The sequence below is a fragment of the Eretmochelys imbricata genome, chromosome 10 (assembly GCF_965152235.1).
Source record: "Eretmochelys imbricata isolate rEreImb1 chromosome 10, rEreImb1.hap1, whole genome shotgun sequence".
Classification (NCBI taxonomy): domain Eukaryota; kingdom Metazoa; phylum Chordata; order Testudines; family Cheloniidae; genus Eretmochelys; species Eretmochelys imbricata.
The window spans coordinates 31487315-31704088 of record NC_135581.1 but is presented as its reverse complement, the minus strand read 5'-3'; the positions used below and the strand labels follow the sequence as shown (position 1 = coordinate 31704088).

The 216774-nt window shown below is 44.7% G+C and overlaps 4 protein-coding genes across 18 annotated transcripts; 1 reads left to right on the top strand and 3 right to left on the bottom strand.

Annotated features, from left to right (window-relative positions):
• Nucleotides 1–9299: 9299 nt before the first annotated feature.
• LOC144271092 (hemoglobin subunit alpha-D-like) lies at nucleotides 9300–11583 on the bottom strand. The gene is made up of 3 exons (XM_077828176.1): nucleotides 11443–11583; nucleotides 11044–11248; nucleotides 9300–9443 (listed from the first exon to the last, which is right to left on the bottom strand). Exons 1-3 carry the CDS (start codon nucleotides 11532–11534, stop codon nucleotides 9315–9317), a joined length of 426 nt encoding a protein of 141 aa, XP_077684302.1. The 5' UTR covers nucleotides 11535–11583; the 3' UTR covers nucleotides 9300–9314.
• Nucleotides 11584–15635: 4052 nt separating this feature from the next.
• LOC144271080 (hemoglobin subunit pi) lies at nucleotides 15636–20157 on the bottom strand. Its single transcript, XM_077828157.1, has 3 exons — nucleotides 20063–20157; nucleotides 18058–18262; nucleotides 15636–17318 (listed from the first exon to the last, which is right to left on the bottom strand). Exons 1-3 carry the CDS (start codon nucleotides 20155–20157, stop codon nucleotides 17190–17192), a joined length of 429 nt encoding a protein of 142 aa, XP_077684283.1. The 3' UTR covers nucleotides 15636–17189.
• Nucleotides 20158–29775: 9618 nt separating this feature from the next.
• Nucleotides 29776–122404, top strand: NPRL3 (NPR3 like, GATOR1 complex subunit). 9 transcript variants are annotated; one of them, XM_077828489.1, is made up of 14 exons: nucleotides 29797–29974; nucleotides 38958–39027; nucleotides 40610–40745; nucleotides 49934–50063; nucleotides 52814–52888; nucleotides 57470–57623; nucleotides 62030–62111; nucleotides 71821–71958; nucleotides 72921–73077; nucleotides 81066–81172; nucleotides 89018–89147; nucleotides 106767–106956; nucleotides 111118–111310; nucleotides 121824–122404. In XM_077828489.1, the coding sequence occupies exons 3-14, from the start codon at nucleotides 40717–40719 to the stop codon at nucleotides 121987–121989; spliced, it is 1551 nt and encodes a 516-aa protein (XP_077684615.1). In that variant the 5' UTR covers nucleotides 29797–29974; nucleotides 38958–39027; nucleotides 40610–40716; the 3' UTR covers nucleotides 121990–122404. The 9 variants fall into 9 exon arrangements, with proteins under 9 accessions (XP_077684619.1, XP_077684614.1, XP_077684618.1 ...); XM_077828488.1 differs by lacking the exon at nucleotides 40610–40745 and having other exon boundaries at nucleotides 29778–30056; nucleotides 62033–62111; XM_077828487.1 differs by lacking the exon at nucleotides 40610–40745 and having other exon boundaries at nucleotides 29781–30056.
• A 134-nt stretch (nucleotides 122405–122538) lies between these two features.
• MPG (N-methylpurine DNA glycosylase) lies at nucleotides 122539–169856 on the bottom strand. Of its 7 annotated transcripts, XM_077828499.1 has the most exons (7): nucleotides 169758–169810; nucleotides 158648–158685; nucleotides 156569–156715; nucleotides 155506–155739; nucleotides 152076–152280; nucleotides 141821–141922; nucleotides 122539–123777 (listed from the first exon to the last, which is right to left on the bottom strand). In XM_077828499.1, exons 4-7 carry the CDS (start codon nucleotides 155728–155730, stop codon nucleotides 123398–123400), a joined length of 912 nt encoding a protein of 303 aa, XP_077684625.1. In that variant the 5' UTR covers nucleotides 155731–155739; nucleotides 156569–156715; nucleotides 158648–158685; nucleotides 169758–169810; the 3' UTR covers nucleotides 122539–123397. The 7 variants fall into 7 exon arrangements, with proteins under 7 accessions (XP_077684625.1, XP_077684624.1, XP_077684627.1 ...); XM_077828498.1 differs by lacking the exon at nucleotides 158648–158685 and having other exon boundaries at nucleotides 169758–169856; XM_077828501.1 differs by lacking the exons at nucleotides 156569–156715; nucleotides 158648–158685 and adding an exon at nucleotides 156397–156537 and having other exon boundaries at nucleotides 169758–169812.
• Between the last annotated feature and the right edge of the window lie 46918 nt (nucleotides 169857–216774).

Genomic DNA, 216774 nt, shown 5'->3' with positions numbered 1-216774 from the left:
GAGGCAATATGATCTTTTCTGTCTTATTATCTATCCCTTTGGTTCCTAACAGTATTCACTTTTTTGACTGCTGCTTCACATTGAACAGTAGTTTTCAGAGAACTATCCACAATGACTCCAAGATCTCTTTCTGCAATGGTAACAGCTAATGGAGCCCATCATTTTGTATGGATAGTTGGGATTATGTTTTCCAACGTACATTCCTTTGCATTTATTAACATCTGCCATTTTGTTCATCTACTCAGTCACTCAATTTTGTGACATCTCTTCAGGGGTGCTGAAACAAGGTGTATCATGGGGGTGCTGAGAGCCACTGAACCAAACTGTAAACCCTGTGTATGATGAAAACCACTTCAAGCCAGGGGGTGCAGCAGTGCCTCCAGCATCTATGGATCCTTTCGTAACTCTTCACAGCTAGCCTTGCACTTAACTATCTTGAGTCGTTTTGTGTCATCTGCAAACTTTGCAACCTCACTGTTTACTCCTTTTTCCAGATAGTGTATGATTCTGTTGAACAGCACTGGTCCCAGTACAGATCCCTGCCCCCCACCCCATTTACCTCTCTCCATTGTGAAAAATGACCATTTATTCCTACCCTTTGTTTCCTACCTTTTAACCAGTTGCTGATCCATGAGAGGACCTTCCCTTTTATTCCACTGTGCCCCCTACCCCCTCCTCACACGCTGTGCCCTCATACAGACTTTCCCCATACACGCATCCCCACACTGCCCCGTCATACACACTACCCCTCCACACACTGTTCCCTCACACATACTCCCCCTCAACACACTGCCCCCAGGCACTGCTGCTTCATACACACTGCCCCCACAGCCCCCGATCCAGCCCCTCCACACACACTGCTAACCTGACACTGCACCATCATATATATTTTACACACACACACTGTCCCTTCATATTCACTGCCCCCTACACTCTCCCCCACACTACCTCCTCACACACACTGCCCTGTAACACACACCGTCCACCTTCTCATACTCTGCTGGCTCATACATACTATACCCTGCATGTGCCCCCTACCATCGCCCCTTCATACAAACTGCCCCACGCGCTGCACCCTCATATACACTCCTGCTCCATTTGCTTCCAGTCCACACACTGCCCCCCCCATGCTGCTCTTTCATACACACTGCCCCCACACACACTTCCCATTCATACACACACTGTACCCTCACACTGCCCTTTTGTACACACCGCCCCCCACTCCCTACCCCTCCACACACACACACTGCCCTCTCACATGCTCTGCCCTGTTGTACACACTGCTCCCCAACACCCTTACCCCTCCACACACACACTGCCCCCTCACATGCTTTGCCCTTTTGTACACACTGCACCCCCACACCCTACCCTTCCACACACACACTGCCCCCTCACATGGTTTGCCCTTTTTTACACACTGCCTCCCCACTCTCTACCCCTCCACACACACACTGCCCCACACACTCTCTGCCCTTTCGTACACACTGCTCCCCCCACTGCCTACCCCTCCACACACACACTTTTCTTTCACACACTCTGCCCTTTTGTACACACTGCCCCCCCCACTCCCTACCCCTCCACACACACACTGCCTCCTCACATGCTTTGCCCTTTTTTACACGCTGCCTCCCCACTCCCTCCCCCTCCCCACACACTGCCCTTTCGTACACACTGCCCCCCACCCTGTCCCTCCACACACACACACTGCCCCCTTACACACTCTACTCTTTCATACACACTGCTCCCCACTCCCTCAGCCTCCCCCACACACTGCCCCCTCACACACTGTGCCCTTTTGTACACACTGCCCCCCACACCCTACCCCTACACACACACACTGCCCCCACACACGCTCTGCCCTTCCATACACTGCCCCCTCAAACACAGATTCTCCCCACACACTGCTCCCTCATATGCACTGCTCCATACACTGCTTCCTCATACACACAGCCCCACAAAGAGCACCACACATACAGTGCCACTCCTACACACTGTCCCCTCATATACATGGTCCCTTCACATACACTGCCCCCCACACAGATCCCCTCCTCACACACTATTCCCTCCTACACACTGCCCCCAACACTCTGCTTCTTTATACACTCTGCCCCCCACTGCTGCTCCATACAATGTCCCCCCTACACACTGCCCCCCACAGTGCCTCTGTACATACTACCGCCTAATACATATTTCCCCCAGACACTGCTGCTTTATATGCACTGGCCCTTCAGATACATGTCCTGTGCACACACACTGTGCCTTCTTACACACTTTACACACAGCCCTTTCATATACACTGCCCCAACACATGCCCCTTCATACACACTCCTCCCACACGCTGCCCCCTCACATACACTCCCCCACACAGCCCATCCTCACATACTGCTCCCTCATACATACTGCCCCCATGCACACAGCCCCCACACAGCCCCTTCAGACACACTGCCCCCCAACATTTTGCTCCTTCATACATTCTGCGCCCCACTGCCGCGCCACACACTGCCCCACATATGGTCCCCTCCTACACAGCGCCCCTCCCTATACTGTCCCCTCAGTCACATTGCCCCCCTACAGTGCAGGGTCACACACCACTCCCCCACGCTCACCCCATATACAAAATCCACAATCACACTTCATCTACACACAAACACACACTCACAAACACTGCCACCCCAAAAACCCTGTCCCCCATTCACACACACATCCCCTCCCTGTCTCACAGGCTCACATACATGTTTGGTGATGACAGATAAAGAACACAAAGCATTTCCCTAGGGTTTTGGCTGAGACAGAGCACCAAAGACTCCCAAACAAAGGGAGAGGCTGGTGTGCACACAGCTCGTGCAACCAATGTGGCACGGATTATTTTAAATGGAGATTTAATGCAGGGCATGGGTGCTAGGTGGAGAGCCCTGGGGCTTTTCTTCCAAAAAATGGAAGCCATCCTCCCTCAGTCCAGCTGTCCTGGTTGGAGCAAAAGCGGAGGCTTCAGAGCAGTCATGGTTTGACGCAGGGTCACCAGTCTTCGTTTGTCTCAGACAGTCACCAGTCTGAGAACAGTTTGGCCTGCACAGTGGGTAAGATGTCTGAGTCTCTGAATTATGGGACTCAAACTTCCCACGTGGTGCAGCTCCAGTATGGGAAGTTTGGGTCCCACAATTCAGCCCATTCTACAGATCTAAAGCCAAATGCTAAATGATAGTGACAATTGAAGATATGCCCTAATTCTGTCCCTAGAAGATTGTACGGCTCAAGGATCTCAAAGTAAAAAATTCAGCCTCACCACTGCACACCCTCCTCCCCAGCTAAGTAGGTGAGGCATGTTAGTTCTATTTTGAAGATGAAGAAGCAGGAGGCAGAGAGAGATTAGAGAGTCAATCGTGCAGCTCCTGATGTCTATGGGAGTGTGGATATAGACTCCAAAGTGTCCAGGACTAGGCCCTTAGTGACTTGCCCCTGGTAGCACAGAAAGTCAGAGTTAGAAGCTCTGTCTCCTGGCCCTCCCTAGCCCCTGCCTTCACCACAAAGCCTGCTCCTGCTCTCACCTCAGCATGCCCACCAGCTGTGTGCATGTTCTGGCTGATAAAGGCATACCCTGCAGTGCGGGGTGCTCCCACACTCTGACATGGCTCTAGTGTTCCACAGTCACCATCTCTGTATTTTTTTTGTCGATTCTGCCAATCCCTTTTGGAGTAGAGAAGCCCAAACCCATGTGTACTTAATCTAATCTCTGCTACTATTGTCCTCCCATTCCTAGGAGTGGCCCTATCATCTCCCAGGAGAGCTTAGTTCATCTTCTTGACCCTCTTTAGTATTGCAATAAGGACATTGTGCAGCCTCACCTTCTCCTTATATCCACCTCTAGATCATTACCATGAGTCTAACCCTGGTCCACTGTGGCCCAAAGTTGTGATGGGTGACAGGAGCTGGCAGTCCGGGCCAGGTCCCCACATCAGACCCGGCAGTCAGTAGAAAAAGCTGTTTCCAAGCACCCTTGGAAGTGATGGATTACAAAACCATTGTAACTTTGTGACAAAAACAGGCCAATTCACCTTGAAAATGTTAACTACATGTGCTAAACAATCGGTTCCACTTGTATTTAGCTGTGACGCTCTTGAGTCCGTTTCCCAGCTCAGAAGAAGAGCTCTGAGTAAGCTCAAAAGTGTCTCTCTCTCACCAGCAGAAGTTGGGCCAATAAAAGGTATCATCATATTTCCCCCACTGTGGCGGTTCAATGACAAGACAGCACAGAGCTTTAAGCAAGCAAGCGAGCTGGTCTGCTAACAGGCTTCTGCCTGTCAGCATTCCACCTTCCCCTTTATTCTTTCTCTCCCCCCGCGCATTACATTCTCCAACAGATAAAAGGAATACATTGGCTTTGTTTAACATTCTTATTTACCAGTTTCTATCTACCGCATTCCTTTCTTTCAGGCCTTGAGCCCAGTCCTGGGAGGCTTCCCACGGTTCATGTCATCTGGGCGAGATTCCAAGGTTGATGCCCTTGAAAGGAGCTGTGTGTGCACAGGTCCTATACAACACTCCGGGTGTGCCCTGAATGTTGCCAAGCGCATGAACCTTGTATGAATCCTACATCCCCTCCTTTTTTGTTTATTTCTGCTCGGCCATCTCATGGTAGCCATCAATTTGCTTTTGCAAGCCAATTAACTCCCGGACAGACGAGGTCATAACTTGTGGAGCCTGCCAGGGCGGTTCTCGACAAAGCCTTAACAAAAAGGAAATACATTGCACACAGCAACAGCAAAAAATAAGCTTAAAAAGGTAAAGTGTAATTGGCCAGGCCCCAATTAGCCATGCTAGAGTACTGGGAAGAGAGGTTCGCGTAAGCAGCGAGCATCATCTCATTTCCAGTTTCCTCAGGGTGATGACATACTGGAATAAGGCATGTACCTAACAATTCTTCAGCTGCTACAAAATCAAATAAACAAAAGTGGGTAACATTTGCTATTGAAGCCAATCTTTCTCATAGGTTATATGTCATTCGGGCTCGTAACGGAGAAAGTGCTCCCGAGCCAACCCCTACAGGAAATAGCAGGCACAAAAGGCATACAGTCAATACAGAATTAGCAGTAATTTGGGCAAGAATTGCCACAAACAAAGTCTCAGAAGTCTCTGGCTGTTGGTTTGCTGCCAGTCTTCGTTGAGCTGCGGCGACCAATGCTTTTACTGCTCCCCATGTCACGGGCTGGCTTGGGACGCTACGCCTCCTCCGTTTCCATCCCGCCGTTGTCGACCCGGGAGGCACCGCGTTCTCCTCCAAGGTCAGCTGAAACTCCGGTATGGGGTTCGACAGTCCCTGGTGCCACGCCATGCTGTTTCAGTGCCGGTCGCACACACCGGGCCGGAACCCACAACGGTCCTGCAGGGAGAGACACAGCAGCATATCCCTGACCCCAAGTGATTAGAGGTACTGGGCCCAGCCATTGCGGATCCGGCAGCTGACGGTAATAGACACGCGGTCTTTCCAGTACCTCGGATTTGTGAAAATGCTGATCCACGGGGGTCTGCTGATCTGCGTTCAGCGTTAAATTATTTAAAATAAACAAAAGGATATGCAATTGCTGCTGAATGTCTCCTAAGGTTCGGAGACGCAGCTCCCCTTGTTTTAGTTGTTTGTTGAGCAAGGTTTTTAGTGTGCAATTTGCACGTTCAACAATAGCTTGGCCTGTGGAATTATAAGGGATCCCGTGTTTGAGACAGACGTCCCATTGGACACAAAAGATGGAGAGGGCTGTGGAGCAATAGGCTGGGGCATTATCTGTTTTTATCTGGCTCGGGCGGCCCATAACAGCAAAACAGGCTAGCAAATGGTGAATAACTTTAGGAGTGGCTTCCCCACGCTGTGGGGTCTCCCAGAGGAATCCTGAATAGGTATCAATGGAAACATGTAAAAACAAATAGGAGCGGAATTGTGGCATGTGAGTGACATCCATTTGCCACAGCTGATTCGCTGCGGTACCTCTGGGGTTAACGGCATAAAAAAAGGTAGGGGCAGCAGCGGCATGGTGGGGGCAGGAACGAACAATAGAACGTGCGTGATCAGCAGGAATGTGAAACTGTCGGGCCAAAACAGAGGCAGACTGATGAAAAAAGGAATGACTTTCAATGGGGTCAGAAAAAAGGGAATTTACCTGACCACGTAACGCGCGATCAGCACGCGCATTGCCTTCAGTAAGTAGCCCAGGCAGAGGGGTATGACTGCGAATATGAGCAACAAAATAAGGGAAATTACGAGTGGTGATGAGATACTGTAAGGACAAAAACAGGCGAAGAAGGTCCGCATCGACCTGAGGGCTAATAAGGGCAAGGGGTAAATGATCAATTACCTGATAAATATAATGCGTGTCCACGGTCAAATTAAAGGGACAATCAACAAAAAGTTGAAAGGCCAAAATAACATCAGCTAATTCCAAGGCCTAGTAAAGCTCTCCAAGCGCTGTGCATGCAAATATTGTTGTACAAGTGAATGAAGCGCTTTCAGCTTTTCTAGGGGGAGGGGCCACTGGTCAATCCATACGGGCTCTAAGGATTGCCATACTAATGGTAATGCGGATGGCAAGGTGGGTGAGGGAGGATTTTGGGCCATTAGATATTAATATCGAGGGTGGTGTCCAGCTTTGTAAGTAAGTCACGGCCCCAAATATTGAGGTGGACAGGGAATACAAAAGGGCGGATTGTAGCAAGGGCACGGCCTCCTGGTTTAGAGACCGTGACCCAAGACAAACTTTGGCGCCTGGGTTTGTTACCCCCAATCCCCCACAACTCTTTAGAAGGAACTGTTGGCCAACTGACCGGCCACTCCGGATCACAAATCACCATAACGTCAGCTCCAGTGTCCACCAGCCCTGTAAAAGGAATATTATTTAAGAGAAGTGTTAACTGAGGTTTCGAGGGGCGGACCGACATTGTTAGAGCAACAAGTGGAGAGGACGTGTTGTGAGATGGCGACTGAGCCAGCGTCGATCCAAAGCTGCCTCCGCCCCGGGCTCGATCCTCTGCAGCTGGCACCTGATAGGGGACTAAAATCAATTGTGCAATTGACCGTCCACGTGGGAGCGACTGTGGAAGATGGATCCATACCTGAACCTTAATAACGCCGGTGTAATCGGCGTCAATGACTCCTGGAATGACAAAAAAACCCTGTTTCCCAGCATGTGAGCGAGGAAGAACCAGACCCACAAATCCGGCAGGGAGAGGTCCCGTCACCTGGGTAGGTATGGCACAAACCTCCCCCGGCAACTGAAAATCAGCGTCCTCCTGCATAATCAAATCAAGCCCTGCACTTCCGGCAGTCACCGACCTCATGGAGTCTATGGATTTTAAAGCAGAGGAACAGTTGTCTGAGTGGGAAACACCCCCGTTTGGCCCTGGGTTCAGGGGGAACCCGTCGTGCAGTTTCCCGACCCACTACGACACTGATTAGCCCAGTGATAGCCCTTCTGACACTTGAGGCACTTCTTTGAGGGGCGGGCGGGCGCTGTCGATGAGCAGCACTCCCGCTGAAAGTGACCCTCCTTACCACAGCGGTAACAACGCTTCCCCTCCTTCCCGCTTTTCCGCAGGGCGGCGCCCATAACCCCAGCTTTATGTGCTTGAGTTCCGATGTTTTGGCACGCCCGCAGCATGTCTGACAGCTCTAGAATCCCAGAGGCTTGTGCCGCCTGGAGAGCACGGCGACAATCCTCGTTTGCATTTTCAACCGCCATTTTTAACAGGATCTCCTGAGCTGCCGCAGGGTTATCCACCTGTCGGCGGATAGCCTCCTGCAATCTGTTGGTAAAATCCATAAAGGACTCTGATGCACCCTGACGAATACTGGCAAAGCTTTTGGTAGGCTTGCCCGAATCCAGGACCTTCCGGAAAGCATGCTGGGCGCAGGTGGAAATAATGGGGAAAACGGCCTGAGGGAGTTGAGACTGCATCTGAACAGTAGCAAACTGGCCCTCCCCTGCCAACTGCTCATAAATGACACCTTGCTCTCTATATACCTGGGCTTGGCGTTCTGCCATCTGCCGATACTCACTAAGCCAAATAACATACTGACTGGGCGCCAGCATCATGCGCAACAGCGCCTTCCAGTCTTCAGGGACCAGGGTGTACCCAGTACCTAGCCCTTCAATGAGACCACTTACATACATGCTAGTGAGGCCGAACTCGCGAATCACTTTCTTTACGTCTCTGATCACCGAGTAGGGCAAACTGACCCAGTTTGCAACCTGGTTGCCCTGGCCATCATCCTGCCAGGTCACCGGACAAACTGAGACCATATATACACACAGACCACAAAAGGATGGATCATACACATTGTAAGGAGAGTGATCACTTAAGATGAGCTATTACCAGCAGGAGAGTGGGGTGGGGGGAGAGAAAACCTTTTGAAGTGATAATCAAGGTGGGCCATTATTTATTTATTTGTTTATTCCTCCCTCCCCTCCCCCCCACTGTTCCTCAGACGTTCTTGTTAACTCCTGGAAATGTGCTGGTAATGGCCTTACAATGTGTATGATCCATTTTTTTGTGGTCTGTGTGTATATAAATCTCCTCACTGTATTTTCCACTTTATGCACCCCATGAAGTGAGCTGTAGCTCACGAAAGCTTATGCTCAAATAAATTGGTTAGTCTCTAAGGTGCCACAAGTACTCCTTTTCTTTTTGCGAATACAGACTAACACGGCTGCTACTCTGAAACCTGTCACATTTATTGCTCTTTGGAAAAGTGACACCACCCTCTGGAAGCAGAAAACAATAAAATGAAATAATCCCCGCAGTCCCACAGTATTGGGCATTGTTTGCTGGGCCAAGTGGTCATGCTTTCTCCTGGGCTGTAACCCCAGCTTGACTTATTTTTCCTGTGTTATTGTATTATTTCTCATAAACCTCTGAGGTTAGGGAGGTGATTTTCTTATGACCGTGGCAAGAGTTATTAACTCCCAGTGCTCGCAGCCAGGGCATTTAGGACAGGTGTCAGTTAGACCCTTGGCCAGCGGTGCTGGGAGCCATTGAATCAAACTGTAAACCCTGTATAGGATGGAAACCACTTCAAGCCAGGGGCGCAGCAGCACACCTACTTCCAGCACCTGTGTGCTTGGCAGGTCTCATGGCGGAGTTTGCCAGACCCTGTTGTTTCACAGAATGCAGGCCCCAGGGACTGACAGGCAGCCGCAGAGCTGAGTATCCCCCTTCCGACCTGCCCCGCCAATGAGACGCGGAGACAGAGCTGCGGGGATGGCATCTTTATTGGGTCAGAGCACCGCAGGCCGCGTGGCTAACCCGCCAGAGCCGCAAGGGACAGCGGCTCACCGGTACTTCCCGGCCAGCACCACAGAGATGGCAGCCAGGACCTTGTCATAGGCGAGGTGCACCTGCGGGGTGTACTCGTCTGCCAGGTGCACGGCCAGCACCACCTGGAAGCAGTGGCACAGCAGCTGCAAAGCAAAGCGCACCGGGTAAGCGGCAGCCAGCCCTCGACCCCAGGGAGCCCCGAGCCAGCAGCGCCTGGGGCAGCCCGCACCCCCTGGAGAGAGGGGAAAGTGTGTGTGTGTGGGGGGGGGAGGGCTGATCCCGCACCCCCTGGAGAGAGGGGAAAGTGTGTGTGTGTGGGGGGAGGGCTGATCCCGCACCCCCCGGAGAGAGGGGAAAGTGTGTGTGTGTGGGGGGGAGGGCTGATCCCGCACCCCCCGGAGAGAGGGGAAAGTGTGTGTGTGGGGAGGGGGAGGGCTAATCCCGCACCCCCCAGAGAGGGGGGAAAGTGTGTGTGTGTGGCTGATCCCGCACCCCCCGGAGAGAGGGGAAAGTGTGTGTGTGTGGGGGGGAGGGCTGATCCCGCACCCCCCGGAGAGAGGGGAAAGTGTGTGTGTGTGTGGGGGGGAGGGCTGATCCCGCACCCCCCAGAGAGGGGGGAAAGTGTGTGTGTGTGGTTGATCCCGCACCCCCCGGAGAGAGGGGAAAGTGTGTGTGTGGGGGGGGGAGGGCTGATCCCGCACCCCCCGGAGAGAGGGGAAAGTGTGTGTGTGTGGGGGGGGGGAGGGCTGATCCCGCACCCCCCAGAGAGGGGGGAAAGTGTGTGTTTGTGTGGCTGATCCCGCACCCCCCGGAGAGAGGGGAAAGTGTATGTGTGGGGGGGGAGGGCTGATCCCGCACCCCCCGGAGAGAGGGGAAAGTGTGTGTGTGTGGAGGGGAGGGCTGATCCCGCACCCCCCGGAGAGAGGGGAAAGTGTGTGTGTGGGAGGGGGAGGGCTGATCCCACACCCCCTGGAGAGAGGGGAAAGTGTGTGTGTGGGGGGGGGCTGATCCCACACCCCCCCGGAGAGAGGGTAAAGTGTGGGGGGGGAGGGCTGATCCCGCACCCCCGGAGAGAGGGGAAAGTGTGTGTGTGGGGGGGGGAGGGCTGATCCCGCACCCCCCGGAGAGAGGGGAAAGTGTGTGTGGGGGGGGGAGGGCTGATCCCGCAGCCCCTGGAGAGAGGGGAAAGTGTGTGTTTGTGTGGCTGATCCCGCACCCCCCGGAGAGAGGGGAAAGTGTGTGTGTGTGGGGGGGAGGGCTGATCCCGCACCCCCCAGAGAGAGGGGAAAGTGTGTGTGTGTGTGGCTGATCCCGCACCCCCCGGAGAGAGGGGAAAGTGTGTGTGTGGGGGGGAGGGCTGATCCCACACCCCCCGGAGAGAGGGGAAAGTGTGTGTGTGGGGGGAGGGCTGATCCCGCACCCCCCGGAGAGAGGGGAAAGTGTGTGTGGGGGGGAGGGCTGATCCCGCACCCCCCGGAGAGAGGGGAAAGTGTGTGTGTGTGGAGGGGAGGGCTGATCCCACACCCCCTGGAGAGAGGGGAAAGTGTGTGTGTTGGGGGGGGAGGGCTGATCCCGCACCCCCCAGAGAGAGGGTAAAGTGTGTGTGTGGGGGGGAGGGCTGATCCCGCACCCCCCGGAGAGAGGGGAAAGTGTGTGTGTGTGGGGGGGGAGGGCTGATCCCGCAGCCCCCAGAGAGAGGGGAAAGTGTGTGTGTGTGTGGCTGATCCCGCACCCCGCTCTTGCCTTGAAGTTGACCAGGTCCACCCGCAGCGAGTAGGCATGCAGGTTGCTGAGTGCGGAGAGCGCCTCGCTGATGTTGTCGATGTGCCTCACGGCGTCCCCCAGGGCGGCCACCACCTTCTTCCCATGGCAGCGGATGTGCTTCGAGTCAGGGCGCAGGTCGAAGTGGGGGAAGTAGGTCTTGGTCTGTGGGTAGACGGTGAACATCCTGCGAGGGGGGAAGGGGGTCAGAGACAGTGAATCCCAAAGGCCCCCACCCCGGGTGCCAGGGGAGCCCCGCGCCCACCCGCCCGGGTGCCCCCATTAGCCCGGTCCAGCGGAGCAGCTGGGTCATTCCAAAGTCGTGTCTGTGCTGGTTTCCTCCCTACACCCTGCGCCTGGGCCGCCTGCCCCCGGCCCTACCTCTCCAGGGCCTCGGCCCCAAAGTCCTCCTGGTGGCCCAGCACCTTGTTCCAGGTGAGTAGGATCAGCCGTTTCTCGTCTGCAGCCAGCATGGCAGCGGCTGGGTGGCTGGGCTGGGGCTGTGCGGGTCCGCTCGCCTCTGCCGCCCCCTTTATCTCTGTGGCAGCCGCCAGCCCCCTGGCCCCGGCTGCGCCGGCCCTGAACTTATTCGGGGTGAGGGGCCTGGGGCTGGACCGGCCGGAGACACAGAAGACAGCCCGGCCTCCTGTCCTGGGACCCCAGAGCAAGCGAGCACATCCCGTGCCACTCTGCCTGGCACGACAGCAAGGCAGCAGGTCTGGGAGCAGCCCCACCCGCACCAAGCCCTCAGGGCAGATCCCACACAAAAAAGCCGAAGCACCCACCGTCCCCTCCCCAACCTCAGGCCCCCTTCTGCAGCCCGCTACCAAGGAAACAACAGGAGGGCTGTAAAATCACTAAACTGTGACAGCAAAGGAAATGTTCCCAGGGGCACCGTCCTGAGCCTTTCATATGGTGGTGAGCTAAAACCCCCAGCTTTGACTGGTCTGCATCCGGGGCAGAACCCTCCCTTTGCTGCTCTGGAGCATAATAGACGCTAGCCTCTTTGCCCCAGAGGGTAGCACACAAGGGTCTCTTAGCACAGTCCACAGAGCCCCCTTATCTGCCCCTCAATGACAGCAGCGTAAACCAGGAAGGATTCCAAGGCACTAGGGTGAGCTGGGTGTAAACGAGGAGAATTTGGCCCATCTCACGCACCTTTGTTTTTCTTCAGTTCACTAGGATAGTTCCATCCTGCTGGGAGATTTACTGCACTTGAACTTCTCAAGCTGCCCTGTATGTGCTTGTTTAGAAATTTCAATCTCTCCTAGATTCATAGACTGTAAGGCCACTAGGGATCATTTGATCATCTAGCCTGACCTCTTGAATTTATCAGGCTTTAACTATCTTACTGTTGGTTCTTGTTATGCCTTTCTCTGCTAGATAAAAGAGCTCTAGTGAAGGAAGGCCCTGTGCAGTTTTGTTACATAAGCATCTTTGGAAAAGGAAAAAACCCATAGTCTTCTAAAGGAAAGACTCAATGCAAAAAATGAATGTAACATGTCTACTGCTTCTCTCTATTCCTTTCACCCTTTGGGAGTCAACAGGATGTATGTCAAATTCAGTCTGTGCAGGAAGCAAAAATTCATTTTGAATTGTATTTGCTGGGTGGGGGCTACAAAGTTAGGTCTCTCAGTCTACAGGGGTTCTGCCAGGGATGACCAAGAGAGGTGTACACAAAGATCAAGGGAAAATGGCCTTTTCATAGAAACTAAACGGTTAGCAAATTTACAGCAGATTTTGGAATCACTTTATGAGGAATACAAGTTGCAGGACGCTATCAAGAACATTACCATTTCTGCCCTTTCTTTCTTTGGCTATTTGCCTATGCAATTACAGTAATTAAACATGCAAATTAGGAATATACAATTTGTGTGTACAACAGCCTATCTAAGTTATCAGGAAGTCTGGTCTCTAAAGTGTAATTGTTATGCTTCAGAGTCAACAGACCACTGAGATGGCTCAAAACTCTCAAAGCTGTTGTTTCCAACATTGGTTCACATTTGTAACTTTATTTTCACAACTATAAGGGATATTAATTGTCTTTCAATGCAAACTTTCATTCTGCAGAATCTGAAGCTGAAGATGTTGCGATGGCCAAAAGTATAACTGTTCAAAAAAAGAACGAGATAATTTCACAGAGAAGAGGTCTATCAATGGCTATTAGCCAAGATACTCAGGGATGCAACCCCATGCTTTCTGAGTGGAGAGAGGTAAATAGTGGTGTCCATCATGGGTCTGTACTGGGACCAGTGCTGTTCAACGTATTCATAAATGATCTGGAAAAAGGGATAAACAGTGAGGTGGCAAAATTTGCGGATGATACAAAACTACTCAAGATAGTTAAGTCCAAAGCAGACTGTGAAGAGTTGCAAAGGGACCTCACAAAAGTGGGTGTCTGGGCAACAAAATGGCAGATGAAATTCAATGTTCATAAATGCAAAATAATGTACATTGGACAACATAATCCCAACTATAAATATAAAATGATGGGGTCTAAACTAGCTATTACCACTCAAGAAAGAGATCTTGGAGCCATTGTGGATAGTTCTCTGAAAACCTCCACTGCAGCAGTAGTCAAAAAAGCTACGAGAATGTTGGGAATCATTAGGAAAGGGATAGATAATAAGAAAATATCAATGCCTCTATATAAATCCAGGGTATGCCACATCGTGAATATTGGATGCAGATGTGGTCACCCCATCTCAAAAAAGATATATTGTAATTGGAAAAGGTACAGAAAAGGGCAAGAAAAATGGTTAGGGGTACGGAACAGCTTCCGTATGAGGAGACATTAATAAGACTGGTTTCAGAGTAGCAGTCGTGTTAGTCTGTATTCGCAAAAAGAAAAGGAGTACTTGTGGCACCTTAGAGACTAGCCAATTTATTTGAGCATAAGCTTTCGTGAGCTTCAGCTCACTTCATCGGATGCAAAGCTTATGCTCAAATAAATTTGATAGTCTCTAAGGTGCCACAAGTACTCCTTTTCTTTTATTAATAAGACTGGGACTTTTCAGCTTAGAAAAGAGACCACTAACAGAGGATATGATAGAGGTCTATAAAATCATGACTGGCATGGAGAAAGTAAATAAGGAAGTGTTATTTACTCCTCATAACACAAGAACTAGGGGTCACCAAATGAAATTAATAGGCAGCAGGTTTAAAACAAACAAAAGGAAGTATTTCTTCACACAAGGCACAGTCAACCTGTGGAACTCTTTGCCAGAGGATGTTTATGAAGGCCGAGACTATAACAAGGTTCAAAAAAGAACTAGATAATTTAATCAAGGATAGGTCTGACAGTGGCTATTAACCAGGATGGGCAGGGATGGTGTCCCTAGCCTTTGTTTGCCAGAATTTGGGAATGGGCGACAGGGGATAGATCACTTGATGATTAGCTGTTCTGTTTATTCCCTCTGAAGCACCTGGCATTGGCCCCTGTTTGAAGACAGGATACTGGGCTAGATGGACCTTTGGTCTGATCCAGTAGAGCCGTTCTTATGTTCTGATGCTCTGGGCATCCCACAACCTCTGATTACCAGATGGGGGGGATCCCTTCATAATTGCCCTGTTCTGTATACTCCCCCTGAAGCTCTGGTACAGGTTATTGTTGGAGACAGGATAATGGGCAAGAGTGACTATGGTCTGACCTGGTCTGGCAGCTCTTATGTTCCTATATCATGGGATCCGCTAGGCCAGGCCAGGCGTTTGTCAAGCCTGGTCCAGAGGAACCACAAGCCACAAAATCAGCTTTCTTGCTTGTAGGGCTTTGTGACGGGTCTTCTGTGTATAAACCCCACACTTGTAGTGACAGGGTTAAGGGGAGATCAAGAGTCTAATTAGCCAATTCTGACACCTCCAAGCAATAGAAGGAATTAAGGATTAGACCTAGCTGGGAAGAAACAGACTGAATGATTGCTATAAAGGAAGGGCCAATAGGGGAGGACTGAGAGAGAAGAACTGCAGTAGGGATTAGGTCTGGCCCTGAAGGGAGAAGGTAGTAGGGGTGAAGGAGTTCCAGGAGGCTGTCAGAGAGGCTGAGAAACCACTGAAAGTGACACCCTTCAGCAGCAGAGTGATGAGAAGCAAAGCTGGACCTCTAGGAGGAGAGGATCACAGGACCGGAGTCTGAGGAATCACCTGCAGAGGCCCATGATAGGAAGCAGGTCAAGGAAGCAGCAAGGGGTCAGAAGAGATTTCAACCACTTCCTACAGGGACCCTGGAGCCCAGAGGAGTGAGTGGCCCTTGTTCCCCTGCCAAACCCAGCAAACGCTGAAGCAGTGAGCCATATCTGAGGGATTGTTGACCCTTACTCCAAGTCTGAGGATCATAAAAGGGAAACTGAGTCAGAGTGCTTCAATGCTGCATCCTAATGTGAGGTGTTGCTGAGGTGCTGAGCATGCACTGTTTCAGGCCTGTTGCAAATGGGACTCTTTCTATTGATTTTAATGAGAACTGGACTGGGTCCCAATGGCTTTTTATTTACATCTACCTCGGTGTGATTGTTCTTTGCACATCATGGTAAAATATGGCTCTTCATCTCTGGCCTCTTTTATTTCCAGATTACTCTGAAACCGGCACTAGTACAACTGTGAGTGTTGTCTCTGGACACTCCGCTCCTCAGGGGAGTCCACACAACTCAGCATTTCCTCAGGGTGTCACCATTAAAATCACAACAGTGCCCATATCTTGCTGAAATCCAGCCTTGTGCCCTGCAGCCTTGAAACGTCATATTGCATGTCTGTACTGGGGAAGTCAGCATGTTGCCCGTGGAGCTGGAAACGAACATGGGGAAAGGGGCTGGATACGGATATGACGCCTTTCACCTCTATGTCTCGGGTTCCACCCGAGCCTCAGTCAGGAGTCTGGCTAGGCATCCTGGGAACGGGAATGTAATACAAAACCTTTCACCTTTGAGTCACCACTGGCAAAGTCACTAACCTCTGGCAGCTGTTTGGTGACCTGTGTACAATGAATTAGGACTGGACGTAACGGGAACTGTTGCTGGCAATCTGAGACTGAATCATGGAGACCAAACGAGAGTGGCCCATCTTGACCAGGGCAGGGTGGGATGCTGCTGCCCATCTAAAGATAGAGGACTTAATGCTCAGGACTGTCAATCTGGCAGCTCCCACCAGCACTGACTTAACTTGAAATATAAATGCATAAAACAGAACCAGGCTCTGAAGTCCTGCTAGAGACCTTTCCTCTGCTTTCACACAGCATCCCAGCTACGCTTGCACTACATGGCTTTGTCTAGCCAGGCAAATCAGTTGGGGAGGGGGTGTCTCAGAGATACTGCCAGTCTGGCTCAGCCCAGGGTCCTTTTTGCCAGAGGAAAGATCCTGGGCTATGGTCAGCATCAGCACCAGAAGATACAAAGATCCCTGCAGTGGCAGTTTCGGTATAGCCTGCCCACACAGGAGTTTCTTCCTAGACCCTTTCATTAGAGACGGTCTTATTCCCTGAAGTAGGAGGGTTCTGTGCCTTAAAATGTTGGGTTTGGGGGAATCTTATCTAAGGCAACTTCCCTTTATCAAGGATGTATCTAATTATTTGTGAATCTGGGTAAGTTCTTGGCCTCAATGAGATCTTGTGGTAATGAGTTCCACAGGCAAATTGTGCAACAAACATTTCCTTGTATTGGTTTTAAATTTGCTGCCCTTCAGTTCAATGTATGATGAGAAAAGGGTAAATAGAAGTGTTGTATGTGGATCCCTGATAATTAACCCCTTAGCATAGAATCCCAGGGTTAGAAGGGACCTCAGGAGATCATCTAGTCCAACCCCCCGCTCAAAGCAGGGCCAATCCCCAATTTTTGCCGCAGATCCCAAATGGCCTCCTCAAGGATTGAGCTCACAACCCTGGGTTTAGCAGGCTACTGCTCAAACCACTGAGCTATCCCTCACCTCTCTTACAGGGAATGTCAGAACACCTCTCATTATGAACAATAATGTGTGGCTGGAGCCAGTAAAGATTAAAGCACAGAGATCATGATGGCTAATTGGCATATTTATTGACTTTTTGTTAAGGATAAAACCCATGTGTGGGGATTCATGAAGCGTGCATGATGAGAGATGGGCATTCCACTCCTAGCTGCCATGGCCTCATACTCCAAGGAGACAGTTTATCTATACTTCTCAGTCAGCACCGAAGAAATCTTGGACAGGAACTTGTCCCATGCAGCATGGACTTCTGGGGTGAAGTCGTTGGGAAAGTGGGCAGCCACAGAGCACAGAATGCAATGGGAAAGCAGCTGCAAGAGAAAAGAGCAGGAGGAAATCAAATGGAACTGCCTGAAATAACATTCCTCTGGCTAGTGAGAGTCTGGTCTTTGAAGAATCAAGCAGGAATCTCCTTGCTAGTTACACAGAGTCACCTCATGTGGATATGAGCTATTGGCTAAGAAATCCACCTTCTGGACTAGAGAAAAGTCATTGCTTAACATTGCTCCCTCTTTCCCCTCCACAAAAGGAGAATACAAAGTAACTGTGAATAACCCTTGCATTTATAGAAGGCTTTTCATGCAGGAACCTCAGAGCCCTTGGCCAAGAACTGTCAGTATCATAATCCCCATTTTAGATGGGGAAGGTGAGGCACAGAGATGTGATGTGACCTGCCCAAGATCACACAGTGAGTATATGGCAGAACCAGAGCTACTTATTCCCAGACCAGTGCACAGCCTCCCGGACCACAGCTGCACTCTCAGGATTGACTGTTCCCAACAAAGGCAGGAGTCTTAGCCAGCCCAAGAGGGAACAGCCAAGGACTTCCACAGCCACTCTGATTAAAGTGAAGCTGCAGCCACATTTCCAAGGTTCAGCATGATAACAGCTTCACCGCTGAGCTGCAAGGCTTCGTCCCTGCCACACTCTGCACTATATGGGAAAGTATTCAGTGCTTAAGCTCCCATCAGCTGAAGTGGCCTGGGCCCCCTGACTCCGTGACCAATGGACTCTCTTCACCCTCTGCACTGCATGTAGGAGTTCACTCACCTTGAAGTTCACCGGATCGACTCGGAGGATGTAGGCATGCAGCTCGCTAAGTGTGGCCAAGGCACCTGTAATGTTATCGATGTTCTTGACAGCATCACCAATAGCACCCAGGACCTTGGAGCCATGGTCATGAAGCTGAGCAGAACCTTGGCTGAGATCGAAATGAGGAAAATAGGTCTTGGTCTGGGGGAAGCTTGAAAAAAGCCTGGAAGAGAACATTAGAAGTGGCTTCAGCAATGGAAATTGCACTGAGCAGCTGACACTGAGAAAGGGGGAGCCATGACCCTGGATAAACACTCCATTCTGCTCTTCTAGTCCAAAGCATTAGAATGGATTAGAGAAAATCTGTGATCCTTAGACTGTTAATGTCCTACTGTAACCTGTTCTAAACCATGAGCTGAACTGGTGCGGGAATATTCAAACGTTACAGGCCAGCAGTTCCACAGAAGCAGTTTGTAACCTTATTTCTTTATTTTAGAGAAAGAATGATATCAGACCAAATTCATCCCTGGTATAACTGCATAAATCAATGGAGTTACACCAGGGAGGATTCTAACCCACAGTGAATAATCAGATGTAGTGGGATCCTAGAGGCAAATGTAGATTTACATGCTGAAATGTATTTTGAAAGCATTTTAAACTTACTTTCTTTTCTTCTTTGAACTAAATAACCTAATACCTCCACACAGCCACCTGCACCTTCTGTAGTATATTTTCTTCAGTAGAACTAAGTTTTATTTCCTAATGATAGTTAGCAAAATCCATAACCTTACAGTGAATACTCTAGATACAGAGATATTTCATTGTCCAGAATCTTTGCTTTACCCACTATAAGTGAGGCTATACATCCTGAAAGGACCATCAAAAGATTTAAAATTAACAGGCTGAATAACACAAACCTGGGATTATTCTTTGCCTGAATAAACCAAGCCTGTTCAATCAACTTCCAGGTTCTTTCCCTCCCTTTGTGTCATCTTATTTAGTTGATTAGCTTTGGGTGGATTTCTGCTGGAAGGAGTATAGGGTGGGTCATCCCCAAACTTCAGCTGGGTTTATTTGAAATGGGATGTTTGGGGGAAAACACCTTCTTCACTTAACATAACCTTCACTTCACATAAAATACAATTTCCCAGTTCTGCCAATAAAGGCTATATAGTTGTATTTACAGCAAACCCTCCGTGGACCTACAAGTCCATGTGGTTTAGAGTGATATACACTTCTAGGAGATAGTTACTTCTCCTACTAATCTGTTGCTCATCAAATGGAATGTTGAGACATGTTTCAAGCAATCCGCTTGAATGCCCTGTATATTATCCATTCTCAAGCATTGCTCAGTACTTGCCAATATAAATTGCATCACTTACATAATAAACCCCACATCCATGCCTTCTTTTTTCATGTTCAGCTCATAAAAATGATAACCTTTGCATTTGGCAAGGTATTATCTGGGTATTAATGACAGTGTGGAGTCACTCTCCTGAACTCCTCTCAGCTGGTATTCATGGGAAGTGCTATACAAGTGAATAGAAAATTACCTTCTTTCTTTAGAAACCATCCAGTAGGATTTGATAGCAGGAATATTATTCTCCGATAAAGTCTAGAGTTTTAGAGTAATTTCTATAGAGCTCTACCACATTCTACTAGACTTTCCATGAAGGTTATTCTCCAAGAAAAGCTGAGGTCCTCAATCATCAATGTTTGAATGATACACTTCAAAATCTGCTCACTCAAGAGTGCCCAGTAGCCAACCATTATTGTCTCTGATTTCCCCAGGCCTCTGAATTACAGGCCCAGATTCACCCCTGGCAAAAGCAAGCCCAGCTCAATTATTGTCAATGTTGCTAGGCCCACTTACACTAGTGGTGAATTTGGCCCACAGAATCTAATGAGCGTCTCAGGGCCTGATTCTGATCTCATTCACACAAGTTTTACACTAGACTAATTCTACCAGACTGAGATCAGAGACAGGCCCACAGTATCTAAGCAAAGATGCTGCATTGCTTACCTCTCCAGCGACTCGGTCCCAAGGGCATCAGCTTGGGCAGCTATCTTTCCCCAAATGGCAATTACTGCAGCCTTCTCAGCTTGAGTCAGAGTCATCGCTGCTGGAGTTTGTGAGATCAGCCTTCTTACAATGGAAACTCGGACAGGTCTGTCATGATTGCCTTCACAGCCTCAGTTATAAAGGGGAAGGGGAGAGCAGAACTTGGCAGCTGTCCATTGTCATTGGTCACTTCTGGGACCCACCCAATGACGTGGGGCTATCTTATCTCCCTATGAAACAATGCCTTGCCCTGCTCTGGATTGTACACTGGGAGGTTTTATCAATTTCTCACATCTTAAGCAGCAATGGGATGGCCAGGGGAAATGAACTGGCCGCAGGGGCACAGATGAGCAACCAAACAGTACTGGGGAATCATAATGACAAAGTGGAAAATGTCAGGCCAAAGAGCATGGAGGGAATCATCAACATGTTTTACAAACATGCTAAAAGGCTTGGAGAGAGGTGACAGCCGTGACAGATCACTGCATTCCATATAATACATGGGGAGAGATCAGGATGTGCTAAATGCGGACTGTGGGTAAAATTCTGGCCTCGCTGAAGTCAGTGGGAGTTGCTCCTGCAAAGAATGATTTACTAATTACACAGGGACATTACTACATAGCACTAGTTAAAAAAATTACATCACTTCAGATCTAAAAACTTCTCATGAAAGTAGCAGTAGTAACGATACTTTGTACAAACACACATACACACACCTTGCTGAATTAAGTAGGGTTCCACAGAAACGTGTGTGTGTATGTGAAAATTATTATTATATACTACCTCTATATCTACAGAATGCTTCTGATCCCTAGATTTCAAAGTGTCTGAACCATGTTGCCTTCTTGCAGTAAAATAGCAGGCACCCAGAAATCAGTTTCTGAAATCTATAATTCATTGGCATATAGGGATTTCTCTGGAGCTCATTGCTGGAGTATTTGATTCTTCAGGTCTTTCATTCCTTGACATATAATTATTACTATTATTTATCCCTTATATTGTGGGATAGCACAGAAGGCCCCAGTCAGGACTGGGAGCCCATTGTGTTCCATGCTGTACCAACACACAGGAGGACACGGTTCCTCCCTGGAAGAGCTCACAGCCTAAATACACAGACACAAGCAAGGTGCGGGGGAGTGAATGAGCAAGGGGATGGGTGGCATATGTCTAGAGTCACTAGGCAGCCAAGAGTAGCTGGAGGGATTGCCAGGTCCTGCAGTTAGATACAGCTTCAAAGAAATGCTCCTCCGGAGAAGAGTGCTGATGTGATTGCAAGAAGAAACCCCTTGTCCCTGTGCCTGTGACACGGGCTACAGCAGACCCATCTGCCACCAAGATCAACTTATAAAAGCAATGCACACAGCTCCCCTCACCCCACCATACTGACAGCAGGCCACAGACAAGAAACTGCCACAATCAGAGAAGAAACTTGGACCAATGACTTCGGACAAAATGAACACCCTTGCACCTTGCCAAAACTGCAGCGTGATGATTCTTATCCACAAGCCAGCTCCTGACAACTGCCCTTTCCCCTAGAAGGGGTTGGTCATCTGTGAATATCTATAATTTGTGGAGGGTCAGGAGAGATGATGTACAATCCCCTCCACCTTGTCAGGACATCATGTTTCACTGGGAAACTGTCTGAACCACAAGGTCTTCGGGGAATAGATTTAAACCCAATGGCTGTTGCTTTCTGGAGAAGGTAATTCTGCCTTACAGGGTACACCTTTCAGGGAACCAGTGGTGCTTGGGCCATTTGCGTGCCTCAGAGCTTGTCCAGATTAGGCAAATCTCCACTAATCATAGAACAATAGGGTTAGAAGGGTGTGATTACACCTGTGCAAGCCTCTAATGGAGACACACTGCACCAGTGCAAAGTGGGATTTGCCCCAGTGCGACCTACCCTGCAAGGGCTTGCCTGCACTATGGGCTTTTGCAGTGTGAGGCTGCACCAATGCAACCCCAGTGTGGATGTTCTGCACTGCTGTGAAACCAAAGTTAAGCACCCCAGTGTAATGGGTCTACACTGGGAGGTTGTACCATTGCAGATTTCCCCAATCTAGACAAGCCCTCAACGGGCTTCATTTGCTCCTCCAGCCAGAGCATTCAGTCCTCCTTCAGCTGTGGTAGATGCAGAGTTGGAAGTGCTTCCCACTAACTGCTCCTGGCTGCTAGCCTCGAAGACAGCTAACTACACTGTGATGCCATGCATCACTATGCAGGGCCCCCTGCCACTGGTGAGGCAGCAGGCTCTGTGCCTATGCTGTGGCAAGCATTGCTACTCAGGCCTGTGTAAGAGCATGAGAGGCACTGCTGCTCCCAGACAGGCGCATAAGATTAGCAGGTGTCTTCAGTTAATGGGGAGAGAGGCTGCCCAGCGCAGGAGGCTTCCCTTTGTGAGTGCTGGAGCTTTAGCAACAGTGAGGAGTGTAGTGAAGGCTGGTGGCTCGAGTGTTTCCATTCTGATCAGACTGCAGTTGACTCTTGACTCTCCAAAGCCTTCACTGTTGGAATGGACATTTCCTGGGCCTGGTCTCTGCCTGTGGGTTTTTATTGTAAGTTTGAGCCCATTGTGGTCACCATATTTGGCGTTGGGAAAGAATTTTTCCCTGGGTCAGATTGGCGGAGACACTAGGGGGTTTTCACGTTCCTCAGCAGTGCGGGGCATGGGTCACTTGAAGCTTTAAACTAGTGTAAATGGTGAATTCTCTGCAACTTGACATCTTTAAGCCATGATTTGAGGAGTTCAGTAACTCAGCTGCAGGTTAGGGGTCTATTATGGCCTACAATGGGCAGGAGGTCAGGCTAGATGATCATGATGGTCCCTTCTGACCTCAAAATCTATGACTCTGTAATAATAAAACCTTGCAATATTTTTTTGAACCTTCCTGGTAGGGTAGTGGCTGGAGTGGAAATTTGGTCGGGAAACAGCCCTCATTGAGGAGAAATGTCTTTGAGTTTTCTGAGAATTGGTTTTGACTGGACAAAGGTACAAAACTCTGAAAATTGCCCTTTGTGCTTGTGCAGTAGGCTTTGAATGAGGCTTGGCATTTTCCAGATGGCTAAGTGAGCAACATCGTCAAAAATGCCCTGGACCCTCCCACTTACAATGTGCCCCAACGGGGCTCCCTGTGGACCCTTGGTACATTCAGTGCACACTATGTGAAGGAGATGAATGATTCCTAGTGGCTCATGCCAAATAAAACCTTATGTGTTAGGGGGCACATCCAGCCCCTATCACCATGGAGGAGGCCTTATGTAGCAGCATGCTGGGGAGGGGAGGGGAGTGATGCATGGATGAGTGGTGGAGGTGGTAGAGTTAGAGCCAGATGATTGCTGATGCATCCTTCCATCTTCCCCAGTGCCCTGTGGGCTGAAGTAGAGAGGATCTGGCCCAGCTACTCAGGCTGAGCACTGGGCTCAGGACTCTGGAAGTGCTGAGCCGCACTGCATAAGTGACTAGTGCTTCCCTTGGAATTTCATTTATTACAGGCCTCCTCTCTATGCTTTATCTTTATTCCTTTCAAAATATTCTATACATGTGTTAAAATTATAGCGCACTCCAAAGCTAGGTCCCCTTAACTCTGCCCACTTGTGCGTATGGCATATGACACAGCCCTTAATTACATAATCACATACTCCAATATCCAGGAGACCTCTGCCTCATAAAGTTGGTGAGGAAAGCTGCACACAGTGCCGTTAATAAGAAAACTGGCATTAAAAAACATTTATTTTCTCCCTGGAAATTAAATCCTAATTTTAAAATGTTTTTAATAATGGCATTATTTGTAAATGGACACAATGTTCATGTATTTGTATCCACGAGTCCCCACTCCACTTTCTGCATGCTACAATCTGCACAGAGGGCCAGATTCTTTTCTCAGTCACAGGACTACCTCCATTTACTTCACTGCAGATGTCCCTGGGAACAGAATTGGCAGAGAATAATGCAGGGCTTTTCAGGGTCCCTCCCTCATTCATTGTTCACTACCCAACCTGAGCATCAAAGAGGCAGGAGCCCTGCAGAAATCATTGTCTGTGATCACATAACTAAGGATAGTACCATAATATGCAACCACTGAGGTCAGAGTTACAGTTGCATTGGAGACCTGAGTATTTTCTCCAGGTTTTTTCCGACATTTGGGTGCTGACCCATGAAACTTTATTTAATGTCATTGTCATTTTTACAGAATTACCATCATGTCACCCAAAAAGGCAGAGCAGAAGCAAAGAGCATGTGGCTTTGTTGTGAGGTTTTCACCCATGTGCCATGGAACGCTGCTACACTGGAGAGGGTTGCTCGGATTGTGTGTGAACATCACAGCACCAGAGCCAATTATCATTGCACTATGGTTTGCTGTCTTTTAAATAATTAAAAACATCACCCTGAGCAGTTGGGCTCTGTCCCCAGGGTAGTAGGAAGACAGCTAAGAGGGGAAGGGTGACTAAGTGGTTAGTTTGCTACACTGTGATACAGATGAGCTGAGTTCAAGTCCTGCTCCCGAACAGGCTCTTTGGGTGAGTCACTTAGTCTCTCTGTGCCTCAGTTCCTCATCTGTAAAAGGGGAATAATGATACTTGAGGTTTTCTGGCCTGTGATATAGAGGAGGTCAGACTAGATAAATATTATGGACCCTTCTGGCTTTAAGACCTATTAACCTGTGGGGCCCCAGCAGTCTCTCCTCTTGAAGCTGTAGCTAAATAATGAAAGAGTGGTTAGACCCAGGGTATCTCTCTTCCCAGCTCGATGTCCTAGCCACTGGACTACAGACCCATTCCAATTTGCATGCTCTCTTTCTCCCTGGCCCAACAACTGTTCCCCTGTAAATTAATACTTAAATAGTCATTGGTGAGGGAGAGGGAGAATTGGAATGACTCTGAGTGGTCATGGCACCCACTTGGGAGGTGGGAGACTCTGAGTCCAGACCCCCTGTTTCAATGGCTATTTAATTATTTATCCACAATGAAACAACTTCAACAGGAGACACTGAGGAACACCCCTCCCCAACTTATCAGACTCTCCCAAAGCCCAGAGGTTAAACCATGGTCTTGAAAAGGGGGAGATCCCCCTTCAAATCCTTTCTCCTCCACTGCCAGAGAGGGGGGAATTGAACCTTGTGAGTTCAAGGTTCTAACCACAGGGCTAAAAGTTATAAGTTGGGCAGCATCTCCTCCTCTAGCCATTTTCTATGGAGTAAGACAACTGCCCAACTCATTCCCCCTAGAAACACGTTAGGTACCTAGGCCACCTGATTCCAGGCAGCAGGTTCCTGTTACCAGCTCACTAAGCAGAGACAGGCACCTAGCTCTAAGAGGGGCAGGATTTAGCACACACTCCTCTGGTGAGCATCTGCCATTGGCTAGCTTAGATGGCTCTGCACCTAGCGTCCTGACTTTGTGGCTTGCATTCTAAGATGCCTATCTATCTGCTCATTTTGTACAGGGGATGGAGGTGCCTAAATTGGCTTCATAGACGGTGTTTTTCCTGGATTTTATAGGTGCCTAAAAGTTAGGCATTGTGATGCTCAATGTCGCAACACTTAAGTCCTTTGGGGATCCCACTTAAGTGACTTGCCCAAAAAGACTCAAGCAGTCTGATGTGGAGCAAGGAACTGAACCCAGCTCACCAAAGTCCAAATTGCGAGCTACTATCCTCACACCTGAACGAGTTTTCCTCTCTTCCCAGGAGCCTTGCTTGCTGGCTGGGGACACAGCTCACTACTGTGTAGCTCCACTGTATTTTTTGTGCTTTTTTTCCCCATACTTTGCACGGTGGGAATTTTTACCAGGGAATTTGTATGAAGCAGAGTTTCATTAAAACAAAACGCACCAAACCGTGACTGTTCCAATTAACTCCTGACCACTAGAACTGCAATGAGTCAAGACCTCCAGTCAGCAGAAAAGCAAGGACAATGCTTCATTTGTTCACCTCTCAGATTACATGTGTGCGTATATATTATGGGATTTCCCTTTGTGGGGACCAAGAACTCAATTTTGCCAAAGATCCTGTGGAAGTAAAAAGTGAAGCTGAGCTGCAGAGATAATGCATAACAATTAGCGTGCTAGATCTTCAAAGCACAGTATATATATATATTTTCTCCCCACGAGATTCCAACTTAATGACTTATATCTTTAAACACTAGGAGTAGTTTGTGTGTGTGTGTGCACATGCGAGTATCGACAGAAAGAATACCTTGTTATGTGTTCTATATATTTTACATATATTGTGACAGGGTCAGGCCAGATGGCTACAGTAGAGTAACAGAAGGCAGATATATTAGCCCCAGGTTAAGTAGGTCCCTTCCCCTGGGTAAGGTAACAGGGAAGGTTCCAGAATAATCAGGAACCTTCTGGAGACAATTAAGACAGACAGGCTGATTAAAACACCTGCAGCCAATCAAGAAGCTGTTAGAATCAATTAAGGCAGGCTAATCAGGGCACCTGCGTTTAAAAAGGGGCTCACTTCAGTTTGTGGTGCATGTGTGAGGAGCTGAGAGTGAGAACGTGGACTGTTGGAGGACTGAGGAGTAAAAGCGTTATCAGACACCATGCGGAAGGTCCTATGGTGAGAATAAAGAAGGTGTTGGGAGGAGGCCATGGGGAACTAGCCCAGGGAGTTGTAGCTGTCGCACAGCTGTTCCAGGAGGCACTCTAGACAGCTGCATTCCACAGGGCACTGGGCTGGAACCCGGAGCAGAGGGCGGGCCCGGGTTCCCCCCAAACCTCCCAACTCCTGGTCAGACACAGGAGGAGTCGACCTGGACTGTGCATTCAGAAAAACGGCCAAGCTGAGGGCTGCCATGAAGCTCCAAGGTGAGCAAATCTGCCAATAAGAGCAAGACCCACCAAGGTAGAGGAGGAACTTTGTCACAACTGGTGTCAGAAGAGGGATTTGGTGTACACAGCGCGGTGGAAGAAGGAAGGTGTTTGGGAAAAAAAAAGGGGGAGAGGGTCTCTCTTAATTTTTTTCACCACAATGGAGGAGGTAGTGCGGGCACTGATACAAGCCACAGCTGCCCAGCAGGAGGCTACCCGTGTCCAGGCAGCTGCCCAACAGGAGGCAGAGTGGCTACAGCAAGAGACTAATTTCCTGCTGATGGACCAGGCTGCTCAAGACCGGGCTATGTTGCGGGAACTGGTAAACCAGGTAAAGGCCCTTACAGAGCTGAACCGCGGCCATGATGGGATGTAGATCATGCGGGCTAGCAATTGGCTGCAGAAAATGATGCGGAAGGATGACGTAGAGGTGTACCTCCTGGCCCGTGAGAGGACAGCCCTGCGGGAGGCTTGGCCCCGAGAACAGTGGTCTGGCATCCTCGCTCCATTCCTGTGTGGGGAGGCCCAGAAGGCCTACTATGATTTGCCTGAAGAGGCTGCGGCAGATTACCCCCAGCTGAAAGCAGAGATCCTGGCCAGATCTGGGGTAACGACTGCAGTGCGGGTCCAGCGATATCATGAGTGGAGGTACCAGGAAAACAAAACCCCACGGTCCCAATTATATGACCTCATCCATCTCGCATGAAAGTGGTTACAAACTGCTCTCCCCAGCAGCAACTCTTCTACGTCCTCTTTCCTGGTAAGCTCTCTCTAACCAACTCCCCTGCAAATTTCCTCTCCTTAGGAGCTTCTTCTCTGATCTGAGCCCCTGACTGAACTTTCATAAACCTTTATTAGGTCTAGATGTTCCTTAACTAATTAACTGCCACCCAGCCACTAGGTAGTTAACTACTCTTGTGGCGCTGAGTTGGTCCATTCTCCTTAGAGGAGCCTGCCTCAGGTAGATTGGGTGCCTGAGCCTCTGATGGATCAGCTACCCTGTAACAGGCTTATTAGACTTTTTGCTTGAATTTAACTACAGCCTCTCCCAGATGTAAATGACAAGCATACCTGTAATTTCTTATCTTTTTTAAAATTAATATTTTGCTTCACAGAAGACAAACTGTGAAATTGTAGCACAGTTAACATAGTTCTGGGACACAAATAATGCTCTTTGGAGATAATACGCCTGCTCTTTAATCACTCTCCAACAAATATCTCACTTGGGCAACATCTGCTCCTGCTACAATCTTTATCATCCGCCTCACAGAGAACGGCAAGGCAGATAAAGCACTCAGCAGTGTGTCCATCCACCCCCTGGCCACCCATTTCTCTTTGTATGCAACCTCTGAAAGGGGATCCTGCAGAGTTAAATCCATATTTAGTATTTATTACTTTGTTGCTCAAAGCCTTCTTAGTCTTTTTTAAAGTAGCTGTATATAGCAAATTGATACCGAGGAGTTTTTATGCAAGGTATCCAGATGAAAATACAGACCCTTTTCCATTGTAATCCCTGATAATGGACATTGTCCTGACCCCAATTAAAATTCCTGAATATGAACTGGAAATTGTTTGGCAAACAGACAACTGAAAATAAACATTAAGGGTAAGAGGAGTAGTATCAAGTGACCTACAACAGGCAATAATGTTTTCATTAATGATCTAGAGAAAGGTATAAATACAACAGGGATTGCATTTGGTAAGAAAAGCTAAATCAGAGGGTCAGACCCACAGTGCACAGAAAGCCAGAGATCGTAACAGTGGACTTCGGGCAATAAGATCAGTTCTAATGAATGCTATATCCAAGGAAAGGAAGTATCAGCAGACACTTGTCACATTTTCAGAGTAACAGCCGTGTTAGTCTGTATTCGCAAAAAGAAAAGGAGTACTTGTGGCACCTTAGAGACTAACCAATTTATTTGAGCATGAGCTTTCGTGAGCTACAGCTCACTTCATCAGATACATCACATTGTCACATTTTGATACAGGAAATTCTCCCCCATGGATTTCAGTCTGGAGCGTATGAAATGAGTCCCATTGTGAGGGTCACAGGCCTTGCGCTAGGGCAGGATATCTGGGGGCATTCTCTCCCTTGGGTGGCTGATCTTTTAGCAAGAGGCAATGACACAGGACTGGGGGAAGGGAGCTGAGGCATGCAGAAAGAACAGGTGATGCTTCTGCTAGACATTATTCAGGGATGTACTGAAATGCTGGCCACATGGGTTTGTGTACTCTGGATGGAAAAATCACAGTTATAACATATTAATTAGCACAATGTGAAACACTTAGTATACACCAGGGCTGGTGTGTTTAAGTTTGTATTTGCTGGTTGTGGTTAATCCCCCAGCTCAGTGTAGAGTCTACAAGGTCTTTTCCTCCAGCTTGGCGCTGCGGCACTGCTGGGCGATGGTGGGAGACGCTGCAGTGCCTGGGCCGGTGAACGGAATCGTGGCGGAGAATCAAACGGGTGTTCGAGCAACGCGGGGGCGAGAGGGTGAACCGGAGCCCGTGGCCCGGCTGCGGGGTCCCGCGGACTGGGCTGGGAGCGGCAGAGGCTGGCAGGCCCCAAGCTCGGGCAGGGTCTGAGCGGCAGGATACGCACAGGCCGCAGAGACAGCGCTACGGGGGGTACCCCGGAGCCCCAGGCTGCTGTGCACGGGTCTGTGCTGGGCCCGCGTCCTGGTCTCGTGCGGGCCCGAGCAGCCTGGGGCGCGGCACAGCCGCGGGGGGGGGGGGGCAATCTCATGCCTCGCACGAGCGGGCCCAGCCCTAGGGAAAGCGTCGCTCGCGTCTCGCTACACCCCGGGCCGGCGGCAGAGCGCGGCCTCCAGACGGCCGCAGCTCTATATGGCGGCGCATGCGCGGAACCGGAAGTGCGCCAGCCGTTGCTTCTTTAAGGCCCTTCTAGGCTACTGAACTGAGGCGTCTCTATGGCCCGCGGCTGCCGCTAGCTCGGGGAGCTGTGAGGGACGTGGGGGTGGCGCTGCCGCCGGCTGCCTCGCGGGGAGCCGGCGCCGGGGGATGGGCGAGAGTACCAGCCCCATCAGCGTGATCCTGGTGAGCTCGGGCAGCCGCGGCAACAAGCTGCTCTTCCGCTTCCCCTTCACGCGGGGCCCGGAGCACCCGGCCGCCCAGGCCGGTAAGTGACCGCGCGGGGCCACGTGCCGGGCGCACGAGGCTGGAGCGGGCCGCTAGGCCTCGGGGCTTCGTCCTCTGGGCCTTGTCGCACGCAGGGCGGCCTGAGCCCCCCCCACCGCTGTGTGGGCTGGGCCCGCGGGTGCCCGCAGCGTGGCTGGGAGCTGGACCCCTCCCAGACACACAAGGGCTTGCCTCGAATCCCCTTTGAAGAGCGAGGCGGGGGTTGGGCTCGGCCCACTGGCCCTGGGGAGTAGCCGGGCAGCGCTGAGGCTGAGGGGCAGGGAGCCACTTGGGCGCTGAGCTGGAGTGGTGAGGGGGCCAGTGGCCAGGCGTTGGTGGAGTTCCTGAGGCTAAGGGAAGAAGGAGGGAGAGCAGCGGAATAAGGACAATGGCCTTCATAATAGCAGACAAACTCAGAGAGCCAGGGGGTGAGGTCCTGAAGGAAGACTATCTTAGAGGAAGATCTCAGTTCAGGAGAGCTGGGGGCAGTGTTTTCCCCCAGGAATTGAAATTGGGGGGTGGGGGGGCGGTGTTGGAATATTGGGGTGAGGGCCGACGAGCATTGAGACTGGGAAGGCAAAGGTGGGCTGTATGGCACCATAATAAAAACTGAAAAATGTTCCACAACTATTCTATTAGGTTTAACTCCTGTTTTAAAATCATCACAGAAATTGAAGTTGGCTACTCAAGCCTACTCTGAAGCACTGCATCTACATCCATCTTGGTTTCTTGTTGTAATTTTGCACTCTTTGGTGTCTTCTCGTGTGTGTGTGTGTGTGTCTGTTACTTCCAGTCCTTCATGATATGCTCATGATCAGGCAGAAGGCGACTTCTTTCAGAACACAAAATTCTATTCAGTGTGGGAAAAGAACGCTCAACTGTAGCTGTTGTGACTGGGAATAGCAAGAGATGAATTCCTACTTCTTTCATCCCAGGAAACATAGCACAAATATTGGGTTGAACCACTAGCGATGATAAAGAAGTTGAAGTTAAATCTTCTTTCGTTGGTCGTATGATATTCCACTCAGGGTTCAAAATTCTCTATTCTGTCTTGATCACATAGTAGCCTTATTGCTGGTAGTGCCTTACTCCACTCAACTGTAGGTCTTTTATAAGACAGGCATCTGTAAAAGCTACGTGGAGGCTGAGAATCCAGAAATTGCTATTGTATATTTGTAAGAATCAAGTCCATGTACTTTTTCAGTTGGCTTAACAAGCACTTCTTGTCCTCTTCACTTAAAGGAGTCAATATAAGTACTTTCATTAGTTAACTTCTGGACTGAAGTTTTTGCTTCTTCTAGTACATTTTCAATGGACATCTCTCTGATTAATCCAAGGGTAGTTTCTATTGCTGGACAAAGATCTACTACTGTTGTAGCAGATGCCTGGATGACCTTGTTTAATGACCCAAGTGGTTTCAACAGTAGACTTACAAGAGAAAGAATGGCAATAGTCTTCTCTGAACTTAGTAACAAAAGTAGTTCACCAGCCTCACTACGTAGATCTGTCCTATCTTTGTGGATACTTTCTAAAGCCAGTAATAACGGTTGCAGTAATTTTAAGACAACAGCCAAGAATCGCTCATGAGAAAGCCAGCAAGTTTTCCCAGGTTGGACTCATTTGAACTTCAATCCCAATGTATCCGATGAAGTGAGCTGTAGCTCCTGAAAGCTTATGCTCAAATAAATTGGTTAGTCTCTAAGGTGCCACAAGTACTCCTTTCCTTTTAGTGTATCTTCTGTTTGTTTCCAAGATGTTCAGTCCTTTTGAACTCTTGCTGGAAAAAAACTATATAAAAAAGCCATTAAATGTGTGGCTTTTTAATGTCTTTTGAAGATTCTGCATCTTATACTAGCGCTAGCTGGAGTAGATGGCCTCTGCAGTATGTATAGGAGAGATTTGGGTTATACTTTTCTCTCTAGAGGACTCCACTATGTCTTCCAGAGAAGTTTGTAGCTCCCATCAAATGCACAAGCAGCCATCTATTTGGAGTTCAATTTACAAGCATTTAACATCAAGATAACATACATAATGATGTAATACTTGATGCCTATTTGCATTGGTGTATTCATCAGCCATGTATGCACATATTTTGAATATGGTGAGAGAGTTCTTCACTTTTTCAACTGCGTAGTCTTTCACTGTTCACTGCATGCTTCTAGAGAGTCAGCTGAGTTTTTTGCAGACAGATAGTGAGCATTTGCCAATTTTATTTGAAACCAGTGTCCAGCTTCAGGATTAACAAGTGACAATGCACTTAGCATTGGCCTCCGGTTTGTAGTGTGTGGTATTTCTTGCTTAAATAGAAAGTATGATGCAACAACTATGTTGGTTCACATAAACTGAATTAAAACAATGAGGAGTCCTTGTGACACCTTAGAGACTAACAAATTTGGGCATAAGCTTTCATGGGCTAAAACCCACTTCATCAGGTGCATGGAGTGGAAAATACAGTAGGCAGGTATAAATACACAGCAAATGAAACCAAGTTGTGTCTCCAGCATTCTTAACAGCCTCATTAAGTTCTTTTAAAATTGGCTTTGACAGTGACTGGCTTATAAGGCTTTGTGCATGTTGATGTAGTCCAGAGGCATGGTATTTTGGAACCTTTTCATATAGGTTGTCAGTATTGGCTTAGCTGATCAGTCTGGCAAACCAAGCTCCTCCACTTTTACTATATAAAACCATGATATGCCCACATCTTGAATACTGTGTGCAGTTCTGGTCACCCCATCTCAAAAAAGATATATTGGAAAAGGTGCAGAGAAGGGCAACAAAAATGATTAGGAGTATGGAACATATTCCATATGAGGAGAGATTAAAAAGACTGGGACTATTCAGCTTGGAAAAGAGATGACTAAGAGGGGATATGATAGAGGCTTATAAAATCTCGACTGGTGTGGAGAAAATGAATAAGGAAGTGTTATACCCCTGCACTTAACAGAAGAACCAGGGGTCACCCAATGAAATTTAATAGGCAGCAAGTTTAAAACAAACAAAAGGAGCTATTTCTTCACACAATGCACAGTCACCTGTGGAACTTTTTGCCAGGGATGTTGTGAAGGCCAAAATTATAACAGGGTTCAAAAAAGAACTAGATAAGTTCATGGAGGTTAGGTCCATCAATGGCTATTAGCCAGGATGGGGAGGGATGCAACACCATGCTCTGAGTGTCCCTAGCTTCTGTTCAGCAGAACCTGGGAATGGAGGACGGGATGGATCATTCGATGATTCCCTGTTCTGTTTATTCCCTCTGAAGCCCTGGGAATAGTCACTGTCAGAAGATAGGAAGATAGGATGCTAGGATAGATGGACCATTGATCTGACCCACTACAGTCGTTCTTACATAACAAATAAGTATAATAATAAAAAAGTTTAGTTCAGAAACTCCCCAAGATAATGACTTCTTGAGATAATGACCTTGGCAAAAAATGCATTTTAAAAATCTTGGCCGTCTAGGAAACATATTTATATACGTTTCCCAGTCACACATCTAGCATTCTGGAGAAAAGTCACTAAAACATAGTCCAATGCTCTGGCTGCTGTTGTTTTTCGTGCCACTGTTCACTCTACCACTCCATCCCCAGTGGCCCTGCACTGTCACCTTCTGCTGCCACTGTGACTTCTGCGAGTCGGCCTCTATAGGTTCCACCCAGCTCTCAGTGATTACAGCTCTCAGTGGGGGAACCTCGCTGCTAGTGCAGGCTGGGCTGTCTCTTCCACAGAAACACTGTCCCACAGCAGGTCTAAGCACTTAGATCTGATTATCAGTGATTTCAGCTCTAGTGATCACTTAACAAACCAAAAGACTCTCTATGAAGCCTAATCAGCTCTATCTGTAAACAGGAGAGAGGGGCAGGTCAAATAGTACCTGTGACTCTTAGGCAGAGCCCACACCACCAAGCAGAACACTTGTGCCCCACATTCTCTCTCTCTCGAGCTCTCTCTCTATTAGGATATGGCATCCAAACCTCCTGCTTAGGGAGTGCAGTTCAGTTGAGGGTGACCAGTGCTTAATTTGTAATGAAAGAGGTGCCGGGGCTCAAGCAAGTATGTTACTTGCATCCGATGAAGTGAGCTGTAGCTCACGAAAGCTTATGCTCAAATTGGTTAGTCTCTGAGGTGCCACAAGTACTCCTTTTCTTTTTGTGAATACAGACTAACACGGCTGTTACTCTGAAACCTATGTTACTTTCATAACTGATGTGAGAAGCCCAGAGGTCCCAGGGCTATGAACTGCCAATCCTAGAGGTGCTGGGGCTCAGCGCTGGCAAGCCCTAGCACAAATTAAGCACTGGGGGAGACCTCATTCAGTCGGGCTAAGTACAGTTCTGCTGCCCTTTACTCATATAGTAAGGATAACAACATTTCATGACCCCCACATATAATACTTAAGTGATTTGTAACCCAACACCAGCCAAAATGGATCACTTGGGCAGCACAGCTCTGTCTGCTGAATACCTAGGCAGAATAGTGTGTTCATGTAAATACAGTCTGATCCTGAAGCCTTTACGTCCACCCCAGCTCATCACTAGCTGTCAGGGGAGAGCTCATTCAGACCTTGCTTATAAATAACAATTTGAAATTGTTAGGTAGGCCAATGTAGCCGAAACAAATGTCCTGATATTGTCATAAATAACAGCTATATGAGGAAGCCAGTCTTTGTTCATACTTTTCAAACCCATTATGCTTTCTCAGGTACAAGTATATACTCAAATTCTGTATATGCTTTTAAAGTGTGTATTAATGTTTCAGTTTCAATTCCAATTTCCAACCAATGATTAAATTGGCAACACTACATGTAACTGGGCGGGGAGGGGGGGAGTGTTGGGAAAATTGTACACCCCCCCCCCCCGGGTGGGTCTAGGGAAATCCCTGGGTGGGGATTTCTTAAGGAGATCATTAAATTGAGCACAGCAAAGTATTTCGATGTGAGGGAAAGATAGGAGTAAGACTCGAGTGACCTGAAAATCAAAAAGGATTCTTACAAAAAGTGGCAATAGAGACAAATTGCTAAGGAAGAGTACGGAAGTATACTAAGCAGTGGTGGTGTTGCCGTGTGGGTTCCAGTATATTAAATGGTCTCTTGAAATCTCTGTTAACTACTTATGCTAATCCATCTGTTCCATCTTGCATTTAGCTGTGGTACTCTGAGTACGTTTCCCAGACCTGTAGAACTCTGTGTAAGCTTGAAATTTTGTCTCTCTCCGAAGTTGGGCCAGTAAAAGATATTACGTGGCTCACCACCTCTCTCTCTACAAAAGAATAGCACAGAGGTAAAAGCAAAATCAGGATAAGGCACAAAAGGAATTACACCAAGCAAGGGACATAAAAGACAATAAGAAGAGATTATTTAAATACGTTCGGAGCAAAAGAAAGACAAAGGAAACTGTAGGTTTGCTGCTTAGCGAAAAAGGAGCGCTAACATGATGTCAAGACGGCTGAGGTGTTTAATGCCTATACTGCTTCAGTCTTCACTAAAAAGGCTAATGGAGATCAGATACCAAACACAGAAAAGGCTAATATCATTCTGGGTTGTATTAACAAGAATGTTGTATGTATGTAGGGAATTGTCCCGCTCTGCTCAACATGGGAGAGGCCACAGCTGGAGTAGTGTCCAGTTCTGGGTGCCTCACTTTAGGAAAGATGTGGACAAATTGGATAGAGTCCAGAAAGGAGCAACAAAAATGATAAAAGGTTTAGAAAACTTTTCCTCACAGGTCAGGTTAGCAAACAGGGCATGTTTAGTCTTGAGAAAAGAAGACTGAGAGAAGACCTGATAAGTCTTTAAATATGTTAAGGACTCTTTTATAAAGAGGATGGTAGGACAAAAAATAATGGGCTTAGTCTGCAGCAAGGAAGATTTAGGTTAGATATTAGGAAACACTTTGAACTAGTTAAGCTCTGGAATAGGCTTCCAAAGGACGTTGTGGAATCACAATCATTGGAGGTTTTTAAAGGCAGGTTGAACAGGTGCCTGTCAGGGATTGTCTAGGTTTCCTTGGTCCTGCCACAGTGCAGAGTGCTGAACTTGGTGACTTCTCGAGGTTCTTCCGGCCCTACATTTTTATGATTCTATACATTGTATGTTTTAAAGCTGCAGCTAGGAGGGCTAGAAACCAACGTTGTTGTTGTTTATATTGCAGTAGTGCCTAGGAATCCCAGTTGTGGAGCAGCCCCTATTGTGCTGGGCACCAAACAGACAGAACAAAAAGACAGTAGTTCCCCCTATAAGAATGGGGATAATGATACTGACCTCCTTTGAAAAGTCCTTTGGGATTTATCTACTGATGAAAAGAATTATATAAGAGCTAGGTGGTATTTAGTATTTGAATGAAAGATGAGGTTCTTGCCTAATCACATGCCTCCGGGAACTGGGACTTTAAGAAAAATACCAGATATTGTGAGACTCATGATAAAATTGTAAGAGTTGGCAACACCAGGATTCCAGAAGGTTGATGGGAGAAAGACCCAGCAAAATGTCCATTCGCAAAGGTTAAACACACTTTTTTTGTTTGTTTGTTTGTTTTCTCACTTGAATAAATTATCTTCATCCAAAGGGTTCCCAGAAGCCAGTGCAATGAGCACCTGATCTATTCACACAGTTAAATGTAGCTTGGAGAAGCACGTATGATGAGTTATATGTTCTAGTAGATTTAGTTCAATTTCCATTCCCTCCTTTCCCAGTTACTCATAATTCTAAAGCAAATTCCTTTTTGGGCTGACATTTTGAGTGGCTGGTCTTAATTCATTTTTCTTGGAAGTTTTAGCTTAGTCCATCTATTGTTCATTATTCAGTTATGGAAAATATCCCTTATGTTCTGGCTAAAAATCTGTGCACGTATAACTAAATAAAAATTATTGTTGGTAGAAACTTTAAACTTGGTTTATCATTGATTCATACCGAGATCTAAGGTTGAAGCCAATTTTGAAAAAAATCAGTTGTGCATTTTTCAAAGTATGTGTATTAGAATTTATACATTTTTGGTGGGATGAGGGAGGGCAAAGGATATGACTTTAAGGCCCTTTCAACCTCTCAACTCAGACAGGTTTCAGAGTGACAGCCGTGTTAGTCTGTATTCGCAAAAAGAAAAGGAGTACTTGTGGCACCTTAGAGACTAACCAATTTATTTGAGCATGAGCTTTCGTGAGCTACAGCTCACTTCATCGGATGCATACCGTGGAAACTGCAGCAGACTTTATATATACACAGAGAATATGAAACAATACCTCCTCCCACTCCACTGTCCTGCTGGTAATAGCTTATCTAAAGTGATCATCAGGTTGGGCCATTTCCAGCACAAATCCAGGTTTTCTCACCCTCCACCCCCCCCACACTCTCCTGCTGGTGATAGCCCATCCAAAGTGACAACTCTTTACACAATGTGCATGATAATCAAGTTGGGCCATTTCCTGCACAAATCCAGGTTCTCTCACCCCCTCACCCCCCCTCCCAAAAACCACACACACAAACTCACTATCCTGCTGGTAATAGCTCATCCAAAGTGACCATTCTCCCTACAATGTGCATGATAATCAAGGTGGGCCATTTCCAGCACAAACAGAAACTCAGACAGAATTTGCTGACTCTAAATGTTTGTAATTTCCAGAGAGGCTTAGACCAGGTAATTTGAGTCATTTGAGATGAGGGGACAGTTCGGCTTGAGCCCTTAGTCTTAAGTTTTGGATTATTATTATTATTTATTATTTATTATTTTTAACATTTTGAGTACTTTATTTCTTAACACTAACATTGCATTAACTTCTTTAAAATTTTTTTGCATAGCAAATACAGCACTGTAAAATCTTATGTTAATACAGTGGTAAATTTGAGAATTTACACGTGTTAAGGTCCCACAGCAACATTAATTTATCCAGATGGTGTATATGTAATATTTTAGATTACTGTTGTTCAGTATTATATGTTTATCTTTCTTCATATAATGTGTGTTGTGTTCAAGTAAATGCTGCTGTAGGAAATGCAGGCTTTTGAATTTGATGACTCGACCTGAGATTTGGTTTGGCTTTATTCCACTTTTGCATGACTTGTTTACCAGCTGGTTATGCCCTAAACTGAATATTTGGCCTAAATGTAAAATATTTAAAGGCATAGTAATTTCACCTCTACCCTGATCTGATGCACAGTGTCATTGTGGGCCAAGACAGAAGTTCCCAATGACCTACCCTCCGTCTGCTACTGTAGAATGTTGCTAGTTCATGTTCAAGATCTGTCTGGTGGAAGAAGCTTTCTGATTGCTTTATCCTTTCCATCAAAGGGTAATGATGGACAGTTGCTTCCTTTTATAGATTCACGGATTCTAATGTCAGAAGGATTTGTGATCATTTAGTCTGATCTCCTGTATAACACAGGCCAGAGATCTTCCCCAAAATAATTCCTAGAGCAGATCTTTTGGAAAATCATCCTACCTTGCTTTAAAAATTATCAGGGACGGAGAGTCCACTATGGCCCTGGGTAAGTTGCTCCAATGGTAATTACCCCACCGTCAAAAATGTACCTTATTCCAGTCTGAATCTGTCTAGCTTCAAGTTCTATCATTGGATCATATTATACTTTTGTCTGCTAGATTGAAGAGCTTATTATTAAATATTTGGTCCTCAAGTTTCAGCACCCCTTCATCTTAAGTTGAAGGCTGAGGATGCTTCTGGTCCTTTCTCTCAAACTGTCTTGAAGCAAAAACAGATAAGTCAAGGCTGGATGTTTCTAATATAAAAAAGGAGGGAGAAAGGGCTTTTGTTGTTGTTGTTTTTTTTTTTTTTTTTTTAAAAGAGAACACTTTTGGGCCTTCCTAGTACATCCTTTAGAAAAAGGCACAAACACACACTTCTTTTTGCAGGTCACTGTTAAGTGATTTGAATTGATCTTCTTTTCCATTTGCTTCAGGTAAGCCAAGGAGCCGATATGCTGTGAATAGCACTAGTGATAACACAGAAGACCAAGATGGAGACTCCAGGTAAGGAAATTTCCCCTCAACCAAAAGTTTTAAAATAGAGGAGGAGAATAGCCCATTCTCCTTTCTTGAACACTAGTTGAGTAGGTGAATCCTCTTGTACTGTATGAAAGGAGATCTGCAAAGAAAAGCTCAGAACTGAGTTAACCTCAGACAGATGTGCTGGATGCACCTACTAACCAGGCACTTCTCATGAGAGTCAGAGTGCTGCTGAAGATGCTATTTTTTGGGCAAGATGTAAATCAGACATTCTAACCCCTTCTGGTCATTAAAGAGCCCATGCCACTCTTTTAAAATAGGAGTGTTAATCCAGTGGCCTTGGTCAAATTTCAGTTCTACCTACCTGCATCTCCAGATGGGAGTTACAGTTGGATGCAGTGTTCTTCACTTGCTGCCTTAACTCTCATGTAGAGTTGTGCACAAATAAACTGGTGTGTTTCCCCAGAGGTAGCTGCAATTCTTTGTTGGATGAAGTGATGTCTCATAAGGATACTGAAATTTAAATAATGTTTTTGAGATCCTTGGATGAAAAGTGCTCTGCAAGTGTTGAGTGTCCCTACGTATTATTCAGTTTAAATTGATCTTTTAAACATTCTTCTTACTTTGTGCAAAGTCTCCTGCTTTGTTCTGGTTTGTGCACACCACAAAATTTATCACTCTTGGGCTTTCACAGATGTTTGCAAAGTCAGCAGGTGTCCTGAGCTCACCATTAGCTAAGTTGGTGTTCTCTGTGGCATGTTTTTTAAATCTTATGAAATAGTAAAAGGACGGGTTCTGTCACCCTTACTTCTGCTGAGGAAAGTGTTATTTGAAATCAGTTAGACTAATTACAGTGAAAGATACTACTTAATGTGAGAGAAGTTGGCAGAATTGGACCTCCGAAGGGGAAATTTATGTCCCGATCCTGCAAAGATTTAAGCACATGATTACTTTTACTACCATGAGTAGTCCCATTGAAATCAGTGTAACAGCTCATGGTAGTAAAGTTAAGCAAGTACATAAGTCTTGGTGGCATCAGTGCTTTTGTTTTTCTCATCTGTAGAAAACTCCATTTGCTTGGGACTTACAATAAATCTGCGTGCTGTCTTTTTTGGTATCTTTGGTGTCTTGGAATGCTGCAATCTGGAATGTCCTCAGTGAATCCAGTACAAGGCAGCAGACTCCATGGGAACTAAAAACAACTTTTAAAACCTAGTATTTTAAAGTTAGTTTTGTGCTAAACCCTCTGCACAGCCAAATTAGTGGAGCCATTCAGCATGTGTTTCTTTGGTTAACTCAGGTTGCTTTTGCAAGTCACTGTTAAAAAGTTTGGCCCTAGAATTTTGTAGACTATACTTGTAAAGCAAGGGAAAGCTGTGCTGCTTTTGGCATTTCAAAGAATTCTCAGAATGCCAGGAAAAGAAGGAAGCTATTGGCTCCTACAGATAATGACCAGCGTGAGACCCAAAAACAGAGCTCAGAGAACTTGTAATGCACTTGAAGAGCTGAGTTACCAAAATCTCCTAAATCCCAGTTTTCATTGTATTGTGACCTTGTACATTATTGAATCTTTTAAATGTGTTTTTTCTCTTACAAACAATTGGAGTTACTGGAATATTGCGTTCAATTCTGGAGTCCACTTCAAATGGATGTTGAAAAATTGGAGAATGTCCAGAAAAGAGCCACCAGAATGATGTGAAGTTTGGAAAAAACATGCCTTTCAAATACTTAAGAAGCTCAATGTATGTAGCTTATTGGTCATGGTGTAGATATGGAGAAGATTTTGAATAGCAGAGGGTTCTTTAATCCAGCAGACCTTATGAAAGTGCTATTTGTGTGCTTATGTATCTGCCTTCAAAAGTGCAGAGGTGGCTCCATTTTAAACCTGCTAGCTGTGACAAAGTCCTTTTCTGAAATTACACTTGAGTCTAATTCTTCCTTTGCATAAATCCTTCTCTAGCTCCAAGAATAATCAGTATTTTTCACAACTTTCCTCTCACATGCTAATGGAAGGAAAGAGATAAGCTCTTGTCTACAGCGGAAGTACTGATACAACAGCTAGACTGATCCCCATCTTCAAAAATAATAGCTGATAGCAACAAGTGACTTCTTCCATCAAATTACTGCAGGTGCTGTTAATGTACATGTTTTCAAATTGTTTCCTGAAATGCACTAACTTTGACTTTCTTCAAATATAAAGTTGTACAAATGCCTTCTGTTTTCCCTTTTTCTCTTGAAATATGGTGGCCGGACAGCTTCTGTTTTCAGATCTGTATCTTTCAATAGATTGTGACTCTGATTCTTCTTCATCTGGGGTCAAGTCATCGAGCAAGCATGCACCATCTTCGGCTGTCCATGGCAGCACTAAGATCCACCTGCTTAGGTCCCTCATCTTCTTCAATGTGATCCATCCATCACTTCCTCAGCTTTCCACGGGATCTGTTTACTACCATGCTCTCATCCCATTCGATCTTTGCCTGGTCCTCTTCATTCATCCTCTGCATGTGTCTGAACCAGCGAAGTCTCACTTCCTGGATTTTGTCAGCCACATCAGACTTTGACTGCCATCCTAACGCTTTCATTTTGAAATCTGTTACTTTGCATAACTCCTTTATAGGGCAAAGACATCTTACCTTGAACAGCTGTTTGCATTGAATCTGCTGTCCTTTCACCACCCATGTTCCTGCACCATACAGCATTGCTGAGTGCACTGTTGTTCTATAAAGTTGGGCTTTCAGTCTCAGAGGCATATGTTTGTTGTGCGCAACACTTGAGATGTTGTTGTTCCAGCACTCCCACTCTGGACTGTCTCTCATTCAAGCTCACTGTCGAGATACCTGAATTGCTCAATTTGGTTTAGTCGTACTTCATTAATCTCCTATATCCAGTTTCCCTGTGGCATCTCTACTGACCCACATGACCCCAATCTTACTCATGTTCATTTTTGTTCCATGCCTGCTTAGTTGGTCATACCACTGGTTTACTATTTTCCCTAAGTCATCTTTTGAGAATGCCCTTACTGCTACATCATCTGCATATAGCAGCTTTTCATCTTTTCCCGTTGTCACCAGTTTTTGAACAGATAGTGTGAACAGCTCAGATTGAACAGACACAATGGAATAGCCTACTGCTTTTCCTGAGTTAATTATGTTCTTTTCAAAGTATATGCATTACATTTTCCTTTAAATGAAAGACCATGTGATACCTTTAATTGCACTCCAGTGAACATAACTCAGTTATAATTAAGCCCTTGAGCTGGGGAAAAAAATCAAATCTGCATTTAGCAGTAAAACTTTTAATTGGAGTATGAGACAAGTTGCCAATAGTTTTATAGATCAGTACATAATGCAATTGCTCCTAAAGTGGAAAGAGGATAGTATTTACTTCATTCGGTTTTAGGAATCCCCACTGTTAGCATTAGCTTTAGCAAGAGATTTGGTGAGGCTGTGAAATAATTATGTATTTGTGGTCACAAATTAGAATAACTTGATTTTTCAAGATTAGATTTGCTTTGTAATTTTATTTACTGATGGGATTACTGCAGAGAGTGTTAAGGTTGTTTAGGTGTCTGAATTCTGCATTTCCATACCTTAACATAATTGGATTTTTTTTTTTAAATTTAGATTTCTCTTGAATTTCCTGGGTTTGTTCATGCTTGTTTTTGAGATAATTACAGCATTCTTGTGATGCTTTCACCCACAGTTACTGGTACGTACTCTCAGCCTGAACTCTATTTTAATATAACTTTGTCTGGGATTTCATCCCCTTTTCAGAAGCAAATGGAGTAGCAAAAATACTTGCATTGTATTGTTCGTTGCCTTCTAACAGGAAGCTGTCTAGTGGGATCAGTCACTTGGCAGAACAAACTTTGCCTGACAAACATATCTCCACTTGCTTCCTCCTAGCCTTCCACTATCCCCCTCTGCCTAAATAACCCAGTTAAAACACATCTCCTCTCCAGAGCGACTTACAAACATTAAATAATCATCACAACTGGTGGAGATTTGTATTAGCTCTTTTGCACAAATGGGAAAACTGAGGTACACAGGCCTCAAGTAACTTTCCCAATGCTATAAGGTAAGGCGTAGTCTACACTTAAAAAGTTTTACCAATGTAGTTATGTCAGTTAGGGAAATGAAATTTTTTTTGGCCAACATAACTGTGCTGGTAAAAGTGCTAATGTAGATGCACTCATATTGGTATAACCTGTACTTAGGGCATGTGATTTTAGGTTTTAATTGATAAAACACTCCCAGTTTATCTTATATCTATATATACAAATCAGTGTTTAATCAATAAATATTGCGAAAAGCCAGAAATGGTTACTCAATTCGTGTTGACTTCACCACTTTCCCATGGCAGTTTGTTTATATAGGTGATGTCCCTGCTTCCTGGCTTGCATCTAAGGGCTTGTGTAGATTGCAGTTTCTAAAACGGACTAATGTTTTGTGCATTAATTGGTCTGTGTAGACCCTTCTGATGCATACTAAAATTTCCCTAATGTGCTTTAACATAGTGTTGTTTGAAGCAATACAGTGTTAAAGTGGACTAGGGTACAAATGCACTACATGCTAAACCAGGGATTCAACTACAAAGATCAAACTAACATAAGTCATTTTTATACATATAATAAAAATTAAAGTAGATCCTATTTATACAAGAATTTTGGGAAGTACCCCAAAAAAATCTTTAGAGTATCAGAGAGAGCGAGCTCTGGAAAAAAAATAAAAAAAATAAAATTTGGGGCATCTACATAAGACGCAAATTGTTAAGACTAAACCCCCACAAATGAAATGAATGAAAATCTGAAAAACAGGAACTCTGTTTATCCTATCTGACATAATCTATACCGGTGTAAGCACTTTTATACCAAATAACTGTATCTACGCTAGGAAAGTTTTTGCCAGTTTACATTGGTATGGTTAAACTGGCAAAATTTTAAGTGTAGAAAAGGCATAAATTTTTGGCGTAGTAGAAATCTGGGAATCAGGAATTCCTTCCCTGCCGTTACCAAGCCGATTCAGCTGGGACAATCGGCATATTCAAGGATTGCTGTGTCAAAAACAGGCTTTTGCACAAGTTGGCTCTCAAACCCTTGTAGCATTAAGCAACTACAGTAGCATGTTCCCTCCAGAGGGAAATCCGCAGCTGTCTGCTGAGCTGAAGAGTCTGATACAGATAAGGCAACACCCTCTCTCTCAGCTTCCCATACTCCTTTACCCTCCACCACAAGGAGCACAGTCCTCTTGTCCCATACCTGCTGCTTCAGTCTTTGGTTCAATAGTGGGAGCTATAAAAACCCATGAGACTGTCCCCAGCTGTTAGGAGCATTCTCCCTATCAAGGGTTTTCCAGTTGTTGGTCTCATGTATGTACCTTTTGTTAATACACCTATTTTAACAGCTCGGAAACTCATTAAAGTAAGACACTGCTGAAGAGTGTACTACCAAGCTCTGCTATAGCAGAGCTTTCTGGTGATGAGGCTACTGTGGCAGGCCCTCCCCTCCTGATTGTAGGAATCAACTCCTATATGCACTCCCTTGTTAGCGTTTCTAGTGAGACTCTCTCACCTTCAGAAATGCATATCCTTCCCTCCCCCACTTCCTGACCAACACCTGCTCCCCTCTGATAACTCCTCCCTTCTCTCTCTCTCTCTCTCTCTCTCGCTTTCCTTTTGTTAAGCACCTACCTACCTGGTACCCCTTCCGTGTATTCTTAGGGGCCCTTCGAGAAGCACTTGGCTTTCCATCCATCCTTTTAGACATCCATCCCATGATTCCACTTCTCCCATTTGTAGGTGTCCCTGGTTTTCTTTGCTGTAACAACTGTAAAGTGGTTGGCAGGAGGCTGAGTTACCTTTCCAGTAGAATCAGAGTTGACATTTTGATTTCAGGTTCGGCTTTTAACATGCATGGTATAAGGCAGCCATGGGATTATCTGGCCAAATTTTCAATTGCACCATCCACCTTTGGAAAAGTACCCTTTATTTTTATTCTTGAGGAAAAACATTTCTATTTGCTCTGTCCACTGGTATCTGGGAGCCAGTGCAGGAGTGTCTGCTCCCATAGTGTATTAATAGCTGCAGTTGAGAGCAGAGTCAGTAAGTGCCTCCTCTGTTCTCTGCATCAAATGGAAGGCTTCACGTTCTTTGTCACACAACCTTTTTCAGCTTACTCATCTTAAGGCTTTGCTTGCTGACTGGTCCTGGGTATGAAATGAGCCAGGGATGGAACTGGCTCTGCCAGTGCTGTGAATCTGGACCGTCTCATGGGGATGTGTGCTTATTTGGGAATAGCAGCAGTTCCATGTGCAAGACCATCCAAAGGGCCTCAAATGTGTATAAAATCCTCAGTGTCCTATGTCTCGTCTTTAACCTCTGAGCTATGTTGCCAGTGCCTCGCAAGTTGACAACGAGGAGGGTTTGTGCCATATGGCGCTGTGTGCAACTTTAAACAACACAGATGGTTTCTTGTAAACACCAGTAATAATCTGCCCTAAGAACCGAAGTTAAGGAATCTCTTCCTCTAAAATCAGTGTTAGTTTTTCTGCAATTTCTAGACCAGAATATGCTAGGTAAGCATTAATTATAAAATATGCACCAGCAATGCCCTTACCATAGGCTTGCTGTTACTCTTGCATGTAGCTATCTCTGCTGTACAGAAGTTTAACCCTTAATAGTCCATCTTCATTTTTAATGTTGTCACTTTTGTGTATCATGTGTTACTTTGCCTGGTTTATTCTTTTGCTGTATTTTTTGTTTTTGTTTTGTGTTTATGCCCATGTTCCCATTTCAGAGAGCAATGTCCTCTAACTGATGAGCAATTGGTTTCAGGGTAAGATCAAACATTCTAAACAATCACATCTGTCTAGAATGGCTTTCTTTTCTCACCATCCTTTAATTGTGCTTTATTTCTGATTTCCATCGTACACTGAACACTGAGTTAATTTGAACTCTCTATTAAATCACAGTGTCCATAGGAAATGTATTGCCAAGGTTTCTTGCTAGATGATTTGAAAAGGTCCTACTAAAGTTTTTGTGCTTCCTGTAGTGTATCGAGTGGGTGGACCCATACTATCCTTTCTCTGGGTATAGGAAAGTACGCAATCCCGCAAGAATCCACGCCTGTGTCAGTGAAGGTGCTGCAATGCCCCCAGAAAGCTCCATGGGAATTGTCTTGGGTCATGTATCACCAAACAAACATTTCATCTTAGTATTAATTACCAAGCCCTAAATCAGTTTCTTTCTGACTAGCAGTTGATCACTTAGAAGTATAGTCCAATGAGTAAAGTTATTTAATACCATGGTAGCCTTACTGTGTGAGCCACTGCATTGTAAGGAAAGATAGCTAGCCATTGGGCTTGTGTCACAAAGTATTTCAAAGAGGGCCCTTTTACATGTGCCCCACTTTGAATTAATGTGTCCTTCCTAATAATCATTTTCAGCTTCCACAATTTTGGTACAAAGAAATGAAAGGAATCAGATTAGCAAAGAGAGAGATGGCTTTGAGGGCAGCTTGAGTGTGTCACAGTGACAAGAAAGTTGTACACACTGGGGAGAGGCGCCTTCTTCCAACCTGGAAGAGAATAATGTCTGGAGGCTGGAAAAGAGTCTGAAGAAGCTGGCTTGGAGTGAGAGGGAATAAATTCCAAGGTCTCCTCACAGACAGCTGCACGTAGAGCAGGAGTGATGCAAAATAGCGTGGCACTCTCTTAGCTCAGATTGCTCCCTCAAGAGCTGCAGCTGTATTGTATGCCGTTGTCTTCTGCCTAGGCCAAACAATAGCAGGGGAAAGCTTTCTCCCTACTCATTTGATCACCTGGCATAAATGCCTCCTGTCAGTAATGGTATAGAATCTCTTCTTGGGCACAGATGGCTGTGTCTGTTTGAGGGTGTCTTCCACTCCACCAAAAGAAAATAAAACTAAAGCAACTGTTGCTATCACTGGTTCAGTTCCACAGGTAGTAGCGGCAGTGGCAGCCAGCAAATGCTAGTGCTCCCAGCCTTAACCGCTCTGTTGTGTACTGCTGATACCACGATGGAGTTGAACTGGTGGTAGCAGTCGTGAGAGATTTCTGGTTTAAAAATTCTAAACCCTAGTCTAGCCAAGGCCTTTGGTTTCCGGGGTTAGATCCTGCTTGTTCTGTGCCCTGGTACAAGAAGGGTTTGCTCCCCTTTAGAAATCACAGGGCGCTACATGGTCGCACAAGTGCTGGATCTGTCATTGCCTAATAGTGGAATCTCATCAGCTTCAGACAAAACTTTTAGGGCTCTGTCAGTTGAAGTACCAATTCCCATTGACTTTAGGCATTTTTACAAACATCAATACAATTCCAAAAATGTTAATATAAATAGTAATTATCATAGTGCCTTGGAGCCCTAGTCCTGGAGCTGTGGTGTTCATACAAACCAGTCCAGGCTGGAATAATAAAAACTGATAAACCCCTCAGTCCACCTTCTCTGTAAAAGGCCAAGGAAATAGATGAGCTATGCAGTGTATCATCACGGTTAACAGTTTGTGTGACTAAGGGGGAGTGGGATCCAGAGTCAAAGACCCCACATTCGCTTGAAGAGGCCCTGCTACAGTACCAGACGCTTCTCCCTGGAACCAGAGGGCTGTGCATCTCAGGTGCTTCAGCTGGTCACATCTGTGGTAGTCTCTCAGAGGGAGAAAGAGGTAGGTAGGCAGACAGTTACAAACCATTGAGGGCTTTATAGATGAGACCAGCTCCTTGACTTCTACCTGGAAGCCAAGCAGAAGCCAGTGCAGATTACAGTGTATTCTGCACCAATTTTACCTTCTGAATGGCCTGGCTGTGTAGCCCCATGTTGAGCATGTTGTTGTAGCCTAATCTTGAAGTGACAAAAGCAAGTATAATGGGTCGGGGCCCCACAGTCAAGACTTTTCTCATCAAGGACAGATAAGAAAAAATGCCCACTCATCAGCACCTAGCCGTTTCTGCTCCCAAATTTGCCATCACTTGTGGCCCAGCCCATTTTAAGATTCTCCCCAGTCCAGTGTGAACCACCTGATTAAAACAGGCTAGTGATGCAGGGGATTTTTCACAAATGGGCACGTGGAGCTGTAACCTTGTTTGTTTTTAACAGAAACTGTTTTCAGGGGAGCTCTTTCTAGTCAGTTTGAGGAAACTTCAGTTTTTTCCTTATTGAATTCATATGTGTAGTTGAACAAATATACACTATTCATGAAATGATGGCTCAGTTGGCTTTGAGGCACCTGGATTAATCCATCTCCTTATGCCCATATCCAGTAGGAAACTGTCTCCTATAAGCTGCAATACTGTCTGTGATGAGCAGTTATGGGGTTTGAAAATGCAGTGCACACTTGCCCCCTCCAGAAGTGCAAGGGCCATCATGCCCCTAGCATACCTAATGTCCAGTAGGGCAAGGGTACTCCCAAATCTCATAGCCTCTATGGCAGCTGCCAAAGCCATTGGGTCAGTGTAGATGTTCAGTATAACCAGGAATATTCTCCATACTAATAAAAGGAAATGCCTAGTGTGCTAATTGAAAGGAAATACAGCTGCCTGTGCATGGGTGAATGTGTATATATTATATGGCTGTAAACTTTTCTCTTAACTCCTTTAATAACTCACCCAGCTAGACCAGAAATCTTTCTTAAATGAGTAGCTTCTTTGCTGACAAGAGATAAAGGGAGTGCAGCACACACCCGTAGTCCGCCTTTTTCTTTAGGTGATACAGTGTTATCTGGAATACTTGCATGGGGAAGGGGGATGGGGGGGACGTGTGTGTGTGTGTGTGTGTGTGCGCGCGCACACACACACACAAGCAGATGTAAGTACAGGAGCTTAAATATCTCAGTTAATGTTGTTAAACTCTCACCAGAAGGTTAGTTTAAATTTCTTCACTTTGGTTGTAGCTGGGCGACTTCGAAGAGGACAGTTGAGGAAAGACTATACAGTGATAAAACAATTAAAGTTTGTACAGTCCATAAATGGGGGGGGAAAAGTTTCCGACATGAAAAATGAAATCTGTTTTACTTTGGTCTGATCTCCTCTGTCTCAGACAACATGGTAATGGATGTGCTATAAGAACCTAAATAGACTGCAATGGTGTAAGATCACCCACAGCACTATCAATGGAGTTGCAGAGGGGTTCCTTCTAATGGCTTTTTATGACAGGGGTTTTCAGACTTTTTCATAATGAGCGTCATGCCTTTACAGTGAGATTCTGTTGTGGACGCTTTCCCACACATTCATGGACCACGTCCTCCACACTAACAGTGCCATTACATTCCTGTGACAACAACAGCAATTGTTTACATAAAGAAGTTTATTAGGAATGAGTGTACTGTATTGTTACTACTTTTAATGCAATTGAGTAGCTGGGATGAGAGCCAGCACCATGTGACCAGCCAGCTCTCTGCAGGCCACCAGACATTTAAGTCTGACTATTGGATTTAGAAGAGATGGGACAGGCAGTGGGAAGATATTTATTAACATCTAACCCCCCCGCCCCCCACTCCCTGCCTCCCCCCCCCCCCACACACACTTGGGTAGTTAAAGATCTTTGTCTGCTTGAGTGAAGGTTATTTTGATACCAAGCTGCTTAATCAGTTCATTAACCTGCAGCTAAATCCAGGCAATGACTAACTTGAGCGGGTTTTATCTTTTTGAAAGCAGATAGCATCTAATCTTTCCCAGAGCATGAAATTTAAATAAGCATGAATCTTCATTCTTTGCCTTTGATGCTTCTCATTTTATTATTCTGGTGATCTGAGCGACATAATCTTACGGAATTATTAATTTTCATAATTGGATGCATTCAAGGTGTTCCAATTTAAAACCCTCTTAAAGCTCACACAAATGAAATAAATCTGTATTTCAGTTTGGGGAATATTTTTAGGGTGTGTTCTTTTGGTAATCGTAGTAACTTGTTTCTACTTTTGAAGGTTTTCAGATGTCATCCTGGCAACAATTTTGGCTACCAAATCAGATATGTGTGGAAAAAAATTTGAGCTGAAGATTGATAATGTCCGTTTTGTTGGCCATCCTACTTTGCTGCAGCATGCGCTCGGGCAGGTACAGTAAGAGAGCTGCTGGGGCACTGGGAAACATTGTTCTCCTGAGAACTGATATGGACAGAACAGCAAAAGATTTATGAAATTTGGAATTCAAAATGTACAGCATTGCTTTGAAACTCTGTTTTATGCCTGTGGTTTTTGGAAACTTTTGTCTTCGCTTATCTTCTGATGTTAATGCCAAATAGGTTGTGTCTACACTGGAAATTTAAAAAAAAACCTTCCAAGTGGCTCAAACACAAGTGCAGCTGAACCAGTGTTAATATTAAATAGAAACCCTTATGAAGATATGACTCCAGTGGACCATATCTGTGCTTACCATTGTGCTAGTTAAATTGGCTTTTTGGCAGGTTTAACTAAACATAATGGTAAAAATTCTGAAAGCCGCCTGAGCCTTGTGAACCCTATAACTCCCGCCAGTGCTAAGGCTGTTTCGTCAGGATATGGTTTAGAACAGGGGTTCTCAATCTTTTTCTTTTTGAGCCCCCTGCCCCCAGCATGGTATAAAAACTCCGTGGCCTACTTGTACTACAATAACTGTTTTCCTGCATATAAAAGCCAGGGCCAGTGTTAGGGGGTAGCAAGCAGGGGAATTGCCTGGGGCCCCATACTACAGGGACCCCTGCAAAGCTCTATTGCGCAGACTTTGGCTTTAGCCCTGTATGGCAGGGCTTCGGCTTTCTGCCGTGGGCCCCAGATAGTCTAAAGCTGGCCCTGCTTGGCAGACCTCCTGAAACTAGCTTGCGGACCCCTAGGGGGCTGCAGACCCCTGGTTGAGAACCACTGGTTTAGAACATTTGTTTTGTTTTTGGCATAGAGGGTGATAAAATTTCCCAGGGTCAGCAAGGCCTTATAGGCACTTCTGAGTTGAGAAGTTAATTCATAAGTGCTGCATGCTGAAATGGAGTAGATGTTCAGCCACATGAGCCATGGAAAGGGCTTTTGCACGAGTTTGGGAAAGGATTTGCACTTTCCCTGTCCCATTCTATGATCTCACTAATAGTGCGTAAAAGTGAATTGGACTCTGGGAATTTCCGTGATCAGCAACGGTCTGTCCATTTCTCAGTGTCATGTTTAAAGCTTGAATTCTCTTTTTGCAAAATCTGAAAGAGGCAAAGGTATTTCCTTGCAATCCCTTTCAATAAAAAGTAAATAAATAAAATTCTAAGTAATAAAGTAGCCACAACATTTCTGGCTTGGATCTCATCAGATTTCATAAGCTGCAGGGGGTTAATATCCAGGACACTACAAGAAGTGGTGTTTGTGACTCACTAGCTGTGGCCCAGAATGCTTTTGTGTCAGAGCAATGTGCTGTTGCAAGATTCTTGTTCAGGTTAGATCCTGGCCTTTTGTGGTTGTTAAAAATCATATGGCAGTCTTTTCACAAGAGTTGAAGTATTTAATCCTGTGTCCCTGGTATGACTCCTGTTTGTTTTATGACATTCTGCCTCTTTAAATGCTCCCTATAGTTTAAATTGGTAAATATACTCTCTTCTGGTTAGAGAACATTGTGAGATCTGATCCAGCTGCTGTTTGAAGTCAGTGGCAGCACTCCCTTTGAGTTTAGTGGGAACAGGTTTCGGCCCTAAGTTTCTAAATGCTTTGAGGCCTCTGAAAGGTGCTTAGAGAAATGTTCCTATGGGAATCTTTCAGTTCCAAGAAAAGGAGGACTTGCGGCACACTTCATGAGCTGTAGCTCACGAAAGCTTATGCTCAAATAAATTTGTTAGTCTCTAAGGTGCCGCAAGTCCTCCTTTTTCTTTTTGCGGATACAGACTAACATGGCTGCTACTCTGAAACCTTTCAGTTCCAAGAAACCAAATAACAAGGCTTGTTATCAAAACTGCAGTGCAAAGTGCCCCCTTTTTCCTCCTGTTAATTAGAATCTCATTTGGTCCTTTAGAAAACAGATGATTTCCTCTTTCCTTGTAGTTTATCTAGTTTTTTAAGAATACTGATAAATGGTCTCATTTGTTTCCCTGAACTGTGTGTTACTTGGGGCCCAAAGTCCATGGGAAGTGAGAGGTTTTCCACCCTTGTGAGGGTTAGGCATAAGCATTATGGAGCTCTCTGGGAGTACAAGCATGTTGCTTGGATCTCCTACTCCATCTTGTGGAGACACTTGGTCAGTGGAATAATCAAGATATAACAGCTCCTAATGTAGGAATTCCACCTGTGTTGTCTGTCTTGATTTTATTTTTTCAAACATCTATATATTTGTTCGTTAAATTGAAAAAGTCTTTTGTTGTGATGAGAATGGTTTTGGGGAAGAGGTTTCCAAAATACCTTATGTAGGAGACAAATCTACTTTTGTTTTAGAACTGTATAGTGTGTGTGTGTGTGTATTTGAATATATGCATTTCTAAAACATATTCTCTTCAGTCCTGACAAGTGGAAATATTAAAAACGCGATATAGTAGAGTACGTTTTGGGACAGGAAGGTCTGGGATTCAGTTCGGTTTATGCCACCTAAAGGCTTTTACTTGTTATAAAAAATTAAATTTATGAAAAATTGATTCAACTATAGGTAGAAATACAGTGAGGAATAAATGTACAAGCAGCCAATGGTAAAATGCAACAGGAAACTAACTTAATAAAACTAGATCTGTTAAATCAAGACCATTTCCATGTACAGCTGAACTCTCAAGAACTTCTCAGGAATCCAGATTTTTAGTAGTTGCATCTATGCTATTTTAAAACTATGTCTGAAGTACTGCCTTCACTCATTAGATTTTTATATATATTTTGCAGGTATCCAAAACTGATCCATCACCAAAGAGAGAGATGCCCACCATGATTCTCTTTAATGTTGTATTTGCTTTAAGGGTAAGGGCTGTTTTTACCAAAGAATGGATTCTGTATTGTTTTATAAGGACTGTTGGTTCAGATGCCAGTAACTTTTCAGTAACACATGTTCACTGTCTTCTTTCACTATAAACCAAACTTTTAAAATTTGAAATATGTAAAAACAGTACTGCATATGACACTAAAGATGCACAGTTTAAAATAAAGGAAGATCATGCAATCCTAGAAGTCAAAAGATGGAAGAGCCCTGTCAGCTTTTGCAGCCAATCTCTCGGGCCAGGGAATGATTGTTTCCGACAGGACATTTTCTGTCATTCTTTTGCAGATAAATGCAAAGGTTGAGGTCCTACTTCATAGTTGAGATAAGCCTTATTGCACATCCTGTATATTTTATGGTATACATTTAATAACATAGACAGGAATCTTAAAGTATCCCTTTAACAAGAAACACAAGAATACAAAAGACTATGTAGGTGCAGCAAGGCCAACGCAATATTGCTGTAGAAACTGCAACTGTTACATATCCTGACTTTTAAGATGTTGTACAATTGTAATCTTGCATTATTGTTTACCTATTGATGATGTATAGACAAGAGAAAAGTTTCCTGCCTCAAAGAATTGAGCACTGTTATATTATTTAAAAGAGTAGCCCTAGATCCTACTGCTGGAGACACAGGTATGTTTCTTCTGAGCACAGTATTGCTGCCTCTGAAATGTGGCGTCATTAATGCATTTACTGTTTATTGATAGGCGTTTCTGTAGTCCTCATTACCATGGTATCTGAGTGCTTCACAGTATTGAAAATACATCAAATACATGTGCACTTAAAGAGCCACACTGGTTTCTTTATGCAGGCAGCAAGGGAGTGGACTGGGGATCCACTTGTTAGCAGGTCAAGAGAGGGTGGGATGCTCCTTTCAATCCAGGGGGCAGGGGTCTTAACGGATGCACAGGGGCCTACTCTGTGCTTGTGTGCTGTGAAGTTCTCAGTGTACTTGGTGTGCTTGGAAATTTTGTGTGTATGTGTGTGTGTGTATATATATATAGAGAGAGAGAGAGAGAGAAAAAACTAGTGATTTCTCAGTAAAAAGCATACTTTGTCAGGGAGTTGAGGGAATGAAGGGGCTAGAGGTGTGGCCAGGCCACAGGTGTGCTCAGCTTCAGTTCAGGACCTAGGTACCTATAGAATACACAATAAACAACTTGCACTTGTATGTAGACCAGCTCTCCAGAAATGTGTGCTCTCAGATTTAATAACACTCCCTCCTCGGCATACTCAGGATGCGGTTTTTAAACATCCATAATGAATTTCCAGATGACCTTTTCTAAACACCACCGTGAACACACTCCTCACTAAACTACGGATAGGTGAGCTTCCAAAGCTCAGTATTTTTGAATAATCAGTCTCTCTTATGTTAAGCAGGCAGTCTGTTTGTAATAAATAATGATTAGCAGGAAGTGTAGCTATTATATTTTGCAGTGAAAATTTTCCCCCATACACACAGAACTCAAAAATAGCTGAAGAGACTGTCCTCAGAGTAGAACCAATAATAAAAAACAACCCATCAGGCATAGTCCAAGCATGGAAATTTCCAGCCCATGAGGATAATTTTTCAAAATTTAGGAGTGAGTGGAAACTGAGATATGAAAACTGTTTTGCAATCTTAAGTATAGTATATACTGAGTAATTCAAATTCTGAAGCAAAAACAAAGCAAAATTTCCTTGCCTCTGTCATTTACAGTGACTACTATGTGACAATTAGCAAATACACTTAGAAATTGAGGGATAATTAATGCACCTATTCCAAGAATCAAAGCTTATGAAGAATCAAGTTTAGGCTTATATTTTTAGATGGAAATGGGACTTGAGTCCCCTTTCTGTCCCAAACATAGCTTTCTGAAATTAGGTTGTGTGTCCTTTGCTGCATCAGAGGTTTGTGGTTTCATCTGAACCTGGCCTTTTGCTGAAAGTGTTGTTTGGTTTGGTGACCAAAATGCGTTCTTGCCCTTCTTGTCATATTCAGGAGAAATTCTAGGTATGGGGGAGAAGGGCCTTGAATTTCTGTAGGGAAATTACTAGCCCTCTTATAAGTTCTTCTGTAGTGACATTTCTGAACAGCATTCTTTGGAGTCCCAAGTCATGCTGCAGGATTTTCGAGAGAAGGACTCCGGTCCACATATTTAAGGCTATTTCCTTGAACCTGATAACATCTTAGAAGTGGCATCTTTCTATTCGTGTGAGCCAGGGGAAGGAAGGCACCAGGCAGCTGTTGGGTCTCGAGTTCAAAGTGACAGGTAGTGTGTAGAGTTATTAGGCTATAGACTTGTACTGAGTCTCTCATAAGTCACACAACGTTTTTTGTCTTTCTCTTCTGGTCAAGCCTGCTGTATTGTACTTATTTACATAGTGGGGCCCATATTTAGCCCAACGATTCTGGGAGTAGGTTTGCTCAGAACCACTCATTCTGATTTTAACATTGCTGTAGAATCGCTTTCGTGTTTAGAGAAGCCTGATTTCAGCCACTTTGATGGCATAAAAGCTGCCATATGTGAGATCAGCATTTGATTTCCCAGCTCTGGCTTTCCCTTTCCACTCCATAAGCCTGAGTGTTGTAGAGGTAGCACTGTGCGTGCGTGTGTGTATAGAATCCATGAATATGAGCTAAGAAGCTTTCTGGGAAGGATTAAGGGAGTTATACCTGAGGGAAATAAGCCTTTGTAAAGCAATTAGTTGTGATATGGCTTCTGTTTGGGACTATGGAGTTCATGTCCTGACCCTGGTGGCCAAAAGCAGAAATGGAGAAGAGCCTCCTACTCCTCCTCCTTCCCCCCCAGTTGTTAAGAGTGCTGTCAGTGAAACAAAGGTTTTTCTGTTATACTAATGTGTCCTTTGCTGTTGGCTTTTTTGTGATGACTAAGTTCTCCCTCACGAGGGGGACAGAGTTTTCTGCTTGAGTTTCACAGAGTTAATAGAGAGATGGAATTACCCAGAATTCAATTCAGAAAATCTAAAACATATAAACATCATTCTGAATCTGGCTTACGTTGAAAACATTGCGTATTCATTCACATGCTCTATGCGACAACTTGGTGATTTGCCATGAAACCATCAACTTTGGTGTAGCTTGTATTTCTCTAGAACCTAGAGAATGGCCCTCGTACAGGGAACAAAAGCAGAAATTCTGGCTTTGTAATTCAGTTGGAATTTACTTTGCCATCTTTTTAAGCAGCACTGCATTGTATTTACCAAAATGACCTTCTCTTCGTAGAGAACTGTCTGTGGAACATACTACATGTAAGGCAAATGGAATTTTGCTAACAGAGTTACTGCTGCAGATGACTTCTCAAAGTTGTGGGTGGAGGTACTCTAAGATAAAGGGGAGAGTCCATCTGCAGCAGACAGACAGAACAGGCTAAGACCCAAATGTTATAATCAGGGATTCTGCTGTGCTAAGTTTCAGCCCTACCAACGTGTTGTGACTCAGCAAAAATGTTGGCCTGCAAAAATGTTGACTCATGCTTTTCTAGTTTAGATGTGAGGTTATCTGCTGCCTGAAGCTTAAATTCCTTTAAATGTCTTAACAGACATAGAGCAGCTGCTTACTGCACCCTTCCTGGCTTAGAACCAGTGAGCCCCACCTTATCAGCTGTCTGTGGCCGATAGGCTTTGCAGCACTTTCATTCTAGAGGGACACCTACAAATGGAATGTTTTAAATAAGTAATATTTGTTAGAAGTGTGTAAACCTAAATCAAATTCCATTTTCTTTGGGATTAAAAGTGCCATAGCACCTTTTTAGTTCTCTAGTGATTAGCATAAAATGTTGTTGAAAATTTTAATGCCAAAAGCCTAGTCATAATGTCTGAATATTGGGGCATGTGTTTTCACTATGTAGCTCTACCTAAAGTCAGAGTATTTGCATGATTATTTGTCCCTATTCCTGTGTATGACCAGGCTTTGATTCAGGTGAAGAAAATTTAAAATAATGGTGACTGTGTGATTTGCAGTCAGTGTAAATAAGCTTCCTAAGGTTTGACTAAAATGGGTAAAACAAACACCAGTGCTCCAGTATAGAGAGATTGGCTTGTGGTAAAAGCTGTGTCATCCTTGTATTTCCAGAGCTTTTGTATTAGAATTTATTGATATTTTTAATTTTTTCAGTAGTGTGAAGTTTCCCTCTAATGCTCTGAAGGTCTGTTCTGTAATCTTTCTTTTAGTAAATGGTCCAATAACAAATGGGAAGATGCACAAGTAAAATGAGTAATCATGCCATAGGTTATGTTTGTTTTGTACACGCCAACTTGGAGATCCCTCCTCATCATTTTCATGACTACTTCTTGGCCTAGTTATGTATGTTTGACTTGCTGTAGTTACGGATCTCTGCCCTCCTGCTTTACTACTGTGTGAGTCAGAGAAATCTCCTTTGTCTTGACAATTGCCCCGGAGGCTGACCTCCAACCTAACTATTAAAGATAATTCATGATCTTTAATGAAAATTATTAAAAATAACTTGTCCAGCAGTGCAACACTCATGTTGCATCTAGTTTCATGTGTTTGGCAGCTACTGAATTATTGACCAGGTCTGTTCTTCTATTGCCTGTAGGCGAACGCAGATCCATCAGTGATCAACTGTTTACACAATCTCTCTCGTCGAATTGCCATAGTTCTACAGCATGAGGAGCGTCGTTGCCAGTACCTGACCAGAGAGGCCAAGTTGATCCTAGCCATTCAGGATGAAGTGTCTGCCATGTCAGAAAGTGAGTTCTGAACTCAGGGTAATGGGGAGCTTATTTACCAAAGGGTACTTTCGACATGGGATAGTCAGTCAGTTACTGGCCAATTTAATGAATAATCCACTTAAATGCAGATTACCATGGTTTGAGAATGTTAGTGTTGTACATACGTGTAGTAACAGTGAGGCAGTAGCAGGAATCCTGGGAGCTGGGTAACAAAGTGACTTAGTGAGCAAACCTTTCACATCTTGTTAACCGTAACAAGTCACCAGGACCAGATGGCATTCACCCAAGAGTTCTGAAAGAACTTGGATGTGAAATTGCAGAACTATTAACTATGGTTTGTAACCTGTCCTTTAAATCAGCTACTGTACTCAGTGACTGGAAGATAGCTAATGTAACATCAATATTTAAGAAGGGCTCTAGAGGTGATCCTGGCAATTACAGACTGGTAAGTCTAATGTCAGTACCTGGCAAATTAGTTGAAACAATAGTAAAGAATAAAATTGTCAGACACATAGAAGAAGACAAATTGTTGCGCAAAAGTCAGCATGGTTTCTGTAAAGGGAGATCATGTCTTACTAATCCTATTGGAATTCTTTGACGGGGGTCAACAAACACGTGGACAAGGGAGAATTAGTGGACATAGTGTACTTAGATTTCCAGAAAGCCTTTGACAAGGTCCCTCACCAAAGGCTCTAACGTAAATTGAGTTGTTATGGGATAAGAGGGAAGATTCTTTCATGGATTGAGAACTGGTTAAAAGACAGGGAACAAAGGGTAGGAATAAATGGTAAATGTTCAAAATGTAGAGGGGTAACTAGTGGTGATCCCCAAGGGTCAGTCCTAGGAACAATCCTATTCAACTTATTCATAAATGATCTGGAGAAAGGGGTAAACAGCGAGGTGGCAAAGTTTGCAGATGATACTAAACTGCTCAAGATAGTTAAGACCAAAGCAGACTGTGAAGAACTTCAGAAAGATCTCACAAAACTAAGGAATTGGACAACAAAATGGCAAATGAAATTTAATGTGGATAAATGTAAAGTAATGCATATTGGAAAAAATAACCCCAACTATACATATAATATGATGGGGGCCTAATTTAGCTACAGCTAATCAGGAGAAAGATCTTGGAGTCATCGTGAATAGTTCTCTGAAGACGTCCACGCAGTGTGCAGCAGCAGTCAAAAAAGCAAACGGGAATTTAGGAATCATTAAAAAAGGGATAGAGAATAAGACAGAGAATATATTATTGCCCTTATATAAATCCATGGTACGCCCACATCTTGAATACTGTGTACAGATGTGGTCCCCTCCTCTCAAAAAAGATATACTGGTATTAGAAAAGATTCAGAAAAGGGCAACTAAAATGATTAGGGATTTGGAACGGGTCTCATATGAGGAGAGATTAAAGAGGCTAGGACTTCTCAGCTTGGAAAAGAGGAGACTAAAGGGGGATATGATAGAGGTCTATAAAATCATGAGTGGTGTGGAGAAAGTGAATAAGGAAAAGTTTATTTACTAGTTCCCATAATATAAGAACTAGGGGCCACCAAATGAAGTTAATGGGTAGCAGGTTTAAAACAAATAAAAGGAAGTTCTTCTTCACTCAGCGCACAGTCAACCTGTGGAACTCCTTGCCTGAGGAGGTTGTGGCGGCTAGGACTATAACAGGGTTTAAAAGAGAACTGGATAAATTCATGGAGGTTAAATCCATTCATGGCTATTAGCCAGGATGGGTAAGGAATGGTGTCCCCAGCCTCTGTTTGTCAGAGGGTGGAGATGGATGGCAAGAGAGCGATCACTTGATCATTGCCTGTTAGGTGCACTCCCTCTGGGACACCTGGCAATGGTCACTGTCAGTAGACAGAATACTGGGCTGGATGGATCTTTGGTCTGACCCAGTATGGCAATTCTTATGTTCTTAACTGGAGCCTTGAGTTTCCAACGTGACTGGGGGTCATGGGCAAAATCAGGCTCTTGTCTTAATCCGTTTTTGTACATGTATAAAAGCTGTCTCTTTACTGCTTGGCATAACTTCCAGGTTCTGCTTGAGAGAAGTTACTTGGAATGTAATTGCCAGATTATAGTGCATTTAAACAAAGGAGCAAGAAAGAATGAGACTAGTTCCAGTTTTGGAATGGAGTTGTTTAAAAAAGGAATACTGCAACAGTGTAAAATGTTATCCTTTAGAGTTTACATAATTTATTACAATAATTGGGTCCCATTGTTAAAGCCAAACAATGAATGGGGCAAATCTTTGAGAGAGGCGCTTTCATTTTTGGAGGGTGGTGCTATGCTTGAAGTCACTACAATACTATATGCCAGTTACTAACCCAGCAGCCAATGAAACCCTGCTCCTGAGCTGTGGTGGTATGTGCCCAAGTGTGTATTTCCACAAAGTAGGGGTTATACTGGAGAACCCACACAGACCATTTGCTATAACAGTCTTTCTGATTCTCACTATGATTCAATCAGAGAGACAAGGTGGATGAGGGAATATCTTTTATTGGACAAACTTCTGTTGGTCAGAGGCAAGCTTTCAAGCTTACACAGAGCTCTTTTTTTTTTTTTTAAAGCTATTCCCTCACCCATCTTGTCTCTCTAATATCCTGGGACTGACATGGCTAGAACAATGGTGCTTACAGTGTATGATTCAGTTGGACAAATGGACCTTCTCAGGCCTTATCTCTACTTTTCCCTTCCCCTTATAGTCCCTGAGGTGACCTACTCTAATCTCAAGCCCTTGAGGTGCTATCATGGTTCTTTTTTCTCTGTAATTCCTGTTAAAGACTCCCATGTGTATCCGAGCTTTGAAAGAGCTCTCTTACTGCAGAATTTCTTGTGCTTGTCATTTTGTTTTGTTCATTTGTTTTTTAAGAAAACAAAACCCAAACCCTTTTGTGTGTTAAAGGAAGATGTTTATCACTCTTTTCTGAATTATTGCCATGTTGTGGCATGTAGTTATAAACTCACTATAAAATGTCACTGAAAATGTTAATGCTGAAAGCCCAATCATAATGCAGCAAGGTCTCAGTATTGGAGCATGTGTCTGCACTATGTGGCTTTGCCTACAGTCAGAGCTTGTGCATGATTCTTTGTCATGATTCCTGTGCAAGGTGACGTTCGGAGTCAGGTGAAGAGAATTAAAATCTGGTGGTGGCTGCATGAACTTCAGCCAAAGTAAGCAATCATGGTTGACATAGTTGGTAAAGCCTCTAATGCACACTGACCCGCCTGTCAGAGCCCACAGCTGGTGTTTGCAAAGGAGCTTTAGGTTTAATCTGATATTTTTGAAACTCAAAACAGTGAAAACTGCAGTTTGCAGGAGACTAAAGTATTCACCTGAGACAGCTCTTCTGGTATCCCCAAATATCTCGATGTAGCTGTTCTTTTGCCTTTCTCATGCTTTTGAGTATAAACAAAGGGCACTCCATGAATAGGGCCAGTTTGAATGGGGTTCTGTGGCTTTTCTCATTCAGACTGCCTTTGACTCCACTTTGCCTTATCTCTGAGATCACCTGTGTTACATAGAGATCCCCACTCTACAAGTGAAGTAGCTCAGTTGCTTTTGTGACTAGCTCTGCTCCTGTCATTCACTAGGGAAGGAGTATGAGTGATACAGATGTGCCTTCTGGTGCATTTGCTATCCAGATGTGGGAAAGCCCTCGGGTAATCAAATCCAGGTTTCCCATTCTGTGACCCTGTATGCCAAGCCCTCTGGCCATCCTCAAGAGGGATCTTTCTATTTCGCATGTAGAGTTTCCATGACTAGTGTAGATAGTAACATGGCATTGTTTCAACCTGTTATGAAGATGTCCCCCTTTTTAAGGTCACTCAGTAAAATTTTCAAAAGAACCTATGTCTCACTTTCAAAAGTGACTTAGACACTTAGGAGCCTGTGGTCTCATTGAAAGTCAGTGGGACCTATGCACTTTTGAAAGCGTTACTTGCTGTGTTGTAACCTAAGAATCCCAATTCTGTTGAGAGTGAGCCAGTTGCATGAGCTGTTACAGTTAGAGTATGGAGTGAATTTCTGGAGCTTTACTAATAAATCAGCATTAACCTCTTAAGTGTGTATGTGCCTTGCTTTACTTTCACAGGGGTACAACATGTATTGTCTTGCTACAAGCATTAAAAACTAAAACTTAGAAGTAAAAACAAAGAAGTAGTTGCTCCTCAGATTAGTGAAGATGCCCATATTGCATAAAGTTGGGATTCAAAAAGACGTTCTTATTACTTTTGTTTAATTGAAAAACAACAACTGTGAAAGGTGAATGTGGATTAAACGGACTTGAATCTGTCACTGTCTAATCTGTCCACAGAATCTGCTATTACAATTGTGCAAAATTCAGTTGACCGTCTGAAAGCAAGGTTTCTCTGCTTTGAAAACAGTTGAATGGTTTTTTGTTTTAATCTTCCCATAGCAGCAGAAGGTCCGCAATCACCTTTCCATCACATTCTGCCCAAGTGCAAGCTGGCCAGAGACCTCAAGGAGGCTTATGACAGGTAAGAGTCCTTCTGATAGCCCATGCTATTCTGCTTCTTGGTGAAAAGTCTTTGACCTGTATATTATCACTAACTCATCTGATTTTATGTGTCTCTTCCCATTAGTGATTTTCGGATCACTGGAGACACCAGTTCAGAGAGGAGGTTTGCCTTTATTTTTGTATTGTGTTTGAGTCCGTCTCATCCCAGGCAGTGAACATGAACAAGTATAGAGCCCAAAAAGTGAGTGATCCTTTGGGCTTTGAAGTTAAACCAGGTGGAGATTTGTAGCAATATGGAGTTTAGCTGTCGGAGTAAATCAGAAACATTATGGAGACCAAGTTGCTGTCTTGGTCTCTCCAGTGGGATATCCCAGGGATTTATCTTCTATGAGGCTTGATAGGAGTCTTTGTCATGGCTACAAGAACTGTGCTACTCTTCCCTGGCTGGCAAGAGGCCTAATGACAACTTATTTGCAAAGCAGCATTTTGGGCAGCAGCTCTCCCAGCAAGCACCCAAAACATACAATTTTATGCAGTGCCCCATGTAACATAGTTGGCAGTTCCACAGGTTGCCCCCACCTCACTTGGTTACACTGTGCGCGCATGAAAGCCTGAATGAGCGAGGCCTTTGTCTTTCTGCTCTGACAGTTATGGCATTGCTAACCCCTTAATGCGGAGCAAAGGGCTGGATTTGGTGCACTAGCATGTGTTGGTGACAATAGCTACCACAGCAGGGGGAGAAGAGAACCCTGAACCAGGGGCCTTGGCAGATAAGTAGAGCAAGAAGGTTGACTCAGTGTTTCGGGGCCAGGCTTCAATTCCTTGCTCTGCCACAGGCTCCCTGGGTGACTTTGGTTAAGTCACTTAATCTCTATGGACCTAAAGTTCTCCATCTTCAGAAAGGGGTAGTAGCACTTTCCTACCTCACAGGATTGTTGTGAGGATAAATATGTTGAAGACCCATGATTAAATACTACTGTAATGGGGGCCAGAGAAGCATTTTAGATAGGAATGGATTGTCAAAAATCTTCTATATTAATGGCTTTTGAACTTAAACTTCTGGAAGAAATTCAGGCCCCTTTGAAAGAAGCTGCAGAATCTGGATTTGGTGTGAATCCTGTAAAACATACTCTGAGTTTTATTTGAAAACATTTTTCCTGGCCTGGATTTTGAATATCCAATTCTCACTCACTTCTTGTTTTTCTGCCTTCCTTCTGAATTATTTATTTGTGACTCACTAAGGTTGCCACTGAATGATAGACTATGGGGACTGCCCAGTAATACAGTGACATCTAGTGGCTGAGAACAATGACTGAGAGAATTTTGAATCTAGGACCAAAACTCATGGTAAGGACGGATAATACATAGCAGCGGTGCCAACACAATTTTCCCAGTGTACTAGCAGCTGCCATCCATTGAGATAGACGTGTTCTGGGACAGGGACTATCTGGGGGAAGTAGGTCCCCTCCTCCCCCCAGCCCTAATCCATGCTGTAGTGGAAACTTCTGCGACATTATCTCACCTTGACATGGAGCATTGCTCAATGGAATCTTGTCTTTAATTATTTTACCTAGCTTATTTCTGATTTGAAGGCATTACTAGAGTCTATCCCAGTTAAAGCTGGAATGAACTTGTTTGATAGTTTCCTCACCAAGTGCTGTTTGCTTTATATCTTTAGAGTCTGCTTTTATGGCATTGTATCAGCATCACTGTACAATTACAGTTGTTTACAACATTATATGCTTTGTATCTCTTTGATTAGTCTGAGGTGGGCAAAGCAATTAAATAGTTATAAATCTTGATAGTAGCCAATTATTGTCTTAATTGTGTATGAATTTCTGGCAGTTTACCTCCTGGGAAGCAGCATGGTGCAGTAGATAGGGCACATGGAGTTGTGAACCAGGTTCTATTTCTGGTTCTGCCAGTGGCTCACTTGGGCAAGTCAGAAACATCCACTGATTTTTTGGATGCCCAATTTGAAACATCTTGGACCTGATTTTCAGCAGTGCCAAACCTGAGTTGACTTTAATTGGAGCTGTGGTGCTGTAACTGAGGGGGATGCAATTGTTTCAAAGTATTTTCCTACAAGGTGCTCCCCACTAGATGGCACTGGAGTATTTCAAGTCAGATCTGACATATCCGTAGTGCTTCATTCTGTGTCATGAGATGTATAAAAATCTGAACCTTTTGTCACAGCTCAAAATGCATTGAATGCTCCTATCTTTTTTAATTGCGGTATAAATTAGGTGGGCTGTCATGATTACAGGTAGTTATAGCATTAGTTCCCATGATCTCCTAATGACTGTAGAAGAGAACCTCAAAGCAGGGGTTTTTAATGATTAGTTCAAAAGATTTTAATGCGTTTGGGATCCTCAGACATTTTTCACACAACTCTGCCTACAACGTGAACAAAAAGCTATGGCTTGAAGGCCAAAATATCTCCGCTACAGCTCACTTCTAAGCTGCAAACATGCACTCATCATAAAACCTAAACTCTCCCACTAGTCCAAATTTAGGTAACCGAACAGACTGTTTGCCATAGTTTAAACTACAGCTGCAGAGAAGCTTTGTTAGGTTTACACCAGCCCACCACTTAATATTTTCTTCTTCAAGACCTCTGTCTGTTTTAGTGGGGCTCTACTGTTTCCATCCCTTTCCAGATAGGTTTTTCATACAAGAGCAACCACACACTTTCAGGCTGACTGATTTCTTTTAGGGGAAGGCTGACAACCAAAGAAAGAATGAACAAAAATAGAGAAAATCTTCATGAGGGTGTTGTCTCTCTGTTAACATTTTGTTTCAACTTTGTCTCTCAAAATGTCAGATGTCCCCACAATATAGGCAGGCTTTGTAGAAATTTCTAAGGTGAAATACAGAGCAAAAGTGATACGTACACCACAAAAGGTTTTGAGACAGTGGGCTTGTCTAGATGGCTAGTTTAAGTGTGTGGCAGGTTGGAGTGTTTCAAAGCAGAGTAGATCAGCACACTCTAGGGAATTTTTAGTGCACAGTAGCAAGGTCCACGTGGCCAGTTAGTGCGTGACTTGCTAGTATGTTGTAGATTTACAGCCCACCTTGCAGTGCACTGACTAGTCATCTGGACAAGCCCAGAGACTACTTATACACAAACTGGTCTCCATGGCTCAATAGAAGAGGCTACTAAGAGGTCAAAATAATTACAACATCACCACGTGAATAAGGCTGATGTACTGACACAATAACAGCCATAGTGCATGGCAATGCTTGGTCCAAAAGCCATAAATAACAGATAACAAGTAGTGTACATGCAAAAAGGGGTTCATCTTATTCAATGCTCCAAATGGCTACTGCTTTGTATTTCAAAGAGCAGGCTACCAACACAAGACTATAATCCGCTTCCTAGGATACATTTTGAATAGCATCTAATAAACATGTCTATAGGACACTCTACTTGTAGATGAAGTGGTGTAAAAAGGTGAGTAGATATAATTATCTGTATCTTGCATATGGAGAAACAGGCGCAGAAGTTAAGGCCAAAATTTTCATAAGTATCTACAAATTTTGGATACCCAGTTTGGGACATCTCAGATCTGATATTCCACAAGTGCTGAGTGTCTGTGTTGAATTTAATTGGAACTGTGGTGCTCATCACCTCTGAAAATCATGTTCAGGGCATCATAGTGGACAACCAAAATTAGTGGACACCTTACTCTTGCACTTACAACTATTACTCATTCACTTTAATGTAGATAATTGAATACATTGAATTTTGGATTCAGATGTTATTACTTAGCCCTGGTCTAAACTGCAAAGTTAGGTCGACCTAATTATGTCCATGTACACACTATAGCCTTGCTCCTGCTGATGATGTAAGTGCCTTGCTATACCAACATCATAATTCCACCTCCACAAGAGTTGTAGGGCTTATGTCGGTATAGTTAGGGTGACAGTGTCTGTGTAGACACTGCAGGTTACTTACATCGGCTGTTCGCTGTCATTCAGAAAGCAGCTCACAGCTTGGGCTGTCACCTCCAGATTGGAGGGGGGCTCCAGTTAGAGCCTGGTGAGCTCCTCACTCCCAGTTGGGCTGCTGCCTGGGCTCTCTGCTTGGAGCCGGGGTACCCTCAGGGTCCTGGCTCCCCTCTCCCCTCCAGGTTGCTGCCTGGGCTCCCCACTACCACTCGGTTCAGTTCACTCCTGTCTGCCAAAGAGGAAGAAAGGATTTGAATAGGGTGTTTCCCACCTCTCAGGAGAATACTCTTAACTACTGAGCTATGCGATATACTGATGTGGGCTTTGTGTGTATAAAAAGATCTTCTACACTTTCCACAGTATGCATCCGATGAAGTGAGCTGTAGCTCACGAAAGCTTATGCTCAAATAAATTGGTTAGTCTCTAAGGTGCCACAAGTACTCCTTTTCTTTTTGCGAATACAGACTAACACGGCTGTTACTCTGAAACCTGTCAATCTAGGCTGCTGAAGTTGTTCCATTGTGGATAAATACATAGCCATTGAAGCAGGGAGACTGAAGCCTAGGTCTCCCACCTCCCAGTGGGTGCCCTGACCACTGGACTACAGAGTGTCTCTCTCATTCTCATTGGCTCATTCTCATTCTGCTCCCTTCCCCCCCTCCCCCCCAGCACAGACTTAAGTGCTTGTTTGACAGAGGGGTGGGCCTTAGCACACACCCCTCTTGCCGGCATCTACCTTTGGCTAGCTTAGGCAGCTTTGGAATAGCTTGTTGGCTTTTGTGGATTGCATTCTTAGGTGTCTGTCCCTCCCTGTTCATTGTTCAGGGACCCATGGTACCTAACTCATCTTTATGGATCACAGTTTTTTTTCTAGTTTAATTTTTCTAAAAATTAGGCACTGTGACTCTTGAGTTCCAGTGCCTAAGTCCCTTCATGGATCCCACCCCTAATAATTTGTTCTGTGGAGTTCATTTTTATTTTCATGTTTCCTTTGAGCATTGTAAACAGTGTGAGTGAATATTATATCCAGAATACTGTACGACTGAGCTGTATTTTAAGAGTTCACTCTTGATGGCTTGTTACCAAATGTACGTCAATTGTGGGTGAATCTGCTGGGTCTTCCTTAGCCAGGATAAACAAGTGTGTTTTAAATTTCATCCTTTAAGCCCAAGAAAAACCAGGGAGTTTGTAGTACTGTGGTGTAATTTTGGATGCCCTTTAAAGGCTTCTGGCTGCTGACTGGATGTGGGATTCAGGAATGTGTGAGAGTGGCTTCCAACTCTTAGTGGCTTCCATATCAAATTTGCTTAATTTACAAGTAATGGATTTTTCTATCTACCAGGTCTTCAAGTTCAGCCTGGGATCTGAGAGTAAAGCTGTGGTCTTTCTGCAGCTCAGATCATTACCAGTAATGATTCTGGGGTGAGATCTTAGCTAACGAGTTTGATGGTGCACAACACAGAACAGAATCCTGTTCTGCTCCATTACTTCTCTGTTATGGGGTGGCAAGAAGCTGCACTCTAGCTAAATCTGTAACATAGCTTCAGTTTAAAGCTGACTTTTCAGACTTGTGTAAACACTACATACAGTCAGATAAATTTGAAAATTGTTATGCGAATTCATGACTTGGGGTGGAATATTTGGTAATTTAGGCTATTGTTTACATAGCAATGTAAACTTAGGGATAGTGGGACTTGAGTTAGGTGATCTGTTGGGAACCCTGGGCTTGAGTGTCTACATTTCATTTCAACAATAGGTTAAGAATTTTCTGACTCATGCTCAAACCTTGGGTTCTGGCATCCACACTGAAGTGCACAGACCCGAATCAAAGTAAAGGTATCCTGAAGTGTCTAGCGCCCCCCACCCCATGTCGACACTGTAGCGCGAGGTGGGCAAACTGTGGCTCACGGGCTGGATCCGGCCCATGAGGGCTTTGGATCCAGCCAGCGGGATTGCCACCCCCATGGCGCCACGGGGCTACGGCAGGCTCCCTGCCTGCCCTGGCCCTACGCCACTCCCAGAAGTGGCCGGCACCATGTCCCTGCGGCCCCTAGGGAGGGGGGCAGAGAGCTCCCCATGCTGCCTTTGCCTGCAGGCACCGCCCCCTGCAGCTCCCATTGGCTGGGAATGGGGAACTGCGGCCAATGGGAGCTTTGGGGAGGTACCTGCAGGCGAGAGCAGCGCGTGGAGCCCTCTGCCCCTCCCTCCCCCAGGGGCCGCAGGGACGTGGTGCCGGCCGCTTCTGGGAGCGGCGCAGAGCCAGGGCAGGCAAGGAGTCTGCCTTAGCTCTGCTGCACGCCACTGCCACCCCAGAGCCGCTCAAGGTAAGCGGTCCCGGGCCGGAGCCTGCATCCCAAATCCCTCCTGCAGCCCCTGCCCTGAGCCCTGTCCCGCACTCTGCACCCCCCTCCTGCACCCCAACCCCCTGCCCTGAGCCTCCTTGTACACCCCGCATCCCTCCTGCGCCCCAGCCCTTTGCCCTGAGCCCCTTCCTGCACACGACACCTGCTCCCATACCCTGCACTCGCTTCTGTATCACTGCCCCAGCCCTACATTCATGGCCCTGCATGCAATTTCCCCACCCAGGTGTGGCCCTTGGGCCAAAAAGTTTGCCCACCCCTGCTGTAGCCTTAGAAACATGGTGCACTGTGGGGAAACTCTTCTGTCCACCCTGTTTCCTAATGGTGGTGATGCTATTGATGGGACTCATGTGCCCATAAGGAGCATGTGAGCACATAACGGCACATAATTAGCTCCTTTGGTGGCTGTCTCAGTAGAATGACTGCAATATGAAAAGGCTTTATACTGAACTGAGAATTGGGCTTGCCATCTCTAGGCTGAGTCATACTGGCAGGAAAATGTCTATGTGCACCTGTTCAGAGAATAATTAGGAAATTTATTTAAATGAAACTTTGCAATGCTTAATTTTTAAAATGGGATTTTCAATTAAGGTGGTTTTGTTTTATTTTATTTTATGATATTTTTGACTGTTTTGAAGATTGACATAAAATGAGGGTATCAGAGGAAAAACACACACCCTCACAGCCCGGCCACTGCCAAGCAGCAAAGTGCCCCCCAGGGCTTTGGGTGCAGTGCGGTGTTTTAATGCTTTTTGCACAGAGATAAGGGGAAATTCTTGGGCTGTTTCTGTGTGAAACTTTTATTACTGGACTTGCTTCTGCTGAGATCTAGTGTCTGGCACAAAGAAAAAGCACAGCTGCAAAAACTACTAACAAAATTATTGGACTTTAATTCTCAATTCTCAGAGCCAGAAACCAATATTCTCGTGTTCCTGTTTGTACACTTATCACTCAAATCTCTCTGCTGTACTGGTGTACAGTACCTTTGATTTTAAATTTTCAAACTTTAAAAAAAAATTGGCCAAAAATTTCAAAAATGTAATCTTTGGTGTAAAATTTAAAACCACGGATGCTCAGCCATAGGCTAGCGGGAGCCGTAGGTTTTCAGAACGGCTGAAAGTCAGGCCACTTGGCTCTGAATGTAGTTAGGTAGCTAATTTTAAGGCACCCACTTTTGATTAATAGTGCTTCTGGCAATAAACTTCCCTCTCTGCTCTGCACTGGCATCATCAGCAGAGCAGCCTGCAAACCACTGGTTCCCGTTGGTCAAAAACCTGGCAACTAGCCAGCAGTCAGGAGATTAGTGTGACCCCTCTTTCACACTGGTTGGGTAAATGTAAGTTCTTTTTCTAATTTGGTTCTTTTCCACTCTGAAATGTTTTAGAGCAAATGATCAATTCCCAAAGGAGAGCCCTGGATTGGCAGAGGTGGTGCTCCATAGATGACATTTCCTTTTGGGTTGTCTGGAAGTGAGACTTTGGCAAAAACTCTACAACTTTATTCCTAGTGTTTGGTGGTTTCGAAAATCCAGGGGAAGTGGGACACTGCCTGCCCTTAAGCCAAGCCTCCTGAGGTTGATTAACTGCCTCTTTCTTGGCATGTGCATTACTTGGCTTTGTCAGTTTTTAACAACTGTGTTGGGGAGTGTGCTTGAATACAGCTTGTCAGAGAAATCATTTAAATATAGAACCTTTTTGAAAATATTGTGTAATGTATTAAAAAACCAAAACCCTAAAAAATGCAATCCAGAGAGATCCGAGGTTTTTTGGTGACCTCTGTGGTTCTGAATCCAGATAGTCCTGCAGCTAGAGACAGTGTTTTAGGGCTCCATGTACTGAACTGATTTTCAGGCTCTGTTTTAGGAACTGTTTAATGTAAATGCTGATGTCAGCTGGCGTGGATGGGACATCAGCTTTTTTTATGGCCTCAGCCAGCACACCCAAGTCACGAGAAATGACTTTTTGAGCAGATATGTTTATAATACAGAGAGGGTGGGGTGTTTTACCCAAGTGTGCTTGTACTTGGGTGGTGGAGGAGGTAGTGAATGCCATAAAGATAAGGAGTAAATATGTCACTGTCTAAAAACAAGAACAAAGATCTGCTTGAGTGAAGCCGGCTGCCCCAAACTCCCTGCTTGCTATGTGTCCTACTTTCTAGGGGTAGTAAATAAAAGATACTTAAAGCTGCTTTCCAGCCAAACACTGGGATCAGACTTCATTATCTTTCCTGAAGTGCATATTCTCTCCACTTCAATCCTGTTCTTTTGGGCAAGTTTAAAAGTTTAGTTTTAGCTGCTGTGCTTTCCTAGAATGAAGGAACTATTTAACAGCAACTTTCATGATTTCCTGTGACAAGCAGGAGCAGGTCAATGGGAAACACACCACCTAGGTAGAATCTATGGAATCAGTGTTGTGGTGACATGTTGCTCTGTAATGCCTAAAGCGCAGTAAGGGAACTTCCCTCCCTCTTTATCATACGGTAAAATTACGATGGAAACATTGGGCCCAATTCATCATTGCCCCGTGTGCCATCCTCCAGTCCCACCATACCTCCCTTGGGAACACCCCACCACAGGGCCTCTGCATCACATTTACAGGAGATCCTCCTCCCTCCCTGGTGCATTGGTGTGGGGTGAGGGCCAGCTGGAGGAGGGAGAGAGGGAGAGTGATTGGGGCATTCGTATGATTCTGTGACCATGCAACAGCCTATAAGAGACAAATTAAAGCAAGCCTTATGGACCAGAGCAGGGGTGGGCAGCTGGGGAGTAGGGTCTGGGGCTTTCCCTACTCTGGCGCTGCAGCCGGGGGTGCTGGGTTGGGGGCCGGGGCATAGCCCTGCTCTGGGGCACAGGCTCTGGGGGCTGCACCACGCAGCTCCTGGAAGCAGCTGCATGGCCCCGCTCCGGCGCTCTAGCAGGGTTGGGGGCTGCTTCACGCGTAGGAGCCAGAGAAGGGACATGCCACTGCTTCCGGGATTCACTTGAGGTAAGCATTGCTCGGAGCCTGCACCCCTGAGCCTCTCTCCAAGCCCCAACCCCCTGCCCCAGCCCTGATCCCTCTCCCACTTGCCAAACCCCTCGATCCCAGCACCCTCCTGCACCCCAAACCTCTCATCCCTAGCCCCACCACAGAGCCCTCCTGCACCCCAAACCTCTCATCCTGTACCCCAATTTTGTGAGTGTTCATGTCCCGCCATACAATTTCTATTCCCTGATGTGGCCCTCAGGCCAAAAAGTTTGTCCACCCCTGGACTAGAGTCAAATTGGTCCCTGGCAGCTGCTGAAAGGAGGGAGGTGCAGTCTCTCTCCTCTCTTGTTGTTCTGGCATCAGCACGGGTGAATCTGGCCCATCGCTTTTACTCAGGAGAAAGGCAGCAAATGCTGTATTTATTTTATTTTTTATTTATTTTTTGTTTAAGTCTTTGCACTACAGGGGTGGTGAGATTGCACATCAACAACTGGCTTGAAGTGAGTTTCTGTCTGCCTCATAAAATCCATTATGTTGCAACAAGCTTTATACCTCCTGAAGCGATTGAAAGAAGCCTGAAAGCTATTAGGTAAATATACCCCGTTCTTCAGTGCCTGCATGTTCTTGTGCCTTTCTAACACTAACATTTGACTTCTCTCCCTTTGTTCTGATTGACCCAAACACTTTACAGCCTTCCTGAGAAATGTTACAGAAAATAATGAAGATTGACTATTTTCTTTGTGCTCCCAAATCTTGGAAATGGACTGTGTCTTTGTGGTGTGGTGTGAAAATTAGAGCCCATTTTGGTTCTCTAAGTGGTGATAATGAGCTGAAACCAAGCTCTGCGCCCCAGCCTGTTCTCTTGTGCCAAGATTTTTTTTCCAGGTATTTGTAGCACTTGTTATTGACTGAACACACTCGGTGGCAATGCTGAGGTTTCAATGTAATGCAGCAGCCAGCTTCTGCATTGTTTACAGTTGAAAGATCTTGTCTTAGAGGTTATTGCAAGATATTCCCCATTCAAAGTGCCATCCTTAAAAGCAAACAGTTCATTTTAACCATATTCACGTTGAGGTGACTTCTTGTCCATATCACAGTTCCATGAAGTATCTAAATTCAGAAGGATTGGTATTTCCTGTAGGTTTTTTGGTCCCATTTTTGTTTCCCACTGTTCTATGGAGGTTTAGCTGTAAAAGTCACCTGCTTCATTACTTTCATTTTTAGTGCCCAGTTCTGATCAGCAGTGCACAGTGAGGTGTGTGCATTTCATCCCTGCTCCCTTGGGACCACAATCTGTCCACCTGTCTGGCTAGCTTTTAGGCTTTCCAAATGGTGATAGAGGCTTAAGACTCTTTTTGACAGAAGGCAGCTTGTCTCGTGACATAAACAAGAATGAACTAACTGTGAACATAGTCCTTCGCTATAGCTATCACAGTATCAGATGGTCTATTTTGCCAGTAGCTTGACCACATGTTCCAGGTCTCTGCCATAGTGAGGTATCCTCATCCTTCAAGAAAGAAGCAATTACAGATGGCAATGTTCTTTCTACAGGCCTTACCATGCCTTATTACTACTGAATGATGAGAAATCGTTGCTTAATGAGCTCCCATTGGACTGTTCCCCGGCCCTGGTGAGAGTGATTAAAACTACCTCTGCTGTGAAGAATCTGCAGCAGTTGGCTCAGGATGCTGACCTGGCATTACTACAGGTACAGCTGACCGTTTTAATTGAAGCTGTTTCAATTCATTCGGCATTTTCCTTCTTAGTGTCTGTGGTGTTTCTATAGTATCCTTTATATGTGCATGGAATGCTCAAAGGGCTAAAGTCTTAGCGCTTGGGACAGGGTTGGAGAAGGCATCAGCCCCTCCTGGTGGAGGGAGAAGTTGGTCAGCCCTCGTGGTGTTAGCCAATTCAGAACGAACTTTAACTTGGCCTCTAGTAATTTAATCCCCTACTCTCTCTTTCACATTGCTCTTTACTTTGTAAGTGTACATTTAAAATGTACGTGCAATCTAACCTTGCCCAGTCTCAGAATATCTGTTACTGTTGCACCTGGGTCTGCTAATTCACAGTGCTGGATTTGGGTTTCCTCCTTTCTGAGAGAGCAGAAATGCTACTTGCTGCTTCATCATTGTGTAGGTATTCTACCCGCTATCTTATACAGGTTGTGCTAACTCCCAAACACCACAGTCAGATTGGGCTCCATTGTACAAGGTGCTGTACAAACACACAATAAATCAGTCCTTGCCCCAAAGAGCTGACTGTCTAAAAGGTAAAATGGTAAGATAGGACAAATAAGTGGGTTGGGGGTGAGGAGCAGGGGAGACAGTATAACAGGGTCAGTTCAGCAACACTCAATTCAGTTCAGTGTCTGGACCGTGGTTCGGTGGTGGCCTGGGTTTCCCACCCTGTGGGAAATGTCAGTTTATTCTTAAGTTGTGCTGCTGGGACGAGAAAATATCTTAGCCCTTAAACAGGGGCTGCAACAGTACAAAAATGACAGGGTTTATATGCTAGAAACTGAAAAATGTCTAGCTGTCTGAGAGGCTGAATTTCTAATGTGTGTCATGTTTTCCTGCTTCTCCAACCTTCAGGGAATCTGGCTTCACAAGAATTGCCAGTCCTGTGGTGCATATAGTCCAGAATCCTGTCTCTGACAGCAGCCAGACCAGATAGAATCATAGAAATGTCCAACTGGAAGGGACCTCAAGTCCCGCCCTCCTACTGAGGCAGAATACATAGACCATCCCTGTCTAACCTGCTCCCCTTATATTACCCAAAGCCCAGTTTCTAGACCTCAAGAGCCAGGAAACGCTTCCCCCACCCCACCCCCCTCCGGTCCCCCTACTGAGCTCACTAAGCTCCTTCCCCCATAGCTTGTTAACTTGATAGCTTTGTCTGCTGTGCATGTAAATGTATTTTCATTGTTCTTTGCCAGTTATCAAGCTAGTTAGGCAGGTAAATACACATTCCTTTGCGGAGGGCAGGCTGATTTTTTGCACCACCTCCCAAACACATTTTAAGAACACATTTCCAGGACACGTATACGACTCTTCGTACATAATCTGTACGTACATCACACAGTGATTTTTGGGACCAGCATGTCACCAATTTACATGTGATACATGACCCCATAATAAATACATATTATGACAAAAGTATGTCGAGGGGTAATGAGTGTGTCAGGTCTAATATGAATTACAATATGGAGGGGCCTCTGCCAGTTAGCACTGAGGGGCTGCAAGGGTCATACCTCCCCTCTTACAGTGCTGTAGGAGGGTCAGCCGTAGGCTGAACAGTAGCAGTGGATCAGAATCCTCTTTCCTGGACAGAGATATACCACTATATTTTCTTTCCCTTTTAATATGCACAATTTCCATATATTCTTGGAACATCCTACACCTCCGCAGCAGTTTGGAATTGGTGCCCTTGGTTCTGTGTAACCAAACTGATGGAGAGGGGTCAGTTAGAACCCTGAATTTTCTGTTAGAGAAAAGGCCTTAAGTGCATGATAACGCCATACAATGGCATACCACTCTTTCCTATGACAGAGTAATTCTGTTTGGTGGGTGCCAACTTCTTTACTTCAGAAAGCAGTGGACTGCTTTTTGTTACTTTCCCCGACTGCATTAGAACTGAATCTAAACCAATGTCTGATGCATTCATGTGCATTTTGTCAAAATCTGGACTGGCCACAACAGGCTTTTCTGACGAGATTTTTCTTTATCAAAACTCTCTTGACAAACTTTTGTCCACACCACTCTGTTTGGCTTTGTCTTCTTGCAGAAGTCTGTGATAGCAGACATAATGTCAATGAACTCCTGCATAAATCAGCAGTAATAGTTAACCATGCCTATGAAAGATTGGGCCTGCTTTTTGGTCTGGGGCACAGGTCAGTTGTTAATAGCTTCTGCTTTCAAGGGATCAGGAGAGATTTGGCCACCCTCTTACACAGTATCCCAAATAAGGAACCTTTATTGCTCATATTGTACATTTAAAGACCTTCACAGTAAGACTTCCATCTCTGAGTTTTGAAAGTACAGCCCTCCAGTGTCTCTTGTGAAGTAACCAAGAGTAGCTGAACATCGCTATATTATCGTGTGAAGTCTCATAATCTGTTTAGCACTTGGTTGACAAGCCTCTAAAAAGTGGCTCCTGCATTAATTAATCCAAAAGATAACATTTTGAACTCATGAAGTTTATACCCATATTAGTAATAAAAGTAGATTTCTTCTATGCATCGTTGTCCAAAGGAATCTGCCAATATCCTTTTAACAGATCAATTGTGCTAAGAGATACTTTGGGCAAAGCAAAATATAACATTTTATCAATTCTGGGCATAGGATAGGCATCAGAAACTGTGACAATATGGCATTTTCTATAATCAACACAAACCTTACAGTCTTATCTGTCTTAGGAACCAACACAGGAGATACCCAGGAACTGTCAGACTCTTTAATTATTCCCATACCCCAAAAAACAACAAGGAGTCTGGTGGTACCTTAAAGACTAACAGATTTATTTGGGCATAAGCTTTCGTGATAAAAAAAACCCACAAAAGCTTATGCCCAAATCTGTTAGTCTTTAAGGCGCCAACGGACTCCTTGTTTTTTTTGTGGATACAGAATAAGACGGCTACCCCCTGATACTTGATCCAATATTCTGAATACTCTGTGTTGCTTTATGAATTTGCTAGTGCACTTTCCCAGTGGTTCAGTATGCCCTGCGAGGTGCAGGTTGGGGATCCACAGCGTCTTGTGGACCATTTTATGAGTCATCACTGGCATGTTAGAAAATATCTGCTTGTGTCTTTCAGCCAAGATTTCTTCCCTCTCTGTCTGTTAGCTCTTTGCATATCTCCGTGCTTTCAAATGATGAGTCATTGGGGCATTCAGTCACCAGATCAATGAAGTGTCAAGTCTCAGACTCCCTATCATCACAACAAAGCATATTCACAATCACTTCTGTATTGTGATAGGCTTTGTCTATTCACATGCACTGTCTGTGGGCAACCTTGCTGTGGGTTTCAGAGTAACAGCTGTGTTAGTCTGTATTCGCAAGAAGAAAAGGAGTACTTGTGGCACCTTAGAGACTAACCAATTTATTTGAGCATAAGCTTTCATGAGCTACAGCTCACTTCATCGGATGCATCTCACGAAAGCTTATGCTCAAATAAATTGGTTAGTCTCTAAGGTGCCACAAGTACTCCTTTTCTTCTTGCTGTGGGGTCTTTTTACACTGTACATGACTTGATTTTCTCTCTCCACAACCTTCCCATGAATTTTGCATTTTGCTCCCTTTTTACAGAGAGCAGTTTCAGTAGTATTACCAACTCCCCTCCTCAAAACAGCACAACTTCAAGCATTCTTATCATACTATGCTGTTTGTGTGGTCTGGCTATCCATGAGGTTAGTTTGAACCACGTCCAGCATGTCTTAACTCCTTTCTGAACTTTTGTACATATCCAATCGCTGGTTCTCCTTCTGATTCCGTACCCATCTCCCAGAAGGGCCTGATAAGATCTAGGTGTCCTGTCACTTTTTTCTCTTATACAGGAGATAAAATAGGGAAAACTCTGTGGACTCTTGGGGCACCTCCCTAAAGACAAATAACAGTGTAATTTTTCATCCCAAGCCCCTTGCCCTTTTGTTTGCATACATTCCCAGCATAGATTTCAGTGTCCCTATGAACCTTTCAACCAAACTGTTCGTCTCTGGGTGATATGGGGCAGCCTTCAGCTGTTTTAAATCACACATCCTCCACAATGCACTGAATATTTGGGATGTGAAATTTTACACACAATCTGACAAAATCTCTTTAGGAAAACCTACTTGGCTGAAAATAGTGAAATGGGCTTTTGCCACTATATCAATCTCTATGTTAAAGCAACTGCTTCTGGATACCTAGTGGCATAATCCATTTTCATCAAAATGTTTTCCCCTTTGGTTTTGCTGGGGCAAAGAGCTACAATATTTGTTGGAACCCTAAGAATTGCCTCCTTGGTTGCAGGTAAGTAAGGGTTGCAGGGGAGCTTTGTAAGACCATACTGGCCTCTTCTGGTCCTGGCACAAGTCACAAGACCTGCAATAGTCTCTCACCTCATTCCGAATATTTGGTCAATAAAAATTCCTTCTTATCTTTTCATAAGTCCTTTTAAGTCTGCAAGTGACCAGCAAAAGGACAATTGTGGGCTAACATCATTAGCTTCCTATTATGTTTAACTGGCACAAGTTTCTTATAAGGCATCTCAGAGCCTCTACAGGGCTTCCCTGTACAATCTTTCCTCTTCTTCAGAAAACCCTTCCCCGTTTCCCCTAGCTGGACTCCCCCCAGAGATTATTCTGATGGTGCTTTCTAAGGATGGGGTCTTCTGTCTGCTCTGCTGCAAATTCCTGCCTGCAGCAGCTCTGAGAGCTGCTTCCTCCACTGGGAGTGGGTCCTCCTTCCTTGTCCCTGGAGACTGCTTCCCTCTTCTAAGCTGGGGTGGGATGTCCCCTCATCCTTTAGCTGTTCCTCTGTCTTCACTGTTCCCTCCTGGGATCACAGAGCAATATTTCTGTCTGCAATGGGTACCATATTTAACAGCCTTGAACATAGTAATACAGCATTACCTGAATGAACTCCTGCTGGAATGCAATCCAGCATGCCAACTTTTAAAATGCCTTCTATACCTTCCCATTCTAAGTGCACTTCTGCCAAAGGCACAGTTGTTTTAAATTTTCCCAAGGCCAAGAGTTCTATGCTTTCCCCATGCAGCGTGCCAGTCTCCCTGACCAAAGGGATCTGGACACCCAGTGTCTCTCCACTACAGGCATCCTCGATGATGCGCTGGAGAGGTTTGAGTTGGGGGCTGAAGGTGACGCTAGTGGCATTCTGTTACTTCCTTCGTTGGGCCTGTCCTGGAGTAGGTGACTTCTGGGTATTCTTCTCGCTCTGTCAATCTGTTTCTTCACTTCAGCAGGTGGTATTGTAGTTTTAAGAATGCTTGATAGAGATCTTGTAGGTGTTTCTCTGTCTGAGGGATTGGAGCAAATGCGGTTGTATCATAGAGCTTGGCTGTAGACAGTGGATCGTATGATGTGGTCTGGATGAAAGCTGGAGGCATGTAGGTAAGTATAGTGGTCTGTAGGGTATAGGGTGGTGTTCGTGGCCATCACTTATTAGCACTCTAGTGTCCAGGAAGCGGATCTCTTGTGTGGACAGGTCCAGGCTGAGGTTGGTGGGGGGGGGGGGGGGGGATAGGAATTGTTGAAATCATGGTGGAATCCTCCAACTCAAACCTCTCCAGCATATCATCAAGGATCTACAGCCTATCCTGAAGGACGATCCCTCACTCTCACAGATCTTGGGAGACAGGCCAGTCCTCGCTTACAGACAGTCCCCCAACCTGAAGCAAATACTCACCAGCAACCACACAGCACACAACAGAAACACTAACCCATTAACCTATCCTTGCAACAAACCCCATTGCCAACTGTGTCCGCATATCTATTCAAGGGACACCATCATAGGACCTAATCACATCAGCCACACCATAAGAGGCTCGTTCACCTGCACATCTACCAATGTGATATATGCTTTCATGTGCCAACAGTGCCCCTCTGCCACGTGCATTGGCCAAATCAGACCGTCTCTATGCAAAAAAATAAATGGACCCAAATCAGACATCAAGAATTATAACATTCAAAAACCAGTTGGAGAACACTTCAACCTCCCTGGTCACTCAATTTCAGACCTAAAAGTCGCAATTCTCCAACAAAAAAACTTCAAAAACAGACTCCAACAAGAAACTGCAGAATTGGAATTAATTTGCAAACTGGACACCATTAAATTAGGCTTGAATAAAGACTGGCAGTGAATGGGTCATTACACAAAGTAAAAACTATTTCCCCATGCTAACTTTTGTCCCCTACTGTTACTCACACCTTCTTGTCAACTGTTTGAAATGGGCCATCCTGATTATCACTACAGAAGTTTTTTTTTTTTCCTGTTGATAATAGCCCACCTTAATTGATTGGTCTCATTACAGTTGGTATGGCAACACCCATTTTTTCATATTCTCTGTGTGTGTGTGTGTGTATATGTGTATCTATCTATCTATTATCTTCCTACTGTATTTTCCACTGCATGCATCTGATTAAGTGGGTTTTAGCCCACGAAAGCTTATGCCCAAATAAATTTGTTAGTCTCTAAGGTGCCACAAGTACTCGTCGTTTTTTGTGGGTTTTTTTGCTGATACAGATTAACACGGCTACCACTCTGAATACTGCTTCAGTAAACTATAGAATTATAGTGAAAGAAATCAATGCTAAGTACTCTTCTGCAAATGCAGGGAAAATGGCGTGTGGAGTTAGACATGACTGTCAGGGAAGAAAAGAGAGAAACCAGTTATATTTAGTGACTGTTTTCTCAAACGTGCTCAACACCTCTCAGCTGCCAGTGGAAATAGTGGGAGCTCCTGGGTTCTGAGTGCCTGTGAAAACCTGGCCCTAACTCTGCAGCTTTTTCTTAATGCTTGCTCTCTTTCAACCATGCGGTTTATTGGATGTATATTAATATATTGAAGGCTAACATTCAGAAATCTAATGGATGTTGCTTTCCTAAGTTTGGTTCTGGGTAAGTGATTCAGCTGGTATTTTGTATTTGCTAAAATGAGCAAAGAAAGAAAAGTGTATATCTGCTGTCTGAAGCTTTAGGATCTTCCTTATTCTTCAGGTCATTATTGCATTAGGCCAGGAGTTCTCAAACTTCACTGCACTGCGATCCCCTTCTGACAACAAAGGGACCGAAGCATGAGCCTGCCCAAGCTCTGCTGCCTGAGGGGTGATGGGGGGGTTCCAAAGCCCAAGCCCCAGTGACCTGGGCGGGGTGGGGGGCCAAAGCCGAAGCCCAAGGGCTTCAGCCCCAGGCAGGGAGCCTGTAACTTGGCCCTGGCCCAGGGTGGAGGGGCTCAGGCTTTGGCCCTGGGCCTCAGCAAGTCTAAGCCAGCCCTGGTGACCCCATTAAAATGAAAATCTTTGAAATCTTGATTCTGTTGCTTTAAAGCCCCTCATTAATGCTTAGAAAGATTTTTCAGCGGTATCTTATGGTGAGTGGTTACACACAGGGATGTATGGCTTAAAGAAAGAATGGATTACTGATGGTCACTTTCACAACAACTGCAAAGTTGCTGAGCTGATCAGTATTTCTGTGCCACTTTGACTGCTTTTTAATTAATGCATTAATATGATGTGAGCCAATTATTCAGTTATATTTTATTTTTAATGTATATGAATGAAATATTAATCTAACCAAATGAATTTTGAGTAGTGTGTGTGTGTGTGGAATGCATGCATAAACCACTGATGGGTGAAGCATAAAGGAAACTACTTGGTTGTAAAACCCTTTACTAGCACAGTCTGAAGAAATTCCTTTGAAGCAGGAAACATAAAATTTGCTTAGATATGTGAAGCCAAGCCCTGGAAATGCATCACTTCTGTGGAAGCTTTGTCAGACTCTTTTTTTGATGTGCCACATGTTACATAATTTTCTTCTAAGAAATTTTTGCCATTGAAGTGATGTGATGGCACAGTGCTAGCTTTCTTCAGATCAGACAGAGCTTTCCTCTCAGCATAAAGGGCTCTTTGCTGGGAGTTTGAATGTAGCTGTTTTGCTTTCCTAATTATGATCTTTGGTCTTGTTTCTTTTTATATGCAGGTTTTCCAGCTTGCTGCACATCTGGTTTACTGGGGAAAAGCAATTATTGTCTATCCACTGTGTGAAAACAACGTCTATATGCTGTCCCCCAATGCCAGTGTTTGTCTGTAAGTAGACAGACCATGAGTGCCTGTAGTGGGACTGCTTTGAAAAATGCAGATTTGTTTTTCCTGGGCATTTATTTGGGCAGGGCGGTGATACTTTCTGTGCTATTGAAGTTGTGTTGATGTACAAACAGTATAATTTGCTTGAATTTCATGAGCCCTTAAGGGCTGTTCAGTGCAGGGATGAACACAGGAATTGGGCAGCTCTTCTGTGGCAGTGACAGGTGTGCTTGCCTTCACTTGCACACTTATAGAGTGGGTAGCAAATTTCAGGAGCTCAGTACAGTGTTGTCATCATGAAATTGCTCTGTGAACATAGACCATTTTAAACCTTTCAATACTCTTGGCTGCTGAGTATGTCCAAGAAGAGGGACTCTTGCATGGAGCCTGAGGGAGTATCTGTCTTAATCAGTTCCCTTCCATTGCAGGGGCTTCAGGCATAGGTGTACCTTGTGTGATGGGCTCGGTCACAGAGACCCCCTTCAGGCTGTCACCTGACGTGCTGGAATTACCTCTGAGCCCGTTTTCCACTGTCAGCTTGGGAGTCCAGAACCCTGCCTTGTTGAACCAGACCTGCTAGTCTGCTGCAACGCAGACCCAGGTCTGGTCCACGCCCCCAAAGCTTCAGACTTTAACCAAAAATTGCTCAGCAAGTCACTTATCTCCAACACCCAGACACCCAGTTCCCAGTGGGATCCAAACCCCAAATCTGTTTTACTCTGTATAAAGCTTACACAGGGCAAACTCATAAATTGTCTGCACTCCTGTAACATTGATAAAGAGATATGCACAGCTGTTTGCCCCTCTCTCCTCCCCTCCGGTATTAATCACTTACTTTGGGTTAATTAATAAACCAAAGTGATTTTTATTAAGTATAAAAAGTAGAATTTAAGTGGTTTCAAGTAATAACAGACAGAATAAAGTAAATTACCAAGCAAAATAAAACAAAACATGCAAGTCTAAGCCTAATACATTAAGAAACTGATACAGGTAATAGCTCACCCTCAGAGATGTTCCAATAACCTTCTTTCACAGAGTAGACACCTTCTTAGTCTGGGCCCAATCCTTTCCCCTGGTACAGTTCTTGTTAGTTTCAGCTCAGGTGGTAACTAGGGGATTTCTCATGACTGGCAGCCCCTTTGTTATGTTCCACCCCCTTTTTATAGGTTTGGTACAAGGCAGGAATCTTTTGTGTCTCTGGGTCCCCACCCCTCCTTCTAAATGGAAAAGCACCAGGTTTAAGATGGATTCCAGTATCATGTGACATGGTTACATGTCCTGTGAGACCTCATTCTTCATTATCCATGTCAGGTACACAGGAAGGCTTGCAGGTAAACAGAGCCATTCACAACCAATTATCCTAGTTAGTGGGAGCCATCAAGATTCCAAGCCACCAATAGTGGCCCACACTTTGCATAATTACAATAGGTCTTCAGAAGGAGACAAATACTTCATATTTCGAGTTTCAGAAACAAGAATGATACATTTATACAAAAGGGATGAACACACTCAGTAGATTATAAACTTTGTAATGATACCTTACAAGAGACCTTTTGCATAAAGCATATTCCAGTTACATTATATTTACACTCATAAGCATATTTCCATAAACATATGGAGTGCAATGTCATACCTTGGTCTTTCCTATTCTCTGCATGTAGCACATAATTGTTTAGTCTCCTGTGGGCTGTAATACTTTCGTCTAATTTCACTTGATGGGTTTAGCGTGCGCCGTGCAGGTGCTGGGTGGTGTTGATGGCCTGTGATATACAAGAAGTCAGACTAGATAATCTGGTGGTCCCTTCTGGCCTTAAACTCTATGATTCTAAGCAATATGGAAGTACTCAAAGCAAGACAAACATCTCAGTAAGTTATGTGATAGGCTGCGTGCCTGGCATGTGATGTTTCAGTAACAGGTAACTCAAAAGTATAAACAGCAGCAACATGGTGGGGTCCATTACAGTCACTGTTTTCATTGTCATTAATCCTAGTGCTAACTGTGGCTTCTAATCAAGACTGGGGCTTGGATAAATATGAGCTGCATATAAAGCTCCGCCTGTGCCAGACAGAGATGGTAGTGAGGTGGGGGAAGGATGTTGAGGGTGTGTTGGGTAACTCCTGCTCCACTGTTGAAAAGTTGTCCACCTTTTCCCCACTGAACTTGCAGCTGGGATGTTTTCAAATTCTAGATTAGTTCTGGAACTTCAGGTGGTATTGAGCCCATGAGCACCTTTATGCACTGGTGGCTGTCACATCTGCTTTGGATTACTATAATGTGTAATAAGAACAGGAGGACTTGTGGCATCTTAGAGACTAACAAATTTATTTGAGTATAAGCTTTTGTGAGCTACAGCCCACTTCATCGGATGCTCACGAAAGCTTATGCTCAAATAAATTTGTTAGTCTCTTAAGATGCCACAAGTACTCCTTTTCTTTTTGCGAATACAGACTAACACGGCTGCCACTCTGAAACCTGTAATGTGTAATGTACATGTATAATCTACACACAAACTACTTTGAAGTGACAGGTACCATTGGTATTGGCTTTTGCACTAGTAAATTTAGTCCATGGAAACCTATTACGTCTGTTCTTCAATAGTTGTTCTGGTTTCCTATTCTTTTCTGAGTACAATTCAAGGTTCTGACATTGATTCACAACCTGGCCTATTTGCTGGTTCTCTGAAAGATTCTCTTCTGCCGCAGCAGTTGAGTTGTAGCTGTGTTGGTCCCAGGATATTAGAAAGACAAGGTGGGTGAGGTAATATCTTTTATTGGACCAACTTCTGTTGGTGAGAGAGACAGGATTTTGAGCTGTACAGAACTCTTCCTCAAGCCTGGGAAAGGGACTCAGTGTCATAGCTAATTACAAGTTCAGCAGATAATTTAGCATAATTAGTTAGCACATATTCTAAGGGACCATTCAAGGTGAAGTGGCCTGTTAACATCCCTGTAGTCCATAGGATAAAAAGTGGGGTTAGTGGGTTACACATTGTAATAATCCATAAATCCAGTGTCTTTATTAAGACAATGATTTTTAGTGTATAGCAAAGTTGTGATTTTAAGCTCCCAGGCTCATCTTTTGAAAATGATGAACAGGTTTTCTTTGAGGATGAGGACTGATAGGTCAGACATAGAGTGATCACTTTGTGAAAATTGTTCACCCACAGGCGATGTGGTGTTTTTCTCTTTTACAGTTTTCCTGCATTAGTTGATTCAAGAGCATAGTGATTGTATGGTTTCACCCACATAGTTGTTGTTGGGGTATTTAGTGCCCTGGATGAGGCACACCACATGTTGTGATTGGCATCCCATGGATCTTGAAAGCGGTGTGTGTATGTGGAGGGGGGTGGGAGGTGTATTGATCATCGTAGTGGAGGACATATGTCTGCAGATTTTGCATCTGTTCTGGCAGGATCTGGTGCCACTTTGAGGTAGTGTGCCCTGGTCTGTGGGAAGCTTGCTTTTGATGGTGCTCTTGAAGAGTTTGGGGGGTTGTCTGAAGCCAGAAGAAGGGATTAAGGAAAGATTTCTTCAGGATAGGGTCCCCATCAAGTATGTGTTTTACCTGTTTGATGATCTCTCGTATGGGTTCCAGTGTGGGGTGGTAGGTGACAATTAGGGGTATAAGGTCAGACGGAGTTTTATTTCTGTGTTGAAGCTGGTTCTCTCTGGGTGTTTGGGCGGCCTGTTCCATGCATACATTTACTTCTTTGGTGGAGTGTCCTTGTTTGGTGAAGGTAGCTTTGCATGTTTTAAAATATATATCCCGGATTTTCTCTTCAGAGTATATTCTGTGGTATCTGAATGCCTGGCTGTAGATAACAGATTTCTTGGTGTGTTTGGGGTGGTTACTGGATCTGTGAATGTAAGTGTGGTGATCTGTGGGTTTCTTATATATAGTTGTCTGTGGTGTTCCATTGCTGAAGTTGATTATGGTATCCAGGAAGTTGATGCTAGTGAAGGAGTGTTCCAGAGAGAGTTTAATGGATGGGTGGTAATTTATTGAAGTTGTGGTGAAAATCTATGAGGGAGTTTAAGTTGTCTGTCCAGAGGCTGAAAATGTCATAGATATATCTCGGGTATATCACTGGTTTTGTGGTACAAAGTTTGTCCAGAAATTCTTCAAGGTGGCCCAGGAAGAGGCTGGCACAGTGGGGAGCCATCCTAGTACCCAGGACTGTTCCCGTGGTTTGCACGAAGTGTTTATTGTTGAACGTAAAATTGTTCTGGGTGAGAATGAAATGGATGAGTTTGGAGATTTGTGTCTGGGGTGGATATCGGAGGGTTGCCCATTGTCTTGTAAATATTTGAGGCAGGCAGCTATGCTTTCATTGTGAGGAATGTTGTTGTATGGGGAAGTGACATCCATGGTGGCAAAGATGGTATTCTGAGGGAAGTTCTTAATGTTGTGGAGTTTGTGGAGGAAGTTGGTTGTGTCCTGAGGAAGCTGGCCCTTTGTGTGGTGAGTGGCTTCAGGATGATTTTTGAGAGTCCCCATATTCTTTCATTGAGAGTGCTGTGGCCAGATATGTTGGATCTGCCTGGGTTCCCTTTAATAAAGACACTGAATTAATGTCTTATTACAACAATCTGTAACCAACTAACCCTCCTTTTTGTCTTATGACTACAGAGGTGTTAATGGGTCACTTCACTTTGAATGGTCCCTTAGGTTAGCATAAATAGCACATAATCTCTATCTGTTCAACCTTGTATTTAGCTGTGACACTCAGAATACCTTTCCCAGACCTGTAGAACAGCTCTGTGTAGCTTGAAAGCTTGTCTCTCCCACCAACAAAAGTTGGTCCAATAAGTTATTCCCTCACCCACCTTGTCACAGCACTTGAGTTCATTTGGGGCTATGGAGCTAGCAATCCCTAAACTTATTTGTAATAGTCCTGGTCTCTGGGAGTTCTCAGCTGGGGGCTCTTGACTCTGGAATTACCACCTCCATCTGCTTTGCAGAGTCAGACTTTATCAGGCACGACGCAAGGCCCATCTTTTCTGTCAAGCATAGAAGTAAATGGGGGGCTGTTTGTGGGGACAATTCTTTGTTGGACCTCTGGAAAACTGTATGTTTCTAATTGTGTAAGTTGTGAGCCTGTGTCCTGAGCAATGTGGAAGAACAGATTTAAGTCAAGCCTAGGGAGGAGCCTAAAATTTACGTCAGCCAGCTAAGTCAAGGTAAAGGGTGTTATCCTGTGTTTAGGCAATAGATGTAGTCTGTTAACTGACCCCAACCTGATCTTGACCTCTTAGCACATGTAAGGGTTTGTCTAGATTAGGCAAACAGTAGAAGTTTGTGCTGAAGCAGAGTGTGATTTGTCTATACTATGTGGTAATGTGCTCTTATGGGGAGGCAGGGTCTAAAGTGCACTAATGTGTTACACATGAATTGGTCTGTGTAGGGTATCTTTAGTGCACACCAACAGGGTCTAGTGTTCTTTAACATAGTGCTGTTTGAAACAGAATTACATTAGAGCGCAGTGGGGAATCTTTAGAGTATGCCTACACTCGGAGTATGGGTTGTGATTCCTACCTCGAGGAGATGTACTCGTGCTAGATGTTATCAAGCTAGCATGCTAAAAATAGTAGTGTAGCCAGGGTACAGCAGCTAGCAGTAGGAGGGGCTAGCTCCCCTCCAGGACAAACCCACACAGATTCCATGGGTATGTACTTGGGCAGCTAGCTCAAGCCACTGCCCTTGCTACTGTGACTGCACTACTAACTCACATCCCCAGCTCTAAGTGTAGACCAACCTTAAGTGTGCACCAGCAGGGTCTCAATGGACTAATTCATGTGCAGCACGCCACTGTGCTTTAGAAGACCCACCCCCGGAAGTGCACATTACACTGTGTAGACAAACCCTTAGAAGATGATTTGTCCTTCTAAAGGAGCTAGGGATAGTGAGATGAAAATATTGCATCTGTTTGATATCTTTAAAAAAAAAAAAATCTGTAATAATGGACCATGGGAAAATAGATCCAATTAATAAGAGTCTGTGATAAAAATAAAAAAATTGCTGTAGCAAAAGCTAATACCATGATGAATATGTTCATTCACAGCCTGGGGAGGAGGTGACCAGCCCTTTGTGGAGAAAGAAGTGGTTCAGGACTATTTAGAAAAGCTGGATGAGCACAAGTCCATGGGGCCGGATGCACTGCATCCGAGGGTTCTAAAGGAGTTGGCAGATGTGATTGTAGAGTCATTGGCCATTATTGCTGAAAACTCATGGCAACCGGGGGAGGTCCCAGATGACTGGAAAAAGGCTAATGTAGTGCCCATCTTGGAAAAAGGGAAGGAGGAGGATCTGGGGAACTACAGGCCAGTCAGCCTTGCCTCAGTCCCTGGAAAAATCATGGAGCGGGTCCTCAAGGAATCAATTCTGAAGCACTTAGAGGAAAGTGATAAGGAACAGTCAGCGTGGATTCATCAAGGGCAAGTCATGCCTGACTAACCTAATTGCCTTCTATGACAAGATAACTGGCTCTGTGGATGAGGGAAAGCAGTGGACGTATTATTCCTTGACTTTAGCAAAGCTTTTGATATGGTCTCCCACAGACTTCTTTAGCTTGCTGGCAAGAATAATGGGCTGGATAAATGGACTATAAGGTGGATAGAAAGCTGGCTAGATCGTCTGGCTCAACGGGTAGTGATCAATGGCTCCATGTCTAGTTGGCAACCGGTATCAAGCGGAGTGCCCCATGGGTCGGTCCTCGGGCCGGTTTTGTTCAATATCTTTATTAATGACCTGGAGGATGGCGTGGATTGAACCCTCAGCAAATTTGCAGATGACACTAAACTGGGAGGAGTGGTAGATATGCTGGAGGGTATGGATAGGATACAGAGGGACCTAGACAAATTAGAGAATTGGGCCAAAAGAAATCTGATGAGGTTCAACAAGGACAAGTGCAGAGTCCTGCACTTAGGACGGGAGAATCCCATGCACTGCTACAGACTAGGGACAGAGTGGCTAGGCAGCAGTTCTGCAGAAAAGGACCTATGGGTTACAGTGGACGAGAAGCTGGATATGAGTCAACAATGTGCCCTTGTTGCCAAGAAAACTAACAGCATTTTGGGCTGTATAAGTAGGAGCATTGCCAGCAGATTGAGGGATGTGATCATTCCCCTCCATTCAGCATTGGGGAAGCCTCATCTGGAGTACTGTGTCCAGTTTTGGGCCCCACGCTACAAGAAGGACATGGAAAAATTGGAAAGAGTCCAGTGGAGGGCAACAAAGATGATTAGGGGGCTGGAGCATATGATTTACAAGGAGAGGCTGAAGGAACTGGGATTATTTAGTCTGCAGAAGAGAAGAATGAGGGGGGATTTGATAGCTGCTTTCAAGTACCTGAAAGGGGGTTCCAAAGAGGATGGATCTAAGACTGTTCTCAGTGGTACCAGGTGACAGAACGAGGAGTAATGGTCTCAAGTTGCAGTGGGGGCGGTTTAGGTTGGATACTAAGAAAAACTTTTTCATGAGGAGGGTGGTGAAGCACTGGAATGGGTTATCTAGGGAGGTGGTGGAATCTCCTTCCTTAAAGGTTTTTAAGGTCAGGCTTGACAAAGCCCTGGCTGGGATGATTTAGTTGGGGATTGGTCCTGCTTTGAGCAGGGGGTTGGACTAGATGACCTCCTGAGGTCCCTTCCAACCCTGATGTTCTATGATGATTATTTTCTCAATCAGGATATTAGATATCATAAACTATAATGGGATTCTTTATTATTTACCTAGAACATAAAGAACATTTTTGTTGTGAATTGGCACGTCTTGTGCAATGAATGAGTATTAGTAAGTTTATTTAAATTCTGTTTGCAAGACTAATTTCTTCTTGTACCTCTTTTCCATAGTTACTCCCCTTTGGCAGATGAATTTTCCTGTCAGTTTCCTGGCCATGATTTGCCATCTGTGCTTTCCAAGTTCTCTTTGCCAGTTTCCTTATCAGAGTTCAAGAATCCGCTAGCTCCACCAGTACAGGAGGTAAGTTACGGAGGACTATGTGAAAGCTCATGATTGACAGACATGAGACCCCTCATGACTGACTTGTTTAATGTGAGCATGGGGATGAGAATGTCCAACGAGGAGCTTTCAGAGCTCTTGTGGATTCAAAAATCTTTCAATTACTGGGCTTCCTAGCCACCCATTCAAATTACTTTACATCCACATGATAAAAATTCTTAGGCAGGTCTAGCTGGAACCATTTGAGGGTCTGTGCTGAAAAGTATGTTGCTTAATGAAATTGCTGAGTGTACTTCTTTGCATCTTATAAAATACCCTGAATAAGATAAAAGGGGAAAAATTGAAAATCAAAATTGGATTAAAAAAAAAAGTCCTAGTTCAAACAGGTATTATTTAGGGGAAGGTCTATGGGCCTGTGTTATACAGGAGGTTAGACTAATCAGAGGTTCTCAAACTTCATTGCACCACAACCCCCTTCTGACAACAAAAATTGCTACATGACCTCAGGAGGGGGGACCGAAGCCTGAGCCTGCCCAAGCTCCACTGCTGCAGGAGGGGAGGGGGGGTCAAAGCCTAACCCTGAGGGCTTCGGCCTGGGGTGGTGGGGCTCGGGCTTTGGCCCCTGGTCCCAGCAAGTTTAACACCGGCCCTGGAGACCCCATTAAAACAGGGAACCGCTGGGTCGCTAGCTGATCATAGTGATTCCTTCTGGCTTTGGAATCTGTGAAAAATTCTATTTGCTCTATAGAAAATTGTCCCAATCCCCATGAATCTTTCATCTATAATATATACATAGACTGTACCTTCCTCAGAAACACAAAGGAAAACAGCTATTTTTATATATTCCAGCTGCTTTAGGCTTGCAATCTGGATTTAAAAGCAAGCTGTACTATGTATTTACTTAGGCTTCTGTGTGATGCTGAAGGAGTTTAAAGGCTAATCCAAGAAGTGGATTTCAGCATGTAGTCAACAAAAGTGCATGTGTTACAATATTATAGTATCAAGGTTTTCAGATTTGTGTTTTACTGTTTGTTCAAGCAATAGTGATTAAGGCTTGGGGAATTTCCTGAGGATTAGTGAAAGGCTGGGAAGAGCGAATGGCCTCAGACCACCAGCCCTATGAAAACGCCTTAGGCTGAAGTAATTGTTGCTATTATAAACTGAACTTGGGCAAAAACTTCTCTAACTGGGTTCTTTTTGCATTTGCACTCGTCCCCCTACTTTTGTGACTGTGTCTACACTAGAGACTTTACAGCAGCACAGAGCTTTCCCGTTGACATAAATAAATCGCTCTCAACGAGTGGCGGTAGCTATGTTGGCAAGAGAAGCTCTTTCACCAACATAGCACTGTGAACACTACCTCTTATGCCAACGAAACTTATATTGCTCATGAGTGTGGTTTTGTTACATGTCTGAAACGATATAAATTTTGCCAACATAAGTGGTGGTGTAGACATGGCCTCTGCTGCATGCATGACATCAGCATTGGCCCCTGTCCATATTTATAGGAGAGTAACATCCAGCAGTGTAGCCAGTCAGATTGCAAGAGAAGAACTTATTCTGATTATGATTTGAGTGAGGTAGTGCTCAAAGTGTACCAATACACAAATATACTGTGTGTGTAAAGAGTGATCTGAGAGAGAGAGAGAGACACACACACACACACACACACACACACACACACACACACACACACACACACACACACACACACACACACACACACACACACACCCCTACCTATCTGTGAAATGTTATATCGTTGATGAAGGTTCTTCCTCATTGTACTTGGTGACCGTTTTGTCCTGAAAATTGAGGACTAGTATCCCTTGTAATTTTTTCCTAGCTACTGTAACTTCAGACACTATTCTTATCTCTGAGTTGGTAGGGATTCCTTGTTTCTGTTTGTATATGCAAAAGCCTCATGTTATATGTTGTTAGGAACTTATATTTATAAATCTGTGCTTTGTACCATTTTACAGCAATAAAAAAGACATTAAGTTAATAAGAGAACCTTAAGGTTGTTTAGTTAACTTCTTACAAATCAAAAAATGCCAAACTAAATTTGCATAGTTAGCCTTAACTTTGCCCATTGAGCTTATGCAAGGTGAAACCATCTTTGACTGCAAATGATTTCACTAATAAGGTATACTTGTCATGCGCCCAATGGAGCGGTGTCATGAATCAGAGCAATAAGGAGTGGCAGAGGCAATCTAAAGGCCAAATTATGTTTGTTCTCAATCAGTTCGGGGTAAAGTATAAATCAATTAAGTGGGAAATAATCACAAGTAAATCAGTTAGTTGTTTCTACTAAAGCTTATATCATAAACTACTGTGAACGATTATTATCCACTGTATATCAACTATTATCTTTCTTAAACTCGCTTTATAGATAACATTTTACATTTATGAAATAACAGAATTTTGAATTAGATAATACAATACGTTATAACATAAACCCCATTGTTATACATTCCGTTTTCAACCAATTTGTCTGGTACTGAAGTTAGGCTTACTGGCCTGTAATTGCCATGATTCCCTCTGGAGCCTTTTAAAGAAGTTAATGTCCTATTTGCGCTATCCTCCAGTCATCTGGTACAGAGGCTGATTTTAAGTGGTGGGTTACATAGGGTTACATACCACAGTTAGCAGTGCAGTTTCATATTTGAGTTCCTTCAGAACTCTTTGGTGAATACCATGTGGTACTGGTGACTTATTACTGTTTAATGTATCAATTTGTTCCAAAACCACCTCCATTGACACCTCCATTTGGGATAGTTCCTCAGATTTGTCACCTAAAAAGAGTGGCTCAGGTGTGGGAATTGCCCTCATATTCTCTGCAGTGAAGACCGATACAAATAATTCATTTAGCTTCTCCTCATATTAAGGTCAGTATTACCAAGTGGTTCAGCTATATTCATCTCTTGGACCAGATCCTGTGCTCTACTTAGAAGTAAATAAAGCATTGTCTTTCTCCTTGTGGGTTCCAGAACTAGCTGCTCCAAGAAGCAGTCATTTAAGATGTCAAGAAAATGTATCTCTGCATCCTGTTCTGAGGTGGCATGTACCCAGTCAATATGAGGCTATTTGAAATCCCCCATTATTATTGAGTTTTCTTTTTTTAGCCTTTCTGATCTCCCTGAGCATTTCATAATCATCATCACCATCCTAGTCAGGTGTGGAATATTCTTATTATTGAAGCATGGAATTTCTATCCATAGAGATTCTGTGGTACAGTTTGAGCCATTTACTATTTTTACTCTGACGCTTTGTTTTCTTTCTTGTATAGTGCCACTCACCCCCAGAACAACCTACTCAGTCATTCCTACATATTTTGTACCCTGATACTACCATGTCCCATTGATTATCATCGTTCCACCAAGATTCTGTGATGCCTGTTATATCAATATCCTGATTTAATATCAGGCACTTAAGTTCACACATCTTAATATTTAGACTTCTAACATTTGTATACAAACAGTTTTAAAATTTGCCACTTTTTAGCTGTCTGCCATTATGTGCTGTAATTGAATTAGACTCCTTTTTTTCATTGGACTGTTTCTCTTCAGTTCCTACCTGTACTTTATCAACTTCCATCTTCTCCTCCTTAGTATGGTATACAGAATCTCCCTTAATAGATCCTCACCTAACGGATATCTCTGTCTGAACCATGTGCTCTTCTGCACCTGTCAGCCATCCCCCAGCCCTTAGTTTAACAACACTTCTACAACCTTTTTAATTTTACATACTAGCAGTCTGGTTCTGTTTTGGTTTAGGTGGAGCCCAGCCTTCCTGTATAGACTCCTCCTGTCCCCAAAAGTTCCCCAGTTCCTAATAAACTTAAATCCCTGTTCCCTACACCACTGTCTCATCTATGTATCCACGCACAGTATGAATTTTCAAAGGCTCATATTCCAGTCATATGAAAACTGGTTCTTGCTGGAATACTTGAATGTGCTTCCCAATGAGGGCTATTGCTGTCCCATATCTTAATTTCCTACATCTGGCTATTTCCAAAATGAGGGGAGAGGAATGTGGGGCCTCCATACTTCAAAGTGTCTGAACCAGCTGTGTCAGAGGGAGGTGTAAACTCCCCATAAATGGACAACCCTGAATAACAAGTCCTTGAGGGAGATTTCTCCCCATGCCCAGGCAGGTGGGAGTCTGGGTAAAAACCAACTGTCTGGGTAAAAACCTCCCCTGAAGACATGTTGTCATTGGCCTCCTCTACTACAGTAGGTATTTTTAATAATTCACATTTCCATTACTCCTAGTTATTTGATTCTTCCAGGATAGGACCAGCTTGGCTCTGAAGAAGGTGCTGGGTGTAACTGGGGATGGCTTGCTGTTTCTCACTGAACAAAAGATGCTTTTAATTTTTTATTGTTTGGTTTTTTTAACAGTGGTTGCTAGGTGAAGCCTCCATTTTGCAGATGAACTGAATTAATTATGGATTGTACAATAGTGCAGTGGAAAATGAGCATGTGAGGGAATAGGAATTGGAGGGGGCTGCATGTGTTTGAGAGAATAGCACAAATAGGACTCTCAGTCAGATCTGCAATGCATCTGGAAGTCATTATGTGGCAAATCCAGGGCAGCTTTTGTTGTAGAGGGTGTGGAAGTACCATTTATATGCAGATATAGTCAGTTATAGTAAATATAAAATGCATGTTTGCTGTGTGCTGGATTTAAAAATAGTGCTTGCAAGACTTCAAAGAGAAATATTGGGTGAGTGTTGTTCCGTCAACTGAAGTAAAGGTCCAAAGCTAAGCCTGTCACCTGATGATTGGAATGTTGATAAGTTCTAGAGTAATGCATTGATTTGATTTACAGTGATAGCAGAGACCTAAAGTATCTGGTAGGTCTAAAATAAGGAAATGTTTTAATTGTGGTTTTGTTTTTTTGACCATAGTGTAGTGAATGTCAGTCCAATTAAATGAGCCTGCTCAAACAACCATTTATTTTTGCCAATATAAATGCAGTACACCCTCGCTATAATGAACTTGCTGGGACCCAAGCCTTTTGTTTCTTATAGGCAGGAGTTCATTATAGTGAAAGGACAATGAAAATGAACAGGCGGTGGAGCTGCCAGCCATGTGGTGGAGTGGCAGAGCTGGATAAAAACTGTTCATGTATGTGCAACTTTCATTTTTTAAAAAAAAATTACTGTACTGTAGTTGGGATACAGGGACTATGTTCATTATAGCTGAAGGTTTGTTATAATGAAGGGCGTTATAGTGAGGGTGTACTGTATGCTATCCTCTTTCCTTTGCTTTTGAACTGAAAGCTTCCCCAGTAGCTATTCTATTTTTTCAAATGTAATCCTTGAGTGTGTGTCAGGTTAAATTAGACTAATCCCAGACTGGAGCGAGGAGAGACAATGTGCTCCAGTGGCTATATTTTTAATTAAAACCAGAAAATATATAACCAAACCAGAACTGAACCTTCTTTGTCCCCTTTGTCCCAGCACCTAGCTATTCCCAGTTTTCTTGACATTTTCCTTTTCCTTTTTCATGGGGAAAAAAAACCACTCTGGGGATCTGATCACAGGAAAGAGGCTTCTAAAAATCAGTGTGTTAAATAAAGAATTTTATAAATGCTCTCTATTTCCAGGAAGGCAAAGAATATTGAAGGACTTAGTCCTGCCCTTGCAGAGTTCAGTGCGCTGTGTTCTGTATTGTGTCTCCAGATGGGGTAATGCATAAAGTCTTTGTTTTTCAGAACCAAAATGTCTGTTGTGTGCTTATTTGTCAATAAATACAATGCCCTGTATTATTACCAGCTTCTTGCATACAGAGTGTCACACAACTGTACACTACGCTACGCAGCTGGATCTGGAGCTTGGCCTACAGCTGTGATGGGAAATGGCGTCATAGAGATGGAGGGAAGGGAAAGGGGTGTTGAAATTTACTAGTGGAAACAATGTACATGTTGTTGCATACCAGATAACAGACTGGAAGGAGGCAAGGATGGGGGTGGGGATGAGGAGGCAGATTGGAGGCAGGGATGAGGAGAGTGGAGTGAAGGAGCCATGAGAATGAGGTTAAAATTTAGACTTAATCATAGATTAAAAGAAAGCAAAATATTTCATCCTTGTATTTGCTGCATGGCCCAAGTTCTTCAGCCGAAGAAGGCTGGACATAACTCCCTACAGCACCAGCTGATGACTAAGCTTTATGAGCAGTCCCCCATGGCTAAGCATGCCATTGCCGGCTAAGCATGCCATTGCCTGCTCAGCTGTCCAGGCTCTTTCTGGCATCAGGAACGAGGCCATCTGATTGGTAAGGTTTTGAAACCAGATGTGAAGATTAAGAGACTCCCATGGCTCAGAGGAAAGCAATGAGTTTCAGATCTAGATCAGGAAAAGTGGTAGGGAGGAATGCACCTCTGAGAGAGCTCTATCTGGAATGTCCATTTCCTCTCCAAAGCAAAGAGATGCTCACTTGATGGAAAATGAGGCAGGAAGTTCATAATGGCCATGTTCAAATGAACTGTCTGCAGAGCTCAGTACCAAAATCCCAGCCAGGCCTCGTTTCTGAAACTGCTTGTGTAGTAATCTTCACCCTGGCACGAGCACCTGCTACAGATGTGATGCAGCAGCACAGAATGCTGTCCTGGGAAAGAGACGATTGCCAAGGAGAGGAAAAGGGAGGGGGCTTGGAATCCACCCAAAGGGGCAGCTGGAAAAAGCTGTTAGAGGCAGAGAAGAATTGAAATGCTGAGCTCGAGGATAAATGGGGGCCTGGGTTGGAGGTAAGGTGATAAACTAAAAGAGAGGAGAATAAAAGTATGGGACTGGGAAGTGAGGAGGAAAAAGAAAATAGGAAGGATTTCAGGTCAGGACATGCAGAAAAAATAGACCTTGATATGTGACCAGATCCTCTTAGAGAAGGAGGAGGGACGGGGGGAGAATATACAGATTTACCAGAGAGTGAGTATCGAGGAAAAAAATGAAAGGAAATAATTGGTGAAAAGGGGAATTGATCAAAAAGCTGTATTAGATGCAAACAGATCCTGGAAGCAGTAAAGGGAGGCATACCCACAAAGGACCTAAAGTTCATGAACAGAGAGTGTGACTGTTGGAACATCTGTTGATGGAATACAGTTCAAAAGTGCCTAATGGATGAGCAAGGGCCCCTTAGGTGAAGAAACCCCATAAACATGGTGAAAAGAGGTACAGCCACAGTAACATTGAATCTGAGGAGCACTTCAGGCTGAAGAGAGGAAAAGAACAGGACAGCAAGAGTGGAGCTGGACTTACATCCAAGGAGAGGAAAATTTTATTCTTCTCTGAAGTGACACAGTATCTTGTAGAGCAATCTCTTTTGTTCATAATAACAATGCATTTGGTATTAACTGTACAACATGTAAAAGCTCACAAAGATTAATGAGTTGGTATCCTATAGCTTATTAGTATACGTAGTAAGTCTCTGGTAATGGTCTAGATCAGGGATTGGTAACCGTTGCCATGCGGTCCGCTAGGGAAAGCCGGTGGCAGGCCAGGACAGTTTGTTTACTTGCAGCGTCTGCAGGTAAACATACTGTCCCAGCCCACCAGTGGCTTTCCCTGGCGGACCGCATGCCAAAGGTTGTTAATCCCTGTTCTAGATTATTTATGCTCCTGGTACAATTTTGGAGTTTTCCCTTAGAAAGTTCTAAAAAATTTAAATTATCCTTTTTAGTCTTGGTTTTCCTCTGCCTCTCCTCATAGTTAGAATAGCCTAGTCAGGTCACCACACTTGCTCTGCTGTGTAAGTATTGATGTAAACTTGAGATTAGCCCTCCGTATGGTGCATAACACAGGAGAAACTTAACAAGGCTGTAGGGATGGCATGACACTTCAAGGTTGTTCAGATTGTGCATATCAGAAGTGACTGCAATGATGGTGTTTTTACTTAGTCTGTATTATGATTAATATCCTCAGTTCAACAATCCTATCTTCCTGCCTTGAAAGGGAAGCTGAAGTCTCATTTAAATCTGGCTTGAAAGGTGGTCAAATTTCATGGTAGCTTCTGTATTCCCCATTGAAATGCAACTTCTTATAGCTGTTTAGTGATTGACAAATGATATCCCTTGTGACAGAGTGAACTGAAATATGCCCAGTATCTCAGAAGAAGAAATCTATTAACTTTTTATTAAGATCCCCGGAAGAAGCTGCTACTTTTATAGTCAGTGAGGCCACCAAACTGTTCCGAAAGAGGGGAGGGCATCAACTACAGAACTTTGTTTACATTCCTTGTCTCCAGTGGCTGCTTATTTATATTGTGGTTATGTTCACAATGTGCTGGGTGATGTCCAAACATAAGAACACCTGGTTCCTGCCCCAGCTAGCTTTCTGAAATACAGCAGCTTTCTGTGAGCTACATCATCCACCAATAAAAAGAGGAGATATTTGCTGTTAAGCAAACCCAAGCTAAGATATCATTGAAGTTGCCACAGCAGTTGCTCCATTCAGGTAGTACTTTAATGTTGGCTCTTTTAAAATATTGGTTATTATCCCATTACTAAATGAGGCAGAAAGAGGGTGTGTGCAGTGGCTGTGATGTGACACATGGCATTTGAGGTTTGGAGTTTTTGTTCCCTTTAAACAGAATTCCTCTGAATACTTCCAAGGTCAAGATGAGAGTGAAAGGTTTCAAGGATGGGTGTGTTTGTATACACACACCTCCCTGCAGCCAGCCTGGCAAGAATGATGTTAAAAGCGTGCATAGAGAGAAATGGTCCTGCCCCATGAAACTGCTTGAGCTGTCAAACCTGGTCCTGCATCAGGAATTCATGAAGGGATACAAATAACATATAGGTGATGGCATAGTCTGCCAGTGGGACAGCACAAAACCTCTCTCCACTCTTCCAGGGAGAGGAACTCGTTTGTGGCACCTGCCAGGAAAGGGTTCATATTCCTCTTCTAAAATAAGGGACCCACTCTGTTCCCCAGAGGACAAGGAGCTACACTGCATACCCAGAGGCAAAAGGTATGTCTACACTGCAGTTAGACACTGGCCTGCCAACAGACTCAGGCTTGCAGGGCTTGGGCTAAGGGGCTGTTTAATTGCGGTGTAGATGCATGTGCTTGGGCTGCAGAATGAGCTCAGGGACCCTCCCACCTCTCAGGGTTCTAGAGCCTGGGCTCCAGCCTGATCCTGAATGTGTACACCACAATTAAATAGCCCCTTAGCCTGAGCTCAAGTCAGCTGGAATGGGCCAGCCACAGGCTTTTAATTGCAGTGTAAACATACCCAAAGGAGCTGCTTCGAGTAGATCTGAAACAAGGGACTGCTTTTTCTCTCCAAAATCAGGTGAACTGTGTTGTGATGAGGAGGTACAGGCACTGGCCTGTGTAATGCCCAGGAATCTGATAAATCTTGCTGACATCTGAAAGTGCCCCCACAGCTGAATAATTCCCACCATAAGAGTGTGACAGAAGGGGCAGAAGGAAGATGACTTTAGCAGTAGTGTTTCAGGTGGGTTGGATGGAGTAAAAAGAAGAGGAAATAACTTTCACTTCATTAGTTTGGAACATTGTAAATATGAGCCAAGCTTTGCTTTCGGATATTTAAACATCAGTATTACTGGGAGTTGTGTATGGATATGTGTGGAGAATTTGGCTCAAGGTTTGGAAATGTATGCTAATGTGTCTGTGCCAAGATTGATCCTGCCTATACGAATATCTCAAATGCCTAGACACAAATGTTAAGTGCATGGAATCTGGTAGAAAGAAGTGTGTGTTGGTCTGTCCATCTCTACAGACCATGTAGCTGCATAACACTTCATGCAACTAAAATAAACTTTGGGGTGACAGCTTTATTAACAACATAAGATATGCTGGCTACTTTTTTGGCAAAAGTTTTCAAAAGAAAATAGACTTGTGTGAAATGCACGTATTGATCCATATTGCATGAGAGAGAGAGAGAGAGACTACTATATAATGGCATTACTGTTAACGTCCATGTCTGTTTGTCTATGAAGGGGCCTCTTAATTCTGGGGAATGATTTTCGCATTGGTCATGGAGCCCTGTGCGCAAGAGTGATGCTGTTGTGCTAGCAGCTTCACAGGCGGTAGGAGAGGGTTAGTCTGAGCCATCCTGTACCTGTGCAGGTTCTTTTCGCTAGACTGTCTTCCTTTGAAGTCAGCATTCATAGTTCCTTGAATTTTCATTGATTTTTTTGAGGCCTTGGTTTTTTGGGTGGTTTTTCTTGAGATGAAAGGACATTTAAAGCTCTGGGAAGGTTATGAAATTAGCTAATTGGTGAACTGTTGCATACTAACTATTGTCGGTAGCTACCGGTGTGGTACTCCACTCTTGTTGGATGATAAGTTGGCTGCGTGCGTGTTCCCTCTGTGTGCTGCCCCAGTTCTGCGCAGATAGCTAACACAGCAGACCCTGAGAGAACCTCCCCAAAACCACAGACTCTAGTAAGGTACGAAGGAACCCGAGCCAGGTTTACTGTCAAATGAAGCACAGTAATAGTTCCCTATAGAGACTACGGGGCATACTACGAATTTGTGCTCCCTGGCAATGGACTCAGCTCAGTCAGTGGCAGGACACTCCACTGCCCCCTATGCTGGACAAAGATATGCACTCCGGGACCTACTTTTGTACCGTTGCAGGATAGATTATTTATCATAGTTCAAACAAATCTATCCATCATGTTGTCCTTTTGACCCTGTCTTTAAGATGCACTTGCCTGTTCCTTGTTCTGTATGTGGAGTGTTCTGCTGCCGTCTTGGCACAAGTTCCTCTCATTAGCACTTGTGTGTACGAGCCTCTAACAACCTTTTCTTGCCAACTTCTGAGTGGGACCTGCCTCTGGCTCACAGCCCAGCTTTGCTTATCACTGCCTGGAAGTACTTTGGTTCAGGCTTTGGGCCTCAGACTGGGCCTCTGATACAAGAATTTGTTTCAGGACTCTTCTTACTACACTAACAAACTGGTTGGAATTTAGGGTAAAATTTCTTTAAGCTTACAGTTTGTAATTGCACTTCAGTAATTGCATCTCTCCATTGTGCAAGACTCTGGAGGGAGCTAGCATCTTGACATAATTGTTAGGCGAAATTTCTTATTCTATCTTGTAGGTTTGTTTCAGTTGTTGGCAAAGTTGATCTATAATATATGGTACTCACAGTACCCGTTTGTTGTACACTTTTCAGCTGTGTCTACTCTCTGCTCTGAGTCGATTATTGTATAATTAAAATTAATAACACAGATTTTCTTACAAAGAGGTGTTTGAGGGAGATCCCCAAATTATATGTCCAGCAGCCCCAAGAGGCAGGGAATTCCTGAATAGACACTGGGTGTGTGCCAGGCAGCAAAAGGCACGTGTGCTTGGGACTTGGTAGAAGACAAGGCAGGGAGGATAGAGCCAGACTGAAGGTTGCTCAGCTTTTAGAAAAATGAGAATTGTGTGGGCCGAAAAGTTTAATTTGAGGGGTTTTACTGAGGTTTGGCCCATTTACCATAATGATTAATACAGCAGATTTAGTTTCCTTCAGAGGATCTGAGCTCATTCTGCCTGTGTTTCTCACCAAAACACTGCTGGTTGCTATGAAGTCCTTGAGCAGCTTTTGTCAGTGAATCAGTGTTTTCAATACCTACTAGTTAATACTTGGGGGCCTGCAATGTTTTGTGAAATGAAAAGGCTGTTCATGTGAAATTCAGCCAGGCAGATGATGCATTCTCCAAACCCTCTGGAAGTAGGTCGCCGCCAAGTCCGCAGGCAGCTCTCGCTCGCTTACTCTGTGTCTGCTGCTTTCGGCATCAGTTGAGGGATGTTCTGTACTTTGTTTTTTTGGATGCTGTAACACAAAGAATGTGCTTGTACTAGAAAGTGGGGCTGAATTGGGGCAACCTAATGCCCTAGGAGCACCACTATATGCTAGTGAACATATCAATAATTAAAGCTATAGTAAGGTTAAAATAGCTCAACACACAAGATCTTGAAAAAATCAAGGTAATTCAAGGAACTAGAAAAGCAGACTTCACTGTCTAGCCAGTGGAACTTGCCAGGTGTGAGATGGCTCAGACTAACCTTCCCCCATTGCCTGAGAAGCAGCTAGCCCAAGAGCCTCAAGGCCAAATTTTTAAAGTTGTTTAGGTGCCTAGTGGGATTTTCAGACACTCCCAGGTTCCTGACTCCCACTGATTTCAGTGGGGGTTAGGAACTGTGGTATTTCTGAAAATCCCACTAGGTGACTACTCTGTATCTTATGATGCTTAAATACATTTAAAAATTTGGTTCTCTATTCTGTACAATGGACTCTTAATGACAAATGCACTATCCATCTGTCTAGGTTCTTATATTGCCCCCTAGTATCTGAGCGCCTCGCAATATCTAATGTATTTATCCTCACAACACCCCTGTGATGCTAGACTATACCATTGTCCCCATGTTACAGATGAGGAACTGAAGCACAGGGAGATTACTGGCTTGCACGAGGTCACATATAAAGTCTGTGGCAGAGCCCAGAATTGCAGCCAGGTCTCCAGAGTCCCAGGCTAGTGTCCTAACCACTGGATCATCTTCCTCTATTATGTCCACATGTACTCACACCATGGTAATGCCAGGGAGGTCCACCCTTCCCCTTCTCTTTGCGTAGGCTGGGTTCAGATGGTCTGGGCTGTTTCCTAGAAGAGCTTGGGTTCAGCTGCTATCTTCCTGTGCTGGGAGCCCTTTTTGTGACCATTGATCTCTGATAACAGCTGTGCAGTGGACTCAGGCATCTACAGTTAAGGAACAAAATGCTACTAGAAGAACACTTACATAGTAAACATGCATTGCCTTTGAGAAATTTTAATTTAAATGTGGGGTGTCTGTCTATAGATCCATTTCCAATAAAACACCGTAATTTATTGTAATGCAAAGCATTACATTAAAGTCTTCAGTCTGCCTTCAGAATTACAGGGTTTTGGGGTTTTGTTTTTTTTTAGTATTCTGTCCTGTAGAAGATCTAAAGTGCCTGGAACTTTGCTATCAAGTTGACCAACTAGAACTGTACATTGATTCTGTAGGTTTAAACTACAGGGCATATTCTTATACATGTTCCAGTAAATGTTTTCCAAAATACATGCTGTGCTGGACTCTTAAATCTTTGGTCATTGCTCTTAGCCTGAGTGCAGTCAAAGTTTAATAGTTCTTTCATAGATTTTAAGGCCAGATCATGTGAGCACAGGCCATAAATTTTCACCTGGAAATTACTGCATCAGGCCCATAACTTCTGGTATATTTAAGTCAATGGGATGATTGTTTTCAAAAGTGATGGAGAACTCACCAGCTCTCAAGGTAAATTGTTTCTAGGTCGCTTAATTACTCCCACCGTTTAAATTTATCTCTTAGATATGCCAAATAGATTGAGATTCTTAAGTCTCAATGCCAGGCACGTTTTCTAGACCTCAAATCGTTTTCTGAACCCTCTCCATATTGTCAATATCCCTTTTCCAGTGTGGACACCAGAACTGGACACAGTATCCAGTAATGGTTGCATCAATGCCATGTACAGAAGTAATGCCACTTCCTTATTCCTAGTCAGTATTCACCTGCTTCTAGCAATAGATCTGCATTGTTGAGTCTAGAAGGGCATTGAGTCCTGATCTCTAGCCCCACCCCTCTAGCACCTACCACAGTCTGATACTTTCTGATTGCAAATGGTATTGGTCCTCAGTGGCTTTCCAAGAAAGTTTGGGCCAAAATCTGAGTACTTTGGTCAAATTAATCTCCTTTCCGTAGTTACTCTTTCTTGTCGGCATTTGCACAGGAAACAGAATGTTAGTTGTTTAATTGATCTCAGGATTGGTGGCATTATGCTGAGGCCTCCAAGACTGTTTGTTTGAGATTTATTTTATCCCTTGGAGTTAAGGGTGATGCAACCCTATTTTATTAACTCTCTGTTCAGAAGTGTGTATAGTTTTCTCCTTTTTGCTGGAAGGGCCTGGACTGCAGTACATGCTAGGGTTGCTGTGACCGCAGCATGGGGAATGCAGGGATTTCCTTGCTGGAATGCCTCAATCTGTTTTGGAGCTGTGGGAATTCTTTGCCTGCTGTCACATTTGGAATAGGGACAAGTTCATTTTAGGGGTCAGCTTGTCTACACAAAAGCTTAGTTTGTTGCAAGCTGGGGTGTAAATCTACCTCACACTAGCCTGCTATGTACTAAACATCTGTGTGGACCCTGCTGCCACACACTAGTGCACTTTGCTATACATTGGTTTCAAAGAGGGATAGATCAAAGTGTACAAGGGAACTTGTAGGCCACAGCAACTGGGTCCAGCTAGACCCTTAGTGCACTGTGTAGACAAGCTCTAGTCCACACCAGGGGGGGTGTAAATTTCTAATGCACACCAGTATGTTGCTAACTGAAAGTTCTTCAAGTTATTGTCCCTATGGGTGCTGCACCACAGGATGTGCCCACACCATTGCGCTCTCCATCAGAGATTATAGTCAGCAGTGCCTGCGGGTCCAGGCCTGTGGTTCATTGTCAGCAGAGAGCCATTACTTACACCATGTTCTTCCCTTTTGGTTTTTCAACTGCCCCAAGAGTCTTTACAAAGCTCCTCTCTGTCATCACAGCTCACTTGTGTCAACAGAGAATAAGTTTTCCCCCTATCTGGACGATTGGCTCCTTAAGGGTCACTCCTTCCTGGAGGTCCAGTCAGTATCTAACAAGGCCTTGTTTCATTCCCTGGGCCTTCCTCTGAACATGGACGTGTCTACCCTAACTCTGGTACAGCGCATAGACTTTATCAGAGTCACTCTGGACTCCTCAACTGTCAGGGCTACCTACTTGCAGACAGGTTTGCCACAATGACGTACCTGTGAACAGGTTCACCACAGTCTCATATCCACCCTGCAGCAGCGCCCATAATCTAAAGTGTACCTCCGAGAGTTTTCGACTCCCTCAGCTGGTGGAAGGATCCTCTCAAGGTCTGTGTGAAAGTTCTGTTTTTGAATCCACCCCTGCTGGCTAGCGGGGAGGCCCATCTCCAGGGCCCAAGGCAAATGGTCTCCCCCAGGAACATCCCTCCACATCAACATTCTTGAACTCAGGGCAGTTTGCCTCACATGCCAGTACTTCCTTCGCAATATCGAGGGCCTCTCAGTCAAGGTAATGTTGGACAACAGAGCGGTAATGTACTAGATAAATGGTTAAGTGGAAGCAAGATCCCAGTCCTTATGTACAGAACCACTGAAACTGTGGAGCTGGTACATATCCCATCTCATATACACCTCTGCAGTCTACTTGCCAGGCCTGCAAAACACTGCAACGGATTTCCTGAGCAGGCACTTCCACCAGGACCATGAGTGGGAACTCAGCAACTCAGTCTTTCAGAGTATTTACCAGTCCTGGGGCCTTCTGCAAGTGGATCTCTTGGCAACACCATCCAATGCAAAGTGCCAACACTTCTTCTTGAGGAAGGCATATGGTTGCTACTCCGTAGGGGATGCTCTTGTAGTGCCTTTGTGGCTGAGGCAAGTGGTGTGGTTCCTGGGTCTGCTTCACCTCTCCCTACTAACTCCTGTAGGCCTTCCTCTCACAGTGGATCTCCTGACACTGGACTTGGGCATAACCCATCCCAGTCTCTCATCTCTGCATGTCAAGGCCTGGCTCCTTGATGGTTCCTGGACAAAGAATTGGGCAGCTCTCCTGGAGTTCAGTCTGTACTCTTGAACAGCAGGAAACCTGCCATGAGAAAACTGCAGAAGTGGAGGTGTTTGCACGTCTGGTGTACTCATTGATCTGTATCTGCCTCTGAATTTCTCCTCATGGATGATGTTCATTAACTTTTAGATTTAAAAACACAAGGTTGTCACTGAGCTCCATTAGGGTTCACTGGGCAGCAATTACAACCTTTCTTCCACCAGTGGAAGGATTTATGATCTTTGCTTACCCTACCATAGTCAGGTTCCTCAAGGGTTTGTTGTATCTATTTCCTCATGTCAAGGACTCCATGCCAGCCTAGGATCTTCATCTGGTTCTCAGTGCTTTAAAGAACTCTGTTTGAACCCATGGGTAACTGCTTGCTTCTCCACCTGTCCTTCAAGACTTTATTCCAGTTTAGCCATAACCTCAGCCAGAAAGGTAGGAGAGCTAGGGGCGCTCATGGCGATCCCTCTTTACACTACACTACCTTTTACCGTGAGAAGGTGACCTTATGCCCCTATCCTCATTCCCTGCCTCCCGATCTCTTCAGAATTCCATATCAATCAGTATATTAGTCTACCAGTATTTTACCCCCAAACTTCATTCCTCGAGGGAGGAGGCTGTCCTCCATTCTCTGGATGTAAGAAGGGCCCATGCCTTTCACCTCAACAGAATAAGACCTTCCAGGGTTTCCAACAGGCTTTTTATCTCCTTTGCCAAGAGAATGAAGGAACAGCCAGTTTCCACTCAGACTACTGAAGTGGGTTTCTGGGTGCACTCGAGCTTGTTGCAAAGCTGCTGGAGTGTATCCCCGACCTTGAATTACTGCCCATTCCACCAGGGCCTGTTTCACCTCTTTAGCCCTTAAATTCATACTCACATTGTGGACATCTGCAGCAGCAACCTGGTTCTACAACCAAGCGATTGCCAGGCACTGTGCTATCTTAGTTGCTTCCAGATATGCCCTTTGGTCATGCTAGCCTCAGAACTGTGCTGGATCTGCCTCCTCAGCTCCCACCTCCATGTTGTTACTGCTTGGGAGTGGAGCACCCCGAGGGACAATAACTTGAAAAGGAGAAGTTACTTACCTATACAGTAACTTGAGTACTTTGAGATGAATTGTCCCTATGAGTGCTTCGCCTCCCACCTGCCTTCCACTCTGCTGCAGAGTCTTCTGGGCTACATAGTTGAGAAGGAACTGGAGTGGCAGCAGGTCTACATCTCCCTGTATACCCTCACACTGGAGCACAAGGATGTATGGTGCATAGGCACAGATCCATGGGCACTGCTGACTAAAATCTTCGCTCAAGAGTGCATAGGTATGTGCACATCATACAATGGAGCACCCATCATAACAAAACAGCTCGAAGAATGCATTATTGTGCTGGTAAATAACCTCTCTTTCCTTAGTGCATGTTAATGCAGTACTGTTTGAAATAGGACTACATTAATGTACACTTGGAAACTTTAATGCGCACTAGCAGGGTCCACATAGGCCAGTTAGTGTGCAACATGCTCATGTGCATTAGAATTTACACCCCTCTGATACAAACTAACATAGCATGTAGTCAGGCCCTTAGTGCATGGCAGGCTAGTGCGCCACAGACTTATACCCCAGCTTGTCATTATCTAAACGTGTGTAGACAAGTCTGAGTCTGTCAGAGTCTCAAGGTCAGCAACAGTTCAGTAACACTGCTTAGTTTGCCTTACATATCATGAATATTTGGTTTCTGGACAAACATACTAACTTAGTGGTCTGGAAAAAGGCATAAACTCTGTTTTATTGGCGATGTGCAACAAAATGCATTGGAATAGGGTTACAAGAACCCAGGGCAAGTTTTCAAGTGCTCAACCAATTGCTAAGGAGAGACCCTGCCTCTGTTTAAGCATTTCTTTAGTGTACATCCCCACAGGGCCTTAGAGTACCTTGTGCATTATCTCCCTCTTGCTTTTGAACTGTACTGTACTCTGAGTGCTTGCCTGAAATGCTAGCTTTTGTTTTGCAGACTCAGCTTATACAGATGGTGATATGGATGCTCCAGCATCGCCTTCTCATCCAGCTCCACACATATGTCTGTTTGATGGTGCCCCCGAATGAGGAGGATTTCCGAGCTCAAGATGAAGACATGCCCTTCACTGCCAGAGTTGGAGGCAGAAGTCTAAGCACTCCCAATGCTCTCAGCTTTGGCTCCCCAAGTATGAATACACTTCCTTTTCCCACTGTAAACAAGTCTGTATTTGCCTTTAGAGATTATCATAGGCCCTATCTAGAGTAGGAGAGTAGGTAGTGTTTTATAATGTGATAGTCAATGTGCTTTAGCTAACATGATTTTAAACAGACTTTGCAGTAAGTCTAGGTAGGGCAAGTCATATTTAACAGTGTGTTAGCTGATCAAGGTCAGCCCTGGGCTGGAGAACCAAGAATTGGCGAACTTCTTGGCGGCCATTAAAGCTCTCTTATCAAATGCCTGCAGGCCATTCTAGTCACCCAGTTCTTGATCAGCCTCTTCCTATCTGCTTAGTCCTGACCGTCTCTTTCCATTAATTCTGTCAAGAAGTCCTTTTAGGCATCCTTCCTAAGTGACCCAGGTGTTCTTCCAGATAGACAGCTGGTATCTCCATGGATGTCCATAATCAGAAACAGAATGAGGGAGTTTTAAACAAAGTGCTTGCGAGAAAACATGCTCCAAACAGCAGTGGAATCCTTGGGTTATAGTTGATGTCTTTAAGGAAACCCACACGGATACTGTGGCTGACAAATGTTTACAATTTCGCTTTCTTCTCGCTTGACTCCCCGAGCTCCTCCCATTGCCATGCTTTGAGGTCAGCTCTGGGACAGTGTTCTAACCAAAGCCAAAATGTGGTGCTGAAGTCCTAAATTGCTCAAAAACCTTGTCAAGGAAACTGATGTGTGTCTGTTCAGCTGTCTGTGTCCTGCGGTATTCCCAGAAGCATGGTTGTTAATTATGGGGCATTCTGCAGGACATTATTTCTCTAAGGAAAATGAATTAGAGCTGAGGTCTTGGAGCCTAAAAATTGTTGTTGGCTCCATGAGACTAAACCTGTCCAGGAAACCTTTCCTATTGGTAAAATAAGCCTGAACTTGGTTCATTCTGTCCGGCTTAATGCTGTGGCAGAGCATCCAGTTCTAACAGGGATGCATGATAGACCCACAAGAAATAGCTCATTCTCAAAATTAGCTTCAGTCAGGCTACGTTGCATTGAGTAAAATACCAAGGAGTGTGTGTGCACACATGCCAAGTTCTGTTTTTTTGGGAGAGTGAATGTCAGTAGTAAGGTCTTGGTGAGGGAGCCTTGTATTGTGTTACCTTTGTCGCAGAGCCCCCGCATATTTGCTCTCAGCATCTAGTGCACCAGTTTGTGGAATCTCATATATGTTTGCTCCAAAGCGGCCATGCCTTCTCCTGACAGTGTCTCCACCCTTCAGTTGAGAACTCAGCCTGGATAAGGGGTTTTGTAATAATAGAAATCCATAAAACCAAAGGGAATTAAACTACAAAAGCTAGTTAAAGTAAGACCAAATGGCTGACAGCAAATTAAGGTCAAACTCAGATATTCACTCTTCACATTGGGTCTCTGCACAATGCATGCTGTGGGTTCACTGTCATACCTAGGCCTAGCCAGAAGAGCTAAAGGGGGCAACGGGGTTTAGTTTTTCATTTCCTTGTTCAGTAATTTTAAATGGGACTCATAACTGTCCTTTTAACCTGATGCTTTGAGGTTTAATTGATAAATTTTGAGTCCTTTAGTTCGTAAATCTTTTATGATTGCTTAGTGCCTTTTTATTTACCTGCTTAAAGGTAACTTGCAAATTAAAAGAATGGGTATTTGCCCCCATTTTATGTCTGTGCTGTGTAAAGAAGATCTGGATGGAAGGGATCTTTAAAGGGTCTGTTTTTTTTAACCTTTTAAATACTAGGAATGTCTGGCTCTCAGTTGGCATTTAGTATGGACTGGCTCTCAGTTGAAGGGGTTTCATAGATTCTTTGGGCAGATGGGACCATTTGTGATTATCTAGTCTGACCTCCTGTATCACACTGGTCATAGAGCTTCTCTAAAATAATTACCAGAGCAGATCGTTTAGAAAAACATCCCCTCTTTATTTTAAAATTGTCAGTGATGGAGAATCTACCACAACCCCTGATAAAATGTTCCAATGGTTAAATATTCTCACCGTAAACAACATTTAGTATGGACTGGCTCTCAGTTGAAGGGGTTTCATAGATTCTTTGGGCAGATGGGACCATTTGTGATTATCTAGTCTGACCTCCTGTATCACACTGGTCATAGAGCTTCTCTAAAATAATTACCAGAGCAGATCGTTTAGAAAAACATCCCCTCTTTATTTTAAAATTGTCAGTGATGGAGAATCTACCACAACCCCTGATAAAATGTTCCAATGGTTAAATATTCTCACCGTAAAAAAAATTGTGTTCTTTCCCGTCTGAATTTGTCTAGCTTCAGCTTCCAGCCATTGGATTGTGTTATAGCTTTCTCTGGGTAGGGATAATGGATCTTATCAAAAAGGACTTTCCTCAAGTGTTGGAGTTAAATAGGTGTTAAACTTAACACAAAGCAGATATTTAAACAGTCTGAATTAATATAGTTTCTTAGGTTTCACTTACATGGCTTGTTTAATGCCATTATCCTGGTTCTCCAGTTGTCAATAGCCATCTGGGAAAAACAAGAGGCTACAAGTGAATTTTTACTGTGGGGGTAGGAGGAAGTTTTGAGGCTGCCTTTGACCCCTTTTTTCCCCTTTATAATGATGGATAAACTCACAATTTTTCTTTCCTTTGCTAGGTATCTTTAAGGACAGTCATATAGAACTGTTGTATTTATAACTCCTCCCAGCAGATAGTTCTGTGATTGCAGCATAGCTTCCTTACATTCTCTTCTACCTACCCTCCCAACTGCTCTACTTTTCTCATTGCCACTTCATGTTGTTTAAACTAGAGCTGTCTGGGCATTTTCTACCCAAGTTTTTCAGGGAAAAGGTGGTTTTTCCAGAGTTGAATTCTCCACAGGAGAAATGTTTGTTTCTATTTTCCACCGGGGAAAATCAAAACAAAATGTTTCAGCTCTGTTTGACATTAATCTCTGTGTCTGCCTGAGCCATCACAGTGCCCCATGAGTAGTTCGCATACCTCATGTCCCCAAATCTCCTTATGGACTGATCTCTGCATCATGATCATGGGAGGCTTAGTCTGGGGCCTGGAAGCCTGGCCAATAGAGGAAAATGGGGGCATGAGGCACTAGCTCTGGGGTTTTCCCAGTGCTAAAGAAGGAATGCAAACCCTGTCCCAGCAGTTCCCATTCGTAACTTCCCAATGCCAGTGCCTGCACTGTTTATTATTTGTAGTCTCATGTATTTATTTCCCACTCCTCCCCATGTTGCGGTTTCATCTTCTTTGTTATGCATCACCAGTTTATAAAGCTCATTAGATATGTTGTTTCTGGTTCTGTATTTAATCACTCTCCCAGTCATATCAGATGGTAAGAATGGCTCTACTGGGTCAGACCAATGGTCCATCTAGCCTAGTATCCTGTTTTCTGACAGTGGGGAGTGCTAGGTGCTTCAGAGGAATGAACAGAACAGGGCAATTATAGATTGATCCATCCCCTGTCATCTAGTCCCAGCTTTTGTCAGCCAGAGGTGCAGGGATACCTGCAGCTTGGGGTTACGTCCTTGACCATCTTGGCTAATAGCCATACCTCCGTGAACTTCTCTTTACTTTTATTCTTTTTAAGCCCAATTACACTTTTGGTCTTCACAATATCCCCAGGCAACAAGTTCCATAGGTTGACTGTATGTTGTGTGAAGAATTTCCTTACATTTGTTTTAAAACTGCTGCCTGTTAATTTTATCACGTGACCTCTGGTTCTTGTGTTGTGTGAAGGAGTAAATAATACTTTCCTGTCACTTTCTCTACATCATTCATGGGTTTGTAGACTTCTCTCATATCCCCCTTTAGAGCATACCATTATTCCCAGAAACTGAAACTTACCTCCTAGGCAGCATGCCTTGGATGCACTTCCAAGGAGTCCACCCACCCTAGGAAATGTGCAGATATCTGTGCAGTCCCCATTTTCAAGAAAATCCTTATGTCCCAATAATATTTTGTATGTTGCCCCAAATTACCCATTACTTGTCTACAAACCCAACAAATTCTGCCAAGAGAACCAAATTCCCTGTCCTCATCTAATTGCTTGCAGGCAGTTCCCATGTCATGTTTCCAGGCCCCCTTTCTTTCCTATACTAAGCTGATGGGTTTGCTTGGAAGGAACCTGCTAGTTTGCACTCTTCACAGCATCATATTATTTCCAATTTTACAGCCAGTAGTGATGATATGACTCTCACAAGCCCTAGTATGGATAATTCCAGTGCTGAGCTGATACCTGGTGGTGACTCCCCATTGAATAAACGGATGACCGAGAACCTACTAGCGAGCTTATCTGAACATGAGCGGGAAGCTATCTTCAATGTCCCTGCTGCACAGAATCCAGAGGATCTCCGCATGTTTGCAAGGTAGGGAGAATGTAACCTCCCTTCTCATTCCCCCTTTGCAATTAATCTCTGCATTAGCACTGTAGGGAGGGTGGGGTGAGGGTGCATCTTGGAAGATTAAATTTCTGGCTCTTATTCCCACGGTGACCTCTTCACCAGTGCTTGTTGGTGTCTGACACTAGCTATTGGCCAGGTTTTTAATTAGTGCCCTAAGAATATTTTGTTAATAAGCTCTGGATGTACATAAAGGCTCTGAGACCCTCTGATGAGTAGTGCATTCTCAGGTCTGACTGCCCACCAGTTGTCATGTGTGGTTCTGAGAGTGTCTCACTCTTGAGAACACAAAATTGAATTTGCATAGCCTGAAAACAAGCTCAAAGCAGAGGCCCTGGTGTGTGCATGGTGTAGTTACAGGCCTGTTAGCATTTCCAGAGATCTGTAAGTAATGGTTTTTAAAAGCATTTGAAAATACAGTGGCATCACAGAAATTTAACGTTCACCGGGTTTCATACTTGTGGAGAAAAGATGGCCCAGGGAAGTGTCACAGCGTCTTACACATTCCAGATCACCCAGTCATTCCCTAACTAGATCTCCCCTGGCATGTGTGGCTAGGAGAGTAATACTCAAGTATCCCAAGGAGACCACTGTGGGAATAAAATAGTTGCTTTCCATGCTGCAGCGTTCTCTACAACTGGACCAGTGGAGATTATGGATGTTTTGTAGGGAATTCCTGAAGCCTGCAGATGTAGTTACTGTCCTGCACTAAAGTATGCTTCTGCTGCTCCTTTTGTGTAACTGGGAGATGGCAGCATTGCACCGATTCAGAGGATGTGGATTCTCTGAGGTGTCCACTCAGATGGAAATACCTTGGCTATTTGAGAACTCTGTCCCCATCAGTGGCTAGATGTCTGCAAAACCTATGCCAAAAAATAAAATAAATAGTCTTCTGATAAAATACTTTTTTGAAAATTCTGTGAAATTCAGTCTGGACTATTATTCTAATCTCATTAAATAAAGCTTCTAAACCTATCATTCTTATAATGAAACCAGTTTCTCTTTCTGGTTGTCCATCTAGAACCCTTTTGGCCTGCTGAACTGGTTGCGGGGGCGGGGAGGGGGGACAGCTCTTGGAAAGCTCATGATTTGCAGATGCCAAAAGCGACTTTGGTTTCTTCAGGAAGTCAGATAGTGTGACTAACAGGTCACGCAGATGTCTGAGGAGGAGGAGAGTTTGGTTATATTTCACAGTTTGCTTGTACATCAGATTCCTTAGCAAAGCAATCGATAGCAGTAAATGGAGTTTCCATTTTTCCTTCCATTATCAATATGGGCAGAAACAGACAATTATATATCCCAGAATAACCATTCCTAAATCACTGCTGAGGAGATAAGGTACAGCAGACATGCTTTCTTGACTGTCTGGAAGCTGAAGTGTAAAAATATGACTTGTCCTGCAGAATGATCACAACTGTCATGTGATTTACTGTTTACACACAGTGAGTCTGTAAATGACATCACTCAGTTCTTTGTTGTTCAGTTCCCTTCTTCCAATTGCAAATCAGGAGACCAAAATGATCCTTGTGTGATTCTCTGTGCACAATTCTGTACCTACTATTGAGTGCATAAATACAGGACATTAGAGAGAAGCTGAGGCAGTGAGCAAAGCAATCCTTTTGTTTACTCCACACATGCTTCCTCTTTCAGGGGTCTTGGATCAGCTTTACTTTTTTCACTTAACTTTTAACTGTGGGTGGTCCATGATGATGAGTCTTATGCTGTGGGAAACAGAACTCTGCTGTATTTGTCAGTATCCCAGCATGAGCTCCTACTGTAACTGAATAGTTAGTAGTATACTAAATATACTGTAACTGCCCTCCTGAGAATAGTTCAGTGTGCATACAAAGGGAGTACCTATTTTTAGAAGAGCAATAAAATTGGTCCTGATACAAATTTCCTATGACAATTGTCTCTGAACTACTTGCTGCTCTCTGCTTAATACATCACAGAACTTGTCTGTCTGTTACTATGTGCAGCCAGTACTTGGATTTCTCTAGTGAAGGCAGACACCTTAAACAGAATGTGAAATAACATAGCTTGACAGAGGTTAACCACATGGGCGTTGGATGAGGACTCAAATCCAAATTCTTTTCCTAAGTATTGAGTGGGTGAGAGATGGAAAGTTATTTCAAGAGTAAAGTTGAGATACAGAGGAGCTTTTCTTGATCTAGGTCTGTAATGTATTAGGCACGAACATTCTTTCCTTGAACATCAGGTAGGCTTTCTAAGCCAGATTAATGCTTTACTGTCAGTTCACTGCCTCTAGCAAGCCACTTGGAAGAGTCATTTCCAAGAGCTCTGCTCCCTAGAATGGAGAGATGGGGAGAGGAGGTGGAAGCCTGTTTGCTATGCTGAAATTCTGTTCTTCTATTTATACACCACCATAAATGTACAGCTGTTTAGAGACAAGATTGCTGCCCCAGGAACTTCCAGCCTAGGTTCTATATGGGCCCCATAAATGTACTCTGTGATTTACAAAGCCAGGACAGGAGGGTCTTGTCTGCATTGAGTTTTTGGCCATGAATGTAGCTGCACTGGTACAAACCCCTATGTGCTGCACTGATGAAACCTGTGCTAGGGACTGGTGCAGCCTAGCCTGCTTTCAAACTGGATTATGCTGCACTGGTGCAAATTGCTGTTTACTCTGGTGCACTGACTGCACTAGGGGCTTGCATCTGAGCAAGCAGAGCTGATGCTGGTGGGCAAAGGGAAGTACTTTTTAAGAGCTTGCAGCCATAGTGAAATCTCCATTGGTTGAAGATACACAGCCACAATTGGTCAATTAAGTCCATAGTCTAAGAGAACTCTTGGATTCCTCACTAATGCTGAACTCTCACATGGCAGCATTCACTAGCAACACTTTCTACCATCTCCATTTGACCAGCAACTCTGTCCCACCCTGGCAAACAAAGTCCTGGCCTCAGTTATTCACGTTGTCTTCACCTCTTGACTGGATTACAACAATGCAGTATACCTGCAAATGAAGTCTTCAGCACTTAAGAAGCTAACTAGTTTAGAATGCTGCAGCACATCTCCTCAGCAACACAGGCTACTGTGAACATATCAGACTTGTCCTCCATTCCCTACACTGCTTCCCAAGGAATTTCTATAAAGTTCAATGTCTTGGTCCTTATCTTCAAAGCTCTGTGGCCTGGGTCCAGTGTGTCTAAAACACTGTCTAAAGCTCTGGGATGAAGACCCTGTCAACAACTCAGTTCCTCTGTGTGATGGGGTCAAGACTCACCAGTGCTGGCGCCTCCCGCTGGTTGCTCCAGGAATTAGCTCTATCCAGTCATGGAGCACCCTCTGCGCATGGTGTCTTGCCCATCGTCTGCTCTGCTGCCTTGGGGTCCCGCAATGCTCTCTGCTTGGCAGCATCCACTTCAGGACGCTGCCCTCCGGCAGTGCCCACTACTCCAGTCTCACCCCCTTCAGTGGTGGGGGGGTGTTATCAGCAGTCTTCCATCTGCACCTATCCTCATGGCCAACTGCAGCCCCAAAGTCTAGTCCCTTTGCCTCAGGGGCCGGCCACAGCCTGTATCAGGCCACACTCCTCCATAGCCTGGTGCAGTACAAAGGGGAAGGGGGGGGACCCAGGCCCACCCACTACTCTGGGTCCCAACCCAGGGACCCTCTAGCGGCAGCCTCTCTGCTCTCCTTCTCTTCCCTTGTCAGACTGTCGTCCCTGGGCCATTTCCCCTTTGACCTCTTGCACCTTCTCAGCCCTTGTTAACAGGGGCCACAGCCCGGCAGGTAACTGGGCCGGAGTTCTCCTCTGCTCCCCACCTGAGTCTGCCCAGCACTGCTCTGTCTAAGGTGCTCGCTCCCTAGCTCAGCAGCCAGTCCTCCTCCCTTGCTAGTCAGGGAGAGACTCCCTGCTCTTTGCTAGGCAGCCTTTATATAGGGCCCATTTCAGCCCTGATTGGCTGCCTCTCTTCTCCTCCCTGATTGGCCCTCCACAGGCCTTTGTTGATTGGCTGCCAGTCTGTGCAGCCTCAAAGACCTGTTCAAGCCCTTTTTCTCATGGGGGAGGACAGGTGCCCCACCACACTCTGGCACAATGGAACTCTCAATAGTAAGAGTGAAACTTTGTGCAGGAGAAAGAGTTTTCTCCAGGAGTGGTCTGAGACTGTGGAATAAATTCCCCCCAGGAACTAAGGATAATCACAAACCTCATCATGTTCTGCTCCATTTCTTTGACCTTGCCTTCTGTAATATAAACACATAGCTACCTTACCAAAACAAGACCCTCAACTGCATACTGTTCTCCCTCTGGGGAGAGGGTGAAAGAACAAATGTGACAGATGTGTAGCCACATTGCTGAGTGCTCTACTGGAAGGCGTTCAAATACTCCGTTTAATCACTTCCCTCTTCTCTAGGAGAGGCTGCAACATGCTTTGGCAGGTGTGAGCTGTCGGCAGGTACATGTATAGGAATCTGAGAGTTTTAGGCTCTGTGTGTGGATTCAACACTAGGAGTGCTACGTACTTACATATGGAAATAAAGAACAACGAGGAAATTAAAATAGAATCTACAGTCAGCTGAGTTTTGCAGGGTAGATGAGGGCAGCAAAAAGGAGAATGACTGACTAAAAATCAGTACACAGTACCTTTCTCAGAATTTAAGCCAGAAAGGACCATTATCATAATCTTGTCTGACTTCTTACGTAACAAGCCAGCATTTCAACCAGTGAAGCCCAGAATTTACGGTTGAGCTAGATCATATCTTTTGGAAAGAGTCATCCAGTCTTGATTTAAAAAACATCAAGTGATGGCGAATCCATCACATCCTTTGGTAATTTGTTCCAATGGCTGGTTACCCTCATTGCTAAAAATTCACACCTTATATCTAGTTTGAATTTGTGTAGCTTCAGCTTCCAGCCATTGGATCTTGTTCTGCCTTTTTTTGCTAGAGTCCTCTAGTTTCAGAAATCTTTTTGCTGTGTACGTACTTATAGACTGTGATCTAGTCACTTCTTTCCCCCTCTCTTTGGCAAGCTAAACAAATGGAGCTGCTTAAATCTCTCACTGTCAAGTATGTTTTCTAGACTTCAAATCAGTCTTGGGGCTTTTTCTTGAAACCCTTTCCCATGTTTCAACATTCTTTTTAAAATGTGGACACAGAACTGGGCACAGTAACTGGTAAAGGTCTCCCCAATGTTGCATACAGTGGTAATACCACCTCCCTACTTTTACTTGATATTACTGTTTTTATATCCAGGGATCACATTTGCTGTCTTAGCTGCAGCATCACATTACATTGCGTGGAGTTTGGTTTCCATCATAACTCTTCAGTCCTTTCAGAATTGCTGCTTTCCAGGATACATTACTCCATCTTATAAGTGTGTCCTGCATTCTTTGTTCATAAATGTAGGACCCTGCTCTATATCTGTGACTTGTTGTTCTCATTATTTACCACCCGAGCAATCTTTTCATCATCTGCAAACTTCATCAGCAATTGGTTTTATATTTTCTTTCAGTTCATTGATAAAAATAATGAATAGCAATAGACTGAAAGGTGATCCCTGAAGGACCCCCCCTAAAACCACCCTCCTTGGATGATTCCCCAGAATATGAGCTATATTGATTTTTATATCATACTAATGTTTTAATAAGAATATTGTGAAGTATTCAGACTCCTTACAGAACTCCAAATATATTATGTCAGTAATTACCTTTATCAACCAAACTTGTAATTTCATCAAACAACGTTAGGTTTGACATTTTTTTCCATAAAACAATGTTGATTGGTATTAATTATGCTCCATTTTAGCTATTTTTTAATTTTTATTTCTTTCCCTAAGAATAACATCAGGCTAACAAACCTTTAAATTACCTGGGTTATCCTGTTTGTTTTTCAATGCCAGAATAACATCAGCTTCTCTTCAGTCCTCTGGAATTTCCCCATTATTCCAAGATTTATTAAATATTAACATCAACTGTCCAAAAAGCTCTTTGGCTAATTCTTCTAAAACTCTTTCTGATGTGACTTATTTGGACTTGCTGATTTATAAAAATATTTAACTTTAGTTGATACTGTTTAACATCCTCCTTAATTACTTTTGGAATGGAAAGTATTTCGTCATTATCTGATATGAAAACATCATCCAATTGCAAAAAAGACAAATGTCATTCTGGGATGTATTAACAGGAGTGTCGTATGTAAGACATCGGAGATAATTGTTCTAGTCTCTTCTGCACTGACGAGGCCTTAGCTGGAGTAGTGTGTCCAGTTTTGGGTGCCATACTTTCAGAAGTATGTGAACAAATTGGAGAGAGTACAAGGGAGAGCAACAAAAATAAGTAGTTTAGAAAGTATGAGGAAAGGTTTCAGTCTAGAGAAGAGAAGGCTGAGGGGGGAACATAAGTCTTCAAATATGTAGAAGGTTGTTAAAGAGGATGGTGATCAGTTGTTCTCCATGTCCACTGAGGGTTGGACGAGAAATAATCAACTTAATTTGCAGCAAGGGAGATTTAGGTTGGTTATTAGGAAAAACTTTCTAACTCTAAGGAGTTGAGCACTGGAACAAGCTACCTAGAGAGGTTGTGGAATCCCCATCATTGGAGGTTTTAAAGAACAGGTTAGACAAATATCTGTCAGGGATGGTCTAGGTTTGCTTAATCCAGCCTCAGTGTGTGTGTGGGGGGGGGGATGGACAAGATGGCCTCTTGAGGTCCCTTCCAGCCCTGCCTTTCCATGATTCTTTCCAAATGCAGAATTAACATGTGTGTTGAACATTCCTTCTTGGCTGCATCATTGACAATCCCGTCATAATCACTTGTGCCCAAAAAGCTATTTTAAATATACTGATGGGAATACTGCCCTCTGCAGTAAGCAGTCTTGCACTGGCAGGAGATGGGGAGGAAGTAGAATACATAATTTAATAAGTTGTCTATTTTTTTACTACTTTGATGGCAGTAAGGAGTGATTCCAAACCACAGTGGAGAAAGTTAATGCAAAGGGCTCTGCCGCGATTAGACATAGTGTGGTTCAGCTTGGAAGAATATACTAGCAGTGGTGGGGGGAAATAATTGGAAGCTCATGCAGGCAGAGGGAGAGAGAAATATTGGAGTAGTGATACTGGATGAAGCTTCTGCCACACCATCTGAGCAAGTTGGCTCTACAGTTAGGACTTGTTTAAATTGAGCCTTAAAAATACCCAAGACCAATGAACATGTTACCATGGTTTTTAAAAAATGTCAAGGGAACAGTATTTTTTAACAAATTAAAAAATTTGTTTGGGGTGCTGTGCTAGCACCCCAGACACTGCAGTACTGGCCAGCACCTCAGACTCTGAAAGTGAAATTGACTCATCTAGTTTCATTGCCCGACAAGAAAGAATGCAAAAAGTGATTGCAGAGCATAAATAGGGGGAAGGTAAATTGGACTGATATATTCTTTCTGGCAATCTCTGTTTTAGCGGATATAAGGAAACTTGTTTTTAATTATGTTTTATGTAAGCATGCCTGCTTAAGGGATGAAGATGAACATCAAAGTAGAGATGAGTTTGCAATGTGGTATGCTGGAACAGAAGCCAATTTAATTGTGTCTCCACAGACAGAGGCTTCATGTCAGGGACAAGGGAGATGCTAGTTCCTCTTTATGTGACTGGTGAGACTGCAGCATTCAGCACTGGGCAGCTGCAGAGGGCAATAGAACAAAGACAACAAACTGTAAAGAATTTTGGAGCAGAGTAACAAAATGACTCCAGGCTGGAGGGGATGACTCATAAGGGACAGCCAAGAATCTGGAATGTGCAGGAGGGTGTATTGTTACACAGCTATTCCTCCCCGATAGTTCACTAGAGTTATGGGATGAGAGTGGTATTTAGGGTGAATCAGGGTCGGATTAACCTTTTGTGGGCCCAGCGCCCTTCATTTTTGGGGGTAGAGGAGCATGGAGTGGGGAGGTCGGTTCCCAGAGCAAGGTGCCAGCCAGGGGCAATGGGGCATAGCATGGTGGGGCCGGTCCCGCTCCACCCAGCCCAGTGCCAGGATACAAACCAGCAGTTGCCAGATACACACTGTCCTGTCCAGCCTTGTGCTGCCAGCATGATCCTTCCTCTCGGGATGTGCCCATGCCGTGCCACACAGCCCCTGCCTCCCTTTCCCACCGTCCCTCGGAACTGCTATGTCCAGCAGCCCCCGACACAGACCCTCCACCACAAATGCACAGTGGCCTTCACACCACCACCCCTGCCCAGCACCCCCACACACATCCACACCACTATTGCCCAATGCACTTCCCCACAGCCCACCACCACAACTACACAGCACCCCACTCAGACCCCCACTGCCCAGCATCTGAACACACAGCCCTCCCCTGCTGTCCCCCAAGAGCCTCCCCACTGGCCAGCAGCCCCCCTCATTAGTTGACAAGAGCAAATGAACAAATGCCCAGTTTACCAAAAGTCTGATGCCCTGCCTCCCCCCGGCCCCAAACGGGGCGTGGAGGAACGTGTGTATGCATGTGGGGTGTTGACATGAGGTGTCAGGCAGCTGTGGGGGAGGGGATCAGCCCCAGCCAGAATGGAGCTTGTGGGGGTTAGGGGCCAGCCCCAGCCCCTGGCAGCGGTGTGGGGAGAGTGTCAACCCCAGCTCCTGGCAGTGGTGCGGGGAACTGCGGCGAGGGAGGGGTCAGCCCCTGTCCTGTCCTGGCAGCGGCATGCAGAGCTCAGGGAGGGGGGGAGCTGTGGGGGAGGGGTCAGCCGAATATCTGGAGAGGTAGGGCAACAGGGAGATTACAAAACTGCCGCTGAGAAATAAATGTTTCCACAGGGCCAGTCCTGTCCTGGAACAGAAGGATTGAATGGTATTTTTCATCTCCAGAGTTTTAACATCAGTAGGCAAGAAGCAGTGGGTAGGTTTAGGGTATGGCAGTTTTAACAATGCCTGACACAGCCCAGAACATGATGAAGTGAATCGGGCCACTGTGCGCAGGCACTGACGAGTTGGACCATTTTCCAATAGCATATGCAAAGCACAGGGAAGATACTGAGTAGACTAAAAGGTTCAGCAGAGAACGGTGAATATGAATGATCATTTGGTGGGCTAGCTAGGCAGTTCTGCTCTGGAAAGTGACCTTGCGTCTCAGTGTTTACTGGCTGTCAGTGACTTTATGCAGCAAGAGGGACTCTAGCGCTCTCATCGTGCCTCTGCCACTGATTCATTGTGTGGCCAAATCTGTAAGGCTAATTCAGTCTGTGCCTCCCTATCAAGGCTGTAAGCCAGGGAGCTAGCATGGAAAATGTGTTGTGTAGCTAGGCACTCTGTCTCTAGTCCCCATTTCTGAGTGGGAATAATCCCCCTTTGTGTACCCTGGGGCAGTGAGGCAGAATTAGCTACTTGTGCAGTGCTTTGGGAGAAGAGTGAGCCCGTCATAGTGCTAATCACGAGTCAAACTCTAGCAGAGTAGGCTCAGTGGTTTTATCTTTCTATGGAAGATAAATGGGGTTTGCTACAATTTCTGTCTCTCTTCTGGATGAGACTTTACAAACCAAGGCCGTGCCTGCTTTCTGTAGACATTAAAGCTACCAGATGTTTGCCCTGGTACCCTCAGCCAGAATTTCCATGCTCCCTGCTAAGAACAAACTTCAGTTACTTGGCATTTTATGCAAAATGAGGGACTTAACCAAATCTTCGTCCCTTGCATTTCTGATCTGGTTTCCTAGTTTGAGTTGGAAATTTGAGAGCTAGAGAGCAGTCAAAAATCCACAGGCAGGGCCTGGCTGCTCTCTGGGGCTGTGGATGTTTGTTCTGTATTATTAGCAGGTTCAGAAGGTAAGTCATGCAAGTGTCAGGAGGAGAAAAGGTGAGTTCTTCTGGGCCAAGAAGTTTCCTAGGCTGATGTCCTAGAGCCTAAATTAAACTTGGCAACATGGGAGAGGCAGAACAGGTGAAGAATTGGAAGGGAACCATGATCCAATGAAGTGAGCTGTAACTCACGAAAGCTTATGCTCAAATAAATTTGTTAGCCTCTAAGGTGCCACAAGTACTCCTTTTCTTTTTACCTGTACTCTGTCTCCAAAGGTTTTCTTTGAGGTTCCTGCTACCATCTGTAGGAAACCTGTGTTTGTGCCCCTGCCCTAGTGCATTTCTCATGATAGCAGTCTAGTGCCAGTACATACACACCATGGCAGCGTGGCTGGGGTGAGAAGCAGCCCATCAGGAATGATGATGGTTTGGGAGAAGTGGTTTGGCTTGGTGCCTTATATTTCAATAGCACATTAACTGCCAACTAATTAATGCTCTGAGGACTGCTGGAATTACACATAAAAGCTATATGAATGCTTGTGAGAAGCTTTTATCTTGATCAACGTTTACACAAAGAAAGCCACTTAAAATGAGTTATTACAGATATTTAAAAGGAGTAAATCATGTTAACTGTAAACGATATCCCTGTGCATTTCTGAGTTAGTTATTTCTGCGCACACAGCGGAGGAGCGAGTGCAAGCTCACCTTCTCTCCTTGCCTTGCAGGCTGCTGCACTATTTCCGAGGACGGCACCACTTGGAGGAGATCATGTATAACGAGAACATGCGCCGCTCCCAGCTGCTCACGCTCTTCGACAAGTTTCGCAGCGTGCTGGTAGTGACCAATCATGAGGACCCTGTGATTTCAGTCTTCCAGTCCCTCTTGAAGTGACTGTGTGGAGTGGGGGAGGGGAACTGCCCCTCTGTCTTCAGCTCCCTTATAGAAATGTTAATAAAGGAGCAGGGTAGCAGCAGCCAGAGGTTCTACCTCTGCCATTGACCTTCCCAGCGCCCCTCAGCAAGTCACCCCTTCTCCCTCCCTTTCCCCATCTGGCTGGGGGATGTTAACCCCAACCTGCTTGTGGAAGGAGCTCTGCCCTCTGCCCCCACAAGCTGCATGTGAGTGTGGACAGAGAGGTGCACACAAGTGAAGCTCTTCAGGCTAGTTAGTGCCAGCACGCAGTACTTTCCCCAAGTCCCTGCCAGGGGGCTGGGATTCCTTGCTTCCTGCGCAGGCTGTGTGCGTGGAGTTGAAAAAACGGTTTACCTTGGTGTTGCTGAATAAATAAAACTGCACTGTGACTGGACATTGGTGCAGGAGAAACCGGTTGCCTCTTTTCAAGCTGCAGAGCAGTGGCTTTGAAAACGTCAATGGCATCTCCAGCCTAGTCTACACTAGAATCGCTACAGCAGCGCAGCACCAGTGCTGCTAGGGTCGATGCTCTATGCCGCCGAGGGAGAGCTGTCCTGGCAGCAGCTCTCCCCACACCGCCACTTACATCCGGGAGGGGGGTAGCTTGTTCACACGCCAGTGACTTAAATTATAGTGAAGTAAGTGCTAGTGTGTACAAGCCTTCAGTGTTACTGAAGCATGTAACTGCCTCATGAGGTGCCTAAGGTGCTTTAACTCTTTCCTGCACCTCTTTTAGGCTCTGAGTGCTTCACAGCGGTTTTGACATATCTCTGTGCTGCCCCTGTTGCTGGGGTGTCAGCCAGCTCAGGGTGGAGTTTGATGGTGAGGGCAGCTAGTACCTTCGCTGCCACAGCTGGAAGAGTGTCCTTGTCCCCACCTTCACAGACTGGGCTTTCTTTCCACTAAGGAACCTAGGTGCCTGTTGACTTAGCAACTGCAGAAATCAAACAGGAGCATTCATGGGTGGTGTGGCTGGGGACAACAGGCAGGGAAGCAGAAGAGTGAGTCAGGCTGGGTAGGAGATGGCATTGTCACAATACTTATGAACCTCCCTCCTTAGCCCCCCATGCTTGAAGGGTTCCAGCTTGTGTAGACTCTCATTGCTTTCAACTAGGAGTAATGCCCACAAAACAAGTCCAATGTCACTTGGAAACCCCAGAGGCGCTTGCTACTGCTGGGAGTGAGCCTGGCTCTCTTAGGCTAACTGCTGACCAGACATCCCACCTTACTCATTTCATTATAACAAAGCACATTTATTATTAAAACAGCTTCCAAACCAGCACCACCCCCCCGGCCCGGTTCCATCAGGTCAGAGCCTGGGGCTGATAGTTAATGAAAGCACAGGCCTTACCAAGAGTCCAATCTTGGCCAGGCTCCCCCCACGCCTCTATTCTGCAGCAGCTTGCACTCTCTCCTTCTTCTTGTCCACAACACTCACACATTTGTTCCCTCGTATATAAAACCTCAGCGGTTTCTCTGCCCACTCTCCACCGTAGCTGACACCAATTCTGGCTGCAGTCACCAGAGCCTGCTCTCCCAGTGCTTCTGAGCCAGGCTCCATCCAGACTGTTGTGTCATGAGCCAGGTCCTTTTGGTCAAAGCTCTTGTTAATAGCAAGCGCTTGACAGAGCTTGGAGGGCCCATTGCAGAGCTGCCAGTCCTTCAGGGGTTTGGCTGATCCTTTCCTCCGAGCACTTCGCAGCTGCCTCATGGTGTCCAGGCCCTGCAGAGGTTCCAAGGACCGGAGCAGGACTGCAGCCCCTTCCCCTGTGGAACAATAAGAACTTGCATGAGCACGGGCTCTTTACAGGGGCCTCTCACCGCAGGCTGGCTGGGCCACATGTTACTCTGTACAGGAGGTTGAGAGCAATACAGAACTAATTCCAACCCTCAGAGAAATCCTACATACCTCCCCACCCTTCTATTAACTGGTACCCATTGGTCAGCCGATCAACTCAAGGGACAATAGTCTATCAATGGTACTGCGCTCCAGTATAGCATGCCTCACGCTCTTCAGTGTATTCATCCCCACCACACCCTGTGAGTGCTGTTAGCCCTGTTTTATCCATGGGAACAGAGGAGCCAAGGACCGACTTTTAAAGGAGTTAGATGCCTACATGGAGTGGGGCCTGTCTTCACTGAAATCAATGGATGTATGAAAATCACTAGGAGTTTAAGTCCCTTTAAACATCTGACCCTTAGTGACTGCCCACGGTCACACAGGAAGGCTGTGGCAGAGCAGGGAAGTGAACGACCGGCTGCCAAACGCCAGGCTTGTGCTCAGATCATAAGACCGACTTTCTCAGACTTGAAGGCTGAAGTGATCTCAGGTCAGCCTTGTCACAATCACTGATTGGGGAGAGAGGAAAGGGTAGTGAATTCCCTTTCCCTGCTCTGATCAGCCAAACTCTCCTTGGCTCAGTCTGTTTCATCTGTAACCATGAATTTCAATCTCCAGCCAGCTTTTCCCTGACCTCCTTCCTCGCATTAGTGTTTAAGGGAGTGACATGGGCTGAGTTCTCGCCAGGAGGTGCTCAGAGGTCCACAGGTTTTCCTGTGTCAGCACAGCACTCTGGAACAACTGCCACATGTGAGTTCAAGGGTGGGGTAGCTGGAACAGCTCCCCAAAACCCATAGATTTGTATTCACACACCACAGGGCTGAGTGCACCACCTCCAACCAGCCCTGGAGGAGGGGGATCAGGACACAGCAAACTGCAAAGGGGCACTTGCATTCTAACCCCTGACCACGGGCTATAGTCCATAGAACTAGCTTAGAGGGATTTTACTGAACAGTAATGCAAGAAGCCTGCACAGTCTATACCCTGTGAGCTATCTGGCTTAAGCAGCATAAGGCTTTCAGGCCTAACAGCCTTTGCATACGTGAATTGTCCAACAGTGACAGTGAGTTATCAGGGAAGTGGGACTAGTTTGCTTTAGGGGATTTTTGTATAAAATGACACCAGGTACCCACAGACAATCAAACTGATACAAACTTTGGATATTGTAGGACAGGACATCTGCAAATGCACAACCACAACCTTGTCTTGGCAATGAAACTGACATATATGATGATATCAATAATATTAATGAGATCATTCATATACTAACCTATAGAATAAGGACACCAGACATTATTAGGGTTAAGAAGTCAGTTATGGACCAAGTGGACCTGGCCTTTATATGAATATTCATGGCAGCCTCCAGGACTTATAATAGGCCCAGTCACCATGTAAACCTCGAGATCTTGACCACTGGACTCGCTTGGCGTGGAACACCACATGTTTCCTACCACTAGGACTCTATGAGAAGGGTGTGAGTACGTGTCAAGGATGGTGCTGGAAACCAGCTTGGTTTTAAATTACAGCTACTTTCTCATTTGGTTCAGAATATTTGTATTTTTACTAATTGTGCTAATACAAATATTTAAAGCTTTGGTTTGCTCTTAGTGCATAGGTGGGCAAACTACGGCCTGTGGGACTGACCTGCCCAGCCCCTGAGCTCCCAGATCGGGAGGCTAGCCCCTGGTCCCTTCCCCTCTGTTCCCCCTCCCCTGTAGTTATGCCACCACACGGGCAGCATGGCTTGCACCCGCCCACCTCTCAGGCTTTCCAATAAGCATGTCCTGCCGCTTTGAACAGCATGGTAAGGAGGCAGGGGTTGGATAAGGGGCAAGAGGTCCTGGGGGGCGGTTAGGGGACAGTTGGATGGGGCAGAGGTTCGGGGAGGCGGGGGCAGTCAGGAGACAGGGAGCAGGGTTTGGATAGGGGGTGGAGTCCTGGGGGGGCGGTCAGGGGACAAGGAACGGGGGGGGGTTGGGAGTTCTGAGGGGGGCAGTCAGGGGGCGGGAAGTGGGAGGGGGCAGATAGGGGACAGGGGCCAGGCTGTTTGCGGAGGCACAGCCTTCCCTACCTGGCCCTCCATACCGTTTCGCAACCCTGATGTGGCCCTGGTGGAAAGTAATAATTAATATATTAATTATTTTTGGGAAAATATGGTCCGGTACAGATCCCGGATTTGGCTTCTATTATTAGAAAGAAATAAGTCTCTCGCCAGTTCTCTTGTGCTGAGTGAAGCAGCCCTGTTAGTTTGCAAGGTCTGTGCTAATTGTAGAAAAACATTCAGAGACAAAGAGTTTGTCCTAAAACTGATAAGATAACATGTTACAAATGTTTTTTTTCTGAATTCAGGAACAAGATTTGTTGTTCCTCCACTTTTACATTCCTGTCTTGCTTGTTTTCTTTTCATGTGTGACAAGTGGCATGGATAGATTCACTGGAGTCTGTCATGCCCCAATGATTTGAGACTAGTTATGTTAAGCGAAATAGGATGTGATTGTAAATGTATGTTTGAATGAGTAATAAAAGGTTGAAGTGCCAGCCTAATAAATAATAACTACCCAGGAACATTCGGTCAAATAATGCGCAGGATGGAGATAACCAAATGACCCCGTAGGGCAAACCGGAATCCACCCCCAACTACCCCAAGGACGGAGAGGTCGAAGAACCAAAAGATCAAAGAACAAGATAACAAGCTGTCACTGCTGTGCCATCTGCATGATGGACTATCATTTTAAACGTGAGAACATTGATTGATTATCACTTCAAATCTGAAAACAGCATGACGAAGCAATCCATGACCTATGGATTTGAATGAGGATGAATTCTTATAAAGGCAGACCCTAAAAACTGAGAACTTTGAGTCTGGTTCTGCAACCACCCTCCAGGAGCATCAGATGCGCATCTGACAAGACTCGGCTCCATCCTCGTGTCCAGGCCAGTGGCTTGGCAAGAGCAGCTCTAAGACTGGTAACTATGATGATAACCTTGCAGAACCTGTGTGTGTATGAATGAATGAATGTGTAAATGAGTGTGAAATTGAATGGAATGTTACAGCTATAACTGACTGCTTACTATGATTCTTTCTGTATTCACAATAAACGTGGCATTTTGCCTTATCCCCTTTAATAAGATCCTGCTAGTTTTTGTTTTATTGGTATAACAGCCCTTGGGCCAAAAAGTTTGCCCACCCCTGCCTTAGTGTGTCGTTGTGAACATTGAGGTTCCCAACCAGACACAACTAAATCTGAACTGTGTGGTGTCTGGTTCTGGGACTAGAACCTTTCAACACTCAGAGAGTTCATTAGTGACTAACTGGAAATTCTTAACAGTCAATAGAGTCAATAACCAGCCAACAAATTAGGCAACAGGGCCCCCACGGCAGAATCATCTGGAGACCTGTGGAAAGTAAATGCAGCCTGCCCAAAATGGGGCCTTCATCATGGGGCAGAGGAAGGCTCTAATTCCTCACAGGATTTCTGCAGCTCCGACTTGGGTGCTGCCCTCCAGTCCGTACCCTGAAAAAGAGAGGCACAGAGAACTGACTGGTCCCCCTGGCCCTCACTAGTGCAGGGAACTGTAAACACATAACACTCCCTGTACTGCTGGCCACCCAGGGACCCCTCATCTCCAACACCTGCAAAGCCAGTAATGCCGACTCAACAAGAATCCTCTCCCCTCACACACACTCAAGGCAGCCTGAACCATCTGGAGCCAGTCAGGGCCTAGTCCTCAATCGCCTGCTCTCACAGACGCAGCAATGCCTTCTCCCTCACGAGGCCCAGAAGGGCGTCCAATTGCTGTTCTAAATATAATGCTGCACTCTGAAGCCTAAGACAGTAACACTGGCATAACGATTGTGTGTCCCAGGAATATCATCCATGCCAGAACTGTGCCACTACTACGATCAGTTATGAGGCAGTTCTGACCCACCCAGGAGCAGAGCAGCCACAGATCAAGCTGTGGAGCCTAGAACCAGTTGTCAAAAAGCAATTTCATCTTCTCTACCTCAAAACAGGATTAATGGCAAATTTCTCAGAGTTCATTTATACCCCACTCTTCCCACCCTGCATGCTCACCCCCTGACCTGCTGCTGCTGCTACAGAAAAGATGAATAGCCAGAGGACTGGTCAGATTCAGAGTTTTGGACTGATGAATCATACTGGCACTAAGTGTGAGTCAACACTGTGATGCTGTTGCAAAAGAAGCAAATACAAATTTAAGTTGCATTAGCAGACACAGCATGCAAGTCACAGGAGGTGATAGTTAGGCTCTGGCACTGGTTAGACCTCAGCTGGAGTACTGTACCCAATTTTGGTCACCAGTATATAGAAAGGATGTAGAGAAACTGGAAAGGGTCCAGAGGCGAGCAACAAAGATGATCAAGGAGATGGAATGCAAGCCATATGAGCAAAGGCTGAAGGAACTAGGTATGTTTAGTTTGGAAAAGAGGAGATCTAGGGGGGACATGATAACGGCCTTCAAATACTTGAAAGGCTGCCATAAAAAACATGGAGAAAAGTTGTTCTCTCTTGCAACAGTGGGCAGGACAGGAGGCAATGGGTTCAAACTACAGCAGAGCAGATTTAGATTGAATCTCAGGAAAATCTTCCTGAGGCCTGGTCTACACTGTGAGGGAGAGGGGAGAGAACAATCTAAGTTATGCAACTTCAGCTACGTGAGTAACATAGCTGAAGTCAACATACTTAGACCTACTCACAGCGGTATCTTCACTGCAGTGAGTTGACTGCTGCTGCTCCTCCGTCGACTCTGCCTACGCCTCTCGTGGCGCTGGAGTACAGGAGTCGACGGGAGAGCGCTCAGGGGGTCAATTTATCACATCTGGACTAGACGTGATAAATCGACCCCCGCTGGATCGATCGCTGCCCGCTGATCTGGCGGGTAGTCTAGACATACCCTAACCGTAGGAACAGTAGGCCAATGGAACAGACTGCCTAGGGAGGTTGTGGAATCTCCTTCACTGGAGGTTTTCATCTGTCTTGGATGGTTTAGACAACAAATCCTGCATCTTGCAGGGGGTTAGACTAGATGACCCTTGCAGTCCCTTCTAACCCTATGGTTCTGATTCTAAGTACTGCAGGAATTTTCCATTGTCTTCCTTGTTTCCATTCAGACTCAGACACACTGGCTCCCCTGTACTTCATGGGGCACAAGTGTGACCTGAGGAGTCATTGGGTCAGGTTCCCCGTTGCCCTGCACATTGCACAGAGTGAGTGTGAACCCACTCTGCACTAGTGTGAATGACACGCATGGTGCAAAGCGAGAGGTGAGCCCAGTGCTGTGCATGGAGTAGCTTCTGTACTTGGGGATTACATCTGATGCTCTGCAGGGCAGATCACAGGCTGACTCCTGCACTGGCCTCTGCAGAAAACAGAGCCAATGGAAATAAATGTGTTGGCCCATGAGAAAGGTGTGTGAACAGGACAGGATCCTGGGGTGGGGAATGGCGGCCTAGCCCTGCACGAACAGAAGATTTTGGCAATAAAGCCAGCATAAGTGGCCACAGGAGCTTCACACCAGCACACAAAACCCCTTCAACATATGGATGGCAGGAGAGAATGTTTCAAAACTCAAATCATCCAGGAAATGTGGTCACTGATCTTTTGGTGTCTTAGTCCATTCTCAGGGCATTCTGGGAAATCTCACTCCTTACAGACTTTGCATCGAACACATTTTCTTGAACTCCTGCAGCTCTTCCCGATACTGGGAAAACAGCCCTGAACAAAGCAGTCTTCCCCAAATACATAACCCAACCCTAAGTGGAAACGAGAGTGCTACCCAGATATTTTCCATTTTGATGGTAAGGAAGGTTCTGTCTGTGATCCTGAATGGGCGAGCAGAGACCAGTTGTGTACGTTATTCCTACACATAACACTCCCTGTGCTGCTGGCCACCCACAGAATTCTTTATCTCCAACATATGCGTGCTCAGTAATGCCAGCTCCACAATAATCTCTCCCTCACAAGCTCCAATCAGCCTGAAACATCTAGAGCCATTCAGGGCCTAGTCCTCAATGCCTAGGTCTCTCAGTCCAGCAAAGGCTTCTCCATGGCACTTCCTAGCTTCACAATAGTCTCTGATTTCTCTTCATGCTCTACATGAGTCTAACAGAGCACTCCCTAAAATTTCTGTCCGCGGCACAGCGGGGTGTGTTTAGTAGAGAACACAATTTGCTGAGTTGTGGTGTGTGTTTTGTGTTGGACTCATGATGTCTCTGTTGCTCTCCATCCAGCCGGGTAAAGTCAGCAAAGCGATTTCTGACAGACATTAGCAATTTGTTGCATTTCCGTGATGGGGGTGCCTAGGACGTGCTGGTCTTGCAGTACAATCCCTGAAAGCTAAGCATTCAGACGGGAGCTTTCCTAGCTTACCCTCAGACACGCTCAGAGACAGAAATTCAAGCAAAGAAATTCCAAGCAAATACTAATTACACCAGCTCCTTTTGTTCCTTGTTAGTGACTGTGGTCACCATCTGGAATCAATCTACATTCCTTGGGGATTTCCTTAAAAACAATACTGCTTTTACATAGAGATTACTGAGGCTCAGGTCGTCCCCTCCACTAACATGAACAATGGGGTTTGAACCACTCCTTTAGAGCAGAGCAGGGTGTGCTGCCTCCGAGAGATCCCCTGGAAGCTCCTCTATGGCTGTACCCCATTGGGAACAGCACCCACAGGCTGCAGTGGCAGATGAGAGGGGGCGATGATGAGAACCAGGCACTGCAGCACAGTCTTTGGCCGATCTTATGGGTACCTTGCTGGAAGTTCATGCTGGGAGCAGGTCTTTTCCCCACTGTGAATCAACAGCTACTGAAGACTCAGACAATGGCAGGAGAGCTCCTGCAGAAGAGTCCACAAGGCAGAAGATGGGGGCCGTGTGGCTGACTTCTGCCTCCTCCCACTTTTCTTGTGGATCCCCAGGATCTTGGCAAATGGGAACCCATGTCCCCAGTCCTCACTGCACCTAGCAGCTGCTTTTCTAGACATGCAGGATGCTCTCACCCCCAAGCACGTGTATTTCCCCCCACAAGAACAGATAAACCCTTCGAGGCGCAGTCCAGGCTGATGCTGTGCCTGCCAGAGAGCTGGAATCTCCCCTCCCTAACCCCACGGCCACCTCAGTCCACACACCCTGAAGCCCTGGCTCCATCAGCTGGCTTTGGTATTTCCTTGGCATCCATTTGTAGAAAAAGAACATAAGAACGTTCATACTGGGTCAGACCAATGGTCCATCTAGGCCCATATCCTGTCTTCTGACAATGGCTGGTGCCAGGTGTTTCAGACGGAATGAACAGAAGGGGGCAATTATGGAGTGATGCATCCAGTCATCCAGTCCCAGCTTCTGGCAGTCAGAGGTATAACGACACCTAGAGCATGGGGTTGCATCCCTGACCATCTTGGCCAGTAGCTACTGATGGACCTTTCCTCCATGAACTTATCTAATTCTTTTTTTAAACCCAGTTATAGTTTTAGCCTTCACAACACCCCTGGCAATGAGTTCCACAGGTTGCCTGTGCATTGTGTGAAGAAATATGTTTGTTTTAAACCTGCTGCCTATTAATTTCATTGGGTGATCCCTAGTACTTGTATTACACGAAGGAGTAAATAATACTTCCCTATGCACTTTCTCCACACCATTCATGATTTTATAGACCTCTATCATATGGCCCCTTAGTCATCCCTTTTCCAAGATGAACAGTCCCAGGCTTCTTAATCTCTCATATAGAAGCTGTTCCTTACCCCAATCACTTTTGTTGCCCTTCTCTGTATCTTGTTCAATTCTGATATGTCTGTTTTGAGCTGGGGCAACCAGACCTGCACGCAGTATTCAAGGTGTGGACACACCATGGATGTATATAGAATGAGAGCAGGCCATCTACACTGCCTATTCATCAGTGGTGCAGGCCAGAGCAGCTCGCTCCAGTATGGAGGTGCTAGCTATTTACATCACGTGCCTAAGCAAAAAGCCCAACTCTCAACACAAGGAGTAGAGTCAGAGATAAAGCCTGGAATCCCAAAGCAGTGAAGATGCCAGTTCACTTTCTGAATAGTAGGAGACCAGGAAGCTGTAGTGGTCAGCACCCCCACGAAGCAGCTACCTGTTCTTTCCCAGGGAATAGCTCCAGCTCTCATTCATGGAAATAGCTTTTGGCTGTTAGCAAGAATAAAATACTCCTTCCTCGATGACGCTCTGACTCACCGCTCCTAAAGTGTCTCCTTTTATGTGATTGTCTGCAATACGAAAGCTACAGGAAAATGCATGCATAGTGACACAGAGCCTCTGGGGGGGGCGGGAAATACTGGGGCCCTGGATTTTATCAGCATATTCATCCAGATCTGGCAGCAAGGCAGCTACACAGGCAAGTTCAGGAAAAACTAGATGCAGGAAAGCCAAGGAAAAGCTGGATGTAGCATCTGGGATAAGACGAGAGCCCAGTGTAACTCCTCTGGGCACAGGGAAGGCTGTTTGTATTAGGGTTATTTTGCTGTTGCCATGATATACTGTATACTCAAGAACGTTAACAGGTATCTGCCAGACTTTTCAATAAACTTCCTCCCACTCCCCGCCTATAATTTCTCCAGCAGCAGCTGTGCACCTCCATCAGAACACAGAGTAACTAGTTCCTGGGGTGGGCTGGGAACCTAGCCCAGCAACGTGCAGGCCATAAACTGGTAAAGCCCATATGAAGCAGATTTAGATTGGTAAAGTCCACAGAGGGTTTCATTCTCTCATTGGAGTGATAAAGAGCATCTGCAAATCCCCATTGATTAGTTATGTTTTTATGAATCTAAAGATATAATCAAGATAAACAAAAGCACCAAAATTTGAGCTCATCTGAACAAAGCCTTCAGCAGTTCCAGCATCCTCTACCATGACTTCTTGTTCCAAGGGACAAAATGGCAAAGCATCAAAGACTCCAAGGCTGCCACTCACATGCTTACAAAGCTTCTTGTCTCCAGCCTCCCACTGGCCTGAGCAGCCATCGCCAACATTCTACCTCTGAGCTGACAGCAAACACTGAGGTCATCAAAATACCAGCGAGCTGGAGGAACTGTACTAACTCATGAGAGTTATGGGGATGAATGTAACAAACAACAAACCTACAACTGCCTTTTGAGTGGGAGGGACTGGGACTCTTCCACTGAGTCATTTAAGCTCCATAACTCTCCATATGAATATATATAATTGCTGTTAGACCAGAAAAAAAAAAAAAACAGATCCCACTGGAAGCTTGGGACACTGCCTGGACAGTCCAGAAAGTCATCGTGTCAAATGCTCTCCTGTCTTTGTCCATTTCAGGAGTTACTGTGGCCAAGTCTACAGTAGGAAAACGTTGCTGGTTCAACTATACCATGGTAAAATACTATAGGCATAATGGTACACTAGACCAGCAAAGCACTCCTATTGTGGATTAAAGCTGTACTTCTGCAGGTACGATTCACTACACCCTCGTCCCAATCCCCTGAGCAAAACAAGCTATACCAGTAAAAGCGCCATTTTGCTGGTACAACTATGTCCACACAAGGGGTTTTTGCAGGCACAGCTCTGTTGGTTGGGGGTGTGATCCCTGACCAACAGAACTGCACCAGCAGAAGCCCCTATGGTAAACACCCTTATACCGGCATAACTGACTTTTACCAGTATACATACTTTTCACAGAATCACAGAAATGTAGGGAAGGGTCCTCAAGAGGTCGTCTAGTCCAGCCGTCTGTGCTGAGGCAGGACCCAATAAACCTAGACCATCCCTGACAGGTGTTTGTCCAATCTGTTCTTAAAAACCTCCAAGGACCGGAATTCCACAACCTCCCTTGGAAACCTATTGTGCTTAACTGTCCTTAGAATTAGAAAGGTTTTCCTCTTATCTAACCTAAATCTCCCTTGCTGCAGATTAAGACAATTACTTCTTGTCCATCCTTCGGTGGACAGCACTTAACATATTTGAAGACTGTTATCAGGTCTCCCCTCGGTCTTTTCTCAAGACTAAACATGACCACATTTTTTAACCTTTCCTCATAGGTCAGGTTTTCTAAACTTCTATTGTTTCTGTTGCTTTCCTCTGGACTCTCCAGTTTGTCCACATCTTTCTTAAAGTGTGGTGCCCAGAAATGGACACAGTGCGCCAGCTGAGGCCTCCCCAGTTACCTCCTCTGTCTTACACATGGCATTCCTGCTAATATTATCTCACACTGATATTAGCCTTTTTTGCAACTGGATCACACTGCTGATTCATATTCAATTTGTCCCCCAAGATCCTCTTCAGCAGTACTACCACCTAACCACTTATTCCCTATTTTCTAGTTGTGCATTAGATTTTTCCTTCCTAAACGTAGTACCTTGCACTTGTCTTGGACTTCATCTAATTAATTCTAAATATACTAATTCTCCAATGTATCAAGGTCATTTTGCTGGCTTTGTAGCACAAGACTTGGCCTTACAGAATATAATGAAAACAGTGGAGGACTCTTGTTCACATTACATTGTAATAGTCAGCACCCAGTGCCAGTTCTACAGGACCAGAGTCCTGTCCATGCTGAGCTCATCCTTGGGTCAGCTAAGGAAAGCAGCCATGGGGGAAACGTATCTAAGCTCTAAGTCACCTCTCTTGGCCCCTGACCCTGACCTACCCAACAGCCAAAATGGCCCCCAGTGTAATTTAAAGCAACTTAGGGGCTCTTTTAAATTACATTTGCTGCAGCAATCCCATGGGGCCTCCTGTGCCCAGCCCATCCCCAACCCAACATATGCCCTACCTGGAGGGGGCTTTGAGGGAACAGGTGACACAGGATCACCACAGCACCTTGCCCCCTGCCCAACAAAGCTGCACCCCATTCTCACTGTGCCAAAAATTCTGTATAGGGACTGCTATTCATCCAGTCCAACGGGACCTCCATCGTGGCCTGTATAGCAGCAACGATACCTGGAGTAACCGCTGCCTGTTGGCAGAGGTCACCCTGGACTGCCCTCTCCTCCTTTCCAGCAGCACAGGCACAAGGAGATAGGCTAACAATGCATTTGGGGGGTTCCTGGGAATAGCTGCCTGAAGTTTAAGCAACAGAGTGAGGGCCTGTCTATTCAAGAGAGTTGTACTGCTTTCGGCCTAGTTAAAGCAGTATGGCCCTCATACTGTGAGCACATATCATCAGTACAAAGGTGCTTTATTGCAGTACAGCTATTCCCACACGGGAAGGGGAAGAACTTTACTAGGATAAAAGTCACCTTTACACAGCTCACTGTCCACTCTACGGTGGTTACAAGTGTAACTATTTGGTTAAATCAATCAATCACCCCAACCAGAAATAGTTCTATAAGTGCAGCATTCAAGGGCAGACCATGCCTGAGAGGCTGAGACAGCAAGGTAGTGACATCCTTAAGGGGGATGAGTTCAGATTGTGTGCGAAGCAGCAACTTAACTGGGTGTTTCCTGGCTTCTTCACACAGGAGTATGGGAATAGGAAGAGAACAGAGAACAGGAGGCACTGTTATGCAGCAACAGCCTTAACTGCACCTTAGCAAAGTTCTTTGTAAGTGATTTCCATATTGTAGTTCCAGTTAGCTTAGAGAAAATGAGCATTTGTTCCCGTATTGCCCAGCTCCTTGCCAGACTTTCCTGTCAGTTCAACTTCCCATGACTCTCTGCAGTTAGGGATTAGGTCATTCCAGTTGTTATGAGTCACACTGTCAGACTCAACAAGATCACTGTATGATCAGTTAATGAGATTTTTGTTGTCAGTGGAATGGCTCCAAGAAGTCCTCCCACTGCTCTCATTCAAATGCACCCTTGGGACCCTTGACACAAAGCTGAACTTTACTGAACCCATTAGTGTTTTATCATAAAAGTTTGATGCTACGGGTTAGGGGGGCTGAAAGTACTTTTGACTCGTTTCAAACTGACCTCCCTACACCTCAGTTTTCCTCATCATCAATTGGCAATGATGAGAATTCCCCAACTGACAGGGAGCTAGGAGCTGGAGTTCTTCTATCTTCGTAAAGTACATCAATGTCTTCGGAAGGAAGGACCTGAATGAACAATAAGTTATTGTTTTTATAATAATCATCTCTTTGTTTCATTTCATCAAGCCCTCTGTCCTGGGCACTCCCTGAATTAAGAGAAAAAGGAGTCTGATAATATTTTGGGGGAGTCTTTTCCTAAAATGAAAATATGCTGCACTGAAAAGTTTGTTCTATTTTTCAGCTCCCTCATCCTTCACCTCATAGAGCCTTGATAAAGTCAGAGATTTCAACTTTGGCAAATTCCCAGACAGACACAGCCCAAACAGCTTTGGTTTATTGTTGTTTCACTTCAGATGGATACACAGCATCCTCATTAGCAGTAACCACTGAGATGATTGAGAGATTCCAGAGTTTTCTCTGAAGAAGCTGTGACAGCCGTTCTCTCTGTACAATGTACATAGGAAAGCCCTAAGTCTTTGCTTAGGATTCTAGTCCACTGCAGTTTGTTACATATGTTTGAAGTTTTTAGAAATCTCCATGAGGTTAGCAGAAGGGGAGAATCCTCAACAGAAAGAGCTGAGGAACAAGAAAGAGAGGAATATCCCAGCAGGGTCATCCCTCTCCTAATTCAGAAATTGACCCAAGATATCCTCCAGTGGCACAGAAGAACATCCCAAGAGGTGCACAGTGTAATACGTTGTTTTGGAACAAGTACATCCAGCGATGAGAGACCACCTGCTTAATAATTTTTTACTGTAACTCATAAGATCTAATACCAACTCCATAAAGTGCAAAAACTGGCTTGAGCAGTCTCCATCTTGGAAACTCCAGGCAGAAAACTTGCCTCTTTTCCCCCAATTGCTCCTATTGCATTTGGCAAAGACTGGTTCTTCTCCCCTATCTGTAGTGTTTGTGGTATATACCGGCCCACGCAAGTCCTGCGTGCATTTTGGAAAGAGAAGAAAATCCCAAGAAAATGGAGAAAGTCCATGCTAGTACTGATATACAAATAGGTGACATGCATGACTGTTCAGAATGCCAAGGAATCAATCTGCTGTCCCACTGCATGAGAACATTAGCCGCATTCACTGAACAGCAGAGCCAATTTTAGGAAAGGAGCAGTTTGGTTTTAGAAAAGGAAGTGGATGACAGATGGTATGCTCATCTCTAGACGGTGGATTGAAAAGAAGACGGAGGGAAGAGTCAAGCATGGTTGAGCTTTCTTTGATTTGGAGAAAGCAGTCAAAGTTCCTAGGAGAATGCAGATGTCTTTGCTACAATTCTATGGGGTGCTGGAGAACCCTGTCTAGACAGCAATGGGCTCACGTGAGGATTCCATGACACCTTTCAGTGTAACAGAGAGTTTTGAGGTGAAAGTTTGGTTCCATGAGGAATCAGCACTTAGTCCTTTACTATTCATAATTGTGATGGACTTTATAAGTAAGCAAATCCAAATGGAAGATGGTAAGGAGTTGATATATGCAGATGATACTGTGCTACTGGCTGATAGTGAGGAACTGATACCTGGACCAAGAAACTAACAAACTATGGTTTCAAAATGGGTAAAGAAAAGACTGAAGTCACGTGGATGACTCATGTGGAACCAAGACAGACGAATATTGTGATTGAAGGCCAGGGCCTACGTCAGGTTTCTGCATTAAGTATGTTAAGGGCTGGTAAGCAGCAGCTAGCAAAGACTGATCCAGCGCCCGACTCCAGCTAGCTGGGAAAAGAGGAAGAAGACAACAACGATGACGACTCTACGTCAATTTGTGATGTCATATTCCCCTTTCATTATGGTCTCTGGTGAAGAAAGGGATTAGAGTAAAGGAAAAATACCCTAATCTAACATTCTCAAATTTTCTTTTTATGCCTTCATTTGTCTCCAGTAAGAAGGAAATGCTTTCTGAGAAGCTGTTTGTGGTTATTATTTGGTGCTAAATTTAATAAGATGCCCAAAGTCTCTAGAGATCTTGGTTAATGAAAGGGCGTGTTCACATAAGGGATAATTCATAAACAAAAAACTTGGTCAAAAATGAACCAAGGTGGAAAGTGGGTTTCAGTGCAGTCTAACAGCCTAGACACCCAAACACACCCAGGCAGCCCTTTCAAGGAAAAGACAAGGGGAGAAAGTCTGGAAATGAGCATGATATAATAATACAGAAAATGCCATATAATATATGGCACTCATCTCCTGAAATCCCCCTTCACTTCTCACCCCATCTGATCCACATGGCCCCCAAACCCAACTCTGTAAATACTTATGTGATGGTCCCAGTAACAAATTACTAGGGATAAGATTATTCAAGTCCTTTTCCAGCCACACAGGGGACTAACAGAAAGGAAGCCCACCTCCTTAGTGCCCTGCTCAGACTGTGACTCCAACTGCTGGGCTCCTCACCTGGTAATCTCAGCTGTGACCCCTCCCTTCACTCAATGCCAAGGTAACCGCCCAGGTATACAAAGGGAGTAATTTACTTCCCACTCAATGCATGGGAGGAGCAGGGGAGGGAATGGGACTGAGTCACAAGTCATTTTCTGCTCTGTTCTGCTCCTGGGGTGGTGCAGCTTACCCAAAGGAGGAAGTAAAGTTACAATTTAGCCCTGAAAGATTACTGGCAAAGGAACCCTTGAACAGGAAAAAGGATTTTGTGATCTAGTTATTTACCACCAAAAACACATGCATCTACCACTCAGCAATAAGGTGAAAGCAATGCTTCATAGCTTCCAAGGCCAGAAGGGACCATTGAAATCATCTAGTTCAGGGATCTCAAACTCAGATCACCACGAGGGCCACATGAGGACTAGTATATTGGCCCAACGGCCGCATCACTGAGACCCCCCCCCCCCCCGCTGCCCCTGGCCCCACCCCCACTCCACGCCTTCCGTGAGGCCCCACCCCTCCCCCACCTCTTCCCATCCCTTCCCCGCCCCAAAATCCCCACTCCAACTCCAGCCCCTATTCCAACCCCTTCCCCAAATCCCCACCCTGGCTCCGCGTCCTCCCCTGAGCACCTGGCTCCCCGCTCCTCCCCCCTCCTGCCTGGAAAGTGCTAAGTGGGAAGCGCCTGGAGGTAGGCAGAGGAGCGGGGATGCGGTGTGCTGGGGTGGGGGGGAAGAGGGTGGGTGAGGGGAGCTTGGCGGCCGCAGGAAATAACTCAGGGGTGGGTGGGGGCGCAGGGAGCTTGGCGGGCCGCAGCAAATAATAACTCCATAAGCCACGTGTTTGAGACCCCGGATCTAGTCTGACCCCCTGTATAATGCAGGCCACAGAACTTCCCCAAAATAATTCCTACAACAGATATTTTAGAAAAAATCCAACCTTGATTTAAAAATTGTCATTGAGGGAGACTTCACCACCATCCTTGGTAAATTGTTCCAACGGTTATTAACGCTCACTGTTAAAAATGTTATGTCTTAATTCCAGTTTGCATTTGTCTAGTTTCAACCTCTAGTTATTGGATCATGTCATACCCTCCTCTGCCAGACTGAAGAGCAGATTATTAAATATTTGCTCCCCATGTAGATACTTAGACTAATCGAGGCATCCCTTAACCATCTAGATTGAGCTCCTTGTTCACTATAAACCATTTTATTTGAGCATAAGCTTTCGTGAGCTACAGCTCACTTCATCGGATGTGTACTGTGGAAAGTGTAGAAGATCTTTTTATACACACAAAGCATGAAAAAAATGCCTCCCCCCACCCCACTCTCCTGCTGGTAATAGCTTATCTAAAGTGATCACTCTCCTTACAATGTGTATGATAATCAAGTTGGGCCATTTGATGACGTCTTCATCATCTGGACCCATGGAAAAGAAGCCCTTGAGGAATTCCACCATGATTTCAACAATTTCCATCCCACTATCAACCTCAGCCTGGTCCAATCCACACAAGAGATCCACTTCCTGGACACTACAGTGCTAATAAACGATGGTCACATAGACACCACCCTATACCGGAAACCTACTGACCGCTATTCCTACCTACATGCCTCCAGCTTTCACCCTGACCACACCACACGATCCATTGTCTACAGCCAAGCTCTACGATACAACCGCATTTGCTCCAACCCCTCAGACAAACACCTACAAGATCTCTATCAAGCATTCTTACAACTACAATACCCACCTGCGGAAGTGAAGAAACAGATTGATAGAGCCAGAAGAGTTCCCAGAAGTCACATACTACAGGACAGGCCTAACAAAGAAAATAACAGAAAGCCACTAGCCATCACCTTCAGCACCCAACTAAAACCCCTCCAACGCATTATTAAGGATCTACAACCTATCCTGAAGGATGACCCAACACTCACAAATCTTGGAAGACAGGCCAGTCCTTGCCTACAGACAGCCCCCCAACCTGAAGCAAGTACTCACCAGCAACCACATACCACACAACAGAACCACTAACCCAGGAACCTATCCTTGCAACAAAGCCTGTTGCCAACTGTGCCCACATATCTATTCAGGGGACACCATCACAGGGCCTAATAACATCAGCCACACTATCAGACGCTCGTTCACCTGCACATCCACCAATGTGATATATGCCATCATGGGCCAGCAATGCCCCTCTGCCATCTACATTGGTCAAACTGGACAGTCTCTACGTAAAAGAATAAATGGACACAAATCAGATGTCAAGAATTATAACATTCATAAACCAGTCGGAGAACACGTCAATCTCTCTGGTCATGCGATTACAGACATGAAAGTTGCGATATTACAACAAAAAAACTTCAAAACCAGACTCCAGCGAGAGACTGTTGAATTGGAATTCATTTGCAAATTGGATACAATTAACTTAGGCTTGAATAGAGACTGGGAGTGGCTAAGTCATTATGCAAGGTAACCTATTTCCCCTTGTTTTTTCCTACGCGCCCCCCCCCCCCCCGACGTTCTTGTTAAACCCTGGATTTGTGCTGGAAATGGCCCACCTTGATTATCATACACATTGTAAAGAGAGTGATCACTTTAGATAAGCTATTACCAGCAGGAGAGTGGGGTGGGAGGAGGTATTTTTTCATGCTTTGTGTGTATAAAAAGATCTTCTACACTTTCCACAGTATGCATCCGATGAAGTGAGCTGTAGCTCACGAAAGCTTATGCTCAAATAAATTGGTTAGTCTCTAAGGTGCCACAAGTACTCCTTTTCTTTTTGCGAATACAGAGTAACACGGCTGTTACTCTGAAAACTATAAACCATGTTTTCTAATCCTTTAATGCAGTGATTCTTAACCTTTATTGCAGCCTGCACCCCTTTGGTTCTCAAAATATGTTCTCGTACCCTTTATCAAAAATCAAAATATGTTCTCGCACCCCTTATCAAAAATCACTGAGATAGATCAGTTCTTTAAACCTAGATATATTTTTTGTTTGTATATTACAGTAATCATTAAAAAAATGTATAAAGTTAATAAATACATAGGTTTGATGAAACAAAGTAGTTGTACTTACATGACTGTGCTTAATTTGTGTTTTCAATTATTTATCTTCTAAAAAAATCTGGCATGTCTTGCACCCCCAGAAAGGGCATCTCACACCCCCAGGGGGTGCATGCACCCCAGTTAAGAACCACTGCTTTACTGCTTCCTTTCCAAGTAAAGTGCATAATTTTGATTAGGTACAAACATAACAGGAGAAATGATGTTTTAGAAATAAGGCAGCTGTGGACAGGTGGAAGGGAAATAGCCCCCTGAGGCTGTTGTACATCAGAGGTGAGATTTCACTCTGAATAGTACTGAAGTAGCCAGTTAAATGACCATGTCTGATGTGATGTTTCACAGCTGGTTTTGCTAAAGATAAAATGTGTTTTACTTTAGATCCCATGAATCACACATTATGTAATTTGCTGAGTTGGTATTGTTTCATTTAATACTTTAAACAAACACTGTAATTATTCCACAGATTATGTTTTCTAGATTGGGTTGTCAACCCTCTCTGGGAACATAAGGCAAACGCCGAATGTAACAATGAAAAAGCTGAACATAGCTCACCAAAGAACTGTGTGTATTGTTTCTTCTGGTTTTCCACTGACCTACTGCCTGCTTTTCTAGTCATGCATCTTAGCAGCTGCTTGGCTCCCAAATGTACTTCAGCTTTAACAGTAACAAAGACATGATGTTGAAACAGCTGAGTGGATTTAAGGTTACTGACATTTTTAGGACTCTCTTACCAATGCTGCTTTCCTCTAAAGTTGATCATGAAAGTCCTGAGTGATCTGAGTTACATTTGTTTTGTTATCTCAGCTCTTGTTCTGTCTCCAGATACTATATTTTTTTATGTATGTTAGCACAGAGGCAGAAGTGTGACTCACTGTCTGCATACACATTCCTGAAACTGTCAATTCAAAGGTTGTCTACCGTGTCAATGTTAAGAGCTTGGGACTCTGAATTGTTTAGGGATGGGAAAACCTTGAGCTCTGCTGGGCAAGTGTAGACCTCAAGGCAATCTTTCAGAATGAAAATTAGCTAAACCAACATGCCCAACGACCCTAAGCCCTTGCTGGAAAATGTTACGATGCTACAGACTGACCAACCAAGGGACTTTAATCAGGGCACATGTATCCTTCCTGCATGAGGGTGTCATACCACATGATGTGATAGATAGGATAGTCACATAGAAACAGCACCTCCAGAGGTTACACACAAGGACAAGATGGGGAGTTGGACTAATCAGCTTTTCCTCCAAAAAGACTGCATAAAGCAGGGGACACTGTTCACTGTTCTATTCCAAACTCAGCCACTAACTTGCTGTGCAACCCTGGGCAAGTTCCTTCTCCTCTCTGCACCTGTTTCCCCTTCCACACTTTATCTGTCTCCTTTGTCTTTGGAGCAGGGAGAATCTGTGTGTTGGTACAGCGCCCAGCACAATGGGGTCCTGCTCTTGATTGAAGCCTTTGGCTGCTGCTGTAATTCAAAGAATAACAAAATGTATAATTCCCGCAACAGCAACCGTTGCTGTTATGGGAATTACTAGTAGCATCCAAAGTCATGCTCTATTGCTACAGTCCCCTAGTTATTCTATACCAGTGGTCCCCAAATTTTGAGGGGCCACGCTCCCCTCACCCCTGTCTGCGCCCCCCACACCTCCTGGGGCCAGGAGTGGGGCTGCAGCTCTGGGGAAGTGGGGGAGGGGTTGTGGACAGAGGTAAGGGGGCCGAGGTTGGGGCTGCAGCTGAAGGTGGGGCTAGGGCTGGGAGCGGACAGGGAATGTAGTCGCAGTCAGTGGCCGAGGCTGGGGGCGGGGCTGGGAGCAGAGCAGCGCCTGGGCCAGCAGCGGATGCAGAGCCATGCTGAGGCTGGGCATGGGGTCAGGTGCAGGACCGGGAGCTGGGGACACAGCTGTGGGCGGGACCAAAGCAGAGCTGGGGGCAGGGAGGGGCTGGGTGGGGCTCTCTCCCTGCCTCCCATGAGGGCTGGCCCAGGCCCTGCTGCCCCCCACCCCAAAGGTTCCTCTGTGGCTCCCTAGGGGCGCACCCCACAATTTGGTTACCTTGGTTCTGTGTGTTCAGATATCAGTTTCTATGATCCCTGCTTGCCTTTGCAGAAAAAAAGGACTCAACTCCCTGAAAATGTGCTCTGTAATGGGTTCATCTCATGAAACCCTCCTTTAGTGGGACTCATCACCTGGAGTGCCAAATTGTGAAGTCATGTGGATTTGGCTTTCAGCATGGCTGATTTAGAGCCCGCCTGCACTGCCCGATGTATCACATGAGGGGATCATGTCAAAACACAGTTTGGTCCCATCTTCCCAGGCAAGACCGATCTAGGACACCAATGACTGAAGCATTATCAAGTTGTAGCACGATTCTCCCATGTGGTAGAGTTGGCAGTGTAGAAAGACCATACTTCATCTACTGCTCTGTGACGGATTATTTTCTCACTGCTTTTTCTTTATATCATAGCCACAGTGAAGGTCACAGGAAAAGCAGTACCAAGTCCTGTCACGTACCCAGGAAAGCCAATACATCTCCCCTGTGTCTGAGCAGGCAATTCTCCCTATAAAAGGGGACTTCCTCCATCTTATGGCTGGCTGGCTGAAAGGCCAGAATGTTTGAGACACTGGCTTCCTGCTGCACCAGTTTAGCACACTGATGTAGCAACACTGGTGCAAGCCTCTAATGACATGGATGCACGTGCTGACAGAAAATGGAGGTTACAGACCTGTAACTGGAGATTCACTAAGAGCTGTGTTCCCTGTAAGATGGACGCATGGGCGGCTGCGCAGGAGAGATTTAATCAGCCCAGCTGATTAGCTGAGCTAGCACAGCCGGCAGCCTGTGTTCAGGTGCCCCCCCACCCCCAACATTGCTCTGTCCTGCAGCTGCTCCCAAGACCCTCCTGCTGGCTGTGGGGGGTCAGGGAGGGAGGGGGTGCTGATGGCAGGGTGTCCCCCTCCCCGGCCCCTGTACCCCATCTCCACAGAGCAGGGCTCAGGAGGACTTAGAACTACTGAGGTCTGAACGGTGAGTGACTGAGTGCCTGTCTTAAAGACCCAGTGCAGTGTTTCTGAGATTTCCCCAGCAGCCAGCTCACACAGTCTCTCTCTCTCCCCTTCCCCATGTACCCCACCTCTGCAGAGTGAGGGAGGGGAGATAACAGGGCTTAGGACAGAGCAGGAGAGCTTTCAGGACTGTCTTAAAGAGACAGCGTACGGCTTTCCCCAGCAGTCAGCACACACAATGTCTCTGTGTGTCACACACATGCACGCACAGTCTCTTTCACACTCACCTCCCAACACATACTTGTATTATTGTTGTTGTTACTTCTTGGTATTTCCTGCAACGCACATTCTCATGCATCTGACGAAGTGGGTATTCACCCACAAAAGCTTCAGCGCCAATACATCTGTCAGTCTATAAGGTACCACAGGAGTCTTTGCCATATATTCTCTGTAATTCTATTCTTTCAAGGTGAGTTATTTTAGTGTTTTGACTCGTCAATGCATTTCATAATTTTTATTTCTCTTACACTTAAATTTAATTCTTTGAGTAGTGAGTTCTAAAATCCCTAACCTGTCCTGGCTGGAGTAATTATCCCTGTGGTAACTTTAAAAAATATATATATTATATCTAGGTTTTTTGTTTTTACTGGTGGCACACATCCCTCAGTGCATATAACAAAATTTATTCCGCACAGGGATGGAAAAAATTAGAGGGAACACTGATTGAGATGTGTGGTCTCTATCTGTATTTCACATGTGAATACCCACATGCATCATGTGGCTGAGATCCAGAGATTTCTAGCAAGTAGTGTCCATTGGTCCACGCCTGTGCAGCTGTTCTCCTTGAGCGCTGAACTGAGGGCATAAGGGCAGTGCAGACTCTCCAGTTCCTCTCTTACCGCAAATCAGAAGAATTCAAAGCTGAGGGGATGGAAGGCGAGTAGTAGAATACAGATAGGGACCACACATCTCAAAAGAACCTCCAATTAAAGGTCAGCAACCTCCATTTCTTCTTTGAGCGCTGGTCCCTATGTGTATTCCACATATGGGTGATAGATAAGCAGTATTTAAACAGGAGCGGGTTGTGAGGATACAGTTATAGATTCTTGTCATACTGCAGGCCCAACAGCTGCATCTGCAGAGAAGGCTTGAACTGAAACAAATGTTTCCTGAATGTAGGGATGGAGCTTCAGGTAGCTGGTCTACAGCCCCGGAGCCCAAGCCCTGGAGCCCCCATGGAAAAAAATAGTGGGTGCTCAGCACCCACCAGCCACCCAGCCATCAACTGTTCAGCAGCGGTGGGGAGGTGCTGGGTGAAGCGGGTGGCACGGGGGCAGGAAGAGGCGGAGCAAGGGCAGAGCAGGGTGGTCCTTGGGGGGAGGGAATGGAGTGGGGGTGGAGCACCCATCCAGACAGAAGAAAGTCGGAACCCGTGTTCACAATAGGTACCTCTCAGAGAGGTGCTGCCAAAGTGGCTCGTGCTCTAGTGGAATGGGCTCTCACCCCAGCCAGGGGAGGAATACGCACTAATTGGTAACACAGAATGATGCAGCTGGAGATCTACTTAGATAGTTGCCGAGCAGATAATACCTGTCCTCATAACCACTCTGCTATAGCTCCAATTAATCCTGGTGATTTTCTATCCATTTTGTCCTTTGCAGGTAGAACACCAGAGCTCACTGACATCCAGAGAGTGAAGTCTCCTGTCCTCACTAGAAACAGGAAGTTTTGGGAAGAATACCGGTAAATTGATAGATTGATTTATGTGTAACTCGGAAATTATTTTTTGGGATGAATTGCAGGTGAAGGGAAACCTCCTAATGAAAAATAGTGTAAGACAGATCAGCCATGAGTGTTCTCGGTTCACTCTCCTACCAGCATAACCATTCACAATGTCTCTGGTCAGACCCGAAAGAAGAGAAGACTAAGGATAAGGTAGGGTTAAGATATTCTCTGGTGAGGTGCAAGTTTCAGTTTGTCCCAGAGTCCATGATGTGCAATTAGTCGTGACCGATCAATCTTGTGCATCCACAATCATTGTGGATGGCAGGTCTTTACAGTGATGGGTCGGTACCATCAAAGTCTATTGGGAAGCTCTTAGATGGTGTAAGTATATGCCGATCCTTAGGCTTAAGGATCAGAGCTGAAATTGGTTCCACCACATCTCTTCTCCTTCGATCCTTGCCCACATGTGAGGACTCACCCGACTTGGGCGCAGACCTGGAAGGAGATCTGTCCTTATGCTTACAGAAGCATCCCTTACTCTCATGAGAAGTCCTGGATGATGACTTCTCAGGCTTAGCAGCTCTGGCTTCTGCTCCCAAGCTTGTGCTCGGAGGCATGCTGCTCGTCAGTTGAGGCTGATGTATGGGGGAATCTCCCTGGTCTGGATCAGACTGAGGTCTCATAGCCTTCTCCATAGGATGTTTTCTTAGCTACAGCTCTTGTGCCTCACAGGTTCCAGGGGGAAATGAACAGCAAATACTGCCCTTAGCTGAAATATGCACTTCTCCCAGACAACAGAGGCAGTGTTGGTGCTCATTGCTCACAGAAAAGGAATGGGCACAGGAGATGCAGTTCTTAAACCTTAGACTCTGGGCATCTTTGTCCATAGGGAGAGACTCCATGAGGGCAGGGAGAAACTCAGGGTTGGTCTACGCTACTGAGGCCTGGTCTACACCCGGGGGGTGGGGGGGAGGCTGATCGTGAATAATGTAGCTGAAGTCAATGTACCTAGACCTACTTACCGTGGTGTCTTCACTGGGGTAAGTCGACGGCTGATGCTCCCCCGTCGACTCCATGGAGTACCGGAGTCGATGGGAGAGCGCTCAGCAGTCGATTTATCGCATCTAGACTAGATGCAATAAAATCGACCCCCACTGGATCAATCACTGCCCGTCGATCCAGAGGGTAATGTAGACAAGCCCAAAATTTGGTCCTCTTAACTACATCACTCAGGGCTGTGAAAAATTTCGCACACTGTAATGTAATTAAGCTGACCTAAGCTCCGATACAGACTCCTCTAGGTTGACGGAAGAAATCTTCCATCAACCTGGCTATGGCATCTCAGAGCGGTTAATTTATACAGAGATGGAAGAACCCCTCCTGTCACTGTAGTAAGGGTCTATGCTGCAGCTGTGCTGCTGTTGTGTTTTTAGTGTAGACATACCCTAACTATACTATATATTTACAGGTTTGAAGCAGAAGAAGCCTGGAGAAATCTGTGGACATAGAGGATTCCGACTCGGGCCATGCAACAGTAAGAAGGAACGGAAGAGGTATAAGTCCCACCAACACTTACACCCTTGGTTGAGAGCACAAGAACAACTAAACAGGCATGGACCAATGGACACGACTTGCTAGAAATCTCAGGCGCGGGGTGCACGTGTGTATCCACTTGTGGAATACACATGTAAGGACCAGCACTCGAAGAAGCGGGTATTATGCAAGTCCTGCTCCTTTGGTAAATTACTGGATTGAGCTGCTGCAATACAGAAGCCTAGTGGTGCCAACTGGCAAAGGATTCACTACTCTGTCAGCAATTCCTATCAGGGCTGACAAACTCACTACTGCGAACACATTGCTTTCATGGTATTTATCTATAAATTATGAATTGTAAGGTATCAAATGAAAGCTGGAGACACACTGGCCATACCTGATGAAAGCTGTACATACAGATGGTGTGTAAGCAGTTATATGTACCTACTAAAATGTGTTTTAAACTATTTAAAAAAGCAAATTTGACAAACAGGTTTTCTGCCGGACAAACTATAGCCATTCACCTGTCCCTGTCTCTGATGTAAATTAAGCACTGTAAGCCAAACACACAGGAGCTACATTTGCATTCCAAGTCAGCATGAGGCTGAGAAGTCCTCCTGAGGGTCAGCACACTGAAGAACAAATGGAGGGTGTTTCCAACCTTTACTGGTCTATAACTGGGGGACAAGACAGATATTTTGGTTGTCCATCAGCAAGGGAGCAAAAAGAACAGCGCCTTTTGCATTCATGAATGCTGGATCCTAGCCATGTAGATTGGTGACATTAGGCAGAAGCTTTAGACGAGACACTGCTTTAGACAAGGATTTCAGCCTGTTAAAGGTAAATGTAGGCTCTAAGGACCATGTTATACCTTTTGCTTTACATGTAACCATTTCTGTTTCCATTATCCTTTCTCAGTATCTCTTAAATCTTTATCTTTGACAATAAACTTACAATTGTTTCACTATAAATACATCTCTGTGCTATGGTGTCTTACAGACCCTGATCCTGAGCTGTACCAATGAAGCTGTGTGTGTATATATACCGTTCCGTTGGGAATAGGAAATCTGGTAATTACTGAGAGCGACCGGTGACAGGGGCTGAACACTAAAGGGGGACACTCAGAGGAGCTCAGGGACTGGGGTACATCCAGTGTTAACTTTCAAGACAAAGCAGGGGCTGGCAGAGCCCTGAGGAATTTGTTTGGGTGACTAATAGACTGGGGATGTCAGGGAGCTGACACCGAGTTTAGCACGAACAAGTCTCTGTCTCTCTCTCACAGAGGCAAGGGGGGGTAACAGTAACTCACAGCCCTGGGCACCCCAAGAAAGAATCACAGCTACTTCTGCACCAATGCTGGATGTCTGCCGCAGCACAATGACATCAGTGCAGTTCCAAGGGGACGGATTTCCTCAATGTAGACAGGTCTTTGGAAGCTACTACAGGAGCAAGGCAATCTGTATCAACAGACTCTGCCTAGCTGTTCTTTACATGTTCTGACATGTATCTGTATAAATGCTTCACCAACCCACCTGACGCTCTCAGCTCCAATACAAGACTCAGACGTACAATGGAAGAGCAGCCCACGAGGGGCAAATTTGTTCTTGCAAATCCCCTGTAGGGCTACTGATGAGGACAAATTTTTATCTTAAAACAAAAACAACCCAGTGAATATATGAACAGACCGCACACAGACATCAACCCTTCTAATAAGCCTGAACACAGGTATCTGAGGAAAAGCTGCTGACAGAGCCAATTTCTATCATGTCAAGGGACTCAATTTAAGCACAAAAGATGGTGGTTGTTTTTTTTTTTTTTTTTAACAGAAGATTATTATTTCCAATATTTCAAGCTGTATAAATCCCATCCCAGCTGAGGAAGCACTCTGCCTTTTATTATCTGGACAGACTCGACAGAGACATCTTAATGAAATTCACATGTGCTAGTCCAATACAATCCAGACTCCTCCATTCAGGAACACAAGATTCCTCCTGGAACAGCCATGGGAGATATACTAGTTCTTCCCTATGGTTTTAAGCTGACACTGGCTGGCTGGCTGGCTGAGCTCCAAAGACTGACATCTGAAGATTCATGGTCACTTGTACTACGAACATTTGCTTCCTACTTAGGAAAATGCCAAGTGATTTTTTTTAAAAAAAACCTCCTTGGCACAAATGCAAAACCATTAAAAAATATCATCTGAAAATTCCAAAATAAAATAAATTAAATAGTTCCTCTAAGAATAACCTATTGCAATATTAGGATGTCTTTAGTAACCCATAACTTTATTCCGAACTGCACAGGAAGTGAGACAAAGTAGGACTGAAGGAAAGTCATTCTGCACGTCAATGAATAACACATTGGCAGGCTTGGAAGGATATTTTCAGATAAGTTTCAGTATAACTTGAAGTCCTTCACACCAACTGCAGTCCCAGCTCCCCTGATGAGGGCTTCCTAATATTATCACCACAGTGCAAGAAGTTTACTTCAGTCAATCTGTAGTGATTCTTCCCAAATGAGCAGCTCTCAGATGACTTATTAATTTTTTTTTGTGTGCATAAATTGTTCAGAAGACCGAGAGTTTAACTATCTTTAAAAACAACACTGAAACAAGTTTGAAGTTCTTCAAAAATAAGGGAGTTTACTTTTAAGGTAAATCAAGGCACAGACTCTGATATTTCACAGTCCTTTTCCAACAGCAGCAACCCCTCATGATTTGGGCAGGAGACACCAAATTTTCCCATCATTCCACCACATATGAGGACTTGTTATAGCCCATAAAGCTAGCTTGCCTTTATTATATTCACTGCCTTGCCTTCATTATATGCTGCCTATATTCAACAGTAAATATAAGGCACATAAGGAAGTAAATATAAGGCATGTATCCTGTAAGACACTGGCTTCAGCAGTTAGCATAAGACTTGAGGCCTAGGAACTTTGGCACAGATCAGTGACCTAATGATCACCCCTAAGTTTTGGGGAACTGGAAATAATAGTGTGAGGGGGAATTTTGTCCATAATGACATCAGCCAACCACAGGAACATGAGCTAACACCAGCTTTGGGATAAAACGTCCACAAATGTCTGACCACAATAGTGCCATGGCAACGAGTTGACCTACATGACAATAAGTTGAGATCATTAATATGCTAACCTATAGGAGAATGACACGCCAACTTTGGTAGGTGAGGAAATACAAATAAGGAAGAGGGGAGAAACCCCAACGCATTAGACATAGTGGCGTTAGTGTAACATATTATAAAAGCTGTATCCCAGCCTGTATGCGGGAGGAGAAAGAGATGTAGCCCTTGGGAAGGGCCAGAATAATGGCCACTGGTGATGATGAGGAAGGTGATGGCTAACATTTCAGGTTGTTCTGCAAGAGATAATGTGAGTATATGGAGTATATCCTGAGCTGAATGTAGAGATGTACATTCTGTATTATCTCTATCTACCTTACAGAGTTAGTGTGTTTGTGACTGTGCTAAATGTATTAATAAATTATTGTAAATATAGAAGAGTTCCTATACTGTGAGTGTTGCAACAGTGCACATCGGGGTTCCCAAATATATAGTAATTTTAATAATACTGAGCCTGATATTGGGACATGAACCTGTCAACCCTCAAAGTGATAACTGAGAGTTCTTAATCAATCAATATAATTAATACATAATCTATAGATCCAGCTACATTGTGTCCTCGAAAGACTGTAAACAAATTTATCATGAACCACCATCAGTGTTGTCTAGCACAGAGGTTGCACACATGAGGCAGCATCTCAGGATAACAACACTGAGAATTTTCTAAATTCATCCTAAGAAAAGTTTGTCAAATACAGATTATACCTTAGAGACTCAAATATTATATGTATTCCAGTACTGCCTAGAGGCCTCATCTGAGATCGGGTCCCCATTCTGCTAAATCCATTACATACACGTGGTAAGAGACAGGCCCTGCCTGCAATATGTGTGTAATACTCACATAGTTGTCAATGGCAACATTAAATTTAAAGTGGCCAAGTCTTCCGGGGTTGTTTTTAGCTATGGGTCCATGAGCAGAAGCACCAAGGGTATGTCTACACTACCTGCCAGATCGGTGGGCAGTGATCAATCCAGCAGGGGTCGATTTATTGCGTCTAGCCTCGTCTAGTCTAGATGAGATAAATTGACGCCCGAGCGCTCTCCCCTTGACTCCTGTACTCCACCGTTGCGAGAGACACAGGCGAAGTCGACAGGGGAGCAGCAGCAGTCGACTCACTGCAGTGAAGACACCGCGGCGAGTAGATCTAAGTACGTGGACTTCAGCTACATTATTCACGTAGCTGAAGTTGCGTAACTTAAATCAAAACCCCCGTCCTCCCCCACCCCCGCCCCCAGTGTAGGCCAGGCCTAAGTCACGAGGGGAGGCAAAGGTGGTGGTAGCAACTGTCTTTGCAGACTAAGAGTCTGTATGAAATTCATAAATGACTGAGGACATGGCAAGTATGAATATCTGCACTACGGAAGCACCTCATTCCGTAATCATTATAACTCTTGAGTCCCCACTTACCCTGGCTGGAAACATTCATGCAGAAATAAATCCCATAGATCTGGTACACATACAGGGTTCCCGGTTTCATGAACATTGCTGCATTTCTTGCAGTTTGCTTCCCTCCCTTTGAATGGGAAGCTGCATCTTCCCCACCCAGATATGCCTCTGTTTCCACAATCCTTCCCCGGAGTTCTCTGCCATCAGGAAGTTTATGAACTAAAATCTGAAAGAGAGGTCAAAAGTGTGTGTTAGTGAGTCCCACAGTAAGGAACCCTTTAGTTAGGTCAACATAGCTATATTAGTCAGGAGTGTGAAGAAAACTCAACCCCCTGACCCATGCAGCTATGCCGACCTAACCCTGAGTGTAGGCACAGCTATGTCGACAGAAGCTAACTTTGTTTGGGGAGCCAGTGTTCCTACAACAAATGAAAAACCCCTTCCATTGATGTAGGCTGCACTTACACTACAAGGCTCTGCTGGCACAGCTACACCAACATAACTATGCCAGAATAGTCCCTGTAGTGTAGACACAGCCTTGGTCACTGGAAAAAGCATGAGAAGTACAGAAATGTAAAGAATCAGGGATTATCACACAGCATAATGGGTGCTTCTCCATCACCTCCCATAGAATGCACTGCAAACTAATGTGAGCTTTTCCAGCTCCCATCCGGTGCCACACCTCAGTCCAAGGATCCAGACACTTACCTATCATAAGTTCCTAACATAAGTTCCATTTTTTTCAATGTGACTGTATCATGCAGTACAGATTTATGTTGTTACATAGGCATAAAATAAGGTCATTTTTTCCAGCCTGCACACTTGTTTTTTGTTCCATCCAACATGTGTATTGGCTGAAGCAAAGAGTGCCACCTGTTAACTCACTGACACTGACTCTAAATCACAACTTTAGCACATCATTAAATGTGTATTATTTAATTCAGAGGAAAATATGACAACAAATATGATGAAATAACTTCATCATTGGACACAGTCTTACCAAGACTAGTACCAAGTTCTGGTCCCCAGCTGGGCACATAGTCATAAACAGGGTATTAATAATACTTTTGTAGTTTCCACACTACATAACATGCAGCGGAGAGACTCTGGGCAACAGCTTGACAAAACTTCACTATTGAAACAGGCTCCCTGCTGCTGGCACTTAAGTAAATAATTCAGTGCAGGTGGAGAAATAGAGAATGGTGAAAAGAACTTTAAAACGAGAGAGAGAGAGAGAGAAACAAAACATAAGCAAAATCCATACACATTGTTTTTTGTGGTTTGACCTAATGTTGTTTCCAGACATCTTGTTTTATTTAATGTGTTTATGAAATACTTCAACGTAGCCTCTTTTGGGCACAAACTCTCTGTTTAATTATACTACATTCTGCACTCCCATATTTAAAAATAAGTGGTTTTGGAATGACCCTCATGAAGCAGAGAGCTTAATTCCTGCCAGATGCTTGCACTGGATTGCTAAAGCAATTGTTGGCCTGATCCAGTAATGGATTTGCCAGAGATCTGCATCAAACACTACAACTGTTGCATTTTAGAATCTGTTTTTAACAACTCCCGAGTTATCAACAGTATCAGAGAAATTATTGAGTTTACCATTTTCAATCATGGAATATGCACAGAGAGGCTTCAGAAGCATACTAATTTTTTGGCCAGTCTGAAGTCATGATCTGTGACTAATGACAGTCAGCTTTTATGCTCCAAAAGCATCAGACACACATGGATAACTCTTTCTTTTAAACAGAAGAAATGCTGAAGATCAAATTATGGTTTTAAGATTCACATAGCTATTTCCTTGATTTCTCAGCTACCCCAAATGTGCACAAAGAAAGCCACTCAGGACACCTCTTCCACTGATGATTAGCAAACTACATCTGTATTTTGTCCTCCATTACAGCAAAAACAATTCACTGAAGCAGAATAGAGACAAGGGTTTCTCCTAGTGGAAAAATAAGCAAATGCCCTTACCTATCCTCATTCACTAGTACATATGCAAAATATCCTATGATGTATTCTATTCTATTTAGGTTTCTGTGTCCTATTGACGGTGCATACTAATATGACCAAATGCATTTTAAAGAGTTACTGTCAGGCCAAGTATGGCCCAAAATTTAGGTTTTGTAAGACAAAATCCAAAACTTTTACCAAATCTAAGACTGACAGAAACTTTTCCATGACAACTTAAAAAAAAAAAAAATTCCAAGAGCGATAACAGGCACAACACAGGACAATACAGAGCTGGAACACACAAGTTTGAGACCTTTGGAGTGCCTCAGCAGTGTGTGGGAGGAGTTTGAAAGATTTAAGGGCTAATTCTGGGCTAAAGTACACAACTCATCTAACTGAACTATGTAATGGGGATTTCTGGTCCCTCAGGGGGAAGGCCGTGAAGATATTATGCAGCTGCTATCACAGCCTCAGGGCTCCTGTGGCTCCCCGCCTATGGGTAGGTAGAGAATGTCTGATGGATGTGCACAGTCAAAGATCCAACAGGCCCACCCCGTGACACCCACAGCCTGCCCCACAAAACACATTGTATTCTAGTGCAAAGGGATCCTTGATGGAACACAGTTAAGTAGTGCACAAGGAAGGGTGAAATCATGCACCTTGCCTTTTCTGTAGGATCGATCCATGCTGATTCAGGCAGAGTTAAGACCCTTCACATCTGCAAAGAAAGAGGCAATATCTGCCTCTTAAGAGGAGAGAGCTTGGTGTATGTTAAGTGAGATGCTGTTCCAAGGATACAAGGCAGCACGAAAGAAGGCACAAAGTCTAGAATGGTAGTTTGGGTTTTCAGAGAGAAGTAACTATTCTGACATATTATAGCATAATAATAATCCATAGCCCTTATAAACTGCTATTCATCCATAGATCTCACAGCGCTTTACAAAGGAGGTCAGAAGCATTATCCCCGTTTCACATATACAGAAACTGAGACAGAGGAAGGGAAATAACTGGCCCAGGATCACCCAGCACGCCTGAGCTGGGAATAGAACTCAGGTTTCCTGAGTCACAGTTCAGTGCCCTATCCACTAGGCCACCCAGCCAAAGAAAATACAAAGCCAACATATAGGAATACCTGTTACAAGAATAATGGCCCTGGATCAGTCACCAATCCCATTTCAGTGAGTAAACCGGATTAAAAAAAAATAAAGCTTCAAGATAAGCTTAATGCAAAATGCAATAGAAAAGAGATCTGATAAGAGACTGGTTCTGCTCATACAACCAAAATGGGCCCAACCCTGTTCCCAAAAGTCCCAGTGATTTCACCAAGAGCAGGAGTGAGCCCATATTTCCTGTAACAGCAGAGAGCCTTGGAATTAAAACCCAGTAAAAGGATGCAGTTATGGTCCAACAACTTATGTTGTTGGTGTGTGCTGTACCATAAAGTAAACCTATTGGCACGGACACGAGCATGAGTCCTTGTATCAATTACCTGTCCTAGAAATGATTTAGCCAGGTTGATGCAGGGTTGGTTGAAAAAGTCTGTCCCTAGCCGGGAAGATGTCCTCTTCTCTTCACTGAAGTATTTGCTGCTTACTGGAGAGGAATTCCCATCAAGGAGAACTGTCAGGCTCCCAGAGGTGTCAGCTGGAGAGAAGCCTGGTTTACTTTGGACAGCATTTAATGGAGTTAACCGCTTTCTTTTTCTTGGCATCATTCTGGAAAACTGTCATTTAAAAAAAAATGAAATAAACTCTTTTTATGTATTTACAGGAACTAATTTCCATGATGGTGACCTTTACACAGATCCTTTTATCCAAATGAATACAAAAGCTCTAATTTATTGGACAAACTAGACACAGTCTACAACTAGGTTACACACTTATAGGCAGCTAAGTCAGGCAATGCAAAGTTGGCCTCTGCTCTGACAAGTGTTTGGAAAATAGCAGCCCGGGGCTCCAGTTTTTCTCTTTTACGGAATCCAAATAAAATCAAATCTCCTAAATTTACAAGTAAAAATAAATTTCTAATTGCTAGCCCTGAAAACAACCTGTAACAAAGATTATGCAATTCTGTTAAATGATACACAAGCCAAAGAAAACTAAGAACCATTTCAAGACCTGTGCTGGCTCAGCAGGGCTCACAGCAGTAAAGAGAAACAAACAGTTCAGACAGCAAAGTGAGCAGAAAAGGCTCTGAACATACACAGTGCACAGATCAGTCAAGTAAGAAGATGACATTCTTCATGCTAACAAACTCATTTAGTCCGAACGTACTGGATTATAGCAAGCACGGTGGTAGCACATCTGCTGTAGACATGCTTGCATCAGAACTTCTGTTAAAACTGCCTAAGTATGATCCCAAATAACTTTTGAACATTTACACATCAGTGAGATGAGTGGCAGTGTTCAGCGCACAGGGTTGGGAATCAGGAGACCTGGGTACTTTTTCTGGTTCTGCCACTGACTTGATATGCGAGCTTCAGAAAATCACTGTTCCACTCTTTGTGTCACAGTTGCAATATCTGTAAAACAGGGATAATTACATTTACTCACCTGTATAAAGCACTTGAAGATCTACGCTAAGTATTAATATGACTTGGGCACTCGGAAGCAAAGTTCACATCTCACGCAGGTAAAACCAGTGAGGTTCACCTTTGCTGCTGTACTGTTGGACTGGAGACTTTTTCCTGCAAGGCACATCTGAAAAAGCAAAGGCCAGCAAGAACAGTTTCGAGGACTGTGTGTGTTTCAATGTAACAGTTCCTTTGGGCCTGTCAAAAAATGCTATGAAGCTGTATATTGGGATGTCACGAAAGGGGACAGGGCTTTTGTTAGAATACAACCACTCACTATGCTCAGAAGCAATTTACAACTCTTCAGTGTGAACTATTCCCCTCCAAATCTAGTAAAAGACCAGCTCACCAGTAGGGACTATTTACACACAACGTTTAGAGGGGATCTTGGCTCATCCATTTTTGAGTTATTAGTGTACAAAAGAATATTTTAAATGGTGGGGAAAGTGCATTTTTCCCATATTCCAATAATATAAAATGCCTTAAAGGCCAAAATCAAGTTCAAGCCTTCTCAAAATTCTTTTCTGGGACCAAGCTAAGAAAGCTCCAGCCACAAAGGGAAAAACTTTCAGGAGGTTGTGAGCATGCGAAAACAGGAGCTTTATAGTACATCTACACTGCAGTGGTGGGTGTGAATGGCAGCTCCAGTAGATGCACCCATGCTAGCTGTACTTTAGGTAGCTTGCTAAAAAGAGCAGTGAGGATGTCGTCAACAGGTGGGCTTGTGCAGCAGGCGCTGAAGCCCAGGCCGGAGCATCCTCTGCTATTTTTAATGAGCTAGCTAGGGTACAGCGAGCATGGGGGCATCTACTCAAGCTGCATATCGCACCCACAGCTGCAGTGTAGACATATTCTTGATGGAAAGCTCAGCGTAACTCTGCTATAATATGAATCACTTCACCAATCTCTGAAATGACGCCACCTCTAGATGAATGCTTGCCATGTTCCAAGCAAAAGTGCTCAACAGGAAATGAAGAACAATCCTGTACAAACTGAAACTGCAGGGGAAAGAATTACATAATAAGTATGTAATTGCCCACACTGATGTGTGGCAAGAACACCTATATACTTCTAAAAATGCCATGGATGCTGAAAGCCATTTGTACCAACATTTTATGTCTCTCTTGACCGATGGCCCCTTCAACAGCACAGTGCCCTAGTACCAGCTCAGTACTGACTCAGATTAAATAGTGCCCCCTACTGAATCACCAACACTATTTCCTGTAACACCACATTCTGTAATGACAGACCGGTCAACAGCACATATATAAAAGGTTTTGATGCTGCTCAGCACTTGACATGCTCCATGTAGCCCAAGTTCTTAGCACACACTGCTGCTGCTCAGGCACACCCAGCCTTCTCTAGTTATTCTAACCAGAGTGCATTCACAGGCGGCTCCTTCCAGAGTATTTATAAAGGAGGAGAGGGCATGAAGGTCTTCACCAACTACAGAGCCAGCCACGTCACATGGCAATGGCTCACCAGTGCAGATTGCACCTGCTAGAGCAGGCTTCCTGCCCACTCCTGTATGTGCCTTTAGTAGAGAGCAAACATGAAATGGTTAAAAGCATGCTGCTGCTCTAGCTGCTTCTGGAGAAGCAGATGGCTCCAGAGGGAGGTCCCCAACTGCCCAGGCTTCTGATAACTAGGAGAAACACATAGCCAATTGCTTGCCGGACACGAAGGTTGCAGATCTCTCAATTACAGACAGACAGACTTATGTACAGTCCTGGTAAGAGATTTGAGTCCAGGACTCCATGGTGGCATTCTCTGAAATGCTTCTAGTTCCACACGCAGAGCCAGTTAGACAGGCAGAAATGCAGCATCTCGATGGGTGGCTGAGGCAGTGGTGTTGGGAGGAGGGATTTATGTTTATTAGGAATGGAGGAACCTTTTGGGAAAGGAGGAGCCTGTACAGGAAGGATGGGCTCCACCTAAATCAAAATGGAACCAGATTGCTGGCAAGTAAAATTAAAAAGTTTGTAGAAAAATTTTTAAACTAAAAGCTGGGGGAAAGCCAACAGATGCGGAGAAGCACTCTTTTCGGACAGAGACATACCTTAGGGAAGGATCTATTTAACAGGGATTCTCCATAGCCTAGTAAAAAGGAAAGGATAGGAGTTTATAAAGTACCTGTAGACTAGGAAGAGAAACAATCAACTTAAAAAGAGTCCCATTCAACTACATCACATGAATGCAGACAACTAAATATTGACAAATTTTATAAGTGCTTGTATACAAATGCTAAAAGTCTAAATACTAAGACGGGTGAACTTGAGTGCCTGGTATTAAATGTCAATATTGATATAATAGGCATCACAGAAACTTGGTGGAAAGATGATAATCAAGAAGCCTGCCAAACAATCAGTGGGGCCACTGGACAACCGATAAGCTAAAGGAGCACTCAAGGAAGACAAGGCAATTGTGGAGAAGCTACTTGAATTATTTGCATTGGTCTTCACTGCAGAGCATGTGTTGGAGATTTCCACACCTGAACCATTCTTTTTAGGTGACAACTCTGAGAAACTGTCCCAGATTGAGGTTTCAATAGAGATGGTTTTGGAACCAATTCACCCCAACAGTTCTAAGGAATTCAAATATGAGACTGCAAAACTAGTAACTGTGGTATGTAAAAAGAAAAGGAGTACTTGTAGCACCTTAGAGACTAACCAATTTATTTGAGCATAAGCTTTTGTGAGCTACAGCTCACTTCATCGGATGCATACTGTGGAAAGCATAGAAGATCTTTTTATATACACAAAGCATGAAAAAATGGGTGTTTACCACTACAAAAGGTTTTCTCTCCCCCCACCCCACTCTCCTGCTGGTAATATGTAAATGGTAATATGTAATGGTAAAATGTGGACTCCCTCCTCAGGCCCTACGCTACCAGCGCTCCCAGCTACCTTTGAGACACCACTGACTTCCTGAGGAAACTACAATCCATCGGTGATCTTCCTGATAACACCATCCTGGCCACTATAGATGTAGAAGCCCTCTACACCAACATTCCACACAAAGATGGACTACAAGCCGTCAAGAACACTGTCCCCGATAATGTCATGGCTAACCTGGTGGCTGAACTTTGTGACTTCGTCCTTACCCATAACTATTTTACATTTGGGGACAACGTATACCTTCAAATCAGCGGCACTGCTATGGGTACCCGCATGGCCCCACAGTATGCCAACATTTTTATGGCTGACTTAGAACAACGCTTCCTCAGCTCTCGTCCCCTAACGCCCCTACTCTACTTGCGCTATATTGATGACATCTTCATCATCTGGACCCATGGAAAAGAAGCCCTTGAGGAATTCCACCATGATTTCAACAATTTCCATCCCACTATCAACCTCAGCCTGGTCCAGTCCACACAAGAGATCCACTTCCTGGACACTACAGTGCTAATAAACGATGGTCACATAGACACCACCCTATACCGGAAACCTACTGACCGCTATTCCTACCTACATGCCTCCAGCTTTCACCCTGACCACACCACACGATCCATTGTCTACAGCCAAGCTCTACGATACAACTGCATTTGCTCCAACCCCTCAGACAAACACCTACAAGATCTCTATCAAGCATTCTTACAACTACAATACCCACCTGCGGAAGTGAAGAAACAGATTGATAGAGCCAGAAGAGTTCCCAGAAGTCACCTACTACAGGACAGGCCTAACAAAGAAAATAACAGAACGCCACTAGCCGTCACCTTCAGCCCCCAACTAAAACCCCTCCAACGCATTATTAAGGATCTACAACCTATCCTGAAGGATGACCCAACACTCTCACAAATCTTGGAAGACAGGCCAGTCCTTGCCTACAGACAGCCCCCCAACCTGAAGCAAATACTCACCAGCAACCACATACCACACAACAGAACCACTAACCCAGGAACCTATTCTTGCAACAAAGCCTGTTGCCAACTGTGCCCACATATCAATTCAGGGGACACCATCACAGGATCTAATAACATCAGCCACGCTATCAGACGCTCGTTCACCTGCACATCCACCAATGTGATATATGCCATCATGGGCCAGCAATGTCCCTCTGCCATGTACATTGGTCAAACTGGATAGTCTCTACGTAAAAGAATAAATGGACACAAATCAGATGTCAAGAATTATAGCATTCATAAACCAGTCGGAGAACACTTCAATCTCTCTGGTCACACGATTACAGACATGAAAGTTGCGATATTACAACAAAAAAACTTCAAAACCAGACTCCAGCGAGAGACTGTTGAATTGGAATTCATTTGCAAATTGGATACAATTAATTTAGGCTTGAATAGAGACTGGGAGTGGCTAAGTTATTATGCAAGTAACCTATTTCCCCTTGTTTTTTCCTACGCGCCCCCCCCCGCCCCGACGTTCTTGTTAAATCCTGGATTTGTGCTGGAAATGGCCCACCTTGATTATCATACACATTGTAAGGAGAGTGATCACTTTAGATAAGGTATTACCAGCAGGAGAGTGGGGTGGGGGGAGAGAAAACCTTTTGTATTGGTAAACACCCATTTTTTCATGCTTTGTGTGTATAAAAAGATCTTCTACACTTTCCACAGTATGCATCCGATGAAGTGAGCTGTAGCTCACGAAAGCTTATGCTCAAATAAATTGGTTAGTCTCTAAGGTGCCATAAGTACTCCTTTTCTTTTTGCGAATACAGACTAACACGGCTGTTACTCTGAAACCTGTGGTATGTAACCTACTGCTTAAATCAGCCTCTGTACAAGATGATGGGAGGATAGCTAATGTAACTCCAATTTTTTTAAAAAGCTCCAGCGGTGATCCTGACAATTACAGGCCAGTAAGCCTAACTTCAGTACCAGGCAAATTGATTAAAACTATAGTAAAGAACAGAATCATCAGACACATAAATTAACACAATATGTTGGGGAACAGTCAACATGGTTTTGTAAAGGAAAATCATGCCTCACCAATCTATTAGAAATCTTTGAGGGGGTCAACAAACATGTGGACAAGGGTGATCCAGTGGATATAGTCTACTTGGACGTTTAGGAAACCTTTGACAAGGTCCCACATCAAAGCCTCTTAAGCAAAGTAAGCAGTCATGGGATAAGAGGGAAGGTCCTTTCATGGATCAGTAACTGGTTAAAAGACAGGAAACAAAGGTTAGAAATAAATGGTCAGTTTTCACAGCAAAGAGAGGTAAACAGTGGGATCCCTCAAGGAGCTGTACTGGAACCAGTGTTCTTCAACATATTCATAAAGGATCTAGGAAACAGATTAAACGGTGAAATGGCAAAATTTGCAGATGACACTGAATTACTCAAGATAGTTAAATCCAAAGCAGACTGTAAAGAGTTACAAGGGATCTCACAAAACTGAATGACTGGACAACTAAATGGCAGGTGAAATTCAATGTTGATTAATGCGAAGTAATACACATTGGAAAACAACTATACGTACAAAATGATGGGGACTAAATTAGATGTCACCACTCAAGAAAGATCTTGGAGTCATTGTGGACAGTGCTCTGAAAACATCCACTCAATGTGCAGCAGCATTCAAAAAAGCTAACCAAATGTTAGGAACCATTAGGAAATGGACAGATAAGACAGAAAATATCACTATGTAAATCTACCCCTTGAATACTGCATGCAGTTCTGGGCACCCTGTCTCTGCAGAAATATATTAGAATTGGAACAGGCACAGAGAAGGGCAACAAAAATGATCAGGGATATGGAAGAGCTGTTATACAAGGAGAGTTTAAAAAGACGGAGAATTTTCAGCTTGGAAAAGAGATGAGTAAGGGACGGTCTGACAGAGGTGTATAAAATCACGAACGATGTGGAGAAAGTGAATAGGGAAGTGTTATCTACCCCTTCACATAAGAACTGGGGCTCATCCAATGAAATTAACAGGCAGCAGGTTCAAAACAAACAAAAGGAAATACTTCACTCAACATACAGTCAACCTGTGGAACTCATTGCCAAGGGATATTGTGAAGGCCAAAAATAAAACTGGGTTCAAAAAGGAATTGAATAAGTTCATGGAGGATAGGTCCACCAATGGCTATTAGCCCAGATGATCAGGGACCCAACCCTATTCCCCAGATGTCCCTAAACTCTGACTGCGAGAAGCTGGGACTGGATAACAAGGGATGGATCACTCAGTAATTGCTCTGTTCAATCCCTTTGAACCACGTGGCAGTGGCTGCTGTTGGAAGACAGGATACTGGGCTAGAAGGACCATTGGTCTTACTCACTATGGCCCTCCTTATGTTCCTCTCCCATCATGGATTCAGCTGCTCAAGCAAAATCAATCACCCTCTTTCCCACTTAACATACAAAATCAGGCTCTCACCTATAGCCCAGGACCTGAGGGGTCAGACAGTATTCTCAGCTCCTCTATGCAACAGCTAGACCTGCCTCTCCCTCTCACAGCTCTCCAGAGAGAGAGGAGGCTTCTGCTAACATTTCTTTGCCAGCCAGGTCACAGCAGGATGTCCTAGCACTATAGCAGAGGGAGACAAGCTGAGAGGTAAAGGACCCCACAGTATGGACTCTTGCCAATCATACAGCAGCCAAGAGGTACAGAAAATTTAAAGAAACAATTCTGGCAAGTACGCAGAAAGAAATCTGGATGTGGCAGGGGGCTGGCTAGCTGAAACAGGGGCTGAGTTGATCTCTAATGACATCGGGACAGGACAGCACAGAGTACCAATTGCTATGCTGGAATGTTGCACCAGATAAAAGTAAATTCCCCTCCCTCTTCCTCTCCTGTCTCAACCAAACTCCACTCAGGGAAAGTGAAACAAGTGTAACGGCATTTCTTGAGTGCTGCAGACAGAGGAAAGTAAGGCAGGTCTATCTTTTACATGTGGCTCTCCAGAAGCAGATACCAAGCCCTTCAGCTGTCAAGTCCCTCCCCTCAGATAAGCCATCTCCTGGACTTTTGGCATAGAGTGTAGTGTTCAGCCCCCACAACACCCTACAGTGTGACATCCCAACCTTGTACAGCATTCCAGCATAGCAAATGGGACACTGTCTGCTCTGTCCTGTTATCAGAGATTAACCCAGTCCCTGCTCCCAAGAAGGGAGTGGAGGCAGAGGCTAGCCAATTATGATTATAATCTGTAAGTGAACTATTTTTTTAAAAATTTTTTTAAATAAAGACCTTGATTGTGGGTTTATTCCTACCAATACTTTAAAAGTCTGGCAAAATGAATGAAGGTTACACCCACCCTTAGTGACTGCTGGGGATGTTAGTTTCCTGTAAGAAAGAACTCCCAGTACATTCCCATCCATCTGGCTGCCACATGTGATGTAACATCTGACCAGACATCTGATTAGTTCTGAAACAAAACATTTATCCTGCTGCGAAGAACAGGGGAAGAGAAGAACTGATGAAAATTCACAGCTTCAAAATCTACACACAGCTTTTTTTTTTACTGAAGCCATTCCAGGCTCTTTTCAACATTCAAACACACGGCACAAACCTGAAATGACAAAATTACATATTAAAAGTGAAAAACAAACAGGAGTTAAGACTAAAACTGACAACAAACGTCAGCCGGCTCAACATCCTGGGATTTTAATCAACTGAACTGATATCAATTATCATTTGGAAAGATATTACATGTATGGTTTACGGAACAGAGAAAGGGAGTGAGGGTCATGACTTCTAACCTAAAGGAAGGCAAAAACTGAGTTGAGGTGACAGCACAGATCCCCAAAACAAGGATATTTAGGAGGCTAGCAGAGCACAGACCCACATGGGCATGAGGAAAGCTTAAGTGTGTGAGGCACCACTGACATTCCAGCAAAAGATAGTCCCTTCCATAGCAGAGTGGCCTAGTTTCCAGTGTTACAGCAGTCTCTCCTTGTGAGAAGCCTCTATTTTCCAAAATAAACTTGCAGCACATTTCTGACAGGCCTTGGACCAGGCTTCTTCCTTCCCCTCCCCATAGACAAAGTATATACTATTTCTAGGAGATCTCATGCAGGTCACATTTCTCTGCAGCAGTTGCTTCTCCAGGCATTAGCTGTGTCATTACACCATCTACCCCAGAGACTGTATGGCATTCAATACCCTATCTATATAACTGAATCCCTGGCCAATCTATTTACATTTCTATGTACAAAAATAACTATGTTAAATGAAGGTTATTTAGGTTAATAAATCAACTCAAAAGTTAGGAAATGGCAGAATGTAAGTAACTGTGCAATCTCAATGCACCATTATTGTGCATATGCATTATACATTCTTTATTTACATAATCACATACTCTTTTTCCCCCATGGGACAGCCTTACTCAATGAACAGGCTGGATGGTGCTCAGGAAATGAGGAAACTATATTTCTTTCAATCCTGAACATTTAATGTAATATTTACTTCACACCATCTATGGCCAATAATGTTAAAACCAATCAGAAGTAATTTTTTTAAATATTAGGAACGAAAGAAATCCTAACAATATATGGATCCATGATGCATATAGATGGTGATTACATCATTAATGATGCAAACAAGACAAGAGTGTTCAATCAAGATTTCTGTTCTTAATTTGGCAAGAAGCTGGATGATATATTGGTATCACATGATAGTGAAATCCTTTCTGTGCCAACAGTAACTAAGAAGGACATTAAACAGACTCACCAAAAGATAAATATTTTTAGAATGACAAATCAGGATAATTGGCACCTGTTTTAAAAGAGTAGGCCGAGGACATCTCTGAAGCACTGATATTAATATTTAATAAATCTTGTAATACTTGGGAAGTTCCAGAGGACTGGAAAGAAGGAAAAGTTGTGCCAATATTTAAAGAGAGTAAATGGGATCATAAGGGTAATTATAGGTCAGACTGACACTGATCCTGGCTGATACAAGGCTCAATCAATAAAGAATAAAAGGATGGTAGAATTAATGCCTGACGAGATTTTTTTTTTTTTACGGAAAATAGGTCCTGTCAAATAAGCTTGATTTTTTAAGTGTTGATACAATATGCTTTGACTTCTGCAAGTCTTTGTACCTCATGATATGCTGATTAAAATAGTATCATTCAGAAATCAATATAGCACACATTAAATGGATTAGAAACTGTCTGAGATCTCAAAATGTCATTGCTAACAGAGACCCATCATCAAGCTGGGGGGCTTCTACTAGGGACACACAACGATCAGCGTTCATTACAATGATATTGAATATCTTTATCAACCATCTGGAAGACTATATAAAATCCAGTGGCCTGATAAATGTTGCAGATGACACAAAAAATGTTGGGTTGTAAATAAGGATGAAGACCTGTCACCCCAGCAGAGCAATCTGGACTGCGTGGCAACTTTGGGGTGATCGAAGTATTTTAATACAGCCAAATGCAGATCATATATTTAGGAACAAAGAATGCAGGCCATACTTACAGAATGGGGAACTATATCTTTGAATGCAGTGACTGCGAAAAGGACTTTGGGGTAACAATGAAAACTGGCTGAACATGTGTGCTCATGGCAATGCCGCTGCCAAAAGAGCAAATTCAACCCTTGAATGTATAAGCAGCAGAATATTAGGTAGAAATAGGGAGATGTTATTACCTCTGTATTTGACACTGGTGATACCATTAATGGAATACTATGTCCAATCGCATATATTTGTAAAGAAATATGCTCTAGTTAGTTATTGGACTTAATGAGGAATATACAGGGTGAAATACTCTGGCCTGTGTGACACAGGAGGTCAGACTAGGTGATCATAATGGTCCCTTCCGGCCTTAATATGTATGGATTTATAAGTATTGCATTTCCTGTTTTTGCTGAAGACCCCTTGGAGGAGCCAAGAACTCCAGTGGTAACTATGACAACGCTTAACTGAAGGAACAGGATTGTTACTGATTCTTTCCTCCAAAACTATCCGGCAATTGAGCTAGCTAGGCATTAAAAAACAAAGCACCAAGAGTATAAAAAGTCTGAATAAAAATCCCTCTCTTCACACAGGTTCCACTTCCTTGGTGCCTGTAATATAATTTCCCTACCAGTTCTTCAGTCATCCACAGTCTTCAAAGTAGACAATACCTGAATTTCAAATGTAAATTCCAACTCCCTTAAGGTTTTTCCCCAGGACTTCTTTACATATTGTAAAGAATTAAACAAAAGAACAACCCTGTTATTACCTCTGCAGATTCCTCTAAAGCAGGGATGTCAGAACTCACAAGTTAGCAGCCCAAGGCCAAGTGGATATTGTATTGGGAGGTTTCCCTAAGGAAGCAGCAAGTGATTCTGTCACTATGCCCTCTGATGTAGTACTAACTCAATGCCCCAGCAAGGCTTAATGGGCACTGTGCTGATGGAGACCCCTTCTTTTAGATGAGACATAAAAGGGAGGTACTGATTACTTGTAGCCCAGTGATACCCATACCTCAGTGGTTCAGTAGCCAAATTACCAATCAACATTACCCAAAAGAGCCACAGTAATGTGAATTCATTGTTTCATTCACTATAGTACTATTCATATTTAAACAGCATGATGGGAAATATTTAGTTATATAATTCTCACAGCAAAGAAGTTAATAACTTGATGCAAGTTGACAACTGATTAACAACATAGTAAAAGCATCTTGATTGGTTAATAACTTAGGTTGGTTAACAATTAAATCACACACTGTTTTAATACCACGTGCTGCAAAGATCCACAGGAGACACATTAAAGAGCCACTTACAGCTCGTGAGTCACAATTTGAGTATCAGTGCTGTAGCCATTCAAGATCCTGAGACACTATTTATGCTATTTACCAATGTTTATCTTGGTTTATCATGATTAACAACCTTGACACTAAACTAGGCCCCAAACTTGTGAAAATTTAAACACTCAAGTAGTCTCAGGGAATCAACATCCAATGAGACTTAAGCATGCCAGTTTCTGCAGGACTGGGGACCAAACTCCTTAGGTGGTTTCAAATTAATACAGCATTACGCTTTGCTGACAGTCCTAGACTGTTTATGCAAGGCTGCTGTTAGACAATAGCTGCCTTCCAGCTTGTACAGCACACACTTAGCTGAAGTGAAAAATGCAAGCAGAACTTTAAGTTCTTGCTAGTGCGTCTGTACCCTCAACTGTTGGAAGATAAGCACTTTCCCAGGAACACAGACATAACTTTTAGGGCTGTCAATTAATCTCAGTTAAACTCACATAATTAACTAAAAAAAAAAAAAACATGATTAATCACAGTTTTAATTGCACTGTTAAACAATAGAATATCAATTGAAATTTATTAAATATTCTTGGATGTTTTTCTACATTTTCAAATATATTGATTTCAGTTTCAACACAGAACACAAAGTGTACAGTGCTCACTTTATATTATATTTATTACAAATATTTGCACTGTAAAAATGATAGACAAAAGAAATAGTATTTTTCAATTCACCTCATACAAGTACTGTAGTGCAATCTCTTTATCGTGAAAGTGAAATTTACAAATATAGATTTTTTTTGTTACATAACTGCACTCCAAAACAAAGTAAAACTTCAATCCTACTTCTTATTCAGCCAATCGCCAAGACAAACACGTTTGTTTACATTTACAGGAGATAATGCTGCCTGCTTCTTATTTACAGTGTCACCTGAAAGTGAGAACAGGCGTTCGTGTTGCAATTTTGTAGCTGCCATTGCAAGGCATTTACGTGCCAGATATGCTAAACAGTCGTATGGCCCTTCATGCTTTGGCCACTTTTCTAGAGGACACACTTCCATGCTGAGGACACTCGTTAAAAAAATAATGTGTTAATTAAATTTGTGACTGAACTCCTCAGGGGAGAATTGCATGTCTCCTGCTCTGTTTTACCTACATTCTGCCATACATTTCATGTTATAGCAATTTCGGATGATGACCCAGCACATGTTGTTCCTTTTAAAAACACCTTCACCACAGATTTGACAAAACGCAAAGAAGGTACCAGTGCAAAATTTCTAAAGATAGCTACAGCACTCAACTCAAGGTTTAAGAATCTGAAGTGCCTTCTAAAATCTGAGAGGGACAAGGTGTGGAGCATGCTTTCAGAAGTCTTAAAAGAGCAACACTCCGATGTGGAAACCGCACAACCCAAATCACCAAAAAAGAAAATCAACCTTCTGCTGGTGGCATCTGACTCAGAAGATGAAAATGAACATTCATTAGTCCACACTGCTTTGGATTGTTATTGAGCAAAACCTATCATCAGCATGGACACATCCTCTGGAATGGTGGTTGAAGCATCAAGGGACATATGAATCTTTAGCCCATCTGGCACGTAAATATCTTGTGATGCTAGCTACAACAGTGCCATGCGAGCACCTGTTCTCACTTTCAGGTGACATTGTAAACAAGAAGCGGGAAGCATTATCTCCTGCAAATGTAAGCAAACTTGTTTGAGTGACTGGCTGAACAAGAAGTAGGACTGAGTGGACTCGCAGGCTCTAAAATTTTACACTGTTTTATTTTTGAACGCAGGTTTTTTGGTACATAATTCTACACTGGTAAGTTCAACTTTCATGATAAAGAGATTTCACTATAGTACTTGTACTAGATGAATTGAAAAATATTATTTCTTTTGTTTTTTACAGTGCAGATATTTGTAATAAAAATAAAGTGAGCACTGTGTTGTAATAAAAATCAATATATTTGAAAATGTAGAAAACATCCAAAATATTTAAATAAATGATATTCTATTATTGTTTAACAGTGCGATTAATCGTGCAATTAACTTTTTTAATCACTTGACAGCCCTAATAACTTTGTATTGCCCTGTTCACACTTCCCAGTCTGAGAAGTCAGTTGCCCTTCAGAGAAAGGCAACACATAGGGACCGTTACTTAGTCTGTGCACATAGGGACAGCTGACCCCAGGAAGGGCAGAGGGTATCCCATTTACAGACCAAGTACTGTCTTAAAGCAGAAGAAGCTGCAACCAAACCCTCCTCTTCTGAAGAGCTGGCAGAGAGGCTAGAGCTGGCCTGCACCCCCTGCTCCTCCTCCTCCCCCCCCCCAACTACTGGGGGAGCCCCAACAAGGAAGGGGGAAGTGGGCTTCAGCCAGTGCCCCTCCTCCCCCAACTGCTGGAGGAGCCCCCGGGGGGGAGGGGGCTGCAGCCAGACCCCCCCGCCCACATTGGGGGTTTCTCGCTGGGCGCGGTCGGGGGGGGGGGCAGTCCGTGCTGCTCACCTGGGCCGTGCGCCTCCAGCCGGCACTGCAAGCGGGGACGAGGCCGAGCTCGGGGAGGGCCGAGGGAGCCCCGCCTCACCGGAAGGACCGCGGGCTCCCGCCCCCGGAGTCCCGCCCCCGAGCCACCTTCCGCCTTCCCGTTTCCCCGGCCCGAGCGCCCCATGCACCCTCTGGGCAAAGCCCTCGGCGGGAGCTTCAGGCCCCTGCGCTTCCCTCAGGGAGACACCCCCTCCCCCTCCTGGCCTCTCCCCGTCCGGGGCCCCCTTGGTCCCCGCCCGCCCCCCGCAGGCAGACAGGCCCCAGTTCTGCTCTCCTGGGCTCCCCCCTCCCCGCCCCTTGAACCCGCACCTCGCACTGGACACCCGAACCCTTTGTTACTATGGGCCTGAGGCCGGGGGGGCTCCCAGATAGCTGGGGGCACAGGCCTGCCCTGGAGAGTGCAGGTTAGGGTGGGCTCCCAGGCAATGTGGGGGCACAGGCCTGACCTAGAGAGTGTGGGTTAGGGGGCTCCCAGCTACAGGGGGGCACAGGCCTGCCCTGGAGAGTGCAGGTTAGGGTGGGCTCCCAGGCAATGTGGGGGCACAGGCCTGACCTAGAGAGTGTGGGTTAGGGGGCTCCCAGCTACAGGGGGGCACAGGCCTGCCCTGGAGAGTGCAGGTTAGGGTGGGCTCCCAGGCAATGTGGGGGCACAGGCCTGACCTAGAGAGTGTGGGTTAGGGGGCTCCCAGCTACAGGGGGGCACAGGCCTGCCCTGGAGAGTGCAGGTTAGGGTGGGCTCCCAGGCAATGTGGGGGCACAGGCCTGACCTAGAGAGTGTGGGTTAGGGGGCTTCCAGCTACAGGGGGGCACAGGCCTGCCCTGGAGAGTGCAGGTTAGGGGGGGGCTCCCAGCTACAGGGGGAGGGGCACAGGCCTGCCCTGGAGTCTGATGGCATGCGCAGCTACAACCCAAATAAGATCCTTCATTTATTGGCAGTTGTTTGCCCATCATGATCCTTCCATTAAATGCATGTGTAGGTGCGTACGCTCCCCCCACTCATGGGCAGCCCTGCATGTGCACAGCACTGAAATAACAATCTCCATACATTAGGCATGTTAATTACCTTATTTTTATTGTATAAAATCCAAGGTACTTGCTCCTATGCTTGGGCAGAGGTAGCTGTCCCTCACTCCCCCTGTCAGAATCTGATTTATCTGAGTTCTGGCATAGCTTCCCACTCACCTTTCTGTCCTATGCAGAGCCCTACTTCCCTCATGCTCTGCTGGGCCCTGGCAGAACCTTGCTTCCTCCAGCAGAACTTCCTACCCCTCACCCCATCCCCAGGCAAAGCAATTCTCCCTACATCCCTCCCTCTTGGCATGAGACTGCCACACCACAGATCATTTTCTACCAGATGTGTTAGCTGCAGGTTTCCCAACTGAATCTCATTGCTATTTTCTGCTCATGTTTCTAATCTGTAGGAGGGGACTGGATGGGGTGTCTACCTCACAACTGGCCTGAATAGGTAAAAAGGGCCTAATAACCCTTTGAAAGGCTGTACCTGGAGAAGAGTCAGGGCTGCTAAGCTCTAACTGATGATGAAGCACAGCTGGGCAGGCCCATGCTGAGCTCATATAAAACCAGGAAGTGGGGATGCAAGATGGGGGCTATAGGAAGGAATGTGACAGATGCCTCCAGGGAGGAGGGGTGTTGGTAAGAGACAAAAAGAAATAAGTCTTGGGATCCTACTTGGGAATAGAGATGCTGGCAATTACTTGAGAGAGAGTGAAGTGGCCACATGGAACAGAGGATGTTCTCTTGGTAATTAAGAGTAGGCTAGCAGAGGGAGAGACAGGTAGGTGGGAAACAGCAACAGGGTCTGAGATTGGATAGTGTGTGGTTTTGGGGCTGGAACTTGCAGGAGAGGGTGGGCTTAGGTTCCCCTACCAGCTACTAAAAAAGTGGCACTGTTTAGGTAGAGTAACATGCCTGAGACCATGAGACTTTGATACCCCAGAAGGGGAAAACTATAGTAACCTGGCTAGCGGGCCAAGCCATGAAGAGGGAGTAACTGAATCCAGTGAAAGAGGGAGGGTGGGGAACCAAGGAAGGTGTACCAGACTGGTTGAAAACTAATCCCCAGATGTGGCCACAAGGAGGTGCCATAGCAGTGAGTAGTAAACCCTATGACAGGGATGGTGGGAGGAAGCTTGCATGCTAGGACTACTGGTGCTATATTTCTCCAGCCTAGCAGCTCTAAAGAAAATGTCTGTTTAGTGGCTAACCACCTACCTTATTTTCTATACCGCCTGTTACAGGCTTTTCAATTGATCTGAGCCCGGGTTCTCTTCTGCAAAAATCTATAGGGAGTTGGTTAGCTTTTGCTTCTGACCGTCCATCTTTTTGAGTTGATTGGGATTCTTGGATAGCTTTTAAGATGAGGCCCATCTTATGATGGAGCTGGTTGGAAGCCAAGATCTTGAAGGGCTGGCTAGCTTGGACACAGGAATCTCTCTGGGAAGTAGTTATGTGGTCAGGAATCAAAGATTTCTTCTTGTACAGTGTATTCATGAAAGGCACTATTATGTGCCAGAGCAGTGAATGTTGTAAGTGGAGTTTTCAAATCCAGATAGTTCAATGGCTTCTTCTAACCACACAGATTCATGCAGCCACTCTCTGAATCTGTATGTAATAGTTCACAGATGGACTGTAATTAATACACTGGACCAAATCCCGTAATCTTTGAAGTCAATGGCAAAACTCCAGTGGGTGCTCAGACACTACAGTAATGGAAGCTGTGTAAGAACCTAAGGAAATATCTGACCATCAACGGAATAAGGATTTCACCATAAGAACAAACATTTAAATGCTATGTGGAATGAAAAGGTGAGTCCATCCAGTGACATGAAGAAATGGAGAACCTGGTTAAACCAAAAAAAGAACAGGAGTACTTGTACCACCTTAGAGACTAACAAATTTATTAGAGCATAAGCTTTCGTGGGCTACAGCCCACTTCATCGGATGCATAGAATGGTACATATAGTAAGAAGATAGATCGATATTTTCACATACACACATACCGAGAAGTTGGAAGTTTCCATACAAACTGTAAGAGACTAATTAGTTAAGATGAGCTATTATCAGCAGGAGAAAAAAAACTTTTGTAGTGATAATCAAGATGGCCCATTTAGACAGTTGACAAGAAGGTGTGAGGATACTTAACTTAAGGAAATAGATTCAATATGTGTAATGACCCAGCCCAGTCTCTAATCAAACTGAAGTTAATGGTATCTAGTTTGCATATTAATTCAAGCTCAGCAGTTTCTCCTTGGAGTCCATTTTTGAAGCTTTTCTGTTGCAAAATTGCCACCCTTAAATCTTTTACCGAGTGGGCAGAGAGGCTGAAGTGTTCTCCTACCGTTTTTTTGAATGTTATGATTCCTGATGTCAGATTTGTGTCCATTTATTCTTTTGCGTAGAGACTGTCCAATTTGGCCAATGTACATGACAGAGGGGCATTGCTGGCACATGATGGCATATATCACATTGGTAGATGTGCAGGTGAATGAGCCCCTGATGGTGTGGCTAATGTGATTAGGTCCTCTGATGGTGTCACTTTAATAAATATGTGGACAGAGTTGGCACTGGGCTTTGTTACAAGGATAGGTTCCTGGGTTAGTATTTTGTTGTGTGGTTGCTGGAGAGTATTTGCTTCAGGTTGGGGGGCTGTCTGTAAGCGAGGACTGGTTTAAACCAAGCACCTTTTGAATAGGTATCTTCCCTTGCTGTTAGTCTTGATGTAAAGATGTGAAATGATAGAGAATTTACTACATCCCTTGGCAGTCTGTTCAAATCATTATCCTCACTGTTGAAAATGTAACATTGCTGATCTCAATGTCCACCCATTGGATCTTGTTATATCTTTTGTCTTTATAGATTAAAGAGCCTCTTGTATTAGATATCTTCTCCCTCAGTAGATAATAATGGTCCATGATTAAGTTGACTCTTAACCTTCTTTTCAATAAATTAAAAAGATTGAGCTACTTTTAGTCTCTCCTTGTTTTCCAAACCACAAATTATTCCTGTAGCTCTTTACTGAAGCCCCTTAAACTTTCAACATCGCCTGCAAAGCATTCTACTATTTTTTGTATCAACAGCACAACTCAAATATAAAATACGGAGATAAATATATTTAACTTCCTATGAGCAGATCTGATCCCAAATAGTGTTTTTGTTTTTTTTTAAATAGAGAGAGCGCTGAATTAAATAGTCCCTTCATTCTGTGAGTAACAAATTAATTTCTGGCCAGTGTGGAAGAGATTCTTGGTTTAGTTTTTACTTAGCTTGGTGATGTTATAATGGAGTAGACTTTCTATTTTTGAAAAGGCAGATTTCCCCCCCCCCCCCATCCTTCTCTCTGTTTGGATAATTCCTTGTGCATGAGGCCTGCAAAGTTTGCTCCTTAATTTAATTGACCTAATAGGTAGAAAGCCATTCCTGATGGCCAGCCTTGCTTCACTCTCTCCTCTTTTGGTTTCTTGTTGTTCCTCCTTGGCCCTTCTAAAAGAATTTTCCTTAATCTTGTTGTTGTTGTTATTTGCATAGGTGGAGCTGGCAGCAACACCTATAGCTAAGATTGCCTAATGGTTTCCATTATAAAACCCTATTTTCAGTTGTTTATAACTGCTAAACTTTAAGAGTGGGGGCTAAAACTTTCCATGCTGGGTGCCTGTCTCAGGCCAAATCATATTTTAAAAATTTCAGCAAAAAAACAGTCCACCTATTTCCAAGAATGAATTGAAGAGGAAAAATGTTTTGCTAATATTAAATTCTTACAATTCTTGAGAAGCTTTAATGCAAATATGCTGTTGAGTCCCAGCTTCACACTTAGCGGGAGTGTTGCCTTCAGGTCAAAAAGGGCTTTTTGCTGTCCCCATTAAAAATCCCCCCCCCCCCACGTGGCTTAGTTGTAAGCCTCTGAAATTGCTCTTTGCACATGCTCAGTGGAGGTTTGCTAAAAGCCTGGCAGCTAAATTCTCTGAAGATTCTGTTTGAACTGAGCATGCTCAAGCCCAGTTTTTCCCTGCAATTGCTCCTGTTTGTTGAACTAGAGGCTGTTCTTGCCACACTGACTACTTGAACTGAAAGCAGGGAGACTCTGTCCTGTGCTCTTAGGGAGGAGAAGGAAGAAGCAAACTGACTGCAGTACAGGGAGCTGGAGGTACAGGGATAGGCTAGGGGGTGCAGTCTGATGGGGAGCAGAAGTAGAGAGGAAGGAAGGGAAATGGGGGTGGGCTGATGGGAACAGGAGCAGAGGGGATTGATGTGTAGAAGACTACCTAGCTACTATGGAACACTCCTGCAGAACCTGGAATTGAACCCCAATTTGTGAGCCTCAGCATTCCTCTGCTGTCTAGCTATAAAACCCACTGGCAAAGTGGACCAGCCAATAGAAGGGAGTGGAACACCAGAGGCTAGAACCTCCTCCTGCTATCAGTTAATCCATTGGTTCAAGTGGCTGGGTTCTGTGTTGTGGATCTTCAAGAATGTAACCCACTTTGGGGAGGGTGTTCAATATCCTTCCTCATGATGGAATTTCTATTTTTTCAGCTTCAATTTTTAAAAGGTTGGGAAATTATATGCAAAATAAATTCAATATGTTAAAGTTAGAAAATAACAAAACATAAGGTGGCCTGTTCAACTTTAATTTGTCTCATTTGTGCAACTGGCTTCACTTCCCCTTACTCATGTCAAACCAACATCATTCCCCATCGTCAGCCTGCTCAGAAACATCCTCTCACCCTAACCCTCCAGGCCCACCCTGACTAAGAATCCCCCTCCCACCTGTTCCCCCACAGACCAACACCCCCTCTTTTCACCTAACCTCTCCACAGCTCTGGAATTTCTCCCACAATGCAAATACAGCCTGCCCCCCACCCACTCACAACTCCGCAGTCTTAGAACTCTTCCTCCTGAAAGCCTTCCCTCTGCACCATCTCAGAAAACTTCCACTGATCTGACTTGGCCCCATAGTGGAAACTGTGAGCCAGGTCTTCTGGAGCCCCTGGGCCACTGCCCTGGGCGTGGGGGGCTTGTACAACCTTTTTCTGATAGATTGAAGAGCCCATCATCAAATATTTGTTCCCCTTGTAAATACTTACAGACTGTGATCAAGTCACCTCTTTGTTAAGCTAAGTAAATTCAGCTCCTTGAGTTCATAGCTAAAAGGAACGTTTTCTAATCCTTTCTTTAATCATTCTTGTATCTCTTCTCTGGATCCTCTGCAATTTACCAACATGCTTCTTGAATTGTGGACACCAGACCTGGACACAATATTCCAAGAAGCAGTCACATCGGTGCCAAATATAGAGGCAAAAACCTCTTCTCTTACCCGAGATACCCTTGTTTATTGATCCAAGGATAGTGTTAGTCCTTCTGGCCACAGCATCACAGGAGGAGGAGAAGCTCGTGTTCAGCTGATTATCCACCATGGCCTCCAAATCTTTTCCACAGTCATTGCTTCCTAGGATACAGCCCCCCGCCCCCCCATCCTGTAAGTGTAGCCTACATTTTTTGTTCCTAGATGTCAACATTCATATTTAGCCATATTAAATGTGTGCTAGTGCCCAGCTTACCAAGTGACCTGTCCTGTGAAGTGGTAAATAATGAAGAAATTTTGGGGTTATCTGCAAAATTCATCAGTCATGATTTTGCTTTCTTCCAGGTCATTAATAAAAATCTAAAATAGGGTAAAGAAGGGATCCCTGTGGGACCCCAATAGAAACACACCTGTTTGATTTTAATTCCCCATTTACAGTTACATTCTGAGACCTATCACTTAGCCCGTTCTAATCCATTTAATAGGTGCCAAGTTAATTTTATGTCTTTCTAGTTTTTAAATCAAAATGTCTGTGGTACCAAGTCAAATACTTCACAGAAGTTTAAGTATACTATATCAACTCTACTACCTTTATCAACCAAACTTGTTATCTCATTCAAAAAGAAATCAAGTTAGTTTGACAACCCTAAGCTCCTCAGCCAACTCTTTTAAAATTCTTCGATGCAAGTTATCCAGACCTGCTGATTTTAAAAATGTCTGATTTTAGTAGCTGGTGTTTAACATCCTCCTGAGATATTAGTGGAATGGAAAGAATGTTGTCATATGACATAACTACATCATCTGTTTTTATCCAAATACAGAACAGAAATATTTATTGAACACCTCTGCCTTTTCTACCTAATAATTCTACCATTTCCAACTAGTAATGGACCAATATAATTGTTAGGATTCTTCTTGTTAGGAGGCTGCAGGACAGGCATTGTGGGAAATGTTGGTCTCGTAGGAGGCAGATCTATTTCATGCTCAAAGGAAGCATTTTGAGCACTAGCACCAGAGGAATGCAAACTGCTCCAAGCTGCAATATGTGCCATACATTTCATCCATTCAGTAGTGTCCCTATTATAGCATCACAGCTTAAAATAGCCCCTTGTAAAAGTTGATCTGTTAGGCCTCCTTCCCTACTGGACAAATAGACATTTTACTTTATCCATAAGAGGAAACTTTGAAATTTGCTGCTAGTGAAACGCTCTGTCTTCGACAAGGGCAATCTGCCTTCACTGAGGGTAGTCAGCATTTTTGAGGCGCAAAAGCCATGTGGGAAAACTGATCCTCCAGAGCTCCCAGGAAATGCAAACCTCATGCTTTCTGATCTACTGACCCTTTCTAATGGACAAAGCAGATTGTTGTGGGAAATGAGGAGCAGATTTTCCCAGCAATGGGCTGAAGTATTCTCTAAGATCCCAAATCAAGCTCTAGTGATGTTACCTGAAGGCCTCCACTAGTCAGTCTGAGGATATGTCTTCACTACCAACATTAAAGCGCTGTTAAAAAAAACAAAAACAAAACCAAAAAAAAAACCCATGCCCACACGGGGGGCGTGGCTCCCAGCGCTGATGCACTGTCTACACTGCCCCTTTACAGCACTGAAACTTGCATCATTCAGGGGGTGTTTCTTTACACCCCTGAGCAAGAAAGTTTCAGCGCTGTAAAGGGGCAGTATAGACAAGGCCTGAGGCTGTGTCTACACTGCCACTTTCAGTTTAATCATTCAGGGGTGTGAAAAAACACCCCCGCGTGACAAAAGTTTTAGCACTGAAAAGCACCAGTATAGACAGCGCTTTGTCGCCAGGACCCGCGCTTCTGGCAATAAGGGTACCACTGCTTGTTGGGATAGGGTCTTTCTATCACCAGGAGAACTCTCCCCTGGCGATAAAGCGTGTCTGCACTGCCCAGGCAGCGCTGCTGCAGCCACGCTGTAAAGTAGGTAGTTTAGACATACCCTGAGATAAAGCCGCTGAGAGGGATCATGGCCCCACAGTGGCCACTTTGTCCCCTTTCCTGTAAAGCTTGCTTAAACAGCTATCTCAGGATTCCCCCACATGAGGTACCTACCTTCAGGTGGTGTAAGGCCCTTAGAGGAGCTCTATGATACCCATTCCTAGTACCTTTGGTGAAGAGGATGAGCCTGATGAGAAGGGGATGCAGCTGGTACAGATCCCCAGCTACTAGAATGTCCCATTAGAAGCCGTTGCTAGTCAGCATAGTTTAGAGATACCTGGAGGCTGCTCTAAATTGCACATCACGATCTGACTGACTGCCAGAGGATCATGTGTGCACACGCTTTGTTTGTTTTAAAAACACAAAGTGGGGCAGCTCACAGCTACCTTTATGTCCCTCAAACCTGAGATGTACCAGGCACCAAAACATCTAATCCTGCAGACCAAACCTATTAGCTCATTATCACCTAAACATAGGGTGACCAGATAGCAACTGTGGAAAAACTGGGACAGGGGGTGGGAGGTAATAGGTGCCTGTATAAGAAAAAGTCCCAATAAAAATGGGATGTCTGGTCACCCTACCTAAACATAGTGTGGTTGGATTTTTTGTTTTTGTTGTTGTTAATCCTTCCATATCCTGTGACTTCCATCCCTGAGACAGCCAGGTGTCATTTGAATTACAGCTAAGCCTAGGGAACTCTGGACAGGTGTTCTGTATAACCAAACTCCCTGCGAGCCCCAGATGGAGCCTGGGTCTGGCCCACAGCAGCCAGGCAAGTCTCGCTTTGTAGTACATTTATGGATTGTTTCTGCAAACTCTTTTCCCTTTTTTAAAATTATTTATTTTGTCATGTGGGGAGCAATTTTCTCCATCAGCGAGGCAGGAACACACAGCTATATGGCATCACTCATTGGGGAGAGCGAGCTACAAAAACCAGGTAGGCATTGGAATAATCAGAACAGGATTAACTCCATTGTCCTGTGTAACCAGACTCAGCTGGGATCAGTAGGATCACCAGAAGTGCTTAATTGGTAATGAAAGAGGTGCCAGGGCTTAAGCAGTTTCTTTACTTTCATAACTGACACAGCAAGCCCGGACATGCTGGGGCTATGAACTGCCAAGCCTAGAGGTTCCAGGGCTGCCCTGACACTAATTAAGCAACGGTCACCAGTGAAAATAAGGCTCCCTTATTGCTGTTCCCTTGTTAACAAATGTAAATCAGGGTCAAATAGTCTGTCAGCCAGGCAGAGAAGCCACAAATCGGTCTTATGGAACAGGGCTACCCAAAGAACGGACTAGCTGCTTCCACCTTTATAGGCTGTGAGACTAATCACCTAGGGTTGCCAGCACTGTTTTTTGAAAATACCTACATGACAGAGGGGCTGGCCAGGTTAAATCTGAATGGTGGTGTGACCCTGTGCACCAGGTTGCAACACCACTCAAATTTGGCCCTGCCACCCCTCTGTCAGCATTCTAAATCAGTATGGGATGTCTTTCATCCAGTCTTCATTCCGGCAGCACTACAGCCCTTGTTGATATATGGGATAAAATTTTGTATTTAGATAAGAGACATCCCTTTATATTCCAGCACTGTTGGCAACCGCAGTGAGTCACATGAGGTCTCCAGTATAATGATGTTGCTTCTTAACGGCTGCTCTGATATTGATGACATTATGTCCTAAGTGTTGCAGACATCTACATTTAGGATACAAATGGGCATGGGCATATTTAAAGATATTTACTGCACTTGTTGCTAAAATTGACATGAAGTTGTTTGCCCTGTAGAATGAGGTAAGGAAACTTGGCTTGAATATCACACACTAAGTTTACAGTATGCAGTGTAGTTGCAGCCATGTCGGTCCCAGTATATTACAGAAACAAGGTGGGTGAGGTAATATCTTTTATTGGACCAACTTCTGTTGGTGAGAGAAACAAGCTTTCAAGACCCACAGAGCTGTTCGTCTTAAGTGCCTGGCCGTATGTAACCAATTTCTTGGTATGTTTGGGGTCACAGGCACTGACTTTCCAATGTGCTGGGGGGTGCTCAACCCCAGGCTTTCCCCCACTCCACCGCTTCCCCCACCCCCACCACATTCTGCCGCCTCCCCCAAGTGCACTGCATCCTCTCTCTTTCCCCTCCCCCCCCATCCTCCTGCATGCCTCAAAACAGCTGATTGTGGTGAGCAGGAGACACAGGGAGGGAGGGGGAGGCACTGAGCGGCAGGGCTCACCAGCGGGGTGGGAGGCATTGGGGAAAGGGGGGCTGCCGGTGGGTACTGCCAGGGCTGGAGCACCCATGGAGTCGGTGCCTATGTTTTGGATGGTTATTGGATCTATGAAGAAATCTGTTATCTACAGCGGGGCACTCAGATACTACAGAATATGCTCTGAGGAGAAAATCTATGCTATGCACTTTTGCATACTTAAAAACTGCCTTGACCAAACAAGGACACTACACCAGAGAAGTAAATTGCATCATGGAACGGGCCACTCAAATACCCTGAGAAAGCCTGCTTCAGTACAGAAATAAAACCCCCTCTAACTCCACACCCCTAGTTGCACCTACCACCTCCCACTGGAACCCATATGAGGTATCGAACAACTACAACCCATACTCAGTAGGGACCCCCTCCTGAAAGAAATCTTTCCTGAACCCCCTCTTCTGGCCTTCAGACAACTCCCCCAACCTCTCTATGCTTATCATCAGAAGCGAACTCCCCACTGATTGGGACATTACCTCAAAGTGGCACCAGACCCTGCCAGAACAACAGATGCAAAACTTGTAGACATATCTCTGCTGCTACACTGATCAACACCCTCCACAATACACCTTTCAAGATCCATGGGTCCTACACATGCCTATCACGACATGTGATGTACCTCATCCAGTGCAATAAATGACCCAATAACTATGTATCTGAAATCAGACACTGAACTCACACAGGAAAATGGTATAAGACAAAAACACCCTGTCACCTCTGGGTGAACACTTTTCACAAAGCAATCGCTCTATATCTGACCTATCAGTCCTCATCCTCAAAGGAAATGTGCACAACACCTTCAAAAAACTGCCAGTGTAGACAAGCCCTAACGCATACATACACCGCTGCAATCCAATCAATCCCCTACCTCAGCATTTGATATCAGATTCACAGGAAACCCCCTGGGCCACATGGCTTATCTACTGTCTAGGCTTGCAGGTGATCTAGTCCTTGAGTGGTGTTTTTTTCCACTGTTTCAACTGTCATTTAACAAAGGGGCACTTAATTGGTCCCTCATTTCATCTGAATGGAAGGCAGCTATCACGCCCAACGGCTTCAATGGGCTGGAGTATGATTGTCCATAGATCAAAGACACCTTTGTTGGGAGTCGCCCACCCTCCAGCATAACAGTATATTCTAATTATTATGCAGGCAGCGGCAGAGGTGTGCATGACACTGTACAGACACCACCATGGAAGGCATGGATCCCTCCCTGCCCAGGAGTTTAGAAGCCAAGTTTAGACACGGTACAACCATCTTTCCTTGCTGGTTTTTCCTTTTTTAACAGAAAAGCTCCAGTTGCTGTTTGGATCTGAGGTTCCTGGAAAAGAAAATGGCTCTTGAACTCTGAATTTCCTTTTAAGAAACACCAAACAACCATAGGTGCCAACTCCGTGGGTGCTCCAGGGCTGGAGAGAGTCGAGCACCCACCAGCGCAAGCAGAAGTCAGCGCCTATGCAAACAACTACATTCCACTTGATGTGATCCTCACTACAGCAGGATCCTCCCAGAGAATCCAGGCAGTCTGAGCTCACCGATGGGATGCCTTATGTAACTGGCAAACAATAGTGTGATTTCCCCCCTTCCTCACCAAGGGCCCATGTTAGTGTACATGTTGCATTTGGCACTGCTGTTGGTTAGTGATGCAGTTCCAAACAGTGCAACTAAAACCTCCCTTTTCATGGGTATTTGTGCAATAGAGCACTCAAATATTCACACTGAGCAAACCCTAAAGGGGTCCAAATACAGCCGAACTGAGATTTGCTTTTGAATGCGGTTTAGGTTTGCAGTATTCAGCCAGCTCTAACATCTCTATGTCTCAGGTCTGGTCTACACTACATAGTTAAGTCGACACAAGACAACTTACGTTGACATAGCTGTGTATGCATTTGCACTTACATTTTGCTTCCACTGATGTAACTGCCCCGTTACACTATCTTAATAACATCACATCCCTGAGCGTCATAGAGTCAAGGTCGATGTCATATCAGTGTACACACTGCATTACTTATTTCAACTGTTAGTGGCCTCCAGGAGGTGTCCCACAACACCCCAGCCTAACCACACTGGGAGAAGAGACTGTGCAGGCACGACTCCAATCCAGCTGTAGAAATGTCGACATCTTTGAGCAGATCGCTTGGGGCATGGACGAGAAGGGCTACAAGCAGGGGCAATGGATTTTGACCTCTCAAGGTCCCTTCCAATTCTATGATTCTTCCAAATAGTGGGGAGGAAGGGCATAAGGCCCTGCCCACTCTGTTACCCCTCCCCTGCCCACCTCTTCCCTGCAAAGTCCCATCCCATTTTCCAGCTGGGCCAGGGAGCCTAGGCCTCCACCTGCTTGGGGTGAGGGGACCCAGGAGCAGCCCCCAGGGCCTGTGTCCCTGGGCCTCTCACCCAGGGCAAGTGGAGGGTCTGCAGGTCCCCTCAGCAGCACGCATGGGTCTTACTCAGGCCAGGGCCTCGGGGAGAAGAGGAGGAATAGGGGGCTGGGCTGTTACTGAAATAACAGGGGAGCAGAATAAGCTCAAATAGTCTCACTCCAGAGTTCTTCCCCTAAATCAGCATCTATCATCTGTAGTAAAATCCCCCATCCCAAACAAACCCAGCTTAGACACCTGCTTTAGGCAATAATCCTACCACAGCAGTAAGATGAAAACAGGGAACATTTATTAACAGCACAACTTATAACAAAACTCTATGCCAGTGATTCCCAAACTTGTTCCACCGCTTGTGCAGGGAAAGCTCCTGGCAGGCTGGGTCCAGGCCGGTTTGTTTACCTGCCGCGTCCACAGGTTCTGCCGATCGTGGCTCCCAGTGGCCACAGTTCGCTGCTCCAGACCAATGGGAGCTGCTGGAAGCGGCGTGGGCCGAGGGACATACTGGCCGCCTCTTCCAGCAGCTCCCATTGGCCTGCAGCAGCAAACCGCAGTCACTGGGAGCCGCAATCGGCCGAACCTGCGGATGTGGCAGGTAAACAAACCGGCCCGGCCTGCCAGGGGCTTTCCCTGCACAAGCGGTGGAACAAGTTTGGAAGCCACTACTCTGTGCACAGTACACTACACACTACGTCTTATGCTCAGGTTAACTCACAAGGCCTAAGCCTGGACCCAGATTACCCTACAAGTGGGCCCCATACAGCATACAATAATAAGGATTCCTTCCACCTTATCTCTGTGCAGGATGCCAGGAATACTGCCGGACAGGGAACCAGGATCACAAGAACTGAACCCTCACAGCGCCATGAACACAGGAACTGCCAACAGGAGCCACCAATGGGAATGAAGATCTTTAGGAACAGGTAAGTTGTCTTCTTTTCTTTCTTGATCCGACGAATGGCAGTGGTGCACAGATGCTGGCTGTCACTAGGACAGACAGACAGCACTGTGCCGAGTCCTTATATGCACTTTGGTTACAAGGCAGATTTTATACTTGAGTCACCTGATATTTCCCAACTTCTGGGTAACCAGGCAGATTACAACTGTCACTGAGCATCTTTCAAAAACTCTTAACCACTAGTACCAAAAAGGCACCAGCTAGGGGAAGAAAGAAGGAAGCCCAAGATGGAGGCTGAACCGGGGGTAGCCTAAACAAAATGGCTAAGCCTGAAACAAAACGGCTAAACCAGGCTATAGGGCCGGTGGAGGAAAGTGGACAGGCTGAGCCCATCCACTTTCAAAAGTGGGAGGGCCATGGCTCCTTGGCTCCCCTGTTCCGGTGCCCCTGGCTACAAGAGGGACCAGCAACAATGCCATGTGAAAGCCAAGGAACTGTGGCAGAAGTACCAGAAGGCAAGGGAAGCTAACAATTGCTCTGGTGCGGAGCCGCCAACCTGGCACTTTTACAAAACGCTGCATGTCATCCTCAACCGAGACCCTGCCACCACCTCCAAAAGCTCCATGGATACTTCCCAGGAGCCCGAGTTGGAGGCTTCCAGCATTAACAGCGCGGAGGAGGAGAAGGTGGAAGAGGACGAGGAGTCTGGGGAATAGGTGACCGGGGGATCCAGCTATGCAGCAAGCCAGGATATGTTTTTGACTCCACATATGTGTCTTTGTGTGTGTGTGGGGGGGGGGGGGAGGGCGGAGGGTGAGAAAACCTGGATTTGTGCTGGAAATGGCCCAACTTGATGATCACTTTAGATAAACTATTACCAGCAGGAGAGTGGGGTGGGAGGAGGTATTGTTTCATGGCCTCTGTGTATATAATGTCTTCTGCAGTTTCCACAGTATGCATCCGATGAAGTGAGCTGTAGCTCACGAAAGCTCATGCTCAAATAGATTGGTTAGTCTCTAAGGTACCACAAGTACTCCTTTTCTTTTTGACTCCACTTCAATCCAGGCATTCCCTGCAGTCCAGCCAGCCCCTACAGTGCAACACAGGCAAGCCTGATGCAGGGAAGGGAACCTCTGATATGTGTGCTGTTTGCTTTCAAATTACATGGGTGAAACCTCCAAAGTAGCAGGACATATCTGCTGATTTACTTTTTTTTCCACTGAATGCATCCGATGAAGTGAGCTGTAGCTCACGAAAGCTTATGCTCAAATAAATTTGGTTAGTCTCTAAGGTGCCACTAGTACTCCTTTTCTTTTTTACTTGTGCTAGAAGAGATAGTGGAACAACGAAGAGAAGTAGAGTTGCTATCTGCTTCTCACTCCTCTAGAATTAGGCAGAGGGGGCCATGCAAAGCTGTTTGTTTATGTGCACCAGGATATCCCATGAATGAGAATCCAGTTTTTCGTCCTTTAAGACAGCAGAGACCTGTTAAAGATACAGACCCATTCCACAGGTCACATCTTACGTATCAAGGCTTCACAGTCTCTGTTAAAACAGAATTTGAGAGGGATTTGTCGGAAGCTAAAAATGGACAAGACGATAACTGGCCTTAAACTCTATGAATGATTCTATGAATATCCTTTCCCATCGGACCATTTAGAAACAACATTTAAAACAAGACCGTGTGTACACACCTCTGATGTTCCGCATGGGTCAGTGAAAGGGGCTTGAAATACACAAGCAGAACTGAAGACCTCGAGTGCAGAGATGGGAAACATGTAACAAAGGGTAGTATTCTGCCCGAGATTGCTGTGCTGCCTCTACTTGGGATCCATTGTTAGACAGGCGTAAGCAGCACTACCAGGAGCCATGGAGTCCCCAGAAAAGTGCTACAGCACAAAATGCCAGACACACCATCATGTATGCTCTCAAAATGTCCTCAGACACGGCACTGTTTCAGGAAAGGACGTGTCCACCCCTGTCAGAGCCCACCAACAATGAATATGTTGCACAACATTAGTAATTTTGTAGAGAACAGAAATGAGCAAAACCAGAAAGGTTGTTATTTATACAAATACACTAGAACTCAGGTGAGGTGGGGACCTTGTGAAGCTCAGAGGTTACCTATTTCCCAAGTTGAAGAGACCCCTTTACATGTCTCTGATTTGGACCATAGTCTCTCATTTGCTGAGTTGGCATGCTAGCTTTGCCCCTTAGTTTAAGACTTACCTGAGACACACAAATACTCCTGGCAATTCTGACTTGAAAGACACCCTTCACTAACTAGCCTTACCAAACGTTGAGATGAACGCCACTAGCCGTCACCTTCAGCCCCCAACTAAAACCCCTCCAACGCATTATTAAGGATCTACAACCTATCCTAAAGGATGACCCAACACTCTCACAAATCTTGGGAGACAGGCCAGTCCTTGCCTACAGACAGCCCCGCAACCTGAAGCAAATACTCACCAATAACCACATACCACACAACAGAACCACTAACCCAGGAACTTATCCTTGCAACAAAGCCCGTTGCCAATTGTGCCCACATATCTATTCAGGGGACACCATCACAGGGCCTAATAACATCAGCCACACTATCAGAGGCTCGTTCACCTGCACATCCACCAATGTGATTTATGCCATCATGTGCCAGCAATGCCCCTCTGCCATGTACATTGGTCAAACTGGACAGTCTCTACGTAAAAGAAAAAATTGACACAAATCAGATATCAAGAATTATAACATTCATAAACCAGTCGGAGAACACTTCAATCTCTCTGGTCACGCAATCACAGACATGAAGGTCGCTATCTTAAAACAAAAAAACTTCAAATCCAGACTCCAGCGAGAAACTGCTGAATTGGAATTCATTTGCAAATTGGATACTATTAATTTAGGCTTAAATAGAGACTGGGAGTGGCTAAGTCATTATGCAAGGTAGCCTATTTCCTCTTGTTTTTTCCTACCCCCCCCCCCCAGATGTTCTGGTTTAACTTGGATTTAAACTTGGAGAGTGATCAGTTTGGATGAGCTATTACCAGCAGGAGAGTGAGTCTGTGTGTGTATGGGGGTGGGTTTTTGGAGGGGGGTGAGGGAGTGAGAGAATCTGGATTTGTGCAGGAAATGGCCTAACTTCATTATCATGCATATTGTGTAAAGAGTTGTCACTTCGGATGGGCTATCACCAGCAGGAGAGTGAATTTGTGTGGGGGGGTGGAGGGTGAGAAAACCTGGATTTGTGCTGGAAATGGCCTAACCTGACGATTACTTTAGATAAGCTATTACCAGCAGGACAGTGGGGTGGGAGGAGGTATTGTTTCATATTCTCTGTGTATATATAAAGTCTGCTGCAGTTTCCACGGTATGCATCTGATGAAGTGAGCTGTAGCTCACGAAAGCTCATGCTCAAATAAATTGGTTAGTCTCTAAGGTGCCACAACTACTCCTTTTCTTTTTACAACATAAGGGGCTTGGCTTCTCAGTTCAGAATATTAATGGCTTGTGGCCCCAGGTCAAAGTGCATCTTCACACACTCTGAGTGGTCTTAGAAAGCAGGGTCTCAAACAGAAACGCTGTGACCTCAAGGCCAATATAAACATTTGCTGGGAAAATAGGAGCTACTTCTAAAATAACTGATCAAGAGTCCCCCTCCTTCTGTCTCTCTGTCATTCTTTCCGTACAGTGAAAATCCATCCCTTTTGCTTAGCTTAAGGCTTCCTCTGTCTTATGTCTCTTCTCTCTGTAGTTGTAAAGTCCTAATCCTGTATCATGAGCAGTTGCCACAATTTATGGGCTCAGTAAAGAATCACAATTTCAACTAAAACGTGTTGTACCTCCGGCAGAATTCAGAACTAGCAATCTGTCCTGCCTAATAGAACTGTAAGGTGACACATGTTTTAAATCTTTGGCCCCCAGACCTATGTTCAGGTGGAGGTGAGTGAATACTGCAAAAATGTTCCACTGCTATTTGTTCAAATATTTAAAGAAATTTACTCTGACTGTGTTCAGATTCATAGACTTTACGGCCAGAAGGATCCATTATGATCATCTAGTCCGACCTCCGTATAGCACAGGTCAGAGAATTTCACCCAGTGATTCCTGCATCCAGGGTTTCCCAAACTTGGGACACCGCTTGTGCAGGGAAAGCCCCTGGCGGGCCGGGCCGGTTTGTTTACCTGCCGCGTCCGTAGGTTCGGCCGATCGCGGCTCCCACTGGCTGCAGTTCGCCACTCCAGGCCAATGGGGGCTGCGGGAAGCGGTAGCCGGTACGTCCCTCGGCCCTTGCCGCTTCCCGCAGCCTCCATTGGCCTGCAGCGGTGAATCGCAGCCACTGGGAGCCGCGATCGGCCAAACCTGCGGATGTGGCAGGTAAACAAACCGGCCCAGCCCGCCAGGGGCTTTCCCTGCACAAGCGGCGTCCCAAGTTTGGGAAACACTGCCTGCATCAATTCTATATCTTGAACTACAGCTCTTTTGGAAAGACATCCACTCTTGATTTAAGACTCCAGATGGTGGTAAAGTCTCCATATCCCTTGCTAATCTGTTCCAATGGTTAATTACCTTTTACTGCTAAATATTCACCTCTTATTTCCAATTTCAGCCTTGCTGGTGTCAACTTCCAGCCACTTTTTGTGTCTGTGCTCAGCAGAGGAGCTTGCTGTCAGGCCTGCTTACAGACCAGTAAATCTCAGGATACCTCTGGAGAACACATGCAGAAAGGAAAATACCTGTTACATTTGTGCTCTGTGAGCAAATCAGATTCTAAAAAGTTATGTTCATCCAATCTGAAACTGAAACGTAGCAGGTGATATAGGTGACCAGTCACACAGCCTGGATGAGAAACACTCACAGCAAACTAGCTACAGATCGAGCACTACTTGCTAGAAAATAGTTGGAGAAAGTTGCCCTTGAGCTTTGAGGGACCAGAGTCAATGGAACCCCAACACTAGCTGGTCCAGATACTGGTCTGACACTCCTATTTATGGATTAGCATCCAGCCCAAATACTGAACATCAGCAGGTGCCTCTTCAGCCACCCAGTGAGTAGCACTGCCTAGCCTGTTTTCATGGTCTCTCAGTCACAAACACACCCAAATTGTTTCCCTTTCACCACATGTACATTTATTCTTCATTTCCCAAGCAAAACAGAACATGACACAGGTATACAGCAGGAAGGGGCTTACACACAGCCTTCTCCCCTGTGGGCTCTTTCCTGCTCCCTGGTCCTCAGAAGTATCCTTGTCCCAGTTACTGAGCTAATTGCCTCATTAGCCCTGCAGGGGCCACCATGTATCAGTCATCCCCACTAGCAAAAAGTTAATTGGTTCCAATTAAGCCTGTAGCCTTCTCTGTTCTGCAGCAACCTCAGTTCCAATTAAGCCTGTAGCCTTCTCTGTTCTCAGCAACCTTCTTTCTGCCCCAATAACAGCCCTACCCCTATCAAGAGAGTGGAAGACTGACAACCCTTCCAGCAGGACCAGCCAGGAGATAAATGCACAGCACAGATTAGCCAGGCAGAAGAGACAGAAAGGGAAAGGGGAACCTATCAGATAATAGCTTGTGCTTACAGAGAGAGAGAGAGAGAGAGATTTCTTTATTTAGAGGGTTATATTTAGTTAAGTATACTTAGTAATAACATTGTATGTGTGTGTATTTGAACCACTATTTTTATAGGTGTTAGGTGTCTCTGAATCACACTGTTTTTTTTTTAATTACATGACAACTTGGTCATTTGACTGTCTATTAGTTGCAATGACTGTTTCCAGTTGGTTTGGAGTCTTTGAGTCTTCTTGTACATACATACATACACACACACACACTTCATCTATTTAATGTTATTGTAGGTAGGTGGAATCCAGTTCCATTTGTTCCAGTTTAAATAACACCCCCATTATGATGATCACATTTTTGATAACCAGTTATATTATCTTGGCTACCATAAAATAACCTTTTATCAGATTGTAACACACATACATCCCCACCATCCCCAACTCTCTCCTGCCAGGAAAATTACACCACCATAATGATGGACCATTACTATATCTTGGTTGGTGGTTTTGGGATCAAGTAATCCTCTGATATATTTCAAATTATACCATAATAACCCTACTCTGAGAGGTCTGTTTACATAAATTTCCATTAAATCAGCCCTCATTGGCTCTGGGATTAGCTTCTTCCAACAAGGACAGTGTCATATTCACCGTAAATTGCAGGCCTGCCATAAGCAGGTCAGTCTTTTATACCAGATAGGGACTGGCCACAGAGCTTCCTTCCCACAGAGATGTGTTCACCTTAACACACTGTCTTGTATGTTCAGATAAGGCATGTTACATATGGCTCCACCTAGTGGTTGAACAATATAATACAGTTTAGCTTCCATTACATCTCCCCTTTTAAGTTTTATTTTCCCACCATTTTCAGACTTTTACAATATTTACACTATCATTCTATCTTTAAAGTTCAGTACATTAACAGTATATTAGGTGTCTCTGAATCACACTTTTTTTTTTAATTACATGACAACTTGGTCATTTGACTGTCTATTAGTTGCAATGACTGTTTCCGGTTGGTTTGGAGTCTTTGCGTCATCTTGTTTTTGTTTTGCATCCATCATCTGTACAGTTTGCTCTGCTGATTGTTCTTTATGAGGAACAAACTGTAGATGTTGATGGTTTGTTGAATGCTACACTATTGGTCTTGATCGCCTATGATTTAGGCAACGAATTCTTGGGTTTTTTTAATGACAGGTGGAGTTTTCCATCCTTTTTTTCTATCCAGTTTGACACAAATATGGTCATCAGGGTTCTAGGCTGAGCCATTTTCTAACTTAGTAATGTCTGTTATAAAAGTGTTCATAAGCTCTTTTTGCCTTTTTATCCAATTTGGCTACTCTCTTCCTGTCTGGCCACTTTAGAGATTGGAAAAGAACCTAAGTCAGAACAGCAGTTCTGGGCTGTCTTCCCATCACAAGTTGTTCTGGACTATATCCAATAGCTGTTATTGGGGTTGATCTGTAACTCAGAAGAGCAAGGAATGGTTCTTCCTGGTGTAGGAATTTCTTGGCTGTCTGTACAGCTCTCCATTTGTTTGGGAGTAATGTGGGCTGCTAGTAATATGCTCAAGATCATATTTCATTTGGAATGACTTAAATTCCACTGCAGTGAAGCGTGGTTTTTAGTCCATCACTAATTGTTCAGGAGTACCAAAATGAGCAAAAGTGTACTTTGAGTTTCTCAATAACATTGCAACATGTTATGCCTTTTGCGTACACTATTTCTACATACCTGGAAAAATAGTCCACTATGAAGATAGTCCTCTGAATTCGCATAAATCTGCAGCTAGTTTCTTCCACAATCTTGCTTTTAGGTGTTATTCTTATGGTTCAGGACTGTCTCTTAAGGTTATTTGTACTGGATCTCCTTTCAAAATTCCAATATCATCAAATCCTTTGTCACGTTCTCCCACCTTTCTCACTAGGCCCATCATGACGGTCACACGGTGGCTGAGAAGGCTGTTGGTCTGTGGTCCTTTGATACATACAAAGACAAAAGCTTTGCATTCAGAGTGTAAGTGGTTAGTCTCTAAGGTGCCACAAGTACTCCTTTTCTTTCTGTGTGAACTGGCTCTCCAGGGCTAATCAGAGCTGTGTCAGGTGACTTCAGCTCTGGGAGGAGTTGACAGTGATTGTAAGCCCCTTCTGAGATAGTCTCATCTGCTCCTGACTCAATTTTAATGTCAATAGTCTGCATGAATGTTCAGTTTCATTCTCCTGGCAGACACTGTGACATCACAACATGATAGATACTAGAAAATGGCTCTTGATTATTTAGAATTGTAGCTAGCTCTCCCATTGCCTTAGTGCAGCACTGCAGCAAACAGCTGCAAAATGTCTATAGTTTGTGCATTTATTACATATTTCATCTTTAGCTGGACACATCTCTTGAGCTATGAAATTTTCCACATCCTGTACATTTATTCTAAAAGACTTTGAAGTTTGCCTGGAATTTCCTCATGGCTTTTATTGTTATGATTTTTAGCACTCAAGGTGCATCTGTGTACAGCTTCTAAGTTAGTTTCTTGTTTTTCAGGTTTATTGAGTTTGCTTTGCTGTTTCAGTTCTGTCTGGATAGCTGTGTTTAGGATTAAGTCTGTATTCAAATGTAGTTGCTATGAAGGTTCTTGTCTGCAAGATCTATTTTTAGCACATCGCTAATATTTTCATGTTTTACACTCCCAAAAATCAGTTTTCTTACAATGCATGGATAGCTCTTCTACACATTTTCTCTTGGTTCCTGAATTCTCTGGTGAAAAGGTACTTTCATAAACCACATTTTTCTGAGATATAAAGTATGAATTAAACATATCCAGAACTCTTTCGTCGTCATCTTTGTAATTGTCTTAGTAAAGGTAAAAGATTTAAAGATATGCACTGCCTGCTTCCTCATAGCATAAATTAAAGATAATTTCTGAATATCTTGTTTCCTTATGGAGTTTTATAGCAATACAAAATCTTGCAAAATGTTGCTTCCATTCTGTCCATCCTCCCCCATGCACATTGTGACTGTTACATTTGCTCAGCACAGGGATGATAAGGCTGGGAGCAGAGGGCATGCATCCCCTCCCCAAACTGCAGCTGCTTGCATTCTCTCCACTTGGTATTAGTGCAGCTGTATATTAATTAAGGTGTGTGGCCTGCTGAAGGACGGGAGGCATCCTCTCTGGAGCTTATATTGTGCACTGCCATCTGAACTAATGATGGCCATTAACCCATCCCAATATGGTTTCTATGGAACAGTGGAAGAAGCGCATACTTCATCTGCAGGGAGCAAGGCCTGGGTTCCCAGTGCTGAAAGGAGAAGGAACCAGAGAGTCATATTGTCTAATTTTGGTTGCTGAGTTTAGTGTGTGGGTGCTGGTGGCCTGTGATACACAGGAGATCAAAATAGAAAATCTGGGGGTCCCTTCTGGCCTTAAACTCTCTGTGGTGGTGCTTACACAACATGGGAATGTGAGAGACACCAGATTTTACTATGATCTTCCTACAGACCGCAGACAACACTGGTTTGGCTGGCAATGCCCACTGCCAATTCTCCCCTGTCTCTGCCACTGCTTTCCAAAGGACAGAACACAGTGGATTTTTCTGCATAATAAATGTGCTGGATGTCTGCAGGTAACGCCTCCCCTTCTATCCCTTTTCAGTTGGGGAGGAGAGGACATGAATGAACATTGAGAAAAGTCAGCATGGCTTTTGCAACAGGAAACCATGCCTCATCAATCTATTAAAATTATTTGAGGGGGTCAACAAACATGTGGATAAGCGTGATCCAGTGGATCTGGTGTACATGGACTTTCAGAAAGTATTTGACAAGGTCCCTCACCAAAGGTTCTTAAGCAAAGAAAGTAGTAATGGGATAAGAGGGAAGGTCCTCTCAGTAACTGGTTAAAATATAGGAAACAAAGGGTAGGAATAAATGGTCAGTTTTCAGAATGGAGAGAGGTGAATAGTGGGGTCCCCCCAGGACCTATACTGGGACCAGTGCTGTTCAACATATTCATAAATGATCTGGGAAAAGGGGTAAACAGTGAGGTAGCAAAGTTTTCAGATGATACAAAATTACTCAAGATAGTTAAGTCTAAAACTAACTCCCAAGAGTTACAACGGGATTTCACAAAACTGGGTGATGAGGCAACAAAATGGCAGATGAAATTCAATGTTGATAAATGCAAAGTAATGCACAATGGAAAATGTAATTCCAGATATACATATAAAATGATGGGATCTAAGTTAGCTATTACCACTCCAGAAAGAGATCTTGGAGTCATAGTGGATAGTTCTCTGAAAACCTCCACTCAGTGTGCAGCAGCGGTCAAAAAAGTTGACAACGTTAGGAACCATTAGGAAATGGATGGATAATAAGACAGAAAATATCATAATACCACTATATACATTCATGACACACCCACACCTTGAATACTGTGTGCAGTTCTAGTCACCCTGTCTAAAAAAAAGAGATACCTTTTCCAGTTTTATTATATAGAGAAGGGCAACAAAAGTAATTAGGAGTATGGAACGATTTCTGTATGAGGAGAGATTAAAGAGACTGGGACTGTTCAGACTGGAAAAGAGAAGACTAAGGAGGGTTACGACAGAGGTCTATAAAATCACGAATGGTGTGGAGAAAGTGAATAAGAAAGTGTTATTTACTTCTTCACATAAAAGAACCAGAGGTCACCCATTTAAATGAATAGGAAGCAGGTTTAAAACAAGCAGAAGGAAGTACTTCTTCACACAATGCACAGTCAACTTGTGAAACTTGTTGCTAGGGGATGTTGTGAAGGCCAAAAGTATAACTGGGTTCAAAAAAGAATTAAATAAGTTCATGGAGAATAGGTCCATCAATGGCTATTAGCCAAGATGATCAGAGATGCAAATCTCTAACTGCCAGAAACTGGGAGTGGACGACAGGAGAGGGATCATTCAATAATTGCCTTGTTCTGTTCATTCCCTCTGAAGCATCTGGCACTGGCCACTGTCGGAAGGCAGAATACTGAGCTAGATGGACCATTGGTCTGACCCACTATGACCGTTATGTTCAAAGCCCCAAGTGCTCTGGGTCAAACAGACCCAAATTCTGTGATCAGCTCCCTTCATTTCTGCCTACACACGCACACGCACTCCCCCTCCCTCCCACGGGTATGGTAGCCTGCAAATTCTGCAGCAGCAGCACTTACTTTAAAAAGATGAGGTTTTTATTGATTTAAATACAAAAGGAATGATCCAGTCAATACAAGATCCCTGCTTTTTATATACCTGCATAGTCAATCTTGTTTATTTCATGCTGCCACTAAATGTCATTTTCAGTATATCACAGATGTTTGCATTGTTAAGACATAGCAGCTTTGCAGAAGGTGTCAAGGGCAAGCCGGAGGTTTTGGCAGCTGGTCAAAGGCAAGTCTGAGGTTATGTCACCTGAGAAGGTACAAGCAGTGAGTCGGGTTTAATGGAGTAATCACATTAGCTTGATATGACTGCTAAAATTATCAGCAGTGAAATAATTAATAATGCTGATACTTAGATTGTCATGGGTAGGTTTCAGAGTTAATATTCCATTGAGACAGAGGGGAGCAGCCACACCTCCCAGAGCTATTTCAGGCTGCCTGCAGACTGAGGGTCTTGTCTACACTGGCAAGTTTTGTCGATGAAACTAATGTTGACATGAAAAAAAATCAACAAAATCAAAGTCACCAAAGCGAGTCCACTCTGTTGACAGATCGTGTCCACATTCAGAGCACCATTGTTGACAGCATGAGCGATGCACTGTGGGTATGTATCCCACAGTGCCTGGCGACACCATCTGTCACTAGGTGTTGTGGGAAGGTGGTAACGGAGGGCGGCGCATCCTGGGATGTGCAAAATGTCCTGTCATGCACCGCTTTGTGTCCCAGCCCTCCAATGGTTTCTGACTTCCTTTCGCACCGTTCTGGCTTTCCTATCATGCCATTTTTCCAACCGTCAGTCTTTGTAGAGTGCACCAGCATCTGCAGTGAGAGAGGATGGATCCCGCATTTCTCTCCTATGCGCTGTTGTGAGAACATCACGCATGGCAGTAGAGTTACTCGCAAAGTTACTGACAGAGGATGAATTGCAGGCACCTGAGTGTGATATGGATGGCAGCAACTTATCAGTGCTTTTGGAAATCACAGAGCAGCTGCATATGGTAGACTGTCACTTTTGGGCTAGGGAAACAAGCGCTGATTGGTGGGATCACATTGTTGTGCAGGTGTGGGATGAAGACCAATGGGTACAGAACTTTAGGATGCGTAAAGCAACCTTCATGGAGCTATGTGCTGAGCTGGCACCCGACCTGCAGCACAAGGACACCAGAATGAGAGCTGCCCTTTCAGTAGAGAAGTGTGTTGCAATCGCTGTGTGGAAGCTGGCGAATCCAGACTGCTACTGGTCAGTTGCAAATCAATTTGGAGTGGGGAAGTCCACTGTTGGGGCTGTATGACGCCAAGAATGCAGGGCAATAAATTGCATCCTGCTGCGGAGGACTATGACTCTGGAAAATGTGCATGAAATAGGGAAACCCATCGCTGCAAAGCCATCCACTAACTGTGGTGGGGCAATTGATGGCACACACATTCCAATTTTCTGCCAGACCACCTTGCCTCAGAATACATCAGTAGAAAGGGATACTTCTCCATGGTGTTGCAGGCACTTGTGGATCACTGGGCGTGTTTCACAGACATTAATGCAGGCTGGTCTGGAAAGATGCATGACGCACGCATCTTCAGGAACAGTGGCCTGTGCAGAAAGCTGCAGGTGGGGAACTTTCTTTCCAGACCACAAGATCACAGTGGGGGATGTGGAAATGCCCATAGTAATCCTGGGAGGCCTGGCTTACCCCTTACAACCCTGGTTCATGAAACCTTACACAGGGCACCTGGACAGCAGCAAGGAATGTTAACAGGTGGAGCAGGTGCCGCATGGTAGTCAAGTGTGCCTTTGGCCGTTTGAAAGGTCACTGGAGGTGTTTCAATGGCAGGCTAGACTTTACTGAAGATAATATTCCCATGGTCATAGCCACGTACTGCACTTTGCACAGTCTCTGTGAATCTAAGGGTGAAATGTTTGCTCGGGGTGGAGCACTGAGGCAGAGTGCTTGGCTGCACAGTTTGAACGGCCAGATGCTAGGGCTGCTATTAACAGAGGTGTGATGGGTTGGATCGATCACAGAAACCCCCTTGGGGTTGCCAACTCATGTGCCAAGACTACTACTGCCCCTGCTTTCCCTGCCAGCTTGGGACTCTAGCACCCCGTCTTGTTGAGCCAGACCTGCTAGCCTGCTCCAACACAGACCCAGGGTCTGAACCACATGCCCCAAAGCTGCAGACTTAACTGAAAGCAACTTAAGAAGTGTTCCTGTCTTTGATACTCAGATGCCCAACTCCCAAGGGAGTCTAAACCCAAATAAATCCATTTTACCCTGTATAAAGTTTATACAGGATAAACTCAAATTGTTCACCCTCTATAACACTGATAAAGAGATATGCACAGCTGTTTGCCACCCCCCCCCCCCGCCAGTATTAATACATACTCTGGGTTAATTAATAAGTCAAAAGTGATTTTTATTAAATACAGAAAGTAGGATTTAAGTGGTTCCTAGTAGTAACAGTCAGAACAGAGTTAATTACCAAGTAAAATAGAATAGAACATGCAAGTCTATGTCTAAGAAAACTGAATACAGAAAAAAAACCTCACCCAGTCAGCTTTCTTTTACAGACTAGTCTCCTTCTAGTCTGGGTCCAGTAAACTCACACCCCCTGTAGTTACTGTCTTTTGTTCCAGTTTCTTTCAGTTATCTTCGGGGGTGGAGAGGCTCTCTCTTGAGCCAATTGAAGACAAAATGGAGGGGTCTCCCACGAGCGTAAATAGATTCTCTTGTGAGTGGAGACTCCCCTCTTCTCTCCTATGAGAAGTCCAGCTCCAAGATGGAGTTTTGGAGTCACCTGGGCAAGTCACATGTCCATGCATGACTCAGTTTTTACAGGCAGCAGCTATTGCCCATATGGTATCTTGAATGTCTCCAGGAAGACTTGTGGATTGGAGCCTTCCAACATCCATTGTTCATTAAATGCTTCTTGATTGGGCACTTAACTTTGCAAATTCCTTTCTCAAGAAGCTGACCAAATGCTTTACAAAGGCTACTTAAAAATCAAGCCAGTACACAGCCAATATTCATGACTACAAATACAAAAGTGATACATGCATACAAATAGGATTAATAGATTGAGTAGTTCATAACCTTTACAGAGATGTTACATGGCATATGTAGCATAAAACATATTCTAGTTATGTCATATATACATGCATAAGCATATTTCCATAAAGCCTTATGGGGGGCACTGTCACAAGAGGCTTTGAGGAACTACTTTGACAATGGGGGGCACTAACACGTCTGCTTTGGAGTTGCTTCCCTGGTGCATCCATGTACAATTTTGGGGCCCAAGCTCCATGTAACAAAATGCTTTAGAAAGCAGTTCCTGAGACTGAATTGATTGCTATATGCTTTTGTAGAACACAGAATAAAAATGCTGTACCATTAAATATCTTAGCCTTTATTTATTGTTTAAAAGGGTAAAACCTCACAACAGAGTGTAGCTCCAGCTATCATTGTTCAAGCTGTGAGGGGGGTGGAGTGATGGGGAAACTCAGGAGTGCTGTGAAGTGAAAAGGAATGTGTGGGCATAGAGCGGGGTGGGGTTGGCAAAGAATTGTACATGTGCTGCAGTGGAGGTCGACCACGGATCTGCTCAGTCTGCAGCTGTATCAAAGACTTGGCTATCTGTCTGATCCTCCATCACTTTTATCATCTGCTCTGTCACTTGCCTAGCAAATGCTGCATTGGCTTCCCAGCACTCTTTGCGTTCCCTGGTCTGTCTCTCATCATGCTGCAGCACCTCCTGGAACAGGTCTTCTTTGCTGCATCTTGGATTCTTCCTTATCTGCCGAAGCTGGTTGGTAGGGATGCGTGGTGTGTTCCTCAAGGTCTCAGTTGTTGTAGACATTGCACAGAAGAGGGATCATTACATTCCAGCAAATGATTGAAACATTTCAGTAACAAGGGCCTTTTGCAAAGTAGCAATCACTTTCTCACTGACTCTAGGTAGGCACAGAGCTCCGCGAGCATCCCAGTCATGGTGAGTGTTGAGAGTGGGAAGAAGGTGGTTGTGTGTATGTACAAAACAGTCACGGCTTGCATGGCAGCTTTGCAGGGAACTCATTCTAAAATTATCACACACTTTTTCATAAGCGGCCAACCAGCTTGCTGACATCTCACTGCCGCGGGTGAGCAGGGAAACCAGGGCACAACTAATGCATGCTTGTGGCTTTCAACCCAGTCTATATGCAGCTCAGCTATGTGCTGCTTTGGTCCCAGCTCCAGTGATTGCTAAATGGCATGGTACAGTTTCCTACAATGCGGGAAACTAACAAGGCTGCAATTCCTTGGAATCTGCAACAGAGGATTAACAAGTACCTCTTGGTAACTTTCCAGAGCCTCTCTGGAGGATTCCCTGCAGGTCTCGATGTCCAGTGACACCCTGCTTCGCCATGCGGATTAGCTACACGGGGCAATGTCCCGCTCACATAAAGCGCTACCTGCCTCCCACTTTTAGATTCCCTTCACAAGCCACAGCAACTTACCCAGCATCTCATCTTCCTGCTCCCCGTAGAGCACTTCTGGAGTGGAGATAAGTTCCTGGCTGCCTGCCCCACCAGGTGACCCCACTGGGAGCCCCACTTCCTCTTCCAGCTCCACTTCTTCATCCAGAATTTCAGCCTCCGGGTTACCCCGCTCTTTCTGCTGCCTCCGAAGTATCCACAGGGCTATCAGTGATGGAGGTGGGGTCACCACCGAGGATAGCATTCAGCTCCTTATAGAAGTGGCGGGTCTTAGCTGCACCACCAGAGTGATGGATGCCTCTGCACCTCGTGGTACACCTGCCTCAGTTCCTTTATCTTTGCTCTGCACTGCTGTGTGTCCTGATCACAGCCCTTTTCACACAAGCCTCGAGAAGTTTGCCCATATGTGTCCCGATTCCTGTGGGAGAATCACAGCTGCGACTGAACAGACTCCTCTCCCCATATACTGATCAGATCCAACAGCTCAGCGATAGTCCAAGTGGGAGTGCGTTTTGTTGCCAAAACTGGGTGTTTTTCTCAACAAAAGTCCCATTGCAGTGTGTACGCGGTCACTGTTTTGTCACCAAAAGGCAGTTTTTGGCGACAAAACTTACCAGTGTAGACAAGCCCCAAGGCAGGTAACTGAATACAATCAGTTCATGTTTGGAAGCTTTTCTTCCCAATCATAAGGGCTAGACATATAACTTTTTACCAGAAAAACTTGGGGTTTGAAGTACAAGGCTATGGTAAGGCGCAGATGCTGCAGCCTATTCTTTAGCCACAGAATGGTGGGATACATGGGCCGATGCATTGCCCTTAGCATTTAAATAAAGTAGTTTCTCTGGACATTTAAAGTCACAGTATTTTCCCAGGCTGACTGATTAAAATAAGCTAAAAAATAAAAATAAAAATTCCTCCCTAATCAAAGCACAAAAATGATCCTGGGAACGGAAACACTGCTCTAAATAGCTTCCCCAGCCTTCCGCTCTGTCACTGGCCTGTCAGCCTGCAATACACCATATGGATGGCCTTTCCCAGAAGAAGGTCACAGAAACAACCAGCCTTGCTATTTCAGCTCCGTGCACATGCTCCAGCATGCTCATGAGTAGCGCGGCTGGGTAAGTGGGTAGACAGTAATAGTTAGCACTCCTGTCTCAGGGCCACCAATGTAATTGCTGTTCACAAAGGCATCATGCATCTTCCCTGTTGTCTGTCCAGTCAGACCTCCTGTCTAGAGTGACCTCTGCAAGCCCTGTCCAGGCACCAATGGGATGCTGTTCTGCCACAAGTGTTGTCAGCCCCATTTCCTCTGACTCCAGATGCTGTGGTCTTTACTGGCACTAGGAAGATGCAGTTGCCATAGCAGATCAAGCCATCATTGGTCTATAAAATCTCCAGTGCCCTACCTCCACTGTGACCAGTACCAGAGGCTCAAGAGGAAGGTAAAGACCGCCATAATGTTAGTTGTTCAATGACTTATTCACACTCCTCTGAGCAGGAAGGCTTCACATCTGCCTCTGTTACCTGGATCTTCTGCTGCTGGAAATAATGTTGATATTGTTAAGTATATTATTTTTCATGTTCTTGAGGAAGGCTAACCCCTTCCTCCCCATGTGCATCACCAGACATAACCATCTTTGAAAGGCAAGCCCAATGTTTGCAATGGAAGAGCAGGGCACTCACAAGAGTAAGAGCAGGGGCACACGGCTGCTGTTTCAGAGGCTGCATAGTGTACTTTCAGAGGCATTGAAGTGCGATATTAAATATGAAATAACTGAGTGGTGAATGCCAAACAAACCCATCCATGCTGTGAAAATGTGTATAAATCAGACTACATGGAGTGAGCCCCTCTCCCGGATACACACCACAGAAAGCACAGGAACCCATCTGAGCTCTTTCGGTGACCGACTAAATGAATTCATTCCTGGAGGCTCTTGAGCCCAGAGAACTTCCACAAAGAGGAAGAAATGGTCCATCTGAAACAATGTGGTGGAACTTTGTAATCAAATGCTAATGGAGCTACTAAAAAACGGGCTCTTGGCAGCCTTTTCCCCAGCACTGTCCTGCAAGTTATTAGTTCTCCGCCACACTACAGAAATGCAATGGGAAGGCAGAAGATTGGGACCAATCTTTTCTATCTGTGACCATGACCTCATGACCAGTTTCACTTGAACAATGTACCTGTGAGCCTCAAAATGTGAGGCACATGAGCACTGTGGGCATGATCTTCTCAGCAACTGACCCTCATCTGTGGGATTCTCTGCTACAAGACATTGGAATGATCACGTACCCCAGAACCTTCAGACCAAAAGGCAAACGCACTTCTGCTAGTCTTTCCCACAATAACAGACAACAAAAAAGAATGGCAGGGCAAGAGAAAAAAAGGGTCCTTCAAGGGATTCTCAAAAACGCCTCAGGAGGTGTAATGGGGTTGTGCTCACCACCGTGGCGCCTCCTGCTGGTTGCTCCAGGAATTAGCTCTGTCCAACAGCAGGGCACTCTCCTCTTGTGGTGTCTCACTCTCCATCGCTGCTTCTCCACCATCTCTGCTGTCTGTTGGAACCCACGTCGCTCCCAGACTGTAGGGTCCTCTTCAGTGTTCTGCCAGTCCTTTGAAATGGTACATCATGAATTTAACCACTGTTACTGGAGGACTAAGTCTCTAAATTCATTCCACTCCAGGACGGCCCAGTTTCAGGGATGTGTTGTCCTTGATGCACCCGCTCTCTTTCACAACCTATGGTAGGATTTAAACAGTAGTTGCTTCATACACTGAGTGTTTCCCAAGCGCTTCTCAGGTGATTTGCTTTTAGCAATGTCAGAGTTGAAAGCCAAAAGGGACCAGATCTTCTAGTCTGACCTCCTGCATAGCACAGGCCACCACCACCACCCTCCACACACTAAACCCAACAACTGAATTTAGACCAAAATATTACAGCTCACAGGACAGTACCCTATTATATGCCACCAACAGAGAATAGGAAGGACTGAGGTGCACCAGTGCCCAGGGCCTCCACAATGGCAAGGAAATGATCAAGTGACCTGCACCCACTCACTGCAGAGGAAGGGGACCCCCCCCACCACCACAAGGTCACAGCCAGTCTGACCTTGGGGGAAATTCCTTCCTGACCCCACATATGGCCATTAGTTCAGCTCTGAGCATGTATGCACGAACCAGGCAGCCAAGCACCTGAGAGAATGTTCAGTGCCAATGCAAAGCCCTGGTTCACCCCACCCTCCCCACCCCCTCAATGTCCCATCTCCAGCCATGGCTATCCCTGATGCTTCCCAGGAAGGAGATTAAAAAAAAAACAGACAGAGCACATTGGGTGGGGAGATCCTTTCCTGACCCCTGCTGGTGGCCAGCTGAAACCCTGATGCAGGAATTTTTAGGAACATAAAACATCAATCAGTAGCGAGCCCCAGGGCTGCTGAGCCCTGCCCCCACCATCTGACAAGTAACCTTATCATACCATTTCACTCATACATTTTTCCAGCTCCCTCAAAACTAACTAAGTTGTTTGCCCCCACTGCTCCTAATGGGAGGCTGTTCCAGAACCTCACCCCTCTGATTGTTAGAAACTCTCATTTCCAGCTTGAATTTGTTCATGGCCAGTTTGTATCCATTTGTTCTTGTGCCAACATTGTCCTTTAGATTTAATAGCCCTTCACCCTGGTATTTACCCCCCAATGTATTTATAGAGAGCAATCATATCCCTTCTCAACCTTCATTTTGCTAGACTAAACAAGCCAAGCTCTTCCAGTCTCCTCTCATAATATAGACCCTCCATTCCCCTGATCCTCCTAGTAGCTTTTCTCTTCACCAGTTCCCATTTGAATTAATCTTCCTTGCACATGGTGACCAGAATCATACACAGCATTCCAAATGAGGTCTTACCAGTGCCTTGTACAATGGCATTAATACTTCTCTATCTCTACTGGAAATGCTTTTATTGACACATCCTAGGATCACATTTGCCTGTTTCACAGATGCATTACACTGGTGGCTCATAGTCATCAACCCACAAACCCAGGTCTCTCGTCTCCTTTGTTGTTTCCAGCTGATAAGCTCCCAGCTTGTAGCAGAAATTCTTATTCTTAGACCTTAAGACCTTGCACTTTGTACTTTTGAAGTTTATCAATGTCTTATAGTCTTCAAGGTCATCTAGATCTTCCTGTATAATGTTTGGACCTTCTCTGTATTGCCAATGTCTCCCAACTTTATATCATCAGCAAATTTCATTAACACAATCCTACTTTTTGTGCCAAGGTCTTTAATAAAAATATTGAATAATATTGGTTCCAAGAGAGATCCTTGAGGAACTCCACTAGTAACCTCCCCACAGTCCAATAATTCACCTTTCAGTGCAATCTGTTGCCTTCTGCCCTTTAGCCAGTTCCTTATACATGTTAAAATGCTTGTTGTGATCCCCAAATGCTGGCTTATGATGAAAATGGCTCAGTAAGCTGTGACCCTTGCCTCTAGAGAAAGAAGGGCTACGTGGAGGGTCACGGTGAGCCTCTGAGGCTAGCAAAATCCACCAGGAAACCCGGCACCCACAGAGACAAGGACAGAGCTTTGTCACAATGTATAATACATATTTGTATATGGCAGCAATGGGGCTTGTCAAGATTTAAACTACATGTCATGAAACTATTCTTCTGACTCTAAATCTAACAGAACTGGAAGCCATTCCCCTGTTCCCATGGGCTCATTTTCCTCATGTATTCATATTCTGTCTGGAAGGAAGCAGGCAAGGCGTCCAAGCCATGTGAGTTCTCCAGTGTCCTTTAGAAACCACCTCTTTCACAGACGGAGCAGTGCAAAAATGCACCGTCCTCTTACCTTGCTCTCCCAGGTCAGCCAATTAAGCTGCAAATGGGAGGGATTTAGGCTGTGAGAAAGGTACTAATTAGGAGGAAGCTCACCTGTGAGGGGACTGGTGGGGCTTCTATAAAGCCAAGAAGTTGGCAACAGTGCCTCCCTGAGGTAAGGGAGAAGGAAGTGGGCTATACGACACCCCCTTTCCCCCAGAAAAGGTATTAGAACCCATGAGGAAGGGTTTACGTAGTAGGCCTAAGAGACTGGGGTCTAACTAGGAAAGTTGGCGAAGGAGAAGCTTAAAGAAGCACAGTAGGAAGTAGCCCAGGCAAGAGAGCAGTAAGGTTGGTGAAGTCCCAGACCTTTATGGCTCACTGTAGAGCCCTGGACTGGAACCCAGAGTAGAGGGCAGGCCTAGGTTCCCCTACCATCCACTGCAGAGTGGCATGGTTTGGGACAGTGAACGGGAAGACTGTCTGAGTCACTGCAGGAGTGACATAGTTAGGGTAGTGAGTGTGAGGACTGTCTGATGCTGCTTGTGTGGATAGACTTGAAACGACTCCCCCAGAAGGGGAAATCACAGTGTGACCTGGCTGGAGGGGTGACTCATGAAGCAGCCATACTGCGATTCTGTGAGCAGGAAGAGAGCAGCAAAACTGGGGAAGAAGAAAGGGAGTGCTGAACCAAGCAGAGCTAACCCCCAGAATTGCCATAAGGGGGCACCACCCACCAAGTGAGTAGAGTGCACTGTGACAGGATCAAAAAGAATCCTCACAATGGTATTGGTTCCCTTACTGGATGGAAGTGGAGGAATTATCCACCATAATGCAGAAGAAAAGGCAGAAGTGTTCAATAAACATTTCTGTTCTGTATTGGGGAAAACACAGATGATGTCATAAGGTGTGTCACAGGGTGCAGACTCACCCAGCAGCACCTCCTGCTGGTCATCTCGGGGAATTAGCCTGAGTTCCAGCCTCCGGAGTGCCCTCTTCAGGCCAGTGTCTCACCTTGCTGCTGGCTCCCGTGTCCCTCCCAGGACCCCAGTGCCCCTTTCACTGGGTGCTGCCCCCTGGCAGTACCCCCACAGTTCTGGGTCTCCCCCTCCCAGGGGAACCCCTACCCACTATCCCCACTTCACCTCAGTCTTAGGCTACTGCTAGTCACTAACTAGCCCCTGCTCCTCGGGGCAGACTGCAGTATAAACCACTCATCACAGGCAAGGGGGTTTGGACCTGTGTCCCTGCGACCCCCGTACCTAATAGGCCTTCCCAGGCCTGCAGCCTGGGGCTTTCCTAGGCCCAAGCTCCCCTGCTCCCAGTCTAGGTACTTTCTCAGTCCTTGCAGCCAGGTCCCTCTCTCTCCAAGCTAGAGAGAGATTCTCTCCTGGAACTTCTGGCTCAAAGCCTTTATAGAGCCAGTTGGGCCCTGATTGGGGCGTGGCCCCCAGCTGCCACCACTTCCCCCAATCAGCCGGGGTTTTGCTCCCTTCCCCAGCCCTTTGCAGGGCTTTTCCAACCCCTTTAGGGCTGGAGCAGGTCCTCACCCCGCTACAGGTGGGTGAGGTAATATCTTTTATTGGACCACCTTCTGCTGGTGAGAGAGACAAGTTTTCGGGGAAGAAGAAGAGGAAGACGTCTGTGGAAGCTTGAAAGCTTCTCTCTCTCCAACACAAGTTGGTCCATTAAAAGATGTTCCCTCACCCACCTTGTCTCTCTAATATCCTGGGACCAATAACAACACTGCATAGGATGTAGTTGTATCATGCGATAATACTCTTTCCATTCCACTAGTATCTCAGGAGGATGTTAAGCAGCAGCTATTAAAGTTAGACATTTTTAAATCAGTGGATGTGGGTAACTTGCATCCAAGAGTTTTAAAAGAGCTGGCTGAGGTGCCCACTGGCCCTGTAAAGCGGATTTTAATAAGTCTTAGAACACTGGGGAAGTTCTAGAAGACTGGAAGAAAGCTAATGTTGTGTGAATATTTAAAAACAGTAAATGGAATGACCTGGGTAATTATAGGTCAGTTTGACATTGATCCCAGGCAAAATAATGGAGCAGCTTATATAGAATTCAATTAATAAAGAATTAAAGGAGGGTAATACAATTAATGCCAATTTACATTTGGTTTATGGAAAAGAGATCCTGTTCAACTAACTTGATTTTTTTTGGATGACATTACAAGTTTGGATGGTAATGTAATAGTGTTGATACAATATATTTAGACTTCTGTAATGTGGTTGAAGTGGTACCACACAACATTTTGATTAAAAAACTAAAATGATATAAAATTAACATGGTACTCTTTAAATGGATTAAAAGTTGATAGATTTCAAAATGTAATTATAAATGGAGAATTGTCATTCAGCAGGTGTGTTTTTCTTCTGGGTCCTGCAGGGATCAGTTCTTGGCCCTACACTATTTAAGATGTCTATCAATGACCTGGAAGACAACATAAAACCGTCACTGATAAAGTTTGCAGCTAACGCAAAAATTGGGGAGTGGTGAATAACAAAGAGGACAGATCACTGATAATCAGCTGAACACGAGCTCCCAGTGCAATGCTATGGCCAAAAAGGCTAATGGGATCCTGCAATGCATGAACAGGGGAATCTGGGGTATAGGAACACACTGGGTATAGGAACAAAGAGGTTATTTGACCTCTCTATTTGGCACTGGTGCAACTGGGCCTGGAATACTGTGTGCAGTTCTAGTGTTCACAATTCAAGAAGGATGTTGATAAATTGGGAGGATTCAGAAAAAAGCCACGAGAAGACGGAAGGATTAGAAAACCTGCCTTATAGTGATAGACTCAATCCATTTAGCTTAACAAAGAGAACGTTAAGAGATTACTTGATCTCAGTCTATAAGTATCTACATGGGGAACAAATATATGATAAGGGACTCTTCAATCCTGTGGAGGAAGGTATAACATGATCCATGGCTGGAAGCTGAAACTAGACAAATTCATACTAGAAATGAGGATTAAGTTTTTAACAGTGAGGGTAATTAACCATTGGAGCAATTTACCAAGGGTGGTGGTGGAACGTCCATCGCTGGCAATTTTTACATCAAGGTTGGATGTTTTGTAAAAGATCTGCTCCAGGAATTATTGTGGGGCAGTTCTCAGGCCTGTTTTATACAGGAGGTCAGACTAGATGATCACAATGCTCTCTTCTGGCCTTGGAGTGCATCGGAACGTGGGGGGTGCTGCTGTACCCCCTGGCTTGAAGTGGTTTCCATTATATACAGGGTTTACAGTTTGGTTCCATGGCTCTCAGCACCTCCACTATACAAATTGTTCCAGCATCCCTGTTGGTGTCTATGAACATATGAACCGTTTAATGCTATACTTAGAGTTGTCTGAACAAGGAGTTTTTCAGTAACTGGCTCTGGCTCTGCACTCGTACAGTGTTAGAGCCTCTCCATGTGACTTATCCAAGGTGTGCTATCCAAACACAAACAAACTTTATTCCTGGGGTCTTACTGGCACCCCCTTTAAGTTTCTCTTCCTCATCCTGGCTACACTCCTGATTTGTTAAAGGAGCCCCATCTCACAAGCAGCTGTTCCCAAATACTAGGTATAGCACTGAGTACTCCTGAGAGAATGCACCACAGACACTGGGACGGGAATTGCCCCAGGCCTGCAATTGTAATTGTCCAGTGGCCAGAGACAGGGAATACATGTGCAATCAGTCCTGTGTACTGCCAAGTCTTTTTCACAGCAATATTTATCTAACGTTAGTAACTGGGCACTAGGCTGGATCCTTAGCTCGTGTAAACTGCTATAATTCCATTGATTTCAATTGAACAACACTGATTTTCACTAAGTGAGGATCAGGTCCCAGTATTTTATAATAAATCCCCAAACAAAAAAATGACAAACTGGAGTTAAAGTTGAGAGCACATACCAGTAATTTAAGGGCAACAAACCTCACAAGAATGTTGCTGTTATTATGAATCAAGCATTAGTACCCTGGAAATTCACCATTAATGTTAAACCCTGATCCTAAAAAACCTTACTCAAATAAGGGGTCGCAGAATCAAAACTCGGTATGATGAAATGTGCTATTACTGGAAAAAGGCCTTTTTCTAAGCCCCTTAAGAAGTTCTCAGATTAAGACTGAAGATTAGAGAAGCTAGTGTCCTGATACAGAGCCCACAGCCACATTACCGTCTCCCCAGCCTCCCTTTAGCATCTTTTCCCTAAATCTGCAGTCCATGGAAGCAGAAATTTTACAGCGCTAGAGGCACAAAACTGCACACACCAGATTCTGAAAACCCCCCTCAGACTTTGCGGATCTGGAGTAAATTAAATCCAAAACCAAGCTGTATTCTTGCTTATACCAGATGCTGGACTGAAAGTCCCATTTATATGTAGGAATTTCTATGTCAATTGTCACAATAGCATCACATAGAGAAATAAAGTGACATTTCCAGGGTCACAGAGCAAGTTAGTGGCAGTGCTAGGAATAGAACCTAGGAAACTTAACACAGGTGTATGTTCTAACTCTATTTAACTGCCTTTGGCAATTAGGCCTCCTTCCAAGGAACTGTTACTCAGGAACAAAATACCTTTGGGATCATCTGATAACTTGTAAGAGCTATTGGTATTATATTGGTATTGATAGATCTATAAATACTGTGAATGTAATTTTTTCATAGGATTTGCCATTCCACATTTGACCAATGTTCTAGGAGGTCTAGTATACTGCCACCTATAGTGGCTAACACCTAATGTAAAACCTCTGATAATGCATCTAGTTATTTGTGTACTGACATAGAAGTGTTGCAGCATCCTTCCTGACCCCTGTGACATTCAGTTTGTGCCCTGAAGCATGGGAGTTGGTAACTCTGTTTTAGCTTATAACATTAAGAATGTTACTGCTGGTCATAAAATTAGCTCATCCAATTTTAAATACAGCCACAGTATTTCATTCTGTTTCTTTTATCAATTTTTAAAAATGTATTGCCAGCATGTGGTGTGGGTTAAAAATAGCAACTGATTAATTAAAATAAGCCCTAGAAAAGCTCTCACATCCCCAATGACACACGGAGTCCTTCTCTAAACATGTGAGGGACATAACAACATGGTCTTCTAATTTAACATGGTTCAAATTAGGGCTCAGAGATCATTCTATGGCTGAGTAAGAAAAGAATAGAATCCACCACATATGTTGTGAATAGTTAATATCCCAGGAGACTGCAGCTTCCCTATGCATCCAGGGATAGGTGGCCTAGCACACATAGCTGTGGTGTCTTACATTAAGCCATTCCTTTTCTTAGTTCAAGTGTGGGTGTGTGAAAGGAGTGACCTATCTTATTTATATTTGAAATTTATGGGAATCATTCTTAGCAGGGTGGAATCCTACAATAATGTTACATTATTGGTTTGAGGCTGTGATGGTGCCAAAAATAGTATTTCACAAACTGTAATGCATTGCGATGGGATGGGGCAATGAAATTCCACAGGGCTATTATTATCTTATTAAACATTCCTACAGTGCATAAACCAGTGCAAGGGGCAAGGCCTGCCCATGGCTCTTGAGCAACTAGCACTTACATTCATTCCCACAGGAGTAGCTGAGTCAGTCCACTCAAGCAGCTGGCAAACTGGCCAATCTCTTGGATTCAAATCTGAATTGGCAGCTAAATATGATTCTTCTCTCAGATCCTTTGACATTAATGAACCGTGTGAATAGTGTTTTCTTACAGGCACATTAAGCAAACTACAGCAAGTGAAATACACGGCACAGAGACACTGCTGATCCTCAGTGAACGGGGCATGTGTTACACAAGGCTGCAGGACCTGGAAATGCCCCTTGTTACCACTCATCATGGGGGTTTCAGGCTTGTCTGCAGGACTTTCTGGGGGAGGACAGAGCAGTTTAAAAGTGCCTTGGCTTTTTCTTCTCCAAGGGGCCCCAGAGGGCTGTTGGGGATTTTCCTCCTCCTCCTTGAAGACTCCAACTTGTGGAGCCCCACAGGGTATCTGATTGCCTATGTGTGCATCAAACCCCTGGGGCAAAGGTGCTATGGGCCGAGCAGAAACATGCTGACATGCAGAAACATACCCATATGGGAGTTTTCCTGGGGATTGTGGGAGTTTTACCCCACCTCCAATGAGTTCCCTGATGTATCCCACACTGTTTTACTGAGGCCACTGCTTCTGGGAGTTGTGCTGGGAAAGGTGGTATCTGTAGACAGAGAGCAGCGCAATAGCAGCATTGTAGAGCTGTGCTATTGTAGACATGGGACAAACCAATAACGGTCCTTAGTCCCAAAGAACATGGCTAGTGTGGGCACACTGTATCACTTGTGCTTACAGCTGTGCAATCCCAATGGTCCAATTACCAACAGCTCCGCTCTCTAGTGTAGAGCTGGCCATAGAGAAGATTTTGTCTGGAGCTCTCAGTATCTGCCCTCCCCACTGAAGGGGTACCCTAATCTGGGATGACACATTGCACTGTGAAATGGAGACTGATTCCAGAATCCCCAACCCACTTCCTGAAAAGGCAATAGTTTGGGAGTGACTTTCTGGTTCCAGAGAGTGCATCTGAGTCTGAGCCTTCCATTCAAAGTGAAGAGTTGAGCTTCAGATTCCATGTACTAGCTGTCTGATTAGAGGGAGCCCATTACTTCCCTGTAAACCCAAATTTCTCACACTAGCAGAAGGGAAGTCTAATTCTGGGATCTAATTCTGTGGAAGAGGAGGTCTAATTCTGGGATCCCCACTCTAACTTAGAGAGTCTGGAGCCCCACATTTCTCCCCATAGATTCCAAGGCCAGAAGGGACCGTTGTGATCATCTAGTCTGTCTTCCTTTATAATGAAGGAGCCATAATTTTCAATCCCCTGTGCACAGCATATCAAGGATTTGAACTCAGGACTCCTGGTCCTGTAGGTATGAGCTAATCTACTAAGCCAGGTGGCTGCCAATAATAAGTACAAATTCTTGTTCCACCCTTGGAGTTTTACCTTTAAATGTCAGATCCAAGAGCCCTCTACTCTTTGAAATCTGCTCTTCAGAGAGGTGCTTACAGACTGTGATTAAGGCCCCTCTTAACCTTCTCTTGAATACACTAAGTAAATTGAGCTTTAGTCTGTCACTGTGAAGCTGGTTTTTTACACCTTGGGTCATTCTTGTGCTCTTTTCTGAACCTTTTCAGGTGTTCAATATTCTCTTTAAGATGTGGACACCAGACTAGCATACAGTATCCAGTAACAGTCCCACCTCCATATTCACGCTCAGCAGTCCCCTGCTTATACATCCTTGGGTCTCATTTGCTCCCTCACCTCATCCCACATTACACTGGGAGCTCAATTGGCTCCCAATCAGAAGAGCAGTGACTCCTGCTGCTTGGGGCGACTGGCACTAAAATCCTCATATGGTACATGTGAGGCACCCCAGTTTTGGCTCTGTAGCTCCTGTTTTTAATGCTTCACTCAAGTTATTCATGTACACAGCTGCCTCCTGTGCTTGGCTGGTGGTGTGGGTGTGGGTTGGGATACTGGGCAGAGACAATGTTAGGTATGTTTTTCTGACCTTTCACACCAGTTTAATATCATGACCATAACGCAGAAGCTCCTGGCTTTGCATCATGTGGCTGGTTGGTTTTCAATCACAATGTTTTGTTAATTATGTCTGAGTGATAATTTCAACCTTAACTCCAGTTTAACAAAGTGTTTGTCTTGGTATGTAAGAATGCTTTGGACACACTCATGTTCTGTAAAGTGTCTTAACAGTCTGTATATCTATGCAGTACTAGGGTGGGGTCAACCCCATGGGACATATTCAACCTGAGAGAACTCCATTTGCCCTGGGGGAACATTACATTTTCACAGCACTGTATACATATTGGTTTCTGTGTGTATCTTTATATACATACTGTATACACACTGTATACATATTAATGGGGGCCGGTTAAAACTCAGACTGAACCACTAGAACAAGATCTCTTTCAGTTTGCACCTTTTGTTATTTTGCTGCAAGCCTCTCATTTCAGAATAAAAGTGTCCTCTTAGTTTTTTCCCATGCAGACTGGCACCATCTGCACCCCCTGGGGAAATATTTTCTAATACCTGCCATTTGGTGCAATCCAGTCCATTCCTAAGGCAAAGAGAAGTAGTTCTGAGCCTCAGGGAGACATGAGCTTGGGAAAGATGATTTCACAGTCTGACTCCACCACAGGCAGTAATAACAGCCTAGCCCTTCTTGTCAGTGAATGTTTGTTACCGGCAAAACAAAATCCAAGATCTTTCAAAGCAATCCCACTCCCTTTACAATGTTGCGATATTAGACATTATGGCACTAAGGGCACAAGAGTCAGGCAACTTAATTGAAACTAAAGTTATGTCAAACTCTTTATTTAATACCCCTTCTCAAAAGGCTTATTCTCTGGAGTGCATACCCCATCCAGGCTCACAATCACCACATGAACTAGCAGGAGGGTTTACTGCCCAGGGGATGTGATCACAAAAGCTTCTCTCTGCAGACAAAGAGAAGGCACGAAGCAAGTTGCTCCTCTCCCCACTCCTGCAAAGCAATGCAAAGTAAATAAAGCTGGAGCTGGACAGGATTTCCTAGATGAAATGAAGAGCTCTATTTTGGGAATTCTTGCCAGGGAGAGGCTCCTTTGTGGTCATGCTGATTCCTCTCCCAGCTCTGCCACATGATTGATGACTGAAATGATGGGGTTTAATTTCCCATTTCTACCTGAGATTTCCAGCATGGGCTTTTTTCAGCTACACCAAAAATCGGTCACTCCAAAGATAGTAGTGGCCATATAATTCTAGTTGCTAAAGCTGATATAAAACCCCTCTTCCAGCTGAATTGGAATGGCTGCAAAGAATACAGTACATACAGTGGAAAACTGGCATCATCCTTCAACAACACTTACTGCTGGTGCCAGTCACATAGCTCCTTTTGTGTTCTTATGGGCCTCAAAGCTATATTAGCTCCGGCCATCACTCAGCACCTGAGCCTGTGGGACTGAATGGTATGGGCTTAGTTTTAACGAAAGTTAGGAGCCTAAACACCTTTTAGGATCCGGGCCCATGTTGTAAGCGGCACACTAGTTACAAGGGTTCTTCTGCACTATGGGGCATATCCAGGGAATTCTTAAATCCATTTTGACCTGGCCCTAGTGTTTGAAATGATATTCCATCTAACCTTGCTCTGAGTAGATGTACACTGCATGGAAGCTAAAATGTCACAGCAGCCAATGGCTGCTGCCTGTTGGCATCCCCACCACTGCTACCACTCCATGGAGCTCCAGCAACATTTGAGGGAAAACAGGCTAATGTAGACAATGGGAGGCAAGAGAACAGGAAGAGTTAAGAGTGATTTTAGGTGTGTATGAGTGTGTGAGAGAGAGAGAGACAGAGAGAGAGTAAATGGTCTGATGAAATTCATCCTAGGGTACTTAAGGAACTTGCTGAAGCAATCTCAAAGCCATTAACAATTATTTTTGAGAACTCCTGGAGGACAGGAGAGGTCCCAGAAGAATGGAGAAGAGCAAACATATCACCTATCTTTAAAAAGGGGGAACCGGAGGAGCAGACAAATTATAGACCAGACAGCCTAACTTCAATATCTGGAAAGATACTGGGGCAAATTATTAAACAATCGATTTGTAAGTACCTGGATGATAATAGGGTTATAAGGAATAGTCAGCATGGATTTATCAAGAACATATCATGTCAAACCAACTTAATTTCCTTGTTTGATAGGATTACTGACCTAGTGGATGGGAGAAGCAGTAGATGTTATATACCTTGATTTTAGTAAGGCCTTTGACATAGTTCTGCATGACATTCTCATAATAAACTAGGGAAATGCGGTCAAGATGAAATTACTATAAGATGGGTACACAACTGGTTGAAATCTAAGGAGTAGATATCAATGGTTTGCTGTCAAACTGGGAGGGCATATCTATTGGGGTACAGCAGGGTTCAGTCTTGGGTCCAGTACTATTCACTATTTTCATTTATGACTTGGATAATAGAGCAGAATATATTTATAAAATTTGTAGATGACACCAAGTTGGGAGGGGTTGCAAGCACAGTGGAGGACAGGCTTAAAATTCAAAACAACCTTGACAAATTGAAGAACTGGTCTGAATTCAACAAGATGAAATTCAATAAAAACAAGTGCTGAGTACTACACTTAGGAAGAAAAAATCAAATGCACAACTACAAAATGGGGAACAACTGTATAAGTTATAGCGAACCGCAGGATTCTGTGGGTTATAGCGAATCACAAACTGAATATGAGTCATCAATGTGATGCAGCTGCAAAAAAGGCTAATATGATTCTGGGGTGTATTAAGAAGAGTGTTGTATGTAAGACACAGGAGGTAATTATACTCCTCTATTTGGCACTGGTGAGGCCCCCAGCTAGAGTACTGTATCCAATTCTGGACACCATAGTTTAGGAAGGATGTGGACAAATTGGAGAGAGTCCTGAGGAAAGCAACAAAAATGATAATAGTTTAGAAAACCTGACCTATGAGAAAAGGTTAAAAAAACAGAGCACGTTTAGTCTTGAGAAAAGAAGACTGAGGGGTGACCTGATAATGTGTCATGGGCTGTTATAAAGAGGACAGTGATCAACTGTTCTCCATGCCCACCGAACAAGAAGTAATGCACTTAATCTGCAGCAGGAAAGGTTAGATAGTAGGAAAAACTCTCCAACTATAAGGATAGTTAAGCTATAGAATAGGCATCCAAGGGAAGTTGTGGAATCCCTATCGCTGGGAGCTTTTAAAAACAAGCTGGACAAATACCTGTCTGTGAGGGGTGTCTATCACACACACACCTGAAGGGGTAAATTATGCCAATTGACCTATTGACTGCACCTGGAGGAAAGCCAAGGTGTGATCAAGCCTAATTGGCTGATGGAGTCCAGCAGAGGATGAGCTGGGCTGGGTTTATAAAACCAGAAAGCTGCCAAGAGAAAGGGGCTGCAGGGAAGTAGTCTGTAGTCACTTTCTGGGAGAAGGGAGGTGTGTTTGGGGTTATAGAGAGTAGCCACAGTTACTCCTTAGGAGGAGGGACTTTAGGCCGGCAACACTATAGAAGGGGGAAAGCTAGAAAAGTGGAGAAGTCTTAGGGAAAAAGGCAGCAAGGTATGGGGTAGGGTAAACCTTGGCTGCTGCTGAGAGGGCCCTGCACTGGAACCTGCAGTACAGGGCACATCCCCCTAGCAGCCACTGGGGAAGTGGCACAGACAAGGCAATGGAGAATAGAGTACCTGAGACAGTTTGCCCTGAAAGACTGTTACCCCAGAAGGGAGAAACAAGCATGGTGACCTGGCTGAGGGCAAAGGCATGAAGAAGAAGCACCTGGAGTTGCAGAGATGGGTGGAGAGACTGCCAGAGGAGGGTACAGTATCTGGAAGAAGCTAATTCCCAAAGTGACCAGGAGGAGGTACTCTAGTGGTGAGTAAATCTTGTGACAGATTGCCTAGGTGTACTTGGCCTTGCCACAGCACAGGGGACTGCACTTAATGATGTCTCAAGGTCGCTTTCAGCCCTATCATTTCTATCCTTCTATGGTGATTGTGTGTGTATGCACATGTGTGTGAGAGAGTTAATGGTGATTGTGTGTGTGTGAGAGGAAGTACTACTTCACACAATGCCAGTCAACCTGTAGAACTCCTTGCCAGGAGATGTGTGAAGGCCAAAAGTATAACTGGGCTAAAAAAAATTTAGAAAAGTTGATGGAGGATACGTCCATTAATGGCTCTTAGCCAAGATGATCAGGGTTGCAACCCTATGCTCTAGGTGTCCCTAAACTTCTGACTGCCAGAAGTTGGGAGTGGATGACAGAGGATGGATCACTTGATAATTGTCCTGTTCTGTTCATTCCCTCTGAAGCACCTGGCATTGGCCACTGTCGGAAGACAGGATCCTGGGCAAGATGGGCCACTGGTATGACCCAGTATGGCTGTTCTTATTGGTGCGGAAGGGATGGTGACTATGAGTTAATGGTGATCTGGAGAGGGGAGGATGCTGAATGGTGTGTGTGTCTAGGGGACTCTGAGTGTATCTGTACATGCAGAGAGGGGGGCCTGAAAGCCCTGTGGAGCTGAGCAGTGAGTGCGAATGGTAGGGGTAGTACTGTAATTCGGGGGAGAGCAATTAGGGCTGAATGGAGACTCTGTGGTTGTGTAAAAGCAGAGAATTTGCTCAGCCCAAGTAGGGGAGAGGGAATGGCGGGGAGGGATTCCCAGTGCTTCCTCCCACAGTACAGCGCTGCTGTGGGGCGAGTGAGGCAGTGTCAGCAGGCTCAGGGAGAGAGGAGCCTGGTGTTCTGGCCTGAGGGTTAGTTACCAGCCTGCTAGGTTCCCTGCATGACCCCCATCCTCCTGCCATCTCTTTTGACTGGGTCTCCCTTGGGCCCAGGTGTGTACTTGTGAGGGAGCTGTACCAGTACCTGAGGTTTTAGTTTTTAGGAGGTTTTTTGTCTGGCCAGTTAACTGCAACCTATCAGATTGACCTGAAACAGATGACTTTTTTTTTAAAAAAACACTTTTGGCAAACCAAGTGTTTAATATATTTTTTTTTTTTAAAAAATTTTCAGGCCAAACAAAACCTTTTGTCCAACCCAAAACAAAACATTTTCTTCATTTTTGACTTTTTACCCTTTTAAGAATCTCTTTTTTTAAATGAAATTGAAGTAAATTTTTGGGAGGGATAGCTCAGTGGTTCGAGTATTGGCCTGCTAAACCCAGGGTTGAATCCTTGAGGGGGCCATTTAGGGATCTGGGGCAAAAATTGGGGATTGGCCCTGCTTTGAGCAGGGGGTTGGAATAGATGACCTCCTGAGGTCCCTGATATTCTATTATTTGAATTGAAAATTTTTTTCAGATTTTTGCGTGGTGGTATTTTTTTGTTGTTGACCATAATTATTTGGCAAAATCAACACCAACTCATGAAAGGTTTAGGTTGACCCAAATTGGCATTTTTCAGAAAAAATTGTTTTGCATGGAGAATCTGCCCCCCCATCCTGGGGGTGTGTGTGAAGAGCCTTTGCCCCAATGCCCAGGGGGTGGAATAGGGTGGGGGGCTCAGCCCCCGTCTGGCTGGGATTCTCTTCACCCTTGCCACACCTAGACTATTAGGGTGACCCAAGCATTCCCCTTGCCTATC

Coding starts and splice junctions, on each gene's coding strand:
- LOC144271092 (XM_077828176.1), bottom strand. CDS start 11,534: ATGCTGGCTGCAGACGAGAAACGGCTGATCCTACTCACCTGGAACAAG. Junction 11,249..11,442: donor GGGGCCGAGGCCCTGGAGAG/GTAGGGCCGGGG, acceptor CCCCCCTCGCAG/GATGTTCACCGTCTACCCAC. Junction 9,444..11,043: donor TGGACCTGGTCAACTTCAAG/GCAAGAGCGGGG, acceptor TTTGCTTTGCAG/CTGCTGTGCCACTGCTTCCA.
- LOC144271080 (XM_077828157.1), bottom strand. CDS start 20,157: ATGACTCTGACTCAAGCTGAGAAGGCTGCAGTAATTGCCATTTGGGGA. Junction 18,263..20,062: donor GGGACCGAGTCGCTGGAGAG/GTAAGCAATGCA, acceptor GTTCTCTTCCAG/GCTTTTTTCAAGCTTCCCCC. Junction 17,319..18,057: donor TCGATCCGGTGAACTTCAAG/GTGAGTGAACTC, acceptor TTTCTCTTGCAG/CTGCTTTCCCATTGCATTCT.
- NPRL3 (XM_077828487.1), top strand. CDS start 29,939: ATGGGCGAGAGTACCAGCCCCATCAGCGTGATCCTGGTGAGCTCGGGC. Junction 62,112..71,820: donor CTCAAGGAGGCTTATGACAG/GTAAGAGTCCTT, acceptor TTTTTGTTTAAG/TCTTTGCACTACAGGGGTGG. Junction 71,959..72,920: donor AGAAGCCTGAAAGCTATTAG/GTAAATATACCC, acceptor TTCTTTCTACAG/GCCTTACCATGCCTTATTAC.
- MPG (XM_077828497.1), bottom strand. CDS start 156,340: ATGCAAGCATGTCTACAGCAGATGTGCTACCACCGTGCTTGCTATAAT. Junction 155,740..156,289: donor ACCGTGCTTGCTATAATCCA/GTACGTTCGGAC, acceptor TTTAAATGACAG/TTTTCCAGAATGATGCCAAG. Junction 152,281..155,505: donor CTAAATCATTTCTAGGACAG/GTAATTGATACA, acceptor CCTCTCTTTCAG/ATTTTAGTTCATAAACTTCC.